Raw genomic sequence first — 281457 nt, 5'->3', positions numbered from 1 at the left:
TGTATATTTTTAAAAGGTGTAAAGTCTTTATATTTCTGGCTCCCTTTCTGGTCCAGCTCACTGAATGATATTTCCATTTCCATAATGCTGTTTCTAAATTTGGCCCTTTGTAGTGACCAAGCATGAAGCAGGAAATTAAAGCTCCCCCAAAATGCAAGGATGCCACATAGAAGCACACAAGTTACTTTTCATCTTTAAATCCATTATTTTTATGCCTTCGCACCAACGATAGCCACAGCTTTCAGGCTGTCTGTACGGCCATCCCATTTTTGTGAACATGGTACCTTAAGGAAATTTGACACAAATGTTTACTTGGACTTCTCAACTGCAACTTGACTGGTTGCAGAGGCATAAATCTGTGAAGCGGTATTTCTAGTGACTTTTTTTCTGTATGTATGTTTATATATATGTATGTATGTATGTATTTCTAGTTCCAGCAGTTTCAAGATTGAGTAATTCATATGGTCTGGAGACCTCGTCAAGACTGAGGTCATTCAATAATCCTCATACTGTTTGGCTTACTGTTCAAAGAGAGAGTGAGTCTAATATTCAATCTCATATAGCATATAGTCTCTACTCCTGATGAAAATATCTAGCTCTATAGCTGCTAAATGCTGCACAACGTTCACCAGCTACTCTATAAGTATGTTGAGGTTAACGACATTGACAAGAACAGCGAGAGTGAACCGAAGCAATAGAGCCACAGGCCATAAAGCCAAAACAGTTAGCAAGAAGACACTATTAAGCTGAGGGGTACTGAAGAGTCAGGTGAAAATATATAGTTGCTTTAATATTATTATTGCTCAATAATATACACATACATACATTTACTGTATATGTGTGTGTGTGTGTGTGTTTGCAACTAAGATCCAGGAATACTTCCTGAAGATGGCCCCCAAAGATGAGCTACTAAGCGCATACTGTCTTTTTACATGTTTTTTTTGGTTGCTCAGCAGAAAAGAAAAAAAATACAAAACAAAATAAAATAACAACAAGCTGTCGACAAACAGTTACGCCTTAGTGAAAAGGAAGTGGGTTATTTTGTCTTTCAACTTCCTGTCTACACTGGAAGTAGGAATATTATCTGTGTTATCGATAATATAATCTGCTCCTTGTGGTCACTTTTACCTGCTTTTTATCAAATATCTACGCAGTTTTATAATCTAATGTACAGGGTGATGGCTGTATACAGCCCAGAGGATGGACAGACTGGTGTCAGACTTTTCACCAGATGTCCAACACTGATGATAAGGCTTGGCTGGCAGTCTGCATCCTTCATACTAGAAGTGTAGCATGGGGTTGGGTCAGGGCTCCATGCAGGACAGTCAAGTACTTCCATACAAAACAAGAAAACAAATTATGGAGCTGGCTTGATCAGGCTGGGATTTGAAGAATTAGCATTGGTATTGTGGTCCATGACACTCAAAATATACTAAGTAGCAGAACATATAAATACTGCAAATGTAAATTACAAATTTACAATAAAAACATGTACACTATACAATGTATTCCACGCTTGTTGCGTGTTGAGTGTGAAACCAAAACTAAAATAAGTCAATAATCTTTTCCTCAATCTGCCAAGTACTTTTGGTGCCTAAACATAGCCAAACTGTGAAAGTTCCACAGCAGCAACCATTTGACATTATCCACGACCTTTCTGGAAGGAAGGCTTGTTGCACGTTGCACACAGATAAAGGTAAAGGTAAAGGGTAAAGGGTAAAGGGTAACTTATGCGTCTGTATCTGTCTGAGATGCCGAGGGTCGTGACAAAGCAGTGTCAGTATTTGACACTTTATCCACTGTCTTATTTCAATAGATGGTCAATCGCTCACCTGTGGACAGACTCATCCCCACGAGATAACCCCAAAGATATTCAATTCAAACATCGTAAAATGCCACCAAACACATTTTCTTTTTTAAACAACATGACAGTTTAGTCAAAACTAATTGATTCTCGGCAGACTTAACATTTCTCTGGTGGGTTTGTCTTTCAGTATTCAGAACGTCTTCAACATGTTTGCATTTTATCTTTTCTACAATTTTCTTTTCAGCCGAATGTAAACAAAGTGGTAAAAACAATGAATCCCAGTGATCTCTGACACAGTTGTGTTGTTGTGGTTTTCCATGAAGAGCCAGGCTTCTTCCACCAACAACCAAAAGTTAATTCAGCTGAGACTGTGGCAAAACATCCCAGCCAACTGAAGAGGAGGTCAGTGTAACTAGAGTCATTTTTTCTAATCATTTCATTCTGGTATCTATCAGCAGGTCTAAGAAAAGCTCAGCATCTGCTAGAACCACTCAGCCTTAGCTGTGGAGACACTTAATGGAATGATTTGATGTTCTTTCTCTAAAAAACACATGATATAAAAGATACCCTTCAATCAAAAGTATTAACCAAAAGGATCAATCCATTCTCTATGATACATATGATGATACTGATACATATACATTTCTTTCTGGTGGGTGCTGTAACACAGATATCTCCTGTCACATCATCTGAGAGTTAACTTGTGCATGTTCATCCATCTGGCTCAAATGGAATATTAATGAAAATGAGAGTGAGATAGAGATGCTCTAATTCAGGCTGTGATGTGTTTTTAGTGATTTATTGCCAAAGCCACAAAGAATTATCACCAACACTGCATCTCTGCAGAGCTATTTTGTACAGGTATTTGGATTTGAGGCACATTTAATGTTTGATTCGGTCTTAGTGCTTCCAGCAACAGCAGGCAAACAAGCTCTAATAAACCCACTGCACACTACCAGCTCAGCACTCAACAGCAGACAAACATGCTTAGCGACTAGCTCGTGAACATAGTGGAGCATTTAGCTGCTGAGCAAAGGGTGAATACTGGAAATGTATTCACAAACAAGGCTCCAACGGGATGATCATGTTGCTCAGTGTCTGCTGGATGTCTAAATAGGCATGAAATCATGAAATAGCTTCATGATCTCATAACATGTCAGTAGTGTGTTTTCAGTTTGTTCTGCTGCACAAATGGGCAAATCAATCAATCAAATCTATCAATTGTGCTTTAATGTGTGAATTTAATGTGTAATTCATGTTCCCAGAGGATGAAAAATAATTATTTTGATGACCCTGCTGACTTTTTCCTCTAGTGCAATCATCAGGATACAATTTCCATTTGTACACAAGGAATATAAAATCTAAAAGACAGACTGCCTTTTAGCCCGTGGAAGAAGTTATTTAGCTGGTGGAAATTAGCTAAAAAAACAGTCAGTGTCGCAAGTCTCAGAAATACAATTCCCAGTCCAAATATTTCATATATTTTTTTTAATTATTAATAACGAGAGAAATGCTCCAACTCTTTGGTGTTTTCTCTCCATTCTCCACTTTCTTTCAGTCAAAGATGATTTTGCTCTGTCTTCACCAACTGAGGAGCCTGTTCACTGTAAACTGAACTGAAGTAGTCCTCTGGTTGCAGTAAACAAACTAAATCTTTCTGATCACTTGGGAGCATCAAATCCAGCTGAAATTCAGTCAAAAACAATTTACTTTCAAAAATCTAGGCATATTTTAAGTAATTTACTGCTATTTTTTATCTCTAATTATTGTTTGTTAGTATACATACACTTTAGTATATTTCAGTTTTCAAAGTGATATTCTCCAAGATTTTAATTTAATTAAATGTCTGCTAAAGCAGGATCTACTGCTGAATTTAACCTAAAATATTAGTTTCATAAACTGCCTTTGCCTGCAGCACTGAATTTTTGGGTCATTTGTGGGGATATTGTATATGCATGAATAAAAACAGGTGAATGTTGTTTCCTTTAATATTCAGCTGGGGAATGTGTCTCTGCTGACATAAACAGAACAGAAATCCATTTGTTCTCAGAGCAGCTCTCTGATGAGAGAGGTGAGTAAGATCGAAACCTGGCAGGGAGGCCAACTCTCTCTGTGTACTCAGTACTGCCAGTCCCCTCCCCAAACCAAACCTGTGTGTGTGTGTGCGTGCGTGCCCCAAGGTTCTTGGGGAGATAAAGAGTGCAAATAAACAGGAGCCAGATCAAGACATTTATACATTCACTGAAGTGACTGAACAAGTGTCTGAGGGATGGATATAGGAGGCAGAGACCACAATTTGTTCAGTGCTCACTGTCAGGCCGGGTCTCAGAACAGGACTCAGACGCAGAGATGTTACTCACAGAGATTTATGCAGGCAACCAAGTAACTGCTTCGATTCGTGCCAAACAAATAGGCTATGAGACTTATACTATACAGGGATTCACTAACGATATCGAAAATAAACAAGAAAACAGAAGACGCTCTAAATGAGGCTAACAAACAATTCTCTACAGCTATGGGCAAGGAAAAACAAATACGCCCCCGAAGGAGGAAGAACACTATAGCTATGAAATGCTTAACTAAGCAAGAAAATGAATCGAATAAGAAAACCTACCAAAACCAAATACACTCCTAGAAAACTGGAGGAACAAGATTCTAATAAATAAAACAAGCAAACAGAAAATCACTCTTAATCAAGGCAAACAATGCGGCCAAGCTATACGTATGAAAAGAAAAACAGAAAACTAGATTAGCAAAGTTACAAACAAAAAACACTCACAAAGAGGAACAAGGCTTACGAAAAGCAAAAGCGGTGAATCAACCTTCAGACAAAGACACACTGGCACAAGACAGACTATTTAACAAGTGGAGGGTAATTAGGAACAGGTGGAGACAACAGGTGATCGGGGCAGACACACGGGACACATGAGGAAGGGCAAGTGCTCTGAAACGAGAGGAGAGTTAGACCTTCAAAATAAAACAGGAAATGACAAGACAAAACCCCAAAACGAGACAGACCTCACCACGGTGTGACACTCACATGACACAGGTGCAACACAAACCCAGATAAACATATGTTCAGGTGACATTATAGATATCTCTTAACTCATACCTAATTCATATTTGTGATCAGGTTTTTATTAAATCATTTCAGGCTTGGATACTGGACAAATATGCTACAGGACAATTTAATGAATTACTGAATGAAGGTTTATACAAAAAAAACAACAACCATACACTTGTTTCCATTCCTGCACAATTAGCATAAAAAACCTGTAAGGTATTCCCAAATGAAATCTAAGATGTTCTCTCCATTTGGAGTACATGCATGGTTTTGGTTTCTTTTGAAATGCAACACTTCGATCCCCAATAGTCAGAATCACTAAGTGCTACTGGCATTAAGTAATAGAAGTTTGAACACACTGTGGTAAAAGGTTTTTTTTATCTACCTCAATACTTATTTGTGAATTGAAAAAAAAAAAAGATACTACCAAAGAAACTAAGAAACATAGCATAAAAATTAAGGAAATTTGTGTTTGGTAGATTGTAGATTCCTGTAACACCAAATTTCTCCAGCTGTGAATTGATAAAGATTCTTATCTTTTCCCAGTTTTGCCAGCAAGTTAACACTGAAGCAGCATATGATCGTTTTTGGAATTTCATTGGCAATACCAAGCACCGGTTATCTGCACAACTGGTTGTAGCTGGCTTAGTTTTTACAAGAAAAAAAATGGGTAGGAAGTGCTTTTCAATACGGTCTTTCACTTGCTATTGTCAGCTGAAGACAGGACATAGAAGATCCAATTTGATCAAGTTAGGTGTCAGTCAAACCTTTGTAAAACTCCTCCTCCAAACAACAACTGTCCAAGCGTAGCCAGTACAGAGCAGCTGGTATTGGAGAAATGTGGTCTCTTTTCCTTGTTTTTGTCATAACATCATGTGCTGCAGCATTCTGGATTAGCTGGAGAGTATTTAGCAACTAACTGGGGCACCCTGATAGAAAGGAATTGCAATAATCCAGACTGGAAGTAACAAAAACATGGATTAGTTTTATCTGCATTGTTTTGAGACAGGAAGTGCCTGATTTTTTACAAAGTTACATAGGTGGAAAAAGGCAGTCCTTGAAATTTGTTTGACATGGGAGTTAAAGGACATATCCTGATTAAAGATCCATGGTTGCTATATCAGTTTTATAAAACGAAAAGTTGAATTCCGGCAATCTGATTGGCTGTTAACTGTGATATAATGAGCATATATCACGCCTACCGTTCTTAAAAGCCTTATCACAGCAGATCACTCCACTTCGGGGAAGCAACAATGTTTCCATGATAACAATCAACTGTTACAGTAGCTACGCAGGAAAAAGTAGCCGGTATTGATCTTCATTTTTTTGATGGCGTTAACAACATTTGAACATGTTCACTGTCAACTTTGATTTCCGGGGAGGGCTAACGATGGATGCATGGATTGAAGAGTGCCTGTCTCCGAAAAAAAAGTGGAGCAAAAGACGACATGCGGAGCTGATGTCCGGAGAGATCATGACCGTGAGCGGTCACAAATGTGAAACGTAGAAATGCAGAAATGAATGTAAATAAAATGTAAGTCTAATGTTATGGAGAAGGCTAGAAGCTGCAGAAATGTATGTAAAGATTAATGTAGCACTCCCACTTTAGTAAAAGTGGGAGTACTTTATGAGATAATAGTCTGTGTTTCACATTGAATAAAAAAAATTGATTGTGTATACCTCTTCAGTGTTGTCATTATTGTCAGATGGGTCGTATTATTATTAGATTAGATTGTAAAATATGTCCAATGGAATCATCAGCATTGCCAGCTAATTCAAATTGATGTTACATCTTTCTGTGCATTATAATTGTGTTTTGGACTAAATATTTTCCTGGATTTGATCATTTGACCCTTTGCCAATTGAATACTATTTTTTGTTGGATTACTATGAGACTTCATAGGTGAGTTTTCTCAATTTTGTAATCACTTCTTTGTTGGTGGTGTGGATTGTACCTGCTGTTGTGAATATATCTTGAAATGGCTACCATTAATCCAATCACAAGGATCTTAGTTTTCCAACGATGTGTTGCTTGAGTACAAACTTACTGTGACTTACTTACTTACTGACTATGTAGTTGCATACATAGTCATATTGTCAAACTTGTGTCATGGTTGAACAAGGGATTGAACCAAAATGCAGACCAAATGATAGAGCTGGTGTAATACAATGATTTAATAATAAATAACAAAGACTTACAAGAGGGTGAGGCAGATGAGGGTCAAAACCAAAGGGAAAGCCCAATACGACAACAAAATCCAAACCCAGTCCAAGTCCAAAATGAGAACATAAATGAAGCCAAAATCCAAGGAGGCAAACAAAATCTAAGGGAGCAGAAGTCCAATACAAGCACAGCGCAGGGAAACAAATCAAAAGTCTAAAACAACGGGGAAACATTCACAAAGGCAGACACAGCAGGTACAAAGACGAACTGGCAAGGACTGAGGGGAACACACAGGGTGCATCTAATTTCTCTTAATTGTCATGCCATCTTGCCGGTCGTCCCAAAGGGCATGTTGCGGCTCCGAGGAGTGAGGATCAGGGAGCAAGGGGGGATCTCCAAGGAGCCATGAGCAAGGATACATGAGTGCATCCTTCCCAGAAGTCTTTCAACTGAACGTTATGAAGACTCCACCTCCACAGCTGGCACATTTGAACATGTAAGTATCCTGCAATGAATGGCTGAAATTCAGACATGCCTAACGTAAGATTATGTTCTACAAAGAGCAATAATACAAGAATATGAGGATTGAGCATTTGTTCATTTGGCAGGATGACATCATTTGTCTATGCCTTCTGAAACCATTACAAATCAAAGTTACAAAAAATAAAACTTTTTTTTCTGCTCTGGCAATGCTAGGGTTAGGGAAAGATCATGTATCAATCATCAATCAATCAATGCATCTTAACGTACCATATTATCATAGAACCCTGATTCCAAAAATGTGGGGGTGCTCTGTAAAATGTAAATAAAAACAGAATACAACCATTTGCAAATGAACTGAGCTTACTGACACTACAGTTTTACAATATTGTTTGTAAAACAACTTTGTAATATTGATTTATTTTGCCTAGTATATTTAGCTAAATGAAGCTACTCCTCCCATCATATTAATACATTTTTCGAGGCAGCGGCCGAGGATGTGGAGATGTACCCATTTTTGACTAAAGCCTATTAATCAAACCTACGAACCAAAACTCAATTCTAACTCATTTGACAGCCTTGTTCTTACAACATGACAGCCAGTTTTATTTATCATAGTGTACCGCCCACCTGGTCCTTATCCTGAATTTATATCTGAATTCTCTGAGTTTCTATCAGGGTTAGTAACAGACTAGTTAGTAATTATTGTAGGCGATTTTAATGTGGACGTTGGTAACGAGCGATTTATCTCATTATTAGACTCAGATGGCCTCTGTCAGCGTGTACATGGACCTACTCACTGTTTGAACCAGTGAGGCATTGAACACTTAATGATCTCTTCATAGAATCCTTTTTTGTCCGATCATCATTTAATTGCTTTTGAATTCCTATTACCAGACTGACCACCATACACCAGATGCCTGTCTGATAGTGCTATAGATAAATTTAAGGATGTGATCTCATCAGCATTTGATTCAATGCCATGTCTTACTACAACAGAGGACTGTTTGAATTTGTGAAGTTTAGTCCCTCCCAAATTGATCATCTGGTTGATAGTGCTACAGGTTCATTGTGTATGACACTAGACTCTATAGTCCCCCTCCCAAAAAAAGGAGATAACAAAACAGAAGGGGTTAGCTCCATGGCATACCCGCCCAAACTTGCAAATTAAAGCAAACACTGTGAAAGGAAATGGCATTCCAACTGTTTGGAAGTATTTCATTTCGCCTGGCAAGACATTCTTAAAACATACAGGAAAGCCCCCCCGCGTGAAACCTGGAATTGTTCACTAATAAGAACAATTCCAGGTTTCTCTTCAGCACTGTAACCAGGCTGACAGTCACCCATAATTCCATTTAACCAAGTACTCCCTTAACCCTCAGTAGTAATTTCTTCATGTGCTTCTTTAATAAAATCCTTAATATTAGAGTCAGAATTACTCAACTCCTGCCCTATAAATACAGAAACTATAGAAGTGGTTATTAAAGTCATATTTTTAGACATTGGTCTGATTTTTTCATTCCCTGTTTTATGTTGAAGGTTCACCTCATGTGTCCTCTTTTGCTTTACTTCCTGTGTTTGTTTGATTTTTTTTCACCTGTCTCATTAGTTGTCCTCCCCCGTGTATTTAAGTCTGTGTTTTCCCCTCAGTCTTTGTCAGCTTGTCTTCATTCCTTTGTGTCAACTGTTCCTGTACGTGTGAGTTGTATCTCTGGTTTCCTGGTATTTTGGAGTTGCATTTAGTTTCATTGAACTTTGCCTATGGCTTAGTTTGGATTTCTTTTTGCCTTATTTTCTCTGGACGTGTTTATTTTCTCATCTTTGGACTTCTCTCCCTTGTTTTGGATCATGTTACCACATTGGACCATTCTGTGGTTTTGATCTGTCACCTGCCTGTAAGTCCTGGAGGTTTATTATCCTATCCCATAAATGTGTTGAACTGCACCAACCCTGCCATGTGGTCTGAATTTGGGTTCAGTCCCTGTCGACCTGTGACGGCAACCTTGACAGTTTTTCTTTTGTCGACCTTCAACTAATCTCAACAATTTGTTCATAAAAATCATTAACCTGTATTTCACTGGTTAAAGTCGCAAATGACCTAATTGCATCAGGCAAAGGACTAGTCTCTGTGCAAGTCTCGCGTCTTCTCGAAAAGCCAACTGACAGGGGCATTTGGTTAACACTGAACAGATACTTCATTGAGGAAGTCTTCAAGGAACTGGTCAATCTTATCATTTGCACTTTATGAGTCTAGCAACTTTTGTTTCTTTCACTATATAAGGTGAATGCTCTAAAACAGGGGTTTTCAAAACACATTTTAACATCTGTATGTTTAACATCCTTTTTAAACACATTTTAAGATCTGTATGTTTATAACATCCCTTTAAAACACATTTTAAGATCTAGATGTTCATAACATCTTTTTTAAACACATTTTAAGATCCCTTTTAAACACATTTTTAACAGTGTTTTTTAATATCTTTTTTGAATACATTCAATTTAAGGCCTCTTTGTGCAATTCCTCAAATCAAATAATAAACAGATCAACAGAGTTGTAACATCACTGCGCACCATGTACAGCGCTGCTTTTCATATCGCTGTCTCAACATCATGCATAAGTCCTTTCCATGACGGCAATAAACCGATTGCCAATCTTGCCACCTTATTTTGTTCACCTCTGTTTTAGTGGGAACTATGAGTCCGTCTTTGATGCGCACAGGCGGTTGATGCGGGGCTGCATTGTGGAAAGGAATAAACGCAGATCATCCTCTACCTGCAGCCGTGACCGGTACTTGCGTCCTCTCCACAACATCCTCAAAGGTTGGGAACATTTCCACCGAGCCCCGTTCAACACGAGCACACCACAGATCTAACTTTTTCCTGAATGCAGAGACTTTATCGTGTGCCCAAAACACATGGCACTCTTTGCCGTGTTTATCCGGCTGAAGATATAGACAGGTAGACCAGCATTGCAACCCACTTTGCATCCTCCATAAGCTTCACCAGTGGGGAGTTGATTTCGGCGAAGAACATGAGGACTTACTCGCGCAGATCACACAAGCAGGTGGGGACCGCCACCGGACCTCGGAGTGCAGGAACAGCTGATGGAAGTGAGCGCCCATCTCATTGCAGGGTGGAGGAGAGACGGACATTCATGGCGTGTGATTTAATTAGGTTGACAATTTTTACTGCCTCATCCAGGACCGTGCGCAGCTCTTTGGGCATCCTCGGTCCTTTGGTCGCCAAAGCCTGGCGATGGACGATGCAGTGCGACCAAACAGCAGCGGGCGCAACCGCTTGCACCTGTTTCACCAGACCGCTGTGGCAGCCTGTCATTGCCCTCGCACTATCAGTACATATTCCACAACAGCGGCTCCAGTCAATATGATTTTTCTGAATGAAGTCATTCAAAGCCTTGAAAATTTCTGCTGCTGTCGTGGGAGCTGGCAGAGGATGGCAAAATAGAAACTCCTCCTGGACACCGAGCTCTTTAATAAAGCGTACATACACCATTAGCTGTGCATAGTTAGCAACATCAGTGCACTCCAGTTGAATGAAGAAGCAAGGGCTCTCACGGATAGCGTCCAGCACCTGTTGCTTCACATCAGCTGCCATGTCAGAGATGCGGCGCTGGATGGTGTTGTCAGACATCGGGATGGCATCCAGCTTGGCAGCAGTAGCTTCGCCCATTAGTACCGAACACATATCTTTGGTACAATGCGTAAGGCTAAGCGGTATGATGCTTCGGTTCATTAATTTTCCAATCAAAAAACTCCTGCGGCTTGTCAGTTAAACTTTGGTGCTTGGTTTCAATATGACACCGGAGTTTACATGGTCGCATACTGTCGTTAGCTAGCACCTCTTTGCAGATAAGACACTGTGGCAGCGGAGCATCATGGATCATCAGGACCAATACATGAAAAGCCAACTTTAAATAACCAGGGTCATACTTCCTCCGTTTTCTGCTCACCCCAGACTCTGTGCCCTCTCTCGCTTTCACTTGAGATACTAAAAATCGATCCATCTTGGGAATTTGCGTGTCATCCTTTCCCAGTGTAGCAGTAGGGCTGTAGCTGTGTGCTGCCTTAATTGGTGCTACGGTCTCAGCTTGTCTCTGCTTGGGGCGCAGTCTATAAAGGTGGGTGGTTGTGCCCTGGGAGCTCTCTTGCCTGAAGCTTCCGGTTGCCCCGCCTCCACCAGTTGCTTCACCTGGTCGCCTCATGCCAGATCGCTCGGCTCGCCGGTCCTCGGGTATGTGCAGTGCTGCGTGGTTCGGTGTGCTTTAAAGTTTTGCATCATCAAAGTTAGTTTCTTGTCCCTCATGCAGTTCCTGCACTTACGTGTCCCCTCTCCATGGTTGGAGACAATCGCGGCCCATTGAGTGTCTTTCCCTCTGCGCCTCGTCTCATGTGCTGTAGTGTCACTATCTCAAGATAGTGTGTGCTTGATAAGATCCAACCACACACGGGAATGGTAAGATCAGAGTTAGAGTGAACTTTGTGTGAATGATAAGCCCATTGAAAGTTAAAGCACACCTATCTTAGTGAGCCAGTAGAAAGACATGGGGAACAAAATGGGGAAATTAGAATTTTTTATCTGACCCTCTTACAGGCTAAGATAATGGTGGAAAAATGGGGAGAAAATGATGCTCCACTTTGGCACCATGTAACACAAGGAGTATTTCTTTTGATAGGCACACTCAATACAGATTGTTTAAGAAGTTCATGTAAGGTTTTAAAAAGGTAAGGGAAAGGAAGTAGGAAAGAAGCAGGTAAACTGGCAGTCTTTCCAGAAGTGGGAAAGAGAAGCAGAACTGAGGAACATTTAATAAAATGTCAATCTAGCTCACATTTGTTTTACAAACAGCTACGAGTGTTATAAGTTATGTGTCATACATTAGATCAAGCAAATATTAATTTATCTTGTGTAGACTGGTTCTGTGACTATATGCTTCCTCTCCTGTCTAACTTCACATATGCAGAGCCAGCTGAGATACTTGTCAAATATACAAGCATTTCACACCCTATCTGTTTGTGTTCAAATGGTACAGGTCAGGGAATGTGGCGGGGGGGGGGGGCAGGGAGCAGGGAAGCTAACCAGGTTGGAGGGGTTTGAGTTGGCTGGAAGCGAGGCAGATGGATGGGCAGGCGGGCAGGCAGATAGGTAGGTGGTGATTCAGAGACAGGGAAAAAGACAAAGTCAGTTCTCACAAAAACAACAAGCTTGAGTGGAATACACAATATCAAGGCGGCTTCTAACATGACGTTACCACACTGGTAGACACAACAATCTGGCGAAGACTGGAGAGGAGAGCCGGTGTTTTATATGGCAGGGTTGATTACTGGATGGATATCAGGTGAGCAGCAGGGAGCAGGTGAGTTGAATCACAGCGATCAGGGACCCAGGAGAGTGAGGGAGTTGCCACGCCCACAGCACAGACACACAGACCCAGACAGGGAGAGGGGGAGAAACAGATGAAAGGGAAAAAAGGGGAAACACAAGGAAACCTGTGACACGGCCAGGGCCGTGACAGTACCCTCCCCTCAACCGGAGCCAGGTCCAGGCGGACCCCCCGGCCTGTCAGGGTGGGCCCGGTGGAAGTCCTTGACCAGTGTAGGATCAAGGATGAAACGCTAAGGGACCCAGCAACGTTCCTCAGGGCTGTAACCTTCCGAGTCAACAAGGTACTGATAACCCCGACCACGGTATGATTTCCATACCTGGGAGATGAACTGTGGACCTCTGTCTGAAGGTGATGCCATTGAGACGGAAGACATGATGAACCAGCAACTCAGTAGTCTTGGTAAGGTTGGGTGCGCTGTGCTTCTTTAATAAGAAACTCGATCTCCCAGGTAACAGCTGCCACAACACAGGAGGTAGGAAGAATGGTGTCGGGGGGGGCAGAGGTTTCTTCACAGACTTGCTGGCGAGAGAGAGCATGTGGCTAAACATTTCTTGTACCTGGTTGATAGGTAAGTACAAACCTGAAGCGGCCGAAAAACAATGCCCAGCGAGCTTGGCGTGAGTTCAGGCGTTTGGCTGTTTGAATGTAAGCAAGATTCTTATGGTCCAAACAATGAAGGGATGCTTTGCACCTTCCAGCCAATGCCTCCATTCTTCAAGTGCTAGCTTTACTGCGAGCAACTCACAATTCCCAACGTCATAGTTGCATTCAGCAGGGGTCAGACAACGAGAAAAAAAGGCACAAGGGTGGAGCTCTTGATCCAAAGAGGAGGGCTGGGAGAGCACAGCTCCAACCCCAGTATCTGAAGCATCCACTTACACAATGAACTGATGTGAAGGGTCGGGCTGAACTAAAACAGGTGCAGTGGTGAGGCACCTCTTGAGTTCTGTGAAAGCCTGCTCAGCCTCTGGAGTCCAGGAGAAGGGCACTGCAGAAGAGGTGAGCTTGGTCAGGAGTGCGGCCATGCGACTGTAGTCTCTAATATAGCGCAGGTAGAAATTGGCAGAGCCAAGGAAGCGTTGAAGCTGCTTCACTGAAGTGGGTGTCGGCCATGCTGCCACTGCCTGAATCTTGTCAGGATCCGTCTTCACCTGCCCACCTTCAATGATGTACCCCAGAAAGCTTACTGAACTGACATGAAATTCACATTTCTCAGTTTTGACATACAGCTTTTTCTCCAGAAGATGTTGCAAAATGTGACTGACATGTTGAATGTGCTCTTCCATGCTCTGGGAGAAGATCAGGATGTCATCTAGGTACACAAAGAATGAGTGGTTGAGCAGATCTCGTAGCACATCATTAACCAGGGCCTGGAAGACAGCTGGGGCATTTGTCAGTCCAAAGGGCATTACCAGATACTCGAAATGTCCAAGAGGGGTGTTGAAAGCGGTCTTCCACTCATCTCCTTCCCGTATCCGGACCAGATGGTAGGCGTTTCTCAAGCCCAGTTTACTGAAGACTGTGGCACCACGTAAAGGTTTGAAGGCTGAGCTAATCAGAGGCAGGGGATGCTTGTTCTTGACAGTGATGTATTTCAAGCCACGATAATCAATGCAAGGTCGGAGTGTACGATCTTTCTTAGACACAAAAAAGAAGCCAGCTCCAACAGGAGAGGAAGATTGGCGGCTATAATAGCTATAATAGGGGATATAATACCTGCTGCAATGGAGTCCTTGATGTACTTCTCCATGGATTCTCTCTCTGGACGGGACAGGTTGTACAAACGACTGGTAGGAAGGGGAGCTCCGGGGAGGAGGTCAATTCGGCAATCATATGGGCGGTGAGGTGGTAGGGACAGAGCATGCTGTTTACTGAAGACTTCCTCGAGGTCATGGTATTCAGGGGGAACATTGGAAAGATCAGGAGTCTCTGGTTCAGATGAGGGTGGAAAATCAATGCCCACTGGAGGAAGAGCAGATTGCGGGCATGTGGAATGGCAGTAAGAACTCCAGCTCACAACCTTTGCCGCTGTCCAGTCAATATGGGGATTATGCAGTCTCAGCCAAGGCTGTCCGAGAATTATCGGGGCGAGGGGGGATGAGATGAGATTAAACTGAATCTGCTCCCGGTGGTTTCCAGAGAGAATAAGAAGCAGAGGACAAGTCTTGTCAGTGACACAGGCCAGAAGGCTTCCATCCAGTGCATTCATAGACTTAGCAAGAGGTTCAAAGGGGATGCCAGGTTGAGTGATTAATATTTAAAAAATTCTCCTCTGCACCTGAGTCTACTAAGGCTAACAAGGGCAAAGTCTCCCCTCTCCAACACAATTTGGCTTGGAACTGCATACGTGGGAAAGAGGAGGAAATTTGACTCACCAGTACTCCCACAGCTCCTGATGAGCTCCCCCTTTTGGCCGGAGATAGCAGGAGGCGAGGAAATGGCCTGTCTGTCCACAATACAGGCCCCCTCCCGCCCTCATTCTACCGTGAAGTTCTGATGGAGTCAAATGTGCCCGGCCTAGCTGCATGGGTTCTTCCTCAGAATGAACAGAGGTAGCAGCACTGGGAGGATTTTTGGGGTTGGTTTTCATGAGAGGGGGAGATGGATTACCAGAAGTGGACCAGGACAGTGGGTGGCTAACTCTCTCCCTATGACGCTCTCGTAGGCGATTATCAATCTTAATGGACAAGGAGATGAGGGAAGCAGGAGTGTTTGTGTCGTCTCTTGCTGCTAAGTCATCCTTGATTACGTCGCTAAGCCCAATGTGAAAAACTCCCTGGAATGAGTCATCATTCCACCCAGAATCTGCAGCCACCGTCCTGAACTCACCTGAATATTCTGCTACACTACGGGATCCCTGACGAATATGGAGCAGACGTCTGGCAGCATCCTTGCCCGGGACAGGGTGATCAAACACTTTTTTCATCTCAGACACAAAGTTAGCATAAGAGGAAGTAACTGCAGGCTGACCCTCCCATACAGCTGTAGCCCAAGCTAATGCATTCCCACTAAGTAGCCCCATAATATACGTTATCTTGGACTTATCTGTAGTGTAGGTTGATGGCTGCTGTTCGAAGACTAAGGAACACTGCATCAGGAAGGCTCTGCATGTTCCCAAATCCCCAGAGTAGCCCTCTGGCGCTGGAACATGAGGCTCTCTGATTGGGAGAGCAGGGGAGACTGCAGTGGCTACCGATGGAGGCTGGCTGGGCTGGGGTTCAGATGCTGGGTTGGAAAGGTGAGTTGTGAAAAAATCCATCTGCATCCTAATTCAAGTAATATGAGTTGAAAGAACCTTGAGGGTTTCCATGGTTTCTTGGAGGAGCTGTTCGTGGTGACCAACACAAGCGCCTTGAGCAGCGAGGGCATGGCGGAAGGAGTCAGCATCTGCTTGGGCAAAAACAGGGTCATGGGGGAAGGAATCTGTGTCTGCTGGGTCCATGGTGGGCAGATTGTTCTGTTACAAACACGGAGGAGGGCAGTGACACTGCAAGGTGAGAAAGCACAAGGGCTCTGGGAAATGGCTAGCCGGCACATGCTGCTTGAGGGCCAGCCATGTTCCCCAGAATAGGGAGCACTGGGACATGTCAACGGTGGGTAAGGGAATATTGTCTTCTGGGTAAATGTCTTTGGGCTGGCACTTCCTCCTTGCAGGGGTTTGCTTGATGGCCAGCCGTGTTCCCCAGAATGGGGACCACTGGGGCATGTCTGCTGGGTTCATTTTTGGTCAGGTTGTTCTGTCAGGGATTGGGGTCACAGGGGAACAGGGATTGAACCCAAATGCAGACACGATGGAGAGCTGGTGCAATTTAGCAATTGTCCAGTCCAAGGAAGTAACAAAACAAATATCCAAAAACACAGGAAACACTAGAAAACACTTGCATGAGTAGACGGGCATGACACAGGAAACGAAGACAAGGACCTGACTGAGGGAAAACACAGGCTTAAATACACAGGTTTGGACAACTAATGGGACACAGGTGAACAAACAATCACTGAGGAGGGAAAAACACATGATGTGCATCAAAGACCGACCATGACACAGTGTTCTCTCATTGGTTCCCATTGCTTACCCTGACTCCTCTCTCATTGATCAACGTAAGGAAGAGGATGTTAAAGATCAAAGGTCAGGACAAAGGTCACAGGGATCATCCATCAAACTCACATCAAACGCTGCATTCCCAAGTGACAGAAAGTGTTGCATATAACTGTCTTACATGTGTTCAATAATTTAATATTACCCTGGAAAGATGTATGAAAAATTCAGAAGGCCTTTGATAGAAAAAATCGTCCCCAGCCCTGCCATATTTGCTGCAACAGTGTTGCTTTTGAGGGAAGTGAGAGCAATGGTAAATCTGGCATACTAATGTGTAATTACATTGTGAAGAAGCAGAGATGGGAATATTATCAATCTTTCTCCAGAATGAGTCACTCACTTCTAAAATGGCATTGGCAGCACTTTGGTGTCGACCTTTCTTGGATTTTCAGGGATTTGCTGTTGAGGACAGGTTGTGAAGGTAAAACTTCACAACCTGTCCTCAAGTTCTAACTGCTCTCAGAGTGCCAAGATGATGGACAGAATAAATCACTTTTGCTGGCCACACATCAGTATCCAGGGGTTAGTGTTTAACAGATACCTGCCCACCATTATTTCTCTCTTTTCAACTACAGAAAACTGCACTGTGAATGTAAGCCGTTTGTCTCTTAGGAAAACTTGTCAGTTTGAAATCTACTTAGTTTCAAGGAGGATAGGTTTTCCAGATAAGATAAGATTTCTTACACAAGAGACCAGCTTAAGAAAACTCTGCCTTTAGAATTCAAAAATTTCTGATCTGGAACTTGATGCCCAGAAAGCCTTTGATCAGGTTAAATGGAGGTATAACTTGACAGCGATAAAAGAGTTTGCCTCCTGGATTAAAATACTGTATGCCTCCCCGAAGGCCTCAGTCGTTACTAATTGTGACAAATCACCTTCCTTCTCATTGCAGCGCTCTTGTCGGCAGGGTTGCCCTTTGAGCCCACTTTTATTTTATTGAGCCTCTTGCTGTTAGTATAAGAAATCATCCCTCTATTTCTCCGTTAATTTTAGGCAGGGTTGATCACCGCATCTCACTTTACGCTGATGATGTGTTTTTTTTCCTCTCTTGTCCTGAGGAATCTCTACCCCCCAATTAGAACTCATTAAAACATTTGGTGAACTCTCCGGTTATACAATAAATTGGGATAAAAGTGAATTTTTAATTGTTAAAGGAGACCTGTGCCCTCATTTTCTTAAAAACTTGCCCTTTCATATCTCAACAGATCGAATTACGTATTTCTAAAAATCATAATATCAAGCCCAAGCATGTGGGAGGCCTCAGTCTGCCCAACTTCCAACAGTATTACTGGGCTACTAACTGTAGAGCACTGGTGTACTGGCAAGATGCATACCCTGGCAGGACTTCCATTTCCACCCCTTCGTGGCTTGCAATTGAACAGGATCTCCCCACAAGCTCTCTCCCTGCACTTATCTTTTCTCTAACCAAACCCCTGAAGGCTGTTGCAGGTAATAACTTCATGGTTAAAAATTCTGTAAGAATTTGGTATCAAATAAGGAAAATATTTAAGTTCCCTGAAACTTCTGTTTGTACTCCAGTCTGCCACAATCATGCCTTCCCACCTTCACCTACAGATGGAACTTATAAGATCTGGAAAAGCAAAGGCATCGTCACTTTAGGAGATCTAGGAGATCAACAATACTTTTGCTGCCTTCACACAGCTGAAGGAAAAGTACACACTCCCACCTTTACATTTTTTCCGTTACCTCCAGATAAGAGCTTATACCCGCACTAATATATCAAATTTTGAATCATGTCCAGCCCCCAATGAACTGCATAAACTTGACTTGTCTCCCAATTTGTGAACTTTTTCGTAGCATATACAGTAATCCCTCGTTTATCGCGGGGGTTACGTTCCAAAAATAACCCGCGATAAGTGAAATCCGCGAAGTAGATATATCTTCATTTTTACTATTATTTTACAATGCAATATTGTACTATAGAATGAAACAAAACGCCCAAACTTGTTTTCACGCCTAAAATGCGTTTAATAAATGCAAATATTAACGTTTTTTTTAACAAAAACTATGATACAAAACAGGAAATATTGTCACTCGCGTATTTCACAGTCCATCCAGCTGTGCCTCTTCGTCCTGACTCCGCTGCGCTGTAGCGTTATTATTCCTGCACCAAACTACACTCATTTTCCCCTTCTGTCTCACCAACTTGCCCAAAATGTAAATCTGCAGAGGACACCTTAGGCCACCTCTTTTGGTTTTTCCAAAGCTAAACCAGTTCTGGTCAGACATTTTTAAATGCTTTTCTGATGTATACAACTGCGATATTCCACCAGACCCATACACTGCTATTTTGTGTGGAACCCAGTATCTAGAATCTCTACCCCTCTTACAATGAAAGACAATACAATATGGCATGGTTTTTTATTTATCCAAATCTAACTAAAGCACCTGTTTTGTGGATATGAATCTGACTTTTTTTTCTAACCAGTGTATATGTACTGTATTTATGTATTAAAATGTCTGAGATATTTAGTTCAGCCAATTCGGTGCTGATTGTTTTGCTAACTGTTAGGTTTTTATATTCTTGGAGAGCAAGTTTTTGGTATGGTTTTTGGTTTTACTTTATTTATTTGTTTATTTATTTATTTTGATTTTTTTTCTTTTACTTTTTGTCTTTTGTCTGCCTCCCTTTGGGAGGGCGGAAAGGTTCCCTTGTTGTTGGATTGCATTCTTGTGTGTTTATGAAACTGAAAACGTACAAATAAAATAATTTAAAAAAGAAAACTCTGCCTTTTATTAATAGAGAGCAACATAACTGAACATTTAACCATCAATCATGATTGCTTTAATCAAACAAATTTTTCCCCAAAGTCATAGTGTGACATATTAGACTTCAGAAATCTGTGTGAAGTGTGGTTTTTATACATTGTTGAGTGCATTATTTTTTATCTTACTTTATTTTTTCATTATTTATTTATTTTTCTGCCTTTAGGATGATCACAGCTAGGTTCAATCTAGGCTGAACTAAGTAACAAGCAGAATTAAGTATTACACCAAGCAGAAAGGGAGTATTTTCATTTCATTATCTTAAAATGTGAAATTATGTCCAGCTGGATGCTAAATTTCACTGGATTCGGACGGTTAATGTTTTTTTTGTCTCTTCTGCAGATTCTCCTGATTTTCTTTCATTGTACACAAAAAACAGAGAGGTTTTTTAGATGTTTAGATATTTACACTGAGCACACCATTGCTTTTCTTCAGATCATAGATAATTTCTGGACCACATCCCTTTCCAATTGCTTTCTTGCTCACATCCTCCTCTTCTCTGATCTCAGACATTCTCAGGAGTCAGCATACATCCACCTCCATTCAACAGGCACAAACAAAACTGTTTTATTAATTTGAGCTGCTGGAGGAGGCAGAGCAACCATTAAGCGAACAAAACACTTCTCCTAGTAAAAATTGCCATTGCCATGGCAACCTCCAGAGCACAGCATGAAAATCTCCATAGCAACCTTTGTAGGTTTGTGTGTGTGAGACAGACATTAAGACAGTGGTAATGATTAAAAGACATAAGACAAATGATTGTCAGAAGTACAATAAACAGAATCAGTCAGTTTCCATTTAATGTCTCTTACCCCAATGTCCAGGAGATGAAAAACATGACAATGTAAGAGATGAGTTGCAACAAAGGAGACAACAATTTCCTGATAGCAAACATCTCTCAAAAGCCACTTATCACTGTTATCACAGAATCGGTCTAAAAGCTGACATGTGATTTTCACATTAACAGGCATGAAGAAATACATGAGAACAACTTTTAAAAACACATTAAAAAGGAAAATAAAATCAGTTTGAATAGAAAAATAAATATATAAAAATATAGAGTCATTGTGTAATATAGTGCAATCATAAGACACAATGCCTCAAATTCAATAAGAAATAAAAAGTAGACAAATTCATCTATCAAATAACTAACTACCTGAACATTTTTTTATTATTTATTTTCCAGTTAAAGGGTTGACTTTTTTCAAAATCTGTCAAAAACTCCTCAACAAATGGTTGATCAATACATTTTTGCACCAGATGCTTCTTCACTTTTCATGGCTGGGGCCAGTATCTTCATCATACACATGAGCACAATGTTCATATTACAGATCTCATGGCAAAACACATACAAATATTGCTAATGGTCTCTTACTGAGTCAGTGAAGGCTAAAAAACTGAGAGTTGATGAGATGATGAATGGAAATATTGTAATTTTTAAGTAGCTAAACATGGATTAAACAGCGTCTTGGTCAAAGCACCTTTACAGACAGCACTGAATATTATCAATTCTCAGAATTAATGTTGTATTTTATTAGCTTGAGAAAGTAGAGGACATGATTTTCATGATAAAACAAAAACAGGGCTCAAGTAATGTCATTATAAATGTCATGTCAACATACCAGTAGACCAGTAGTTACTAACAATGAGGTGCAAGATAAGTTAAGGTGTCATGAGTTCTTCTTTGCAATTTTTTTTTTTGTTTGTTTGTTTTTTTTAGAGACTTTTCTGATGTTGGTCTGCCAGTTGGCCATCCACCAGTTTGGGCTTTTCTGTTTTTGTTTTTCCTTTTTTTCTCCCACCATTTATTGTTTTTTTTTTTTTTTTATGTCCAACAAGCAGTTTTCAAAAGACCACATTCTGACAGAGACAGTGTTATGGAGGCAAGGTTTGTGGTGAAGGAGGTAATAGTTAAGAAGCTGAAACCTCAGACAGAAGGAGAATTTGTAAGGGAGTGCCTTGTTGCTCCTGGTACTGTGCTTGTTCATGCAAACATACTGAAGAAACAAACCAACCAACACTCAAACCAACACTCCCCTAGCACCAAAATAACTTGAATGGAGATCTGAAGCATTAAAGTAGAATTTAGGCCATTTTTTAAATCTCTTTGATACTGCCCACCACTTTCTCTCTTTTTATCTGTGGGGCTTCTAGAGTATGGGTACTTTCCTCAGGGAGGTGAGCTAGTCCTGTCAGCTTTCATTATATCTACTACACAGGATGCTTTTCTCTCATTGTCTCTGTCAACAGGTTATGTACTAGAGTCCTTTAAAGCAGCTCTAATAAAACCTCTTCTCAAAAAGCCTACGCTTGATCCAGGGGTTTTAGCCAACTATAGACCTATATCTAACCTACCCTTTCTCCCTAAAATGATTGAGAAAACAGTTGCAAGTCAGCTGTGCAACTTTCTACTTAACAATAGCTTGTTTGAGACTTTTCAGTCAGGATTTAGAGTGCACCATAGCACAGAGACAGCGTCGGTTAAAGTCACAAATGACCTTCTAATTGCATCACACAAAGGACTTGTCTCTGTACTAGTGCTACTAGATCTGGTTGCTGCTTTTGACACCATCGACCATGGTATCCTATTACAGACTGGAGACTGGACTTTAGGCAACATTATCAGGAAAACATTCAATAAATTTGCATTGTTATGCAGATGATACACAGCTATACTTATCAATGAAGCCAGAGGATACCAATCAGTTGACTAAACTCCAAGCACGTCTTAAGGAAATAAAGACCTGGATTTTACTAGACTTTACTAAATCAGACAAAACTAAAGTTGTAGTATAAGTTTCTAAGCACCTTAGAAACTTACTGTCTGTACAGATAGCAACTATAGATGGCATTGCGCTGGCCAGCACCACTGTAAGGAATTGGGGAGTCATCTTTGATCAGGATATGTCCTTTAACTCCCACGTAAAACAAATTTCAAGGACTGCCTTTTCCCACCAGGCACGTCCTGTCTCAAAACAATGCAGAAAAACTAGTCTGCGCATTTGTTACTTCCAGGTTGGATTATTGCAATTTCCTACTATCAGGCTGTCCCAATTCATTGCTAAATACTCTCCAAATAATCCAGAATGCTGCGGTACGCGTTCTGACAAAAACTAGAAAAAGAGAACGTATGTCTCCGATATTAGCTGCTCTGCACTGGCTCCCTGTAAAATCCAGAATAGAATTTAAAATCCTTCTCCTTACCTACAAAGCATTAAATGTTCAGGTACCATCTTATCTTAAAGAGCTCATAGTACCCTATTACCCCAGTAGAACACTGCAATCCCAAACTGCAGGCTTACTGGTGGTTCCTAAAGTCTCTAAAAGCAGAATGGGAGCCAGAGCCTTCAGCTATCAAGCTCCTCTTTTTGGCCTCTCAGGTCTGCATGGAGAGCGGCTGACTGTGGACTATTGATTACAGCTGCATCTCCTGCCGAAGAAAAAGGTGGTTAGTAATGTGCATATTCAATCCACAACAGTTGCTTACTCCATATGCCAGGGCTTTGAGAAGCCAAGCAGTGTAGTCCAGTCCCCATCTCTTGGTTATATCTCTCAGTCTGTGCATTGGACTGAGTATGGTAACCAGACAACAGGCTGTCCAGGGCCCCGAAGCAAGCAGAACTCCTTCCAGAAGTGGGAAATGAATTGCGACCCTGGTTGGAAACAGGGTTTACCTATTCGACCTAGTCCTCATCTTTCCTACAACAGCGACAATTCATGACACCTAGGGGAAAATATGGAGCAGGAACAGAGCAGGAACGAACACTGCAGACCCCTCACATCCTGCACCCAACTTCTCCAATCTGGTAGGCACTACAGATCACCTAACGCCAAAACAACCACAAAAACAATTTCTTCCCACAAACCATCGCCATGATTAACAGTTACAGCTAGTCATACAGTGTTGCTAACTGTCTGAGACCAAAACATCTACTAACCCATCAATGCACAGTGAGACCACGCTCTCCGAGGACTGGGCAGAGGATGGAGCAATCCAACAGGAAGATGACGAGAGGGTTTGCTCTGGGTACAGACAATACAAGCTGCAATGAATTCTCACCTCTTTTGTCATAACTGGCCATCAGAACCACTGTTGGATGAAACTGGATGAGAAGAGTCCGACTGACACCTGGATGACAGGTGAGCCATAAAGAATGTCCCCACTGGATGCCTCGGGAACGGAGTGACTCAGGAAGAAAGAGACATTTAGGCGGGCGGTCCTCAGGTACCTGCACCCCCTTGAGTGCTTGCCTCACCTTGCTCTCAATCCCCCACGTGACTGCACCTACCATACAGTTAATTTAAACACAAGATACTTGTGCTCAAAAAGAGGATTCATTCTCAGTGAAGAACCTTGGAGCTCTAATCTGCCTCTATACCTGCCAAAGAGCAGTGATTCCTAACACGTCTCTGGGGGTCATCAGGTGGAAACCTCCCTTCAACAGTGTTTCGCCTACTTAGTCCCACTACACCTCCAGGAGGTTAGGCAGTGAACTCTGGCGTCCCAGAGTCACCCCCCCTAGTGCCAGTTCACACTGCTCCTACACAATCCAAACAGCACCGCCACGTTCAACTGACCCAGAGATGCTCCAGGTAGTGGCCAGTACCGATGCTACCATTTAACTATTGCTAATGCTAATGCCAGCCGCTAGGAAGAACAGAAGAAGACAATACAGTTCCGATGCTACCATTTAGCTAATGTTATGTGCTAACCGCTACCTGCTAAGAGGAACAGAAGAAGACAATAAAGCTAGATTCACCTATACTGTTAATGTTAATTGCTAGTTACCAATACTAACTGCTAAGATATTATCATACTCTCACCGCTTTAGCTATTGTTAGCTGCTACAATGCTACCACAGGCCTAGATGCCACATGTAACTGCCGATTGCCACACTACCATCATCTACACCTGCCTCTCACCAACTGCACCAAGAAAAAGCGGGGTGGGAATACAAACCCTGGTTCGGGTAGGGGATAGAAAATAAAGAGGTAGAGTCAAAAGATGGAAGTAGGGATTGGATACAGACCCTTGTTCGGGTAGGGGGTGGAAAATTTAGAGGGTGCTGAAGGTGGAGGCCTAAACCACAGACTAGATTTAACAGCCTCTTCTAACATTTCCTTCAAGAAGCAGCAAACCCTACCATTTCCTTCAAAAAGCAAACAGAGCAGGAAAACAAACCCTAACATTTCCTTCAAGAAGCAAACAAAACAGGAAAACAACCAAAAAGATCAAAAAAACAAGCCAACTCTGTATCTTACCATGCAAACTCACCTGAACAGGCCGCATGGTCCCAAAGAGAGACTCTAGCTGGCCACACCCCCACCTTATCTAAACTTCCTGGTTCTCTTCCTATTGGCAGAGCGAGAAGATGGGGCGGGGAAAGCAGAGCAGAGGAGAGGTGTCTTGTTCAGACTTTAACCTCTTCTCTTGCTGGGTTAGGCATGCATGTCCTCTGCCCCCCCCCCCCCCCCCCCCCCCCCCCCCCCCTCACCGTCCCTATTTCACCCCCCAACTACTATTAATTCTCCTGATCCATATCCACTGACTAGACCTAGCAGCCTCATCTGACATCTCCCTCACTGTCTTTCTTAAATTTTGCCCATGCACTCCCAGCTCCCTCAACAGTGAAACAGCTGACCCTGCAACAAAACCTCTACACCCCACTTCAACCGGACAGACCCTGGTCTTCCATCCCCTCTGCTCAGATTCTGTCTTTAAATCTGCATACTTAGTCTTCTTCCTTTCATAAGCTGCCTCCACTGGATTTTCCCAAGGGACTGTTAACTCGATAAAATACACAGTCTTTTTACTCATGGACCATAAGACAATGTCCGGCCTCAGATTACTATAAACTATTTCCTGGGGCACAACTAGCTTTCCTCCCAAGTCGACCTGCATTTGCCAATCATCAGCCCCTACCAGGCAGCCACCTACCTGCTTTCTCCCTGACTTAGCAGCTCTATTTTTCTCCCCCTCTCGAACAAACTGCACATCTAACCTCTCCTTTCTAGAACTTCCAGTATTCACCTGCTTCCTTCTCTCCTCAATGCCTGCGGCTAAGCTTCTCAGCACCTGATTATGCCGCCATGTATACCGGCCTTGTGATAAGCTAATTCTACAACCTGACAAAATGTGCTTTAAACTTGCTGTACCTGAGCAGAGTGGGCACGATTGATCGCCCTGTACCCAGAGACTTAGGTTCTGCGGGGTTGGCAACACATCGTATGTCGCCCCTATCAGAAATTTAATACGGCCTTCCTCCATATTCCACAGGTCCCTCCAACTAAGTTTCCTCTTCTCAACACCTTCCCAATTCAACCATTGTCCCTGTTTGGCTTGACCAACTGCTTTTGCCCCTCTTAACAACTCCTCCTGCCTACGCACCTGTTCCACTACAAGCTTTCTTTTCTCCTTTAGACCTGCTTTATTCCACACTGGTTTGCCTGGGCCAAGCCCCAAGCCTCCCCGGCCAAATTGAACATTTCCTACTATTTCTGCATGCCTAAGAGCTGCCTCTGCCTCCTGCACTGCTGCCCTTGGGTTCCATTTCCTCCCCCCAGAAGGATTCGGAACCACATTGCTAACTAACATGTCCTTACTCCCAGATAATAAAAGTTCTGTCCTAACCTTAGTGCATTAAAACTCCTCTGTTAGACTGGATACTGGCAGCTGAAGCATTCCTTTCCCATACAAAGCTACATTGCTTAAGCACCTGGGAGCACCCAACCATTTTCTAATATAAGAACTAACTAGCCTTTCCATTCTCTCTGCTACAGATAATGGGACTTCATATACTGACATTGGCCACATTAACCTAGGATACAAGCCAAACTGCAAGCACCACAACCTCAGTTTTCCTGGGAGCCCTGATTTATCTATTCTCTCCAGCCCTTCTGCAACATCCTTTCTAAATTGCACAACCTGTTCAACATCATTCAGGTCCACATTGTACCACCGTCCTAGACTCTTAACTGATTTCTCCCTAATTGTTGGGATTTCCTCACCATCTATAGCGAACTTTCTATCACTTACTTTCCCTCTGTATATTGAAATACTCCTTGACTTACTAGGCTTAATCTTCATACTAGCCCACTTGAGATTCTGATTGACTTTATCTAACAACCTCCTTGTACATGGCACTGTTGAAGTTAGCAGTGTCATATCATCCATATAAGCCCTAATTGGTGGAAGACGCATTCCATTCTGCCGTCTCTCCCCACCTACGACCCACTTGGAAGCCCTAATAATTACCTCCATAGCCATTGTGAAAGCTAGCGGGGACACTGTACATCCTGCCATAATACCAACCTCCAATCTTTGCCAGCCTGTTGTGAGCTCTGCGCTACTTGCACACAGTCTGATGTCTTGGAAATATGCTTTCACCAAGTTAACAACTATCTCCGGCACTTTAAAGTAGTCAAAGGAACTCCAAATAAGGTTATGTGGCACTGACCCAAACGCATTAGCCAGATCTAAAAATACAACATTCAAGTCTCTTTTCTCCCTCTTAGCTGTCTGAATCTGATGCCAAATCATGCTAGTATGCTCTTAGCATCCCGCAAATCCTGGTATCCCTGCTTTTTGCACTGTCGTATCTATCATACCATTCCTTTCTAAGTATTTAGCCAGCCTCTGTGCTACGATACTAAAGAAAATCTTTCCCTCAACATTTAGGAGAGAAATCATCCGAAACTGGCTAAGGTCCGATGACTCCTTCTCCTTAGGGATGAAGACACCTCCTGCCCTGCGCCATGCTCTTGGAATACTTTGTTTCTCCCAAACTATTCTCAGGTATCTCCATAGTGTCCTTAAGATGCCAGGTGCACTCTTATAGACACGGTAGGGGACTCCATTAGGCCCTGGGGCCGAAGAAGCCTTTGCACGCCTAACCACCTCCACCACTTCTCTCCACCTAGGTGGGCTCACATCCATCTCCTGCTCCACTTCCCCTAATGGTGGCATGTCAGGTGGAAGACCTATGTTCCTATTCTCCTTTGAATCTGAATACGTCGACTTCAAATACTGTTCAATCTCTGATTTCGTTGCCTTAAGTTGCCCTCCTTTTTCTTGATTAAACAAGCCTTTCACAAAATTAAAGGGGTTCCTAAAAAATGCTGACCTTGCACGTTCCTTCTTCTTTCTCTTCTCCCTAAGGTGTTCTGCCCTTCTGAGTACTGCTAACCTGCTTCTCAGTTCCTCCTGCAACACCTTAATTCCCTCCCTTTCTTCTTCTGTCGCCTTCCTCCACTGCTTTCTTAACTGCCTCCTTTCCTTTACTAACTTCTCTATTTCTCTTTGCCACCTAGACTTGCCGACCTGCACCCTCTCGCCTTTCCTTTTGACAAGCACGCCAAATCTCTCTCGACCATAGGAGTAGATCACATCTCCAATTTTATCCAATTTCTCCACTACATCTCCTCTAAGCCTGCTTAATATGACTGATAAATCTCTATCAACTGCCTCCCACTCTTTGCTATCATTAGCCCTTGGCCACCTAACTCTAGCTTTCTGCTCCATGCTTCTCTCCTTGGCTGGCCTGTTGACCTCAACACCAACTGCATCCCCTCTCCGTACCTCCTCCTCTCCAGGGATAGTGTTACTGATATCCTGCGACATCAGTAACAGAGGGGAGGCAGAATGGTGGATGGAGTTCTGGGAGGAGCATCAGGTTCATATAACCAGGAGCATCCAGTTTGATGTTCCTGCAGCCTTGACGATAGCAGAGGGAGAACTTAAATCACATAAAAAAAGAGCCCACGGTTGCCCACGTCATTGTTTCTTTCAGCCAGAGAGAGTTTTGTAAAAAAGTAAGCAGAGGAAGGCGTGTTCTGCACCTGAGGTTTACTGGAAGCTGGTTCCTGGAGAAGTGAGAGCATGGATAGGAGCACCAATGGGACTTGGGTTGCAAACTTTTAAAAGTTAGCAAATACCAGGAAACGCTGCAACTGTTTGCAAGAACAGGGTTGGGGCCACTCAGCGACTGCACTAACCTTGGAAAGGTCCATCTGGATATTCCCCATTGCCACAATAGAGCCGGGAAAGACACCATTGGGACATGGAAAACAAACTTATTTGCTTTTACAAATAGACTGTCTGGTTGGATATGTTCCTGCCCAGACCAAAAGATAAACACATCATCAAGATACACAAACACAAACAAGTTAAGCATGTCCCAAAGTACATTTTTGTCAAGGGCTTGAAAAACGGGTAGCGCACTGGTCAGACCTAAAGGCTTTACAAGGTACTCAAAGTGATCACTAGGTGTGCAGAAAGTGGTCTTCCAATCATCCCCTTCCCTAATCATTACCATGTGATAAGCATTTCTCAGAGTGAGCTTTGTGAAGATGGTGGCCTCTCTATCCATGGATGTACTCCTCCATGGCCTCTCTGTCTGGTCCCAAAATACTGTTTAGATGCCCTTTGGGTGGTCAAGCCTCTGGAAGCAGATTGATGGCACAGTTGTAGGACAATGTGGTGGCAAAGAAGTAGAGGCCTGTGTAAACTGGAAGAACTGCAGAGATATCTGGGAAATTGGAAAGACTCTCAATTGACATGGGAGAGGCAGGGAGAGAGGCAGTAGTTAACAGGCAGACAGGTAAAGTTAACCTATCCCAACACAAAGCCATGACCCAGAATGAGAGCTGTCTGTGGTGAGTGGATGAGGGGGAAGAAATTGTATTCAGAGTGGTTCTGATAACCGGAGATCAACAGGCTTGGTGCAATGAGTGACCCGAAACAACATTCTGCTGTCCAAGGCATTAGCCACCAGGAGATGAGGAAAAGCTGCAGAGCCATGCAGCAGCTGCTTTGCCAGGTCATAATCCATGAAACTGGCATCCACTCATTATCAATAAAAACTGTGCCTGGATCAGGGGTTAGTAGAGTGGGGGGTTAAAAAGGGCTCAGCTCACCAGTAGCCTCCTACCTACTGATGAGCCTTGTCTTTTAATGGACTGGGCGAGGAGGCGTCAGAGTTGGCAAACAAGCCCTGCTGAGTCTGGAAGCACCTGAAAGTGCCTACTACTACAACAAATTCAGATTTTCAATTGTCCTCATGGCTGTAGCCAGAGGAAATTACAAGTTCATCTAAGCCAATGTAGGTACACAGGGGAGAATGTCAGATGCAGGCTGTTTGGACAGTCAGACCTACGGACTGCCATGAACAGAGAGAGAGAGTCTGTTGAACATTTCCCCTCCGAACCACTGCCAGGTTCTGGCACACCCATGAAATATATATTTGTCGTAATTCATTCATAATTCATTCATCCACCATGATCTGCTCCCTATGCAGACTTTGTCACTTTTTGGTCAGCTGCAATGATGGTCCTGGAGCAGATACTGTAGGAACAACACCAATCCAGTGATATCAGATAAATCGTATAAATGCAGTCATTGCCAGACCATGTTTCTGCACCTCTTGGGCCCACTTTTGCTTGGCAGATTTGCTATGCTGGCTCACCTGTAATCTCCTTTAACTAGATCTTCTTCCTTCTATTTGTCTTCTTAGATATATGATTCTGTGAGTGATAACGTATGTTTTGTTTTTGTACTTTTAATGTTCACATGTATGTGCTTTCAAGTACTGTAATGCCAGTTAATACTGTATGTTTTGTTTTGTGTGTGTTTTTTTTTAAATACATGTATGCGGCTTGAAACACTGTGGTGCTGCTATCTTGGCCATTTCTTCCTTGAAAAAGAGATGTTGTGATCTCAATGGTGTGACGTTGTGCTTGGACTCTTGTTTGCTGTATTTCAGTTAGTGTAGCTAATGCAGCGATGAACTGTGTTCAGAGACAACTGTTTTTAGAAGTGTTTCTGAGCCCATGCAGTGATGTCCAATACCAAATCATATCTGAATCTGCTCCTTTGTAGTATATGTAATTGAATGAGAATGGGGAGTAATCTGGTTGTGTGGTATTTCATGATTATTGCAATGCCAAAAGCAGTTTTTGAATCACTTTTACGTTTTATTTAGGTCACGTTGAATGAGCTTAACTAACTGCATTGGACAGTGGATTGTATAAAGATGGACAAACAAACATCTCATTAGGCATGTCCTTCAGCACAGAGGGTCCTTATTAGCATAAAGACTGGTTCCAGTACGAGTAGAGCCATCAAAAACCATTATGCATTTGCATTTTTCATAATGGCAAAAACAATAAAGTTTCTTTTGTCTAGTACAGAGCACTGTAGCAGTGATGGCAAGGGGTAATGGTTGCGCTGCAGGTTGTAGCATTACAACATTTATTACGTGGATAGGTGATTCTGCTGTAAGCATAACTTTATAAGCAATGGGCCTGTGATTGATTTTGCTTGTATGCTATGTGAAAATGAATACTGTCAAAGTAATGAATAGAATAATCATTAAGGTAGTTAGGGACACGGGGTAACGTCCTGAGTCACTGGCTCCTACAGCTATGAAATAGCTGCAGGAGCCAGTGACTCGGGGCATAGCCCAGAGTCACTTATTGTTATCCCGCGTGTTTCTTCTTCTTATTATTAGGGACACGGGGCACGCTCCGAGTCACTTATTACTATCCCGCGCGTTTCTTCTTCTTATTAGGGACACGGGGCACGCTCAGAGTCAGTTATTACTATCCCGCGCGTTTCTTCTTCTTCTTCTTCTTCTTCTTATTAGGGACACGGGGCAACGTCCCGAGTCACTGGCTCCTACAGCTATGAAATAGTTGCAATAGTTTATATATCAAAACGTGCGGTTTGATCGGGATCGGTGTGCTATTACTTTTCTCAAATTTCCCATAAGAAATGAATGGGATGGGCGAAAAAATAAAGCTTGAAATTGGAGTTTTTCAAACGTCTGTAGCTTAGGCATACATTCACCGAAAGACTTCATTTCAACTTTAAAACGTAGATAATTTTGTCGGCTCAAAATGAACCTCGGCACATTTTTTGATATCTCTTATGGTTTTCGAGCTACGACCATCTGAAGACCATGAAGTTTCTCAAAAAATGCTCAGAATCTCTCCCCCTACAGTGGGTGATGTCATCACTTAGAGTGAGACAGCCGGTGAGAAATCGCCTGAAATTGTTTTCTAAAATTGCCGTAAAATCCAAACGGTGAATAGGAGACACATAATTTTTGGATATTTTGTAGACAAACTTGTCTTCTTTCATGCGATGCCCTCGAAAAAGCCGAGAGACTTACTGAATTTAAATAGTGAGACTTTTTGTGCAGCCAGCTCCCTCCTGCTCTCCCATTAAGTCCCATGTTAAAATTCAGAGCTGTTTTGTGAGCAAAGCAGAAATGCCTCCTGTCTTTAGATCGCCATAAAACGAAAAGTTGTTGTCTCAGGAATAAAACGAGGAGATGGTCGGACTCAGGAAGTTCTCGGGAGTCCGATGATCTATAGTACACTCTGATACGAGGTATGTGTGTAATACAGAGAGTTTGTAATGGGAGAAATTCTGAGCATTTTTGTGAGAAACTTGGTGGTCTTCAGATGGTCATAGCTCGAAAACCGTAAGAGATATCAAAAAATGTGCCGGTGTTCATTTTGAGCCGCCAAAATTATCTACGTTTTAAAGTTTGAATGAAGTCTCTAGGAGAAAGTATGGCCGAGCAGCGGACAATTGAAAAAGGCTGAAATTTGAGGAAATTTCCCCATTCATTTCTTATGGGAAAGTCTTCGCAGTTGTTCGCGTCTTCCGTCGGTCTTCGATGGTCATAGCTCAAAAACCGTAAGAGATATCAAAATGTGCCGAGGGTCATTTCGAGCCGACAAAATTATCTACGTTTTAAAGTTTGAATGAAGTCCCTAGGAGAAAGTATGGCGAAGCAGCGGACAATTGAAAAAGGCTGAAATTTGAGGAACTCCCCCATTCATTTCTTATGGGAAATTTATCGCAGTTTTTCACGTCGAAAGAGACTTTTCTCAAACTAAATTTGAGAAAAGTAATAGCACACCGATCCCGAACAATACGCACGTTTTGATATATAATTTGCGAGGGTTTTCTCAAAGCTGCGGGACGAGTTAAGGGACGAACATTTGGAGGAGGATGAAAAATAACTAGAAAATTCCCTCTGGGAAATTTTGAAAGGGACACAGGGTGTGTTTAAGCCGACAAAATTATCTACGTTTTAAAGTTTGAATGAAGTCTCTAGGAGAAACTATGGCGAAGCAGTGGACAATTGAAAAAGGCTGCAATTTGAGAAAACAGCAGATATCAGGTAGTCAGTCCCTGATTAGGGACACGGGGCACGCTCCGAGTCACTGGCTGCTGCCCCGAGTCACTTATTACTATCCCGCGTGTTTCTTCTTATTATTATTAGGGACACGGGGCACGCTCCAAGTCACTTATTACTATCCCGCGCGTTTCTTCTTATTAGGGACACGGGGCAACGTCCCGAGTCACTTATTACTATCCCGCGCGTTTCTTTTTCTTATATCATCATCATCATCTTATTAGGGACACGGGGCACGCTCCGAGTCACTTATTGTTATCCCACGTGTTCCTTCTTCTTCTTCTTCTTCTTCTTCTTATTAGGGACACGGGGCACCGCTCCGAGTCACTGGCTCCTACAGCTATGAAATAGCTGTACACTTATTACTATCCCGCTCGTTTCTTCTTCTTATTAGGGACACGGGGCACGCTCCAAGTCACTTATTACTATCCCGCGGCGAACCTACAGCTATGAAATAGCTGCAGGAGCCAGTGACTCGGGGCGGAGCACATTTTGATATCTCTTACGGTTTTCGAGCTATGACCATCGAAGGCCGACGTAAGACGTGAACAACTGCGATAAATTTCCCATAAGAAATGAATGGGGAAATTTCCTCAAATTTCAGCCTTTTTCAATTGTCCGCAGCTTGGCCATACTTTCTCCTAGAGACTTCATTCAAAGTTTAAAACGTAGATAAATTTGTCTGCTCAAAATGAACACCGGCACATTTTTTGATATCTCTTACGGTTTTCGAGCTATGACCATCTGAAGACCATCAAGTTTCTCACAAAAATGCTCAGAATTTCTCCCTCTACAGTGGGTGATGTCATAAGTTAGAGTGAGACAGCCGGTGAGAAATCACCTGAAATGTGTTTCTAAAATTGCCGTAAAATCCAAACGGTGAATAGGAGACACATAATTTTGGGATCTTTTGTAGACAAACTTGTCCTCTTTCATGTGATGTCCTCGAAAAAGCCGAGAGACGTACTGAATTTAAATAGTGAGACTCTGTGTGCAGCCAACTCCCTCCTGCTCTCCCATTGACTCCAATGTAAAAATTCAGAGCTGTTTTGTGAGAAAAGCAGAAATGCCTCTTGTCTTTAGATCGCCATAAAAACAAAAGTTGTTGTCTCAGGAATAAAACGAGATGATATTCGGACTCAGGAAGGTCTCGGGAGTCCAGTGATCTATAGTACACTCTGATAGGAGGTACGGTTCTCTCACCAGAGGATTTAGTTCAGGAGGTTCGCCGAACTCTTTTAAATCGACCATTTTGTCATTTTTCTAAAGAATATCTGGACATAAAACACACGTACATCTGGCCCAGACTTGTCCGCATCTCACAGTGTAATCGGTTTTTTGATAGCAGCTACGGTTTTGTCACAATCGCAAGTTGTTCGGAAGAAACCGACAGCGAAAAAGCCGCTTTTCAAGGGAACAGGTGCAACTGTCATTTACACACACACCTGTCAATAACCCACGCACACACATCTGCAGGACAACCAGCCTGAGAATGATTATCTTAACGAGCTCAGTCAAAACAAGGGCATTGTTTGAAAACAATCTCCGTCCAACAAGCGGTTAAACTCAGCTTCAGAAAGCGCTTTGCCAAAGAGGTTGAGACAGTAGTCACACAAATGCACACACAAAAAGGGCTAACCAACAGCTAAAAAGTGATTAAAAACAGCACGTCAAAACTGAACAGGAACAGGTAAACAGTGGGAGAGGTGCAGAGGTAATTATCAGCAGGTGGGGCAGAAGTTACACAGGCACACACACACACACACACACACATTCAGACACATATATACCATACACATCTCCATGTAGGAGCTGGTTGGGCTGCTTGTGTAGTTCAAGCAGACACACACACACAAACAGACGAAGACACACACATACGCAGTCACACACAATGACAGATACATAAACACACACACACACAGACAAATGCATAATGAAAACCCCATCCCCCCGCCCCCTTGTTAACGCCGTTAGCTCTATTAGCTCTGTTAGCACAGTTATCAACAGAGACAGACAAGGAGAAAGCCACAGAAACACAGCTGGGACCAGTTCATTAATCAGGTACTGACTACCTCTGATATCTACTGTTTCCTCAAATTGCAGCCTTTTTCAATTGTCCGCTGCTTCACCATAGTTTCTCCTAGAGACTTCATTCAAACTTTAAAACGTAGATAATTTTGTCGGCTTAAACACACACCGTGTCCCTTTCAAAATTTCCCAGAGGGAATTTTCTAGTTATAATTTTGATGCATTATGCATGCTGCCTAGTCAGTGTGTTATAATGCAAATGTCATACCTTCAAATGGTCTTCCTTCCTTCCTCAGTGATCTGAATGACTCTCCTATGAAGTTACTGTGTGTCTGAAATAAAACATTGCACATGAAACCATCATTATGTTTCACATAGAATCTTATGATTATCAATAGTGATGAATCGCAGCTGCTGGCTGGCGCTGATGCCCCTCCTCTGTTGGTGTTGGTGTCCTTTTTTTAATTAATGGTGCAACCTTTCCAAGCGAGTCAACAAAGTCTTCCACATCCATCCGAAGAAGTTCATGGAATCCCCTCCTGTCATTGTCCCACACAAGAAGAAATGCAACAGGTATATAAATCCTTGGTATCCTACTATTCAATGTAAACATGCTAGGATGGCTAAACATATGGCATGACATATAACACTTATATAACAAACCGGGGTGCTTATATGTCCACGCCACTCAATAGCCTAGGTTGTGTAACTATGGGGGCTAATTCCAGCCCAGTTTTGATCCAGTGATGTGGCATGTGCTTATTACTTTTAACAGAAGGCTCTATCATTAACACTGTGTGTCATTTCAGAGGCCACTGATGGCAGATGTAAAAAGGAGCTATATTGACTTTTTGTTGATTTCAGTTGTAGTGATTAAAACCACCTGATAAAAATGTATATCTTCATTTAACAAACAGTTGTTTACTTTTCCTCTACAAGATTTTTCAACATACAGCAACAACATCATGTGTAAGAAAATATGCAGCTAGCTAGTCACTTGTACCGATGCAATGTTCAAATATTTGTTACCTCATGTTCTCTTAGTATCAACAGCCCATTTGTGCCACTGGGGAGCACATCCACAGCCCTTTTTTTTCTTTTCTTTTTTTCTTTCAGCACACAAGACTGCCAGCATCACACACAACGCTTCTGCCAGTTGCTTCACCTGCCTGCCCGATGACATCTGAACTTGCACAGGTACTTGAAACTGTCCACCGTCTCAATGTACTCCCCCTGGATGTTCACTGGTAAGTGTGGTAGTCTCCTTCTGAAGTCAACCACCATCTCCTTTGTCTTACTGGTATTCAAGCACAGGTGGTTGCGCTCACAACAGTCCACGAAGTCCATAATGACTGGTGGACCGGTACTCCAGCTCGTTCGATCTGACACACAGCCCACTATGGCAGAGTCATCAGAGAACTTCTGAAGATGGCAGCTGTCTGTGTTGTAGGTGAAGTCTGAGGTGTAGATGGTGAAGAGAAAGGTGAGAGGACAGTGCCCTTGGGTGCTCCCCCCTCTGACTCACAGCTGCGCATTTGCACACACTGTGGACGGTCAGGGAGGTAGCTGATGGTCCAGACAGCCAGATGTCTATCCACTCCTGTGTCCTCCAGCTTCCCCCTCAGCAGTGCCGGTCTGATGGTGTTGAAAGCACTGAAGAAGTGCCCGTTGCAGCAAGTAGAGGACGCGTCCATCTGGTCCTGCACATTTCCTCTGCTTCAGTCGCCTCAGCTCTCTCCTCACCTGGTCCAATTTGATGGAGAGGGGGGAGTGAGGGGGGGACTGGGATGTGCTGCAGAGGGTGGGGGGCGGAGGGGGGCTGGTGCTGGGAACAGTCCATGTGGGTGTGGGGGAGCAGGGGGCAGGTGAAGGTGGTCTAGAGAGGGGGGAAGTGCCCGCTGGGCTGGAGACATGTGAAGAGGGGGGAGCAGGAAGGGGGGCAGCTGTCCCTGTCTCACTCTGTCTGGTGTTTACTTTGTCTTAGTTGTAAGTTAAAGATTAGCTGTCATTTCCGTGCATGTGTGTGTGTGCGCAGTCTAGGAAGTAATTGTTACAATTACTGGCTACATTTATTCTTGTCTTCAATAAAAAAAGATAATTTGTCCAAAAAGGACTCAAAATTATCATTCAAGATTTTGACAGATTTTCATTCACAGATTTTGATATATACAAGATATTAAAGGAGTTCTGTTCTGATACAGAACTACTGAGGAGTCACTGACGCGGGTGGTGGCTAGATGTTACCGAAAGTTATTTGCTACTACTCTGTTGACTTACTGTGATCTGAGCAAAACATTAAACGGTCAACTTGTTGAATCAAGGGTGATCCATTTATTCCACGAGTCCAATACATCAGGTTAAGCACAGTAGTCACAAGCCAAAATCCAACAAAAATAAGCCAGCATAGCGCTTAGCGTTTACCGTAGCGTAGCATAGCGTAGAGGAAAACCCTTTGCCCTTCCGGGTTGGACCCCTCACCAACAACACATAGTTCCTACCTATATACCTGGCGAAAAGCTAATTAACATGCGCCACCCAGTGGACATAAAATAGACAGCAATAGACATAGACAGCTGCAGGGCCAGATTGAAGATGTCCAGGGGTCCGTTTCACAAAGCAGGTTCAACAAACTCTGAGTGTAACCCTGAACTCTGAGTTGATCTACTCTGAGATAGGAAACTCTGAGTTTTCGATTCCACAACAGCAGATTTGAGTTAGTTTGATTAACTCAGAGTAGGTTCACCCCGAGTTAAGCGCGTGCACCGCAACTTTAAAAAGACAGCATCAATGGAACCCCGATTTAAGGATTCACCATGGCAACGGGGAAGCGGAAGGCTGCCTACTTCACGCCACTGGAAATTAGACATTTTAATGCGCTCATACAGCGAATATGAACACGTTTTTAGACGGAAGTCCAACACCGCTGCAGCTGCGAAGGAGAGGGAGACGGCGTGGGAGAACCTTGCTGCTCGGGTCAATGCGTGAGTATAAATGTAGTCCTTTGAAATCACAATAATATTACAGGGCAAAACTGCTTGAATGGTTGCCTATTAATTTATTTCATTTAGGTGCAATCCCGCGGGGGAGAAGCGCACTTGGCAGCAGCTTAAATTGAAATATAAAAACATGGTTCAAACAGGTAAGACCTCTGCATGATCTCATGGAGGTAGCTACCTCATTTTGATCATGTTTTACATTGTAAAGTAAATATTAAGTGGCTCCCTTTCATTGTAAAATTGGTTATATTGTGTTCATATAATGTTTTGTTTTTTGTTAACGAATGAAATAAAATTTAAAAATGAAAAAAGTGTTCTCATCTATATCATGTTATGTTAAATAATTAAGCCTATATTTAAAATAACACAGACTTTTACTCAGCCAACAGAAAGAAGGCAGATGCACGAAGAACGGGTGGTGGCCTAACACCGATAATTGTCTGGAAAAGCAAGAACATCGTGGTCTGATAACTATCTCCCGACGAATATTTAATTCTCTGCGCAGTATCGCTGCACCTTCATCCACGGGATCATGATCAAAAGACGTTAACATGCCATGTTAACGAAAAAAGTCACCACCTACTGTGCCTAATGGACTTCTCACTGACTGATAATTTTAATGATTTTTTTTAATAACAGACGGCAGAACTATGCCAAAACTCGTCTGCCGACTGAATGAATGAATGAGGAAATGAATGCGGTGTGCGGTTGAAAGAGGGCGGAGACACAGAGAAACTCGAGGTTCCTTGAGTAAAACCTGGTCCCGACCAGGTTAGGTTCATAGAGTCAGTTACTGCAGTAACTGACTCGGAGTTTAACTTACCTCTGTCTGTGAAACAGGCTTGAGTTACCCCTCTTTCTCTGGTTTGACTTACCTTCCTATGTGAAACGGAAAACTCAGAGTTTTCCTCATTTCAGGGTTAACATACTCGGAGTTTTCAGTAAACCTGCTTTGTGAAACGGACCTCAGGAAGACTCCTGTTAGCTGGTCAGCGCATGTCCTCAAAGTCTTGCCTGACACCTTATCCGGTCCTGTAGCTCTGCGGGTGTTGATCCTCCTCAGGGTGGATGTCACCTGGTGCTGCTGCCTGAAGCAGGCAAAGAAGCTGTTTAATATACATTTAATGCATACAATTTTCTATGTATAGACACTGTTAAAAATCCTTGGGAGGACACATATAGCTATTGTGAAATAGTGTTAGCTGTATCCCATGTTCATGTATTTGTAATCTGATGAATTTGTGCTCATTAGTAAGTATGAGGAATGCTGATTTGAATGTTTTTGATGGAGGTTTTAAACTTGAACTTTTTTTGATATCTCTTCTTGCCTTTCAGGTTGCTGGCTCCAGTATGATTTGGCAGTACAAGTTGTGCTCAGCTTCTTTCACTTCCAGAATACAACTATTTAAACACTACAGGCTGCAGCACAGCCACTTTCCAGAGTTAGCCCCCTTCCATGCCTCTATAATGATTGCATATGTACATTTCAGACGCTTAGTGCCTTGACAACTCATTTGTCAAGATATCATACGGCACAACTTCAAAGAAGTGCAGAGCAGAGCCAGGAGTCTGTGTTATTTAAATGTCCTTTATGCACATTCAGCAACCTTCTTCTAAATCTGCTGTGTTCTCTCATCTCAAACAGCATTTAAAAAATCATGAACCAGTGGCACAGTAACACAATCTACCAGACATCAAAGGTGACCATTTATGGCACAGACTATGTTTGTGGGATGTTTCTGTGTGTCGGAGTCAGTGGTGGACTGTCTAAATTTTGCAAAATAGAACAGATCTACCTCGTGAAAAACAACCTGTCTTTCCTTTGTTAGGATTATGGCTCTCAGCATATGGAACATCATCGGCCCTGAGTTGTCAGCCACACAAGTCTGTCGATCTACCTGCAGTCTGGTCTCAATGATACAGTCCCGCTCTCAGCACACAAGATAAATACTGCTGACTCCCAAGTGAAACAGAACTGAGACTAGTCAATGCTGAGTAGTTCTTTATTAATCCATTATTTTATTTTTATTACTCTATGTAATTGAACAGTTCATATTTATATTTTAAAAACCTTTTTCCATCACAAATGTCTCTTTTCATTAGCACAATGGCAGCTGCATCCTCACCACAACCCATGATCCTTTGTGTTGTTGCACCAGACCAGGTTAGAAAATTAAAACTAAGTTCACGACCAGCCTTTGTTGATGTGCTGATTAAAATAAATAAAGAGCAGTTGGAACTAGACCTTGACTTCAGTTTGCCGTATGATCCAGACTTTGATGGAAAACTTACTTCACACTTGACATTGAAGATTTACCAGAAAAGGCTGTTGTGCATAACTCTGACCCCTTCCTGATGGCGATGGACTTCCTCAGGAAGGGGTCACAGATCACACCAGTAAACATCTAGTGTTTGGACACTGAGATCGTGGGGGAGTACAAACACCTGAGGTCCGTTTCACAAAGCAGGTTTACTGAAAACTCTGAGTATGTTAACCTTGAAATGAGGGAAACTCTGAGTTTTCCGTTTCACATAGGAAGGTAAGTCAAACCAGAGAAAGAGGGGTAACTCAAGCCTGTTTCACAGACAGAGGTAAGTTAAACTCTGGGTCAGTTACCGCAGTAACTGACTCTATGAACCTAACCTGGTCGGGACCAGGTTTTACTCAAGGAACCTCGAGTTTTTCTGTGTCTCCGCCCTCTTTCAACCACACACCGTATTTCACTTCCTCATTCATTCATTCAGTCGGCAGACGAGTTTTGGCATAGTTCTGCCGTCTGTTATTAAAAAAAATCATTAAAAATATCAGTCAGTGGGAGTCCATTAGGCGCAATAGGTGGTGACTTTATTCGTTAACGTGGCATGTTAACATCTTTTGATCATGATCCCGTGGATGAAGGTGCAGCGATACTGCGCAGAGAATTAAATATTCGTCGGGAGATAGTTATCAGACCACGATGTTCTTGCTTTTCCAGACAGTTATCGGTTTCAGGCCACCACCCGTTCTTCGTGCATCTGCCTTCTTTCTGTTAGCTGAGTAAAAGTCTGTGTTAGTTTAAATATAGGCTTAATTATTTAACATAACATGATATAGATGAGAACACTTTTTTTCATTTTTAAATTTTATTTCATTCGTTAACAATGATTAATATTTACTTTACAATGTAAAACATGATCAAAATGAGGTAGCTACCTCCATGAGATCATGCAGAGGTCTTACCTGTTTGAACCATGTTTTTATATTTCAATTTAAGCTGCTGGATTGCACCTAAATGAAATAAATTAATAGGCAACCATTCAAGCAGTTTTGCCCTGTAATATTATTGTGATTTCAAAGGACTACATTTATACTCACGCATTGACCCGAGCAGCAATGTTCTCCCACGCCGTCTCCCTCTCCTTCGCAGCTGCAGCGGTGTTGGACTTCCGTCTAAAAACGTGTTCATATTTGCAGTATGAGCGCATTAAAATGTCTAATTTCCAGTGGCGTGAAGTAGGCAGCCTGCTACGCGCTTAACTCGAGGTGAACCTACTCTGAGTTAATCAAACTAACTCAAATCTGCTGTTGTGGAATCGAAAACTCAGAGTTTCCTTTCTCAGAGTAGATCAACTCAGAGTTCAGGGTTACACTCAGAGTTTGTTGAACCTGCTTTGTGAAACGGACCCCTGGGCATGCACCTCAACAACAAACTGGACTGGACCACCAACACAGATGATCACTAATTGCATTCAGGTTTTCACAGGTGTTCGTGGTGGGTTAGTATATCAGTACACTACATATCAAAACAATAAAAGGGAACAGAAATCCTGGATGCTATTTCTGCTTTTGAGACAGGGGTAATGAAGTTTATTTACATTCACCCTCAAGTATACCCCTGGTAATGACAATAATCAGGCCTCAGGGAATGAATGCAGTAAGCAGAGGGCTTTTCCATCTACAGTAAAGTGAATGCATGTGTGTGAAGGAAGAGAGAAAGATTCATGTGTGAGCATGTGAGCTGTGTGTGTGCATTTATTTAGAGAGAAGAAAATGTGGGTGGAGTGGTGCTCCTGCAGGTATTCTCTCTGGAACAGTGATGAAGGAGAGAGGCTGGAAACGTGTGTGCACATGTACACTAACTATTTGTTGAAACAGGTAACAGCTACTCTACCTGAACTCTCTCTCTCTCTCTCTCTCTCTCTCTCTCTCTGTGTGTGTGTGTGTGTGTGTCTTATAAACATGTTCAGACCTCGCTCTGCATTTATTTTGTTTTTAATAACCACACTTCCATCATAACAATTAGCTATTCTGCTGTCTGTGTAGACTTTACTCTGTGTCCGTTTTGGGAGGAAATGTGTATTAAGTTAGGATTAGAAATGGAATTTTATTTAAGATTCATTTCACATCAAAGATCAGTACACACTGTTGTGGTGAAATAAAAACATCTGACAGCTAAATGTGGGAGAAAAACACAGTGCCAACATTTTATTGTTAGACTTTGCCATCTAGTGGATGAACGTAGTAAAAGATATTTGTGCTATAAACTTCATCAAAAGGCTCAATTAGTGATTTTTGTCTGCGAGGCACACATGTACATAATTAAGTTACTTATATTTTACTTTGGTTTTTCCATTTTATGCTGTTTTACACCTCTTCTCTATAATAAACAAAAGAAAAACATTTGATACTTTTTACTCCACTACATTCACCTGACAATGACAATTATTACTTACCTTCCAGATAATTATTTTAAACATAAAAAATACGCCCAGATAATAAAATATGATGTACTGTGGATAAGATTACCTAGTTGTATTTGGAGTTGTTGAAATTTGCTTTGACAACAGAAAAATGCTGCTTACAACAGTGCCTCTGTTATAATATTCCAGGTATGCATTATAAAAATACAGTAACAGTCGTTTGCATAATGAGTACATTTACTTTTGATATTTTAAATAAATTTGTTATAATACTTTGAATGTGGGACTCTCTTGTAATAAAGTATTTATGCAGTGTGATATTGCGACTTTCCCTTGAGTAAAAACCTCAACACTTTTTCAACCACCACTATTAGCAATTCAGGTACACCAGGTCTGTTCAAATTGTTTAAATTGTGAAGAACAGTTGCAGAGGCATTCAGTGTTTCTTCTGTAAATATCCTTATGAAGTTCTGCATTCAAACATGTTGGTTGCATAATGTATTCACCCAGTGTGTGTGTGTGTGTGTTGTACATTTGTGTTAAGTCATGTTTTAAGTCTAAAAAGTGCCCTCCAGTAAACAAGTCAGACATTTTAAAAGACACTTTAACAACAACAGCAACGACAACAAAAGAAAAACAAAAAAAGCCTCACAGACCCACACAAAGTGGCAGACTGGGTCTCAAATTGCGTTGAAGGTGGCTGGCACTGTGTCAGGAATTATATGAAGTCGCCAAGGCCCATCTACAGTGCAGTGAAAAAGTATTTGCTCCCTTCCTGATTTCTTACTTTTTTGTATATTTGTCACACTTAAATGTTTCAGATCATCAAACAAATTTTAATATTAGACAAAGATAACCTGAATAAATACAAAATGCAGTTTTTAAATGACGATTTTGTTTATTAAGAGAAAAAAGCTGTCCAAACCTAACTGGCCCTATGTGAAAAAGTAATTGCCCCCTAAACACATGCCCGTGGTGGCATGTTATCAACATCCGGCGTCTCTAGACAACTACCTCTGACGTGGATGATGTCATTACCGAACACCGCGCGCTGCGAGCAGCCAGCCACAACACGGCTAACTCTGCAGCGGTCGGCTACGAATACGCAATAACGTACCATAGCTGTGCCAAAACTACAGCTAAACTAGCCGACCGCCGGCTCAGAGGGGAATAGCACCAGCATATCATAACAAAATATTGGAATATGAACGTGTTTCGCTGCAGATTATGCGTTATATAGAGGCTGCGCATGGGTGCCCCGAGTACTCGCATTATACGGATATACGCGCCGCTCCTCTGGGGCTAATTTCTTCAAAACGATTCCAAATGCCACTAAAGTTGTCTGGGTGAGTAAATGGGCGTATTTAATGCTACAAATAAGGTCTAGGTTGTAAAAAACGAAAGTTATCCTTTAAAAACTGCATTTTGTATTTACTCAGGTTATCTTTGTGTAATACTAAAATGTGTTTGATGGTTTGAAACATTTAAGTGTGACAAATATGCACAATATATTCACATTCACAGCACTGTACAAATATCAAGGCAAAGAGTCAGCAGTCATGCTACCAACCCTGCGGGGCTGTACTTCATCGCTGCAGTCTTTCGAGCTAAATGCTAATGTCAGAGCATGCTAACATGCTCACAATGACAATGTTTGCAGATATAACGTTTACTATGTTTACCCTAAGTTTAGTTTAGCCCATTCAAATGCCAACATATCACCAAACACGAAGTACAGCTGGGGCTAAAGGGAATGGCATTTGTTGTGCAGGTATTTGATCCTCAACCAAAGTTTTGTACAAATGAAAATTTTGACCTGATGATGTGGCCAGATGAAAAGACTGAGGATCACCAAAGTTCTTATATTAAGACTGTGCGTAACAAATTTCATTCAATATTTATCAAGACATTTAACACCACAAATGTTGAATCTCATGGTGGCAGTTACTATGACTTAGTCGTTGGTCTTTCCACAAGATTTTACTCTTTCTACTCAGTCTGTTTGTCTGTCAAAAAGAATCATGGTCAATCACCAAAAAAGTTTTAATTCAACTTGGTCTTTGGTGAATTAAATGTAGTAAAAAGTTTGTTTTTTTTCTCAGTTTATTATGTTGAGGTTTTTTTTTTAGAGCATTCATATTACTCTAAAAATTTAAAGGAAAAATGTACCCTGAAGAATCTCAGCACATTTAGTTTTCTAATTTTAAATGTCAGCTTCAAATAGTTTTTTTTTTCTTTTAAAACAATAACAGTTAAGTTCCTCTGAAACTGCTCATCCTTCATCCTTCATGTTCTCATCCATTCATAGGCTACCAGAAGATGGCGTAGGTAGCTTGCCAATGATTGATTCCTGAAGTTCTGGAGGACCACAGTCATCAATACTCTATTATTGTAAAATAATTACAAAATTCGTTCGCATCTTATTATATTTCAGACGTTTCATCTTGCTTTCTTTCTGTCACAAAATACAGATAGAACTTTGGTTTGCTTAAACTTAAATCATTTTCTGTTTCTGACAGCACGGGGCGGGCTGTTTAGCCTTTAATCTATTCGAAGACTAAGATCTCTACAATGTGGTGCTTAGAACGAAGTTGCAGGGCGTACTATTGATGTGTCTCACCAACCGGATCGCGACTGTAGCTGTGAAGACGCTCGCAGCCTCATTGGCACATGTCCCGGTGGGGTGGAGCGAAGCAGAGCCGCCTCTTGTTTTGCGGTCTTGTTTTTGTCAGACTCACAACAGCGCAGCTGCAGCGACCAGCCCCGATGCAAACCAGTGAACGAATCAGTTGCTTTTCGGTGGAAGTTATTTTCTCGATTCGACCACGAGAGTCAGGATCTGCAATCTATTTGTGCGCAGTTTCCAGGGAGAGTGTTGGATTCTGGAGAGGACCGAATCACTGCAGAGGATACAGAGGGGTATTTCCGGCACGTAAAGGTTTCTGATCGTCGTTGTCCTTTCTAGTACAAACACCGTCCACACCGTCCTGAAGGAGTGATAAAACTGTGGAGCTTATTCGTCGCCAAACGGATATGAGCGCGAGAGGAGAATACTAATGAACGGCGCGCTGCGACCTACCGAGGCGCAACGCGTCCTCAACTAATGCTGACGGCCAGTGGAGAGCCGATCAATCATCCAGACCGCACCTGGGCCTGAGCACCACCTCAGTCTCCACGTGAGGAATTTTACATCCTCAACCTAGGAATTAATGAGTGGGATCTAAGCACCAGAGCTATTTTTTCCAGAGGCGCTGATAGAAAAAAAATCCTGCAGCTGCTGCACAAGGTAGAAAAAGCAAAAACAAAACAGAAGAAAAACTAAATAAATAAATGCCAAAATGGGCAACAGTTTCTCCAACATCTCTGCCTTCCAGTCTCTTCACATCGTCATGCTGGGATTGGACTCTGCAGGGAAGACCACAGTTCTTTACAGACTCAAATTTAATGAATTTGTCAACACAGTTCCAACAATTGGTTTCAACACTGAAAAAATAAAGCTGAGTAACAGCACTGCAAAGGGCATCAGTTGTCATTTCTGGGACGTGGGAGGCCAGGAGAAGCTGAGGCCCCTGTGGAAGTCCTACAGCCGGTGCACTGATGGGATCATTTACGTTGTGGACTCTGTGGATGTTGACAGGTTGGAGGAGGCCAAGACTGAACTGCACAAAGTCACCAAATTTGCTGAGAATCAAGGGACACCACTGCTGGTCATCGCCAACAAGCAGGACCTGCCCAAATCTCTTCCAGTGTCAGATATTGAGAAGCAGCTGGCTCTGCACGAGCTCACCCCCTCCACCACCTATCACATCCAACCTGCCTGTGCTATAATAGGTGAGGGGCTTCATGAGGGTATGGACAAACTGTATGAAATGATACTGAAGAGGAGGAAATCCCTAAAACAGAAGAAGAAGCGGTAACAGATGTTAATTCTTTGGACAGTGTCAGTCCAATTTACTTTAAGGAATCCAGGTTCTGCCAGTGTTGCCCCAAACAGGTTTACTTTGCAGTTATTTTTAAAAGATATTCTCTCTTTGGATTAAAGCTGTTCAACGCTTTGATGCTGTGAATGATGCTTTTGCACACTGGAGGCTGCCTCACTGGCTGCAGTAGATAAAATACATACTAAGGTAAACCAAAAAGACAAACTATTAAATGAAACTTGAAATGACTACTCAGAGCTACAGCACTGAGGAAGATAAAGAGGCTGGCCCTTTTGTCTGCTGGTTTATAATGGACTTTGAAAACAGTTTGATTCTGAAGATGTGCTGTAGGTCACTGAAGAGTTTTATGGGCTCAAATATTTGTTATTTCCATCCACACAAGGAGGTCAGCAGAAGGTGGATTGGACACTTGTCCTGTGCTGTTTTGTTTTTTTTTTTTGTTTTTTTGTTTTGTTTTGTTTTGTTGTGGGGTGGGTAGACATCTGCAGTATCAGTCTTTGATTATGGATGTGATGCAGACTTTTTTTTTTTTTTTTGGAGCATTAAAGTAGCCTTTCCTCCACATGGTGGACTGAGAACAAAGAGTCCACTACTTTGCACTTTTCATTTCCAAACAAACAGTAAAGAACTACACTGTATTATTAAGGGAGCAGATCCAGGTGGTTTATGTACTCAGAAGCCAAAATCAAATTATTTTTTGAATATTAAAAGATTTAAAATCCATGATTTTGAGTGACTTCTTCATTACCATGTGGTCAAATAAGTAGTAATAATGATGTAAAGATTACAGTGACATCAGGAAGTGGGACAATAAAAACAACTTAACACAATAAGGACCTGTGAACCGTTGATTTACATTGATTTGATTTGTCTATCAAAATGCACTAATTCAGACTATGCAATATCAGCCCAATTATAACCGGATCCAGCACATACAGGACATTGGGTCCAGAATGACAATGGGCGTTGGGCATGACATCTTTTTGTGCCATAGTGAAGGACTACCAATGCTGCATCTGGAATGCCTCACAACATCCCGACAAAAAGCATGTAAGAATTTTTTTGCTTTCCACTACGAATTCCACTATGTCTTCCAAACGTTGACTAATATGACCACAGAGCGCTCATTCGTACAAAACTTTTGTAGGCCTTTACCAACCTATGACAGCCAGTTTCATACACACTGCCATTGCTTGTTTACAATGTTGTTCCCAGAAGTGTGTCCCTACACCTCCTTCCCAGTGACATCACACATGTTGTGAAAGGTGACAAGTTGATCGGTCGCAGAGCAATGTGTAGTCTGTCATGTCTCTTGGCCAAGATGGCAGGAATTTATTATAGCAACTATCATAACAAGCAAAAATATTGTGTAGTCTGAACCCAGCATCAGTTGAGGATTAAAGGGAGAGGTCAAAGGTCACATAATTCAGAGGGCTTGCAGAAGGTAAAATAAGAGGAAGTCCTTATAATGTCTGAAGTGCAAGATATTGAAATACCCTCAGCACACATTTCTGTTTTAATCTGCACGTGAAGTGAACCTTTGGCTCTCATAGCTTGTTTGTGGAATTTATGGATCTGCATTTGGGGGCAATGTTTTCTGCTTCGCAGCAGTATTTGAAGCTAAAATAAGTTTATATTTCTACTTAGATATCTGGGAAAAACAGTTTGTGCACATGAATTAGAAATTACTTTATTATTGTGGATTAATCTACCCATTATTTTCTCCATCAAGTGATGAATTGGTATGGTTCATAAACTGTTATATATGCAAACTGTTACACATCACAACTTTCCCCAAAGCCCAAACTGACATATTCAGATGTCTTGTTTTGTCTGAGCATCAGACCAAAACTCAAATGGTATTCATTTTAACATGACAGAAGCCTACAGAAACCAGCTTTCAGTTTTCCATTCAGACTCTGGAAACAGTTGTTTTCTTTTTTCTTTAAAAATAAATAATTTCAAGAAATATGAGCCCAATCAGCCAGACATTTAAGGCCCAAAAAAGTAAAAATGTTGTTTGGAAAGGCCATGCCCTTTACACTGTAAGTCCAGTTGACTTAAAATTAGACAGCTCAGTGTGCTTTACAAAAAAATGCCTCCTGAAGCATTATGATAGCAATATGAAAATAACTTTTTTACTGTATCAACACCAAAATATGTATACAATTTCTAATATAAATGAGCAAGATTTGTCGAAAAACATCATTAACCAAAAAAATTAGCATGAAAATGGCCATACCTTATTTACAATTTGGCCAGTCTGACTCAAAAGAGGACTCAGATGCAGAGATTCACAGTTCACAGGTTTATTCAAACATAACCCAGTGACCTCTTCGCTGAGTGTGAAACAAATGGCTATGAAATTATTCTAGGGATAATGATCAAACAACATATGACTAGCGAATAAAACACATCATGAAAGGAATCATATAACAAAAAACGCTCCAAATGGAGGATAAGAAAAGAATATCAAAGGCTATGAAACGTAATGAACAGAAATCGCTCCTGTGGGAGGAAGAAGACAAAGGCTATTAAAAAACTGACAAACAGAACTTCCTTTTGTTAGCTGCAAAATGGCTTTAACCAAGAATCTATGCTTGTGGCTGTATTTAAAATAGTCACTATTACAGTTCAGGCCCTGAAGTACCAGAAACCTATCATGTTTGTGCCAGTTTATTATGCCTCTGCACAGGTGACAGCCATGGTGTTGCAGAGACATTATGTTTTCAGGTAGCCCATTTGTCCATGACTTATATTCCACTCTAATGAACATGATATCTCAGGGGATAATGGAAAAAATGTTGACTTGAACTCAAGAATGAACTGATTAGATTTTGGTAGTCAGAGGCCAAGTTCACAGTGATCTCTGTCCTTTTCTTTTGAAAGTGATGTCCCAGGAATGCTTTGGGGGAATAGGGTTAGGGTTAGGGTTCTTCAAATTTGGAACAACAGTTCACTTGGGCTATAGGATGCAAATCTGTATCAGCAAAATCTGATCAGTCAAGGTCACAGTGACCATACAAAACACATTTTTGGCTATAACTCAAGAACTCATATGCTAATTATGACAAAAAATTTGACAAATGTATTACTCAAGGATGTGACCACACATGCACACTTGAGGCATAACTCAAGAATTCATGCACTAATTATTACAAAATTTTACATGAATATCTCATAGGATAAGATGATGAAGTGATGACATATCCAAAATGTCAAAAGTCAACTTTCAACTGCAGTCTATAATGGATTTTTTTTTTTTTTTTTTTTTTGACAGCAGCAATCAGGGATATGGGACCATGGAATTCCTTAAACTGCAGCCAACCAAAATGTCAGACATATCAGAAATCTAACTGATTTCAGTCTGCATTAATCAGCAACTGGCAGACTTTTGGCAGAAACTGGCCCCAATTCTAAAATTTGTCAGGGGTCATCAATTATGGGTTAAAATCAGGCTTAATACATAGTGCCTGCCCAGCTTAAACGGCTCAGTGGTGCTATAACAATGTGATGCTGACCCGCCTTTGCTCCCGGGCTGCTTGTCAGGAAAATGTAGTAGTCTTGGTTGACTACTAAGTATATTTTTTGCTTGAATATTAATTGTTGGTTGTGTTTACATCAGCTAATTCCTTCCAGCATCCAATGACAATAGACGTGAGTACATACCATGGCTATCAAGTCAGAATAAGTTGCAGACTGAATTTCTGAACTCCTCACTGCCTCCTTCTTTTTTTCTCTCCTCCTCTTCCAATTATCTACTTAAAGCAGTAACAGAGCTGTCCGAGCAAACAAACTACAGAGTAGTGTGTCTTTATGTTCCCTTAATCACAGAAATTAAGATAATAGGATGACACTGTTGTAGACATGTGGGTTGAGACAGAGAGGCAGTGAGGTTTTCCAAACATCGTGCTGTGTTAAGTATTGGTTTATTCTCTCTGTGCTGTGATGTGTTCTGTAGCAGACTAAAGAATGTGTCGCTCTGCTGCCGGAGTTTAGTCTGAGAGCAGAAACATGACTGTATATGGAGACAAGCCTTCAGGGACACACAGGCTCCTTCAGCCACCACCATCCTGATCGTTCATTTTGGCACCAGGGTTCATTTTCCCCCAGTGAATGATTGGACAACAAAAGAGGCCTGTAAGATTTTGCATTAAGGGCAGCTCATTAAGTTTTCCAACAGACATCCATCATCTGCAGGAAGAAAAAAACATATGGATAGTCACATTTTATGTTTGCAATGCAGCTGAAAGTGTCCAAACACATGCTCTTTTCAGGTTTTATTTTAAGAGAGAAATCGTATATAATCCATATTGGCTGATACCACTTGTTTTTTTGGTTTTTTGGGGGGGTTTTTTTTGTTATAGCAGTTTGTATAGCAGTATATAGTAGGTCAGTTTGGTCCACAGTGAGCAGTTGTGTATGTCAAAGTTCAGTTTAAAAAATATATGTAAATTTACTTCAAGAGCACAAGATGAATAGGCGATTAGTTTTTATATTGGGTTAGATAGATGTGTACCGTGACTGTAAGCATTACACACAGTGAAAAAAAGTGAAAATTTGTGAAATAGGACTATAAAGAACAAACTATATATAATAAAATATCAAAAGTAGCAAACAGTAGTGATAAGAAGTATTGTACAAAAGAGATTTTTTTTTTTTTAGCTGTCATTTAACAGTGTAATGGCATGTGGCAGGAAAGATTACCTGTATCTGTCCCTTCGACAGCGGAGCTGTAGCAGCCTGTGGGAGAAGGTGCTCCGCTGTCTGTCCACAGTGTGATGGACAGTTTCCTTGGGTAAATTATAAATTACCTTGGGTTTGAGGTTGTGACTTTGATATTGATGTTGTGAAGAGGAAAGTTGAGGTTATCTGGAAGTCGGAGTGGTCAGATGAATGTTTGGTAATGTGGAGCAGTAGGGAGGGATCTGCCAGCTTCCCTGCCCAGCCAGCACCCAGCACACACAGAGAGGGGGCTTCCTTCTTGCAGAGGAAACGTCTTTCAGATGGAAATGCGGCAGACATTTTGTTGCCCCAGTTATTGTTCACTCTCTGAGCCTCCTCCCACTCACCGTCTCAGTGTTTCTTTCTCCTCTGTTCTTGTTTCTATTATCCTGCAGTTTTTCAGAGACTCTGGCATTATTGTTATCTTGGAGTGTTTGTTTTCTGTTGTTCTGTTGTTTTGCTGAAGCCTGACACTAACTTGATACTTCTCTGATTTACAAAAATAATATAGAACTAGTTGTTATTTCAGTCCACAGATTAGATTTTTTTTTCCTGTTCTTTATTTCACAGGTACTTTTACATGTCTACCTCCAGGGATGTCAAGAAGGGATCTGGTATGGTTGAAACAGTTTCTATTGAATCGTCTCAGTGTATCGTCAGAGCCATACACAGGGTTTGTTGAGAAATGTTTTCGTCATGAATACAATTTGGGCTGCTCTAGATCAGAGTAAATTTTAACACTCTCCATAGACATAAAGGCGTCAACGGCCTTTCCAACTGACACAGTCTAAATAAAAAAGTAGCCTGTCTATCTTGTCAACGCCAAATAATATGTCAATTGAAAATCAACATCTGAAGTATGATTATATAGAATAAACATTGTGTTTTTTATTTTCAGTGAATCCAGTTATTTTTTAATACACTGTATTATTCAGTGGTGAAGGATGTATCAGCCCTCTTTACCTAATTTAAATTATCAAAACAGTGTATCAAAAATAAAGGTTTTCATAAAACAGGAAAATGGTTCCTGTGAGCATTCTTTAATGTTGTAGCTGGTTTGGTTAGGTACTTTATATACTGCTGGATAGTTTAATGTATACCGATGTGTTGTACTTAAAGCTTGTTTTGTGTGTAAACAAGAAATGTTGTGAAGTGGAAGTACCAAGTAGCATAAAATGGAAGTAGTTGAGAAAGGTACAAGTATAGTGTTCAACCACTGGTATTTTCACCATCCCCAAACTGACATTCATCATGAACTGCTGGGTAAGAGACCCCAGAGTGAGGAGAATCTGCTGCTCACCCAAAGCTCAGATTTCCTAAAACACTAAAATTTCCTAAATCTGCTTTAAAAAAAAAAAAAAAAAAAAAAAAGACCTAAAAAAACCTATGAAATGAAACACATCTGGAAGTGTTTTCGACAGTAATGCAGAGTCTTGGATATCACTGAAATCAGAATTTCAGAACTTTTGACAAAAATTATTCCGACAAGAAAACTGAGTCAGACCCATAACCACTGATTATGTTGATTTCAAATCATCATCGTGTGGAACAATAAAATTGTGCTATATTACTTAGACTGCTGACATGCCAACATCATCGAAATGTGTTTGCAACTTCATAATGTCACATAACTCAAGCAACAACTACAATTTGAAGAATTTGGCAACACATACATACTGGATTATACAGTACATACTGGATTAAACTGAAATCTGACCTCTTAAAGAAGAAATGGTTTTGAGATACAGACTCAACAGAGAGCCAGCAGTAACCAGGTCACTTAAAGTGCATGAAAACACATCCACCAACACACTCACAACCACCCACAGTGTTTATGAGCCTCTGTCAGCACAATGGGTTTATTGCCTGTTAGTGGCACACCTGGTCCTGTGCCCCAGTTATTAAAAGACTTTGAACCATTACCTTTACAGGTCTGGGCTTTACAACAGAAGGTGCATTCTGCTAATCGCTCTCCTCTTCTCCATAAAGCCTGAGAATGCTTTGTGACTTCAATGACCCTGATCTATTTTGAAATCTTAACCCAACACGTTTTTGGTCATGAAATGTGACCTTTAAAGAACTTCTCCATTGCTATCCTAAAAAAACATCACCTGTTTTAGCTCTTGTTAAAGTGTCTTTGGCTTGGTTTCCAGTTTAGATCTCTGATTTGCTTGACCTTATTTCTTGACTTGCCACAGCAGTTCACATCTGGAGCAGATTTCACATCAGAATGGAGCTGTCCACCTTTTTCCTCAAGAGGATCTCCTACTCTTCTTCCTTTTCTGTATTTCCACGCCACTTTTTTTTCATCTGTTACTTAAAACATAACCTAAAATGTGAAGTGTGCCTGCGTCACAGGCTCTTCTGTTTGTTGTAGTGACATATGTTGTTTAGTGGCCTTGATAGCAATGTTTCAAATCCTGTAACTGCCTGACATGTGGAAAATCCTTTAACAAAGACATTCTTGTCACAATTCTCTCACTGCCACAGCAGTTAAGATCCTCAAATTTAACACCTGTGAAGATGCGATAATAACCAACATGCTTTCGATAGATGTTGTGTTTCCAAGAAGAGAAAGCAGGAATAATTGCCTTTTTTGTCTAAGTATAGGGTCCATATATTGAAAATACAACGCCTTCAACACTGACAGGTTTTCAGAGTGTTGATCAAAAACATGGCAGGAGTTCACAGTTGTACTGAGAGGAGTTCTCTGGGAGACTGCAGCCTGTCAGCTGATGGGGGGATGGGTGAGGTCAGAGGTCAAAGCACACTGGGGCTCAGCTTGGCAGAATAAACACAAACTGATTTTTACTGAAAAAAACAGGCCCTTTAAATGTTTTGGCATATTGTGAATTCAGCATTGAGGTGTTCCAGTGGGAGCTCTAAACTACTAGGAGTTGAGCTAATAAACTCCAGAGCAGTTTTCCTATGCTCTTCAAAAAGATCCACAGAATCACTGAAATGTCAGGAGGTTGTAATGAGGTTGTAATTGACTTAATGAAACGTAGCAAGAGTAGCTGATTCAGTTATAGTTTCATCTAATCACAACCGCTCTTGTGTTCTTATGTAACAAGTAGGGCTTAAGGGAATCAATTAAAGGTAGGGAAAAAGTAGGGAAAAATTAGGGAATCTATTAAAAGTCAAATGTTTTAAACCTATTGTCATTAAACAACATGAAAGATGCAAACCAGAAGAAAGGCTTGTTAACAACAAAATAGCAACATCTGATCTGCAGATGAAATAAAGTCAAAAACACCACATTTAATTTCATGTTGGTTACAATGATTTGAACAAGACAAATTGAACATGTGTTTTTTATAAATATGCGATGGTGCTTTTCGAAAAGGCTAAAATTGGCTAAAATTAAGGTTGAAAATACAAGCATAAAAGGTCTTCAAGCTCTCCTGTTCCTTTAATACTAGGCAACCAGCAAATTTGAGACATAATGGACAAACACTCAAAAAGTATTTTGCCATGTGTGCATACTCCACTCAGAGAAATGCTGTTTAATAATCTGGGGAAATGAACTCCCTGAATTAAATCTTTCTGTTTTAGGGCTGAGTAGGATTTCAGTTTTGTCCTCATTTAATTTCAAGAAATGATTTATTGCCAAAAAACAGTTAGTAATGGAGTCTGTAGCTGCAGCATCATTTAGTTCAGCACAGATGTACAGCTGCATGTCCTCCACATAACAATAGAAACATGCATTATGCTCTCTGATGATGTAGTGACAGAATATATAGTGAGAATAATAATGGGCCAATACACATGACCTCCAAGACTGACGTAAAACTTTCTCCCTTACCTCGTGCTTTAAACCAGTTTGAGACAACCAACTTTTCAAGGCAATTGATTGAGATATGATTGTTGTATTGTATCAAACGCTGCACTTAGGTCTAACAGGACAATAATTTAGACCTTATTTCCATCAGAAAGTAGTCTGAGGTGACTATTTTATTAAGTTCCTTTAGCATATTATTATTATTATAGTATTATATATTATCCCAAGCTGGGAAATTGCAGTTTACCATCTACCATCGATCATCTTGGGTTTCTTTGGTCAGGATTTTATAGCAGCTGTTTTAAAGGCATCTAGGAAGTAGGAAAAAGACCTCTTTTAAAACTTTAGTGGAGCAACAGTATTTAAAGCAGATGACAAGGAATTGAAATGTCCAGCCATGTCGTTTAAAGAGCAGTCATGGCTGTGTGGCTCATATGATCTCACAACATTACAGAACTTTGCTTCAGCCATGCCATCTAGGAAACTCTTGAACAAGAAATCCCCTTTGTTAAGATTAGGTTGGTGTCTACACGCACAGTGATGCTCAGAAACTGATAATTCTACTGAAATATTGTCAGCGTTTAACTTTGTTGTTATTTCCAGAGTACAAAATGCTACCATGCTGATGAGGGGCTTCATTTACATGTTGGTCATTTCTAAGATGTCCAGTAAATTCACAAGCTCCATAGCTTTGGAGTCATTCTTTTTGTTGACATGCATATTCAGGTCACAATTCAGGATTAATCTGTCATATCTAGTGACACCAAGTGCGATCAGCTCTGAGAATTCCTGCACAACATAGATGAATACATTGGTTGTCGATACAAGGCAATGATGACCACTGATAATTCTGCTTCGAGCTCAAGAGCAAGGTTTTTAAAATCATATAAATTCACCCAGGTCAATGTCATTACACACCAACTGTGTAGAAAAAATGGCTGCAAGCCTCCTCCTTTCCTGTTTTGTCTGACTGATTTTCAATGACAGTGCTGTTCTCAACTGAGAACATAAAACACAAATTCTTTGCAGTTATCAGATCATTAAATAAAAATGATTTGTTGCCAATGATCTGATATTAAAGAAGAGTTAATTTCAGCTGTAGAGTTTTTGTGACAGGAAAGGAGACTGGCTGTGGTTTAATTGTCTCACCAGTGCATCATGCAGGCCCTCACATTTTCAGTGTGAATGCCCACTTATTCTTGTATCAACATACGTCTCGCTTTCAAGTCCTTTCAAGTCATCTGTCTTAAGTCCAAGTCAAATCTCAAGTCATGAATATCAAGTCAAAATGTGCTTTATCCATGTTAGTCTCAAGTCCTCAAATTTGCAACTCGATTCTCACTCAAGTCGACTCGTCTGACTCCCCCACTGTGTGAAGTTTGCTAAAAACTACAATGACCAGCTGTTTTAAGATAATACCTAGCCTTTTTAAAACTAAATATCTAAAAACTTAAATCTTAAATAATTTGTGAGGTTTTTTGTGAAGTAAGTGTGAGTGCCACAGACAGGGTAGATGTGATGTCACAACACCTGCTTGACTTTGGTCTTATCATAGGATTTGTTAAGTAAAAGAATAAAGAATGATTTTGGACTTCTTTTAACTGTGTCTCATTTTGTCCTGGTTATATCACAAAGGAAACTGACCCAAAATATAACTTATCGAGACTTTTCTGACCCCAAAGCTGACTTATATCAGTGCTTTCAATGCTTCATCTGTGTGTTTATGCCTTTTCCTTTCATTGCTCAAAACCTTCAAAAGTAATGCTTTTATACCAGTGTGATGACCTGTGTTTTTTTTGTTGACATATGCCATATGAGCAGAGCCAAGGCGAGGGCTGTTTTGATATCAGCCAGAGACTCACTGGTCAGCTGCTGAGATGTTGAAACAGCTTTGTTTGTCTATGGATGGAAAGACTTGTGGTTTTTGCTAATTGCATGTTGACTTCTTTTGAGGAAGCATTGCTATTATCTAAACATAGTGTGGATGTAGCAAAAGTGACTCTTCCAAAAAAATGATTGATTGTTATGATCTGTCACACATATGGTTAAATTCCGGTTAATTTTAGGAAATTAAAAAACTGCTTGGTTATCGCTAGAAGGAACACCCAGTTAAAATGATTTGTATAAACCCCCCAACAAAAATCAGCCTTACGACCTTGTTGAAAAGGAGAAGGAGAAGAAGAAGAGGACAGAACATTAAAATAGGTAAGGAAAAATGCAAAACTAAATAGAAATTGATTCAGTCCTTATTTTGTTTCATGTTCTACTGAATCCTGAATGTGTCTGATAGTATATTTACTTAATTTCTGGTACATGAAGCAACACACTAAAACCAACACAGCCACTGATGTTTTTTTTAACATACTATTTTCAGTCTGAACACCAGCTGCAACAGGTCTGACAATTTGACCAGAGCTCCTCAGGTGCTGGCAAAAAAAACAGTGCATATGTAGAGGATGGTGGGGATTATGAATAAAGCTTTAATAAACACCAGCATTGACGGGTCGTTGAAGATGATTTGTTATAGACTCTTGGTCTCCAAAGCTGTACACGTTGCATTCCAAAGCATCCACCCCAGCTTCCTCCCTTTAGCTCCACAGGTTTTGTACTTTGCTACTGATAGTATCCTCATTATTACACAACTATTAGCGGTCACTTGACAGGAAAATGCGCCCACAGGTCTATTTCAGTGATTGAAGAAACGGCCAATGCCGTCCTTCCTCTGGTGAGGACAGTCTTCTGATGGGTCAATCTTGATAAAAGTCTAGGCGAGGTCCCACCAGTAAGTAACACAGTGAACTCCATCTGCGTTCATGCAGTAGAAGCCTGGTGAGGTAGTAATTACTTGTAGAGCTAGTTGGTAAGCTACGGATGCTAAAGTAAGGCTCTCTCTACCATATTTTCTATTGGGCTGTTTACTCCACCTGGCATTTGGCTCTTCTGATTGTACATCATTTTATGCAATAAATATTTACTGACTGTGACTGAGCTAACAAGCTTGATAACCAACAACTGTCTGATAGTTTTCTGCAAACCAAGACTCTTCTGTGGAGCAGTACTGAAAATGTAAAACAAAAGATAGGGAAAAGGTCAGGTGTAACACAGCTAAAATACCTTCCTCCACTTTGGACTCTCTGGCTCTCCATTCCCTTATAGGTCAGCACTGTTGTGATGGATTGCTATTGGTCAACAGTGCAAATGAGTGTCACAGTTCAACAATGTTAAATGTTTAATGTTGGATTTACTCGACCCCAGTGAGCCAATTTACTGATTGATGTTAAATGAAATGATATTAAAAATTCTGGTCATTAAAGATGTTTTACGGGGTCACAACAAAAATTCTAACACTTCCAACCAGTGCACCCTGTTGAGGTGAACATACACCAAAGATACTAATCAGAAATGTTACACACAAATCTTGACTCAGAGATGGATTATAAGAAAATCATTCATTACATTTACTGACAGCATTTTTACATTTGGAGATGTAAAGCTAAATATCAATGTATATTCCATCTTCATGTGCTCACTGGCTTCTCTGCTTCCATCAGATGTGGCTCTGTGCTTCCCTAATCTCATTGAAGTCTTTGTCTTTATGCATGTAGTTTAGGATGTTACCATGATAACATTCTGCAGGTAGAAAGAGCAAATGGGCATGTGAAAGAGGAAAAGCAAATTACACCATTCAAAAGTGTGACTCCAAGCTTCACACCTCACTGATGTTATCAAGAAGTCATTATCACCCTTTGGTGGGAAGGAGAGTAGTCTACAGAGAGGACAAGATTATTCCTTGTTGCATCTGTGGTTTGTAATCACTTGGCTAATGTTCATTTTCATAAACTGAATGCTTGAGGAAGAGGACACAGCTGCTTTCAGTGCTTAAAGTGCAATGGGTGACAGTGTTTTTGGCTACTGTCTCCATAACAACACAGGAGAGACTCTCTCACACATAACTGGTGTTCCTGGTTCACATGTTTCTCCGCATAAAGACACATTACCCATCAATACCACAGCTTCTTGCATCCTCTATGGCTGCTTTGGATCAGAGCCAGGGAATGAAACAAAGCAAAACATAACATTTTCTATCAATATATAGAGAGTCTAATAAGATATCAGGAAGTGCATAGAATGGCTTGTAGTTGTGCTAGTTGTAGTTGTGTATTATTTAGCTCTACAGCTTTAGGATGGAGAATTTTTTTTATGGCTACCTAATTAACAAGAGTTGTTTTAAACAACTAGTTGTCTGGTACCTGGCGTCCAGGTACAGCAACAGGCTGTTTTGTTCAGATTGTATAGATTATGTGATTTACTAGAATTTGAGACATTAGGTCCAACAAAAATCAAGTCTTGAAGAATCATCAGTAAAATAAGTTTAGTAGCATCTTCACAGAGAATCAGCTGCTGCGCCAGAGAAGGCCTTTAAGTTAGTTTAAACACAAGATACTTGTGCTCAAAAAGAGGAATTATTCTCAGTGAAGAACCTTGGAGCCCTAATCTGCCTCTATACATGCCAAAGAGCAGTGATTCCTAACACGTCTCTGGGGGTCATCAGGTGGAAACCTCCCTTCAACAGTGTTTCGCCTACTTAGTCCCACTACACCTCCAGGAGGCTAGGCGGTGAACTCCGGCGTCCCAGAGTCACCCCCCCAGTGCCAGTTCACACTGCTCCTACACAATCCAAACAGCACTGCCACGTTCAACTGACCCAGAGATGCTCCAGGTAGTGGCCAGTACCGATGCTACCATTTAACTATTGCTAATGCTAATGCTAACCGCTAAGAAGAACAGAAGAAGACAATACAGTTCCGATGCTACCATTTAGCTAATGTTAAGTGCAAACCGCTACCTGCTAAGAGGAACAGAAGAAGACAATAAAGCTAGATTCACCTATACTGTTAATGTTAACTGCTAGCTACCAGTACTAATCTGCTAAGATACTATCATACTATCACCGCTTTAGCTATTGTTAGCTGCTACAATGCTACCACAGGCCTAGATGCCACATGTAACTGCCAATTGCCGCACTACCATCATCTACTCCTGCCTCTCACCAATGCACCAATAAAAGCGGGGTGGGAATACAAACCCTGGTTCGGGTAGGGGGTAGAAAGTAAAGCGGTAGAGTCAAAGATGAAAGTAGGGATTGGATACAGACCCTTGTTTGGGTAGAGGGTAGAAAAATTTAGAGGGTGCTGAAGGTGGAGGCCTAAGCCACAGACTAGATTTAACAGCCTCTTCTAACATATCCGTCGAGAAGCATCAAAGCAGGAAAACAAACCCTAACATTTCCTCCAAGAAGCAAACAAAACAGGAAAACAACCAAAGAGATCAAAAAACAAGCCAACTCTGTATCTTACAATGCAAACTCACCTGAACAGGCCGCATGGTCCCAAAGAGAGACTCTAGCTGGCCACACCCCCACCTTATCTAAACTTCCTCTTCCTGGTTCTCTTCCTATTGGCAGAGCGAGAAGATGGGGCGGGGAAAGCAGAGCAGAGGAGAGGTGTCTTGTTCAGACTTTAACCTCTCCTCATGCATGTCCTCTGCCCCCCCTCACAGTCTCTATTTCACCCCCCAACTACTATTATTTCTCCTGATCCATATCCACTGACTAGACCTAGCAGCCTCATCTGACATCTCCCTCACTGTCTTCCTTAAATTTTGCCCATGCACTCCCAGCTCCCTCAACAGTGAAACAGCTGACCCTGCAACAAAACCTCTACACCCCACTTCAACCGGACAAACCCCGGTCTTCCATCCCCTCTGCTCAGATTCTGTCTTTAAATCTGCATACTTAGTCTTCTTCCTTTCATAAGCTGCCTCCACTGAATTTTCCCAAGGGACTGTTAACTCAATGAAATACACAGTCTTTTTACTCATGGACCATAAGACAATGTCCGGCCTCAGATTACTATAAACTATTTCCTGGGGCACAACTAGCTTTCCTCCCAAGTCGACCTGCATTTGCCAATCATCAGCCCCTACCAGGCAGCCACCTACCTGCCTTCTCCCTGACTTAGCAGCTCTATTTTTCTCCCCCTCTCGAACAAACTGCACATCTAACCTCTCCTCTCTAGAACTTCCAGAATTCACCTGCTTCCCTTTCTCTTCAATGCCTGCGGCTAAGCTCTCAGCACCTGATTATGCTGCCATGTATACCGGCCTTGTGATAAGCTAATTCTACAACCTGACAAAATGTGCTTTAAACTTGCTGTACCTGAGCAGAGTGGGCACGATTGATCACCCTGTACCCAGAGACTTTGGTTCTGCGGGGTTGGCAACACATCGTATGTCGCCCCTATCAGAAATTCAATACAGCCTTCCTCCATATTCCACAGGTCCCTCCAACTAAGTTTCCTCTTCTCAACACCTTCCGAATTCAACCATTGTCCCTGTTTGGCTTGACCAACTGCTTTTGCCCCCCTTAACAACTCCTCCTGCCTATGCACCTGTTCCACTACAAGCTTTCTTTTCTCCTTTAGACCTGCTTTATTCCACACTGGTTTGCCTGGGCCAAGCCCCAAGCCTCCCCGGCCAAATTGAACATTTCCTACTATTTCTGCATGCCTAAGAGCTGCCTCTGCCTCCTGCACTGCTGCCCTTGGGTTCCATTTCCTCCCCCCAGAAGGATTCGGAACCACATTGCTAACTAACATGTCCTTACTCCCAGATAATAAAAGTTCTGTCCTAACCTTAGTGCATTTAAACTCCTCTGTTAGACTGGATATTGGCAGCTGAAGCATTCCTTTCCCATACAAAGCTACATTGCTTAAGCACCTGGGAGCACCCAACCATTTTCTAATATAAGAGCTAACTAGCCTTTCCATTCTCTCTGCTACAGATAATGGGACTTCATATACATGAACCCAGGATACAAGCCAAACTGCAAGCACCACAACCTCAGTTTTCCTAGGAGCCCTGATTTATCTATTCTCTTCAGCCCTTCTGCAACATCCTTTCTAAATTGCACAACCTGTTCAACATCATTCAGGTCCACATTATACCACCGTCCTAGACTCTTGACTGATTTCTCCCTAATTGTTGGGATTTCCTCACCATTTATAGCAAACATTCTATCACTTACTTTCCCTCTGTATATTGAAATAATCCTTGACTTACTAGGCTTAATCTTCATACTAGCCCACTTGAGATTCTGATTGACTTTAATGTTTAATGTTTATGCTGTGTCCAAAAATGTATCCAGGTATCCAGTTTTTGCAATACATCCATGCTAGTGGTATGTAAGTCATAAAATCAGACTGCTTGTTTATATTCCAGCTCCTGACAACACCATGTAACAAACCAACACAGACCTTTTTGTTATTTTGTTCTAGAGCTGTTGTTTCATCCGAAAAGTACATCTAGACTGATCATGAAGCAAATCTTTGCATCACTTTAGTCTTTGTTTATTTGCCACAAACAGCCAATGAACATATTGTAGAAATTTTTTTTTTTTTTGGCTGCTTGTAGGCAGAGAAATAAACTGACTACTGAGTCAGCATCCACACAAATACTGTAATCAAAGTCAAAGTCAAAGTCAGCTTTATTGTTAATTCTGCAGTATGTACAGGACAAACAGAGAATCGAAATTGCTTTACTCTTCAACCCTTTTGTGACAGGACATATATTAAAAAAAAGAGATAAATAAAAACTGTACAATCTAAATAAAAACTGTACAATCTAAATAAAAACTGTACAAACTAAGTAAGTAAAAACTGTACAATCTAAATAAAAACTGTACAAACTAAGTAAAAACTGTGCAATCTAAACAATGAAACATTGAGAATGTAGTAGTGCAAATGTAAACGGTAGTGCAAAAAGAATTAGCTTAACAACTGGTGGTGAATAAAGTGACAGTGTGTTGTTTTCCTGAGGGGAGGAGTTCACATCAGTGAGAGTTTGTAGAGTCCAGGGTGTGTGTGTGTGTGTGTGTGTGTGTGTGTGTGTGTGTGTGTGTGTGTGTGTGTGTGGTGGTGGTGGTGGGGGCGGGGAGGGGCAGCAGGGTGCATTTCAGAGTCCAGCCAGGGAGTGTGTGTGTGTGTGTGTGTGTGTGGTGGTGGTGGTGGTGGGGGGGGGCAGCAGGGTGCATTTCAGAGTCCAGCCAGGGAGTGTGTGTGTGTGTGTGTGTGTGTGTGTGTGTGTGTGTGTGTGTGTGTGTGTGTTGGGGGGGGCAGCAGGGAGTTATAGTCCAGGTTGAGTGTTTGTGTGGAGGAGGGGGAGGGCAGGGAGAGAGTTCAGCATTCTGACAGCCTGGTGGGCGAAGCTGTCCCGTAGTCTGCTGGTCTTGGCCCGCAGACTCTGCAGTCTCCTCCCTGATGGCAGTAGGCTGAAGAGGCTGTGTGACGGGTGGGTGGGGTCTTGCAATGCAGAGGGCTTTGCGAGTAAGGCGGGAGGTGTAGAGGTCGTGGAGGGAGGGGAGAGAAGCACCGATGATCTTCTCAGCTGCTCTCACGATGCGCTGGAGGTTCTTCCTGCAGGACGTGACCAAAAAAAATGACCAAAAAGTGACAAAGTCTGCATAGGTCTGGGTGAATGAATGGGTCAAGCACAGGACTTTCTCCCTGGACACCAGGGTTATTATCCTGAGTGGAACTTATATAGATATCCTTTAATCAACAAGTTGGAAGTCTCATTGAGATTAAAATCTACACTCCAAGAGTGACCTGGCCAAGAGAACAGTTAAAATTAACCAGGTATAAAATGTACAAAACAAAGGGATGGATAAATTATTCCAACTTTATTAGGCACTGGCAAAATGTGCTGAAAATTAAATGTTTCCTTGTCTGTAGGGGAAACAGGATTTATTGCTTGAAAAAGGAACTTAATTCAGTACAGTAAGTAATACAGTAAGCCAACACTGCAGTCTATCCACCAAGGTGACATGGGAAACTGTGTGTGGCAGATCAATAAAAGGAGCAGCACAATATTTTTTTGCCGCCCAGTGCCAGAATAATGCTATTCAATACTTTAAAAGCAACAGTTATTGTAGTGTGTAGTTTTCTGAAGCCTGACTGATGTTAAATACCATTTGTGTCTAGTGTTTTGGATCTGCATATAAAGACTCAAAAAAGGGCTTATTATTTTCAGTTTCCTTTCACAGCAAAGACTCAGATCCCTTTGGGCTATGAGTTTTATAACTGAGTACAGTTTTATAACTGAGTACAGTCTGGGGCAGCTACCATCACAACAAACCTGCTGAACAAATATCCACACCAAAAAGGTAATCTCATTCAGCCATTGCATTAGGTGGAAAACTGTGGGCTGAAATACTATTATAAGGTATACAGTTAATTTCTCATTCTACAACAAAGGTTTGTATGACAAAATACAAGAAGTAGTTAATCAAGTGAACAGTCTGGAGCCATTAGCCTGTTGGATCTGAGGAATTTTAAGGCAACAGGGAGTGGGAAAGAGTGAGGAAGAGGGTGGTCAGTCAATGGCAGTGGTCTCTGCAGGCCTGACATGGCAGGGGGCAGGTTGCATGGTTGAATGGGGGAGGACCAACAAAACAAAGAATCTGTTGTACTTTCCCACTGGAGTGGAGGTTTCCCAGGAACACATTACTATTCAGGCCCAGGTCAGAAATGAGAGAGTCTCCCTTCCTTTGTGCAGTCACTGTGGAGGGGTCAGAAGAGCTCGGGGGAGGGAGAAGGTAGATGGAGGTGGGACGGGGAAGTGTCTCGAGCTGAAGGATGTAAATCTACTGCTGTCCAAAGCAGCATAAATGGCAGCAGTAGTGAGATGTGCAGTTCAAGCATTTAGGGAAGCATTTCGTAAAGTATCTTCGTAAAGAAAGTTACATTAGTGCAAATGTAACCTCGTAAAAGCATTTTTTTCCTTTGTTAACTCAGTATTCACTAAGAACAGGCTGTTTGTAAAGTCAAGCTTCTATGCATTCCTACATAATCCAGTAGCAAATGCTGCTTAATTGCAAGGATGGGAGGTATGGATAATAACTGCTGTGATAATTATCACATCAAGGGCTTTTTTTGCAGATTTTTGCTTTTAGCATGTTCCCATTATGTCCCTTCAGTTGCTGTCATGCCAGCACTACTGGAGCAGCTGTTGCTTAGGAGGAAGACTGGGTCATCCACCAATCATAAGGCTGGTGGTTTGATCCCTGGCTCCCCCAGTCTGCATATCAAAGTGTCCTTGGGCAAGATGCTGAACTCCAAATTGCTCCCAATGCTCTCTCTCTCTCTCTCTGTGTGTGTGTGTGTGAATGGGGGAATGTGGTATGTGTTGTAAAGTGCTTTGAGTGGTCACTGTGAAAAAGAGCTATATAAATGTAATTTATATAATGTATTTTCTGCCTGAGACGTCACCAAGAAAATTGCCCACCATCTAGTCCATGTATTCACTCAACATTCCTTCACTAACAATACGCGCCTGAGTAACTGAGTAATCAGATCACTGTCCAGGATCATGATATGAAGTAAGACAGATTTGGAACAGAGTTAATTAGCTCTCTTACTGACTCCTGTAAGTAGCTAAGGCGCACTATCAATGGTAGCAAATACAAGCACAGAAAACTAGTTTCAACTGTCAACTTGTATCTGAAATCTGCCGCGTTATGGTGTAGTGGCAGTGTTTCTCTGTATTAAACACAGCATACAACAACCCAAAACCTATTCTGCACAAATTTCTACATTCACGGGTGTCACTCATTTACTTTTGTAAACCATGTTTCTGTTTGACACAGAGGTTTTCTGAGTCTCACATTGTGGGCTCCTCACCCACACTACACACACATACATAGAAAAAAACCTCATAATGCTTTGGGAGATGTAAACAGAAAGTATGATGTTCTGGATTCAGTGACATATGAGGTCAGAAATGTTTTTTTAGCCATTGATATGTAGGCATATTGGTACAATCAAACCCCTTTAACACCCTATGAATGTTGTGCTGATCTATTCAAGATACAATCACAACACATGGTACAATCACCACCAACAATAAACGAATTGACGATTGTACAACTGAGGCAACTCACTGCTGTAAATGGACTGCATTTATATAGCGCTTGTCTAGTCTGACGACCACTCAAAACACTTGTTAGAAACACAAGTCTGCACTCACCCATTCACACACACTGTCGTATGATGGTGGCTAGGCCATCTGCTCATTATGTGCATTAACCACTCACACACACTCACACACCAACGGCACCACATTGGGAGCAATTTGAGGTTCAGTATCTTGCCCACTTCTACATGTAGACTGCTAAGGCCAGGGACTGAATATTACACAGGGTTTGAAAAGATTCAGTAAATGGCATCAATATAAAAACATATAGCCTAAAATGAGTATAGATATCCAAAATATGAATATAGATGGCCTAAAACTGGGCTGCTAAATATAGATATTAATCTAGATAAATATAAGAAATAGCCTGTTTTGGGAGTTTTGGAGAACACTAAGCTATGCCATTAGAAAAACATATATAAATGTTGTTTTCTATGTTATTGTTCCATTGTGTTTTCCAGTTAATACGGCCCAGATAGAGTAATCTGCAGGCATCTATTTGCATCTATTTGCAAACAAATATTCAGGCAGCAATGACTTCAGTGTGTTTAAACTTTATTACTCAATACTAGTAGCACTTACAGTGGTTCTAACTGCTGGGTGTTATCTTTTGAAAGAGACCAAAACCATGCATTTACTCTAAATGGTTCAAGACCTTGGATAGGCATGATAGGCAAATAAAGAACTACTGCCACAGGAGAAGAGAGACAAAAATAAAGCAGAGCAACTCACGGTTACTGTCTGCAATGGGGAGAGCAGAGTATGGAGGAGACTCTTTCTGCTGAGCTACAGCACCACCAGGTGAGTTTAAATAGTTTCTTTAGTGAAGTCTTTTCCATTAATGGTTAATGGAAAAACATTAACCATATACATCATGCTTTTCAACACACCGGAGGGGCTAAATTCATGGCCTTGTGCACTTTGGACATCTGAGGGAACTTAATTTTACACTTTTAGGATCCAGACTTTGGGAATGAGCCTGTTCCCTTTGTTTTTTCCAGCTGTCTCCCATGATGTTGAGTTTTCGCTGAAGCTGAAGCTTTTGGATTATGTTTGCCACATTGAACCATCCTGTGGTTTTCATCCTCACCTCCCTCACCTGCCTGTAAGTCTTGGATTTGAGGTTTATTATGTTAATAAATTTGTTAAACTGCACCAGCCAACCTGTCATGTGGTCTGCATTTGGGTTTGATCCTTGTCTGTCTGTGACACCAATCACAAAAAAGGAGCAGTGGTTTGGATGGAAATTGTGTTATAAGGCTTATAACACAATTTCCACAAAACTCTGCAGTGTCTCTGTCACTCTGAAACTTTCTCATGGTTCCCACTATGAAGTTTGTAGGTCAGTATGATGCCAAAACATGAATGGAAGTGTACCTCAATACTTAAATCTAGTAATATAGGCAGAATTTAACATTTTTGGTTAACATTATAAAGCTTTACCAACATGCTTTCATCCTGCCTGAACAGATCTAACGTGAATGTGAATGTGACCACAGAACAACCCGCGGAGTTAAGTACTACAAACCTGAAAATCATATTATCAAATAATATATTGATGCCAATCATCAGACATGTTTATACATCGACTAGTGTACCTAGGTTACCTCTACATTCAATTGGATAGTAAGACTGATCAATGATGAATAATGACTGATTCGTAACACATAAAGCTTCTGTTTCATCTCAACTGGAAATACTCTTCATAACAGCTGGAAGGCCTAAAGTGTCACAAACAGTAGCAGTGACTATGGCATGTACTTGGCATCTCCTCTGCAGAGATGGCAGTTGCCAGCAAGGTCAGTGGCTTCTGCCTAAAGCAGCAGTGTCTGCCGTGTCATGTCAGTAGTAGTGGCACAGGAAGTGAACGCAGTCGTTGAGGCATTCGTGCGAGCGTGGTTTCATTTAAACTGAGCTGGAAAAATGATAGAAGCTGCCGGGAGTAGTATGCAATAGAAACAGGAAATAACATTGAACTGTTGCTGCCGACTTGGATTCTGTCCAATCAAGTGTTGTCCCTCCTTTTCCATAATCTGAAATATCACATTGTGTTTTGTGAAATATTGTTGTGTTTTGACCCTCAGGGCCAGCATAGATTTGAATTACATCTGTTTTCAAATGTGAATTGGTAAAAACAATAAAACAACATAGTTTTTCGTTTTTCTGTTTAAACACAGAATGGAAAAATCAATAAAACAAAGACGAAAATCTTTTTTTTCTCTCTCTTTCTGCCACATAGTCACATGGTTAATGCAGCTCTCAATAGTTACAAACAAATCCATGCTGTCAACTTATTTGAGTGGTTATTTTACAACCCCACCCCACCTTCTCTGTCTGTCTACAACTTCATCTTCTCTGTCTGTCTGTCTGACTGACTGACTGAATGTCTGTCACTAACAGTGATCTTTAGGAAAACTTCTAATTAGCAGTCAATATTCATTGATTTAAGTAGAAACATATTTAAAATTTTGTATAACTTATAACTTGAATAGGCAAGTCCTCGAATCATTTATAATTTTTTATTTTTTGTTTTACTCCAGTACTCACAGCATTAAGGTGAAATGATTAAAAGTTCAGTAAATTTTGATAACTTAAAAAGCAATGTTGAGGGAACTAGACCATTGCAGTTTTATTAACTACAATGTCTGAGTTGAAACAAAGGAAATTTTCAAGTACTTGCATTTTCAAAGCAACACGTGAGTTTGCTTTCCTAAGTTAGACCAATTTGAAATGTCTTGTAGTGCAGAGATTGTTAATCATGTGTGATTCAGTGCAACATACTTTCACAATTATAACAAAACAGCTTGTGTTTGCTTTTCTTTCCAGCTATCCTGAGGTTGAAATTGCAGGAAACCAATAGTTGCGCCATGTGGCTGCTGCAGGAGGGTGGAAAGTGATGATGCAGAAGTGTGCTATGCAGGGCTAAAGCCACATCACTGACAGGGTGTGTACACATTTATGCTTAGTCACACACCAGTCCTGACTTGTCCGACAGTCAAGAAGTACACAGACTCCTGAACTGAGCTCTGCTGTTTCCGATTGGGACCATCACAGGTGTGACTGCTCAAAAAAAGTCCAGGAAATATTTTGGATTCCAAGAATGTTTTGAAGAGAGGGCGTGATTTCAGATCCAGGAAGAAAATAGAAGACCTGTGTCAGAGATAACAAGCCTTTCACGGAACATACATCTGTTCCTGTAGAATCACTGCAGCAGCACTCATATTTACAGCTCATCACTTCCTGCTTTACTCATCTGCACCACTCACTATAAGAACAAAACACATACTGACAGTGAAGAATTGCCTTCTAACCAACTCTTCCTGGTTATTTTTTAAACAGCTGCAACAAATTAAAATGATGATAAGTGTTAATCTTGTCCTGATTCTTTTAGTGTTCTTGAAAAATGTTTCAGAGCAGCGGTGCACTTTTAATCTGTGATTTTACCATTCAACACAGCTGAAAGTCCCCACTTTGTAGTGTTGTGACGTTCACGAACGAACTGGTTCTTTTGAACGGCTCGTTAACATGAACGATGGGAACCGAGTCGCAGCTGGGAGCCGTTCTTTTTTTTTTCCGAGTTACATGTGGAGGAGCGCTGCCCAGCTGCTCGGTGCTTATTAGATATGCAAATAGCATCACGCCACCTTGTGCACGCTGCCTTCATGTGAGTGCGCCAGTTACAAAAAAAAAAGCAAAGCGCCGTCAAAGCAGAGTAATGTGGCGCCACCCTGTGGAATATTCACAATGAATCCAGATCAGAAATCTAATCCACACATGTCAAATAACGTTATAATCAATATTTCAGAATAATTTAAACTCATATTGGTGGGATATCTAAATTTTTTCCTCCCAGTGGTTATTTCCAAGATAAAACGAGTTAAGGCCAGACTGCCTTCTTAAAACTTAATAAATATAAAAATGAGCCAAATGAGCCAGTTTTTTGAACGGCTCTTTGAAAGGAACGGCTCACCAAGATCCGGCTCCCCTCAAAGAGCCATAAATCCCATCTCTACCACTTTGTACAAGTAATTTCTACATCTAAAAAGACAAGCAGGGCAAAGTCAAATGAAGAAAGAGGGACTACAGATTACCACGTTTCCACTTATAAACAAATGCATGGATGTATGTGAACATTTATTTAATATTTGCTTTTGTAGAAATGTCAATAGTAGACTTGCGTTTCTGTGCAGTCTATGGCCACAAGATTCAAGATTTCTTTATTGTCATTGAACATGACATGTCAATGAAATTTGCATTTCAACCCCCATGTTAGAAACAGATAATAAGAAAGATAAGAAAGATTCTAAAATAAAATTAAGATATGAGAATAAAATAAACCAACATGCAATAAAAATATTTGTAAATGCAATTAAAAATATACCAGAAATGAAAATATACTAAACAATAAACAATAAAATACACCAGTGTGATGTACCAACAGAAAAAAATATACCAGTGAAATGAACCAACAGAATAAAATATACCAGTGAAATGAACCGGCAGCAGTTGAAATATACTAAAATGTATATAAACAGTAAACAATAAAAATATACCAATGAAATGTACCAATATACTAAAATGTATATAATTTAGTTAAGTGTGCGTGTACTTAAATGTTAAGTACACAGAAGGTGCAGGTGGAGGTGAAGGTGTAAAAGTGCAGGTGTGCAGTGGTTCACAGTTCTCACAGTCTCTCTCTCTCCAGTGAGGGGCTGCTGGGGGTGATAGCTCTAACAGCTCTGGGGAAGAAGCTGTCCCTCAGTCTGTTGGCGGTGGTGCGGATGTTCCTGTTCCGCTTTCCTGATGGAAGCGGTACAAACATTCTGTTGCCCGGATGTCTGGGGTCTGTGGCGATGGATCTTGCCCTCTTCCTGACCCGGCCTTCATATATAGAGCCTAGGCAGCTTTAACCAACCGTGCCAGTTGTTTCTTCTCCTGTGCCGTGCAGCTGCCATACCACACTGTCACACTAAGGCAGAGGATGCTTTCAATTGTGGCCCTGTAAAAGTTGACGAGCAATCGAGAGGAGAGTCCAGCCCGTTTCAGTTTCCTGAGGAAGAAGAGCCTTTGTTGTGCCTTCTTCACCAGGCGGGAGGTGTTCATGGACCAGGAGAGATCAGATGTGATGTGGAGGCCCAGGAACATGATGTTGTCCACAAGCTCCACCACTTCTCCGTCCATGAGGAGGGGGGCGTGATCCGTCAGGCCATTCAGGCAGGTGATGGATGTCTTCTTAGGTACCGGAATGATGGTGGAGGACTTGAGGCACTCAGGAACTGTAGACTGCTGCAGGGACAGATTGAAGATGTCCAGGAACACTCCTGCTAGCTGGTCAGCGCATGTCTTGCCTGACACCTTATCAGGTCCTGCAGCTCTGCGAGTGTTGATCCTCCTCAGGGTGGATGTCATCTGGTGCTGCTGCAGGATGAGGGGCTGGTGCTGCTCCTCCAGCCGGGGTAGGTGTGTAGCTTCTCTGCTGCCTGATGTGTCAAAGCGGGCAAAGAAGCTGTTTAAGGTTTCAGGCAGGGTGGGGTCGTGGCTGATGAGCTGAGTGTGGTTCTGATACCTCTCCACATGTTCTGTGGGTTGTTGTTATTGAAGTGATCTTCAATTTTGTTTTTGTACTGCAGCTTGGCCTGCTTAATTACTTTCTTCAGCTCTGCTCAAGCCCTGCTATAAGCCAGCCTGTCACCAGCTCTGTATGCAGTATCCCGGGCTTTCAGCAGGCACCGCACTGTGCTGTCCAGCCATGGTTTCCGGTTGGGAAACACTGTGATGGTCTTAACGGGGAGGACAGCATCAGTGCAGAATTGAACATAGGACAATACAGATGATGTATACTCCTCTAGGTCTGCCTCTTCTCTGAACACAGTCCAGTCTGTAAGCTCAAAGCAGTCCTGAAGTGCAGAGGAGGCCTCCTCAGTCCATATCTGTACTGTCCTGGTGTACTTGTTCTGCAGGCCAGAGGCTTGTAGGCAGGAATGAGTTTCACTGAGATGTGGTCTGACATGCCCAGGTGTGGAGCTGCTGCAGCCTTGTAAGCAGCAGGGATGTTGCAGTAAACCTGATCCAAAATGTTACTTTCTCTGGTAGGAAAGCTTATGTATTTGTGAAATCTGGGAAACACCACCTTCAGTTCAACGTGATTAAAGTCCCCCACTACAATCACAGCCGCCTGTGATTTTGGGATTTGGAGGAACTGCTCATAAAAATGTCAATTCAACATTTGTTTTTCTGTTTGTGTAAAATAGCTCAAAATAGTGTCTGTACTTATGACCCTGAGGTGGTTTGAAAAGTGATTTGTTGTTGCTGCTGTCATTTAAAATCAATAAAAATTGTGCATGTAAAGGGCCTAAATTTGGTCTGAATATGTGACAAGAATGGAACCGATCTCCATGGTTACCTAAAACCTAAAACCATTACTGCTGTGGATTACAGTAAGAGTGAGCAGCAGGGAGCGAGAGTAAAATGTAGACAGAGTTCACAAGGTTAATTGCAGGGAAAAAGAGAGAAACTGAATGAAACTGAATCACTGATAGTCATGTCTGATTTCTTTCCAAACTCTGCAGTCTCCTGGACTCACAGCGACTGTAGGGGTAGAAATCCTACCACTTTGATCAAGCTGAGCCTGTGTTGATGGCTTCCACTCTCCAAATCCCTCACTTGTGTGCCTTCTTTCTCCTCCTGTGTGCTGCAGAGCAGTACTGAAAAACGTGCTAAAACATTTACTCAAGTGATATGGTTACTGTAAAATACTGTAAAAATGCAGCTGCCTAATGAATGTAAACAAGATTCTCATTAGTTTTTAGTGAGACGCCGTCACATTATGAATCATCCTATTTATACAGATGAACTTCTGCTAGCAACAACACTGCAGGGAAATCGTCAAACAAGAAAAGATTTACTCAAACTTGACAGGGAAGTACAAAGTCTTGTTCACCATGTATCCCTAAAATGTCAACTTCAATAAAAAAAACCTTGTGTCATGACACTGCATTTCTGACATAATCAACTTTTCAACCTGCTAAAAGATAATGTGGAATTTTCTCAACCCATAAAAATCCTCCAGTTTATCGCAAAAAAGAATTAAATTAAAAAATCACCATATTTGGAGAAGTGACAAAACCTGTGCAAGTTGCCAAAATATAGCACAGCACATCAAATATGTAACTGGATCTATAAATTAAACCAAGACATGAGCTTTATTTTGGTGCATTGTCTGTTGCAAAGCAGTAAACATCCTACTCTGCTTATGATAACAATGGTATGAGTGAAAAAGTAGTATTTAAAGTAATGTGAAGCTGGAAAAAGCAGGTGATGTTGTACGTTGCAGTTTTGAGATGTATAATACATAATAATAAAGTGATGAATTTGTTTGAAATTAAACACCAGAGAAACAAACACATGATTGGAAATAATGATATGAATGAAGTGTGTACTTTGTATACATCTCCTTTCAAGGTTTTGGTCAGAAGTGTGAAGGAGTTCCGTGAGACTACAAACACTGGTCTTTCTTAGTATTTTGGCATGTTTCTACATGTACCTCTGAGCCAAAGGGTCTCCAGGTGTGCAAATACAGGGTTTATGTATACCTGCCTGAAGGAACCAGCTGAATCTGGCTGTGCCTGAAAAATCTCTCAGGTACAAGGTATAAGGTGGAGTTTAATTTTGCTGGTTTTATCATATTATCCTGCAGTCAGTTAAAAACAGCTTTGAATGTTGTTCAATGTCATGTGAAAATATTTTTAGACACCTTAACCTCTTCAGCTCTCAGGTGTTAACTGTGACTGAAACTTTTTCATTAAAAAAATTGCCATCACATGCTTTAGTACATACCAAAATAAATGCCATTTCTGAGCAGCCTCATCTGTCCTGAAAACAACAAGATTTGACAATGAAAATAGCCAGAGAAATAAGTAAAAAACAGCCTCGGGCTCAAGAAGTGTATTTGTTACTGCCTGTCTCCCACCAAGCAGTCAGTATACTTCATCAGTGCTGCTCACATCTTTGACATTAGAATAGGGGGTGCCATATTAACCATTTCTGTAATTTTCCAAACCAGACGATCTGACTCTTCATACCCTCTTCACGTCTCGATTGGCCAGCTGTGTGTGGTAAGAAAAAAGCCGGGGTTTGAACCTCTCTCCATCCTTCCATTAATTTAGCTTTATTTTGATTCGATCAGAACAGGAGGTTTAGTACAAATAAGAAGTTGCGTCTCTTTGAAGTCAGTTCTGTCAATCACTTGAATGTTACTTTCTAGCATTATATATACTATACTATATACTTGATACAGCTACAAGTCTATTAGAACTGTTAATGCTAATGTGATTGCATCTCTGTCCACCCCCTGACCCTTTCCTCTCTTGCTCTCTGCTTCTCAATTTTTGAAGAGCTTTATTGGCATGACCAGACAGTGCTTACGCTGGCAAAGCAAATTACATAAATAATAATAAGTGACAATTAGAGATACAACATAGATATTTACATAAACAAAAACATAAGTAATAACAACTGAAACATTTTCAATAATAATAATTTTCATAAAGCCACAAGGAGTATATTGGTACAACAAAACCATTAGGCTTACAACTTATTAGTAGCTTATTTTCAGGATCATGTTGATCAGGTATGTTTTTTTTTTTTTTTTTTGGACTGGTGGTTTACTCCTGTGTGGTGTTTGTGTGGTTGTCTCTCAGTTCATGGCAGGAGGCAACATATTCAGCTGCTAGGATGCAGCAGTTTGATTTCTCTCCTTGTGATGAGATAGCTTTTATTTTGATGGGGTTTTGGTCGGAATGATGTGATGCGTCACACGCACTGCGTCAGGGAGTCAGGAAGTAAGTTGGTTGATATCCAAGCAAGCAACGTATAACCTGTATTATGTTCAGCATCTTCAGTAAAGGTTATAAAACTACACTTCTTCTCCATCCATTTCGTGACATGGTGTCAGAAGTGGTAGCGTAAACGCCTCTAAAGGAACGAGAGAGAAATGAGCACCCTGCGACGTGAACACAAAGGCACAGTTGTGGTGATGGATGATATATTAGTGTCAGGCAAGACTAAAGCTGAACACGACAGCGACCTGCAGGCTGTAATGCATACAATCAAGGCATCAGGACTTAAGCTCAACAAAGACAAGTGCCACTTCGCACAGCCGGAGCGACAGTACTTTGGACACATCATTGGAGATGATGGAATAAAGCCTGATGGCGACAAGGTCAAAGCCATAACAGACATGCCAAGCCCCCAGAACGTCAGTGAGCTGCGCCAAATGCTGGGTATGGTGAATTACTTGGCCAAGTTCTTACCTCACCTGGCCATCGTACTGCATCCAGTCACCTCCCTGCTGAGGGGTGATGTCCAGTGGGTGTGGGGTGCCGCCCAAGAACAGGCCCTCGAAGAGGTGAAGAAGATGCTGGTCACGGCACCAGTGTTGGCCTGCTATGACCCCAGCAAGTGAACAGTGGTGAGTGCCGACGCTAGTAGTAATGGCTTAGGAGCCACCCTTCTTCAAGAACAGGGAGAGGCTCTACGTCTGGTGGCATTCTGCTCAAGCAGATACTCTCAAATTGAAAAGGAGTGTCTGGCGGGAGTCTGGGCATGTGAGCGGTTCTCACGTTACCCACACGGCATGGAGAGCTTTTGTCTGGAAACAGACCATAAGCCGTTAGTACCATTGATCAACACCTACGACCTGGACAAAGCACCGCTGAGATGCCAGCGCTTGCTAATGCGTCTCATGAGATTCAATATGAAGGCAGTACATGTGCCAGGCAAACAACTCATAATTGCAGACACACTGTCCCGAAACCCACTGAAAGTCAGTGAAGCGTCAGATACTGACAACGATGTGAAAGCCTACGTGCAGGCGGTGATGGCTACCCTGCCGGTGTCGGACGACAGATTGGAGAAGATCCGAGCGGCGACTGTCCAAGATGAGGATCTCCAGAGAGTAGTCCCACTACATCCGTCACAACTGGCCAAGTTCAAAGTCGCAGTTGCCACACACGCTTCAGGGCTACCACACAGCGAGAGCTCATCTGTCTGAAGCGGACGGCTTGCTGCTGTACGACGACAGAATCGTCATCCCAGGGGTCAAAGCGCATGAAAGTGCTGTCCAAGCTCCACGAGGGTCGATTCGGCTTGACCAAGAGCCGGGAGAGAGCCAAGATGTCAGTGTGGTGGCCGGGCATCGGAACAGACATTACCAGGTGTGTTACAACCTGTGAGTTCTGCATCACACATAAACCTACTCAAAACAGAGAGACATTAATGACTACTCCATTACCCAATGGGCCATGGCAGAAGATAGCTGCTGATTTGTTTGAGTTAGACGGGAAGCAGTACTTAGTCGCAGTCGACTATTATTCCCGTGATATAGAGATAGCCCACCTTTCTAATACAACTAGCAAGCAGGTGATCAGCTGCCTCAAGAGCATGTTTGTACGCTGGGGTATTCCCCTTGAGATCATCACTGATAATGGCACACAGTTTGTTCCAGCTGAGTTCAGTGAGTTCAAGAACACCTATGACTTCAAGCATACAACATCAAACCCACACTACCCACAGGCAAACGGTGCTGCAGAGTGAGCAGTACAGACTGCCTAACAGATCTTGCGCCAACCAGACCCCGACTTTGTGTGGATGAATTACAGAGCCACCCAAATCCAGTCTACTGGACAGAGCCCTGCCCAGCTTGCAGTTGGTCGCCAGATCAGAACGAGAGTCCCCACTCTCACAAAACATCTGCAGCCCCGCAAGGTTAATCTTAAGCAGCTGAAAGCAAAAGACAGACAGACAAAGCAGGCCTACAGATTCTTCTATAACAGGAGACACTCTGCGCGATATCTTCCAGCTCTACACCCTGGTCAGCAGGTAAAAGTCAAGCTGGATGGAGAAAAGAGATGGACGACTCCTGGTGTGATCGTATCAAATGCACCAGAGCCACGGTTGTACGTGGTGAGGACTGAGCAAGGCACAGTCACACGTCGAAATCAACGTCACCTGCAGCTTGTCCCAGAGCAACCCAGCCTGGAGGGACAGACACCACCAGAGGACCATGCTCAGCCAGCAGGTGTGATTGCGAGTGAGCCAGTTCAGCCTGCATAAGCACCAAAGGCTCCAGACCAAGCATCACCAGAGGGAGTGCTGGTCCAGGCACCGTCTACACCAGCTCCTATGGTCATGAGGTCATCAGGGAGAACCATTAAGATTACTGTGAAGTTCAAGGACTTTGTCCGATGAATGCCTAGTTTAAAGAAATAAGAAATTAACCATTTAAGTTGAATTAAATGCTTTAGAATAAGTTAGAATATGTTCCTCACAAGAAGTTTTCTGTAATGTTTTAGTACAGTCAGTTAAAGGGTTTTGGTCGGAATGATGTGATGCGTCACACGCACTGCATCAGGGAGTCAGGAAGTAACTTGGTTGATATCCAGCAAGCAATGTATAACCTGTATTATGTATTATATCTTCAGTAAAGGTTATAACACTACACTTCTTGTCCGTCCATTTCGTGACACTCCTGAAAGACATTTGAGTTTGTCCCTGTGTGAAAGTGTCTGGAATTCTTCATGTTGAGTTTTGAATTTGGGGAGGAAGATTTGTCTAGTTTGTTTTTGTCACAGTGAAGTAGAAAGTGTTGCTCTGTTTAACCTTGTCTCCGTTAGCAGAGCAAAAAGCACAGGAAGTCCTGCATGCGTGTCCAAGTCTGTTGTGGCAGTCAGGTTCCACAGCCAGACTGTGTCCACTCAGTCTGAACCTGGTTAGTGTCTTTCTGAGTTTGAGGTCAGATATGGTGGTCAGGTTTTCTGCGACTTTGTATTGTCGGTTTAGGATTAAGTAATAATCCATTTTGCTTTTTTAGCTTTTGCTGTTGTGGAAACTCTGGGGGTCGCTTGTTTTCAGGTGGTTGTAGAAATTGATGGCTCTATTTTCAATTGACATTCTGAGGGGATTGTAGGAGCCATTTTAAGAAACAAGACAATTAAGACATTAATTGGGCCAGTAGGGGTCATTATGCTGTGGGGTCATTGTCCTTCATCCAGGTGACTGGTGTTGCTGGACGGAGGAACAATACAGTTTTTGACTGTGTGCCAGGAGGAATAATAGGCTGTGACAGGAGGGGTAACACACTGTATTATTGTGTCATTTTGTAATAAAGTTCATTGTTTTGAGTTATGTCCAGCAGGAAACGTAAGGGTGAGTAAATAAAATAACACAAAACAAAGAAACAGAAGTTGGACTTCAGTGGCTTTAAGTTTAGGCTTAGCAGCTACAGGGATATTGACCCAGTTCTGTTCGGCAGGCGTTATTTGGAATATGCCTTTGTAGGTGTATTATGTTTTATAATATAATTCTATATGGAATTTCTCTATTTGGTGATTGTCCCAGTCAGTAAATTTTTAATGTCTACTGAGCGGGCGCCATATTTCACTACAGAGCAATGGGTTCTATTGCAGATTAAACAGGGGATGTAGAATGTTCTAGTTTTTTAGCAAATTAATTTATAATATATATATATATATATATTACTGTCGAACAGTCTGACAGCTGTTGGTATGAAAGACCTGCGGTACCATTCCTTCTTGCAGAGTGTATGTATCCATCTGTTCTACCAAGGCATGTTACTGACTTGAATGCGTCTTCCACCAATTAGGGCTTATATAGATGATATGACACTGCTAACTTCAACAGTGCCATGTACAAGGAGATTGTTAGATAAAGTCAATCAGAATCTCAAGTGGGCTAGTATGAAGATTAAGCCTAGTAAGTCAAGGAGTATTTCAATATACAGAGGGAAAGTAAGTGATAGGAAGTTTGCCATAGATGGTGAGGAAATCCCAACAATTAGGGAGAAATCAGTCAAGAGTCTAGGACGGTGGTATAATGTGGACCTGAATGATGTTGAACAGGTTGTGCAATTTAGAAAGGATGTTGCAGAAGGGCTGAAGAGAATAGATAAATCAGGGCTCCCAGGAGATTGAGATTGTGGTGCTTGCAGAGGACATCAAGACACCTCTCCTCTGCTCTGCTTTCCCCGCCCCATCTTCTCGCTCTCCCAATAGGAAGAGATCCAGGAAGAGGAAGTGTAGATAAGGTGGGGGTGTGGCCAGCTAGAGTCTCTCTTTGGGACCATGTGGCCTGTTCAGGTGAGTTTGCACTCTAAGATACAGAGTTGGCTTGTTTTGTTCTTTTTTGGTTGTTTTCCTGTTTTGTTTGCTTCTTGAAGGAAATGTTAGGGTTTGATTTCCTGTTTTGTTTGCTTCTTGAAGGAAATGTTAGAAGAGGCTGTTAAATCTAGTCTGTGGTTTAGGCCTCCACCTTCAGCACCCTCTAAACTTTCTTTACCCCCTACCCGAACAAGGGTCTGTATCCAATCCCTACTTTCATCTTTGACTCTACCTCTTTACTTTCTACCCCCTACCCGAACCAGGGTTTGTATTCCCACCCTGCTTTTATTGGTGCAGTTGGTGAGAGGCAGGGGTAGATGATGGTAGTGTGGCAATTGGCAGTTACATGTGGCATCTAGGCCTGTGGTAGCATTGTAGCAGCTAACAATAGCTAAAGCGGTGATAGTATGATAGTATCTTAGCAGTAAGTATTGGCATCTAGCAGTTAACATTAACAGTATAGGTGAATCTAGCTTTATTGTCTTCTTCTGTTCCTTTTAGCAGGTAGCATTAGCATTAGCTAAATGGTAGCATCGGTACTGACCACTACCTGGAGCATCTTCTAAACAGGCCTGGGTCAGTTGAGACTGGCTTCTTCCCCGGAGTCTTTGTGCCGTCTCATCTCGCAGGTCCGAATGGAGAATGGCTGAACCTCGACGACTGATTACAGAGGCATCTCCTGCCGTGGCCCTGCCGGACATCCACTGGAACTCTTATTGTTATGAGCTATGCTACCATTATTTTTTAGATCATTAGTATCGTACTATGCATAAATATATCACATAGGTATATACCATGCCATGCTATTCATATACCTATAAATCTATTACAGCTGTCAGTACTGTGATTTCTGTCCAACCCTGAACCTCTTTCTCTGTCTCTCCCTCTCTCTGCCTCTCTCTCTGCCTCTCTCTCTCTCTGTCTCTCTCTCTCTCTCTGTCTCCCTGGACTAACAATAACAGGACCCCAGAGATTCGCAGACATGCCACCCGCTTCTACAAAGAACTGTTTAAAAAGGAGTATGTGGAGGAGGTGGAGTTGGCTGGAAGTTTCCATGCCGGACTGCCTCAGGTGGATGCTGACAGCAATGCAGTGCTGGACACAGAACTCTCACTGAATGAACTGTACACTGCTCTCATGGGCCTGGGAAATGGCAAAGCCATTCTTTAAAGTCCTTTTGGTCAGTGATGGGTGAAGATCTGTTGGAGATCTTTAAGGACAGTTTGGAAAAAGGCTGCCACTGAGCTGCAGGAGGGCAGTTATCACCCTGCTGCCAAAAAAAGGTGATCTACAAGACCCGAGTAACTGGAGGCCTGTATCTCTGCTGTGTGGGGACTATAAAATCCTCTCCAAGGCTCTAGCCTCCAGACTGAGAGAGGAGATGAGTAAGGTCATCCATGTGGACCAGACTTACTGTGTGCCCGGCAGGTTAATAAGTGATAATATCACTCTAATTTTGCATGTTTTGGACGTCTCTGGCTTATTGGGCATTGATGCTGGTCTTATTTACATAGACCAGGAAAAGACTTTTGAACGGGGGGGGGCAGGGATGCTCTCTCTCTGGCATGTTGTACTCACTTGCCATTGACTCTCAGGTGTTTGTTTTCCATGTTGTGCTTCAGCTGTTAAAATGTCAGCCTATGCAGATGATGTCATGGTTATCACCAGTACTCAAAGGGACACTGAAATCTCCACTGCTAAGGTGAACTGGGGAAAAAGTGAAGCTGTGATGGTGGGAAATAAACTGCTGGACAGTTTAATTTTTACCAGGAGGGCTGTTATAGTCCAGGTTGTGTGTTTGTGTGGAGGAGGGAGAGAGTTCAGCATCCTGACAGCCTGGTGGACGAGGCTGTCCTGCAGTCTGCTGGTCTTGGCCCGCAGACTCTGCAGTCTCCTCCCTGATGGCAGCAGGCTGAAGAGGCTGTGTGAAGGGTGAGTGGGGCATGTGAATACGTAAAATACATAAACACAGCACTCTCCCGCAGACTTCTGGGTTGTCCGTAGAAGGCGTAGGTAGTCCAGTTTATTGTCCAAAGAGCGTACGTTGGCCAGCATGATGGTGGGGATAGCCGGCTTGTGTGGGCTAGCTGCTAGCCTGGCTCGGATACCTCCGCGCTTACCCCGCTTCTGCTTCCTCTGACACCGCTTGTGTCGCCTCCACTGTGGGCGAGGTGCAGGACTGGGGGTCGGTGTTGTGGCAGGCATCCAGAGCAGACCGCAGTCTCATAGCTCTTCTTCTTGCACGGGGTTTAACTTGTGAGAACTAGTCCTGTTGACATTTAGCAGAAACTCCCGACTGTACTTCTGTTTGTAGACAGGTAGACGTGACGAAGACGAACAAAAACACTGTGACTCACACGACGAAAAACACAAAAACTCTGTCACAATGAGAGAGAGAGAAGCCGCTGCGTGTGCACGCGCCGCCATGTTGGATCATGTATGCTGTACGGACCAAAAGACTTGGTGTGGAGACCACTGGCCTGGGTATTGCTGAAGGAGTGTAGTGGTCTGGGACTTCATGACACGCTCTTCTTGATGGATTCGAAGAGTCTGAAGTTTCAGACTCAGGCGCCGTTGGCCTGAGGCAATGCTTCAGACACTGAAGCAGCTTCATTGACACAGTCACAGTCTTCCTGATCAGAGTCTTCACAGCTCAATGACAACATTGTATGAGCATCCCCATCCTGATCCATCTCAGGCAGTGGCAAAAAGTTGACTGCCAGTAAAAGATTCCTGTGCACGACTCTTGTGCGTCCCCCTGCATCTTGTATTTTAAAGACATGGATACTGGGATTCACGTCAACAACTGAATATACTCCATCTTCCCATTTGTCAGCCAGCTTTTTCTTCCCTCGTTCCCCTTGGTTCGCCACCAAAACACGATCTCCCACAGCCAGGTAGGTTCCCCTGATGTGTTTGTTGTATTGCTGAGCCTGATGTTGCTGCTCAGTGGAAGAATGTTTCTGGGCAATCTCCACAGCACCTTTCAAGCAGGAAAGCAAAGACTTGGCATACAAGTCATAGTCAGCTACTGAAGAGTCATTCAAGACTTGCTTGAACATAACGTCCACCGGCAGTCTAGGGACACGCCCAAACACGAGAAAAAACGGCGCATAACCTGTGGTCTCATGAACGGTGGCATTATAAGCAAACGTTAGGGTCTGAATCTGTTGTGGCCATCTGTGTTTTTCCTTAAGGGGAAGGGTGCGGAGCATATTACCCAGAGTGCGATTGAATCGCTCTGTTCCCCCATTGCCCATAGGATGGTAGGCTGTCGTGTGGGATTTTGAAACACCAGCCAATCTGAGGAGTTCTGCAATCAAATTGCTGTCGAAATTGGTGCCCTGATCAGAATGTATCCTCTCTGGGAACCCGTAGACACAAAATACATTATCCCAGAGCTTCTTGGCGACCTGCTTCGCCATCTGATTGGCACAGGGAAACGCATAAGCGAGTTTGGTGTAGTGGTCGGTGACAACTAGGACATCCACTGAACGCTGCTTGCTGTCCTCTGCCGACCAAAAATCTATACACACTAACTCCATTGGAGCGGAGCTCTTGATACTGTCCAGGGGTGCACGAGCAGCAGGCTCTGGTGACTTCCCAAACACACATCTCTGACAACATCTGACATATGCCCGCACATCAGTCTCCATATCAGGCCAATAAAACCGCTGCCGTGCAAGCGAAAGCGTGCGGTCCTGACCCTGATGACCAGCGAGATCATGGATGCCGGACAATGCTTTGTCCTTTAAACTCTGCGGCAACACAAATTGGAATCTCCTTTGCTTGGACACAGGGTCCCTCGTCACCCTATACAAAACACCATCATGAACATCCAACTTGTCCCATTGCTTAAACAGTCTGAGGACTTTTGAATCAGCACCATGCTTCTCACGCCTTGATGGTCGCTTCCTGGTAGCAACAAAGGGCAACACCTTAGAGACATAGGAGTCTTGCTGTTGACCCAACTGTAGCTCCTGGGCAGAGAACATGGGCAACACATCCTGACCACCTGACAGTTGCTGGACATGCTGGGCTAAATAGAGAGCTCTGGACTCTACTGCGTCAACCCAGTCACAATGGGCCTGGCAAAGAGCCTTGATCTCAGCCACATCACAAACACCATTGGAGACTGGATAGTAAGCTTATCTGTGGGGTTGAGACTGGCTGCTGACCCTGAAAACATCCTGCACAGAATCCTCTTTCACCCCATCAGCTGCTTGAATCAGAGTAGAATAAGGCTCTTGTAGCAACCTCTGGCCAATGGGTTTCGCAAAAGGGTCGCGGCTTAAGGCGTCTGTCACCACATTTCTTTTCCCTGGTAAGTGTTTGAGATCAAAGGAGTAAGATGCGAGCTTAGACACCCAGCGGATCTCACATGCATCAAGCTTTGGCTTTGTTAGAAGATAAGTAAGGGGATTATTATCTGTCCAAATGGTGAAGCTACATCCCTTCAGCCAATGGCTGAACTTTTCACAGACACTCCACTTCAGAGCCATGAACTCCAGTCTGTGTGCTGGATATTTCCGCTGTGATGCACTGAGAGTCTTGCTCGCGAAAGCAATAGGTCTGGCCATGGACTCCCCTTTGAGCACTTGAGAGAGCACCGCACCAAGTCCGTCCAATCATGCATCAACCGAAAGCTTGCGATAGACCCCCTGGGACTTCCTATCCCCTAGCTGACTTCCCCCGTCTCTTTTGTTTGTTAGTGCAAACAAAGGTTTTGCAATGGAGGAACAGTTCGGGATGAAATGTTGGTAATAAAATACCATGCCAAGAAATGATTTAATCCTCCGAACGGAAGGCGTGCAACCATCCTCCACCTTGGCAGGATCTACAGACACACCCCCACCATTGATGACATGGCCAAGGAATCCAACCTGTGTCTGCAGCAAGTGGCACTTCTTAGGAGCCAGTTTCAAGTTGTTTTCACGCAACCTCTGAAACACAGTCTGGAGTCTGGATAGGGCTTCATCCTCTGATGGCGCAAAGACGAGAAGATCGTCAAGATAGCACAAGAGTTTTGTGAAGTTCATGTCCCCAAAGATTCCAGTCATCATCCTCATAAAGGACGCTGGACTGTTGCACAGACCTTGTGGCATGCGATTGTATTCATGCAGCCCAAGTGGAGTAGTGAAAGCTGTGTACTTCGTGCATTGGGATGTTGAAAAAGCCAGAGGTGAGGTCCATCGTGCTAAAAAGGCAGTTGCCACCAAGGGCAGCCAAGCAGTCAGACTGATGCGGCAAGGGGTAGGCATCCTTCAAAGTTCGAGCATTCAACCACCTGAAGTTGGTGCAAACCCACCATCTTTTTTCCACACCATCACCAGAGGCGAAGCATACTCACTGGAGGACTTCCTGATTATCCCTTTTTCCTCCATGTCAGTGAGAACCTGCCTCAGCTTCTGATAATGGGTTGGGGGAACTCTCCTGTATGGCAAGCGAAAAGGGCGATCATCAGTGAGACGAATGCGGTGTGTGTACCCTTTAACCTCACCACAATCCAGTTGGTGCTTGGAGAAGATGTCTTGATATTCAATAAGCAGTTCTGTGAGCCGAGACTTACAGGTTTCGCTAACCTGACACATGCCTATGTCAATGTCACCTAGGCCTAGCTCCAACAGACTTATGATTGACTGATCAACAGGCCAGCCACTGGATGAGGCGTCAGGTTTACGTCTGCCTGTGCCAGATTCTTGTTCGTCAGCATTAGATTGCTGTTTTTCAGTGTCAAGTCCTTGATTCTCTGCAGCCATGTGTATGCCCTGGAAAACATCCAGATCCTCGATCGCCAAACATGGAAACATATCAGCCAATTTGCAGTTTCTTTTCAGTGTGATAGCTTTGTCAGATGGGTTCACAACTGTCATTGGGACCCACCTATCACCCCAGAGTGGTGTGACAAGACGACCCACAAGAACACCTCGTGGCATGGTTTTTGAGCTGGTTGGCTCCACAACAACAGTGCTGCCAGGTGACATCGGAGCACTAGCAGGGAGTTTGCCCCAGACTAAATGCTCATGCCTAGGTAGGAGCGTCACTGCTTGGGTAAGCTTGACAGTGCCTATTTTGTCAGGAACGGTGCTCCCTCTAAAGCGTTCAACATTGGTGAACATTGACAAGAAACGCTCGATCTCGGGGTCAGACTGATGTTCATGTCTAGATACAATGTCCCAGTAATCGTTATCACTCTTCAGGACATGAATCATGTGCTTGATGACATTAGAACCCAAAATTAGATCGTCATGCTGACCGGGCACAACTAAAGTGGGTACAACAAAGTGAACACCATAAAGCTTCATCTCCAAATCATAAAAACCCTCGGGCCGATTCTGCATGCCACCACAACCAATCAAAATAATGTTTTCATCAGTGCTGCTTCTCAGGTAAAACATCAGCAGAGCTGAGTTTCTCTACCGCATGTTTGCTGATACTACATGCCATAGAGCCAGAGTCCAACATGCCCCTGAGCTGCACACTGTGATTGACAAGAACAGGAGCATAGAACAGCTCACTGAAAGCTTGAATTTTCTGAGTGGCTTGAATGATATAGGGACCCGTCTGGTGCTTTTGCACAACTGTCCTCATAAAGATGAGAAAGATCACAAGCCTCAAAGAGGGATTTGTCTGCATCACCCACACCGCCCCTCCCCAGATGTGGGCTGTCTAGTTTAATGGTGGGCTTCGTCCACCAGCACTGTTATTGGGCTGAAAGCGGCGCTGGTTAGTCTGTTGAGGACAGTCTTTCTTCCAGTGGCCAGAAGAGAAGCACTTCAGACAACGGTTCTCTCGTCTGCAGTGAGACAATGTGGAATGATCAGGGGTTCCACAAACTCTGCACACCCTCTGGGAAGAGTGAGGCACCGTTGCTGAGGTGCCGAAACTAGCTTGTGCTTGTGTATGCTGTGTGACCAGTCGGTCTAACAAGTTCACTAAGCTTCTCATGCAATCATTGTCGACACTAGCAACAGTTGGGGGTGCCGGACACGGCGCTGACACTGTAGCAGTGTTCAAGACAGCTGCACTGTCAACCTTAGGTACTTGACACTGGGAATGTACTTTGTGTATTGTCGCGCTTGGCTCAAGAGGTCTGGTGGCCGCGGTTTGAGTTTTTTTCGCCTGCATGTGCTCATCAAGCCTCTCTTGGATTTCACAGGCTGACCATCTGTCTGCAGACTTGAACTTAAAAACACTTGCGAGGGAAAGGTCAGGGCAGTGTTTGATAAACATCATACTGACCTCATGGCCTGGGTCATCAATGCTACGGCCCTGCCTCTTCAAACACTCAGCCGCTACATCCACTGTTTTATTTAGTCTGATCCAATAATCCATGGCATCTTCACCTGGCATGGGCAGTGTGTTGTAAAAATCTGCCAAGGGCATGTTAGAGTATGTCAGTTCATTGAAATGTTGTTTCAGAATGTCAAAAATCACATGGGGACGTGCAGCATGGTCAATATGTAACAGGTGTGTTCATGCATCACAGTTATAATTCACCAAAAGTCCATCCTTAGTATTTATTTTCATTTTGTCATATCGTTTTCATGTTGGATTATTTATTTTACGTATATTGGTATTTTATTTTGAAATTCGTTTTATTTTGGTGACTTCCTGTAAGGACGGCACTCCTTGTAATTTCGCGCTACTCTCCTCAGACGGCGTGAGACTCCGCTGAGGAGAGGTAACTTGATTTAGTCGCTCTTGTTCTCAGAGCTCAAGCACAGTTAAAAACACTCCGAAGTTGTTGAAATTTGTGTTGTTGGGTTCACATGTATCATATGTACATAAGGTGTGCTTTGTGTTGACTTTTTTGAGGCACTTTATGTAACGTACAGTAGCGGTATTCACATGCTAGTTTACCGATCTTTAAGCTAGGCTAAGAGAAGAGCATGTGTGTTGTTTCTCATGCAGTCTGCCGTGTTTCTCCTCTTTCTTTTAGAGGTGTGCATGTAGAAACCCAGAAGAGTTGCTGTACTGATTTTTATTTCATTTTGCACAGGTATGTGAGCTCATGGTTTGTCATTGATGTTATAATGTTCATTATAAAACATTAAAATTGCCACTGTTGAGTGTAAAAATGTATTTGTGTTTCCAAATGTTAGGTTGAATGAATTATATGAATTTATAAAAACATGCATTAGCTCAGACGGCGTGAGACCCCGCTGAGGAGAGAGGTGTGCATGTAGAAACCCAGAAGAGTTGCTGTATTGATTTTTATTTCATTTTGCACAGCTGGCCTGAAATAAATCCTGCTCCAGTGGCAAAACAGCTATGGTCCCCGTCTCATCCATTTGCACAACACAACGCAGAGATTTATCGCAGTGAGACAAGAGTGGTAGGCCAGACCGGCTACAATTAGATATGTCATTACGCAGCTTTATCTTTACCACATCCCCTGCCTTGCCCATAAGCCTTGCCAGAATTTCTTGTGAGTGTTCATGAACTGGGATGGCTCGTTTCCTTAAGTACAAGGTCATGAGGTTTTCCCACTCATGAACTGTGAATTTGTCTGAGCCATCACCCCTGAATATAGGGGGCTCCCTTGCATTGGCTAAATGTGTAATAAGTGAGCCTAAGTCTTGGTTCTGCTCATTCTGCATGGCACAATCTACATAACGAGTGGAGGCAAACTGTGGCGTGCTGAATGATGTGACTCTAGGTCCTGGTGTTCTAGTCTCTAAGGGTCGATTTGGAAACCCCCTCCCCACACCAAACTGGTACTCAAAAGAGACACGCTCAGCATCATCACCTTCACTGTCAAGCAAATATGTCTTACCCTCTGCCATGCTTCAGTGAATCAATACACACACAGAAAAAATCACTGATCAAAAAAATTGGCAAAATAAAATCGAAATAGTTAAATCAAAAGAGCATTAAACGACAGAGCTGAAAAACCACAAAAACCAGTAATCAATTTGGACAGTAAAAGAGATTGCTGTTATATTGACACAGTCATTAATTTCTTCTTTTCTAACTTATCTTTCCTTATTTTTGTTCACCAAGTTCGTAAAAATATCAAGGAAACAGTCCATAAAGATCTTCTTATTGATTTCTATGCCCACATGTATATTAGTTCAGTCCATGAAATCAACAAAGAACCAGTCCACTGAAATATTGGGCACAGTCCAATGAAATACCTGAGTACCAGAAAAGGTGAGTGATAAAGCAGCATCCCTCGGTGAACGAGCTGACGTCGATCCTTACACCAATCCTGGAAAAGGTCACGGCACCATTGTAACGGGTGTGCCTGGATGCAAATCCGTCACTTTGGTATAATCTGCGTTGATTGACGGAAGGACCCAGACCACAAACAGCTACTGGTTGCTTTTTAATGAATTCGGCAAGGTGGTGGCATCTGTACAAATGACCATAAATACTCTGTAACATGCAGTCTCTTCCTTTCACAGGTCATCACTCCCCTCCTCTCAGTAAGCAGAGCGCAGACTGATTTCGTTACACCTTGCATATATTGTAATATATGAATTATACAGCTTATATTTGAACAGAACAACAATGAATTTATTTTTAACAACAATATGAAAATAAATTAAAATAAATGAAATATAAATGCTACATGCATTGTATTGCATATGTACAAATGAACAAAAATACTCTAACATGCAGTCTCTTCCTTTCACAGGTCATCACTCCCCTGTTAGCAGATAAAAACACAGGGAAACCCTGTAGCACTTGGAAGCATGTGTCTACAATAAAACTTCAAAAAGTGCATGTACGAGGTCCATACTCGAACACAGCTGCTGCATGTCCACAGTCCCAAAACCAACATTTATAAGTGCACACTACAACGTTTTTATTAACCACAGAGCAAAATAAATGTTCAGTCATAACCAAGAAAATAATACATACCTCCTCTCAGTAAGCAGAGTGCAGACTGAGAGTGGCTGCGTTGACGTCAAAAAAGTTGGACTTCTTAAAGTGACAGTACAGGTATGAACACCTCAATATGAACAGGTTACAAAAGTAAATGCAATGTAAATGCAATGTAATGTAAAAGTGCTTAAAACAAATGTTATTCAATATTTATCAGGATTTGGTGAAGTTTCAACATAAAAATAAAGATATAATTTTAACCTGGTTACACAAGTAATGAATTTTAATCAAAGATGGCAATATATGTCATTAGGAAGATTATGTATAGTTTGATCTTTATAGTCTTATTTCACAATTTTTCATTGTGTATAATGCTGCTGCTGCACTGCAATTTCCCAGCTTGGGATAAATAAAGTATATCTATCCATCTATCTATCTATCTAAGAGGAAAACTGCGGGTTCAGTGGACATTGATGTGAAGTTACTGTTTACCAGGATGGTGAAAGCCAAAATAATGGTTGACTTTAATTTTTACAAAGAAATGAAAGATGTCGATCAGTTCAGTGAAAAATGGACTCACGGTGATGTTTTGTGCTCTGTGAAAGAAAACCAGGTTTTCTTCTCTGAGGAGCTGAGGTGATTTATTTATTCATGTAGTTTGAGTATTTTTTCATTTATTTTGTGTTTTGAGGATGGTTGTTGTTTTTTTTCTTTTTTTTTGGTTTGTCCTTTTCTTGTTTTTGTAAATAGCTCACTAAAGAACTGATGAAATAAAGTAACTTTTAAAAATCAAAAATCTCTCTGTCTCTCTCTATCTCTATCTCTGTCTCTCTCTGTCTCTCGCTCTCTCTCGACCGAAGTTGTCTTAGGAAATTTTACATATAGAGCAGGTACAGACAGTGGGACAGTGGCGAGGAAAAACGTTTTTTCAGGAGGCAGAAACCTCGAGCAGAAGGCTCTGAGTGGGCGGCCATCTGCTTTGACTAGGTGGGTGAGAGAGAGATATATAGAGAGAGAGAGATAGAAACAGAACGGTCTTTAAAACCTGGGGAAATGTTTACAAAGGGGAAAACATCGCTCACATCAGGTTTAACAGAACCATCGCAATACTGAACTAGCAGAGTCCGTTCACTGTCTGTAAGAGCTGCTCTCCATTTACTGAGCAGCAGACTGACGACATGGGCCGACCCACCCTCAAGCGGGACGCCACAGTAGCTCCATTGTCCATGTTTGCACCTACAAGCTGGACCACATATTTCAGTGTCACCATATTAGACCTGCAGAACTGCCCAAGCAGAGTCGACCCTACCTGACAGACTTCACTGAACCCGGTCCCATATAACACTGGTTCTTGGAGCAGCCAGAACAAAGAGTTGTGGGACCCCCATCTCTCTTTTTTTAAAAAGTTCCACACCTTAAACAGTCCATGGTAGAATTCAGGTAGTCCAGTGTAGTTAGTGTGCTTCAAGTCCATCAGGAACAACGATCTGTCTAGTCCCAGTCCTCCTACACTAACATTAACAGGACCACACAGAAGTATTTGTAGAAACTGGCGACAGAAGGTGGCCCCTGCCCAGGTGGGCAGCAGCCCCTCACTGCAGTGGGAGACTGTGAGAACTGTGAACCACTGCACACTGCACTTTTACACCTCCACCTCCACCTCCACCTGCACCTTCTGTGTACTTAACTTTTAGGTACACACATACACTTAACTAAATGATATACATTTTAGTATATTTCAGCTGCTGTCGGTACATTGCACTGTGTATATTTTATTCTGCTTGTATTTCTGTTGGCACATTTCACTTCCATATTGTTTATTGTTTAGTATATTTTATTGCCTTAGTATATTTTCATTCTGGTATATTTTTAATTGCTTTTACGAATATTTTTATTCCATGTTGGTTTATTTTATTGTAGTTATCTTAATTTTATTCTTTCTAATCTTTCTTATCTTCTTATTATCTGTTTGTAACACGGGGGTTGCAATGAAAATTTCATTGACATTTCATGCTCAATGACAATAAAGACTCTTGAATCTTGAATCTTGAATCTGAGCTTCTGTACACCTCAAACACTGAGAGCTTCACTTTTGTCCCAGTTAACTTTTGCAGATGAAATTGACCCAAACTGGGTGACGACCTTTACCAGGACATCAACATCCTGCTGACTGTCCACCAGAACAACCAAATCATTTGCATATGCTGACAGTTTTAAAGGGACATTACAACCTGGAACAGTCAGGCCCTGAAGATCAGATCTAAGTCTGTGCAACAAAGGCTCAAAGGCTAAGGAATATAACATACCAGAGAGGGTGCAGCCTTGTCTGACTCGCCTTTGGATCTGAAAAGGTGCACTGAGACCACCATTAATTTTAGTACACTCTGAATGTCACAATACAAGACCCTACTTTTTTCAGTGAAAGCAGGAGTAAAACCAAAGGCACTCCGAGTTTGCCATAAATATTCATATTCAACACAATCAAAAAGCTTGTTCTTGGTTGACCGAGATGACACCAGCTTTGAGGCCGAACAGCTTACAGATCTCTAAAAAGTGTCGAATCAGAATGATATTATCAGAAACCAACCTGCCGGGTACACAGTAGGCCTGGTCACAGTGAATGACTTGTTCCATCACTTTGCTCAGCCTGGTCGCGAACACTTTGGAGAGGAGCTTATAATCAATACAGAGCAGTGACACTGGCCTCCATTTCTTAATGAGCTGCAGGTCACCTTTCGTAGGCAGGAAGGTAAGGACCGCTCTCCTGCAGCGAGACTGTCGCTCAGGACTGCCAGCCCCCAACCACTGACCAGAAAGACTTGGAAAAGTCAACGGGTAGACCGTCTATTCCTGGAGCTTTTCCACTCTGCATGCTCTGCAGGGCAGCATAGAGTTCATCAGAGGAGAGAGCTGCTTCCAGCGCTATCTGATTCTGCTGGGTCTACCTGAGGAAGACCAGTGTAAAAACTGTTGGATGCTGCCTGCTCCCCTTGGTGCTCACATTGAAACAGCCTCCTGTAACTGACTGCATGCTGACAGACTGCAGCGTGGTCAGTCAGCACATGGCCAGTGTCAGACTTTAGGCTGTGAATGAATCTCCTCTGTCCATTCTTATGCTCCAGACCAAAGAAGAAGTGTGATGGAACATCCATGAGGATATGTTGAGACCTTACCAGGGCCCCCTGAGCTGAAGTATCCAGCAGGTTGGTTAAAGCAGACTTCCTTACTTCGAGAGTCTCAGTGTAGCATCTGTCTCCTGTGGCCTCAGCTAAGTCCTGGAGTTCCTCTACTTCAGACTCCAGGGCTTTCACCGAACTCATCAAGGTCTTTGTGACATTCTGAGTGTACTGCTGACACAGTCAAAGTCAAGTCAAAGTCAAAGTCAGCTTTATTGTCAATTCTGCAGTATGTACAAGACAAACAGAGAATCGAAATTACATTACTCTCAACCTCTGTGACAAGACATATTTTTGTCTAAAACACAGCTGCTCAGATTTCAAACTTTGGTGTTTGTTCCAAAAAAAAAAAAAAAAGACAAATGTGTCTTTTAAGTTTTTGTCCTCCAATAAAATCGTGTTAAAATGCCAGTAACCACTGCTGGGTTTTACGTGCTTTATGAAAACTGAGGCTGTTACAAGTGAGTGATCAGAAAAACCAACAGGACTGATAAAACAGTTTTTAATTACATTAAAATGATGTTTAAAACTATCAAGCCTGGCAATAGACAACAGGTTATCTTTCACATGTGTCCAAGTGTACTGTCTGTGTTTATAATGAGCCTTCACGAGACGAAGCATCACTTCATTTAAAACAGAAAGACGAGTCTCTCCACTCCTACGACCGGAGCATAAATATTAACAAACACCATGTTTACGTTCTCAAACACTGCTCTCACTGTTAACAGATGACCTTTAATGACTTCTTCAGTTTCTACTGACTGAGGAACAAAATCCCTGGAGAAGAGAATTCCAACCCCACAGCTGTTGCTGGTTTTCTGACTTTGACGGTTTGACCAGTGCATTCTGTCCTCCAGTCAGCCTCATTATCAGCTGTGCTGTGTGTCTCTTGAACTAATAGTACATCAAGCTTTTTTAGAGAACAAAGCTTGAAAAGAGAAGCTCTTTTCCCATCATCTCTTGCTCAATTTAAGTTCAAGCTTCCTATTTTTATTTCCCTCATAGAACAGAAAAGAAGCTGCAAACCAAAAACAAACAAAGAGATAAGGAATGAGTTGGAAAATCTACTAGACGTCTTCATTGTCCTCTAAATGTTTTTCGACCTTCTGAACTGTTTTGTTTTAGATGACACGTCTCCTGGTCAGTGAAGGATTTCACTGAATCAGTGAAGAGTTGTAAATCTGGAATCACTTTCCGCACCTACTTCACACTCTTCTGGCTCCCTTAGTGTCCTGCAGGAACTTCTTAATACTTGTTAAAGAGTAGTCGCTTTGTTTGTCAGGCCAAGTCTGATACGACGCCAGAGAGTCTAGATCACTGTCCTCATCACCTCCACCGCCATCTGACTGCAGACACTGACTCTGAAGAGAAGCTATCTTCACTTTACTGGAGGACAGGTCTCCTCTTCTTCTCATTCTCTTCGGAAAACTTTTCATCCACCAACAGCTCACTTCCATCCTGCACAACACACTCTGCTTCCTTCAGCACAGTCTGTGTGACCACTGTGTCACACTGAGGATTGTCAGTGTGAAACTGATCCACAAGATCCACAACAGCACCTCTACCACCAGAATCCAGACCAGTAGCACCACTCGAACCCAGACCAGCAGCACCACCTGAACCCAGACCAGCAGCACCATCAGAACCCAGACCAGCAGCGCCACCCATGGGCAGATCTACTGGGGTGGCATAGGGTGGCAAATGCCACCCTAAAAGAAAGCCTTGCCACCCCTGCTGCCAACCCAATTTGCAGCGAGGGAATCCAATGTCTGACTGCAGTGAATGCAGCACGAGATGCGATGGATCGAGCAACTGCAGCGCAGGCGCAGTAAGAGAGTGATTTGTTTTGAAAAAGCGAGGGAGGGATATAGCTGCAATGCTGATTTTGAGATAATAACAATGAGGTTGAAGAACGCTGTTTTGTGAACTTTACATTATATGTATACGTTGCTATGACCAAGATGGCGGCGCGTGCAGACGCAGCGGCTCGTAGCTCCCGTGTTTACGTTTTTGTTTTTGTTGTTGTGGAGTTTGTTTTTACTCGTTTCCACGTTCACCACTCTTCTCGAAGCTCTGACACAGTTCAGCAGGTCCGAACTGTTGATCTTTGGAGTACAGTTTGGACTCCACACACCCCCTAAATTGGACTTTATTCCACCGGAGCTGCTACGGACCCCAGAGCCCACCACCATCCCCCCACTGCTGCCAAGGAGACGGAGGAGGCACCGTAAACACAACTGTGGCAAGAGAGCCGGCTTGCGTGCTAGGCTACATGCTAACCCTCACAGACCGGCTCTCCCCAGTATCTTCCTCACTAACGCCAGGTCTCTCACCAACAAAATCGATGAAGTCCGTCTAAGGACAGTCTCTCGCCGGTTGGACAGCTGTGTTACCGTTGTCACAGAGACCTGGCTGGACGACAGCATCCCGGATGCTGTCGTCCAGCCGTGGAGATAGCGGGGCGCTCTCTGTTCCGGGTGAATAGGACTGCAACTTCAGGTAAGAGCAGAGGCGGAGGTTTGGCGCTTTATGTACACAATGCCTAGTGTACAGCCACACGCACTGTCAGCACATTCTGCTCTCCTGATTTGGAATACCTGGCGGTGAAATGCCAACCGTTCCAACTGGTTAGAGAACTCTTGCCCATTGTTATTGTGGCCGCCTACATCCCACACGGGCTAATGCTAAGTTAGCATTAGAGGAGCTGTACTGCCTAATCAGCGGGCAGATGAACGACAACCCGGAGGCGGCTGTGATTGTGGTGGACTTTAATCACGTTGAACTGAAGGCGGTGCTTCCCAAATTTAACAAATACATAAACTTTCCTACTAGAGAAAGTAACATTTTGGATCAGGTTTACTGCAACATCCCTGCTGCTTACCAGGCTGTAGCAGCTCCACACCTGGGCATGTCAGACCACATCTCAGTGAAACTCATTCCTGCCTACAAGCCTCTGGCCTGCAGAACAAAGCCGACCACCAGGACAGTAGAGATATGGACTGAGGTGGCCTCCTCTGCACTTCAGGACTGCTTTGAGCTTACAGACTGGACTGTGTTCAGAGAAGAGGCAGACCTAGAGGAGTATACATCATCTGTACTGTCCTATGTTCAGTTCTGCACTGATGCTGTCCTCCCCGTTAAGACCACCACAGTGTTTCCGAACCAGAAACCATGCCTGGACAGCCCTGCTGAAAGCCCGGGATACTGCCTACAGAGCTGGTGACAGGCTGGCTTATAGCAGGGCTCAAGCAGACCTGAAGAAAGGAATTAAGCAGGCCAAGCTCCGGTACAAAGAGAAAATTGAAGATCACTTCAATAACAACAACCCACAGAACATGTGGAGAGGCATCAGAACCATAACGGACTACAAGCCTACACTCAGCTCGCCAGCCATGACCCCACCCTGCCTGACACCTTAAACAGCTTCTTTGCCCGCTTTGACACATCAGGCAGCAGAGAAGCCATACACCTACCCCGACTGGAGGAGCAGCACCAGCCCCTTGTCCTGCAGCAGCACCAGGTGACATCCACCCTGAGGAGGCTCAACACCCGCAGAGCTACAGGACCGGATAAGGTGTCAGGCAAGACATGCGCTGACCAGCTAGCAGGAGTGTTCCTGGACATCTTCAATCTGTCCCTGCAGCTGTCTACGGTTCCTGAGTGCCTCAAGTCCTCCACCATCATTCCGATCTGAAGAAGACATCCATCACCTGCCTGAATGACTACCGGCCTGTTGCTCTGACCCCGGTAATCATGAAGTGTTTTGAGCGGATTCTTCTCAGGTACATCAGAGGCTTCATCCCCTCAGACCTAGACAGCCTTCAGTTCGCCTACAGGGAATCGGTCCACAGAGGATGCTGTCTCCATCACCCTGCACACCGCCCTGACCCACCTGCAGCAGCCCAACACCTACGTCAGGATGCTATTTGTAGACTTTAGCTCAGCTTTCAACACCGTCATCCTAGACAATCATCCTCTCTGGTCCTCAGCACGGGCACACCACAGGGTTGTCTGCTAAGCCCAGCCCTCTTCACCCTGTTTACTCACGACTGTGCTGCCATCCACCCCACCAACACAGTCGTGAAGTTTGCGGACGACACTACAGTAGTGGGTCTCATGTCAAATAACAACGAGACAAACTACAGAGAGGAGATACGCCAGCTCACCCAGTGGTGTTCAGCAAACAACCTGGGGCTGAACACTGGGAAGACCAAGGAGGTCATTGTGGATTTCAGGAGGTCCAGGAAAATGGATCACGACCCCCTCCTCATGGACAGAGAAGTGGTGGAGCGTGTGGACAGGACTGAGAGTCAGGACACTGTCTGAAGATAGACTGATGCCGCTAGGCCACACAACACAAACTGCTTCCAAATAAATTGTTTTTCATAATTAACATAGACCCATATGTCTACACATAATTGATTGGGTTATGTGAAAAATGCAAAAAAAATGCAAAAAAAAAATAAAAAAAATCTACGTAAACTTGTTTTCGTCACGTGACTCCGGTCTCGAGTTGACTTACGGGTGAACAGAAGGTGTTGGCAAAAGGTAATGCGAAAGGTCATGTTATGGAGTCGTGTCTTAAATGAAGATCATGGATCAAACTAAAAGACCAAAGAAGCCATCAGGTGCCCAGTTTCGAAGAAGAAAAAAAGAAGAAGAGAAACAGGCAAAAGAAAAAGGTATGCAGATTTCTGTGCGCGATGTGAGCGACAGTAGGCTATCGGCTATTTATTAGCCTCTTGCTAATATGTTGCTAAGCTACAGAAGACGACTGCACTTGATATTTAGTTTTGCTGAACTAGCAACTATTAGAACACAACAAGTGCGAATTCACACAGCAGTCCTGACTGTGGACTTTATTATTCCTATACGCTATATGCTCAGTTAAATAACTTCTACCATATATTGACATGGCATTTTGTGAGCTACATGTGATATAGCTTTTTAAATAAGACATGGTCCTGGAGTCTGGTGAGGAGCAAATGCCTGTTTGGAGATGAATAAAGTATCTACCTACCTACCTACCTACCTACCTACCTACCTACCTCCCTCCCTCCCTCCTCAGCCACATGTTCGTTACAGGAGTCCTCAGGTGTGTGTGTGCATGACTGTGTGTGGGTGGTGTTATGTGTGCATTTTTGCATATTTTTTATTACTTTTGTAAACACTATAAAGGCTGTGAATAACCAGTATACTAATGACAATACCATTTGTCTTTGTTAGAAATGCCTCAATTAGAAATCCCACCTAATCCTGTGCCTGAGGATGAGCCTCTGTCTGCTGACCCTGCTGATTGGCCTTCAGTTCTGACTGACAGAATTCGGAGACAGCTGGTTTGTAGAGGACCAAGTGAGGTACCTGCTGACTTTGCTTTCCCCATGAATGGTTCTTTGTATTTAAGATTATATATGGAGTTGCCTTATATGCTTTCTTCAGGGATATTATTCATCTGTTTTGTCTTAACTCTCCTAGTTACATTTTTTTATTTATTAATATATCCAATAAAGTAATTCAAATAATTTAATGTATTGTTGTGTTGTTTGGGGGTAAGTCCTTTGTTTGTGGAGGTTTTTTTTCTTCTTTTTTTTTGGGGGGGGGGGGGGGGGGGGTGCGCGCCAAGGGATGCTTCTGGCGCTAGTCAAGCCAGAACCGCCTCTGCCTAGACTCTATGAAGGCCAAGTCAGGAAGAGGGCAAGATCCATCGCCACAGACCCCAGCCATCCAGGCCACAGACTGTTTTTACTGCTTCCATCACGAAAGCGGTACAGGAACATCCGCACCACCACCAACAGACTGAGTGACAGCTTCTTCCCCTGAGCTGTCAGAGCTATCACCCCCAGCAGCCCCTCACCGGAGTGAGAGACTGTGAGAACTGTGAACCACTGCACACCGCACTTTCACACCTTCACCTCCACCTCCACCTTCTGTGTACTTAACATTTAAGTACACACACACTAGACTAAATTATATACATTTTAGTATATTGGTACATTTCATTGGTATATTTTATTGTTTACTGTTTATATACATTTTAGTATGTTTCAGCTGCTGTCTGTACATTTCACCGGTATATTTTATTGTCTATTGTTTATTGTTCAGTATATTTTTAATGTCTTAGTATATTTTCATTTCTGGTATATTTTTAATTGCATTTACAAATATTTTTACTGCATGTTGGTTTATTTTATTCTAGTATCTTAATTTTATTTTAGAATCTTTCTTTCTCATTATCTTGTTTCTAACATGGGGGTTGCAATGCAAATTTCATTGAGATGTCATGCTCAATGACTATAAAGAAATCTTGAATCTTCCTGAGGACTTTCTATGACTCTGTGGTTGCATCTGCAGTCTTTTATGCAGTGGTCTGCTGGGGCTGTGGAAGTGCTGTGAGGGAAAAAAAGAGACTCAATAAACTGGTCAGGAGAGCTGGCTCTGTCCTGGACTGTCCTCTGTACACCACTAAGGATGTAGGTGAGAGGAGGATGTTCGCCAAGATGACATCGATCATGGACAACCCCTCCCACCCCCTGCATGACAGTGGGGGCCCGAAGCAGCTCCTTCAGTAACAGACTGCTGCATCCAGTGTGTAAGAAGGAACGCTACCACAGGTCCTTCATTCCATCAGCTGTCAGATTATTCAACTCCAGCATCGCTTAACATAAGAGTGAGTTGATGTTGTTTGCCAAATAATCTGTTGTTTTTCTCTCGTCATTTTTGCCAACATACGCTCATATCCTTACATTTTGTGCAATATTACATATTTCCTTTACATTTTGTGCAATATTACATATCATTTACTGTTTCGGGTATTTTATTCTTCTGTGCAATAGAATAGTAACACTATTTATTGTTATTTTTAATCTGAAGGCAGCATACATGTATTTTTGTTTTTTGTTTTAATGTTCTCTATCTCTTCTGCTATTTTTCTTCCACTGCTAACACATGCTGCTGTAATGCCCAAATTTCCCCAGCTGGAGATAAATAAAGTTTTATCTTATCTTAAAGGGTAGGTTAGATATCGGTATATATAGTTAACTAAATACCCTGCATATAGGCTTTTGGACGAGAGGTTTTATTACAGCTATTTTAAAGGAATGTGGTACATAGCCTGTTGAAAGAGACGGGTTGATGATTTTGATTAGAAACGTTGACTATATATATGTACATATTATACAAGTGAGTATATAAAAGAAAAAAATATAAAAAATATGCATTGCCACAATAACTGGAAAAACAGCCACAAAAATATACTGCCAGAAATCAACAGATTTTTACACAAATTGTACATGGTAATGCTGAGAATACTGCTGCCACAAGAGTACAAAATGTATGCTGCCTTCAAAGTGGTAGGGCTCTCTAGGATGCACAGTCTTTGGAACTAGAACCAACCCCAGAGAGGTAATGCCTTCTGGTCTGGGCTCTGGTGGCGTGGGAGGGCATGGTGGTAGAATCAAATCTGTTAAAATTAATAATAAAAAAATTCATATATAATAACATAATACAATACATGACCTAAAGTATATGGACACCTGTATATGAACACCTGAACATTCCAGCTGTATGTGGCTACTTAACATGCCAAAAACAGGAATGTATGAATGGAACGATTAAACCATGGACATTAATCTCCTGCTATAAGAGCCTCCACTTCTCTGGTTTCATTCTCTCCGCCACATAATGTGGCTGCAGGGAATTGTTCCCCTTCAGACACAAGAGCATTAGTGAGGTCAAACACTGGTGCTGGGTGATATGACCTGGCTGACAGTCACCACTCCAGTTTATCCCAAGAGTGTTTGATGGCTCGTCAAACCTGAGCCCTTTTTGTCATATTCCTATCATACAATTTTCTTTTGCCAAAATGGCAACTCATTCAGCCACGGACTTCACTTAACAAGAGTTTGTTCATTCCTGTTATAAGTCTGTTAACAAATTGAAAAATAGTCCTAAATATTCAGCAGCTTTGTGGGTTTATAGGCCCCAACAGAACCGGGATATGGGGTCCAGGTGGTAGAAGCAATAAGTTGCCACAATAAGAGGATTTGTGAATTTCTTTTTTACCCAAGAGCTGCATGCATTGATTCTATCCAGCAGATGTCGCCGTTTATTGAGTTTAAATTGCTGTTTTAGTTCCCCTGCTTTTTCACAGCTACACAGTCTAGTGCACAGCCGCAGTGACTGAGCTTGAGGCAAATTACTCCAGGTTGGACATGTCTAAATTTTTCTAAATGTTCATAACAGAAAATTAGGTTTGTGTTAATATGAGTTAGGTAGTATACTAAATCATTTAGTTACTAACTATGCGAGTTAATATTGTGGCCTAGCCCTACATTTTATTTTGAAAGTTTATGACCGGATGTCTCTGTTTTATCTGCGACGCGTAATGCACAGCACAGACTGAGACTGACGAGGCGGCGACAATCGAGGAGAAGCAGGTCGCGCGGTACGGCACAGCACGGCACGCCTGAGAAGTCGGTGCCCCGCTGTATACCTTAACGTTAGCTCTCTCTCTCTCTCTCTCTCCCTCTTCCTCTTTCTCTCCCTCTCCCCCTCTCTCTCGGAGAATAACGGAGAGGGGTACGTTATGGCGACTTTGGGACCGGAGTCGGCCCGTTCTCCTCCTCCCCAGCTCGTTTCCTCTCCGTCGACCCAGACCCACATCAGCAGCACCAGCCTGCCTCCCAACCGGGGCTTGGAGCGGGCGCTGGAAGAGGCGGCGGCTAGCGGCGTTCTTAACCTCAGCTCTCGAAAACTGAAGGAATTTCCCCGGACAGCCGCCAACCACGATCTGACGGACACGGTGGAAGCAGGTATGGATCTTCCCCTTGATAGCTTTAAAAAAATGGGCGGTAACGACTGTCAGTAATGCGCTACAGTCGCGCTGATGCTTTCCACATTGCCCGTTTAACGTTACAGTGCTGGCATATCCGTTTAATATTAGCAATGTGTATTTATTAATTGAGCTGCACAGGGAGCTGAACACCCAGCCCTGGTGGTAAGAAGGTTTGTTAGTGGGTCATTGGTGTCATGTGTATTTTAATCGAAATGAAAGTCTATACATCCTCCAATATTTGCTTCACCTGGACCAGATGCACAGTTGAATGTAAATCCTCCAATGAACATTACTGGTTGCCAGTTTTGTGGTCAAAATTTCACCAAATGACATTTCTTGTGTCACCCTAGACAGGATTTGGGTGATAGTATACACACTTTAAAAGGAATAATGGAAAACGTCCTCAAGTTTCCAGCTTGAAGTAAATGCCTGCAGGATGTGACTACACTGTGGGCCTCCAGTGGAATTCCCCACCACTTCCTTTTAGTCCATTTAGAGTTCTAAATAAACATGGAGATCATGGTAGGCCCAGACTCAGTTTAGGCTGTTTTACTTACAGTAATAAAGTTTCCATACCATTTTTAGGCTGAGCTTAGGCTGAGAACACATAGTTTACACCAGGGGTTCTCAAACATATTACTCAAAAATCTGCATCTGATTTTTATTCAAGGTTCATAGGTCCAAATAGTTGGAAGTAACAAAATAACCTTTAACCAGTTGATTAAGTCGCATTACTTGTGATTGGGCCAGCACTAAATTAAGGCAGACAAGGTGCAGACAGTCTATATTTATTTCTGACTCACATTCTTATAACTACATGTATACTAGTTGTAAAAATTGTGTAGTAGTGAAAAAAAGACACATTTTGTATCTTATTTAGGAGCTGAGAATTTAGAATTTTTTCTGGTGACATTAAAAACCACGTTCATCTGGGGACAGGATTTCTGTGGATGATCTCCAGCTACACTGTATATTCAAGTCACTAACAATTTATTGATAAATAGAAAATTTCTCTCAACATAGAAACTGTAACACTTAAACATATTGTAGCCTATTCATAACACAAGGTATGACGGGTTATATTCTCCAATACATTAGTCCAATCAGTCAAAATTTTTCCAAGCAGACACTGTGGGGGTCGGAGTTTTAAAATTAAAAAAGCAATTCAGGCCGACTTTGCCTATTATTGTTTAATCTTTTCACTCGCAAAAACATTTTTTATGAGCCGATATCAGTGTGAACAGCATACTTCACTACAAAATGATTTCAGACCTCTGCCAACGAGCCAGTCATTATCTCAACAAAAAGCACCTCTTCTGGATCCCAGGATCAACCAAAAATGAGTTTGAGACTCAATACAACAGTTGGCTAAAGAAAATAAACCCAGGTGGCGACTCTTGCACTTTATAGACAAGTGTATTGATTCTCCGTCAGTATCGGCAGAGCGGGTGAATATGAATTCCAGACTTTTTGGCTTGTTGACAGGGGTTGGCAAGCTAATTGACGATCACTCTCAGGATGGACTGAGCCTCTTCCACTGGTGAGTAGCGTCAGATGTGTACATAATGTGGCAGTGGCAAGAAAAGACTGGAAAAGTTGTTAAGTACTAAAAGACATCACCTGGTGGAACATCTCTCAATGAATTAGCTTAACTGGCAACAGGTTAGGAACAAGACTGGCATTAAAAGAGCCTCCCAGAGATGCTGAGTCTCTCTGAAGTAAAGATGGGGAGGGGTTCACCACTCTGTGACAGACTGCATTGGCAAATAATGCAACTATTGGCAAATAATGCAACTATTTATGAATAATGTTTTTCTCAATGTAACATTGCAAATAGTTCTTGGAACACAGCACTCTTAAATACTCAATTCTGATTGGTCATTCACCAAAATTCAGCTTTGTTTTATTTCTTGATAGACGACTGGCTGCTCAGGTAGTCCTAACAGCCATGTACTAAAGGGGCAATCTGTTAATGTACCAGGCTCAATAACAAAATGGCAGTTGATTTGAGTGGCAAATATGGAGCATTTTCCGGACATTACTTTTAATTTGTTTGGAGAGGATAAAACACTTGACGTGTGGCTGGAGATTGATATGTCCCCAGCAAAAAAGAAAAGTAAAGAACAACGCTGGACCGACAGGAGAAGCAATATTACAGTGGCAAGTCAGGTCTCACAGCAACTTGTAAACTCTATGTTCATAGTTAACATACACTATGCAGCAACATACTTGTGAACACACATGTATTAATACTGACACTGCACAGTGTTTAGGTTTAGTTTTAGGTTACAGCAAGCCACTTGTCAATTGATGAGCAAATGCAGTCTAATACAGTAACAATTAAATATATCCTGCTTTCAAGAAAGTTGTAAATCAAGTTTTTCAAGAGGTCCTGATTCAACTTTATGACGATGCTGGAGCTTGTTTATGTTGCTGTTGAACTGTATTGCGATGTACTTAAAGGTGCTTTTAATATTTAAGTCTACTCTTACTGACACACTAGTGTAGAGAGAACATTATAAACAACTCTCACTTTAACAAATACAATGCAGTTAATAGAATTATTGCAGAAGACTAAGCTAGGTGTACCTAGTAACCTGGCAGCTGAGACCCCTCTTACACCTGGTTAAGGTGTGAGCTGTATACGGACACGTTATCCGGCAAAGGGAAAGGTGATATGTATTGTGGTCTGTATGTGATTGAATCTGCCTGACTGGGCAGAGACAGGTTAATGATGTTTGTACCTGTAAGCTTTATTGTTGTATAAGGTTTATTGTGTTGTGTTGTTGTGGCATTAACGGTCTGTCGGGTCCTGTAGTTGCCATTTGAGATACCTCAATCATTGTGCTTGCTGCTTGTTTCTGTGTGCTTAGCACATTACATTGATTGTGTGTCCCACACTGTCAGGCTTTGTTTTGAGTTAGTTTTCTGCCACCACGTTAAGCTGCACTTCATCAGTTAAAAGACCAGCACCACAGCTGATGAATCCTGGCTGAGTCTGCATGCCGGGTGGCAAAGAGGCAGTTATTATCTCCTTCCATGGCAATTAGAATCTCCTGTGCTTCGCTTTATATGCCTTTCCCCTCTCTTTTACTAACCCACATTCATGTGCCTTTACGGGCGCTCACACGCACACACACACAAACTTGCACACATACACACACATCACACACACATACACGCACAAAGTGTCGTAATATAACTCAGCTTTGCTCCCTGCTGTTCTGTTTGTGGATGGATAGTACTGCTAGGCTGGGCTCCAAAAAGGTGTTATACAATAAAGGTGAAGAAATAGGTGTCTGAATCAATAGATATTGTTTTTGTTTGTTTGTTTCAAATATCTGCTCCCAGCGCAAGCTCTCTGGGATTTGACTTGTCGTGGATATAGACTTTATCACCACCTATTGGCCTGGCGTGCTTATTTGAGCCTCTTGAATCATGTTTGTGTTCTTGTATGTGTTTTGATACTTTGCAAAACGAGGGTCATGTGGACAGATTTTTTTGTTAAATGGAAGGGGAAGTTGAAGGGAAAATTGAGGTTTCCCGCTTGAGAGAGAAGGGCAGTATTTTGATCAAAGGTGTTTCTGCAACACCTGAATGGAATGACAACAGGGACAGAAGGAAACAGACACGCAGCCATTAATATTTACTGGGGAAGATTTAAAAATGAACCACATTTAACAGACATTGAATGTGGCTTAGTATTTTCTGTGTAAAAACAAAAGAAAGTATGAATTCCGACTATTTAATAGAAAATAACGCCCACAATAAAGTCCAAAAATTGTACAGACTTTCAGGACCTCAGTTTGATATTCACTAACACAATTGGTAAAATTAGGGCCAAAAAAGCCCAATTATTTTAGATAAACTAACACACCCTTTAACCTCATAAGTGCATGATTTAACCTGAACTTTTGCTTGAATTTTCAATTTAAACCTCTGTCTATTGACTGAAAAGGTGGAGAGCTATATAGGGGAGGGCCAATGCACAGTGAATGAAGCAGTTAATGGAGGAGTTAATGGTTTGTCTCACAATAGGGAACAGCTACGGAAACATCAGACAGAATGAATGAAGAAGAGAAGATCATATCTGAGCACAGTGAACTGAGATAGAAAAGCAGAAAACATAATGAAACTGGACAGAACAAACAAACTCCTATGTGCAAGTAAGCGCAGAGACCTGCTTCTGTTTAATATAATGTGAAATCTAAAACAGAATAGAAATAGTCAGTACATTTCTTCTCAGGTTGACTGTTCAAATTGTTTCTATATTACTCTTTGTTGCTTTTTGCATTTTAAGCAATGACAAAACTCTGCTACAGAAATGTTTTATTGATTTAATTATTTGTTTATATGGTACGATATAACACATCCAATTCATTCTGAGGGGAACATGAACATACCAAATGTCATGGCAATCCACCCATCAGTTAATGGGACATTTCACTAAAAACTACAAATATGAACCTCATGGTGGTGCGAGAGGTCAGAGGATCAACATAATGATGTGGATTCATCCTCTGGGAACCATGTATGTCTGTGCCAAAAGTCATGACAATCCATTCAATGGCTGTTGAGATATTTCTGCCTGGACCAAAGTAGTGGACCGACAGACTGACATTGCCATTGTGATAAAGATCAACAAGGATGATGAGGCCAAAAATTACTTGATTCCATTCCAAGTTAAAAATGGTCTTTGTCCAGGCAGTATATATTCTAGAGGGTTTGGGTTGCTTTCAGTGGTGTATTAGACATCAACATTGAGCAGTGAAAGCCAGTGGAGCAGAGACTAACCTTAAGACATGTGGGTTGGAGAATATCTATAATAACACTGTGAGGTGGAGCAGTGGCTGCAGAGATGCTGGTCCTCTCACCAGCACAGAGACAGGAAGTGACCGCTCCCCACCTCATTGTTTTCAGGAGGCACCAGCTCAGATCTTTTCCTGTCAGGGAAACCAATGATTCTCTTGCTCCACGACACTACAGCTACAGTTTATATCATTTCTACATGCCTACAAAACATTTTTGCAAGTATTTGGTAAGTAGCTACATTTGTGTTGGGGGTGTAATGGTACTCAAAAAATCAGGTTTGCTGTGTACCTTGATTTAAGGGTAATGGTTTGATACATTTCTGGTACAGAAAGCTAGAAAAAAAAAAGTACAAAATAATATTTGTGTCATTTAAAAAAAACATTCAACAGTGGTTCCCCCCTTCAACTTCATTGACTGGTTTGGATTGAATCACCTGCACGTCAGTGCCAGCAAGACCAAGGAGATGGTGATAGACTTCTGCAGGAAGGGATCACAGATCACACCAGTGAGCATCCAGGGTTTGGACATTGATATTGTGGGGAGTACAAATACCTGGTTGTACACCTAAACAACAAACTGGACTGGTCCACCAAAACAGATCCCCTTTACAGGAAGGGTCGAAGTCATCTCCATTTGCCTAGAAGACTGAGGTCCTTTGGAGTATGTAGGACACTGTTAAAAACGTTTTATGACTCTGTGGTTGCATCTGGAATCTTCTATGCAGTGGCCTGCTGGGGCTGTGGAAGCTCTGAGAGGGACAGAAAGAGACTAAACAGACTGGTCAGGAGAGATGGTTCTGTCCTGGACTGCCCTCTGCATTCTCACCATTAGGACATAGGCGAGAGGAGGATTTTAGCCAAGCTGACATCTATCATTGACAACCCCTTTTCACCCCCTTCATGACACCGTGGGGGCCCTCAGCAGCTCCTTCAGCAACAGACTGCTGCAACCACTCTGCAAGAAGGAACGCTACTGCAGGTCCTTCATTCCAACAGCCGTCAGGTTATTCAACTCAGGCATTGTATAATGTAGGACTGTGTTCACATACATTGTTTTTCTTTGCACTACTGTACAACATGCTATAACCTGTCCAATATTACATTCTTGTTTCCTTAAATACTACACTATGCACATATATTTTTATTTGCACTGTTTCAGTTCCTGTGCATTTTTTCCCAATATCTCTCAAGTATTTTCCATTGGCAATATATTTTCTATAGTCTTTTGTATAAAATGTACATATACATAGTCAACTTACAAAATTTTGTATTTTGTATTTTTTTTATTTTCCATTGCCTTTGCTATTTGCTATTTTTATTGATGCTGCCAAATTTCCCCAGCTGGGCATTAGTAAAGTTGATCTTATCTTGTGTTTGTGCCCACATGAGGTCTTTTGAGATGTTTTTCTCTCAGTGTTTCCCAGCTACTGCTGCAATTTTGCAAAGATCAGGCTCTCTGAAGTTGCTATGTGGAGCATAAAGTGGAAACACACAATCACAGACGAGACTTCTCTCCAGCGATGTAAACCTATATGTACAATACATGGACTCATTTGACACCAAGGTTGGGTGGGTTAGCTATTGCCATGAAATTTAGTACATTTTATTTGTTACTCCCAAGAGAAACCCTGTAGGTGATCATCTAGCACTATCACCAGGTCAAAAATTTTAATTTGTCCAAGACTTGATTTTACAAATTATTATTATTATTACTCCTGCTAAAATAATGACATGATGAGTTCAGATCAGATAAGATCAACTTTATTAATCCCCAGCTGGGGAAATTTGGTATTACAGGCAGCATAAATAAAAAATAGCAATAGGAAAGGCAATGGAAAATAAAAGATTATAAAAAATATATTGCGAATGGAAAGTATTGAGAAATATTGACAAATTGCACATGGCTTGAAACAAGAAAATGCACATGGTTTTTATGGATAAGTTAAGTACAGTATTTACTCTGTTGCACAGTAGGTAAAATATATATATATATATGTCATAGCGGAAATAAAGATACATATGCATAGGTGTAGTATTTAAGGAAACAAGAATGTAATATTGGACAGGTTATAGCCTGTGTGAGATAGAAGGATGTTTACAGTAGTGCAAAGAAACAATATGTGTGAGGACACCATGATACATTATACAATCCCTGAGTCGAATAACCTGACGGCTGTTGGAATGAAGGACTTAAGATAGCATTCCTTCTTGCAGAGTGGATGCAGCAGTCTATTACTGAAGGAGCTGCTGAGGGCCCCCACTGTGTCATGCAGGGGCTGAAAAGGGGTTGTCAATGATAGATGTCAACTTGGCTAACATCCTCCTCTTGCCTATGTTCTCAATATTGTCCAGAGGGCAGTCCAGAACAGAACCATCTCTCCTGACCAGTTTCTTCAGGCTATTTCTGTCCCTCTCAGAGCTTCCACAGCCCCAACAGGCCACTACATAGAAGATTGCAGTTGCAACCAAAGAGTCATAAAATGTTTTTAACAGTGTCCTACATACTCCAAAGGACCTCAGCCTTCTCAGCAGATGTAGACGAGTTTGGCCCTTCCTGTACAGGGCATCTGTATTGGTGGTCCAGTCCAGTTTGTTGTTGAGGTGCACACCCAGGTATTTTTACTCTCTCACAATGTCAATGTCCAAACCCTGGATGCTCACTGGTGTGATCTGTGACAACTTCCTGCGGAAGTCTATCACCATCTCCTTGGTCTTGCTGGCATTGATTTGCAGAAGGGTCAGTCCAAATCAGTTGAAAACACTGATTAGGGATGGACGATAACTGTTTTTTAAAACTAATACCGATAACCAATAACTTTCAGCTCCTAAAGGCCATATACACACGATATTTGTGCAGCTGTAGAGAGACAAGAAAAAGGGAGAGATTAATAATAATAGTAATAATAACAAAAAACCAGCAGTGAATGTTTATGAAATAAACACAGTCATTCAGCATGGTCCTAACCATTAAGGATTTTTTTTTTTTTTACAAACAAGGAGTGTTACCTTAAAATCAATTCTAAATGTTCCAGGAAACCCATACAGAGCAGCTAAAATTGGACGAATGTGCTCTCTCCTCTTGGTTCTGGTTAATAACTAAGCCGCTTAAATCATCGCACTTTAACTTTTTTTGTAAGGTGGAAAAAAGATTTTTGTTACCTTCTTGATGTGAGACTCAAAGCATTTCTTTTTTCTTTTTTTTTTTTGTTTTTTGGGCCAAATAGTAGGATTTCAGTATAGTTCTTGTTTATATAAAATAAAATTAATAAAATAATAAAAAAATATAACAATGAAAATATACTAAGGCAATAAAATATACTAAACAATAAACAATAAAATATGGAAGTGAAATGTGCAAACAGAATAAAATATACAAGCAGAATAAAATATACACAGTGAAATGTACCGACAGAATAAAATATGAAATGAAATGAAATGTGCCAATATACTAAAATGTATATAATTAGTTAAGTATATGTGTGGTCCTAAAAGTTAAGTACACAGAAGGTGCAGGTGGAGGTGGAGGTGTAGGTGTAAAGTGCAGTGTGCAGTGTTCACAGTTCTCACAGTCTCTCACTGCAGTGAGGGGCTGCTGGGGGTGAAAGCTCTAACAGCTCTGGGGAAGAAGCTGTCCCTCAGTCTGTTAGTGGTTGTGCGGATGTTCCTGTACCGCTTTCCTGATGGTAGCGGTACAAACAGTCTGTGGCCCGGATGGCTGGGGTCCGTGGCGATGGATCTCGTCCTCTTCCTGACCCGGCCTTCATATATAGATTCTAGGTCAGGAAGGGGGCAGCCCACGATGCCCTGTGCAGTTTTAACCACCCGTGCCAGTTGTTTCTTCTCCTGTGCTGTGCAGCTGCCATACCACACTGAGGCAGAGGATGCTTTCAATTGTGGCCCTGTAGAAATTGACGAGCAACCGAGAGGAGAGTCCAGCTCGTTTCAGTTTCCTGAGGAAGAAGAGCCTTTGTTGTGCCTTCTTTACCAGGCGGGAGGTGTTCATGGACCAGGAGAGGTCACGTGTGATGTGGAGGCCCAGGAACCTGATGTTGTCCACACGCTCCACCACTTCTCCGTCCATGAGGAGGGGGGCGTGATCCGTCTTCCTGGACCTCCTGAAGTCCACAATGACCTCCTTGGTCTTCCCTGTGTTCAGCACCAGGTTGTTGGCTGAACACCACTGGGTGAGCTGGCGTATCTCCTCTCTGTAGTGGGTCTCGTTGTTATCTGAGATGAGACCCACTACTGTAGTGTCGTCCGCAAACTTCACGACTGTGTTGGTGGGGTGTATGGCAGCACAGTCGTAAGTAAACATGGTGAAGAGGGCTGGGCTGAGCACACAACCCTGTGGCGTGCCCGTGCTGAGGACCAGAGGGGATGATGTGATGTTCCCTATTCTCACCACCTGAGGCCTGTTGGTGAGAAAGTCTCTGATCCAGTGGCACAGAGACGCAGGCAGACCCACTGCGTGTAGCTTCAGCGCCAGCTTGTCTGGGATGCTGCCGGTGGGTCAGGGCTGTGTGCAGGGTGATGGAGACAGCATCCTCTGTGGACCGATTCCCTCTGTAGGCAAACTGAAGGCTGTCTAGGTCCGAGGGGATGAAGTCTCTGAAGTACCTGAGAATAATCCGCTCAAAGCACTTCATGATTACCGGGGTCAGAGCAACAGGCCGGTAGTCATTCAGGCAGGTGATGGATGTCTTCTTCGGTACCGGAATGATGGTGGAGGACTTGAGGCACTCAGGAACCGTAGACAGCTGCAGGGACAGGTTGAAAATGTCCAGGAACACTCCTGCTAGCTGGTCAGCGCATTTCCTCAAAGTCTTGCCTGACACCTTATCCGGTCCTGCAGCTCTGCAGGTGTTGATCCTCACACACACACACATGCACACACAAAAAAATCCACCCCCATAAAAATAAAACCTGTGGTATTAAGTCTCATAAAAATAACACTGTGGTGTGTGTAAACTCATCCTTTCCTTCCTCAAAGCAATCAAAGACCCTCTTCTGGACCCTTTACACCTACACTTGCCTAGAGACCTAACCACTCCAAGTCCGATGTTGTGAACCTCAGCTTCCACCACATACTTCAGCACCGTGTCAGAACTGTGTTTGTGGACTTTGTGGACGGTTCAGCCTTTAATGATATCTTCCTTTACCATCTGCTGCTACAGCTGCAGGTACCAGTTCCATGTACATGTGGTCTTCCTAATGAACAGGAAGCAACACGTTTGGCTTGACAGCCATCTGTCTACCCCCCCATATCAGTCAGTTCACCATCCTGTCTTTAACTCTTTCTCTATCGCATCTTTTAATAGAAAGGTTGACACATTTCTTTTTTCACTGCTTTTTTTGTCATGCAATTTGAACCTATTTAGTCAACTGTTACTCCTTCATCATCTTATTTGTTTCCTTGTTTTCAGGGATACATTGATTCTACTTTTTCAGTAGAAAAAGACCAAGTACAAGTTCCAGACCAAGTACAAGTACATACATTTTAGTACTCTCCTATACTGAGTACTGACACATACTTAATACCATCCATTCAAACCATCACACACACATAAATCGCCAGTAACAGCAGGGTTTTTGCAGCCAGCAGCTGAGTCAGACCGCTGCTCTCTGCTCAGGGGATGAAAGCAGGACTGACTAGCTCTTCGGTTCTTTACCACACTCTTTTAAATAGCACTTCCTTTGACTGTGTGACCCATGATGCAATGCTGCCTATGCTGCTGATATTCAGATGCAGCTGTGATTGAACTTCCACGTTTCCGTATTTACTGACAAGAAGACAGATACAGTTTTTAAAGTCAGATTTGTCTGAAACTCACAGTCTGGTGAGCAGTTGGATCACAGGGCACATATTTTGGTCTTTAATGTAGCATTTAAATACTGCTAACAGTACAAATGCAGGATACATGCACATTCATATAAATCTATATTAGTCCTGAATCAATAAGTCATTTATTCTTCTCAAATTTGACAATTTGCTGCTTCTATCGGTTTTGCTGTGGATCATAGTAAACTGAATAGCTTTGGACTCTTTGTTACTGTTGGTCAGATAAAGCAAACCATTTAGCCCATCCCTTTGAGCTATCTGAACTTGTTAGTGACATAACAATTAATGAATTAGTAGAAAAACTAATTTTTAATTAATTATATGATGAATGGTGATGCAAATTTAGTTATAACCCTACTCTCTGTCATTGACTTATATAGTTGATATAAGGTAAATATGTAGGGTGTAACGGATACATTTCCCCTCTGGTACAGCAGGTGGCAGTATTTAAACATTGGCTGTAACATTAATTAGTATTAATTATTGATTATACATAACTATTTAAAAAAAAGTCTCCAGCACTAGCAAATAAGTATGTAGCACTTTTATTAACACACATGAGAATTAATGAGTTCATTCTTGGCTGGACGCCTCTTCCCGGTAAAAGGGTGGTCATTTTCTGACCTGAACTTCATCAGCCTCGCTGTGTCTTCTTTCCCTGTTCAATGAGACTGAATTCAGAGCTGTCAGTGAAGGGAAACCTACAACCCACGAAACACATTATTTCACTCAGATAACACACAGAACAAGTGACGAGAGGCCGATGTGTTTTGGTTATATATCAGTGACAGTTTTGTAAACATAACGTGGCAATGTGAAGGTTTGTAATCATAATGAGATTTATAACATAAAAAAACAGGTTGGGAATTAAATAATTGTAATTGGAACATGACAGATCTCCATATTCTTGTATTATTGCTCTTTGGAGAACATAACCTTAAGTTAGGCACGTCTGAATTACAGGCGTCTGAATTGCAGGATGCTTACACTTCGCAGTTTCTCCGCCACCTCGTTGAAATGTGCCAGCTGTGGGGGCGGAGTCTTTATAGCATTTAGTTTAAAGACTTCTGGGAAGGATGCACTCATGCATCCTCGCTCATGGCTCCTCCAAGATCTCTCCTTGCTCCCCGATCCTCACTCCTCGGAGCAGAAGTAAGAGCTTTGGGACGGCTGGCAAGATGGCAGAACAGAAGTACTTCCGTTTCGATTGAGAAGTGAGGAAATGACAATTAAGAGAAATGAAATGCACCCATTCACTCAAAGGGCACCCGCTGAAGAAGAAGAAGGAAGAAGAAGAAGTAGAAGAGCAAGTGGAAGAAGAAGGAGAACGTGAGCAGGATGGAGTGCCTGCCAGAAAGGCTAAGTATCTTGCTGAATTGGAGGAGGTTTACCCATACAGCAACATCAGTCAAAGTCATGCTTGTTGTAAAATATGCCACATGGTAATAAGTGTATCACACAGAGGGAAAAGTGACAAATCTTCCAAAAATGCACCCCAGAGGTGCAGAAACATGATGTGCCAATGACTGCATTTGAAGTGGTTCCCTAGTGGTGATTTTAGGATTCACTGTGTGTAACCTTGTCTAAATGTAAGCAATATGTGGACAGTGGTGGGGATGGTGGGATGGCCCAGGGTCGGCCACCTGAACATTTCCTGTATTTTCAAATCCCAATATTGACAGGCATGAGTAAATATATTGTGCTATGGGGCTGTCACATTGTATTTGAAATTCAAATCTTCATTCAAAAGTGAGCAAAACTACAATCTGTGAGTGCAACAGGTAGTCTGAAGTAATTTGCTCTGTCGTCCAGCAAAGGGCTCTCTTGGAATTCTGCTTGACCTATTGCATTCCCTGTTGCCTTTTCAGTATACTTGGCTAATAAATAAAAATGGGGACGCAAGTGAGAAGAACCATGCTGATTTGATAATCATGACACCAAAGCATCTGAGAAACAGTGTGTGGAAGTATTTAGGGGTCTAATATAGATGGCAAGTTCATTTCAAACAGTATTTGCTGAGACAAATTAGGACTCACCTGCTAGCTTGCAGAGGCACCAGAAATGAGTGGAGCAATGTCAACTATATGACCAAACAGGAAATGGAGTTGCAAATAAGAACAATAAATTACAACAGTGCAAACCACAAAAAGAATTTCCTTTTTTTCATAGTTCTTGTATAAAATGTACATATATATATGGACTGAGGAAGGAGCTCCCCCAACACTAACCCACTGTCACCATACTCTATCACACTGTGTCTGCTGTGGAAACTTTCTAGTTTCTGGGATCCACAATCTGCAATGGTGTTGGCTGACCTAAAGTGGGTGTCAAGCATCAGCCTCAACCTCAATCATCAAAAAGGCCCAGCACAACTCCTTCCTATGCCAGCTCTGGAAGTTCAGTTTGTCTCAGGAGCTGCTAAGTCTGCAGTCATCCAGTCTGTTCTTTGTATGTCTATCCTTGTCTGGTTTGGATCAGCCATCAAGTGGGAGAAGAACAGACTTCAACAGACAGTCAAGGCTGCAGAGAAAATCATTGGTGCCAAACTGTCCTCCACTGAGGACTTGTACATCACACCGCTGGTAATCCCGTACACAACCTATTCAAGCTTCTCCCCTCTGGTAGGCACTATGGACTACTGTATGCCATAACAGCCAGACACAAGAGCAGTTTCTTCCCACAGGCCATCACTCTGATGAACATTTAAATCAGTCATTCAGTGTCAGTGACTCTGTAACACTGAAACATCCACTTACCTCCAAATTCTAAATAATATATACATAATATGTATACAGTTTAATACACAGTTTTTAACATGTACATATTATCAATCACTGTCAATAGAAATCCTGCATACTGTATGTGTGTAGAAATGTAAACATGCATATACTGTAAATCCACCACCCACTTCATGAGTATCCAGACGATATTTGTTGCCAAGCACTATTTGTGTTGTTTAAAATTTACAGAAACATTTGACTTATACATCAACATTGTATGCTGTTGTTCTGCTTCCCTTTTATGTACAGTGGCATGAAAAAAGTTTGGGCTCCCCTGGTCAATATTCATTTTCAACATTTTAAGCAAGTGGACTACTTTTTATTTGTACAATTTTAGAGTGAAAAAAAGTCTGGGCACCCCAAGGGATTTGAGCTCTCAGATAACTTACCAAGGTCACAGACCTTAATTTGCATGTTTCCTTTTTAGAATTATCATTGCAAAAGGCCATATGATGCAAAGTTCAAAGCTTTTTAAATACTCTGACTCCGCAAACCCTGTCTTAACAGCAGCCACACGCTCCTCTTAGTAGCTGCCTAGCACTCTGAAAATTAAAATAATTGATTCCCACAAAGCAGGAGAAGGCTATAAGAAGGCAAAGAAGCGTTTTCACATTTCATTCTCAGTTTGTAATGTAATGAAGGAATGGCAGTTAACAGGACTGGAGGGGGTGGAGTTGAGGTCTGGAAGACCAAGAAAACTTTTAGAGAGAAGTGCTTGTAGGATTTCTAGAAAGGCAAATTAAAATCCCTGTTTGACACCAAAAGACTATAAAGATTTAGCAGACTCTGGAGTGGTGGTGCACTCTTCTACTGCGCAGCAACACCTATACAAATATGACCTTCATGGACGAAAAAACCTTACCTGTGTCCTTACCACAAAATTCAGCATCAGAAGTTGCAAATCATCTAAACAAGCCTGATGCATTTGGGAATCATGTCCTGTGGACTGATGAAGTTAAAAAATAACTTTTTCCTGCAATGTGCAAAGGCATGTTTGGAGAAAAAAGGGTGCAGAATTTTGTGAAAAGAGTGCCTCTCCAACTGGACTCCAAACTGGTAGAGGAAAGGATGGAGTCAATTAAATACCAGTAAATTCTGGAAGCAAACACCACACTGTCTGTAAGAAAAGCTGACAAGAAAAGAGGGTGGCTTTTACAACAGGATAATGACCTTAAATACTCAGTCCACAATGGACTGCCTCAAGAGGATCAAGCATACCATTATATATTTATATATACACCCAATGTTTTCACCTACTTGTATGCTTGCAAAATTTTATGGTTGTTTTACCTTTATTCAGCTTTTTTGTCCTTGTATAGCTCTATGTCTATTTCAGTCTCTACTGCTATTAGAATTGTGTGTAAAATCTAAGTATGAATGTTCATACATACTTAGCCAGTAAAGCAGATTGTGATTGTGATCCAAAATAATTTTAACAAATTGCGTGTTATTTTGAATGAATTAGAACTTGACTTTTTGAAAACCGACAATTTTAGTCAACTATACAATAAATAGGGGCTGATTTTGGACACAGCATAGGTCTGGTCAACACAACTTGGTTTGTTTGATGGTTGACTAATAAAATATTAAAATTGTTTGGAGACAATGTGTTTCATTTCTTTCCTGTAGAAAAACTTCTTTACGCAAGCAGATTTGTATCTATTTGTAATATTGCCAATTGAATTATTTGATACTTATGTTTCTCTCTGCAGACTTGTCAAAGAACAGACTGGCTGACATCCCCTCAGAGGTCTGCCACCTGGTTGCCTTAGAGATACTAAACCTGTATCACAACTGCGTTAGGACCATCCCAAACAGCATCATGAGCCTGCAGTCACTCACCTCCTTAAATCTCAGGTACACACATTCACACTCACACACACTTAGTGTGACTGTGGCCTTATGGTGTGAGGGTCTAAACTGAGGTGGTTTGCTTCTGGGTATGATGTCTCTGAAACAGTACTTTCTAAACTGACGCAGATTTTGCTTGCATGATTGCCTGTAAATTGTGCTTACTCTTAGAGGTTATCTGTTGACCTTTCGTGGTCACGAGGCAAGATATGTCTCTCTGCTTCACTGTAGAAATTAGCTAAATGTCTGTTGAATTTATCAGGAAATTAAAAAATACTATATGTAGTATAACTGCAATCCTTACCTTTGGCTGAAGGAAAACTAAGGTTTTCACTTACTGGTGCTACATCATGACTGTTCACCTGCATGATTTAATTTCCAAAGAGCTTCTGTAACACTAACTGTAATGTTTATGCTCTCTTACAATATATACATACATATAAGGATATGTTCATTGTAAAATTAGTTTTCATTAATTCAGGGTAAAACATTTACATTAACGATCCTACACACGTGTGCGTGGCTGCCTGCTTGGCTGCTTTCAGATTTGTGGCCCCGCACTCTTACTAGAACATCAGAGTGAATCAGAGTGACGAAACGAAAATAGAAGTAGTATTGTAGTATTGTCCTTTAATGTGAGTAGACTGTGTATGGTGTGTTGACTTACAGTGGAAGCACTTCCACTGTTCTGCCCCTCTAAGCTGATGTGCTTTTTAGAACTAAGGAAACAAAAAGGTTCTATCTATAAGGCCAAACTCTAATATGGTTTTATAATGTTCTAGCTCTGACCAATCAGGTTCTGTTTCTTTGTCATGTCGCCACACTGCTCAGTGGCAGCGGACACAGAAGACAGGAGATTAGAAAATGTTGTGTAAGCAAGTTTATAAGAAAATTCAAGATAAAGTATTTTATCAATGTTGAAGAACAGCATTACAAATGCCAGGAAAGTTCCTTGTTTTTTAAAAATTGTTGTCGATCTTGCTGAGGAGATTATTTTCATTGTTCGTTACCACAGTATCCAGCTAATACTAGCTTCTTAAAGTTAGTCTGACAACTAATGCTAATGTTAAGAGGCTAGGACAGGCTCAGGTATTTTAAGTCTATTCCTATTGTTCACTCATGGGCAATGTCATATGATAGAGGCTATGTTCTTACCTTAATCCATTCTATGTACTTGTGTTGAGCTGCAGTTGTGAAGCTCTTTGGTATGGCTTACTGGATACCAGTGTTAGCTGGCTAGTGTGGTAGCTAACAATGAAAATAAACTTTTCAGCCAGATCTAAAACAAAAAAACAAGAAAAAAAAACAGCTGTCCTTCACAACACCATCAATAAAATCCTCAATATGTCTTGCAGTGATTTGTGACATTTAAGTTTAGAAAACTTTGTGAAACATGAAAACATGTTGCTGAAGCATTGCCTGTCTTTTTGCAGTTGTCTTAAATGTCATAAATATTAAGCATATAACATCATTGAGTCATCTACATTTGAATTTATGAGGTCGTATTTACAACATAAACTCTAGTTTCATTTAATGTTTTTCCTTCCCTTTTTTTTCCAAATTAAGACATATTTTGGTGCATCAGAGTCAACTTTTCTGACTTAAAACTAAACCAAATACTCTCTATACTGATCTGCTACAGTTGCTTGCTGGGACAGTTCCATAGTGCATAAACCCAAGACACATTTTATTGACCTGTCAAACTGATCTGTAGAGAGAATATAAAGAAAATCCTTGAATTTTACCTGTCCCACTTTTGGTCAAAGTCCTGGTTAGATTTATAACAATAGCTGGTTGCTGGAATAATGTGTCTGATAACCAACTACATTCCTACCTTAACTGACTTGTGCACAGGACAATATGTTTTGTACTGACCTGTTTATTTAACCTGCAATGCTTTTTGAATAAGAAAAAGCATTATTCATCCCAAAACAACAAATAAATGTAACAATGTCATGCAAATCATTAATTGAAACTTTCCCATACATGAGGACACTCCGTTACAACACCAATTCAATGTTTAAAATAGGGATATGAATGGTAAACCCTTAACATGGTCTATAGCGGGCTAAGCAGCAGGCTTTTATTAGGACCGAACATGTCATCAACTGCCGGCCTGCAGATCACATCCAGCCCACCGCATTCCCATCTGGCTGGCAGCATATTAATGAATTCAGAAAATGCTCACATCTAATGTTACTCACCAGTGGAAAAGGTCCAGTCTGTCTTGAGAGTCATGGTCGATCAGCTTTTCGGTCTGTATTTCATAGTTCACCCACTCTATGGATAGTCACAGAGAATCACAAAGCTTGTCTATTAGATTCAAGAGGTGTCATTTGGGTTTATTTTTGTTGACCAACTGTGGTATTGAGTCTCAAAATATTTTAGTTTGTTTCCAGGGATCCTGGGGAGGAGTGTTTTGTTGAGATAAGGAGTCATTCATTGACAGTTTAACTGTGGGTTTTTGAAAAAATTACTTGGTTCACCCAAAGCAGAGCTTGTGTTTAGACACGAGAGGCGTCACTTGGGTTTATTTACATTGGCCAACTGTCGTGTTAAGTCCCAGAAGAGGAGTTTTTAGTTGAGATAAAGACTCATTCATTGGTAGTTGAATTGTAGGTTTTGTATTGAGCAATGAGGTCTTTTTTATTTCAGTATCTAGTTATCATTATGGATTTTCCATGTTTCAGTCTGTTCACACTGGTATGGAAAAATAAAAATAACATACATTTTGTAAGAAAACAAACAATAATAAACAATAATAAGCTAATTAAAGGTGGTTTTGGTGAGTTTCATTTTTGGATGGAGTTTCATTTTTGGAGGCCTTCGCTGGCCTCCTGCCCAAAAATGAAGCTGTTTCATGCTCTCTCAAAACAAATATCTATATCAATGATTTGCAAAAAGTTCCTTCATATTTTCACGCCCTATGATTATGACAGAACAGGAAAAATGGGCAAACTATGGCAATCTGATGACAGTAAACCATTTGAGCTTCCACAATCCCTGCTCCTCCTTGTAGGTAGACAAAGCATTGCCACAGGTTTTCATTCCAGGCCTTGCAAATACTTGAGTGTCATATTTGGCTTGAATCCAAATCCTGTTTTCCCGTTGAATGAGACCCACTGGAAAGGTAAATGGCAATGAAATTTTTAATAGCGCTTTTCTAGTCTGCCAACCACTCAAAGCGCTTTACAACAGCGCATTCACCCATTCACACATAGTAACTAGGTCACCTGCTCGTTATGACCATTAACACACTCACACACCAATGCTGCATCGGGAGCAACTTGGACGGGGAGCCCAAGGATACTTCGACATGTAGACCGCTGAGGCCTGGGATCAAACCACTGACCTTCTGCGCTCTACCTCCTGAGCCACAGTCGCCCCAACCCAGGAGAACCCAGGGGGAACCCCCATGACACAGCTGTGATGTCCTCAAGGATAAAAGAATGAGCATTCCCCTCTCTTCCTTACCTTTCCACTGCAAAGTCAAGTTGCTACAGTATCTTTCCTAATAAAACATTTGTACTTTAAGTAGCCTAGGCAATAGTTCTTTAACTTGCTGGATGCCTAACAGACTGTCTGTGTTCACTGAACACGTTTTGATCCTGAAATAGGCTGTTTGTGTATCCTGCCATCTCCCTTAACCTGCTCAAGGAATATGTGGAATAATAGTTAGAAAGATAACTTCTACACCCTACTCTCTTTCAACTAAGTCAACTCTTCGCTGTTTCTTCTGCTACCTATGAGGACCTGCTATTAAACCACCAATGAAGTGACACAATGGCTCCACCATTGTCTGAAAAAATAGCGGAAGCACTGGATGTACTGAAACACACATTAATCAATCCCAAAATAATCTGAAGTAAGAGGCTTTTGTCCGGGCAGAGACAGTTTAATGCTACTCTCTTACTGTAAGTGTCAGTGCTATATAGTCTTTATTTAATTGTGAAATTGATGGACCAGAGAGTCCTGTTGTTGCTGTTTGAGGTACTCCAATCATTGTATTTGGTGCTTGTTTCCGTGTGCTTAACACCCTATATTGATTGTGTGTAACCTGCCATCTGGCTTTGTTTTGTTTTGCCACCGCAGTAAAACCTGCTCTTTTTCAGTTAAAACACCAGTACCACTGATCATAAACTCTGGCCTGAGCTTGCACAGCAGGTTTTCTGTGTAAATCCTTTTTTGAACAGTCACATGATCATAAGTTACTACTTGTTTCATTCATATGAATGAGTTCTATTTGTTTGTGTGTTGCAGTCGTAATCAGCTGGGCTCTCTGCCAGCCTGTCTGTGTGGTTTACCTCTGAGAGTTCTCAACGCCAGCAACAACAAGCTGGTCAGCCTGCCAGAGACCATTGGACAGCTGAACAGCCTCATGGAGCTGGTAAATCTTTCACTATGTCACTTGCATGTCCAGCCTCTTCTTTTCCTTTCTTTTTTTTTTACAGGCTTCTTTTTTACATGTTGAAAAGCTGATACCCATGTGACATTTTTACCTTGCTGTGCATGGTGACATGGAAACTCATTTTGTTAGAAGCAGTTAAATTTACTATATTGTAGTTTTTTGAGTTCTCTTGTTGTATTTTACTTTATCTCATGAGGTCTGGGATGGTACAGGAGCAGTGTTTCAAAAGTGAACATGCATGACCAACATTATAATGTACAGTGATCCCTTGCTATAACGCGGTTTACTTTTCACGGTTTCGCTACTTCACGGATTTGCATCGTGCATTGTGTTCTGCATTCTGATTGGCTAAAAAGTCACTCCGCTTCTTCTCTACCTGTGCGTCAATAACGTTGCAGTTTAATATGTACATGTACGTAAAACAGCTTGCCAAATTTACATTACGTACGTGCAAATTCTCTTGTAATTTCGAGTTTTGCCTATCACTATGTTCTTCTCCCGAACAAACACACCTGCACCGCGGGCTTCAAAAGAAGAAAACACTGCAGAGCGGAGTCAGGATGCAGCGGCTCAGTCTGAAGAGCAGTGAAATACACCTGAGTCACTATTTGTCCAACTGTACTTTGTATTTTTTCATAATCATTTTTAATTTTCTCCCGTTTAATCTAATTACTCGGGTCGCGGTGGGCGGTGCTAATCTCCGCAATTTGAAGCCTTCTGTTCACATCGATGATTAAAATTATTATTTGACAGTACAGTACAGAAGTTATTTGTTAAAAAAAACGTTTCTAAAGTACTTTTATTTGTGAAAATGGTTTGTTCTTTCTTTTCAATGTTTAATAAAGTATTTAATTGTACAATAATTGTAAAAAAAAAATTAAAGGTTTCTACTTCACGGATTTTGCCTATCACGGGTTCTTTTTGGAACGTAACCCCCGCGAAAAACAAGGGTATACTGTACTCTCACTGAATGTAAAATGGCTAAATAATCTGATCAAAAGAAGCAGGGATAGCGCAAATGAAAAAGAAGAGGAATAATACAGCATTGTGGCAGTAAACTCATCTCTCTAACACTGAACTCGAAAACTTAAAAAGATGGTCTTAAGAATACTTATTTCTCACCTTGTAAAGATGGTAAGAAAAGGGAAGATGACATACTGATCTCGAATTCGATTCAGTTTGAATTTGTCTGTAGATACACTTTCTATTCTGCAAGACTCACAATCTTTTCAAGAAAAGACTATATCTTTATGTTGTAACAAGGATCTGCACAGATTGAAAGATTGCAGAATAGGCCAGAGCAACCTTTCAGACCACTCTTGGGTTTATCTGACATTACATTTCGATAGCAGGCGGCAAAAAACATCATGGTTTAAGGGCTAAACACTCGCATGTTGAATGATCCCACTTTTATAAGTTCAGCTGTGTAGCAACCAAAAACGTAATAACGGCCAATAATGTAATAACTACCAATAACGTAATAATTTTGGCCATTTTAAATGTAATAAAACCAATAATGTAATAACTTGCCAATAATGTTATAAAACCTTTGAGCCAATAACGTAATAACTTTTTGCCAATAATGTAATACGTTATTACATTATTGGCTGGTTATTACGTTATTGGCCTAGTACATAAAAACCCTTTGAAAATGTAATAACTGGTGCTGATAATGTAATAATATTATATATGACTGCAGTTCTTGGGAATAATACACTTTTTTGTGCAGTTCACTGAATTAAAATTAGTACAGTGGACAAATTTAAGATTTAGATTCTCTCTCTATCTCTCTCTCTCTCTTGCCTGATCTGTCTCATTATTAATATTGATCAGATAAAAATGTTATTTGATCCTGTAAGATCCTGTGATGTCATTCAGGTGTTTAACAGAGGGTTAAGCACAACTCGATGATATAACAGCCTATAGATCACATCTGGACTCTGTGAGGAAATGGAGCTGTTTTATAAAATATATGTTTATATTGTTGATATATATCTCATCAATTAATATCCATCTAATGTAAGCTGATGGAGGATTTTCACTTCCACTCCAAACCTCTTCATTAGCTCTCTCTCTCTTTCTCTCGATGTTGAGGTGTCAAATGAATTAACAATATTTTTTCTTGGACTATTATTTATTTCCAATCAAAACTTCTCAACTGTAACATACAATATACAGCATACTGTGTGAACAACAAAAATAAAATTAAAACTGTTCATCCTCAAATGAAAAATGTGCATTCCAAAAAGCTGAACTGTATATATATATATATATATATATATATATATATATAAAAACATGAACAATAAAAATGAAACTAGACAATTCCGGCGCCGCCGAAATTTTGACAGTGGCACGAGGGGGCTGCTGGTCTTATTAACTGAATCAATAAGCATGAATGAATTTAATGGAAATGAACCATCCAAAGTTTCCTTTTACTAACAGAGCTAACGGTGCTAATGCTAAAGGCGCTAACAGAGCTAACGGAGCTAGCATTTCTAATAGGGCTAGCAGAGCTAATGGTGCTAATGCTAACGGCGCTAATAGAGTTAACGACGTTGTGTCTGTCTATGTATATGAGGCTGTCTGTGTATTTAACTGTATTTGTGTGTGACTGCGTATGTGTGTGTCTCGCCTGTTTGTGTGTGTGTGTCTGCTTGAACTACACATTTATCAAATTGTCCCAAGTATTTTGAACAAGCAGCCCAACCAGTTCCTACATAGAGATATGTCTGGTATATGTCTGTCTGAATGTGTATGTGTGTGCGTGTGTAACTTCTGCCCCACCTGCTGATAATTACCTCTCTACCTCTCCCACTTTTTACCTGTTCCTGAACAGCTACTTTCTCGCTGTCGGTTTCTTCTTCCGAACAACTTGTGATTGTGACAAAACCATAGCTGCTATCACAAAAATGTTTGCACTGTGAGATGCGGACAAGTCTGGGCCAGATGTACGTGTGTTTTATGTCCAGATATTCTTTAGAAAAATTACTAAATGGTCAATTTAAAAAGACACTGTCCGGCAGGCTGCGGAGATTGTATGGGTTTAAATGGAGCAGCAGAGCAGGGCAGCTGGTGCAAGATCCCTCTTTATTTAAATTTGGTGGGGGCTAACCCTTTAAAATTGAACTTTGACGAGAGAAGAAAGGTTTGTCTACAAAAAGATCCAAAAATTATGTGTCTCAGATTCACCGTTTGGATTTTATGGCAATTTTAGAAAAACATTTCAGGCGATTTCTCACTGGCTCTTTCACTCTAAGTGATGATGTCATCCACTCTAGGGGAAGAAATTCTGAGCATTTTTTTGAGAAACTTTATGGTCTTGAGATGGTCATAGGTCGAAAACCGTAAGAGATATCAAAAAATGTGCTGAGGTTCATTTCGACCTGACAAAATTATCTACGTTTATCTCTAGGAGAAAGTATGGCGAAGCAGCGGACAATTGAAAAAGGCTGAAATTTGAGGAAATTTCCCATTCATTTCTTATGGGAAATTCTTCACAGTTTTTTGCGTATAACTTTTCGAATTATTGACAAAAGAGCTATAAAAGTCGTAGCACACCATTCCCGATCGAGCCGCACGTTTGATACATAGTTTGCGAGGGTTTTCACAAAGCTGCGGGACTAGTTACATGCCGAAATTCTGGTGGAAGATGAAAAATGGGAAGAAAAAACTTAACTTAAAATGTTTCACAATTGTGTTGAAGTCACTGTGTGGTCATTCAGTGTCATCAACCTGAGCATAAACTAGACATATTTGACAGTGAAAATAAAAAAAATAACAGTCATATATAATTTTATTACATTATCAGCACCAGTTATTACATTTTCAAAGGGTTTTTAAATACTAGGCCAATAACGTAATAATTAGCCAATAATGTAACAACTTATTACATTATTGGCAAAAAGTTATTACGTTATTGGCTCAAAGATTTTATTACATTATTGGCAAGTTATTACATTATTGGTTTTATTACATTTAAAATGGCCAAAATTATTACGTGATTGGTAGTTATTACATTATTGGCCGTTATTACGTTTTTGGTTGCTACAAGCTGAGACAGACCAAGTTGTATATTTGCAGGACAATCATAATGGGGAAGTAAACCCTAGTATATTATGGGATGCAGCCAAAGCTGTTCTCAGGGGGAAGATCATAGCCCAGATGGCCACATTGAAAAAGATGAAAGCCCAATGATCAAGGTTGCAGGAAAAATTGAGAGATCTAGATCAAAAATATGTTGTTAAGAAAGAGACCTCAATTTTACATCAAATCAGAAATGTCAAGCAGGAGATAGATAAAATATTAAGTGAGGCAGTTGAGAAAAACACAAGGTTTATGAAGCAAATAAATTATGAGGCAGGTCACAAAGCAGCAAAACTTTTAGCTTGGAGTCTTAGAAAACAACCAGAAAACACCTTCTTTAAGATTAGACACCCTGTTACCAATAAGACTACTAGCAATCTGGATGGTATACAAAAAGTATTTGAAATCTACTACAAATCTTTATATTCCCAGTCAGACAAGGCTGATAGACACACAATTGTCAAATTTTTGAATTCCTTCGACTTCCCTTCACTTGGTACGGAACAAAATGATTTCACCAATAACGCTGGACTCCGTAGGTAAAGCTATTTCGAGCCTGAACACCAACGTGTCACCTGGCACTGATGGGCTGCCTGCAGAATGGTTCAAATCTATTAGAGAACTAAAATTACTGTACTCATCCCCTCGGTTTACACGAACAATGGGAGGTCAGTCCCTTTCCTCCTCCATTGCAGAACGAGATGAGGCTTCCCCGTTTCGCCTCTTCTGTTGGCTGTTGCTATCGAGTCTTCAACCATCTGGCTTCAGAACAAGGAGAATTTTGAGGGTATCACTCGTTTAGGGGGGACCCATCAATTGTCCTCATATACTGGTGACCTCCTATTATGTGTCAGAACCAAGATTCAAGATTCAAGAGATTCAAGATTTCTTTATTGTCATCGAGCATGACATGTCATGAAATTTGCATTGCAACCCCCATGTTAAAAACACGATAATAAGAAAGATAAGAAAGATTATGAAATAAAATTAAGATACGAGAATAAAATAAACCAACATGCAATAAAAATATTTGTAAATGCAATTAAAAATAAACCAGAAATGAAAATATACTAAGGCAATAATATATATTAAACAATAAACAATAAAATATACCAGTGAAATGTACCAACAGAATAAAATATACCAATGAAATGTACCAATATACTAAAATGTATATAATTTAGTTAAGTGTTAAGTACACGGAAGGTGCAGGTGGAGGTGGAGGTGAAGGTGTAAAGTGCAGTGTGCAGTGGTTCACAGTTCTCACTCCAGTGAGGGGCTGCTGGGGGTGATAGCTCTGCAAGGCTCTGGGGAGGAAGCTGTCCCTCAGTGTGTTAGTGGTGGTGTGGATGTTCCTGTACCGCTTTCCTGATGGAAGCGGTACAAACAGTCTGTGGCCCGGATGGCTGGGGTCCGTGGCGATGGTTTGCCCTCTTCCTGACCCGGCCTTCATATATAGAGTCTAGGTCAGGAAGGGGGCAGCCCACGATGCCCTGTGCAGTTTTAACCACCCGTGCCAGTTGTTTCCTCTCCTGTTTCGTGCAGCTGCCATACCACACTGTCACACTAAGGCAGAGGATGCTTTCAATTGTGGCCCTGTAAAAGATGACGAGCAACCGAGAGGAGAGTCCAGCCCATCTTAGTTTCCTGAGGAAGAACAGCCTTTGTTGTGCCTTCTTCACCAGGCCGGAGGTTTTCATGGACCAGGAAAAACCACCTGAGGCCTGTTGGTGAGAAAGTCTCTGATCCAGTGGCACAGTGACGCAGGCAGACCCACCGTGTATAGCTTCAGCGCCAGCTTGTCTGGGATGACGGTGTTGAAAGCTGAGCTTAAGTCTACAAATAGCATCCTGACGTAGGTGTTGGGCTGCTGGAGGTGGGTCAGGGCTGTGTGCAGGGTGATGGAGACAGCATCCTCGGTGGACCGAATCCCTCTGTAGGCAAACTGAAGGTTGTCTAGGTCAGAGGGGATGAAGTCTCTGATGTACCTGAGAAGAATCCGCTCAAAACACTTCATGATTACCGGGGTCAGAGCAACAGGCCGGTAGTCATTCAGGCAGGTGATGGATGTCTTCTTAGGTACCGGAATGATGGTGGAGGACTTGAGGCACTCAGGAACCGTAGACAGCTGCAGGGACAGGTTGAAGATGTCCAGGAACACTTCTGCTAGCTGGTCAGCGCATTTCCTCAAAGTCTTGCCTGACACCTTTTCCGGTCCTGTAGCTCTGTGGGTGTTGATCCTCCTCAGGGTGGATGTAACCTGGTGCTGCTGCAGGACGAGGGGCTGGTGCTGCTCCTCCAGCCGAGGTACGTGTGTAGCTTCTCTGCTGCCTGATGTGTCGAAGCGGGCAAAGAAGCTGTTTAAGGTGTCAGGCAGGGTGGGGTCATGGCTGATGAGCTGAGTGTTAGGCTTGTAGTCCGTCATGCCTCTCCACATGTTCTGTGGGTTGTTGTGATCTTCAATTTTGTTTTTGTACTGGAGCTTGGCCTGCTTAATTCCTTTCTTCAGCTCTGCTCAAGCCCTGCTATAAGCCAGCCTGTCACCAGCTCTGTAGGCAGTATCCCAGACTTTCAGCAGGGACCACACTGTGCTGTCCAGCCATGGTTTCTGGTTCGGAAACACTGTTAGAACCGCCTCTGCTCTTACCTGAAGCTGCCATCCTGTCCTGTCCGCTAGCATGTAGCCTAGCACGCAAGCTCTCTTGCCCCGCTTTTGTTTACGGTGCCTACTCCGTCTCCTTGGCAGCAGTGGGGGGATGGTGGTGGGCTCTGGGGTCCGTAGCAGCTCCGGTGGAATAAAGTCCAGTTTAGGGGGTGTGTGGAGTCTGAACTAGGGATGCACGATAACTGTTTTTTAAAACAGATACCGATAAACCGATAACACACACATATACCTACCATCATGACATCAATACCACAAACAAAACCAAAAACAGCGGCGCACAGTAAGAGGCGGTTGCTACGCAACGTACTTATTTACTTTCAGAGCCGCTGCGCAGTGAGAGATGCGACAGACGAGAGTAGGCTCATTTTAAATCAATAGAATATGTTTTAATCACTTTTTTATGTCACATTATTGAATGCTTTAGTAGTAAGCCGTGTTCTAAGAGGGATAACGAATAGTGAGCAGGTTCCTATGGAGAAATAAACCCCTCCGCTTCGCGTTGGGCTTCTCTGTCTGAAGAAAGATACATGATCCCTTACTTAGACCTTATCTATGTAAACAAACTGAAAAAAGGGCAGTCCATAGTAAGGCACGCGCCATCATGTCCATGATTAAATCTTCAGTGACCTTCGCCCATGGGTCATCTTTGGCAAATTTCTTTTCAAATTTTTTGAAAGCCTCGCCGACGTGTGTCAGTCCCGGTGGCTTCTTTGCGGCTGTCTTGCTAACGTTAGTGTCTTTAGCAGGCCGGGCGTCCTCATACGCTTTCCAAACTCCGTCAAAGCGGTGGTTACGTTTCAGGTGGCTGACCAGGTTTGAAGTATTAAAGCTCGTGCAATTTCTCCCTCCTCGTGGAACTCGCTTGGAACATTTGTTGCGAATAAACAGTGAACCGTCTTCTTCGGAAACTTTGAAGAAGTCTGAACTCTGTTTTCATAAGCACGCTGTGCCGCATGCTGCATTCAAGGTGTAACGTACATTCCCCCGTTCCCCTGTTTGGTAGTCGTTCTTTCCGTCCTTTAAGTTCATGTTTCTATTCCTTATGTGTAACATGTGTAAAAATGCTGCGAATGTTAATTCAAGTCAGCAACTAACAAAATTATGACCGAGTTATGGAGTTGTTTTCTGGCATGAGGGGGTATTCTTGATTTTTCCCAGTGACAAAGAGTTTTTCTGATTATGCTAACGTCACATGAACGCAGCATTCACTGCAGGCCATTTGGGTCTCATAGTGGGAGCGAGGCACTGCCGTGCTGACAAAAACACATATGTTATCGCGGCTATTCATCATGATATCGGACTTATCGGAATGATGTCATAATTTCCTGTTATCGGCCCAATAACTGTCGGCCCGGTAACTATCGTGCACCCCTAGTCCGAACTGTACTCCAAAGTTCAACAGTTCGGACCTGCTGAACTGTGTCAGAGCTTCCATAAGAGTGGTGAACGTGGAAACAAGTAAAAACCAACAAACAAAAACGTAAACACGGGAGCTACGAGCCGCTGCGTGTGCACGTGCCGCCATCTTGCATTCAACCAGTATCCTCTATTCCTTCATTTCAGATGATTTTGGAATGATTTTGGTAAATTTTCAGGGGTACAAACTCAACCTGGCCATGATAGGTCTTCCATACTAGCACCGGTTCACAACAATCATTTATTTGAGCCAGCAACAAAATGTTGGTTTCAGAGAGGCACTACCTGTATCGGTGACTTTTTTACGCTGACAAGATTTTCTCATTCTTTGAGGTCCAACCTAGGAGTCACCTTTTTCAGGTTCCGCACTTTGTGTGAAAGCAGTTTCCCCATTTCCCCAGCTGCCCTCTCGACTCCAAAATTGACATCCATCTCAAAGACTCTCATTTGAGTTATTGATAATTTAATATGTTCTCTAAACTCTGACATGCCTGCAAATCTTAAAAGAACACTGGAGGATGACTTGGGTGCAAGTTTATCAGATGACAAATGGAAATGTATTTTAAATTTAGTTAATCAGTCAATTGTAGAGGTCTTACACTGCATCAAGCTGGAGAAAATGAGATGCTCTTTAAAAGGATCCCTAAAATCTTTTGGTGACAACTGGGCACTCTTTTTGCATTATATAGACAATAATAATAATAATGATAATGATAATAGCTTTATTCTTATAGCACTTTTCATACAAAAGGAAATGTAGCGCAAAGTGCTTTGCAATCAAAGATGAAGAAAATAAAGAAAAACCCACCCACCCCGCCAAAACACCCACACACAAAAGCACACAAACTCACACAATCAACACTCCTGTAACATCTTGATGAACTAAGTACTGAGGAAACACCATCTTCAATTTAAAAGAAAATTAAATGAAATGAGGAAACACAGGAGATAAATTTAAAATGTGAAACAAAAACAAATAAAACGGAACAAATTAATCATAGATATAAAATAGAATAAAATAAATCAAATAAGATAAGATAAAGCACAAAAAATGGTGGTGGAGGGTCCGTCAGCTGGGTTCCCCGGTCCCCTCCAGCGGTGCCCTGAGGTGCTCCCAGAGTGACTACTGTGTCTTCTTTGAGCCGGTAAAGGTGGAGATCCATTTATGGAGTTCGAGGATGGTCTGTGACATGTGGATGCAGTAATAGCACCCAGATGGAGAAGTAAGTGGCGGCATGAAGAGAACGAGTTGCTCACGGCGCTTCAACAGCAGGTGGCGGCTAGTTTTAGCTGTAGTTTATCTGGTGTTGAAGGAGGTGGAACATAGGTGGCTGGCTTTCCTGCTAAAAACAAGCCGGGGTTAGCAGCAGTTTCGGCCGTATCCTGTTTATCACTCCACTCGTCTTTTAGCATCTCTCTTGTGGTCCTCCAGTGGTGGAAGACCTTCCTTCAGAGCAGAAAACGTGGGTAGAAATCTGCAAGCTGGTTCGTTCACTTTAAACCAAAAAGTTGTATGGTACAGGCCCCCACACTTTCACCAACTCAGCAGCAGCAACACTTCCTGATTTTTTCTCTGACAGTATAACCCTCCCTTTTTTCCTTCTCTCTCTCTTTCTTTCATTCTCTTTCTTTTTTCTCTTTTTTTCCTTCAACTTAATTATTTATGTAGTTAATTGTGTATGTATTTATCTATGTTTTGTTCTGATAGTAATGTAAGTTGCTGCCTATATGTTTGTATTTTACTTTATTGTTTGGTTTTGTTCCTCATTTTCTTGGGTGAAGGTCTGATGGTTGGAAGGGCTTTGGGGGAGGTCTTTCTAAAAGGGATGTGGGAATGAGGGAGGGGTGGACAGAAGGGAAATGCAACAGTTACAGGAATGGTTGGTGGTGGTTTAAGTTGTGAAAATGTGTCAAGGGGATCAAGGTATGTGGGAATTGGCTGGTTGGACGATGTGGGGGAAACTGTTTATGTTTTATGCGTCTACATGTTCATTTTTCAGTTTGTACTCAAAATGAATAAAAAGATTTAGAAAAAAATAAATATACTGTATATATGAGAGGACAGAATGGACTGTAAAGGATATAGACCTATCAGCGTCTTAAACACATTTTATAAACTGTATGCCTCCATTTTAACTAAGAGAAAGGAAACTGTATTGCCCTTTTTAATAGATGAGGACCAAACACGATTTTTACAAAACAGGCAAACTCAACACAATATAAGGAGAGCCTTACATATTATGGAGCAGATTAAGGACATTAATCATATTCATCAAAATGATCATTGATACAATTTGTACTATTTTCCTTTGTTTTGACTTGAATGGGTGGGAATCCCTCTATCTAGAAATTAATAGATTTGGCCTAAATGAAGGTTTTATAAATTGTATTCAGGCACTTTACTTCTCTCCCACTTCAAGAATTAAAGGTAGTCTTTGTAACGCCTTGATTGTGCAGCGTGGCTACCATTAAGGCTGCCTTGCCGTTCCCAGCCTTTTTAACTTATTTGTTAAACCTTTGGCCCTATCATTATGACAAGAGACACAATTAAAAGGGTAGATCGAGAGGAATGGAACGTAAAGTGGCTCTGTATGCAGATATTGTATTTATCACAATCATGGACCGAGGCTCAGGAACTGACTTTATTCATGCAAATGTCGGAAGCCTACAGGGTATATTTAGGGTATGTCCTTAACATACACAAAACCCAGGTTTTGACATTTTGTTACAGCCCCTGCCGTAAATGGTTTGATTGTTCTTCTGTGGCAGAGTCCTTTGGACGGCCATTGGAAGACTTGGAGGCTGATATTGGCTGTACCATCAAGTGGGGTGGTACCTAAACCCCGGGGCATAACATAAATTGGGGGCTTGTTTTTTTTCATAGACTTTAGATCTTTCAGGTACAACTTGGCTAGGCCTTAGTGATTTCTTTGTAATCTCCAAGTGAGTTGCTGTGAGTTTCTACCTTTGCTTGTGTCTTTTGGTAAGTGTGTTAATTCATATTTTTGGTTGGCAGTTTTCACCTGGTGTGCAACGGTGAATTTTTTCAGATGGACATGGATGAGTTTGCACAGAATCCCACTCTTGAAAAATTAGAGTGATGCCCTAAACCAGATTTACTGTTGATTGCGAACATTTTTAATGTTTCTGTGCCAATACATGCTTAGAAAGTTGAAATTATGGCATGTTTGCCATGACCTTGGGCACCTTAATGCCAACTGTTCTGCTCTCCTGCGGAAGGAGCAAAATAAGGATGCAAGAAAGTCCGCTCCAAAAAGTGTGGGTTTCATTCATTCAGCTCCTGCTTTGCCTCCTGTCAGCTCTAGTCAACGTGATGAGATGGAGATAGATGAGTGTTATCAGCCGTTCATTTTAAAAGGCTCAGTCTCTTTAACAGGGAGGGAGGGAGGATGAGGTCCCGATCACAATCCTGCGTGATACGGGAGCCACTTCGTTTTTGTCTCCTGCTGCGCAAAAGGAAAAGACCGATGAGTCTGAGGATCCTGCAGCCAAAACAGAGAAAAATGTGAGTGATAAACTGCTGCACGCTGAGGCGGAGCTAGCCTTAGATGTTGATAGGAGTGCACTTATTGGAGCTCAGAAAAGTGATCCTACTCTGGTTCCGTGCTCCAGAGTCAGAGATGCCCCGTGCATACAGTGTAGTGAGTGGCTGATGCGGCACTGGTATCCTCCTGCTGCTGGTGATTTAGGGTGGAATTCTGTTCAGCAGGTGGTCGTTCCACAAAAGTAAAAAAATAAAGTCTGTTAAAAGACATTTTCAAATTGGTGACTAAGTTCTTGTCTTGCTTCCCATTACCACTTCTGCCCTACAGGCTAAATTCACCGGTCCATATTTAACCTCGGGGTGCTTAAAGGATATTGGCAAGTTCCTTTAACTCTGTGTGCTTCAGACATCTGTGCTTTTGTTACCCCTGACAGCTTTCTTCAATATACTGTAATGACTTTTGGTCTGCGTAATGCTCCTGCCACGTTCCAACGGCTGATGCATAAAGTCCTTGCTGGTGTGAAAAACTGTGAGGTATATTTAGATGATGTGGTGGTCTATTCAAAAACTTGGTCTGACCACATTTGAAGCCTTACGGTGATTTTTGAAAAGTTCAAGGAGGCCAATCTCACTTTAAACTTAGCCAAGGGTGAGTTTGGTAAGGCCACTTACTTACCTTGGTAAACAGGTAGGTCAGGGTGAAGTGCATCCCATTGATACCAAAGTTCAGGCCATTGTGGATTATCCTGTCCCAAAAAGTAGATGTGAGCTCTGCTGCTTCTTGGGCATGGCTGGGTATTCCTGCAGCTTTTGCAGGAACTTTGCTGATGTGGTCGCTCCCTTAACCAGTTTGACAAGTGTTAAGTTGCCTTTTATGTGGTCCTGATCCTGTCAGCATTCATTTGAGGCATGCAAAGCCCTTCTGTGTAGCACTCCAATTCTTTCTGCCCCAAATTTTAGTCGTCCGTTTAAGCTTGAGGTTGACGCCAGTGCTTCAGGAGCAGGCGCTGTACTGTAACAGGAAGATTCTGAGGGTATTGACCATCCTGTTTGCTATTTATCAAAAAATTCAGTAGTTCGCAAGCAAACTACAGTACCATTGAAAAGGAGGCTTTAGTGTTGCTGTCACTTCAGTATTTTGAAGTCTACATTAGGTCCAGTTCTCTGCCCATTACAGTTTTCACCGAGCATAACCCCCTTGTGTTTCTTAGACAAATACAAAATTCCAATCAGAGACTCATGAGATGGTCACTGTTCAATTCAATTCATTTTAGAAATCCGACACAAAAAGGGTACAGAGAATGTTTTTGCCGATGCTCTATCTCATGTGTATTTGTCCTAATGGCAAACTTATAAGAAGTTTGTTCTTAGGGAGGGGGGTGTTACGGCTACTGCCGTAATGTGGCAGAGTGAGACCTCTTCTTTTGTGCCCAATCTTTGTGTCTGTGAGCAGGAGCATCGCTTTGGATGGCCATTGGAAGACTTGGAGGCTGATGACTTCTCTTTCTGTTTGCCTTTTTTTATTTTTTGCTTTTTTGATTAAAGTGAATATGTGAAAACGTTCAATAAAATTGTTTTTAAAAGTTATTATCAATGAAAAGTACTTAAAATATGTAAAGTAAAAGTACTCAATTGGCAGCAGTAGAATGTCCCCTGCCATTGTAATGCTAGCATATCATCAAATTATTATTCACGTTGTTGCTGATTGAGGTGGAGCTAGCATTAACAAAAGTAACTGGTCACTAAAGCTGCCGGATAAATGTCATGAAGTTATAAGTACAGTTCCCTTTGTACTGGAGTAAAAGTAATAAGTAGCTTGAAATGGAAATACTGAAATTTAGTACAAGTACATGAGGGAACTGTGGCTCAGGAGATAGAGTGGTCATAACCATAAGTTGTGAGTGTGTAAATGCTCCTAATGAGCAGGTAGCCTTGTAACCATGGGTGAATGCAGGCTCGTGTTGTAAAGTTGTTGGTAGACTAGAAAAGGCTATGTAAATACAGTCCATTACCATTTACATTTAAATTGTAAGAAATCCTGTATTATACAGTACTTAGTTGCATTCTACCACTGCTTACTTGTATTTTGTATTTTTATGTTAATAGTAATCAGGCTCCTTTATTGATGAACACAGATGAAAATCTGCTTCTTAGACATTAAAATAATGAACTAGGAATTATTTACACTGAAATGAGTACTTGAATCATTCGACCGTGTCCTTTGTGGCATTCTATGGAGGTGCTTCGGGAGTATGGAGTCCGGTCTCTGTATGACCGGAGCGGGAGCTTGGTTCGCATTGCAGACAGTAAGTTAGACTTGTTCCCAGTGCATTTTGGACTCTGGCAGGCCTGCCCTTTGTCACCGGTTCTGTTCATTATTTTTATGGACAGAATTTCTAGGCGCATCCATGGGCTGGAGGGAGTCTGGTTTGTGAACCACAGGATCTCATCTCTGCTTTTTGCGGATGATGTTGTCCTGTTGGCTTCTTCGAACCAGGACCTCCAGCATGTGTTGGGGCAGTTTGCAGCCGAGTGCGAAGCGGCTGGGATGAGAATCAGCACCTCTAAGTCCGAGGCCATGGTTCTTGACCGGAAAAGGGTGGCTTGCCCCCTCTGGGTTGGAGGAGAGCTCCTGCCTCAAGTGGAGGAGTTCAAGTATCTTGGGGTCTTGTTCAAAAGTGAGGGAAGGAAGGAGCGTGAGATTGACAGGCGGATCAGCTTGGAGCATATCACCCCTGTTTTAAAATATATCTCATCATGTATGTAAACAGTATGATCTTGTGTTTAGTATGCTCACATACAAATTCGTCTTTAAATACATTTTACTGAAAAGTAGAAGTACTTGGATAAAATTGTACTCAGATAAAAATAAAAAGTAAGTCAGTTGAAATGCCTCTGAAAAAATACTCCATTTTGAAATTTGTTTATGTGTTCCAGAAATCCAAAATTACATTAATATAGACCAGGGGTTGGCAACCCGCAGCTCCGGATTAAAATGTATTTTATTTTAGTTTGTTCGTTTGAAACAAACATTGTGCACGCCTCACAGATGACAGTTGATGATCCTCTGTGCAGATGCAGGTGAGATAGACGAGATTTTAAAGCCTGTGTTTATACCTGATAATCAGTTAGAGATATGCAATGGCCTTTCTTTGTGTAGCCTCACTAGAATTAACCAGAAAAGAGAAGAGAAAACTCAGACACTTATACATGTAGGACCAACAATAAGTGAAAGACCTATGGACACTGTGGTGGGTGCAACAGGCAGTATTAGGCTACAGGAACTAAATAGCTGCTACCTTAACAGCAGAATAAAACATCACCAAAACAGACAATGCAGTGTTGTACAAGCTCCAGTAACAAACACACAAAATAAAGAAAGAGAGCTGCACAGTTTTTGCGCACCACAAAGTCTTCAGCAGTCACTCATACGAAATGCTACGTTGCGACGTTGGGCTGTAAAGCGCTTTGAGTGGTCGGAAGACTAGAATATATAAATAAATAAATACATAAATACAGCCCATTTACCATTTACTGTGGGCTGCTGCACTAAATACATTGCATGACAAGACTCACACAATTAAATTTTTTGTTTTTTTACAGAGAAAGTCTCTGTGGTCATGATATACGGTGAAAAGAAAGCCCTCGTATGACATGAACAAAAAGGTCTATCTCTGCAGAAATCCTCTCCATAATGTTGCCAGACACCTAGAATAACAATCTGAGCTTTGCAAAAGCATGCACTTTTAGTAGACACACACTGATGGTGCACAAACGCCCAGAGGATTACATTGCAGTCTTTGTTCACAAGAAAACCAGTCTACTTACCCCTTGGCGGTACTGCATCAAAAACTGACATCAGTGTGTAAAGGACATCACCACATGGGCTCAGGAACACTTCAGAAAACCACTGTTTGTGCGGGTATTAGACTGGCCTGCCTGGAGTCCAGACCTGTCTCCCATTGAAAATGTCTGGCGCATTATAACATACGACAATGGAGCTGTACATCAAGCAAGAATGGGAAAGAGTTCCACCTGAAAAGCTTCAAAAATTGGTCTCCTCACTTCCCAAACATTTACTGAGTGTCGTTAAAAGGAAAGGCAATTTAACACAGTGGTAGAAAGGCCCCTGTGCCAACTTTTTTTGCAATGTGTTGCTGCCTTTAAATTCTAAGTTAATGATTATTTGCAAAAAAAAAAGAAAGTTTCTCAGTTTGAACATTAAACATCTTGTCTTTGCAGTGTAATCAATTAAATATAAGTTGAAAAGGATTTGCAAATTATGTATTCTGTTTTTATCTACGATTTACATAACGTGCCAACTTTACTGGTTTTGGGTTTTGTAGTTAAAAAACAGCAGACGACCTCACACCCCACTGAAGGAAGGAATGCTGAGGAAGACATTCTTCAGCAGTGTAACAAATGTAGAAGTCACTGCACACACAACTAGACTGTCATATTCTCTCTCTCTCTCAAAATGCTTTACAACCAAGAATTTACATGCACAGAGTGCTTCACACAAAAGTAGACTTAAAATGAACATGATATATAACATATAAAATACGTTTAAAATGTAACACAAGATGGAAAATTGTTGAAGTGCACTGTAGCCACCTTGTGTCAACTTTTAGGTGAAATACTCTCTCAATTACACTTGTATGAAAGGTGCTATTATTATTATTATTATTATTATTACCATTACCATTATTATTGTTATTATTATTATTATTCACACAACAAAAATGTGATGCATGTTTCAGTTTTATATTTGAGCAAGATCAGAAGCTGAATAATAAATCTAAAAATTCTAATAAAAAAAAAAATTCTCAGGACTCAATTAACCAAATGCATTAAAATTAACAACAAATTGTCTATGGCTAGCATTTTATTTAATCATGCTGTCTTGAAATAAAGTTTTTCTGTTGGGCTATCGTATATGCATCCAAAATCTTGAACATCTGTGAACATGAGTTGTGTTGTTGTTTTACCCTCTGCAGGACATCAGCTGCAATGAGATCACGGCTCTTCCTGGCCACGTCGGCAGACTCAGAGCTTTGCGAGAATTAAATGTACGCAGAAACCTTCTCTGTGTCCTGCCAGAAGGTGAGTTTAGGGGTTAATTCAGGGGTGGGCAAACTTTTTGAGTTGTGGGCCACAAAGGGTTATAGAATTTGACAGGGGGGCTGGACCAGGAGCAGATGGATGGAGAGTTTTGGTAATCCACCTCATAAGAGAAAATAAAATATCACGGGATACATAGAAAACATGTGATTTAATTTCAATTGAAAAGGAACAAAAGCATTACAACAAAATATCTGTCTTTAAAGTCCCACAGAATTGAGCTATTTATTGAAATGACTATTAAAACACTGAAAATTAAATTAAAAAAATATTTTTTTTATTACTAACAGTTATTATTTTAAAGCACTGAAAGTTCTGTTATCCTTCAGGATATTATCATCATCACTCTCCTCCTCTTTATTTAAAAAAAAGGTAGGAGATGCAGGTCTACTCGTCCTGCTCCTTCTATTCAATCATCCCTAATGCCAAAACTCAACAATGAGCAGTGCAAGGACGGAACAGTGACAGCGCACGTTGCATTTGCACACTGTTTATTTTGAGAACGTGCGTGCACCTGCGCACCACGTATGTGCATCCCTTAACAGAAATTACATTTAACATGTAAGGCTTATTGAACAAATTATTTTCAAATGCATTTTTTACATAACACAACGGAGAAACTTACTTTTTATTTCAGTGGGAACAGTGTAGTTGATCTCCCTTTTTATCCAGCGCATCAAAGTCTGGAGTCAGTTTTGTTGTTGTATCATATTCTTTAAACACCGCCACAGTCTCTTGGCATATCAGCCATACAGCAGTTGATCAGTGTTCATGAAAAAAAATATTTAGTTGTCCACTCTTTTTTAAAAACTCGACATTCTCTGTCCACTTTTCTTTTCTTAGCTCCGCTCATCTTTGCAGAAGGGCTGAGGGTCGAAGAGTAAAGCGCAAATGCCGCACCTCAACAAAGCTCAATGTATCTAGAGTGCGCCATCTATTGGGAAAAAGCCAGAATTGCAGGGAAAATAAAACATTAACAAGGTTTATAAATAGAATTTCTTCAAGTTCGGCCACATATGGCCCCCGGGCCGTAGTTTGCCCATGCCTGGGTTAATTCATCGCAAGTCACTGTTTTGTCCCTTTCTTGTCTGAAACAACTTGCAGTGTCTGTTCTATCAGCTTCCAATCACCTTTTCTTGGTGAATGTGGACAGCACAGACAGTTCTTAGTATGCTCTAAAGCAGGCATGTCAAACATATGGCCCACGGGCCGGACCCGGCCCGTGGGCCCGTATGGCCATATGTATGTCAAAAAAAAGAAGTGAGTCTCTAGCTCATTTCTATCAACAGTTTTGATTTTTTTAAATAAATACAAACCAAATGCTCCCTCCGGCCGCTAGAGGGCAGTAAATGTGTAAAAGCACTCACGTCCAGCATGCGGCACTGACACTAGTAAGTCACAGGAAATTTCAGGAGTAAAGTAAAAAAAAACAAAAAAAAAACGGCAATCTTGCTTCACCATTCACCACTACTAAACAAGTTATCGGTCAACACACCCTTCCCAAAATGGCACTGTCAAAAAAAAGAAAAGTGGACACGGAGTGCAGAGTTTTCCAGGAAAAATGGACTGAGAAGTATTTATTCACAGAAGTGAATGCAAAACCAGTGTGCTTGGTATGTAATCAGCAAGTTGCAGAATTCAAAGAGTTTAATATTCTGCGCCACTATGAGACTCATCATAAAGACAAGTATGACCACTTGAAAGGACAAATAAGGAAAGACGAGATAAACAAATTGGTCGCTGGTCTGAAGAAATAGCAGTCTACTTTTACGTGCAGCCGCGATATTGCTGATGGGGCTGTGGCTGCTGGGGAGTTAGCTACATTATTGCCAACGAGCTGGCGCAGGCATCCAAGCCATTTTCTGATGGGGAGTTTGTAAAAACATGCATTCTGAAGGCTGCAGAAGTCGTGTGCCCTGAAAAGCGACCTGCCTTTGCCAATATTAGTCTAACGAGGAACACCGTCGCAGATCGGGTGGCAGAACTCTCAAGTGACTTGAGCAGCCAACTTAAAGAGAAAATCAAGTCATTTATCGCATTTTCCATTGCAATAGATGAGAGCACCAATGTCACAGATATTGCTCAACTGGCCATATTCATTAGAGGTGTTGATGAAACTTTGACCATCACCGAGGAGCTGCTTGAATTGGTGCCCATGAATGACACCACAACAGCAGATGACATTTTCAGCGCTCTCGTTGGAGCACTGGACAGGGTGGGAGCGGACTGGTCCCGTGCCGTGAGCCTGGCTACCGTCTGTGCACCATCGGGAAAAAGGCAGGCGTTGCCACAAAAGTCCGTGACAAAGTACAGACCGCAAATGGAGGACAAGAGTTTTGGGCATTTTACTGTATTTTCCACCAGGAGGCGTTATGTTGCAAAACACTGCAAATGGACCATGTTATGAGTGTGGTTGTGAAAACTGTCAATTTCATCAGAGCGCGCGGTCTAAATCAGTGATAATGACGTTCATGCTGGCCTTCCATACCACACTGACGTGCGGTGGTTAAGTAGAGGTGCAGTACTCAAGCGCTCCTTGAGCTACGAGGGGAAATTGGACAGTTCATGGAGAAGAAGGGACACCCAGTAAAGGAACTTAAATGCAAGGAGTGGGTGCAGGATCTTGCGTTTATGGTTGATATTACACAACACTTGAATACACTTAACACTACATTGCAGGGCCGTAACAGAGTTGTCACTCAATATTATGACAGCATAACTACGTTCAAGATAAAACTGTCACTGTGGGAGACGCAGCTATCCAAGCTTCAGTAGGCCCAGCCTAGTAGTTTGATCTGATGTAGTCTAATCTTATTGCCCATGCACTGCTATAACTTTTTATTATATTTATTTTATTTTATTTTATTTTGTATTTCCTTTTTTTAAATTTATTTCAAAGCAGTATGACAATTAAAGCAATTTTTTTTTTTCATTTGTTTAGTGTGGTGAGTTGGTTCAGGTGTAAAACTGCATTCACTTAACTGTTAAAATAAGTTGTTAACACATTCACCGCCAAACATGTACTGTATTTTCCGGACTATAAGGCGCACCTTAAAGCCTTTAATTTTCTCAAAAACCGACAGTGCGCCTTATAATCCGATGCGCCTTTTATATGGATCAATATTGGTTAATTATGGCTATCGTCGTCAGGGGGCGTGGCCGAAGTAACAGCATTATTCCACTCTCTGCGTGCCGTCATCCTTTTACTGGCGCGTGCAGTCAGTAATGCCAGTTTTATGTTAATTTTTCCTCCTTCATCATCTGTCTGAAGTTTGTTTTGTTGTTTGGTTTTTACATTTGAGTGAAAGCTACTTTTCATTTGAGAAGGAACGGTTTTAATTAGTGGCACGAGGCAACGCAAGAGCCACTCGCCTCTATAGCTCAAAGAACTAAAGAAGGCGAGTGGCTCGAGCGTAGCTTTTTTCATCTTCCGCCAGAATTTCGGCACGTAACTAGTACCGCAGCTTTGAGAAAACCCTCGCAAACTATATATCAAAACGTGCGTCTCAATCGGGAATGGTGTGCTACGACTTTTATAGCTCTTTCGTCAATAATTCGCAAAAAAGTTATACGCAAAAAACTGCAAAGAATTTCCCATAAGAAATGAATGGGAAATTTCCTCAAATTTCAGCCTTTTTCAATTGTCCGCTGCTTCGCCATACTTTCTCCTAGAGACTTCATTGAAACTTTAAAACGTGGATAATTTTGTCGGGTCGAAATATACCCCGGCACATTTTTTGATATCTCTTACGGTTTTCGAGCTATGACCATCTGAAGATCATAAAGTTTCTCAAGAAATGCTCAGAATTCCTCCCCCTAGAGTGTATGACATCATCAGTTAGAGTGAAATAGCCAGTGAGAAATCGCCTGAAATTTTTTTCTAAAATTGCCGTAAAATCCAAACGGTGAATAGGAGACACATAATATTTGGATGTTTTTGTAGACAAATCTTTCTTCTCTCGTCAAAGTTCAATTTTAAAGGGTTAGCCCCCACCAAATTTAAATAAAGAGGGATCTTGCACCAGCTGCCCTGCTCTGCTGCTCCATTTAAACCCATACAATCTCCTGTTTTCTGAGTCGCCCTGTCAGACAGTGTCTTTTTAAATTGACCATTTAGTCATGTTTCTAAAGAATATCTGGACATAAAACACACGTACATCTGGCCCAGACTTGTCCGCATCTCACAGTGTAATCGATTTTTTGATAGCTGCTACGGTTTTGTCACAATCACAAGTTGTTCGAAAGAAACTGACAGCGACTGACAGAGAAAGTAGCTGTTCAGGAACAGGTAGAAAGTGGGAGAGGTAGAGAGGTAATTATCAGCAGGTGGGGCAGAAGTTACACACGCACACCCATACACATTCAGACACACATATACCAGACACATCTCCACGTAGGAACTGGTTGGGCTGCTTGTTCAAAATACTTGGGACAATTTGATAAAAGTGTAGTTCAAGCAGACACACACACACAAACAGACGAAGACATACACAGACACAGTCACACACAAATACAGTTAAATACACACAGACAGCCTCATATACATAGACAGGCACAACGCCGTTAGCTCTATTAGTGCTATTAGCATTAGCGCCATTAGCTCTGCTAGCCCTCTTAGAAATGTTAGCACCATTAGCTCTGTTAGCACCGTTAGCTCTGAAAAGCATTAGCGCTGTTAGCTCTATTAGTGCCGTTAGCTGTTAGCTCCGTTAGCTCTGTTAGCGCCATTAGCATTAGCGCCATTAGCATTAGCACCGCTAGCGCAGTTAGCTCTGTTACTACAAAAGGAAACTTTGAATGATAATAGAGGTGGTTCATTTCCATTAAATTCATTCATGTTTATTGATTCAGTTAATAAGACCAGCAGCCAAAATTTCAGCGGCGCCGGAATTGTCGAGTTTCATTTTTATTGTTCATGTTTTTCAACACACACACACACACATATATATACATACATATATATGCAGTTCAGCTTTTTGGAATGTACATACTGTGAAGCCATTTTTCATTTGAGAATGACAGTTTTAATTTTATTTTTGTTGTTCACACAATACGCTGTATATTGTATGTTACAGTTGAGAAGTTTTGATTGGAAATAAATAATAGTCCAAGAAAAAATATTGTTAATTCATTTGACACCTCAACATCGAGAGAGAGAGAGAACTAATGAGGTTTGGAGTGGAAGTGAAAATCCTCCATCAGCTTACATTAGATGGATATTAATTGATGAGATATATATCAACAATATAAACATATATTTTATAAAACAGCTTCAGTTCCTTACAGAGTCCAGATGTGATCTATAGGCTGTTATATCATAAAGTTGTGCTAAACCCTCTGTTAAACACCTGGATGACATCACAGGATCTTACAGGATCAAATAACATTTTTATCTGATCAATATTAATAATGAGAGGGATCAGGCGAGAGAGAGAGACAGAGTGGAATCTGATTTCCACATAATCTCAGAAATAGATCAATCCCTTCTATGTAGAAGATGGGGAGGTGCATTTGAGTCATGCACTGCCACATCAATCCCAGTCCCCTAAAAATGTACTTAATCCTCAATCTGACCGAAGAACAGGTCTAAAGGTGTGTAATAAGTCTTTGACACAGAGATCAGTGCATGGAAATGACAGCTGATATTAAAATCAGCTTCGGCCCATGGTCCATTTTTCCTTTAACTGATTGAATCAAAATTACAAAAAACAAAGCATTATGTGTTTCTTGGTATCAGATTCATAAATGAAAGGATACATTTTTTCATTTTCTGATTTTAGATTCACAATTGAATAATACAAGAATGAGTGATACACAGATTTTACAGTAAAACATTATCATTAAACAGTTTCTACCCAGAGAAAGCGTTGACTTAATTAAAAGAGAGAGGGGGCATAGACTTTATCCTTCTCTTTCTTGAAGTAAACGGTTAATGCATGTCTTCCTTTTACAGGTAGAGTGAGATAAACAAACAGGTTATCTATTTCATGGCCCATGTTCGGTGAACACATGCATTCTGTTACTCGTCTAGCGAGTTAAAAGACTGTTGCCTAGGCTACTTACAGTACAAACGTTTGATTAGGAACGATACATCTCCTGTAGCAACATGACCCAGGCGAGGCAGGGCCGGGTCACGTTGATTCTTATGTCCTTGATAACATCATTCTTATGCCGTGGGGATTGTCCTGAGTTCCAGTTGGTCTCATCCAAAGGCAAACCAGGATTTGTGTTCAAACCCAAATCTTACACTCAGGTGAGATCTGCAAGGCCTGTAATTTTTTGTCCTGAAATCCTTGTCAGGTTGTAGTTTTTACAGGTGGTTCATCCATGGATGATTCATCCAGAAAACATTTTTCCATCTGGTGTTTGAAGGGGAGATCATAACAACAATTCATGTAAATCTGCTTAGAATTAGACTTTACTTTTGTGCCACCACAGCCAGCTTAGATAAACAGAGATATCTATTAAAAATAAAAAAGTGAAAAAAAGCTTGTTGTAGTAGATTCCTTTAGTAACAATTTATGTAAAATTGAAAGCTTGGTTGGTATGTTGAGGTTTGGTATGTTGAGGTTTCTGTGACACAGTAGCTGGATGTTTCTGTGGTTATGCACTCTTTCCTGATTTGAATAACCTGCTCAGAAAGCCTTAGGTATTCAGATGGTATGCTTAGCTTAGTAGAATTTGGAATTCTTACATCCATGTGGAGGTCAGTCTCCAGGAGGTGCATCCACAAATTCTTTGCTTGGTAGCAGTTATCGTCCAGTACTTCAGTTTATGACCAATTCCCTGCAAAACCAATGACATTCCCAGCAGCCTAGACTGTTCTTTGTGTTATCTGCTAAATATTAGCATGCTAACACACTAAACACACACGATGCCACAGTACAGTCCCACATATCTACTTGTGTGGCTCTAGAAATGTTTGCTAATTTTTTAGATACTTTAAATCTCTCCAGTTAGTATTCTAGTGTGGGTAATTTACTACAAAAATGCATTCAGTGACCTCACTGAAGGAGTGATTTTGTTTTCCTACACTGTACAATCAAGGATATATTTCCAGTAACCAAAGGAATGATTCCTGGCTTCCCTCCATCATTGCTGCTCAGCTGACATTATTACCACTTATAAGACCTTTTAATTATGAGAGACGAGACACTGTCAGGAAGAGTCTGTAATGATTGCTTTGTCAGAACTGATGGCCTCTTCAGTGATGCATCATTGGCATTCAGCAGGATATAACTCCCTGAATGGTTTCTTCCTACAAACCCACATGAAATCAGTCACAAACACACACACGCACACATGTGCGCACGCACAGCAACATGAAATTTATTTATAGACTTCCTGAAACAAGGGGACACAGATAATAGAAAATCTGCACCCAACAGTTATTTTCCTTATTGATTAATCTGCCAGTTATTTTTCCAATTAATCATTTAATCATTAAGTCTTTACCATTTTTTCCACTTCCAGTTCCAAACTGTGTGATATTTAAAATAGAAAAGCAGCAGATGGTCCCATTTTATAAGCTAGAAACATTTTTGTTGAACATTTTCTGTCAGCAACTAACCAATTAATTAACTAATCATGTTAGCACTATTTTTGATCAGATTCACCTGTAGTCAGCTTGGATTCCTACAATTACAATGCATTCTCACCACTATATATGTGATTAACAACCATGTCCTGGTGTCACTCCCTGTTTTTTGGCCTCCACTCTGCCAGAAAGACCAAATGATGAAAAGAGTGAAGGTACAGGTGGGGCCAAAGTTTCATGTCAGCTCCCCACTTTAATGCCAGAGTACCTGATACAAACACCACAAAAGGAGAATCAACAATAAACTGTCCTTTTGTATCAGAGTTATTGCTGCTCCATTATCAGTATAATGCACATGCACTTTAATGTATTCACGTTAAGTAGTTGATAGAAACACACACTGAATTTTATTTGAACTAATTGTTAGCAATTAACTTAAAACCTGTACAACATTTTAAGGAAAACATGACTATAGACCCACTGTAAAAAGACATACTCTCTCTGTCTCATGTGTTGGTGTTGTCTCTCCGACCAGCCTTGCTGGATCACTGTGGCTCACTCCACAGAGGTTTATTTTTAACCTTTTGGCAGAGATGAGCAGAGAGAGCTCAGATGGTTTATGAAGGTCAGCTCTCTCTTTCTCTGCTGCGTTCTGGGTTTTAATAGGTAAAGTGCTCTGTGCTGAGTGAGTCAGCAGCTCTGTAGCAAATCATCCATGCACTGATTTAGTCATTGTCTGACCATTTAGTTTGAAATTGAAGTTCATTGTCTAGCTTTGGACTGTTTGTGAACAGATGACCATAAATATTGAAATCAGAGATAAGAGACAGTACTTATAACTTCACATCTGGCCTCACAATCATTTGTTTTCTTCAGTGTCAACACAATCCAAAGAAAAAACCCAGAATATTAGGAGTTAAAAAAACAACAACAAAATTCTCTGGTCTCTGGTTCTCTGTCCCTATGTGACACAATCATCTACCCATTCATGTACAGATATTTGCAATGTTGATATCTATATTGATATTTTTTTTTCATAAAGCTGTCATGCAAACTGATCCCTCACTAAGACATGTAATTACTTTGCTAAAAGCCTGTAAATAAAGGGAATAAAAACTAAACAAAGATACGTAGGGTTCAAGTTGTTAGTCAATTTGGTATAATGTGTTTAAGTGCAACAATATTACGTGTGTGTACCCCAATTGACAAAATTATATCTACAGCACCATCTAACAAGGGCAGTGATACATTGTTCACTGTTAAGCCAGTCTTCAGCAAGGAGGTATTTTGCATTGAAATGCTGCTGACTGGGTGTTCACTGTTCGCTGGCACTCAGATCAATGTCATCCATCTCAATTTGGTATTTCCAAAAATGTTGTATGGATAATAAATAATAATAATACATTTTATTTGGAAGCGCCTTTCAGAACACTCAAGGACACTTTACAGAGCGGGTAAAACACAAATAACACAGGATAAATAAAAGCACAATAAAAACACAAATACACAGGAAAAATACAAGTACAATAAATAAAACCCAACAAGTAAAAACAAGCAACAAGGAGAAGTGGAGTTATAAAGAGAAGGCAGTCTGGAACAGATGAGTTTTCAGTTTGGATTTGAAAGTGGGGAGAGAATCAATGTTTCTGATGTCGGGCGGTAGTGAATTCCAGAGTTGGGGAGCAGAGCGACTGAAAGCTCTGCTCCCCATGGTGCTGAGACGGGCGGAGGGCACAGAGAGGTGGAAAGAGGAGGATGATCTGAGGGAACGAGAGGGGGTGGCTATGGAGAGGAGGTCAGGGAGATATGGGGGGGCGAGGTTGTGGATAGCCTTAAATGTATATAGTAAGATTTTGAAAGAGATTCTGTATTTAACTGGGAGCCAATGGAGCTGCTGAAGGACGGGGGTAATATGGTGAGAGGAGGGGGTCTTGGTGATGATGCGGGCTGCAGAGTTTTGAACCAGTTGAAGTTTATGGAGGGACTTGTGAGGGACACCGAAAAGGAGTGAATTACAATAATCAAGACGGGAAGTGGCTGTGGACCAGGATAGCAGTGGTGTGAGGGGTGAGAGAGGGACAGAGACGGTTGATGTTGCGTAAATGAAAAAAGGCAGACCGGGTAATGTTGTTGATGTGAGAGTGGAAAGATAGTGAGCTATCGAGGATGACACCCAGACTCTTAACCTGAGGGGAGGGGGACACTGTGGAGCTGTCAAAATTGAGGTAGAAACTGTCAGTTTTGGATAGTGATGCTTTGGTACCAACCAGAAGAAGTTCTGTTTTGTTACTGTTAAGTTTGAGGAAGTTAGAGGTGAACCAAGATTTTATCTCAGAGAGGCAGAGGGTGAGGGACGAGGGTGGGAGAGCAGTGGTAGGTTTACAGGAAATATAGAGCTGGGTGTCATCCGCGAAGCAGTGGAAATGGATAATAAATTTGCGGAAGATATTGCCGAGATGTTAAAAGTTGCGGTGAGCAGCGGCAGCAAGACGCGCCAGCGTTCACTCGACCGGAAACAGGGACATGCAATTACCTTGTACATAAAACTGCTGATAATTTCAGTTATTGCTTTCAACCAGGATGAGTTTGGGGCCAGTGCACTGTAATTTTACCAACTGACGTTTTTGGAGTAACACTGCCTGTCACTAACTTTGCTGTCAACTAAAAGGTATGGTACTGCTACGTGTTCTGCAGACTACAGAAGTAAAGATTTCACAGGGTGAACAGTGGCTTGAAATAGATGTGTCATAGGTGTGTCATGAGGCAGGTCACACTAACTGGACAGAGAGGAGGACAAGCACACTATGAAACAGAGTCACTTGGAAACATCAGTTTCTGACAGCTGTATTGATATTTTAGATTTTTTTAGCTGGATGTTTCCCCTGTTTCTAGTCTTTATGTTAAATTAAGCTGACTGGCCACTGACATGTCTGTGGAATTAACTTGCTCATCTGCAAATAAGTATATTTCTCAAATGTTCAAATGTCCCTTGAAATACAGTCACGACTTCCTTTTTAGTTATTTCTTCTAGCGCAGTGAGATCACTTTAGAAAATGCAGTGTTTCTGAAAAAGGAGCAGTTTTCCAGGAAGTTCAGGTGTCAGCTTCATGGAATTTTTAAAATGTATCCGCAGGATCATATGGTTCGTGTCATTGACACTTTATCCATGTTTTTCCACAGTTCATGGTTAAAACATGTAAAACCAAAAGTTACATTTTCAGTTAACAACATCCATGGTCAATGTGACTGATTTAGTGAAGCCAAACCTAACTTCCGTATCACCTTCTTAACTTATCTTGTAACTAGTTGGTTGTCTATATGCATGTCTGCAGATTTCTACATTGACTAAGACTATTAGCAGGCTGCATTCACCTTGAACATTAAAATCTCTTTTTTGTTCAATTACAAATCAGGGACTCCAGTTGAGCTGTTGTGTGTGTGTGTGCGTGTGTGTGTGTGTGTGCGTGTGTGTGTGTGTGTGCGTGTGCGTGTGTGTGTGGGTGTGCGTGTGTGTGCGTACGTGCATGTGTGCGTGTGTGTGTGCGTGTGTGTGCATGCAGTCAACTCTAGATTAAATTTCAGCAACAGGATTTTAACTCTCACTAGATATGTAGCTTGTATGTGTTTTATGGCTCCCAGAATTTTTCGAAATTGAGTGCTTGCTCTTTAGGGAATTGTTGTAGATAAAGAGTTTGGTTTGTACCAGCTCTGTATGGAAAGTGTCCTTAGACAACTTCTGTTCTGATCTGTTCTTCTGATCTGGCGCTATATAACTATAATGGAATTAAGTTTTATCATTCTTGTAATTAACTGCTCCAACCTGTGTGATAGAGCCTAAACATGAACTGTGGATGGCATGACATCACTATACACCAATGTGTGTGCACATACTGGACCCCCAGTTTGTACAGTATGCAGAGCTTTGTAACAATCTCTACATACTAAGCTTGGTCAAACTTTTGCTTTTCTTTAGACTCACTTTAAACTCAGAAAAAAACATATAACTTCTTCTAAATAACATTAAGGCTACAAATAACAATTCTCTCTCTTCAAAAACCTGTGATGGTTGTGGATGCACTGTATAATCTACTTTTTCAAATATTATTGTCAAAGAAGAAATCTTGTATTCAGGCCAACGCAGTAAATTTACTCAAATACTGCATGTTGGCAGAATTAAAGCTGATCTAAAAACTCACCACAAGGAGATGTGGTAGGTGATAGGTGTTTAACTGACAGATTCCTATGTTTGTGTATGTGTGTGTGCGTGTGCGTGTGCGCGCTCTTCCTCCAGACCTGGCTGACCTTCCTCTGGTGAAGTTTGACTTCTCCTGTAACAAGGTATCGACTATCCCAGTATGTTACAGGAAGATGAAACAGCTCCAGTGCCTTCAGTTAGAAAACAACCCACTCCAGAGCCCACCTGCGCAGGTAGGTGCTCATACATACACACATAATGCATTCCCAATATGTGAGAGGAGATTTTGGCTAAATAATGATGGTGTTTGTTGTGTGTGTGTGTGTGTGTGTGTGTGTGTGTGTGTGTGTGTGTGTGTGTGTGTGTGTTACACATATATTGACCTAACGCAGCCTGCCTCTTTTTAATTTTTTTCCATTTCGTGTTTTGTCTGATAACTTCTGGTTGCAGTTGTTGCCTAGAGTAAATACAAGTAAAAAGTCTCCCTTTTTTCCCCAAGCTGGGAACACACATTTACCACAGATCAGATTAAAAAGATGCAATTTTTTTTTCCGGTTTTACCGAACTTACAGATCGCTCAACTAGCAGCAGCGCAATGTTTCTATGGTGAAAAGTATGAAGAGCTCTTATTAGTAATTATAACTGTGATGATACAGATAATTAAGGTATTAACATTATTTGCACTCTTCAATTGTTATTATTTCAACATGAATTAAAATGCATATTTTCATCTAACAATGTAATCCAACATAGTGTATTTTATCGATAATACGGAATCTTTAGCTTATAATGATAAGCGTATGTCACAGATAACTGGACTGTCTGTAACAACCTAACTAACCAGGTGAGTCTCCACTGTGACTCTGTGTGAATGATGACATATTTATTGTACTACCCTAGGTTTTGAATAGCCACATAGCCAATTCTGTTATGATATCATATAAATAGTGAAGCTAACTATTAAGAAATGTTTGTGGAACACAATGTTCATTGTCCTTATATGTTAGATTTTGAACACATTTGCCATATTGATAAATATATAAGATAAAATTGTTGATAATTGATATTGATTTTAACCATGTCATCCAGCTCTAACTTCCATACATTTGGGCCACTTATAGTAGACTAGATGGGAATCACATGATAACTTGTGATGCTGGTATAGTAGCAATAGTATTACATCACTGTATGAAACAGCTGATTTTTCATTTCATCCGAATTTTAATCTTTCTTTTCTTTTTCAGATCTGTATAAAGGGTAAAGTTCACATATTCAAGTATCTGAGCATCGAGGCATGTCGCAGTGAGAAGATGCCCGACTCTCTCTATCTGCCTGTCATGGAAAGACTCAACCTATCACAACCCACCACCAGCAGGTCAATTAATGTAGCAACTTAAATATCATCCTTATAGAAGTAAATATCACCCATATACTTTGCATTTCTGCCTTTATTTGATTGTGACAGTTTAACAGAGAGACAGAAAACAGGGACAGAGAGGGTTATCAAAGTGCTACCAAAGCACCCTTCCTCCCTCTCTTCGAGTGCTGTAATGGTTACCATTTTGGAAGCTCACTCTTCTAAACAGTGAAAGTATTGTTTGTATTTGCTGAAACATGGCTTAATAACAACATCGCCATTGTACTTGACCGGCTTACATGCCACCGTGCCATTTCAAGACTGCTTTGACACCACAGACTGGAACATGTTTAAGCAGACAGCCACTTAAACCAAGCAATAATCAGCAGTATACACAGACTGTCGATGCCTACATCATCAAATGGATTGATGAAATGACTCACACTAGAACCACCACCACCCTGGCTAACCAGAACTCATGGCTGAAGGCCCAGAACGCCGCCGTCAGAGCTGGAGACAAAGCTGGTCAGAGAAGATAAGATAAGATAACACTTTATTAATCCCCAGCTAGGAAAAATCGGGTATTACAGGCAACAGATAATAGCAGTTGGGAAAAAATTGCAACAGAATAGAGAAATACAAAATACAAAATAAAAGCTGACTATATATATGTATGTTTTACACAAAGGACTGTATATAATAAAAAATAAGTTAACAATATTGTATATATTGCCACAAAGAACTATAAGAAAAATTGCCATAAAATATACTGCCAATGATTCTATAGAATTTCACAGTTTTACACAAATTACACATGAGTAGAAATTGCACATGATGGGTACGGATAAAGTGAGTGCAGAATTTACACCATTGCACAGTGATAAATATATATGTGTCACAGTATAATACCAGTATGTATTGATAGGTTGAGTACTCACTGAGTACGATGAAAAAAGTAATATTGCACAAGGTAATTCATGTATGATAAATAACATATCAGTGTAACAAACAGTCTGACTATGGACCCAGTGCTACATTAAGCAATGCTTGAGTTGAACACTCTGACAGCTGTTGGTACAAAGGACTTGCCGTAGCGCTCCTTCTTACAGACAGCCAGCGCCAACCTGTCCCGTGGCACCATGGCACTTGTCACTGTTGGATCAGATGTAATTGTTACCTCCCGAGGGAGTTCTCACACGTCATTGCGATCTGTGTACATTACCCCCTCGGCAGACGCTGCAGCAGCATGCAAGCTCCTACACACTGTAGTCTCACAGCTGCAGACATCGCACCCCCATGCCCTCTTCCTCACCTCTGGAGACTTCAATCACGCCTCCCTCTCTTCAACTCTCCACATGTCAAATGCAACCCCAGAGACAATAAAACACTGGACCTACTGTATGCAAACCCCAAGGATGCTTACAGCTCTTTACCCCTCCCCCCACTGGGCCGATCTGTACATAACCTGGTTCATTTTCTACCTGCCTACATATCTTTGGTGATTAAACAACAACCAACCATTAGGCATGTGAGGACATGGTCAGAGGAGTCCAGTATGGCACTGAGGGACTGTTTTGACCCCACTGACTGGGAAGTGTTGTGCAGTCCACACAGGGAGGACGTTGACAGTTTCACAACATGCATCACAGACTACATAAACTTCTGTGTGGACAACACTGTGCCTACCAGGAAGGTTCAGTGTTTCCCAAACAACAAACCCTGGGTGTCCCCTGAACTGAAAGCCCTATTGAATGAGAAGAAGAGGGTTTTTAGATCTGGGGACAGAACTGAGTTTAAGAGGGTGCAGAGGGAGCTGGGATAAGGAGAGGCAAGGACAGTAACAGGAGGAAGCTGGAGGAGCGCCTGCAGGGGAACAACGCCAGAGAGGTTTGGAGGGGCCTGAAAACCATCTCAGACCACAGCAGTGACAATGGCAGGGGCCCAGAATCTGGAGATTGGGAAAGGGAAATGAACTGAATCTGTTTTGTAATAGGTTTGACTCTATCCTCTTTCCCTTGCCCAACCACCAGTGCCCAGACCAGATAGCGTTATTTCTACCTCACCAACAGACTGCAGTATGTGAGGCTTCGTGACTGTGTGTTGGATGTGGTAGTTGGCAGCACTAGTGGTTCCACAGGGTACTGTGCTCTCTCCTTTTCTCTTCACACTTTACACATCTGACTTCAGACACAACACTGACAGCTGCCACCTCCAGAAGTTCTCAGACAATACAGCCATCGTTGAATGTGTATCACAGGGGAACAAATTGGAATACAGGGAAGTCATCACTAACTTTGTCATCTGGTGTGAACTAAACCACCTGCACATCAACACCAGCACTAAGCAGATTGTGATAGACTTCTGCAGGAAAGCACCACATGCTCCACCGGTGAGCATGCAGGGCTTGGACATTGAGATTGTGAAGGAGTACAGGGGTGCCTGGGTGTTCACCTCAACAATAGACTGGACTGGTCCACCAACATTGATGCCCTGTACAGGAAGGGCCGAAGTTGTCTCTGTCTGTTTTGAAGACTGAGATCCTTTGGCATATGTAGGACACTGCTGAAAACCTTTTATGACTCTGTGGTTGCATCTGCAATCTTTTGCGCAGTGTTCTGCTGGGGCTGTGAAAGCTCTGAGAGAGACAGGAAGAGACTGAACAAACTGGTCAGGAAAGCTGGCTCTTTCCTGGATTGCCCTCTGGACACCACTGAGGATATAGGTGAGAGGAGGATGTTAGCCAAGCTGATATCTATCATTGCCAACCCTATAGAATTTTTGGCAGTATATTTTTATGGCAGTATCTCTGGTAGTTCTTTGTGGCAATTTATATTGTTTACATATTTGTTTTCTTTTATATAGTCCTTTGTATAAAATGTACATGTATATAGTCAACTTTTATTTTGTTTTTTGTATTTCTCTATTCTGTTGCTATCTTTCTTCTACTGCTATTGCCTGCTGCCTGTAACACCCGAATTTCCCCAGCTGGGGATTAACAAAGTCTTACCTTATCTTATTTGTGATTGCTTAAGGATTGAAGCAAAATATATACAATGTAAAGAATGAAATATCACATGAAAACAAGGGAAGGAACAAATGGACAGACTGGACAAATTGGTAAAGTAAACACGGAACACCAACTCATACTGCTCCAAACATCCAAAATATAAAAGCTAAGCCAAGAAAATATGATGAGCAGACTCCTGCCCACCCACCTCCTCAAGCGTCGTGTGCTTACCGCGCTCCGAGCCCCCCTCCCCCAGTGGGGGAGCAGGGACTCAGTGGCAGCTTGCTGGGGACACACCCAGAAGACCCTGGTGTTCCTTCTTTGCTTCTTTGGGAGCTACTGTAGATCATTCAGAAGGTGGCTGCCTACAAAAAGCTCACCTTTCCACCGGTGCAAGAGGCTGCTCCACCAGATGAGATGGTGAAGGTGATCTTTCCAAGCCTTATGCGGTGTATCCGGTTGTCATGCCATCAGGAAGGGGCGGCCGCCTGGACTCATCACTGTGCTTCTTAAGCATCAGTTAATATCTCCATGCTGGCATTCTCCCTGGTAAAGCTGGTAAATACTGTTTCTAGAAGAGGCATGAGAGATTAGCAAACTGCCAGTGCTACCCTCACCCTGTGCACCTCTATTGCTGTGACTCGCTCTTGGATTGCAACATGGTAGATGTATATCCACTGGCTCATCTGGCTGCAACTATACTCTGTTCCAGAGCCATCACGCAAGGATTTCATTGAGAAGTTTGCTCGGTCGACTTTGCCTGTTTCTTTGTACTTCTTCAAAAAGAGGTTAAACACTACACACACTATTTAGGGCTACGAAGAGTAATCTACCATTTGATTTGTTCATCTTGATCTTTAAGTAAGCAGAACAGATTTCGGATGAAAATAATTATACTGAAGGTATGGACAGCATTTTGTCGGACTATAACATTATTCTCTATATTTTGGATAGAGGTTTTTTCGTACAACTGATCTTAATTTACTCTGCAGGAGTTACTTGAAGGAGGAAGGTCAAGGTTGGTGACCATTATGTTTGTTTGATTAAATGATTTAAGTTATAGGTATTCCAGAGATTGGTTGGTCCGGCTGCCATACTCCAGGAACAAATGGGGATTGAAACTTGCACATTGCACAACAATTAAGTGTTTTTTTTTACTTACAAAATCAGGATTGTTCCAGAATGGAGTGATGTTAGATGGTGGAACAGTGGTGATTTTGTGGAATTTCCACCAGGCTGTCACGGATGCTGCTATTGTTCATGGGTTTGTTATTTGGGAAACACTGAACCTTCCTGGTCGGCACAGTGTTGTCCACACAGAAGTTGATGTAGTCTGTGATGCATGTTGTCAAACTGTCAGCGTCCTCCCCATGAGGACTGCACAACACTTCCCAGTCGGTGGTGTCAAAACATTTCCTGAGTGCCATACTGGACTCATCTGACCATGTCCTCACATGCCTAATGGTTGGCTGTTGTTTAATCACCAAAGGTATGTAGGCAGGTAGAAAATGAACCAGGTTATGTACAGATCGGCCCAGTGGAGGGGAGGAATGAAAGCTGTAAGCATCCTTGGTGCTTGCAAAAGTAAGTCCAATGTTCTATTGTCTCTGTTGTGGCATTTAAAATAATGAGTGAAGGTGTGGAGAGTTGGAGAGAGGGAAGCATAATTTAAGTCTCCAGAGATGAGGAAGAGGGCCTGGGGGTGCGATGTCTGCAGCTGTGAAACTACAGTATGCAGGAGCTCGCATGCTGCTGCGGCATCGGCTGACAAGGGAAGGTGCGCCTCTATCGTGATGGCATGCAAGAATTCCCTTGGGAGGTGATATGGCAGAATGCTAACAGCTAGCAGCTCATTGACTCTTGTGCAGCACTGCTCCTTAACACTGATGTGTTTCTTCTTACCACACTCTGTTTCTCTCCCGTCCACTCTCAGAAGTTGAAAATTGTCTGAAGTTACATGCGCATCCGGCATGAGTTCATTCAGCCACATCTCCGTGAAGCAGTCTGGTTAGCGCCGTTAGCTCTTCCATCTTATTAGGGAGAGATCTTATATTCCCCATAATATGTGATGGTATGGATGGTTTATACATACATTTTCTAGTCACTCATTCCAGCTCTCCCCCCATTAATCGGAGCTGCTGTAACAAGCTGCCATCTGGATGGAAAAACTGTAACTGTTCATGTTTCTTCCTTTATGCTTTCTCTGTGAGTTTGATCTGTTCACTTCAATAGGCTTTTTGTAGGCAATGTTTGCCACGTGAAGCCAAGCAACTTTTTATTTGACAAAATTTAATGAGTCATATGGTCAGGTAAGGTGTACTTGTTCTCTTTCTCTCTCTCTCTCTCTGCTCACTCCAGAGGAAGCTGAGAACTGATTGATGCTATTTTTAAAATTCCATTAAGACAAAGACCTTGAAAGAAAACCAGATAAGAGAGAAACACTGTGAAGCTTAGTTTATCTTAGACCAGGATGAAGGAAGAGTATTTCTTAGCAGGTGCCCTGCAAAAATGCAATAAAACAAGTTACATCTTCGCATTAAATTGCATTTTATACTACATTTCGCCTGGACATGATGATTATCAGTGCTCAGTAAGTTATGAATTTTTAATCCATTAATAATGAGCAGCCACCATGAAGGCAAGTCAGGGGTCAGAAGTGACAGAGGGACTGATGAACCCTCACCCAAAGGAGATCTCATTATGACCAGTGAAGTTATTATGACTAGCGAAATATATTATTGTAGAAGTTCATTCAGTTCAAAATGTAGCGATCTCCACAGTGTGCTCATATGACAGATGCCCAAATGTTTTGTGTCTTCACATTTGAACGTGTTTTAGCAAAGACTGGAAACATCATGAACTAGGTAATTCACCTCTAGTATCACCATTAATAAGGCACACATGGACAAATGTAAACATATCATATTGTTGGATTTCTAATGATTTAGACCAGGGGTGTCCACACTTTTTTAACTGAGGGCCACATACAGAAAAATATAGGAGGGGCTGGGCCACTTACTAGAGGTGAGGTATATAGCCTCACCTTTAGTGTATTAAAGTTAATCAATTCAAAGTTGGTCAAATATGCTATATTGTTGAATATGATTACAGAAAAAAACTGCCTTCATCACAGCTTTGATCTATCCTTGATTTATTCAGAAAAGGGGTTGGCAGCTCATTCTCAGAACAGCAGCCTCATATTTCTTGCCAGTCAGGATGGTGATCCCCCACCGTACAGAGAAAGAACAATAAAAGGGGAAAATGGGATGGATACATTTCAAGCTCGTTATTTAAGTTATTAGGCCTATTAACACACCTATTAACGTTCGTTAGAAACTGTAATCAAAATTAACAGATTACTTGGACATAATAGCAGGAGAGCATATAATTTTAGTCAGTTATTCTGGTGAGGATCAGCTGCGCTGAGTATTTAAATCGGTCGAGGTGCTGACCATCCAGATGCGGTGCTGATCTAATGCCACTCCAACTGCCAAAAATCTGGACAAATGTCACTTTGATCAAGGAGCTATCGAATCTGCATCAGTTGAGATCAGCTGGTTTTGCACAATGTGTGCGCTGTGCACAGTGATGTGTAGTCTGCATGTTAGCAAGAAACATGCATATAAAAAAGTGGTGCGCAAAAGCAGAGTAGTGACAGAACTGTTACATATGTACCTGCATACTAGTTGTGTGCATGCATGCTTATTAACACACGGATACTGTGGAATATATTTTTAACTCAGCTAAAGTGGGAACGGCATTGCACTTAGTGGGAGCAGTGATGCTGCCTTGAGCCTTCTACCTTGCATTTCTTTGGTTCTGCCATGTTTGGTAACCTGGGGTAAATTTGCTCTGTGATTTACCTTTTTTGGTGGGGCAGCTGCCTTGTTCAACAGTAGCTCCCCCTGGTGGTAAAACTAAGAAGTGCAATACACATAGGCAAAAGTTTCTGGAGCGGGCCATATTCTATTCTATTTGCAAAATTTTATGGGGGCCAACTGCGGCCTCCAGTCCGTTTTTCATTGGCCTGCAGGCGTAATTTGGACACCCCTGATTTAACCTGACATATTGGAGATTTTTGTTTATTTTTGTGCAGTTTTTTTCCTTTAAGTAGATTTTGTTTTTATGGCAGTTCTTGGTCATGTTTCAGATTTTGAATGTACTACTTTGTAAATTTTAGCTCAAGGGAATATTTAAGATCAACAAAATGATGACTTAATTCTGTGTTATAAATCAATATTGACTGATTGACTGAAAATGAAACGTTTTTGCTATATCACCCATATGCCTTATCATAAATTCGATACAAATCTGATTTAAGTTATGGATTAAAGAATATCTTTCGTCAGTGATTCCTCTACAGTCAAGTTTCTATCCAATTGTAGCACAAATGGTATCGTCAATGTCCCTGTTAAACTGCTACTAGTAAATACTAGTTAAAACTAGTTTTGGTGTCATTAAACCATTGCAAAAGAGGACACAAGGAGATGTCTTCTTTAAAAGACCTACAGTCAAAGCTCAAACAATGGAAAATCATGTTGAAAACCTGATGGAAATATGACATTTCTGGTAGTTTCATCTATTAGTGTGAGGAAACTGCTTCATAATTTATTCACTGTTTGTTTCCATTGCTCTTGGTCACATTTCTTTGTATTAATACACCAGTTTTATCTCCTCAGCCAAGCCTAAAATGTTTTGAGATACTTTGATTTTTTGCAATTTTTTAGCATTTCCACACAGTGTTTTATGCCCAAATTATGCACATACAAATATGTGGATGGAAATGCACTGAATGTGTGTGCATGTTTCTTTTTCTCAGTCACACTGAAAAACATTATATAAACCAAGCAAGCAATTATATTAAATAAATAAATTATAATTTCAAATTTGAGCAGGAACTGAGAATTTACAAAGCAGTGTGAACACAGCCTGAGAGAGAGAAGGGGGAGTTAGAAAGAGAGACTGTGCTCTCCTTCTCTCTGTTAGACTGTAGCTCACTTGCTCTTTTGCTCAGAAGCGCACACACATGCACACATCTTGTGTGTGTGAGTATCAGATGTGTTACCTGTGTTGTGTGTCTGCAGTGTGGAGGACATGGAGCAGCAGAAGAAGCAGGACAGCGACTCAGGTGTCGGCAGTGACAACGGAGACAAGAGACTGTCTGCTACTGAGGTACTGAGTGTCTGTGTGTGTGTGTGTGTGTGTGTGTGGGTATTTGAAATTTTGTGTGTGTATGTCCCTTTGTCTGATTGTCTCAATATGCTGTGTATGTGTCTTTCACCTCTAGAAAATCTTTCCCTTGTTTTCTAGTGAGATCCCCAAAAGCTCAGCTTTCTTTTTTCTTTCTCAATGAGTCATCATTAAACATCATCATTTTGACAATGAATACACCACCTTGTCAGAGTAATTGTCAATGCAGTGACATAAAAGATGGATTATATTAGAGCTCACTCTGGTATAACACTGTATCTGCAAAGAAAAAGTGACTTCTTTAAAGTCTATCTTTCTTCTTCTACCTACTTCTGTACTGACTCTGCGTTTGAGTCATTTATTTGTACGAGCTTATTTTATTCTCAACAAATGTTCAGCAAACTGTCTTTAAATTAACATATTGTTGCTGTTAACAGTACATTTTGAAAAAAGGTATTTTGCAGAGTAAAAGTTACTTCATTTGTATTATTAGAAAAATGATTTAGCAGTAGCTGCAGAAAATACATCATAACCTGATGCTGATGTCAGTTATTTAAAAATGAAATGAAAATCTGTATCAGATAACAAATAATTTGCAAGTTTATAGAGCTGCAGCAATAAGTAATAAGAAATAATGATCAATTAGTTCAAACATACGAGCATAAACATACAATTAATCGGCAACTATATTGATTATGATAATTTTACAAAAAAAAATTTGGGACTGCTGAGCTGAATCTTGTCAAGACTAAAAATAACAGGTCTGTTGTGGTGTTTCCACATACGTCTGCTTGCTGTTCCTGGGTAGTCTTGTTTTTGGCATCTTTATGAATTCATTACTGATAAAATGTAGGACTCATCACGTTAGGGATGTCAAAATTGGCCAAAAATTAAATTTGATTTTTCTTTTTATAAAATCCATAGGTTTAAACCATTTGAATATTTCTTTCTTAGCATAATGTCCATCCGTCCAGAAGGCAAACTAGTACGAGAGACAAATAACGTGTATAGGTATTTTCATTTCAACAAAACGTTTTGTTTTGTTTCATGTCTTTTACAAGATCTACATACCTACACTTTATAAGATAAATAAAATAATGTCCTTTACCATATTGTTGAATTATTTGCTTATTTTTAATTAATGCAAGTGACATCGTGTGCAGAGTTTCCGACTGGTACCTGTCCATGTGTCGTCAAAGTTCCAGTCAAATGTTATCTGTTTATGGACCCTATTTTCCCATGTTTTTGTCTCCAAGTTGCTAACAGAGACAGCAATAATTTTGAAATTGGTCCAGTATTGAGTGAAACTGTAGCAGACAGCAGTCGCAAAATGGTCTGCAATGTAATCCCTAATCCAGGTGTTTGCACTGCACATTGTCAATGTACGTCGACTAAAAGTATTTTTGCTACAGACAAGCTCAGGTTTTAATTGAAGTGTCTTCGATTTTTGGAAAAAAAAAAAAAATTTTAAATCCAGTGAGCAGTGCATGGGTTACATTTGGACACAACCCCTCCACACCCCCAGGGAGTGAAGATGACTGCCTACAGAGCTCTAACAGCTCACCAGGTTCAGCTAACCCCTGTAGAAAGCCCAATTGAAGAATCATTGACCATCCTGGAGGCCATTAGACAAATGGAAAAGCCAGTGAATGCCAGTTTCATGAACTTGGAGACATCCCTCTCTGGGTTAAACTTCCCTAACCACACACTCATCCCGAACCACCAGACTACAAGAAATCGAGGGTAACATGAAATGCACATGGCTGAGCTTGAAAAAAAACTTGGAATGAACTGTGTACCCAGAAGAAGCTGTCGGGGAGGTGGAGATTTAAGGGAGCTATTGGTTGAACCCTGATGCAGACACGAGGGGGCGCTTGGTTCAAAGGAAAACAATCACACAGGTTGATAGGCTAGACACAGGACAAAGACAACACAGGGAAACACTAGCACGAAATGTAATATGAGAAAGACAACTCTGGAATTACACATACATGAAATGTAGCGTGGCTGAAGACAAAGACTAGACTAGAAAACAAGAAACAAGGCTAAAGACTCTGGGAAAAAACTAAACAAATATTCAAAACACATGAAACACACTAGGGACTGTGTGTAAAACATTAAGAGACAAGGCATGGGAAGGGAACTAAGACACAAGAAAATGGTGGACAAACATTTACATGACACGTGGCATGGATAATGAAAAGACAAAACGAGAATCACACTTACGTGGGCTGTGGCTTGGCTAAGGACAAAGACAACACTAAGAAACAATGGACAACACTCACTTGGCTTCTGGCGTGGTTAGAGACAAGGACAAAACAAGGAAAAGCTCACATGAAACATGGCACAGACATGAACAAGACAACACAAGGAATAACACTTACTAGTGGCACAGGGCATGGCATGGATTCTCAGATAGGAGACACAGACAACACTAAAGACACTGGACAAACACATGAAACATGGCATGGCAAACATAGAAAAAGACAAGACTAGAAAACACTTACATGAACATGGCCTGGACATGAACAAAGACAACACAAAGGAATACACTCACTAATGGGCACATGGCAAAGACAAGGGTTCTCAGGCAATGGCGGGTAACATAGACAACGACCTGACAAAGACTGGGCGGAAGACACAGACTTAAATGGACAAGGGAGGACAACTAATGACACACAGGTGAAACAGATCAGACAATCACAAAGGCGGGAAGACACAAGAAGTAAAGTAAACAAAGAAACATAACATGAACCTTCAAAATAAAACAGGACCTGATAAAAAGAGACTATGATAACACAACATATATTCATTCAACATATATCAGACGTGGCAAGCACGGATCATAACAGAAGCTAGTGAAAGTCCCCTCCAGTATTGGAGACAGGCACATTTGTCCCACTCAAAAGTTAAACTGTGGGGTAGAAAAATATTTGGATTTGAAATCTTTAACTCACTTGCATTTGATGCAAAAGACAGGCAACAGCAGATGACAGAAACTCTTTTAAAGCGGTAAAACGGTCTGTAGGGAACGTTGCCAGGAATATGGCTTGTTTATAACGTTTCGTTGTTAGTTTATATTCATATTCAGAAACCATGTCTTTTGAGTTAAGCCATCATAATTCTGGGATGGTCACTCATCCATTATTTAACTGCTAACTTTGTCATTGTTCCCAAATAACGTCAGCACTAGCCAAAATGTTTTATCATCTCATTACAGCTTAATGTCACCACCAAAGAAAAGGCTGAAACAGTAGCAGTACTAACTCTGTTTTTTAAAAAAGAGTAAGGTCAGTGTAAGTAACAGTTACACAACACAAGGATTTTTGTTGGCCAGACTGTAACTGTAACTGGACTGAACCACAGCAGTGCAGTGGAGCACAGTCCAGTCAGTCCAGTTGAAGAAGAACAAAGCTTCTTTATTAGACTGTATCTTTGTTGGCCAAACTGCTGTATTGAGTTTCAAACTGAGTCAGCCTATTTACTAGCTGTTTTTTTACTTAAGGTTTTAGTAAGAGGAATAACATTAACAAGGAGCATAATCATATACTACAACTCAACATTTTTGTGTTTTAAATTGATAGTAAAAAGTGAAATCTTCAATCTTCAAGAACCAGTTCAATTACCAGTCAACCTCAGTAAATGCATTTTTGACCAACGTCAAATGGATTTTAATCAATAAAACATGTTAAACTGCACCTGTGTGTGCTGCTAAATTTGTCTTTGTGCTACTGAAATATTTAGTCAAAGTCAGCTTTGTTGTCAATTCTGCAGTATGTACAGGACAAACAGAGAATCGAAATTGCGTTACTCTTCAACCTCTGTGTGTGTGGTGGGGGCATTTCAGAGTCCAGGGTGTGTGTGTGTGTTTGGGGGGGGGCAACAGGGAGTTATAGTCCAGGTTGTGTGTTTGTGTGGAGGAGGGGCAGAGCAGGGAGAGAGTTCAGCATCCTGACAGCCTGGTGGACGAAGCAGAGGCTGTGTGACGGGTGGGTGGGGTCTCTTGCAATGCAGAGGGCTTTGCGAGTGAGGCGGGAGGTGTAGAGGTCGTCGAGGGAGGGGAGAGAAGCACCAAAGATCTTCTCAGCTGCTCTCACGATGCGCTGGAGGTTCTTCCTGCAGGACGTGGAGCAGGCGCCATACCACACAGTGATGCTGCTGGTCAGAAAGCTCTCGATGGTGCCTCTGTAGAAGGTCTGCATGATGGGGCTCTAGCTTTCCTCAGTTTGCTGAGGAAGTACAGGCGCTGGTTCGCTTTCTTGGCCAGCGATGTGGTGTTGGTGGTCCAGGAGAGGTCCTCAGTGACGTGCACTCGTCGTCGTTGCTGATGAGACCCACCACAGTTGTGTCATCGGCGAACTTGACAAGGCGGTTGGAGCTGTGCAACACTGTGCAGTTGTGGGTCAGCAGAGTGAAGAGGAGGGGGCTCAGCACACATCCTTGGGGGGCCCCAGTGTTCAGTGTGGTGGTGCTGGATGTGTTCCTGCCGACCCGAACTGCCTGAGGTCTCCCAGTCAGGAAGTCCAGCAGCCAGTTGCACAGTGAGGTGTTTAATCCCAGCTGGTCCAGTTTTGTGATGAGCTGTTGTGGGATGATTGTGTTGAATGCTGAGCTGAAGTCTATGAGCAGCATTCTGACGTAAGAGTCTTTTTTGTCCAGCTTTATTGGCAGCTTTATTTTAACAGTAATAGAAAGAATATTAAAAAAAATCGAGAAATTAACATGAAATTAAAAATAAAAATTTATTTGCATTTCATTGAGGGAAATAAGTATTTGACCCCCTAGCAAAACATGAGCAATGTTGGCTCCCACAGACCATTGACATACTGCTAATCTCAGTGAAGTCATTACCTACATGAGAGACACCTGTCCCAAATTGTCACCTGTATAAAAAGCCACCTGCCCACAGACTCCACTCCAACACTCCAACATCTCCACCATGGGCAAGACCAAAGAGCTGTCTAAAGATGTCCCTCTAAAGAGGGACAAAATTGTGGACCTACACAAGGCTGGAATGGGCTACAAAACCATAAGTAAGAAGCTGAATGAGAAGGTGACAACGGTGGTGCAATTATTCGGAAGTGGAAGAAATACAACATGACTGTCAATCGACCTAGGCTGGGGGCTCCATGCAAGATATCACCTCATGGGGTCTCAATGATCATAAGAAAGGTCAGAGATCAGCCTAGAACTACACGGCAGGAGCTGGTTAATGATTTCAAGGAAGCTGGGACCACGGTCACAAAGAAAACAATTGGTAATACACTGAGACGCAATGGTTTAAAATCCTCCAGTGCGCGCAAAGTCCCTCTGCTCAAGAAGGCTCACATACAGGCCCGCCTCAAGTTTGCCAATGAACATATTAATGACTCTGAGAGAGACTGGGAGAAGGTGCTGTGGTCAGACGAGACCAAAATCGAGCTCTTTTGCCTCAACTCAACTCGACGTGTTTGGAGGAAGAGAAATGCTGAATATGACCCCAAGAACACCATCCCCACCATCAAGCTTGGTAGTGGGAGCATTATGCTTTGGCCTGTTTCTCTTCTAAGGGGACAGGTCGACTTCACCACATCGATGGTAAGATGAATGGGGCCATGTATCGCAAAATGCTGGGTGACAACCTCCTTGCCTCTGCCAGGACACTGAAAATGGTTCGTGGATGGGTCTTCCAGCACGACAACGACCCAAAACATACAGCCAAGGAAACAAAGGAGTGGCTCCATAAGAAGCACATCAGGGTCATGAAATGGCCTAGCCAGTCTCCTGACCTTATATCCTATAGAAAATCAATGGAGAGAGCTGAAGCTTCAAGTTTCCAAACACCAGCCTCAAAACCTCCAGGATTTGGAGATGATCTGCAGAGAGGAGTGGACTAAAATTAGTCCTGATGTGTGTACCAACCTAGTAAGCAACTACAAGAAACGTCTGACTGCTGTGCTTGCCAGCAAAGGTTTTGCCACCAGGTATTAAATCATGTTTTGCTAGGGGGTCAAATACTTATTTCCCTCAGTGAAATGCAAATTAATTTTTATTTTTCATTTTATGTAATTTTCTCAATTTTTTTTTTTTTTTGATTTCTTTCTATCACGTTTCTATCATCGTTAAAATAAAGCTGCCATAAAAATTAGAGACTGTTCATTTATTTCTTAGTATGAAAACTTTCAAAATCAGGGGGGATCAAATACTTATTTCCTCCACTGTACATACATACACTGTTCAAATATCGGTGTGCACAACACTATTTTTCCAAGAAACCTGACACTATCCGGAACGTTTTGTTATGGACAATATGTGGACCAAATGGCTATTAATGTAAAAGACTATATTATACATATGATGTCACTATACCTGCAGGCTATTTTATTGCTCTGAGTTAACATTATATCCCATTAATGTTATATCTGAGTTATTGCACATTATTCATGTCATGTCATGTCCTGACCTAGCTCACATGGGCTCAGTCTGTGATTCTGGTTCTGGTATTCCTAGTTGCTGACATGCTGATTTAAACCTGTCTCTAGGATAAGCTGTCAGATTCAGGGTTTTTAATAATATACCATTCTTGGAATAATGAGGTGTTTTAATAATTCTACCGCAATACGAGCGTGGTGTGGGACTGAAATTGAACAATTGGTTTTCAGTTTTCTTGCAATCAGGTTATTAGGTTTCTGAATAAACCTGTTTCCCAGCAACTTCGTTAAATTGAGATGCAGCTGGATAGGGCAAACCTTTTAGTCAACATTTTCAGCTAAAGCATGGCCATATTAATTAGGGATTATTCCCTTTCAACATATTTCCATTGACGCTAACCCAAATGGTCGCTTTATCATTGTGTTGCATCCCATTGAAAAAGAATATCCTTTTTTTCCCCCCGCAATTTTATAGCAATAATACAAGGACGGATTACTTTTTACTTAAATAAGCGATCTCCTTATCCAAGTATCACAATATTTTAATCTTGGATCATGGTCCTGTTATTACAGGCATCGATATTGGATGGAAGGAAGCCCATTACAATTAGGGATTTAAACCAAACCTGTCAATGATTCTGAAAAATGCTCAGTTTTTATTAAGGAGTGTGTTTGTCAATTAGGTGGAGTGGAGGTACATGTGGGTGAGCCATAAAAGATGAGCAAAAATGTTATCTCTTGGGTCGAGATGCTTTACTCTTATCCAACTGCATTACTCCTTACAAATTCTAAGAGATCTCCCCCTTTTAGTTTACATCATGGTTTCCAGCAAGACTGCCCTGCTGCTGTTTGCCATATGCATAGAGCCCCATGTCAGCATCATGAATAACCCCACAATTTTCCCTATAAATCTAGGAACAATTAATAATCACATAGGTCCGTATGCTGATGACATAATTTTGTTTCTTCCATTGTCACAGAAATGTATTACATTGTTGCTGGATCTTATTAAAAGGTTTGGTTTGTTATCAGGGTATGCCTTAAGTTGGCAGAAATGTGAATTTATGCCCTTGACTGAGGATCTGGATCCTGAGTTTATTAATGATCTTTATATGAAATGTCTGGGAATGGTTGTTCCCAAACAGACAGACCCGCTTAATAAATTGTTGTTACAAACTCTCAGCCACTGGAAAACATTGTCAATAGTTTGGTTTTTGAGGCTGTACCAGCATCATTTTGGGATAGCTACCACCTGCTAACTTTGCAAAACAATGGAGGCCTGATGATTCCAAGTATAGACATAGTCAAGGTCTCTGCTCAGCAGAGCAATGCATCTGGTGGACCACAAACATTTAATTTGTGGCACATCAATGTAGGGTGCCTCTGGTTAACCGTGTTGAGTAGATCAAAAATAGGTTTTGAAGATGTGTTTGAGCTCATATTTTTAATTGTGAGCAGCTTTCATAAGTTGTGGCAACACCATGTGGCAAAAGTTCACACTCTGAGTTGAATTGCAGTGGTACCTTGAGAAAGAAGCTTTATAAAGTTCTCTGTTGTGACTTTGCGAGTGAACATGCAGATCCTAGAGTGAATTTGTAGCTTTAGTTTGTTTCTGTGTCCAATCAAGAACCTGCCTAATATTCTTCTAATGAAAAACTCCAGTACAAGGTACTCAACTACAATGGAAAAAGAAAAATAAATTTGTATTGTTCATCAAGACCAACACAAAGTGGCACACAATTGTGAAGTAAATGGAAAATTCTACATGATTTTCAAATATTTCACAAATAAAAAACTGAAAAGTGTGGCGAGCAAAAGTATTCAGCCCCCCTGTGTCAATACTTGGTGGAAACGCCTCTCACTGCTATTACAGCTGCAAGTCTTTGGGGGTATGTCTCTACCAGCGTTGCACATCTCGAGACCGAAATTTTTGCCAATTCTTCTTTGCAAGACAGCTCAAGCTCAGTCAGATTAGATGGGGAAAGTGTGTGAACAGCAGTTTTCAGATCTTGCCACAGATTCTCGATTGGATTAAAGTCTGGACTTTGACTGGGCCATTCTAACACATGAATATATTTTGTTTTAAACCATTCTATTGTAGCTCTGGCTTTATGTTTAGGGTCGTTGTCCTGCTTGAAGCTGCCCCATTCTCAAGTCTTTTGCAGATTTCAACAGGTTTTCTTCCAAGATTGCCCTGTATTTGGCTTCCCATCAACTCTGACCATCTTCCCTGTCCCTGCTGAAGAAAAGCACCCCCACAACATGATGCTGTCCCCACCATGTTTGACAGTGGGGATGGTGTATTCAGAGTGATTTGATTTGTGCAGTGTTTGTTTTTGGCCACACATAACGCTTTGCCTTTGGGCCAAAAAGTTCAACTTTGGTGTCATCTGACCAGAGCACCTTCTTCCACATGTTTGCTGTGTCCCCCACATGGCTTCTGGCAAACTGCAAACAAGACTTCTTGTGGCTTTCTTTCAACAATGGCTTTCTTCTTGCCACTCTTCCATAAAGGCCAGATTTGTGTAGTGCACGACTTATTGTTGTCCTGTGGACAGATTCCCCCACCTGTGCTGTAGATCTCTGCAGCTCCTCCAGAGTTACCATGGGCCTCTCGGCTGCATCTCTGATCAGTGCTCTCCTTGTTCGGCATGTAAGTTTAGGTGGACGGCCATGTCTTGGTAGGTTTGCAGTTGTGCCATCCTCTTTCCATTTCTGGATGATGGATTGAACAGTGCTCTGTGAGATGTTCAAAGCTTGGAAAGTCTTTTTACAACTTAACCGTGCTTTAAACTTCTCCACAACTTTATCCCTGACCTGTCTGGTGTGTTCCTTGGACTTTATGATGCCGTTCGCTGACTAATGTCCTCTGAACAAACCTCTGAGGCCCTCACAGAACAGCTGTATTTATACTAAGGTTAGATTACACACAGGTGGACTCTGTTTAATCATTAAGTCAACATTTGATCATTCAGAAATCATCAGGCAACTTCTGAAGGCAACTGGTTGCACTCACAGAAAAGGGGGCTGAATACTTTTGCACGCCACACTTCAGTTTTTTATTTGTGAAAGAAATTGAAAATCATGTACAATTTTCCTTCTACTTCACAATTGTTTGCCAATAAAGTATATTTATGTTTGTGGTCAGAACAAAATGTGGAAAAGTTCAAGGGGTATGAATACTTTTTCAAGCCACTGTAAATATGGTCAAACTAAAACTATTACAGACCCATGGGTAACAGTGGAAAAGCGAGGTCTGAAATAAATCAAAGCTCAGAAACCTAAGTTCAAATCAAACTAGATTATTACATAGAACCTTATATAACACTTCATTTAAAGAAAGGGCAGAAGTCCCTCTGTGCTCAGTTAAGAACTGGTACCCTATCACTGGCAGTTGAGGTAGACAGAGGTAAAGATATTCCCGAAGAGCAGTATGTATGTGTTTTTTGTTATCTTAGTGTTGTTGATGATGAATTTGATTTTCTGTTCCACTGCCCCATAAAAAGCTACTTGAGAAGCCATCTGTTTGAAAAAAATCTTGTTGAAGAACTATGCTTTGTTTTTGGTTCTGGTCTGAAGGCAATATGTTGAGTTGGCTCTTTAGGGAGGAGATTTTTGCAATATTTGTAGCAAATCCATGGCAATTAGAACAGAGACCACTGTATCCAACATTTTCTTTCATGGAAATTAAATGTTTTGAAATGATCTCTTTATTAATTTGTTAAACCATATATTAGAAATTGTTATGTGACCTTCCTGGGCATTGTTGCTGTCTAATGTCCTGTAAGACCATATAGGCTGCACACCATATGGTGCAGGACACTTAAATAAACAAATCAGTGTACAAAACAGGATCATGGTATTTGCATTTTATATGCAGCAAGAAAAAAGTATATTTTGAAACTAATTACGTAGGGCAACTTTATTTTATATAGTATGGTATAGAATAATTACTGTTAGCAAAATAAAGTAAAACCTGTATTTTCACCTAGTATCCTTTATCACATATCACATTAATTTCAAGTATTTGTAGCAAACCAAACAGTTTGAAAATTGGTGGAAAATCCAGCAAGTTATGATTTCAATTGTGAAGAGACCTCATGCCTCCGACATCCATCCACTAGGAGGCACAACGTGCTCTGACCATTAGGGCAGCAACAGCCAAAGTGGTACAACCTATATACGTTTATGGTTTAACGCTGATGTTGTCTCACATCAGAGGTCATACGTCAAAAGTCATATTTTCATTCTTCTTTGGTATGAAACCCATATTATGTAATGTCAGAAAATAGTGAAAAATGTCCATCACAGTTTTCCCAGAGCCCAAGGTGATGTTTTTAATTGTCCTTGTCATGGTTGGCGTCGCAGGTGGAGAGGGGTTGAACCCAAATGCAGACAACATGGCAAGGCTGGTGCAGTTCAACACATTTATTAGGATAATAAACCTCCAGGACTTACAGGCAGGTGACAGATCAAAACCACAGAATGGTCCAATGTGGTAACATGATCCAAAACAAGGGAGAGAAGTCCAAAGACGAGAAAATAAACACGTCCAAAGAGAATAAGGCAAAAATCAGATAAGGCAAACAGAAATCCAAACTAAGCGAGTCCAATTCAGGCAAAGTAAAATGAAACTAAATCTCCAAAACTCCAGAATACCAGGAAACCAGAGATACAACTCACACGGACAGGAACGGTTGACACAAAGGAACGAGGACGAGCTGACAAAGACTGAGGGGAAACCACAGGCTTAAATACATGGGGGAGGACAACTAATGAGACGGTTGAAAAAAAATCAAACAATCATTTGTCAAATGCGACACCAGAGACAATAAAACACTGGATTTACTGTATGCAAACACCAAGGATGCTGACAACTCTTCACCCCTCCCCCACTGATCACAGCCTGGTTCATTTGCAACCTACTTACATACCTTTGGTAAATAAACAATGGCCAACCATTAGGCATGTGAGGACATGGTCAGAGGAGTCCAGTATGGCACTGAGGGACTGTTTTGACACCACCGACTGGGAAGTGTTGTGCAGTCCACACAGGGAGGACGTTGACAGTTTGACAACATGCATCTCGGACTACATTAACTTTTGTGTGGACAACACTGTGCCGACCAGAAAGGTACAGTGTTTCCCAAATAAAAAACCCTGGGTGTCCCCTGAACTAAAAGCCCTATTGAATGAGAAGAAGAGGGTTTTTAGATCTGGGGACAGAACTGAGTTTAAGAGGGTTCAGAGGGAGCTGAAAAGAGAGATCAGGAAAGGCAAGGAGAGCTAAAGGAGGAAGCTGGAGGAGCACCTGCAGGGGAACAATGCCAGAGAGGTTTGGAGGGGCCTGAAAACCATCTCAGGCCACAGCAGCAACAACGGCAGTAGCCCAGAATCTGGAGATAGGGAATGGCCAAATTAGCTGAACTTGTTTTTTAACAGGTTTGATTCTACCCCTGTTCCCTCTCCCATCCACCAGAGCCCAGACCAGACAGCGTTACCTCTCAGCATCCCCTCCCTTCCCCCCAGTGCATCCCTGACACCAGCAGCTCTGTCCTTAACCACTTCACCCCCCTCCAATCCACATCACAGACTTCAAACCCAGCTCCCCTTCTCACCCAACAGGAGCCACCCCCCTGTCCCCCACCCGGCCTCTACATAACAGCTGATCAGGTGAGGAAGGAGCTCAAGAAGACAAAGATGAGGAAGGCAACCGGCCCTGATGGCATCAGCTCCAGACTGCTCGGGGACTGTGCAGATCAGCTCTGTGGGGTTCTTCAGCACATCTTCAATATGACCCTCAGTCTGGAGAGAGTTCCTGCCCTGTGGAAAACTTCCTGTGTGGTTCCAGTGCCAAAGACTGTGCATCCCAGTGAGCCCAACCACTTCAGGGCTGTAGCCTTAACTTCCCACCTGATGAAGACTCTGGAGAGGATTATACTTAACCATCTTCGTCACCTGGTGGGCAGCGAGCTGGACCCCCGACAGTTTGCATACCGACCAGGCATTGGTGTGGAAGACGCTATCATCTACCTGCTCCATCACTCTTTTTCCCATCTGGACAGCACTGATAACACAGTGAGGATCATGTTTTTTGACTTCTCCAATGGTTTCAACACGATCCAGCCATCACTGCTGAGGGGGAAGCTGGAAAGACTTAGAGTAGACTGTCACCTGGCTGCATGGACCATCAACTACCTCACCAACAGACCACAGTATGTGAGGCTTTGCGACTGTGTGTCAGATGTGGCAGTTTGCAACACCTGGGCTCCGCAGGGTACAGTGCTTTCTCGTTTCCTCTTCACCCTCTACACATCAGACTTAAGACACAACACAACCAGCTGCCACCTCCAGAAGTTCTCCGACGATACAGCCATCGTTGGATGTGTATCGCAGGGGAACGATTTGGAATACAGGTAAGTCATCACTAACTTTGTCAACTGGTGTGGACTTAACCACCTGCACATGAATAAGAGACCAAGGAGATGGTGATTGACTTCCTCAGGAAAGCACCACAGACTACACCGGTGTGCAACCAGGGTTTTGACATTGAGATCGTTGAGGAGTACAAATACCTGTGTGTACACCTAAACCATAAACTGGTCCACGAACACTGACACCCTGTACAGGAAGGGCCAAAGTTGTCTTCATCTCCTGAGGAGACTGAGGTCCTTTGGAGTGTGTAGGACATGACTGAGGACTTTTTATGACTCTGTGGTTGCATCTGCAGTCTTTTACGTAGTGTTCGTCTGGGGCTGTAGAAGGGACGGACAGAAAGGGACTTAAAGGATAACATTCGTTATTTACAACCTGGACTTTATTTTTAGCATTAAATACGACCATTTAGACACCCAGACAACTTTGGTGGCATTTTTAGTTGTTTTGAAGAAATTAGCCACAGAAGAGTGGCGCGTATATCCGTATAATGCGAGTAATTGGGGCACCCGTGCGTAGCCTCTATAAACGCATAATCTGCGGCGAAACTCGTTCATATTCCAATATTTTGTTATGATATGCTGGCGCTATTCCCCTCTGAGCCCGTGGTGGCATGTTATCAACATCCAGTGTCTCTAGACAACTACTTCTGACATGGATGACGTCATTTTCGAGCGCCGCGCGCTGCGAGCAACCAGCCACAACACGGCTAACTCTGCGGCGGTCGGCTAGTTTAGCTGTAGTTTGCGACTGTTATTTTTCACAAAATGGATGAATATTTTTCCGACTCTGAGGTGGTGGACGATGACTTTGTTTACGATGGACGTCCTTACCGATTGAGCCAGAGTACACGGACGAGGAGCCCGTTGAAAGGAGGACGCGGAGGCAGAGAGAGGAACAGCCAAACAACAACAAACGGCTGCTCGTCCACGAGTAGACGGTAACTGGTGGTGTTCTTGTGGACAATGTTCATCGATGACAACAGAGGAGGAATGCCTCTGTTGCTCAGAGTAGGACTTGCGGCCAGGAGATACGCGTCTGGATGTGTCAATAAATGTCTGTGTCACAACACTGGAGGATTTCCGCGCAATGATAAACTTCTGGCAAACAAAACCAAGGCAAATAAACAATCTATACATGTGTGTAAGCTACTTACTCAATCGGAAGTTGCCCACTTGGTCCTGCAGGCTTTGGCTGGGTCTTCAAGTTCACTTTAGGGACGCGAAAAAACGTCTCCACCACAGCCCGGTTTATCATTGCGCGGAAATCCTCCAGTGTTGTGATACAGACGTTTATTGACACATCCTCCTCTGTTGTCATCGATGAACATATCCTCCTCTGTTGTCATCGATGAACATATCCTCCTCTGTTGTCATCGATGAACATTGTCCACAAGAACACCACCAGTTACCGTCTACTCGTGGACGCACAGCCGTTTGTTGTTGTTTGACCAGCTGTTCCTCTCTCTGCCTCCGCGTCCTCCTTTCAACGGGCTCCTCGTCCGTGCACTCTGGCTCAAACGGTAAGGACGTCCATTGTAAACAAAGTCATCGTCCACCACCTCAGAGTCGGAAAAATATTCATCCATTTTGTGAAAAATAACAGTCGCAAACTACAGCTAAACTAGCCGACCGCCGCAGAGTTAGCCGTGTTGTGGCTGGTTGCTCGCAGCGCGCGGCGCTCGAAAATGACGTCATCCACGTCAGAAGTAGTTGTCTAGAGACACTGGATGTTGATAACATGCCACCACGGGCTCAGAGGGGAATAGCGCCAGCATATCATAACAAAATATTGGAATATGAACGAGTTTCGCCGCAGATTATGCGTTTATAGAGGCTACGCACGGGTGCCCCAATTACTCGCATTATACGGATATACGCGCCGCTCTTCTGTGGCTAATTTCTTCAAAACGACTCCAAATGCCACCAAAGTTGTCTGGGTGTCTAAATGGTCGTATTTAATGCTACAATTAAGGTCCAGGTTGTAAAAAACAAAAGTTATCCTTTAATAAACAGGTCAGAAGAGCTGGCTCTGTCCTGGACTGCCCTCTGGACACCACTGAGGATGTAGGTGAGAGGAGGATGTTAGCCAAGCTGATATCAATCATGGACAACCCCTCTCATCCCCTGCATGACACAGTGTGGGCCCTTAGCAGCTCCTTTAGTAACAGACTGCTGCATCCAGTGTGTAAGAAGGAACGCTACCTCAGGTCCTTCATTCCATCAGATGTCAGATTATTCAACTCCAGCACCACTTAACATAAGACTGATGCAGAGATTTCACAGAACACAAGTTTACTATCACGAAACCCAGACCTCTTAGATGAGTGACAAACAAACACGCTAGATTACTTTATCTAGGGAAGTTAGTAGCAGAATACTCTCACAATAAAGCAAAGAAATAAACAAGATAACAAAAAATGCTCCTAATGGAGGATAAGGAAAAGATTACTAGAGCTACATAATAAAACAAACAAAATGGCTCCCGAGGGAGGAAGAAACTCAAAAGGCTATCAAAACGCAAAACACTCCAAAAGGGAGGAAATCAGACTGGAGAAATAGCAAACTTAAGTTCACTCGGAACAAACAAAAGAGGATCTACAACAGATTAAAGAACAATGGCTGTGGAACAAAAAACACTCTAATCGAGGACTATGACACAACAACGAGCAAAATAAAGAACAAGAAGGCAAAAACTAAACTATCAAAAAACAAACAAAAAATCACTCTCAAAGAGGAAAAAGGCTAATGTGGTTGAATGCTGTGGCTACGGACAATGACAGGCTCGGGTGACTCGACCAACAGACAAAGACACTCTGGCACAAGACAAGGAAGACGCAGACTATTTAAACACAAGGAGGGTAATGCAGAACAGGTGGAGACAATAGGTAATTAGGGCAGACAAAATGGTAACACATGAGGAAAGGCAAGTGCTCTGAAACAAGAGGAGATTAGACTTTCAAAATAAAAACAGGAAATGACAAGACAGAAAACCCAAGATGGTACAATCCTCACCACGGTGTGACAGTTTGACAAAGTACGCTCATATCATACATTTTGTGCAATTTTACATATTTCCTTTTACAATAGTAGTAACACTATTTATTGCTATTTTTAATCTAAAGGCAGCTTACATTGTTCTTTTTTCCACAGCTACTGGGGCAATAAACACTTTATACATATTTCTTCTATATTTTTTTCGACATATTTTCTTTTTCTTTCTAGTCAAATTCCATTTTGCTTGTATAATATGCACATATATATATATATATATAGTCTACTTTTTATTTGTATTTTTATTTTGTTTTTGTTTTTTTTCGAATGTTCTCTACCTCTGCTGCTATTTTTCACATGCTGCTGTAATGCCCAAATTTCCCCAGCTGGGGATAAATAAAGTTTTATCTTATCTTATCTTGTCTTATTTTATCTGACTAAGGTGGGAAAAAATACAGGAAGTAAAGCAAAAGAGAACACATGAGGTGAACCTTCAACATAAAACAGGAAATGCCAAAACCAGATCATGACAGTCCTTATTTTGTAACCAATAATCCAAAACCCCAAAATATTCAGTGGAGAAGCTGGGACCAGAGAATGGTTGGCAGTTTTGCCAAATAAATGACTTCAAAAAATTAATAAATATTTTTTGTTATTTATTACTTTTCTGTTGATCAACTTATCAATGGTTTCAGCTCTAAGCCAGGTCTGTTCTTGTTTTTCGCAGCCGTCAGATGAAGACAGTTTGAGTCTAAATGTACCAATGAGTCACATCACAGAGGAGGAGGCAATCAGTAAAGACAACTCAAGTGAACACATCAGCTCTCTCACAGGTATGCACATATGCATGCACACACAAATAGCTGATAGTGCCCAGGATGTGGTTGTTATTAAAAAAAACTATGTATGAGTATAGACAGACAGTAAAGTTGTGTGTTGACAGTATAATATACGATATATATGTACATCGGACACGTGTGTCTCTGTGCTGTGTGTGTGAATGTGTCTATATTATATATATATTTTTAAATGAAGTTTAATTCAAGTTTCATTGAAATAGAAAAGATAAAACAGCAAACAAGAGAATGTTTTGGATTTTTGTCTGATGAATGACTCAAACTGACCATCAAAAATGTCTGTTGATTATTTTCTGTTTGCAGACAAGTATCACCTGAAATCAGTATTAACGATTAACAAACAATATCTTATTAAATGCACTTCTCCTCACAGTTAACCTCATTAATTATTTCAACTGAACAGTATACAGAGAGATATATGTGTAACATCTTAGTTGTTAAGAGTAAGAGAACAGTACGTAATTGCATACGTACTTTCATGATAGGAAATGGTTATCAGAAGAATGACAAAATGATTGAGGTAATGTAATGGTAACATAAAAAGGTGGGTAAACTACAAATTTCCGTTGGCTAAACTATCCAATATTATGATAAACTCATAAAAAATGCCATATTTTATACGAGTGCAGAGGATGTAATGGACGAGGATGCTATTTATAGTGTTTTCGTGGACTCTGATATTCACCCAAGGTATTAATTTGAGGCAACGTATACAGCTGAAGAAATGCGGCGTCTTGCCTGTATAATACATTGCGACAGAGCCAATGGCCCTCCAATGGTCCATATAGAAAGCATGCTGAAACATACAAAGATACAGATAAGCCTTAACCATCTAATATGAAGTCTCTCTCTCTCTCTCTCTCTATATATATATATATATATATATATAAACTTTAATTGAAATATAGTAATGACTATATTTAAGACCAAAGACCAAAATAAGATGACATGTCAGTGCATAGTACAGTGTGTTTATATTTTTTAAATTCACAAAGTAGCAAAAAGCAGAAGTCATGAGTGGTAGACAATACTGTTTGACCATTCAGAAGCATAATGTGTGTGACTGTGGCAGATAAAACAGATACAACTTCGGGGTTCGTACACCTTTTCTGTAGTCAAATTTAAGGACTTCTCAAGCATTTTCAGGGTGACAGGCCCGGAGGCACGAGATGTCAGGACTCAAAAATGCAGAACCACACAGCAGCGAAAGGTTTCAAAATAAGAATAATTTATTAACTTAAATCGCTCAGGATGATATAACAAAACAAGGGAAGATAATCAAAGTACAAACAAAAGCGCTAAGGATCAAAATGGAAAAATAGCAAACTAATTTGGCAATAGACTACGAGAAAAGTATCAAACAAAAGGCGCAAGGCAAAACTTAAACTCAGAGGAAAAGTAACAACAAAAGATATGACTCAATACTACTAACAAGACTTACTAGGTACTCAGGAGACAAGGATCAAGAAAGCTAGACAGCAAGGTAGTACAAGACATGGCACGAGACAATCTGGCACAGGACAAAGGGAGACGCGGACTATATATACACGAGGTAACAATGAACAGGTGGAGACAATTAGGGCGGGGTAGACAATCACACAGGCGGAAAACACACCGGGAAGTCAAGGGCCTGAAACGAGAGGAGAGTTAGGTTTCACAATAAAACAGGAAGTGCAAGACAAGACATGACGCTCGTGAACAAAACACATTAACAGACTTGACGAGACATAACACAGGGTGCATTTTCAAGTTTTTCCAGCACCTCACAGCCACACAGTGGTGAATTACATATTCAAATACATATATAAACTTACAATGATTATTTAACTTCATAACATTAAATCAGATGTTATTAAACAACAAAAAATATGTTTTGTGATAGCATTCTGCAGAAGGGTGACAAAGGAAAACACTAAGAAAATTCAATGTTTCAAAATGTGTCAACAGTCTACAAATAGACTTGGCATCCTTTAAAACCTGGCTGAGGCAGTTTTAAGCAGTTTATCCAAAATCCAAGCACTTATCAAACTTTGAAGACACCACATTAAAAGTCAAACCATTTTCAAGGATTTCCATCACCTGCACAAACCCTAAGAATAGTAATTAGTCTGTGTCAAACACCACCTTTATTTGCCTTGAGTTGCATTTGAAACACCTACAAGCTCACCCCCACATACTCTGTGGGTTTGGGGTTCAGCGTCAGGAGCTCACGCATATGTCCTTGTACATGTAGGCAATGCAACGGCTGTGCAAGTAGCAAAAGAAAAGCTTAGTTTTCTATGTCAATATACCACACACTGAGAAATGTAAATGAAATGTATATGTATTCAGTTCACTACATTTACCATCAACATTGATTGGATATTTACAATAAGTGTGGAAAATTTCTCCTTTAATCTAAATGGCATGTTTCCCACTTTTGTAAATAGTCAGAATCAATGTGAATTGACAGCTTGTGATTGGCAGCCAAAGTATGGCAAATAATGTTCCTGGTTCAACTGAACCAACTCAAAGGGTGGTCTAAAAATGTGTGATTTATTTATTTACTTTTTTAATTACTTGTCTTTGTCAGTTGCTGAAAATAGAAAAAAATATCATAGATATTGGCTGCTTAAATATGATCACTTGTTTGTGACAACTTTATGGTGATAAGTTTATTGTTAAAAGACAAAAAGTGAGGTAAGAAATGAATAATGGGGACGCATTTGCTGCACTTGCTCGATTGCTTAGTGAGCTATGTCAGTGAGTATCTGGGCTGTTGAACACTATTAGAGAACACCAGCAGCTCCCCAGACACACAGTTTAAATAGACTTCAATCAGCCTCAATCAGAAGCTGATGGAGGGTCACATTAAATGAGCTTAGATGAGTAAAAAAAGGGGCCACTGGGTTATTTTTTCTTACAATCTCTCAACATTATAAGCAGGTCAACTTTTCACCTAAATATAAGCTTAATTTAGAAAATTAGCTTGTTTAAAGTTTTTATTTGTTCACACATCTTAACAACTTAAAGTTGTAACTTAAAAAATGAGACCTTCCACAACATTCTCAGTTGCTTATAGCAGCCTGTTTACTGATTTCTATGTGAAAGACTCTGGACAGTTTTCTTGGGAACATCCAAAGGATGTGATGTTTCAGTGCCTTGCCTCCCTTCAGTTCAGTCATGTTCAGTCTCGTGTATGTCACGCCACTCTTTTAGCCGATGCAAGCACAAGAAACAGGATTCTGACTGCAATTTATTTAAGAAGACCAAGATTACTTCCTGCACTTTTACATGCCATGCACACTATTATACTACTATTTTCTTGGCACAGTGTAGTGAACAAATTTACACGTAAAATAAATAAAATGGTGGACAGTAAACATAGTGCACTATGTACTAAAGAGTGATTTCAGAGAGAGCCCAAGAGTCCAACACATCAGTTCAAGACATTCACAGTTCACATTTCCTCCATTCTAGCAGACCCAAACTCCGACTCAGTCTGTCTGATTGAGGAGGGTCCTACGGAAGCCAAGAGGGACCAGTTCAGCTACAGAGATTCTGCTCTCAGTACTAATTTCGTCAACTACATCAAGGCAAGACCACATGTTTTAGTGCTGCTTCTCCTCTCAGAGTGTTTCAGTCAATTCTTGATGAAAGATTGATGTAGTAAACTGTTAACTCGATGAATAATGAGTGAAGTCTAGTAAAACTGTTATATCATTGTACCACCTTTTTGCAGAGTTAATTAGACTGCTTGTCATTTTGAGCTCAGTCTGCAATTTGTTTGACAGTAAAGGAGTCCACAGTCAAAATTGTCACTTTATGTCGTCGTTGTCGGTTTCATTGTCATAAAAGGCCCAACAGTACAGTAGTTAGACAGACTGTCCTGTTATTAACGGACTCAGCTGTGATTAAATGAGGACTAAACCTGAAAAAAGTGGACAACAAAAAGAGCTGAGGAGCTTGATGATGTAGATTCATTCAGTATCCCAAGATATTGAAATTATGTAGCTTTACGCTTCATACCTTCATACCAAATGCTTGAGACGGTTTCTGAACCCATGACTTGGTTGAAGGAACTGTTTAAATACAGAACGAGTTTGTTACGATGTCTTATTGTTCAGTTTGTATACCAGGGTACAGTAGTAGCAGCTCTGAATTGTGTGTGTGTGTGTGTGTGTGTGTGTGTGTGTGTGTGTGTGTGCACAGGGTCGGACAGCAGCAGACTTGGGTGAGCCCCTCAGGATAGAGGAAGACTCACACTGGCCAATAGAACAAGTGTAAGCTCATCCATGGGTATATTTTTCCATCTACTTCTAAGTTGTCTGGGAGTAGTCATATGCATTTTGTGTTGCATCGTGAATCCATTCAACCCTGTGTAATATTTTCTTCATGGTATGGTGAACACATGACCAGCCCCACTCAGGCCTCATGCCTAAATGTAACCAACCCAACCAAAGACGACAACAAGTAGTAGCCAATCAGAGGTAGAGTAGGGCTGGTCATGACTTCAACCATCAGCAGAGCAGGGAGGTGGACACATACATTTGATTGTGAAAATTTATATTCAATTGTGGACATAAAAAAGCAGCAAACAAACATCTTTTGTGGATGTGCATTGACAGTGCACAAACACTCAGATTAGGGATTATATTGTGGCCCAATTTGTGGCTGCCAGTATTACAGTTTAACTGGTTGTTCAATGAACTGGTGATATTCCCGTGTGTGATCCAGATGTGTCTAAAGCTTTGTTTATGAGGATACCTTGTCCACTAAACTAGAAAATAAACATTCCAGATACATTCCTATGTTGCAAGTTTTTGAGAAATTATAATGGAAACAGTTTGCTAGAACATTAATGTTGTTAACATTAGTGCTCTTCACTATGAAAATATAATTCGCTCTCTGTTCACATCAAAACAGCAAAAGTCGAACTGCTGACTGTATGGTTTCTGCTGATACCTTCCCAAGTGTGCCACAGAAACATTGGAGTCACATTGGTAAACCATTGCAGTTGTCAAATATATGTGAAATGTTAGGGTTTGTTTTCCTGCTTTGTTTGCTTTTTGAAGGAAATGGTAGGGTTTGTTGCTTCTTGAAGGAAATGTTAGAAGAGGCTGTTAAATCTAGTCTGTGGTTTAGGCCTCCACCTTCAGCACCCTCTAAATTTTCCACCCCCTACCCGAACAAGGGTCTGTATCCAATCCCTACTTTCATCTTTTGACTGTACCTCTTTATTTTCTACCCCCTACCCAAACCAGGGTTTGTATTCCCACCCCGCTTTTTTGGTGCAGTTGGTGAGAGGCAGGTGTAGATGATGGTAGTGTGGCAATCGGCAGTTACATGTGGCATCTAGGCCTGTGGTAGCATTGTAGCAGCTAACAATAGCCTAAGGCGGTGAGAGTATGATAGTATCTTAGCAGTTAGTATTGGTAGCTAGCAATTAACATTAACAGTATAGGTGAATCTAGCTTTATTGTCTTCTTCTGTTCCTCTTAGCAGGTAGCGGTTAGCACGTAACATTAGCTAAATGGTAGCATCGGAACTGTATTGTCTTCTTCTGTTCTTCTTAGCGGTTAGCATTAGCATTAGCAATAGTTAAATGGTAGCATCGGTACTGGCCACTACCTGGAGTATCTCTGGGTCAGTTGAACGTGGCGGTGCTGTTTGGATTGTGTAGGAGCAGTGTGAACTGGCACTAGGGGGGGTGACTCTGGGACGCCGGAGTTCACTGCCTAACCTCCTGGAGGTGTAGTGGGACTAAGTAGGCGAAACACTGTTGAAGGGAGGTTTCCACCTGATGACCCCCAGAGACATGTTAGGAATCACTGCTCTTTGGCATGTATAGAGGCAGATTAGAGCTCCAAGGTTCTTCACTGAGAATGAATCCTCTTTTTGAGCACAAGTATCTTGTGTTTAAATTAACTAAGTGAATTGTGGTATACTGTAGCCCGACAATATAAAACTATACAATATATTCCACAATACTGGCTGTATTTTCTACCTTGCATTCTGAGACCCACCAAAATCAATTAAAATAGGCAACACGCCAGCTCTGGTCAAATAAGAACAATAAAAGTGCAAATAAGAACAATAAGAGCAATAAAGGAGTGTTGCCTATGTTGGTGGTGGAAAATACAGCCCGTAATTGCAGAGAATAGATTGTGATGTTTTATATTGTCAATTCACTCATATTCAGGTTTGACAATTGTGATGGTTTACCAATGTAAGAAAGAATCAGCAGGAACCGTACAGTCAGTGGTTCGACTTTTGTTGTTTTGATGTGAGCAGACAGCAAATGATACAGTATTTTCATTGTGATGTATTTTTACTGACACCAACATCAATGTTCCAGCAAACTGTCTCTATTGTAATGTATCAAAAGACACAGACAACTTAATGTGCCAGAGCAGTGACATAATCTAAATATTTTTTTCCTAGTTTAGTCGACAAGGCATCCCCTAAAACAAAGTCTAGAACACATGTGGCTCACACACGGAAATATCACCAGTTAATTCAATTGACTTCAGCGTTCTCGATAAATCCTGGAAAAACTTCAAGAATGGTTGTGTCTGTTTGGACTTGGACACAGAAATATGGGAAAATAAGGTCCATAATCAGATAGTCATTGATCGTAATTCCTTCTGTTTGTCAGGGACATCTTCCAGGACATGTGGATTGGCACCAATTGGAAATTCTGCACACGTCACTTTCATTGATGGAAAATCAAATATAGGTCAAGCTGATAGTGAAAGTAATTCAACAACAGGTTACAGGCTTTTATTTGTTTATGTTGTACTGTGCAGGTATGTAGATCTTTCAGAAGATACAGCGATGTTGAAATACTATAGAAGTAGTATCTCATTGTACTTGATTTCCCTCCTATGGATATAATGTGCAAAAAATTGATTGTTCAAACCTGTGTGTTTTTTAGAGGGAATAATCATGTTTGGCCAATTTGACAGCCCTACTAAACTGTTTAACTTCATAGTACTTCTATATCAGGAATGGTATTTGTTCTATTGACATTTTAAATTTGTTATCCATGAGATGCTATGGAGGTTATATTGTGACTTTGCTGTTGTAAACGTAAGTACTTCCTTCATGGGAAGGGACCTGGGTGCTGCATATTGATCAACAAAATGTTTGTTTTCAGGCAAACAAAAATCTTCACATGTTTGCAGTATTTACTGTTGTATATTTTATATTGAAGCAATCATATGTGTTTTTATGTGTGTAAATATCAGTTCGCCATCAGTTGAGAACCTTCAGAGAGTTGTGGATATTCCATACTTTCATGAAAGTTTAGGTGTAGATTAGATTTTAGGATATTTGCTTTACTCATTATTTGTGTCTTTGGGGTTACAGCTCGAAGGTCACAGGGGGCACAGAGCTCCACATTGACATGATCAACCAGCTGAAGGAAGCTGTGGAGCTGCTGCAGGACCCCAGCAGGTGAGAACCAGCATGACCCCTGAGTATTACAACAGTTAGGCTGCTTCAATAACTGTGTCAATATGAACCAAAACTTTGCCTTTTCCGTATTTTACTTTGCTCACCATTAATATGTTTCGCTACCTTTATGTTTTCTATTTCATGTCTAGTGCAATGGTTAGAATGCTATCTTAGCAAAGTTAACACTGTTATTTTATGTTAATATTCAAAATAAATAGCATTCAATTTCCAGTTCTTTGAAAATGAAAGCATGAGAGCCATAAAAATTGCATTTTGCTTTCTAGTTGATAAGTTTTGTATCAACTCGAAAGCACTCAGTGTTGACTTCCACCAAAGTTATACAATCCTCAAAACTTGTTAATGTATTGATGGGAAATGTTTAAAACTTTTTACTCATGTCAGCTTGTTTTCCCTCAAAGAAGAAAATGCCTTTGTGAAATGAAATTGTGGATTCACATCCAAAATCTATAACTTGTTACTTTACATCAAATCTCATTCAAAGGTTTCAAGAAAACACACAGATTTCCAGTTGCCAGATTTAATATATCAGTGAATTAAGATCTCCAATGTCAAATAACTAGTACTAACCATAGTACCATTTACTGGCACTAAGGGAACTAGAACTGTAGACAATCTTGGGTGAGGAGTTTTTAATTTCTAAATTAAATGAATGTATTGGATAATAATGTACTTCTCTGTATCAGAGTGAACAGAGAGCAGGACTACCTGTCTGGTGTTCACCTCTACCCAGTCGAGATGGTCACTGTGGAAGAGTCACTCAAGTAAGACTTTCAGAGTGTGCTTTACCATGTGTTTATACCATGCGGTCATGGAAAATACTCATTTCTCTTTACCTGGCAGGTGTCTGGTAAAATTGTATGCCAGAACACCTCAACAGTTACATTGCAAGGCAGCTGGATTCACAAGATTGCAAGAGATCGTGTTAATCCATCTTGCCAGCCTTCAAGTTATGCCCTTGTGGCCAAACTGCAGTCGTTCAGACCATTCAACGTCTCTTTAGGAATGAGAGTGAGAGTGAAGAATTACAGTCTTGGAAGACATTTCGCCTCTCATCTGAGTAGGCTTCATCAGTTCATGCACACCAGACTAGATAGGACAGCTCTAGTCTAATGAAATGGTGCTAGGTTCAAGTATTTATCCTCTGAGTGAGGCCAACCCCCAAAACCAAGGATGGTATCATTCTATTGTGAGGCAAACGATCCCCCATTAAGGGTGCAATCCTTGGGTATCAACGACAGTCGTCTGCCTCGTTAGTGTCCAATTGTTGTCATTGGGAGGCTCCTTGAGCCATGTGTGAATGGCTTTGTTGTTTGTTTCAGAGGCTAAATTTTTAAATCTCTTAGGAAGAGATGAAAGGACAGCATTGTATGTGGGAGATCAGACCTCCCCATCTGTTCAGAGACGGTTTTCCAACCTTGACATAGATGGCTTCTTTCACCCCTCTTTCGAACCATCGGTCTTCTCTGTCCAGAATATGTACACAGCAATAAGGCCCGGGACTTAAAACTAGACCCATCAGAAACAATGGTTTCCTTTGATGTCACATCTTTGTTCACATGCATTCCAACTCAGGATGCTGTGGAAACAGTGAGGCTGCAGTTGTTACAAGACAACACTTTGCAGAACAGAACTACCCTTAACCCGGAGCAAATATGCCATTTACTGGAACTCTGCCTAAAACCACCTATTTCCAATTCAGGGGAAGGTTTTACAGGCAAAAACATGGGTGTGCGATGGGCTCACCAGTATCCCCCATTGTGGCTAATCTGTACATGGAGAACATGGAAAGAACGACTTTGAACTCTTTTAAAGGAACAACACCAAGTCATTGGTACAGATATATGGATGACACGTGGGTAAAAATCCAAAGCCAAGAAGTGCAAGCCTTCACCGAGCACATTAACTCAGTGGACAAGAACATCAAATTCACTCGAGACGATGTCAAGGACATGAGTTTGCCTTTTTTGGACTGTGATGTCCACATTGGAGAGAACAGGCACCTCCATATTGGGGTTTACAGAAAACCCACTAACACAGACCAGTATCTCCTCCAGTACCACCCACTGGAACACAAACTAGGCTTCATCAGAACTCTCCAACACAGAGCTGATAATGTTCCAACAAGAAACACAAACACCTGAGGGTGGCCCTCAAAACCTGTGGTTATCCCAGCTGGTCTTTTATGAAAAGTTCAGCAGCTTCCAGAAAGAACAGGGTGACAGAGGAAGAAAAGAGGGACAGACGGCATAACATCGTCATTCCAGATGTGTCTGGTGTATCAGAGAAACTCGGGCGAATCTTTAACAAACACAACATCCCGGTACATTTCAAACCTGGGAACACTCTCAGACAAAGACTGGTGCACCCCAAAGACCAGACACCTCACCCTCAGAAGAACAATCTGGTGTATGCAGTCCAGTGCAGTGAGGAATGCACAGACTTGTATATTGGGGAAACCAAACAGCCACTGAGCAGACGCATGGCACAACACAGTAGGGCTAACTCTTCGGGTCTAAACTCAGCTGTTTACCTGCACCTCAAGGAGAAAGCACACTCCTTTGAGGATAAAAATGTGCATATTCTGGACAGACAAGACAGATGGTTTGAAAGAGGAGTAAGAGAAGCCATCTATGTCAAGGTTGAAAAACCATCTCTGAACAGAGGGGGAGGTCTGAGACACCACCTATCTCCCATGTACAATGCTGTCCTTTCATCTCTCCCAAAGAGATTCAAAGATTTAGCCTCTGAAAATAAACAAGCCAGCTCCTTGAGCCATTCACACATGGCTCAAGGAGCCTCCCAATGACAACAATGGGACACTAACGAGGCAGACGACTGTCGTTGACACCCAAGGGTTGCACCCTTTCCCGCCTTAATGGGGGATTGTTTGCCTCACAATAGAATGTCACCATCCTTGGTTTTGGGGGTTGGCTTCACTCAGGGGATAAATACTTTAACCTAGCACCATTTCATTAGACTAGAGCTGTCCTATCTAGTCTGGTGCGCATGAACAGATGAAGCCTGCTCGCATGAGAGGCGAAGCGTCTTCTAAGACAACTGACAAGTCCAGTTGCGAATGACTGAAGGCCCTGAAGCTTACAATGACCTAGATGAATGAGAATCTTCACAGGCAAGAATTAGAAACACACTCTGCTACTACGACATTGATCTCATTGGTTGAAGTAAGCCTGTGATAGACAGATGGTTCCTCCTATCAACTGCTTAGTATCTTATTGAAAGTGCCTGCCCTTTTCAAAACAGTTTCCCAAATAATTTTGTGTAGCAAACCATGTGGTGCATCAGGCCAACACAGTGGTAGTTCTGGGAAACAGCTGAATTTGTTAAGGTCTGGGATTAATGGCTGAACTTCTGATGCAGAGCACAGACAAAGGAGTATGTGAATGATAAGAACAAGAATTTATTGTCACAAAATTTGGATAATGTTTAAAGGGGGATGATCCAGGTTGATCCAGACAAGGAGCGGGCAGGTAGGTGAAGTGAGTCAGCAGTTTGTTCAGGTGGTGGACTGGTGCTGGGCAGACATGGCAGATTTGAGACACGAGGAGATGACCCTGAGGCAAAAAGAAAATAGTTTTAGTCATACAGACAAGGAAAACTCAGAAGCAATACAGAACACAAAGACTAGCAAAGTGGCCAAGACTTGTTACCAGGCTAGTGAGTACAACAATCTAGCGAAGACTGGTGAGAAGATACAGGTTTTTATCCTGTGGCAGATGATTGTGGATTGGCTGCAGACGTGGTGGCTGATTGGTACTGGGAGCAGGGAAATGCCCAGTCCACACACACACAAACACAAGGACAGACACAGGGAGAGACTGACATGACACAGAGGGGTAGGCGAAACACAGGGAAAGGAAGGAGGAAGGTTCTACAGGTATCTTAAATTGATTGTAACCATAGAAACATTGCAGCAGTGAGACTCACCTAACCACAGGCTAAACTGACTACAAACATTTAAAAACGTGGACAAAGATGAATGTTGAACAAATAGTTTTTCTTTGGGTGGTCCTAAGAGTCAGGTCACCATCCTTTGTCTACATTTTCCAGGAAATACCAGGATATCAATTTCCAGTATTTAACCCTGGCATCACTTATTATCCATTTATGATCACTTATCATTAAAAAAATGTGCATCATACAGCTTTACCTTCTGAAGTTCAGCCACCACATTGACTTTGAAAGTCTACATGTAGGTTCATGGTCAATGTGTAAAATTTGTATCACTGCTGCTGTTAGCAACATTAATCTTATCCTCCCTTTTTCTTTGCTTATTTCTCTCTCCCTCTCCAGTGGGCAGGACAGTGATGACGATGTTACCACACCGAAGGTACAGTGTAACAAACTTAAAAACTTACCTGACTCTCATTCAAGACACAGCAGAAAACAAACTGTCATCAGTATGGGGTATAACTCACGATTATTTTGGTAACAGATTAATCTGTCGATTATCACTTCAATTAATCGATCATTAATTAGATGAAAAGAAAAATGCAAAATTTTATTATTTCCAGCATTTCAACAAACAAAACGTATTTCTTGTCTTATTGAGAAATGTAACTAATATACTAATATCTGATATTCCTGAAGTTTCTGTTGTAAAGAAATAAAGGATTCATTTTAAACTGTACCTAATGGCATGAAATAATAATAATAAAAAAAACCTTGACCTAAAATCATGGCAATTCGTTTTAACTAATTAGTGTTTGCTATATCTGCCATCTCTGGCAGATTTGTGCCTATTTTGACAGACACACAATTGCAAGTAAATTTCAAAACAATTGGAATGGACAGAAATATCTTCTGTCTGTTTTAGCTGCATGCATAAATGCATTTTCTGATGGATCAAGCTTCATCGGGTGCGTAAGCTTTATCAAGCATTAGCTTTAAAGTAGCTTTATCAGCCAGGAACGAAACGAAAAGAGACGAAAGGCATCTCGGTGCATTACCTTCATTTTGGAATCAGAACCAATAATTGCTGTAAAGTCCAGTTTCTAGATCCACAATTACATAAAAGCAAAAGTAAGGAGGTTAATGTACAGTTTGTTGTGTTTGTACAGGCTGTAGCCTAAATGTAAAAGGACATATCTATGCTCGAACACTAGCCACATTAAAGAATTACTCAATATTAAATAATCATCCTTCAATCAGTCATTTGATTATTTAGTCTAGAAACTGTCCTACGATGACAAATGCCCATCAAGATTTAGCCAAAGGTCTCTGCTAAAATTCTCAAACTGATTTTCTTGATCAACAAATCCAAATATATTCAATGTGCAAGTATCTGCGGTCATTGCTTTCTGTTGCAGTGCCATTTGATGCATATACAGTTAAATGTTTTTAGATCTTGCCCACTGAGGCTGTAAATCTAGTAGCTGAGCGTAAATATGTTTTCATGGTTAAGTATTTTTCTGTGATAGAGATCAAGTAGCTATAACAACAAACTAGTAACTATTTTGTGTCTTTATCCATAAGTATGAAAGTAATAGCAATTATTTTTCAAGCTTAAACGTTTAATGCATTCTGTAGCAACACATGGAGGAAGGTGGCTATGAGTTCCAGAAGAAGAGACAGATGATTCTAGAGAAGGCCAGGTTTGAGGCCCAGCTTGCATGTCGGGAGTATGAATGGCATATGTCAATCAAGGTAAACCTAGCACCAAACCATTGTATATAGGCTCTGTCCCGCTCCTCAGAGTGAATGCCCCAGCTGTCCTCAGTCATGTTTCTCAGTAAATTGATGTTCTTGTGTGTCTGCTGGGAGCTAACAAACAACACTGAGCCTTCACATGTCATATTTCAGAGAGCAGCAGGCAACACATGTGAACAGCGTGCAAAAGTGTTGTTTTTATTTGCCATACATAATGTGGAAATGTTTCACCAGTCACTCAGCATTCTTGAGAAACAGCTAACTTGTTTGAGTTATATTGACTTTGATAAACTGGTGATTAGTGAATTGACAGTTTCCTGTCTTGCATGTCAGTGTGTGAAGAGTTCATCTGCAGAAGTGGTTCATATGTACTGTCAATCAGTTTGGGTCCCTGTGTCATTTGTTTAAACAACCAGCATTGTCTGCCAATAGGATTTCATTTGTATGAATTGTTAAGTTAATGTCAGTAAATACGATGTGTTAATTGGTGACCTTTAAAGGTTTGTGTATGTGATGTTTAAACTTTAACCAGTCTTTATACTAAGCAAGGCTAACCATGTCCTGACTCCAGCTCCTTACTTAAGGTACAGAGATAGATATTGTTTTTCTCTCGGAAGGTTTGGAAGGAAAGCGAATTAGCCTATAAACCAACCTTGCCAGTAAACATTTCAGTTCACTGCCCTCAAACTCCAGTCTTCAGTGTTTTATAGAAAGAAGAGTATGTAGGTATCCAGAAGAACAAGACTGATTTGTTTGAAGAGTGTCTCTCCAGATTGGTCTAACAATGTTCTTAAGTAAAAGAATGAACACACAGACAAACTGTGTATCAGTTGTGTGTGACTCCAAGAAAAAAAGTAGCAACAAAAACTTGGTCGAGGATCTGAACTTGCTGACTTTCAATCCAAAAGATTGATATTTAAAGAAACAAAACCACAATGACATCAGTAAGAAAAGACGGTCCTTTGGAGTTATTGTTGACCTCTCTTTATTTTGGGTGATTGGCTGGCCTTGAAGTTAAAGAAACTGTGATGCTCTGTTGAAGTGTCTTTCAGTAAGCGGCGAGCCTAGGTCAGGGGAAGTGACACTGCCTATATAGGCCCTACTTATTTTCTTTAGCAGAGAAAGAACTTAACTTCACAGCTTGAATGAGCAGGAAGAAGCAAAGTTTGGTCATCTTTTAACTTGTTCAGCAGATGTTTCTCATGTGGCCAAACTGTGGATATCGCATTTGCAACTGGCGCCTGTACCACGAAGCAAGATTAAGGGTTAGCCAGAATTTCACAATTTTAACAGAAATTGCACATGGACTGAAATTGCACGTGGTGGCTACGGATAAATTAAGTCCAGTGTTTACTATATTGCACAGGAATAAATATATATGTAGCAACACATAAATATATATATATAGGTCGAGTACTTAAAGAGAATGAAAATGTAATATTGCACAAGGTATTTTGTGTATGTGATACACCCAGGTATCCCCCACGATCTCAATGTCCAAACCCTGGATGTTTACCAGTGCAGTCAGTGGTGCTTTCCTGCGGCAGTCTATCACCATCTCCTTTGTCTTGCCGGCATTGATGTGCAGGTGGTTCAGTCCACACCGGTTGACAAAGTTAGTGATGATTTCCCTGTATTCCAATTTGTTCCCCTGTGATACACATCCAACGATGGCTGTATTATCTGAGAACGTCTGGAGGTGGTAGCTGTCTGTGTTGTGTCTGAAGTCCGATATGTAGAGGGTGAAGAGGAAAGGAGAGAGCACAGTACCTGAGGAGCCCCATGCTGCAAACTACCACATCAGACACACAGTCTGACATACTGCAGTCTGTCGGTGGTCCATGCAGTCAGTTGGCAGCCTACTCCAGATCCTTTCAGCTTCCCTCTCAGCAGCGATGGCTGGATTGTGTTGAATCCCTGGAGAAGTGGAAAAACATGACCCTCATAGTGCTTTCAGTGCTCTCCAGGTGGGAAAGAGAGCGATGGAGCAGGTAGACAATTGCGCTTTCCACACATGCCTAATGGTTGGCAGATGTTTATTTGCCAAGGGTATATAGGCAGGGAGCAGATAAACCAGGTTGTGATCAGATCGGCCCAGTGGTGAGAGGGGGTGAAGAGCTGTAAGCGTCCTTAATGTTTGTATGCAGAGAGTCCAGTGTTTTATTGTCTCTGGTGTAGCATTTAACATACTAGGTGAAGTTGAGGAGAATTGAAGACAGGGAAGCATGATTGAAGGGGCAGCCGTCGCAGGTTCGATTCCCTCACCGGACTGGCAGAAAAACTGCCCTTGAGTAAGGCACTTAACCCCCCAATATGTTCCCTGGGTGCTTGAATGCAGCCCACTGCTCCTGTGTGTCTCACTGCATGGTGCATGTGTGTGTTTTAGTGAATCAGTGATGGGTTAAAAGCAGAGAATAATTTCCCAGTTTGGGATTAGTAAAGTAAAAAAAAAATACATAAAAAATACATAAATAAAAAATAAATTGAAATCTCCAGAGATGAGGAGGAGGGCCTTTGGTCTTTTAGACTGGTGTGCCCTGGGTTAAACCAGTTCACAAACATCACTATGCCCCCACCCCTTCCTCTCACCACTTTTTATAGCTCTCCTGTCCGCTTTCAGCATATGAAATCTGTTCAAAGCAATATGCGTGTTCCAGCATGAGTTCATTCAGCCATGTTTCCTTGAAGCACATGATACTACACCCCCGGTACTCCCGCTGCAGTCTGGTCAGTGCCGTTAGCTCTTACATTTTATTAGGGAGAGATCTCACATTCCCCAAAATAAGAGACAGTATGGATGGTTTATACCGTTTTCTTTTGTCCCGGCACTTTGCTCCAGCTCTGCATCCCCTTCTGCTTCTCTTTACTTCTGCAGTCTTTCCACTGGGAGTATGCTTGTGTTGCACATCACTAACTGAGTGTAAACAATAGAGGCGTGGCTGAATGGATCTCCCGATGTAAAAAGTACAGAAAAGGGTAAAAAGTAAATCACTAGTCTCACCTGTTGCACATCCGTAAGTACTTACAATCGACCGAGACTAGTGACAGAAAAATCATGAGAAAAACACAAAACACTGAAACAAAGAAAAGCTGTCGGAGCTGCTGTAGCAAGCTGCCACTCACACTGTGCCAGGTTGGATATGCAGACTGTGCAGACAGCTGGACTGATTAAAACAGAAGTGTGTGTTCCATCAGATGCACAAGAAACAGGTGACTCAATAATGGCTGAAACACATTTTTTAGTTAGTGAGATTGTGGTTCTACAGTTTTCACAGCTTCTTGTTCTATCCAGTTATTATGTGGATAGTTTATTATATTAAACTATTACACCTCACTGAATATCACTGTTTGACTGCCCAAAAAAAATTCACTGCAGAGATCACCATTTTATCATATGAAGTACTTATCTTTTGGTTTTGATGATGAACTCTGCGTCTTTCGCATGAATGCACTCATAACTGGATTAGTAATCCCAGGGTTATTTTAGCCAGTTGATAACCAGCCATCCAGCACCAACATTCATCTGAGTGAAGCCAGGTGTCCCAAGTTAAACTTGCTTAATAATGCAGACCCTTCACTGGGATCAGTGGTGACCCAGACCACCTCCAGGTGTTGCTCTCTCAGTCCCATATCATTCTTAAAGCAGTACATTCTGCCTCAATTTACACCTGCTTAAAATGGGTCTTTCCTGATACAGATACAAAATATGGAACACATGGAAAATGTGTTCCCAGGGAAGGGGGAACTCATTAGAGAATTTCTCTGCAGGGTCATTTTTTAATTGACTTTGATCACACATCCTTTGTAAAAATATGTATCACTTAAATTCAATTAAATTGAAGGGGCTAGAGTCTCTTAAAGACTGTTTACACTGAATCGATCTAGACTGTTTTGCCTCTGCTGGTTATATGTTGGTGGAAGATTCAGGGAGAGAGTGGAGCAATGCTGTTGATGAGCCAATCTGGAGATTAACTTTAGGTCGCTAAACTCCTGTTAAAATTTACAGCTTCATCATAGGAGCATATGTTTTTCTGTATACTTTATTTCTCTTCTCTCATTTGTAAGTCTGTGTGTCTTTCTTTAAAACCATTCCAACATGAAGCACATTACAGAGGATCACCAGCGTTGTGTATGCCATGTGTTTGATGAATTATACTTTCATTATTTCTTACAGAAACCTGACTGCTTAAACATGGTATTTACATTTCTGTTGCTACAGCAAGGTGACAAATCTACAGCCACCAGACCTTCATCTTTCTCAAGCCCTGTGTTTGGACTGAAGCCACGTTCAGGTGAGTGAAATTGGTGGATCAGTTACCTGGGCTACTGGATCAACAGGTTGATTCACTGCTCATTCTCAACAGAGTAAAGGAAGTGTTTACTCTTCACATAATTCTGATGCAATGTACTTCATATGTTGGCTGCTCATAAAAATACACAGTCTGTTATTTTTCCAAAGACTGTACAGTATTAGGAGTACATACAATGTTGGTAGCTTCAGTTAGATTGGAACCACCAATCATGTCAGTACCTTGCTATACTTTTTTACATTTTTATTTAAGCAGCAGAGTGTACACCAAAATATACTAAATATTAGTATACTGAGCATACTTAAGTGTACTTGCATACAGACTATTAAATAGTGTTTTTAAAGTGTGCTATATTGGAACAACTAATTTTGTACTTGTTACACTTACAATAATATTTAAGTTGCACAAAAGTCCAGCTTAAGTTGTATTAAGTAAACTTTGCTAAAATGGGACTATTTTAAGTATACTTAAGACACTGCGAATACAATAACTATTGTTATCTATATGCTATGCTTCAATTTAAAGTACAACTGAAAGACATGTGTATGTATATGTATGTCTGTATATGTATATATGCATGTATATTGTATATGCATGTACTTTGAGTACACATAAAATCTAATATTAATAGATTACAATACTACATTGGGACACTAGTGTATTTTTTCCATGAAATGTATTACTAATGGAATACAAGGATATAAACAATAGTATATTGATATATTGTTTGAGCATTTACAGTACACTTTAAATGCGACTTAATAATCCTAAAAAATAGGCTACTAGTGTATTTTTACATACTTCCTGAGCATTTCAATACACTTAAAATGTACTTTAAAACTAAGGATGAACAGGATGTACTGTACATATATGTCCTTAGCTATATTATGCATTTACTGCACATTAATGCCTTTTGTCCTTGAAATATTTAGCAACTTTTATTGTATGATCCTTGGAAAAGATTGGTCACTTCTATTTTTCCTGATTGACAGCATGATACAGTAATCTGGATGTTTGATCTTAAGATGATAACAAAACAAGTTTTAAAAACGTGACACTTACTAGCATTGTCTTGTTATTGTCAGAGTGCAGTGGCTGAACAAGGCTAAGGACCCAGGAGCAGACCAAAGACAAAAAGGTCAATCAAAGTATAATTTATTCAGGCAAAGGCGTTGACAGGGATGAGGCAGAGAATCAGGGTCAAAGGCAGGCTGAGTTCAGAGTACCGGCAGGCAATAGATGATCAAGTAAATCTTCACAAAAACCAAAACATAGGCATGGTTCACATGGCAGTACGTTCCAAAAAAGGCCAAAACACAAGCAAAGAAAAGAGGCAGAAATGTCCCAAACTTGATCAAAAAACAGAAAAAGGCTCACGTGGCAAAGAACTCAAAAACAGCTCCAAAGGCTTCAAATAGCAAAGACAAAACTCACGTGGCAAAAGGGTCACAACAAGGCAAAACAGGCAAGCAAGACTAGAGCACGAGCAACAGGACCAGAGTTCACTTTAGAGTGGCAAACAACAATCTTGCGACGGTCATAGTCCTTGGCTTAGTTTTAAAGCCGTGGCTGATGAGCAGAGTGGAAGCAGCTGTAGCTGTGCCATGGTAGGTGATTGGTCGCAGGTGGTGTGGTGTAGGTTCAGACCATTGTCACCAGAGGGCAGGGCCACAGGGGAAGGGTGGACTGGAATATGCAGGGCCAACCCTGCATGTTAGATTGCAGGACAGATTAGGGCTGGGCTGTGACAGTTATGACAGAAGTGAAAAACAAGTTTATGTATGAGGTAGGCCTTTTATGTACATATAGATAGATATACTTTATTTATCCCAAGCTACGAAATTGCAGAATGCTTTTGTTGAGAGGCCCGCTGGGCTCGCAAAACGCAAAAACACTCCAAACTTAAAGCGAGCACCAAGGCTGGATTTATTAGGATATCAAAAATACAAACTAAAGGTGCTTAGGCTGAGAGAGACAGAAATGCAAAAAGGCAAAAATAACAAAAGGCAAAATGACAGGGACTAATAGCTCAGGGTAGCAAGACAGGATCACAACAAGGCACAAGATCAATCTGGCACAGGACAAAGGGAGACGCGGACTATATATACACAAGGTAACAATGACCAGGTGGAGACAATCAGGGCGGGGCAGACAATCAGACAGGCGGGAAGAACACCAGAAAGTCGAGGGTCTGAAACGAGAGGAGAGTTAGGGTTTCACAATTAGACAGGAAGTGCTTGACAAGAACTGACACTGTGAACAGACACATCAGCAGACACGACGAGATATGACATTTGTGTATCGCTATGTCATACACTGAATGGCAAATAGATAAATACAGATTAGCGAGTAAAAAGTGTGTCATGACTGCACAAAATTAATATATATAATATAATCTGTATAAATTTATTGCAAGTGCGCTATTATAATAAGTGCTGTAGCACATTTACTGACAATATACAGCAAAAGTATTTGACAGCAATTATGTAAGTGCACTTTTAATTTTGAACTTTTTAAAATTTTTTCCTAAAATATATATGTTTTACTGTAGTATATTTATTAAAATGTATTGGAAACATACTTTGCAATATTGAAATATGTTTTAAGTACGCTTAAGTGTATAATTTAATACAATGGTGGAAGAAATATTCAGTTCTTAAACTTAAGTAAAAGTAGTAACCACAGAGTAGAAATACTGTTAGACTTGACTTAAGTAAACATACAAAGATCAGCATCAAAATATGCTTCAAGTACCAAAAGTAAAAGTAATGACTATGTAGAATGGCCCATTTCAGAATAATATATATTGTTAGATTTTTATTACTGATGCAATATGTTCATCACTTTAATGTTGATGCTGGTAAAGGTGGGAATAATTTTAAGTACTTTAGTAGTACAGTCTTCCTAGAAGAAATTTTATGAATGAGCTCCTGAAAGGTCTGGGTTTCCATGTGACAATCCAGGACAGTGATTTGAATTTATTCATCCTGGACCTGAGCTAGTTGAACACAAGATAACCCAGAATTGGTGCAGAATATCTGCTCTCGATTAGACACAAAGTGCCAACATTAATCTGAATCAGCACAAATTGAGCACCCTCCATGGTCACTGCTTGTCTGCCATTTGTTGAATTGAACTTTAGTCGCATCCAGTCTTTGTTTGCTGATACCAGTGTATAAATGTTGCTAACTGCTAATGAAGCTAACATGATTCTAATAGCATGGCGAGGGGATGTGTAATGTGAAATGTCACTAATATTTATTTTGTTTGTGTGTTGTCATGTACTGGTATCCCCACTTTTCACATTTTCCTGTCATGATTTTTTTCTGTTTTTTCTGCTACCTCTTTAATTTCTCTCTGATCTGCTGCATGACATTTGATGTTAAAATCATAAACTCATCTAATCTGACCTGCCTGCATGTGTTTCTCTTGTATCAATACTTGTCTTGACCATTGATTTTCCTGTTTCTAATTCCATTCCAACCAATTTTTCCGGAACTTTCTCCTGGTGATATTGGTGTTTTCGGGCTGTTTTTTTTCCGTGGAATGAACGTTGTATTTGATTCACTATGGTGCCCCACCTTCCTGCACTACACACCACACCCACTTCTCTGACCTCTCCCACCTTCTGGTTTTAGCCCCACCCTCACTGCCCTGCTCGCCCCCTTCTTTCTGTCTTGAGCCCTCCCTCCTCTCACAGGCCTCGCTCAACAGAGATACATCTATTAGCCATGATGACGGAGGCATGCACAACCGCGGTAGGTCCCACCCCTTTAAAATAACCAGCCCCAGATGCTGCAGAGTACACACACACCTAGACTGAGGTGTGTGCTGACAGTCTGTCTTTCAGTCTTGTTTTATCTTCAAAGTGAAGGATAATATAGACATGGCTGATATTATCCAAAGATTCTAGTTTTATCGTATTAGTATTAGTGTAATGTCAGCAACTCAGTAACAAGAAATTGCAGGACAGAAATCTCAAAGATTCTGTATGTTTGAGGTGGTTTAGAAACAGTGTCTCATTTATATAGTTTTGCCAGCAGTGAGCACTGACATATTTTATGTTACAATTACTCAACATAAATACATTAAAGGGATCTTTATCAAAATGTTTAATGCCATGTGTTTGCTATATTTATTTGTCAATTGTATGATTTCAGTGACTATATCATTTTAACTCCTGTATAATATTCATATAGAGACTTCAAAGTATCTGGTCGCTTACATGTCTTTAGAATGATTACACTGACAAAATTAACACAACTCTTCCCTGCCTTAGACCACATGTGATGGTTTTTAAGATTACTGCTCTTTGTGTATGTGTGTGTGTGTGTGTGCATGTGCGCGTGAGTGTCAGCATCAAAGAGGAGTACTTCACTACACCCTGTTTTAATCTACAGCTGTTTGTGTGTGTGTTAATTAGTATAGCAGTGTGGTCACACACAGATATTGAAACTCAGCAAAATATGCAAGCATCAAGCCTGTGGAAAACGTAGGGTCACGAAAGGTCTAAAACTAAATTTGCTCCACTCAAACAATCTGTGCGGCTTAATTTTGCCCCTGTGAACAATTCCACAGACTGCTGCGATTCCATTAAAATTAAGTGAATTTGCGCTGAATTTTTGCTGTTATACATGCAGGTCTGATTGGATAATTATAGTGTATGCTAAAATGTTAGCATGAAGCCCACTGTAACTCAGCATAGGCTGTGCGAGTCTGCTGTAACTCATAGTATTATTGTTTACATATACAGTTACACATTGTTCGCTAAAGCAATAACAGCTTTTTTTGGTCAATGGTACAAAATTACACATTACTGTAATTTCACAATTCCACTACCTTTGGTGGTAACTAGTCATGCAACAAATTACTTCATCTTAGATAAGCTCCCGTTCTCCGCCGACAACCAATAACAATTAACCTATATACACTCTCTGTGGAAGTTTAATTAAGGTCGTACATAGTGGATACTCCTGTACAGTCAAAGTTACACGAAGCTACGAAGGTCTAAACCACACAATGAACCAGGGAAACGAAGTGTACAAATGCGCTTGACCTCTGCTACCGTACAAGCTAACCCTGTTAGCCCCACCTGCAGTGAAGTTAGCCAAAGGAACAACATGGGGGATATCCTCGCAGAAATCTCAAAGATGAGCTCGACCCTGAATAAAGTGGCGAGTGATGTGTCGACGATTAAGTCGGACAGTAAGAGGTCGAAAGTCGTGTTGATGACCACGAAAACCGAGGGAGACGTAAGAACATCAAATTGATTGGACTGAAAGAAGGGAAAGAAACGGGAAATGCAATGAATGATTACATAAAGAAAATACTGAACGAAGGACTGGGGCTACAGGGGGAAGAGTATGAGATCGAGAGGAGCCACAGAAGTGGGGGACCCAGGCCAGGTGACAACCAGCCACCTCAGGTGATACTGGTGAAATTCCTACGCTACACGGCTCGGCAGAAAGTTCTGGCAGCCGCAAAAAAAGACAGAGGGATACAGTGGGAGGACTGCACTCTCTCAATCTACGAAGATATGACCAAGGAGCGCTCCGACCTGCGAAGACGGTTCTCCCCAATAATGAAAGCTCTGTGGGATCATCAGGTGAAGCACACGCAGGCACACCCGGCAATTCTGAGGTTTACATGGAAGGGGAAGAGACTGAGCTTCACTGACCCAAAGAAAGCTGAGATCTATGTTCGGGAAAACATTCAAAGCATGGAGAACGACTGACTGTATGACGTGAATATGAGGGAGAGTGGAACTTTATTTTGAAGGCACGGCGAAGACGGAGACTCTGGGGCACTGCTGTTACCGGACGGTGAGAGGAGATGGTACCGTCTATATGACTTACACGGACCGGAATCATATTGAGCCCAAGGCTTACTACACTGTCATGTCCATTTTAAAGGAAGTGTTTTTTGAGTTACTGTTATTTAGTATTTTACATGTCCCTGTTCTGGGACACTGGTTATGGAGGCATTTTCATTTACTTTTTTCAGGAGTGAGGCATCAATACGTGTGGAGGTAGTGAGGGACAGTGTTATGGAAGAGGGTAAAGTAAGACTAATGTTTATTCCTTGGAAGTAATGAGTAGTGGATATATAAATATAGTGGCATGGAATATTAATGGTTGTAGCACACCAATTAAACGCAAAAAAAATACTCACTTGCCTCAAATCTAAAGGCACAGACATTGCATATATTCAGGAAACACATTTCAGGGACCAGATGAAGCTTTAAAAATGAAACGTGATTGGGTTGGTCATGTCTTTCATAACTCGGAGTCGAGTAAGAGCTGTGGGGTTGTTATCCTCATCAAAAAACTGAGTTTTGCTATAGTAAATCAATATAAGGACTCTCATGGACGGATCTTAGTTGTGGAAGCACTTAATAATGGAGTCAAAGTCGTACTTTGCAACTTATACGCGCCAAACAGAGAAAACACATCATTATTTCACAAGGTCAATAAAATACTGGACGATTCAGATGGTCAGATTATTTAAGGGGGAGACTTCAATCAGACATTAGATGATCATTTGGATCGCAGTCATGTCAGAACAGGGGCATGCCCCAAAGACGGAGCAGCTTTAGAAAATTTAGAGGAAGAACTAGGTCTGACAGATATTTGGAGACTTGTAAATCCGAAAAAAACCTGAATACACATTTTGTTCTCATTCACATAAATCTTACTCACAAATAGATTTTTTTTGGTTGCAAGCTCACTTGTTGACATGGTGATAGACTGCAAGATAGGTGTTTTAGCAATAACAGACCATGCTTTGGTTGAATTACATCTAAATTTACACTCTACTAATGGTAAGCGCGGGAGGTGGAGACTACAATACAAGTTTATTGCAGGATGAACAGTTTGCTACAAAACTTGGTGAGGATATTAGGGTGTTTTTGGATATTAATAGAGTAACAACAGAAGGACTAGCTACTGCAAATTTCTCCTTGGAGATAAATAAAGTATCTATCTATCTATCTATCTACCTATCTATCTACTGTTTGGGATGCACTCGAGGCATTTATCAGAGGAAAATGCATAGCTTGTAGTTCATGGAAGAAAAAGAACAATAAAGAAAAAGTACAACAACTGGAAAAAGAAATAGGTAAATTAGAGAAGCAACTTGCTGAACAATATGATGAAGAATACTTTAAAAATCTGTAAACTAAAATTTGAATCACATGAATTATACAATAAAAAGGCAGAGTATTCACTATTCAGACTTAAAACTAATTTTTACGAAAGCGGGGAAAAGACTGGACGATTATTGGCAAGACAATTAAAACGGCTAGATTCAAATAGCATTATAACAGCAATTAGAAAAGATGATAAACTGTTCACTTCAGCTAAAAAAATTAATGAAGTTTTCAAAAACTTTTATGAAGATTTGTATACGACTACATGTTTGGCTAGTGATGAAGATTTGAACTCTTTCTTCCAGAAAGTTGAGCTACCACAACTGTCTTCAGAGGAAAGGATAGATTGGATGCTCCCATAACAGAAGCTGAAGTTAGATCTGCAATTAAGGGTATGAAAACCAGGAAATCACCTGGTATAGATGGTTTACCGGTGTAGAATTATAAGAAGTATGTTGATATTCTTTGTCCGTTTTCCATGAAGCGTTTCAATATGGCTCACTCCCAGAAAGTCTAAACCAGGCTATTATATCATTGATACCAAAGAAAGATATTCAACAGACCCAGCCAATTATAGGCCTATAAGCCTAATGAATGTTGATTGTAAAATACTCTCCAAGACATTAGCACTAAGATTAGAACAGGTTTTACCTAAAATTATTCACAAAGAACAAGTTGGGTTTATAAAACATAGATCTTCATCCGATAACATGAGGAGACTGTTGTATTTAATTTGGATGAACAGAATGAACTCTCACTCTGTTTCAGCCATATCACTTGATGCTCAAAAAGTATTCGATAGGGTGGAATGGGCTTTTTTATTCACAACTCTTTCAAAATTTGGTTTTGGTGATAGTTTCTGCAGGTGGATAAAAGTCTTATATTCCAGCCCTAAAGCTGCAGTGTTTACTAATGGGATAATATCTCAATTTTTCAGTATAACCAGGTCAACTAGACAGGGGTCTAAGTCCACTATTGTTCCCAGTTTTTTTGGAGCCTTTGGCCATGTCAATTAGAGCGAAGTCAAGAATTAAGTGTGTCATCGGAGGTGGTAGGGAGCATAAATTATTTCTTTATGACGATATTTTGGTACTGAGTCGGGACCCAGCCAGTTCTTTGTCAGTTTTGTTAGAAATTATTGAAGCAAATTCTAAAGTGTCTGGTTAATGCATTAATTGGCACAAATCAGAAACCATGCCAGTGTCTCAAACGTGTTCACATAGCCAACTTTCAGCCTTTAATTTCAAGTGGTTACCAAAAGGGATTAAAAATATTTAGGTATAGAATTAGATCAAAATATAAAGGAAATTATGACAAATAATATGGAAAAAGTATTTAACAAAATTAAAGTTAATTTGGATAATTGGAGTAAATTACACCTGACGTTGTGGGGTAAAGTAAATGCAATAAAAATGATCGTGGCACCACAAATAAATTACCTAACTGGAATGATGCCCATATGCATCCCAAAACAACTATTATTTAGACATGACAAAATGATAAAACAATTTCTTTGGGATGGAAAAAAAACACAAATTTGTTTGGATAAATTATGTGAGTCCAAGAAAAGAGGGGGTCTATCATTGCCGAACATAAAATACTATAATGTTGCCTTTGAGATGTCAAAGCTTACAAGACATTGGGATGAAGCTGATGCCGACCTGGACTGGGTCCTGATTGAGTGGGAACTCACCTCCCCTTTCAAACCTATGGAGGCTCTAGCACAAACAATTAAAAATGAGAAGAATAAGGTTAACCATATTCTGGAGCATTCAAAAATGGTTTGGCAAGAGGTACATAAGAGATGTAAAATCTCTCAGTATACTCAAAAATATGCATCCATATGTCACAACCCGAAAATTAAGATAGGAAGACAACCTATCTATTGGGCTCAGTGGTTAAGAAAAGACATCAGAATAATAGATGATTTATTTGAAAACGCCAATTTTCTTTCATATATTAGACTCAAAGAAAATGTAATTTAGAGGCGAGCAGCCACTTATAGAAGTATTTACAAATTAGACACTGTATTAAAGAGGTGGTTCCTGTTGTTCAGGATAGAAGTACGAGTGAATGCTACTTACAATTACCCAAAATGCATCATAAAGCTTCACGATGGTATGAGATGTGTTCTTGGACAAATAATAATAGTTGTAGTAATCTCAGGATGATATGGGAGAAAGATCTGTCTTGTACACTGGATGAAAAAACATGGGAGGGGATTCTTTCCAACACTGAAGAATACATAAGAGAAGCCAGATGCAAATTTATTCAATATAAAATAATTCATAGGTATTGTTTTACACCATCAAGACTTAACAGAATGGGCTTAATTAATAATGATCTATGTTGGAAGTGTGGAGCAGAAAGTGGCACATTTATCCATGCATTATAGGAATGTTCCTCTCCCTGTGGGAAAAAGTTATAGAGTATATGAGCAAACCATTAAATTGTGAACTTCCCAGGTCACCAAGACCTGTCTCCTTGGAGACAGAACTATGGTACCCCAGTTGAATAAATACAGTTTTAGAATATTAAAAACTGGCCTAATAACATGTGCACGGATTAGTCTAAGTTGTTGGAGGAAGCCCCAGGCTCCACACTGAGTATGTGGAATACACAGATGATGGGGACTGTGGCATGCGAAAAGATGTTGGGGAGATTAAACTGTGAAAATGATGTGATAAAAGAAAAATGGAATGATTTTGAAAGACAAATGTGTTAATTTACCTGCCTTATCTACTTACTTACCTGCCTGTCTTATTTTTATATTTAGTTAATTTTTTATTATTTTTTATACTAGTTTGACCTCCATTTTGTCTGTTGTGTTTGTTGTTCATTTGTCTGTTGTAATCATGAAAATACATTAAAAAAATTTGAATTTTTAAAAAAATAATGCTTTTGTAACCTACTCTGTTCTACTATTACATTTACATGGGCTCATTACCTGTGTCTTACCTGAAAATAGTGGATAACTACAGAGATAGCAGACAAGCACAGCCTATTCACCAGATTTTCTGGTTTATGATCAAATGTCACCCGACCATACTATGGTACAACACAGTTCAGGCAATGTGAGCTTGCTTTTCATTGCAACGATTGTAACGTTTCCAATTTAAACTGAGAAACTTAGGTTCATCAAATAGATTTGTCTACTGTAGCAAAGCTTGGCAAGCATGTCAATCATCCAGCATTGTTTTGGGTGTTCTACCAAATCCTACTATACATACAAGATTGCTTACAAGCAGGAATGCTATCATTGCTGCCCTATGGTGGTCAGGAGTATTAATAACAATGAGTGATAAATTCAACAATGGTCCCACAGCAACACTAAAATAGTATAGCTATGTTTGTATTGGTATGCTATACAAATTAGAGAAAGTTGAACTGTAACCACAAATGAAATGGAAAATTTGGAAGTACCTGAATAAACTTCAGTGGGGCTAATTAAATTCTTTAAGGTAACTGAAGTTGGCACAAACTTGTTAATATAGAGATCTACCAAATTAGCCATTCAGTCTCTTCCACATGCAAAGGTAGAATCTTGCATAACTGGACAGATATATTAGAAAACATTAAGGATAGTTATTGATACTGATAAGTATATCAATACAATTAAGGATTAATAACAGGGCACGATCCTGAGACCAAAAACCAGACCATGGAAACAGGCTCACAAGAGGGCTGTTCACTTAAAATGCCAGAGTACTGTTTTACATTTATCAGGTGAACAGTGAAGGGTTGAATTCAAGCACTGACTCTCAATCAACTGTTACCACAACACACGCACAAATAATCACAGACAACTGCCCATTAGATTAGATTAGATAAAACCAATAATCTCACAATGGAGAAATTCACTCTTCAGAACACACAAGGGGGGTGCAAAAAGCAAATGGAGGTGCAAATAAGAACAATAGGAAGAACAAGAACAATAAAGGTGCAAATATGTACAATAAATGTACAATAGCCACTAAAGAAAGAAACAGTAACTGTTACCACTCAGAAACCTAACATGCATCTCATGTTTTTTCAATCTAGGACCCAAAATGTCTTTAATTCTATAAAGAATACTGAAATGTGCAACAGTAACGTAAGGTGAGAACAGGCAGGCAGGACTGGAGTCCAAACTTTTTACTCACAACCGATGAATTCACACTGAGCACATTCCAGGGCAGGGAACAAAACCTGAGGCAGGCAACAAAACAGTCTGTTACCACTCATTCGATGAATATTGAGCTAGGGCACATGGAAAACAGGGTGGATTCTCTTGGATGAGGGTAATTTAAGTCTCACAGCAGAGGGATGCACTCAGTTGCAAGATGTCCTAAAAACCGGCTAATTTTCTGGACCCAGTTTTGACAGGAATATTTTTGGAAGATAATCTTCAGTGAGCCATCTGTTCTCCGCAGATCTCCTTAATAGGGGGACGTGAGACTCCCTCCAGAACCAGCAGCACCGACTAAGATGTTGCTGGAGTGATGGCTCTGTGAGCCCCCCTTTTGGGTGCTGTACAAGGGTTTGGTATCCTAATGAGGTCTCTAAGGTAGAAATGCCTGTCAGAGCTAGAGAGTGTTATGAGCATACTTGTTGCAGGAAGGTGCGTAGCCCAAAAGGCAAGGTTAGAGGCCATTACACAGATTAATGCCGATTTCAAATCCTGATTAGCTCTTTCCGTTTGTCCATTGGTTTGGGGTTAAAACCAGACGAGACTGACCAAAGCTCCCATCCACCGAGAGAACTCCCTCCAAGCTTGGGGTGAATTGCGGACCCCAGTCTGAGACAATGTCAGCAGGAATGCCATGCAGGCTAAACACAAAAGACACAGCTAAGTCTTTGCTTAACACTTCACCTAAATCATTATAATCTGAGAGAGCCGCAGATAAATCAGGCCAATTGGGTTTAACAGAGGGCTGGTCTTCATGGGACTGAAACAGAGCTGATTGCATACAGTGGTCAAGACAATATAAACTGCAAGTAGAGATTCAATCAGGGTGGGGCAGACAATCAGACAGGTGGGAAAGGCACCTTTGTGGGAATTCCCCACCGTGGGATGATGATGATGATGATTTCTCTGAGGAGAACCTTGGCCACATCGCCTGCATCCTGTTTGGAAGTGAAAAGTTCTATGAAATCCATCATCCAATCTCCAAAAGGGCCTTTTGTGGGAGGATGACCATGCTATGGAACTTTAGGAGCTTCAGCAGTGTTGTAAACTGCACATGTAACACATACACCCTCTGGTGTACCTGTACATATTGCCACAAATCAGAATTTGAACCAGACCCGAGCCAGAATTTATTTGAAAACTCCCCAGATTTGGACCATAACGCCTTTTCTTCAGTTCTAGCAAGTTGTTGGATGGTGCAGAGATTAGTACATGGGTTAATATCAGGCTGTGGAGAAGACAAAAGGATGTGAAACACCTCACCAGTTGCAGCAGCAGCCTTTGCGGCTGCATCTGCACAAGCATTACCTACTGAGATAGGATGAGATGTTAATGTGAGCATCACATTTCATGACTGAAACTATTGCTGGCAACGTTATAGCATCCAAAAGAGCGGAGACCAGGTGATGCTGCTTTGCCGCAAGTTTACCAGAGGATGTGAGGAAGCCCATGGGCTTCGATGCCAGTGGGCACCAAAGTTGTGAACTACCCCACAGGCATAACGAGAGTCTGTGTAGATGTTTACTGTTCTGACTTCAGCATGTTTACATGCTTCAATGAGTGCCACTAACTCTGCAGCTTGTGCTGAAAAATTAGATGGCAGTTTGCCTTATATTACAATCATGTGCTGAATGACAACAGCAATACCTGTTTGATCAATTCCTGTTTGGTCTCTAGATGCAGAACCAGCCGTGAACAGCTCCAGGTCAGCATTTAGGAGGTGTGTCCGACAGATCAACCCTTGGCAAACACTCAGTCTCTAGAACCCTCACACAGTCATGAGAATTTTCTAAATTATCACCATCTTCCTGTGTAGGGAGTAGAGAAGCTGGATTTAGGGTGGAGCAACGTTTGACAGTGACAGTGATGTGTAGGTTGTGAGCCACTGCATGTGGGACCATAAGCATGAGTTCATAATAGCCAACTGAATTAACACAGGAATTAGTCAAAGTGTAACTCCATCTCTGAAAATTGAACGCGAACCAGTACTGGCTTTCTGGGTGGACAGGTACAGAGAAAAATGCATTGCCAAATCAACAATGGAGAAATGCGTTGCAGGAGGTGGGATGAGGGACAGAATGATGTGTGGGTTGGCAACTTTGGGCACCCAAGGGTGAGCTGCAGCATTTGCATCTTAAATCTTGTACAGATTGCCATTCTGTTGGTTGGTCCTCAGCTCTGATTTTCTTAAAAGAAAATATGGATTGATATTGGATAGACTGAACAATTCTGCCCACTTTAAGTAAGGAGTTGAATACTGGGTTGATGCCATCAATGGCTTCTTCTTTTAAAAGATATTGTCGCAAACATGGCCTGTAGTCTGATTTTGAATGAATTACCAGAGGTGTTGCGTCTTTCATAAATTGAACATCATACTTTTGTTTTGGCCAAAGGCAATCCGGCACCTGTGTTAATTCAGCATATTTTTAGTGGTCATGCTCATATACGCTAAACACTGTAAGGCCTCGTCCTCAACTAACTCCACTGTTCGTCTAACCTGCGCTGTATGTAATTGCTGTACTTTACGCATCACTGGTTTTACTGTACTCTGTCCTTGGATCCTCAGCTGTCCTGCAAAAATCAGAACATCTGCTCTTGTCCTGGAGCCATGGACCTAAATCCTTCCATTGTTTGTTTTTCCCAGTGAATTTGTCCAAACCTGCTCTTTGCATCAGTGAGCAGGCTAATCGACATGTCACTTTTTTTTAAAAAAATCACTCACCCTGGTTCTTTTTTTGTTAAGTTTTGTGCACTTGCTCCACCTCCATTCTTTTCATAATTGGTCAGAATAGGTCAAAATTAACACTGACATCTTTGACATTTCTATTTCTCCTCCAGTCAGCAGTCAACATGGACAAAGAGAGACTAATTTACAAGGTTGAGAAGCAGCACATCTTATATGATCTGCAGCACCCTTTTTATAAGGACGGTTTGGAAGGAAAATGGGGAAGCTGTCAGAAGTTACAAGGAACCTGTTCTCCAAATATAGAAACGTCCTACTGGTACAAACAGAAAACTGATTATTATTACACTGTAAAAAAATCAGGTTGTCTTGCCAGAATGATTGATCTTCTTTTAAGTAAAATATTAGAAAAGCTGGTTTTTAATCAATTAAATGATTTTTTAAATAGTATCAATATTTTGGAGAAATACCAATCTGGTTTTAGGATGAACCACAGTACAGAGACAGCCCTTTTAAAGATTTTAAATGACATTAGGTATAACGCAGATTCACATAAACTCACAGTCTTGGTACTACTGGATCTAAGTGCTGCCTTTGATACAGTAGATCACCACATTTTATTAAACAGACTGAGATACCTAGTCGGCCTCTCTGGTACTGTTTTTAGCTTGTTCAGCTCCTATCTCACAGATCGATATTTCCGGGTGAGTTTGGATACATGTTCCTCCAGAACACATAAAACAAGTTGTGGGGTGCCCCAAGGGTCAATTTTAGGTCCAATTCTTTTTAATCTATATATGCTTCCCCTTGGGGACATTCATCAGGAGACACGGCATCAGCTTCCACAGTTATGCAGATGATACACAGCTGTACATTGCCGTGTCTCCTGAAGACACAGGGCCAATTGATGCTCTTTTTAACTGTATTTTAGATATAAATTCATGGATGGCAGAGAATTTCCTACAGCTCAACCAGGACAAAACAGAGGTCTTAGTCATTGGTCCTGAAGGCAAGAGAGAGAAACTTTTACCAAAACTACAAGATTTTAAACCAACACAATGTGTAAAGAACCTGGGCGTCATTTTTGACTCTGAGCTGAATTTTATTCCACATATAAAAAATGTAACAAAAATAGGTTTTTATCATCTTAAGAATATAGCCAGAGTCCGCCCATTTCTCTCTCAAGCTAACATGGAGGTGCTGATGCATGCCTTTATCTCCTGTCGTTTAGACTACTGTAATGCCCTGCTCTCTGGCCTCCCCAAAAAGACCATTTCTAACCTGCAACTATACAGAACTCAGCCGCACGCGTGCTGACGAAGACCAGAGGGCGGGCTCACATTACACCGATTTTAAAATCGCTGCATTGGCTCCCCGTGTGTTTCAGGATCGATTTTAAGGTTGTTTTATTAGTTTTTAAATGTCTTAATGGTCTTGGGCCCACTTATTTATCTGACGTGCTTTTATCATATCAACCCTCGTGGGTCCTGAGGTCCTCCGGCACTGGACTTTTAATTAGTCCGAGAGTTAATGCAAAAACCCACGGGGAGGCTGCATTCAGCCATTACGGCCCTCGACTATGGAATAGCCTGTCGGAGAGCATCAGGACTGCAGAGACTGTTGATGTTTTTAAAAGGAGGCTCAAGACTCACCTTTTTGGTTTGGCCTTTAACTGATCTCTTTTAAACTTTGAATTCTTCTATTATGCTATTTTTACTTCTTATATTTCTTATGACTTGTTCTTAGTTATGCACTTTATCAGTATTACATCTTAAAATCTTATTACTTTTATTTATTACTTACTATTTATTAGTTATTTATTTATTTTTCCTCTACATTTTTAACTTTCTTAAAGCTTCTAATTTTTGTGCATTATACCTGCTTTTATCTTTAATTTATTTGGTTATTTATCTATTTATTTATTTTTTCTTTAGTCTTTTAATTTCTAGCTTCAGTGTTTCCTCATGTGAGGGCCTCCACACTGGGGTGTATGCCCGGTCTGCCCACAGGGGCCGTTGCTTGGAGGCCGCCTGGGCCTGAGGGACTTGGGTGGCTCTGCATTAAGTGCGGAGTCTGCCCCGGTCCATCGGCGTCTGGGTGGTCTCTGTGGCGGCGCTCCCGGTGGCCGCAGGCTGTGGCGCTTCCCATTGTGGATGGCTCCCATAGGTGTTTCCTCACATGGTTCGTCAGTGCCCTGCCATGTCTCAGCACTGTGTGTGTGTGTGTGTGTTTTGTTTGTGTTTGTGTGAGCGCATGTGTGTATATCTGGAAGTGGGATATTGTCTGTCATATTATGCTTTTATTCTTTCTGTTGTTGTATTCTTTTATCTTGTGAAGCACTTTGTGTTGCATTTTAGGTGGATGAAAAGTGCTATATAAATAAAGTTTGATTTGATTTGATTTGATCATTGGTGGAAAATAATTCAGTGTAGTTATATAAATTCTCTTCTTGAGTATGGAGGTACTTGTACTTATGTATATATATATTATTTTATTTTATCTACTTTACTAATCCCAAACTGGGAAATTATTCTCAGCTTTTAACCCATCACTGATTCACTGAAACACACACATGCACCATGCAACATGCAGTGAAACACACAGGAGCAGTGGGCTGCATTCAAGCACCCGGGCAGCATATTGGGGGGGGTTAATTGCCTTGCTCAAGGGCACATCAGCCAGCTAATGGAGGGGGAGAGGATACTCCACCACACCTAATTTCGGTGAGGCAAGACGCTTCTCCAACCTCTAGGCCATGGCCGCCCCCATTTTATGCTACTGAATCCTTTTATTTTTTTATATACTTTAAATACATTTTACAGATTATACACTGTAAGGATACCCATACCTCATCCACCACGAGGTGAAGTAATGTCACCCTTTTGACAGAATTCTTTGGTTGTTTTTATTTAAAAAAAAAAAGATTTTAGGAGTGGAATGCACCAATTTTATAAGGTTTATGTAATAATTTCTGTGAACAAAACTTGCCATCAGGATTTGACAGGTGTTTTATTCACAGAAAATTTGTTCACACAGGGGTTTTAATGTATAGTCAGTAAGAAGCCAGTTTTCGGCATGTTGCTCTGCAGGCTGTTAGACGTGAGTGATGAACTCTCCACATGACTGCTCCTGTGACGTAGCCTGAGCTAAAAGTAAACTGAGGTCTAACTGCATGAGTGCATGTGAATGTTGCACTTACGTAATCTTTCTTCATCTTTTGTGGTACAAAAGCTTTTTCTGTGTCACTGAATATCTGAGTACAAATGTGGATGTAAAGAAGGTCAGTAAACTGTATGTAGGTCTGCAGCCTTTGTTATTCTGATTTTTCAGTTTTTTCTGTATGTTTTCTAACAAGTCTGTGGAACAGTCTTACATTAGATACGCAAGCCCTGTTGACATTTTTAAAAATCAGCTGAAGACCGACTTATTCTGCAAGGTATTGAGTTTATGTTTTAACTCAATTGAGTTAATGTTGCTTCCATTTTATTTTAGTTTTTATTCTTTTTTTGTGTACTCAATTATTTTTTGTATTTTTTTCTATTGTGTTATGTTTTTGGTCATATTTTTTAACTGCATTTTTTGTGTCAACAGGGCCATACAAATGAAAGTTATATATATTATTATTATTATTATTATTATTCATCCAGAAAGTTAACCATCAATAGTTTTCAACTAGCTCACCCTGGTCTGTTTACCGACTTTTCAATTTAGTTTGTAGTGACTTTTGGTATTTAATGGCTTTGGTACCATTTTATGAGTTGGTCTTCTTTGACATTGCCCACTGCAGGGACCTTGGACATCACCCAAAGGAAGTTTGTTTGTTTAGTTCAGCAGCCAGATTTACAAATTTAAAACATTTATAGATGGAAAACCAAGTCAGTAATCATTGTTTGTCATGAATGAGAAAAAAGGTTGATCAGTATACATCATAGCCTAAATCTGAAGACCAAGCCTAACCGAGATTTCTGGAGATCTTCCCCCCAAAGATTGTCAATTATAGATTCTGTTTTCCTGCATTCTAGTGAATTTAAAGATTAACTTTGTTGCCAAAAACAGAAACACTGTATGAGAAGTAAATGAAGAAAAATTATTTTGTGTTCAAAGACAGCGGATCCTGCAGGATAATTTTGTCCAGAAAACAAACTAGATTTTAATCAACTAGAAAGCCAGACCAAAAATAGAAGAGAGGGAGGTCAGAGGTGCTTTCACACAAATTTACTACGTAGGCAATTCAAGTTCTGACACCTTGGCAGCTAAATTAAGTTATTAAAATAACAATGTGTGATGCAATATTGCAGCATAACGCTTCTGTGACTAGACAGTGGCCTGTCTGCTGAACTTAAACTAGCCTAAATGATTAGTTGCAACAAAGTCCTCATTTGCATGGCGGTTTAGCTGTCAGTAGAGTTAAACTGTCAGAACTATCTTTTAGATTCATGCAATATAATGCATTGTCCTTAAATTTTCAGAGCTGTATATGCAGAGGCTCCAAATGTCTTCTCTTCTTACATTAAGATACAATTATAAAATCAATGGATGTTGAATTGGTTGAATATAATAAGAGCAAATATTGTTAATGGATGCTATTGGGGACTTGATTTTTAAATTTGTAGTACTCACCTTGAAATTAGATCAAGCATTTTCCTGCTTGCTTTAATCGCAACCATTCTCTCACAGTGGAGTCTCTGTCAAGTTGCAAGGTGGTTTTGGTGGTGTCTTCTGATTCAAAGACTAGCCCCCAAAATTCAGCAAACGTTACTGGCCTACTGATTGGGCATTATCCATGTTCTCCCTCTTCTTTGTAGCTAGTGGAATGCTAAAGTAGCCACTTTAGGCTCTTTCTGGACATCTTTCAAAGTAGATTACTTCATTGGGCATATGTGTTGACAAGGAACACCTGTAGACGAGAAATGTATATTGATGAGCAATAACAGTTGCTGCCGTCTTCTTCTGTTGAGTTGTATGGTGCTTCACATCCATAACTGTTGCATCACTGCCATCTGCTGGATTGTAACAACGTCACAATGCAAATTTATATAGTGTCCACCAAAGGTGATCCCATCCCCGACACTGTCCATTTTATAACCCAGATCCAATTTAGTTGCTGGTATTCAGCGGTGTGTTTAAAAATAAGTGGATGTTGTGCATTTCTGATTTTTGTCACACATGCGTAACTGTGTACCAGTTATCTGCACCAGTGTATTTGAATATAAATTTAGATGTGACAATTTGTTGTTCATTGCATGAGTAAATGGACGTCAATTGAGTCTCACAGTCAGGCTGATGCAACAGATCTAGATGACACTTTTTTCCACTCTCATTGAACTCTACCTATCATACTGATATTTATCCGTACCCACCATGTGCAGTTCCTAGCCAAGTGCAATTTGTGTAATTCTTTTTTTTTTTTTTGGCAGTATGTTTCACAGCAATTTTTCCTTTACTTCTTACTGGCAATTTATATTTTTAACACATTTTTTCTTTTATATAGTTCTTTGTATAAAATGTACATATATATAGTCAACTTTTATTTTGTATTTTCTCTATTTCTGTTGCGCCAACAGCCATTACCTGCTGCCTGTAATACCCAAATTTACCCAACTGGAGATTAACAAAGTCTAATTTTATCTAAACCATGGTTCGCGACTTAACCCAGGCAGCTTCATCAGGCTAAGGAGGAGGCTCACAGAAGTGGGGGCAGAGTCCTGTAGAACAAAACCAGAAACACACTGACAAAGGAGATTGAAAGAGGAAAGAGGTGCTACACCAAAAAGCTGCAGGACAGCTTTTCAGCTAACAGCCCTTTGTCACTGTGGAGGAAACTGCAGGACATTACCATCTATAGAAGACCACTCCCCCTACACACCAACCATCAACTGGCAGATGACCTAAATACATTTTACTGCAGGTTTTTTTAGGTCCACGTCAATACCCATAATCCACCCGGTTCGGATAGCAAATAAGCACTCACACCCCTGCCCATCGAACCCCACCAGCTGGATCTGTGAGCAGGATGTCACCTTTTCAAGAGACAGAAGATCAGGAAGCTTTCAGGCCCAGACAGCATGTCCCCCCTCCTGTTTGAAAGTCTTTGCTGATCAGCTGACACCCATCTTCACAGAGATCTTCAACAAATCACTGGAGCTGTATGAAATTCCCTGAACACTCGTCCTCTATCTCTGGATTAAATGACTACAGACTAGTCACCCTGACGTCTGTGGTCATGAAATCCTTTGAAAGACTGGTGTTGACTCTGCTGGACCCCCTGCAATTTGTCTACTTGGCCTCATCCGAGATGCCATTCATTCAGGACTTACACACCTAAGGAAATGGGCAGGAAGAGTCACTGCAGACCCCTCCCATCCTGGACACAACCTGCTCCAACTTATCCCTTCTGGTAGACACTACTAATCGCTGACTGCCAAAACAACTAGACTGTTTCTTCCCACATGCTGTCACCCTGATGAACAGTTCGCTAATAATACAGCAACCAATCACCAACCCTCTGACACCAAAATACCCACTTCTTGGCCATTTATAATTCATTAGTACATAGTTTTTAACATGTGCATTCACCACTCACTGTCACTGTCAACATAAATACCTGCACATTGTAAATTTCACTGTATGTATTGTTTGTTGCCTCATCAACCTTTGTATATATTGTTTATTTTATATTTTTGCACTACTAATTGTCTTTTGTTTTTTTGTCTTTTGTCCTCGTTGAGTGGTATTAGTACCAAGGAGGATGAGACTTAGCCAATGGTCAGCTGACATTTTAGTAACTGAACACTTTAAATGAACCACTAAAGCTTCAGGAGATGCTTTGATTTTACCCAAGATGCTGAGCAATGCAGTCAGCCTGAATATATTGTAGGTTAACTGAAATCACCACAATTTATGATAGCTTAAGACTGTTAGTATGAAGTCACGAAATGTTTTGGGAAGATCTGTGTGTCCTTTGTGTTCAGGATCATCTCTATAGCTATAATTTGACTGGTTCTTTTCTAATGTGAACTTGTGTGATGTGAGCTCATGACATCAAAAAGCTTTTGAAGCAGTCATGTTTTTTCTCTGCTCCAGTATCAGCTTGTAAAACTCTCCTGATCTTGACCATTTTTCCTCCTCAGAAGTCAGAGGTGCAATTAGTTTTGTATGTCTTAGAGATATTGTTGTTCTTCAAGTGTTCGCCCTAATTATTGTGTTATTGTGTTTTTGCTGTCTTAGTCTGACACAGCTTGTTTTGTTGTTGTTGTTGTTGTTGTGTTTGTTGCAGTGTTCCTGCGGAGCCACAAGAGTCTGGAGTCTGTTGATCCTCAGTTCACCATTAGAAGAAAGATGGAGCAACTCCGAGAGGAACTGGAGCTCATGGAGCAACTACGAGACGTGAGACACACTTAACCTCACTGTTAAACTTAAACTCACTAATTATTAGTGTGTGTCAGTAGATGAAAATTCTGGGTTGTTTTTTTAATACAACCTGGGCCTTGTACTTCTGTCCACCAATTCAGTCAATGATGAAAACATTTTTTTCACCATGTTTCTTTCTGAGATATGGGGACATGAAATCATGACAACACAGACCAACAGGGCAGATAATCAGATATGTTGCAAATAATACCCAAATCAAACTAAACCCCAATCTGTCTGTTGTAAACTGTGTACCAGCTCTATACTACATACTTATTTTGAGTCTGTAGTGTAAGCTCAAAGGAAATGGAGGACTGCTTTGTCTTTAGTGCAAGTCTTACATAATTCCTGTTTGCACAATACTGTGACAAGCATTACTTTATGATGTACTAACCTGAAAAAACTGCATTAAAAGTACTATAGCTCACGGGACAGTGTTTTATACTGTTGGTAGTATCAAACTGAGGCAGAGGAATCCTTTGGATTTTGTGGACTTTCTTTGTCAACTTTAACCCATACTCACACATACCTATTGATATGGTTGTATATTTCTCAGAGCATCGAGAGCAGACTGAAGGTTGTCCTTCCCGAGGACCTAGGATCATCTCTGATGGATGGCGTTGTGCTCTGTCATCTGGCCAATCACATTCGCCCACGCTCTGTTGCCAGCATCCATGTTCCCTCACCTGCTGTGGTAGGTCTTAAACTATCAGTCCTGACCTTTGACCCCTGAGATGAATATTCTTAATACTCTGAAACCTAAGCGCATAAAATAAACCACCCCAGAGACTGTCATCTCATTTTCTCTGATATACTCACTTTAAACAAGCTGCACATAAAATTGGTGATCATGATAATGGAAATGTATTTTATTTGCAGGATCATAAGTGTAGAAAAGTATTACTTCTGTCTAAATGCATCTTTGTGTGACTTTGTTTTTCCAGCCCAAACTCAGCATGGCTAAGTGTCGGAGAAATGTGGAGAACTTCCTGGATGCCTGCAGAAAAATTGGTGTACCAGAGGTAAGACAAACCCATTCTCACTCTAAACTCGCCACATACGGGCACTTAGTCAGGGTCCCTTGGTGTTACTTTGCAAGGCATTGGGTGCCCCTTCAGTGTCATTTTTCAACATGCAGGGTTGTTTGACTTCTAAAGACCCGTTCTCACTCCCAACACCTCAAATGATGCTGTTTTGATTTCTGTTGAAGTGAAATTAGGTAACAAACCTGACCAAGTTGTTTTGGTGCTTAAACCTAACCAAAGTGCCACTGTTTGTTCAACGTTGACCACATGTTTATTATTGTTCTCAGTACGCTTTATTTTGAAGAAAATTGGACGCTGTTAAGCAGATTTGCATATTAATTGCATATTTATTTTTGCTAACTTGACTCTGGAGCCCTGCATGTTAAAAAGTGACAAAAGGGGTACCTAGTGTCTTAAAAAGTGACGCCAGGGTGTCCTGACCAAGCATCCATATGTGACAAATTGGAAGTGAGAATGTGTTGGTAAGACATGACACTTTTTACACCCCCACCCTGTCAAAGCTCTGACAACAGCACAGTCACCTCTCTGAACATGGTGCTGTTTTCAAGTTTCTGCCCATGTCTTCCAAAACCTACCACAAGTAAAATTTCTGATATGGCATCAAACACTGATGGCTGAAATTTTTAGGTACTTGTAAACCCCTTGCTATCAGATTGCCACAATTTGCATCATAAATCTCTCAGTTCTTAGTTATAATATAGTCAAATCTGAATCCACTGACATGACACACATCTCTGAGGTCGATACTGTGTAGATATCATTACCTCCAATGTCCACCAACATAAGATGCTCCTCATAACACTAGAGCTAGTATATTCCTTCAGTATCAAAGTAATCCAGTGATAGTCATCTGGCATCCATGGTTACACTGCAAAAGGAAACTGCTAATACTACATACAAATGTAGAGTAAAAAAAAAAACAGTACTCAGGTTGTAGTCCACCAAATCCATAGCAACATTATGCTTCCTGTTCACATTTCCAAAGCATTGTGGGGAATGGGGCTAGTCGTTGTCCTGATTTAGTTTAGGGGCGGGCCACAGTGCCAGACTTTGAAAACATCAGTTGTAGAGGAGTAGAGGATTGGTGCATTGAATTGGCATAATTTTAGCTGGTTATGCCAGATAACCAGAATAAACTAGGCAGCCCTTCTGCTGCTCGAGGACATTCTGAAAATTAGTCCACAGATTTGAACCAGCAACCTCCTACCTGAGAACACCCCCAGTTCATCAGAGAAACATCCCTGAAATCTAACAGTTACCATTTTGTCATCAGTGTTTTTGGCTTCAGATTGTTGACCAAATATACACAAGACATAAAAGGAACCGTGAAGGTGTCCTGCAAAAAAACTGTCTTCAGTTCCTTGAACATTCTGTTTACTGGGTCACGTTAATGACAATGCAACATTAGCAGCTACATCATCTCATTATTTATGTCGGTAGGTCAGGTGAAAACTGAAATTGACCATTTTTACAGGACACCAATGACAACACAAAACTGTAAACCAGATCTGGGAGGAAGACCATCGATTCCATGTTTCTTAACAGCATCCAATTGTCCCTGGATCCTCCTGAAATCAGAACTGATACCTGTAATAACACTTTGTACAGAAATGTGACATCAATTGATGCTTAATATTTTCCACTTTCAGACTTATTTACAGACTTATTTAAATAGCCCTGAATACTTCCTTTAAAGTCAAAAAGAAAATCACAGTATACTCATGGCTGACTGGAAGATCCTATTCTCAAAGCCAAGATCTGCTGAATGCAACACTTTAATATGCATCTGCTACTACCAAATTATGTTTCTATTTCTTGAAAACTTGAAAAACCTTGGAACAACTCAACATTCTCCCAGGACTGGTTTAATGTTCCTGCCTGACTCGTTTTTGTTCTCATTGCTTCTCAACGGAATTCTAAATGTTGACATTTAACGCTGAATCATCATTGCTTTGCTACCTGTGGCTTCCAGCTTCCTCCATCATGACAGGAGTCAAACAAAACAGCAGCTTCAGTCTGAAACAGAGCTGTTATGGATTTAGTGTGTGTGTGTGTGTGTGTGCGTGTGAGAGAGAGAGAGAGAGAGACGGAAACAAAGACAGAGACTGTTCAAAAGTTTTGATTTCTGTAAAATAGAGCTGTACACTTAGCATGCAGACTGGATGTGTGAAGGGACAACATAGTGAGTCAGTACAGTTCAGCAGCCTTACAAGTGTCCTGAAACTGTCCAGTTAACGTTTGTATGTTCTTATGATTTGTAAATGCAATAACCACTCAGAGTTCAGTGTAAAATAGGTCTTTTTGCCTTAAAGCAGATACAACAAAATTGAGCTGGTCCCAAGGACCATAACACACTCTTATCACTATTTGTCCTTGGCCTGGCTTAGCTTGTCGAGACACCATCATTTCATTTCTCTGGGTACTTTCAGTGCTTTCCACCATTCTCTGAAATTTAACTGATATCTTCATTGCGCATTTGCGCACCACTTGGTTATATACACCGTTATATTCTAAGGCACATACATAGGAACAAAACAAATAAATGATTGATGGATAAATAAGAATAAACTATTTAAAAATTTTCCTACACAGTCCTTATAATTATTATTATTATAAAGACTGGAAACAGCTAGCATGGGTCTGTCCAGAGGTAACAATGTCATGTTATGTGCTGTACTTTTTCTTGGTTGGGACAAGTAATTTCCTGGAATCTCATTGAAGATCTGTCTGAATATTCCTTTAAATCTGCAACAGCAGGAATAAACAGAAGCGTTTTACACACCTACAGATACAGGGGCATTGGTGGTCGTGGAAACCTATGTTTTGTCTTTATTACATTTTTAAATGACAAAACGACATTCTGAGAGCTTCTCACAGTGACGTATTCCCTCTTGAAATAGGATAAATAGGGAGGTGGCATTCACAGCCAATGGGATACCAGTTAAAGATACAAAGGCAGCTTCACTGGGGCCATAAAGACAATATGATTTTGTTCATACCATCTACCATCAAACCAATGAACAATGATATTTGATATCAAGGGTGAATGCTATAAAATTGCAAAAAACGTGTTTCATATTATTGGGATTTAAAATCTGAGTGTAATTTTTCAGTAAGGATAGCTTGCTTCTTTTTGCTACTTTAAATGCAATTATTTTATTATATGTTTGTATTTCATATTTTTAGGCTTTAACTTTAACATCTAAAATTAAAATGTCATTTTATTTACATTCTTTTTTTATTTACATCTAAAACTGATTGTTCAAAAGATTGGCTCTTTGAGAAAAAAATGAAAAGAATGGGCCAAAGACTTTTATTTATGTCTATTCTGAGTTGTTTATGTGAATTGACTGGTTGACCTTGGAGCTCCGTCTCTGCTGCTGCTTTTTGACTGTTTCCATCCTCTGTGTGAATGTTGCTAACTAGCAGGCTACCTGCAGCCTTAATGCTTTACTGACCATCCTTCTGCAAGCGAGCGTACTAACAGCTTTTATGCTAATGTGCTATCCTGCTGCACTGTTGGCTGACTGTGCTGGTTTCTCCATTCCTCAATATGGTCTGCTTGCTGGGAGAGAAGAGAGGTCACCTGTCAGGGTTTCAAAACATTTCTTCATTCTCTCAGTAAGCATCCCTGCTTATTGCCATGGTAATCTCTGCATGGCCCCATCCCACCTCACCCCACCAGCTCACACTCTTGTCTGTGACCTTTGACTTTGGTGTCCATTGGTTAACCTCCTGCCTTTTCTTTCTCTTTTTACTTTCTGGCTGGATCGATCCTCCTCCTCTTCCTCTTCTCTTTATCGATGTTTCCTTTCCTACATTTTTTCACTTTTCATATTTCTGTTTTCATTTTCCTTGAGGTTATTTCAAACTGCCTTTGAACTCTTTGTTTTGGTCAATGGTTTGTGCATTTCTCTTGTCCCCATCCCCTTGTTCTTTCGGCTCCTTTTTTCTTTTATACTTTCATTCCATCACCAATGCCTTCTTTTCCCATTTTGTCCCTTTTTGCTCCCTGAATTGTATCCTTCTGTTTGTTTATTTTTCACCATTATCATTTCCATCATATTTATTTTTTTATATCATCTGTTTTTTCTTCACTTCTTATATCCTCCATCTCCTGAGAATATTTTTCTCCTCTCCATGCTTGAACTTTTTTTAACTCCATCACTTCTTTATCACCAACTTTCTTCCCTCCTTTCACTAATCCCTTTGTTTCCTTGTTTTATCTGTTCCATCTATGTCTATGTTTTTTTTACTTTATGCTCCCCTCATCTCATCCCCTTATTCTCTACTAATATTCTACTCTATTCTAATTTGCTTGTTTCCACCTCTGTCTCTTCCGTACCCCTCTTTCCCACCTCCTGGCTATTTTCTTTTTCCCTTTCATCCTTTGTGCCTCCTTTCATCCTTTCTTTTTTCCTTTGTTCCGTTCTTCATTATCTCACTCCCTCCTCCTGCCCTTTTTTGTTCCGACCTTTCCTCTTTTTTTTTCTTTTTTTTTGCCCTGTCTTCCTAATGGGGTGCCAGTCTTCCCTCTGCTCACCCTATGACATCATCCAGTGCCATCTGCAGCCAGTATGCAACACAGTTCAGGTGCTGGTTGCCTTGGATACAACCTCTCTGGACAGAAAACAGGAAGAGGAAATCTCAGCTCCAAACCTTGCCTACTTCAGGGGATCAGAGACTCCCTCATTGGTTTCTGTAACCACTCAGACTCCACCTCCCACATGGCAAATGTGGGACCTTATTGGCTCAAGCCTGCTTCACATCCTCTGCCTAGTTCTGCTGTTCGCGGCCTATACTTGGAGTGAGCTAACATAACTGTTACAGTTTCACCTGCCAGCTCCACCCTGTTTCTGCATTTTTGATGCATTTATGTCACATGGGAAAAAAATCACACTTAAAAATATACTTTAACTAGAAATGTTCTGTACTCATTAACATTCACTGTACACCAAAAATCTTAGTATAGTAATTAATTAAAGAGTAGCCACATCAAAATATGTTTTGAATTGTAAAATTATTTGTTACTCTTCTCAGAGAATTCAGCAATTCTTGTCATTTTGTCATTAGCCGAGTTGGATTTTCCACAAAACGTCAGATTCAATGGACCAGCCTGTGGATAAAAGGAGCAAAAGGTGTGTATTTTGAAATGGAAATTATGATTAGCTCCTATTTTAAATGTCACACTGAGAGAGATCAGATTTTAGGTAAGAGAGTTGATTTCATCTGTGAGTTCTTGACTTCAATGTTAGGAATGATGAGTATTTTCAAAAACACATGGGCCCTCTGATAACTGTGCTGTATTCAGAGCTACAACTATGTACTGACATTTCCCATAGACCCACACACTGGTTGAGCCTCTTGTAGGAAAGACGCTAGCCAAGCTACAACACAAGTGCCCACACAGAAATTCTGTCAAGGGGACATAATCACGTTTCTAGTGACTGTCAAAGCTCCTTCAGATCCTATGTTGCTCATTGCACGTTAAGTCTGACTACCAGAGGACTAGCAGAATTTGAGGGTGTACTTACTCTTCAAGATTTGTGTTACATACAAGCTAACAGCAGCCTAAAGTGACCATTCAAAAACTGCTTTCATGACATCTAAAAAATATATAAAATTTGGATTATCTTTAAAACACTTTTGTTCATCCCATGTGGTACAAATGCAGTGTCAGCATGAGGCAACGCCTTTTCTTCACCTACTACTCCTTGTAAAATTTTCACTTCTTGTCACCCATTTAGGAAACATAAACTCACAAACATGTTTGTGTCTTTGCAATAAATTGTCACTGAAACTCTTAACAGGAGCAGGGCATGTGGAGAAGCAGGTTATTTAAAGTCACTGATGTCTAATGAACATGCTGTTCAGCAGGGATAATCTGATCTTTGTGGGACTGAGAGGGTCCTGGGCTCTTGTTTTGTTCACCTGTTGGAGCCATGAAAACTTTTTGGTGGATTTATGTGTCTAGCAGCCATTTGGCAACATCATGGAGGTCTAAGTGGACAACTGGCTGTAGGCATTTTTTTTAATTGTAACTAAACTGGGTGTTAAGACATTTAGTTATTCTCGAAATAAAAATGCTTTATAAGATGTTGCCAATGTAGATTTCAGTGAAAGTGGCTCTCAGTGGCATAATGTGCATGACCAGTCATTTAAAGAGAAAAGTCCCAGCCACATTTATGACTAAAAATGCACCCTCCACATTATGTTACAAATTCAAGGTCTCAGGTTCAATTTTATCATCCATGAAAACATGGAAATACTGTGTGACCATTTTAATCAACCAACGCTGATTACATAAAATGGAAAAAAAAATACTAACCAAACAAAGATACAGATAAATAGTTTTGTATTTGTACAAGTGTTGAAATAAAACTTCTGAGCTGATATTTTCCTTTTTTATGCTAGCCTCATGCTAAATGAAAATGAACACAGGACAAGGGGATTGACAAGGGAGGGGCGATGGTGGGAGTGAGAGGTGTGGTAAATCTGGCATGCTAACATTGTGTAATTGCAAGGAGAAGGAGAGATGGCAATGTCAACAATCGTTCTCCAGAAAAAAGATTGTAAAAATTAGCATGTAATAGACAATTTATCTACTGCGTTAATATTTCAGGAGGCTAAGCATGGCTTTGGTGATTTGAGTTCGAGGTTTTGTTTTTAGATGTTATGTAGCTGTTTCAAAAACCTTAAAGTTGTATTATTTCAGTTTCAGGCATTCTTGATATTAATCATGAAATGCCAAGTTTTAAGTCAGAGGTTTTTTGACCCTGAATCAGTGCTTACTGGCATCAGTGACACACTGACACGTACGTAGCTGAACAAATACTATGGTTAGCTAACTAACAAGCTAACAATCTAAACAAAGTCAGTTAAATGGAACAGTGATCTTTAGATCTTGGCCAGACATAAATTAAACAAGTCTATCCATTTATTCAGACAATGCCATGTTGTACTTTAAAGAATACAATCAGAAGTGCTGAAGACCTCCAGAATGGCAGCCAAATGGTACTGCTTAAGCTCCTCACTTTCATCACTGATGCACATTTTTCAGTGACATGGAGAGCAGCTTTGAATGTAAGATGATTCCTTGCACATGAGTGAATACAGTTAATGTATTCACAGTTGTTGCCATATTTTAGAAGGTTGAGCTGCATAAGCACATGATTCCTGAATGTAGATGTTCATTGGCTCATCATTATAGAGCTGTACGAAAAGTATTTGTTCTTTTCAAATATGTGACTATAAAGTGGTGAGGGGCAAACTTAAGACATATGACAAGAGTTATAGATTATTTAAAACAAATTTAACCTTGTGTATTAGTTTGACAGAATTTTTATTTAAAACAGTTATTTCAGTGTGATATTTTTAAACTTATAGATTTTGAATGTAGAGTTTATTTAATTTCATTTATTTTTGTTCTGCTCTAGCACATAACTGAGATGGCTTTAAATTTACATCAACTAACTCTACTGTATCCAGTGTGACTGTTTTTGGAGACCATTTGAAGGGCTATAGACACTAGATGAGTTTATGAAGTTAGATATTTATTAGTCTGTTAAGTTAAAGCTGTTTATCTTACAGTTTGACACACAGACAATTAGAATGTCGCTGTGTTTCTATTGTTGAAAGGAATTAAGAACTGAAGAATATGGGTATTCGCTATGCCCACTGCAACTTTAAAAAACATAATTTTGCCTGGCCATGTAAGCATCTGATTGGTTGTTAGATTAATTCACGGGAACTGAATGAATACAGCTGTCTGTCACTAGTGCTTGGCCTTTAAATATTGAGGAAACAGAAAATGGTTTGTATTATGATATGTAGAACACTGAATATTTGAAATAAACTGGTTTAAGATGAGAAACTCCATTGATAAAATATTAATTTGTGTTAGTATGACTGATTATTGGAGCTATACATGTATTTATATTCTGTGAATGAATTATTGTCAATTTCAACTGCTGTTGCAACTTTCTTTGCACAGTTGTTTTAACTTTGTGCCAATGTGAATGGATTTCATGTTGTGAGGGGGGTTATTTTCAGGGTTTGATGTTTGACAGTGTTGAAGACTGAGGCGATAAATGCAATTTCGGATGTCTGAGTCATTGTTTAAGTTGGAGGTATAAGGGTTGAACTAAGTCTTAAAGAAATGGTTTTGAAATGGAAATGGACGAACATTCCACAAGAAGGCCACCTGAATCCACCTGAGCCAGAGTGAAAAGAAAAAGATTGCAAACTGATTCGAGATTAAACAATCACACACACAACGTCAAGAATGACCTGTTTGGGCTCAGGCCTCTCTTTTTTTTTCGGATGTATGTTTGGTTTTGATTAAACATGTATGGACCTGTGAAGACTAGTTCTGGGAAAATTGAATGCTATCTTTCCTCTGTATATACCAGGTCTGAACCTCCAAATATGTCAGACCTTTGAGTTTTACACAGGGCTCAGTACCAGGATGTCAATATTGAGTGGTGGTGGTAATGCAGTTTAAACTTTGTTATCCTTACGAAATATGAAGCTATAGGCTACTTAATGCTGATAAATTATGAAATCATAAAGTGTTTTATTTATTGTGATAATTTTGTTGATTTTGTGTGTATATAATTTTTACTGTAAATAAACAAAAATCTACCAACTGGCATTAAGTTTTAAACATCAAGTAGGCTGGAGAGCGTGAGAGCTTTTGGCAATATTGGATTGAGAGTGTGTGCCTATTTCCTGGAACCAGGACTGTGGTGCGGTATGTACCAAACTCAGACAGTCTCAGTGGAAAAGATTGTTCACCCCTTTTTTCAGTTGTGAAGTTGTGAAGATGAGACAGTTAATAAATTGTGCATGCAGGCATACATGCAGAAACACATTTTGCAATGATAATTGTTGTGTCTAAATCCTTTGCTGCCCTTGTCCTTTTTTTGCCTCCTCATCTGCTCCTACACTCTTTCCTTTTCTATGTTCTCTCCCTGTCCTGTTCTTTTCCCCTCCATCCATCCTTCCCTCTCACTCTGGTCTCCCAGGAAAAACTGTGTCTTCCTCACCACATCCTGGAAGAGAAAGGTCTGGTGAAGGTGAGCATCACGGTCCAGGCTCTGATGGATGTGGCCTCCTCTAGACACACCCTCCTGACGTGAGAGAGGTGGAGCTTGAACTGACTGACACTTACAACAAACACACAACAGGCTCAACATGCTGACTTGATCTCATGATGTCATTCTGGATACTTCTCAGTAATCAAAGTGTATTTATTACATTTAAGGATGCCAAATGATGTGGGAACTAAAAGAGTCAGATATGGATTTATTTCTTGAGAAAGAACTTCTGGATGGATTTTGAATTCAGTATAATGCCAAACAGGTACACTGGTGAAAGAGCTCAAATTTACCAGCGTTTGACTGGCTATAGATGATTTCTCACATTTTTAGTTAGATTTATCAGTTTCAGGTGGAATGTGAGTCACAATTAACCCTGATTTCCCCCCATTTCTTTAGGTAAACACAAGAGACACAAACTGTCATCTGAAGGGCACAAGTGCAAATCCACTAACTAACTAACTAACAATTATTAGGACAGCTTTTAAGAATAAAGTCAAATTCTTGAAATTCCTAATATTATTAGAATAGATAAAAAGAAAGATGAACTCATAATTTTACAAGAATATCTGTAGTATTTCATGATTTAGTTCTAATTTCATTGGAAGAAATTCTATTTGAGAATAAAACCGTAATTTTACAAGAGAAAGTTGTAATTTTTGAGGGTGAAGTAGTCGTATTGCCAGACTTAGCTTTATTATAATATAATAACTTTCCTCTTGAAAAGTATTTTCTTCGTAAAATGAAACTTTGTTCTTGCGATATGACTTATCCTGTCATAAAATGACACTAAATTCTTCTTAATCACTTTAAAAATACATATATATACAGTGGAGGAAATTTGATCCCCCCCTGATTTTGAAAGTTTTCATACTAAGAAATAAATGATGGCAGCTTTATTTTAACAGTGATAGAAAGAATACCAAAACAATAATCGAGAAAATTACATAAAATGAAAAATAAAAATTAATTTGCATTTCACTGAGGTAGTAGAAGTATTTGACCCCCCTAGCAAAACATGATTTAATACTTGGTGGCAAAACCTTTTCTGGCAAGCACAGCAGTCAGACGTTTCTTGTAGTTGCTTACTAGGTTGGTACACACATCAGGACTAATTTTAGTCCACTCCTCTCTGCAGATCATCTCCAAGTCCTGGAGGTTTTGAGGCTGGTGTTTGAAAACTCGAAGCTTCAGCTCTCTCCATAGATTTTCTATAGGATATAAGGTCAGGAGACTGGCTAGGCCATTCCATGACCCTGATGTGCTTCTTATGGAGCCACTCCTTTGTTTCCTTGGCTGTATGTTTTGGGTCGTTGTTGTGCTGGAAGACCCATCCACGAACCATTTTCAGTGTCCTGGCAGAGGCAAGGAGGTTGTCACCCAGCATTTTGCGATACATGGCCCCCTTCATCTTACCATCGATGTGGTGAAGTCGACCTGTCCCCTTAGAAGAGAAACAGGCCAAAGCATAATGCTTCCACTGCCATGCTTGACGGTGGGGATGGTGTTCTTGGTGTCATATTCAGCATTTCTCTTCCTCCAAACACGTCGAGTTGAGTTGAGGCAAAAGAGCTCGATTTTGGTCTCGTCTGACCACAGCACCTTCTCCCAGTCTCTCTCAGAGTCATTAATATGTTCATTGGCAAACTTGAGGCGGGCCTGGATGTGAGCCTTCTTGAGCAGAGGGACTTTGCGCGCACTGCAGGATTTTAAACCATTGCGTCTCAGTGTATTACCAATGGTTTTCTTTGTGACCGTGGTCCCAGCTTCCTTGAGATCATTAACCAGCTCCTGCCGTGTAGTTCTAGGCTGATCTCTGACCTTTCTCATGATCATTGAGACCCCACGAGGTGATATCTTGCATGGAGCCCCCAGCCTAGGTCGATTGACAGTCATGTTGTATTTCTTCCACTTCCGAATAATTGCACCACCGTTGTCACCTCACCTTCTTACTTATGGTTTTGTAGCCCATTCCAGCCTTGTGTAGGTTCACAATTTTGTCCCTGACATCTTTAGACAGCTCTTTGGTCTTGCCCATGGTGGAGATGTTGGAGTGTTGGAGTGTTGGAGTGGAGTCTGTGGGCAGGTGGCTTTTTATACAGGTGACAATTTGGGACAGGTGTCTCTCATGTAGGTAATGACTTCACTGAGATTAGCAGTATGTCAATGGTCTGTGGGAGCCAACATTGCTCATGTTTTGCTAGGGGGTCAAATACTTATTTCCCTCAATGAAATGCAAATAAATTTTTATTTTTAATTTCATGTTATTTTCTCGATTATTTTTTTGACATTCTTTCTATCACTGTTAAAATAAAGCTGCCATAAACATCAGAGACTGTTCATTTATTTCTTAGTATGAAAACTTTCAAAATCAGTGGGGGATCAAATACTTATTTCCTCCACTGTGTGTGTGTGTGTGTGTGTGTATATATATGTATATGTATATATATTAGTATTGGCCACTTCCTGATGTCTTACTTTTTTCATATTTGTCACACTTAAATGTTTTAGATCATCAAACAAATTTTAATATTAGACAAAGCTAACCTGAGTAAGTACAAAATGCAGCTTTTTAATTACAATTTTGTTTATTATGGGAAAAAAGCTATCCAAACCTAATTGGCCCTATGTGAAAAAGTAACTGCCCCCAAAACTTAATAACTGGTTGTGCTGCCTTTGATGGCAACAACTGCAAACAAGCGTTTGCAACTGACAGTGAGTCTTTTACATCGCTGTGGAGGAATTTTGGCCCACTCTTCTTTACAGAATTGTTGTAAGTCAGCCACATCGGAGGGTTTCCAAGCATAAACAGCCTATTTGAGGTCATACCACAGCATCTCAATCAGATTTAAGTCCAGACTTTGGCTAGGCCACTCCAAAACCTTCATTTAGTTTTTTAAGCCATACAGAGGTGGACTTGCTGGTGTGTTTTGGATCGTTGTCCTGCTGTATAACCTAAGTGTGCCTGAGCTTGAGGTCACAAATTGATGGCCATTCTCTTTCAGGATTTTCTGGTAGAGAGCAGAATTCATGGTTCCATCAACTACAGCAAGTCGTCCAGGTCCTGAAGCAGCAAAGCAGCCCCAGACCATCACACTACCGACTGCTGCTATGATTTTCTTTTAATGAAATGCTGTGTTAGTGTTACGCCAGATGTAAGGGGATGCACTCATTCCAAAAAGTTCAACTTTTGTCTCTTCAGTCCGCAGAATATTTTCAGTTAATTCATGATTTAACAAGGGGGTTGGGGGGGCAATTACTTTTTTCACACAAGGCCAGTTAGGTTTGAATCGTTTTTTTTTTTTTTCATGAATAAATGAAGTCATCAACTGCATTCAGTCAACTGCATTTTTGTCTAATATTAAAATCTCTTTGATGATTTGAAACATTTAAGTGTGACAAATATGCAAAAAATAAGACATTTGTAGCTTTAATACTCTTATAGAAATACCGTAGCGGCAGGAGTATTTTTAAAAGCTTTTATGTAAATCTAAATTAGATTTAGAGTTGTCAGAGGCTGTGTCGTTTTTTCATCATTTTATGTGAACCATTTTGCCTGGCATCGAGTTCATAACTTCACCTGCTGACATAATGCAGCCTTGAGCAAAAACTCTTGAATGATTTTACAAAAGTGAGACAGCTTTTAACAACACTTTGTATTTTAACCTAAAGATATTCATAATATAAAGAGAAGCTGTTTGAGTTGTTGTATACATTTTAAAAAGAAGAATACCTGAAAATATTTTCCTCTAATATATTTTAGGTATAATTGTGTATGTTTTATAAAAGTTTTGCTGTAACTTCCTGTGGAGCTCCATGCATGTCAGTGAACCAGGAGTGAATCTGTGTTAACATGCCACTGAGGGTACACTACTCTGTAAGTCTGGGGTTTTAGGGGCTTTTTTTAATATAGTTTCTCAACTTGAATCTTTCTTCTGATGTTGGTAATCTGTGTTCATTTTAGATTACTTTATGAGATTGAGTTTGCTAATGTGCCAAAACATATGTGGTGTTAATGAAAAAAAGCCAGAAAACAAAAGTAAAATGTCACTTTAAAGGGCAAATAATGATTTGCACGTCATTTTATGAGTTCCTCCTGTCTGCACCAGCTGTATTTTACTTTATGCGCCTGCAATCTTAAACCAACCAATCTTGATTTCGATTTCTATGTAAATATTTATTTTTTTCAGCATTCATGTTGCAAGACACTTGATAAATATCAGAGTTGTGTATTAGATATTTATATATATATATATTACTTCAGGAAAAGGCGGGTGCAAGTCAGCAATGATTATATATCTAACTCTTAGAATTCTTAAAGCACCATAAATTAAAAAACAAAGCAAACCAAGAGCCACTGAGTTTTAAAAATGAAAAATAATAAAAACTGTATCTGCCTGTGTGCGTGTTGTTTTGTTTTTCTAGATTTGTGGGGTACCAACACCGGAAGCCCACTCACCATGTCTGACAACTTTGTGGGGACCAAACTGCTGGACCCCACAATGTAAATCAAAATATTTTAGGGTGAAGACTTGGGTTACAGTTTAGGTTTAGGTTTAAATTAAGGTTAGGGTTAGGATAAGTCTACAGGAAGGCATTTAAGTTGATCAAATATCCCTACAAGCGACAGAAACAATTTTAGTGTGTGTGTCCTCGGGGTTGTTTTTCTGTGTTTGTGGAGTCCAATCAAGGGAAGCTAAATCAAAGTGTGTGGTCCAACTACTTTGTGTGGACTAAAATGCTGAACCCCGTACCAATTTGCTTAGTGTAAGTGTGTGTGTGTGTGTGTGTGTGTGTGAATGAGGACATTTTTGGAAAGTGTGGACATTTTGCCCAGTCCTCACATCTTCAGTGTGTTGTTTGAAGGGTAAGACTTGGTTTAAAGGGTCAGGTTAAAATTAGTATTTGGTTAGGGGTTAGGGTCAGGGTTAATTTTAAGCAATTAGTTGTGATGGTTAAGGTTAGGGTAAGGAGCTAGGGAATGCATTATGGCAAGGATTCTCCTCACAACAATAGAAGTACAAAAGTGTGTGTGTTGTTTGTTTGTAATGGGAGTTTTGAATGTACTGCATACCTGGCAAAAAAAAAAACCAAGGGGCAGTATGTAATTGTTGACCTTTATCAACCCCTGCTGGCAGATAGAACAAACTGCAGCTTTCAGCAAGATTTATATTATCTTCTCTTATATAACTGCAGCAGCTGAGAATGTTTTGTATGAACACACATCAAAGGCCTGTTCTACGAAGCAGGATTTGGGGTTACCAAGGTAACTTGAGGTGTCACTCAGGTTCACCTCTTACTGGAACAGATCACCATGGTAATTTATGCTGCACATCTAGTCTACTCTGGACCAGGTTATGTTTGAGAAAAGACATCAACACATATAAAAGCATCACCTACTGACCAATCAATTCTCTTGGACAATGGCATCACTATTTGTAAAAGATCCCATGGAGCTCAGTGCGTGGATTGCAGGAGGGTCTCTGAGGAGGGCATGAGTGTTCAGGGAAAACAGCCATATAATGTTACTTTTTTTAGCATGTTTGGTTCAGTTGCTAAGTTGATGTGTTTGTTAGCTTGTTTTGCCTGCAAAGGTTTATGGTTTGTGTTTTAACTCTGGCTAGTAGCAATGGTTTCAAATGTTTGTTGGATATTGTTGAGACATTTCAGTGATAGTCATTGGGAAGCCAGTTATTGGTGGTCAGGCAGCAATGGTTAATATAATTCGCAAGAGACAAAAGGATTAGGTTAAAATTTTAGACATGGAAATGGAATTATATGTAAATATAAATAAATAAATATAATACCAATATTAAAACACAGCATGAAAACAAGGCAAGAAATAAAAAAAATAGTAATAGGAGATGGTAGTAACAGCAGCAATATTGAAACATTTAAAGGAAATGATTGTATCATCTTTTAAAGCAGACTTTCACAGAGGGGGACAGTGTGTCAGGCCGGGACTCAGATCAGGACTCAGACGCAGAGATTTGAACACACAGATCTTTATTGATCTCAACCCAAGATCCACTTCAATGAGTGTCAAACAAATAGGCTATATAATTATACTAGGCCTAAGGCTATAACTATGACTGTCAAGAATAAGAAAATAACAAAGAACAGAAAACGCTCACTATGAGGAATACATTTAGAAAACACTATGATAATAAAAGAAGGAACAAAAAACACTCCAGAAGGAGGAAAACAATATGAATACAGGAAACTAACGAAGCTAGATAAGAAAAACTATGAAATCAAAATACTCTCCAAAAAAAACGGAGGATCAAGAAACTAAGTACTAAAACAGAAACAACAGAAAATCACTATACAATGAGGAAAACAAATCGGCTGAGGACTAAGCTAATAAACCTCGGTGTGACACAGTGTATGCATAGAAATTCAGACATACGCTTCTAAAATGCAGTGTGTCTCTGGAACAGACTTATATTACAGGAGGAGGAGTGAGTTCACCAAGAAACTGAGGCTGTAGTTATTACTGGGGTGTTGGGTGAAAAACCAAAAAATAACACATACATGACTGGTATAAGTTACATTGTAGGTTGTAGGTTACCCTACCTTCAGAAATAAATATTATTCAAATGAGGGCATGAGTCGTCCCAGATGTTGAAAGGATTGTGTGGTGCTTTCCCTAAATACCACAATAACCACATAAAGTGTCTGACATTCTTGAACTAGCAGGCTTGTTTGAATGAGCAATTAAGATTTATTTTCTGTACATATTATGTAGCTTGGTATCCAAAAGCTTGACCTTCAGTTCAAGTTCAAATTCAGCATTAAAACTAAAAAAATAAATATCGTTTTGACAGTTGCCAAAACAAATGTTTACACTTGTGATAAAGCTGTCCGTAAATTATTTTATTTAAATGCACTATAGCCTGTGCACATATTATTTGTCACAAGGCTTTTCTGTTGTAGGCTTATTATAATATATAAAACAATGATGAGTTATGAATTTGTATATTTCACCATGAAGCACTCATATCATCAAACTTTAAGTTTAAGTCAACTGTTCTTCTTAATCAGTTGCCCAATGGATGCAGTGCCATTTATTTTTGAAACAATGGGCCTTTTATATTCAGGATAATGGGATAATGTCAAATTCAACATTTTTTTCACTTTTGGAGTTTTGTAATAATGGGCAGCCCCCACAGAACAATCCACAATAGCATATACTGTACATGATAAAAACAATGTTCATCTATGTCACACTATGGGCATATTGATGTCTGTCTATATCTGTGAGTATTTTCTGATAACAGTATTAAAATATGCAAAATTCAGTTCAGCAAGAAATTGTCTTGTTAACATTTCCTTCATTCCTGAATCAGCATGATTTAATGTAAAATGTCTACTGAAAATAAACCAAAGCCATAGTCATAAAATAATCCTTACAACAACAGAGCAAAAGTATCACAAGTATTACACCAGTCATCATGGTGCAGAGATGTGGACGTCTGAAGCTGAAAATATGAATGTTAGTCATAGCTGCAAGATTAATACGGGAGCATGATGATGTCTGCTTGCATGTTTGTCATTTTTGTCAACCTTTTTTTTATATAATCATAGATTGTACACATATCCACAGTTCTGTACACATCATATTGTCACAGTGTTTTGGGAAAAGTAATAAAACCAAACTGGCTGCTCCCCTGATAGAATGTGTACTTTTAACTTCTGTATTTATATGTTTGTGTTGGAAACTGAGAAAATCTTGAATCATTGATCTGAATTGATAAGAGATTGATGAATTTAAACAAATGTGACACAGATGTAATTTAAAAAAAATGTGTAGTGAATAGCGAATTGCAGACTGAACACAGAGCAGTGTTGTTTTTCAGATTACTCGGTTTTTTTTTGTTTTGTTTTTTTATATCTGTTGTCCAGAAATGGCCTGTACTCACATTTGTGCACTTTTCTGACTGGGAGAATTTTTTTTTTTGAAAATGCAGAGAATAATTTCCCAGTTTGGCATCAATAAAGTGAATTAAAAAAAAAAAAAAAAAAAAAAAATTCCTTCCCTAAGTTTTGTGACTGCTGTATATAACTGCACTGTATTTCTCATCACTTTATCAGTAAAGACTTGAACTGTCAACTCAAATGCACCTTTTGTTGGATCACTGCACCAACGGGGAAATACTTAAAGAAAATAATAATTTAAATAACTTGATCAACATTTAAATAAAATGTGGAACCCAAAACAAATGCATCATGGTTTAAAATCAATGATTGTGCTTCTTTTTGGCATGATTCTCAATATGACCAATGTCCCACCATAAAAGATTAAGTTCTCCATTTGAATTTGGACAATAAATAAATTCTTGAATTTGATGTCTGACACTTTTTAGAAAAAAAAAAGTTTACTGTAGATTTTACAGTCTATGAAATGTGTTGTCATTAATAGCTGGGCCAGGCGGACAGAGCAGTATGGCAGATGGTGACAGACTGGGGAGATGAGGCAGAAAGAAATAGCTGACTTATGGCATATCCTGTTTATCCTGCTGTACAAAAGAGAGCTGGACGAAACTGGTTTTATTTGTGATACATGAAAAGGTAGAGTGAACTCTCATGGCACGTAGTAATAACTTGATAGCACAACTCAACCTGGCAGTTTCTCTGGAAAGCTTGGGGAGAGCTACAAAATTTACAGCCTTAGACATACAATTGACTGAAGGTCAATTGAAGGTCAGAATCACTGTTACCTTGAGATGGGGGATGGCCTGTCGCAAAATCCAGATCCAAAATCCATGGGACCAGAGGCGACTGGACACAAGCAATTGTAGAAGCAGACTGGCCAGTGGACGGTGGGATGCCTTTCTACGCATTCTTGGACATGTTCTCGTGTGTCAGAATCCATGGTTGGCCACCATTAGAATATCTGAAGGAAGGACAAAAGCAGTTAAAGTTAAAAGCAGTGTGGGCCAAGTGCAGAACTTATGAGCGGACCAACTCAGGAACAAACATGGTCAGGAGGACCATTACCTCAGTCGGATTGAGAATTTTGGGCCTCTCAGATCCTGGATTCAGTCTCCCAGGTGACATCTCTTGACAACGCAGGAAAGGGGCAGTATGGTCTCAGGGCTGTCGGGGGATTCAGTGGACCTGTACTGGCAGTAAAGGACATCAGGCATAATGTTCTGGGAACAAATCAGTAGGTATGGGAGAAACTGAACCAACCAAAAATGAATGCCCACCAGGCCTCCCTTGAGGTATTTTGCTGTTTGGATACAGGTCTTGTGGTCGGTCAAGACCACAAATGGTACCTCGGAGCCCTCCAGCCCCAGACGTCATTCCTCTAATGCCAACTCTAATGCCAACTTAAATGGCCAGCCACTCATGTTGTAGTTATTCTCAGCGGGGGGTAAGGTGGTGGGAGAAAAGACAAATAGGTGGAGCTTCCCATCTGCCTTGGAGTGTTGAGATAGAACTGCCCCAACCACAGTGTCTGAGGCATCCACTTCCGCTGCAAACTGCTTGGAAGGATGCCACTGTATAAGTACCAGTGCTGTTGAAAATCTTTTCCAGATGGGGAGGAGACGATCAGGATGTCATCGAAATATACAAAAACAAAGTGGTTAAGAAAGTCCCGTAGGACGTCATTCACCAAACCCTGAAACACTGCTGGTGCGTTGGTGAGCCCAAAAGGAATGACTAAATACTCAAAATGGTCCAGTGGTGTATTAAATGTTGTCTTCCACTCATCCCCCTCTCAGATGTGTACCAGGTGATAGGCATTATAGAGGTCCAGTTTGAAGAATACAGTGCAGAGTTATTCAGAGGCAGGGGGTATTTGTTCTTGGCTGTGATGCAATTCAGACCTCTATAGTCAATGCAGTGTTTTATCTTTCTTCCCCACAAAAATGAAACCAGCACCCACTGGGGAAGAAGAGGGCCAAACTTTCTTGAATGTATTTTTCCCCTGCCTCTCTCTCTGAGTGAGACAAACTGAACAGCCTGCTGGAAGGTAAATGTGCAACTGGGAGAAGGTCAATGGTGGGGGGTAAAGCACAGAGCTAGGTCCTTGCTGAAAACTTCTTGTCATGTCTCGTCAAATCTGTTAAGTGTTTTTGTTCACTAGCGTCATGTCTTGTCATACACTTCCTGTTTTATTGTGAAACCTAACTCTCCTCTCGTTTCAGGCCCTTGACTTCCCGGTGTGTTTCCCGCCTGTCTGATTGTCTACCCCGCCCTAATTGTCTCCACCTGTTCATTGTTACCTCGTGTATATATAGTCCGCGTCTCCCTTTGTCCTGTGCCAGATTGTCATGTGCCTTGTCTCGTACTCGCTTTGCTCTCTAGCGTCCTTGATCCTTGTCTGTGTAAGTCTAGTTGTCAGTATTGCCTTGAGATCCTTTGTTTGTTACTTTGCACCTAGTCAAGTTTTGTATCTTTTGTTTGCTACTTTGCTTCCTGCCTTGAGATTAGTTCAGCCTCTCTCCTTTTGTTTGTACTTTGTTATCGCATCAGCCTTCGTGCTTTGATAAGTTTGTTTTCTAGTTTTCAAGTTATCCTTAGCGTTTTCTGTTGTACTTTGTACCTCCCTCAGTTGCCTTATCCTGAGCGCCTTGAGTTCAATAAAACCTTTTATTTTTGAAACTCTGCTGAGCTGTCTGTGGTCTGCATCTTGAGTCCTCGAACCTTGTGCCTCCGGGCTTGTCAGTACAATCTGGCCAAACATGGACTCAGCAGACCCTAGCCAGTTAAGAACAGCTCTTACAGCTCAGGGCAGCCTCCTCCACCAGCACGAGGACCAGCTGCGTAGTATTCAGCAGGGAGTAAAGGATCTCTCAGACAGACAGAGCGAGTTACAGAGATCAGCCATGGCACAAATTAATCTACTCACAGAACAATTCCACCGGATGAACATCCACCTTGCCAACGCTGCTTCACCTGTCGGAGAATCCCAGGCTGAGCCGACCGCCATTCCGCCGGTCCGCGACCAAACTTTGGCCACTCCACGCCTCGCTGCTCCGGAAAGATTCTCAGGAGACTCCGGTGGATGCAGATCCTTCCTGGTGCAATGCGATTTGCATTTCAAGCAGTATCCCGGTGCGTATCCAAATGAACAATCCAAAGTGGCATTCATGATCTCCCACCTGTCGGGGCGAGCTTCCGCCTGGGCCACGGCCGAATGGTCCAGAGAATCTATGATGTGTCAAGATGTTAAGACATTTTCCAAAATGCTGTCCAAAATCTTTGATCATGAGTCACCAGCCCATGACGCCTCCCGGGCGCTGCTGCGCCTGAGGCAGGGTCAGCGCAGAGTTGTTGACTATGCCATAGACTTTCGCAGGCTCGCCGCCGACAGTGGGTGGAACAGCCCGGCATTAAACGATGCCTTCGTCCACGGCCTGTCCGACGCGCTGAAGGACCAGCTGGCTCCGCTGGACCTGCCCTCGGATCTGGAAGCCATCATATCGACGGCCATCCGGATCGACTCTCGACTACGCGATCGGGAGAGGAATCGCCGGTGGGACAACGCGCGCCGAGGAGACGGCTGGAGACAACCTCCGAGGAAGGAGGACCGCCGCTTCGAGCTGCAGTCCGCACCTCCGCCGTTCACGCCCACACCGCCGCCTCCTGGAACGGAGGAGCCCATGCAAATTGGGCATACCAGGTTGACGGCGGAAGAGAGGAGCTGCCGCCGTAGGGAAAACGCCTGCTTCTACTGCGGTGAACAAGGCCACCTCTTGGCTACCTGCCAGGTAAAAGAGCAGGCTCACCAACTGAAAGGAGGTCGCTGGTGAGCCGTAAGCCTGGACTGAATCCTCCTCGCGCATTGACAAAGGTAACATTGAAAATGAATCAGAAACTATGTGACTTAGAGGCACTGATTGACTCTGGGGCTGACGAAAATTTCTTGGATCTGAGCTGAGACAGCTTTCCAGCGTCTGAAGACAGCCTTCATCTCCGCTCCTGTCCTCACGGTACCTGACCCGCAACAGCAGTTCGTGGTCGAGGTAGACGCATCCAACGAAGGGGTAGGGGCAGTTTTATCTCAACGATCGGCTAAAGATAATAAGATTCACCCATGCGCTTACTTATCACGCAAGCTAAACCAGGCAGAAAGAAACTATGATGTGGGCAACAGGGAGCTATTAGCGGTTAAGACCGCTCTCGAAGAGTGGCGGCACTGGCTGGAGGGAGCAGAACAGCCGTTCCTAGTGTGGACGGACCACAAAAACTTGGAATATATTAAGACTGCCAAAAGACTTAATGCTAGACAGGCCCGATGGGCGCTGTTCTTCAGCCGGTTCCGGTTCACCTTGTCGTACAGGCCCGGGTCTCAGAACACTAAACCGGATGCCTTGTCACGGCTTTACGAGCCGGAACCGGCCGCCAAGGAGCCCGAAACCATCCTACCACTGAACTGTGTGGTCGGAGGGGTCTCCTGGCAGATAGAAAAGGATGTGCAACAAGCTACTGAGGGTGATGAAATCCCTGCAGGCTGTCCCAGTGACCGGTTGTTTGTACCGGCTCGTCTGAGGTCACAGGTGATCCATTGGGCACACACATCCTTGCTTACATGCCATCCGGGGGTAAAAAGGACAGGTTATGTGATCAGGCAAAGGTTCTGGTGGCCCACCATGAATAAAGACATTTTGGAATATGTGCAGGCTTGTGCAATCTGTTCCAGGAACAAGACTCTCCGTCAAAACCCGACCGGACTCCTTCAACCCCTGCCTATCCCTCAGAGGCCATGGACACACCTCGCTCTGGACTTTGTCACCGGTCTGCCCACGTCGAGAGGTAACACAACCATACTCACTGTGGTGGATAGATTCTCCAAAATGGCCCACTTTATCGCATTACCCAAATTGCCGTCAGCCAAAGACACAGCTACTGTTATGATCAGGGAAATATTTCGCATACACGGATTACCTAAAGACATTGTTTCAGACCGAGGGCCACAATTTATCTCCAATTTCTGGAAAGAGTTCTGTCAGATGCTGGGTGCGACCGTAAGCCTGACATCCGGGTACCACCCACAATCCAATGGCCAGAGTGAACGAATGAATCAGGACCTAGAAACTTGCCTCCGTTGCCTGGTCTCCCAAAATCAAACTTCCTGGAGTGACCACCTTACTTGGGTGGAATATGCACATAACACTCTTCCCACAGCAGCCACTGGAATGTCTCCATTTCATGTGGTGTATGGATATCAGCCCCCTCTGTTTGAGGTAAACGACCGTGAGGTGACCGTCCCTTCAGCCCACGCCCTGGTAAGAAGATGTCGACGCATTTGGGCAGCGGCACGGAGCATGCTGTGCCGTAACCAGGCACGGGTGAAGGCAGTGGCGGATCGACATCGTAAAGCGGCACCACAGTATGTTCAGGGCCAGAAAGTTTGGCTATCCACCAAGGATCTCCCCCTCCATGTGCATTCCCGAAAGCTGGCGCCCAGGTTTGTGGGTCCCTTTGCAGTATCCAAAGTCATTAATCCTGTGTCTGTCCGATTGAAACTCCCCAGGTCCATGAGAGTCCACCCCACTTTCCATGTGTCTAAACTCAAACCTGTCCGTGAAAGCAACCTGGTACCCCCCACCGACCCACCCCCACCTCCTCGCCTAGTAGATGGAGGCCCCGTCTACACGGTGAAAAAGTTGCTCGCTGTGCGCCGTCGGGGACGGGGATTCCAGTACCTAGTGGACTGGGAGGGGTATGGTCCTGAGGAGAGATCCTGGGTCCCCACAAGCTTTATTATAGATAAAACGCTCATAGAGGACTTTAACACACAACACCCTGATGTTCCTGGGCCGTCAGGTGCCGGCCCTAGAGGGGGGGGGTACTGTCATGTCTCGTCAAATCTGTTAAGTGTTTTTGTTCACTAGCGTCATGTCTTGTCATACACTTCCTGTTTTATTGTGAAACCTAACTCTCCTCTCGTTTCAGGCCCTTGACTTCCCGGTGTGTTTCCCGCCTGTCTGATTGTCTACCCCGCCCTAATTGTCTCCACCTGTTCATTGTTACCTCGTGTATATATAGTCCGCGTCTCCCTTTGTCCTGTGCCAGATTGTCATGTGCCTTGTCTCGTACTCGCCTTGCTCTCTAGCGTCCTTGATCCTTGTCTGTGTAAGTCTAGTTGTCAGTATTGCCTTGAGATCCTTTGTTTGTTACTTTGCACCTAGTCAAGTTTTGTATCTTTTGTTTGCTACTTTGCTTCCTGCCTTGAGATTAGTTCAGCCTCTCTCCTTTTGTTTGTACTTTGTTATCGCATCAGCCTTCGTGCTTTGATAAGTTTGTTTTCTAGTTTTCAAGTTATCCTTAGCGTTTTCTGTTGTACTTTGTACCTCCCTCAGTTGCCTTATCCTGAGCGCCTTGAGTTCAATAAAACCTTTTATTTTTGAAACTCTGCTGAGCTGTCTGTGGTCTGCATCTTGAGTCCTCGAACCTTGTGCCTCCGGGCTTGTCACTTCTCTTCGTTCATGGCACTTAGGGGGTATTGTGGTGAGATCGACTGGTGAGTGGACTGATGGTTCCCTTCCCAGAAACCCCTTCCTGAGTGTATATTGTTATTGTTCTTATTTGCACCTTTATTGTTCTTATTTGTTGTTTGAAAAGCTTTCGTAAGAGTGGCAGTGTGGGCTCCAGCTCCCTATTCTCTTGAAGGGGAAATGAGAAGTGTTGTGAGAGCAGGGTATCTTTGCATTTTTCGATAGGTGGCCGAAGATATACACGAAGCATAATTCTACACACCACTGTCCCTTCAGCTTTGCAGCATCAAAGTTAACGTCCACCACAGTAATTAATGGGAACCATTCCCCACAACAAAAATAATTAAATTGCAGAGAGCTAAACAACAACTGCATAAACTACCATTCTCTCCACACCACTGAAAGTTACAACTAACTTACCAATCAGCGTCTTTTGAGAAACTACTGGCAGCTACAGAAGTATTATCCGAACTAGAAAGCATTTCTTCATTGAAAGAAGGGCTGAGAACGCCACTAAAGGTTTTTTTTTTCATGGAAAACCTGTTTTCGCTCCTCTCTCGACCAACTTCGGCAAGAGTCCTACTACAACCATAGGCGTAGGAACTGGGGGGCATCTGTCCCCTCCAATATTGAGTACATAGGCGCATTTGTCCCACCCAAAAATTATACCATGGAGGAGAAAAAATATTTGATTTTGAATTCTTTAACTCACATGCTATTATTTTGAAAGCGCAACACAGCGTCATCTCACTGGCCTGTCCCTTCCCTCACTGGCTCTGAGAGTGTTTGGGACGTAGGGAGACAGCAGAGGACAGCAGATGGCCCAAGGGGCGTAGGAATGAGTTTAACATTGGAGGGATGCATATTGGAAACCTGACAGATTCATAAATAGTTTCAGCAGACATATGTCATAAATTAACTACACTGCAAAACATTCACAAAATGATATGTGATCTTTTACTTTCTTTTCAAAATAGTGTTGTGCACGCCTATATTTGAGTAATGTATGTATGTATATTCAATTCAATTCAATTCAGTTTTATTTATATAGCACCAAATCACAACCAAAGTGGTCTCAGGACACTTTAGATTTAACAGGTACAGACCAAAATCTATATCTACAGAGACCCAACAATTCCCTCATGAGCAAGCACTTGGCTTTATGTTTTATGATGTTAAAACCTGGGCAAACCACCAAGAAGAAAACACTCCCTCCCTCTTTCTCTTGAACAAAATGGCTTCAGTCTTAAATCAAAGGATAATGATTATTATATATTCCAGGGCTGTACGCTTACTTTATCAGGTGGCAGCACTGGCATTAACAAGCTAAATATTTCAGTAGCACAAAGACAAATTTAGCAGCACACACAGGTGCACAGTTTAACATGTTTTATTGATTAAAATCCATTTGATATTGGTCAAAAATGCATTTACTTAGGTTGACTGGCATTTGAACTGGTTGAAGGAACAACTTTTTGACATTAAAAAACAATATATTATGTGATTATACTCCTTGTAATGGCTAAACCTTAACTTAAAGCCACTAAGGGCCCCATGAACAGGCTAATGATTGTAACTGACGCGCTTGCTGTAACGCTGCAGTGTAGTGTTCATGAATTAAAAGTCTGACTTCTATTTCTTTGTTTTGTGGTATTTTATTTGCTCACCCTCAAGTTCCATTTCCATTTCCCATGAACATAACTCAAAACGTTTAACTTTGATACAAAATGATAAAATAATACAGCGTATTCTTCCTCCTGGCACAGCGGTCAAAAACTGTATTGCTCCTCCGCCCAGCAACACCTGTCACCTGGACGAAGGTTCCTAGCTATATACGACAACCCCACCACATAGTGACCCCTTCTGGCCCAATTAGTGTCTTGCATTTGCTTGTCTTAAAACGGCTCCTTGTTGATGTTATGCCTTTGACTAAAACCTTAAGTAAAAAAAAAAAAAAACAGCTGGTAAATAGGCCGACTCAGTTTGAAACTCAACACAGCAGTACAACAACAAGACGTAATAAACAAGCCATATTCATGGCAACGTTCCCTACAGACCGTTTTATCTCGTTCAAAAGAGTTTCTGGCATTGGACCATCTGTCGTCTCCCGCATCCCAAACACTCTCAGAGCCAGTGAGGGAGGGGGCGAGCCAGTGACATGACGCTGTGTTGTGCTTTTAAAATAAAGGCAAAAGCGAACAGTCGGAGAAGATGCCTCTTTCCTGTGCTGCATGGATGTGTACAAACCTGTCCACGGTCCAAACTAGTTTTTGTGGGATTGTGGTTGTATTTGGCCATTATAACATAATTTTACGTGTATTGCAGAGTGGCAAACACACACACATGGTAGTGGCATAGATGTATATATGCTCATCATTGCCCCCCCCCCACTTTATTAGGTACACCTGTCCAACTGCTCGTTAACACAAATTTCTAAACAGCCAGTCACATTGCAGCAACTCCATGCATTTAGGCATGTAGACATGGTTAAGACGATCTGCTGCAGTTCAAACCGAGCATCAGTATGGGGAAGAAAGGTGATTTAAGTGACTTTGAAAGTGGCATGGTTGTTGGTGCCAGACATGTTACTAATTTGGCTCTACTGTTTAAAAAACAATGCTGTTGTTTTTGCCCACACACCAAATACCACTTCAGAGTCTTTATTTTGGCTATATTCCCCAAAAGAGAGCCTGGCATGAATGTAAAATAAAGTTCTTCCCCACTTACACGTGATGTTACTGTAGTTACCTCATCTAGCCAACAGAGGGCCCCTGATCACAGAATAGTATTGTTGGTTTTATATAATGATGTCAGTGAGTCCATCTCTCTCTGAATGAGAGCTGGTTTGTAAATTCCAGTCAATCCTGTGATTTCTAATAACCTATCCTATCATGTCATATCATATCCTTTTATTCATTAATTAAAACGAAAAACACAAATTAAAAACATTAGTCAGTGGATCACAGCTATTAGTTTCTCCAAAGGGAAGACTGACTGACTTTTGTCTGTTTTACATTACTGAAAACAGTGTGTTTACTTGCTAATCATGCAGTAAGAATGAGGCAGTAATACAGTCAGGTCCAGAAATATTGGGACATCGACTCAATTCTCATCTTTTTGGCTCTAGACACCACCACAATGGATTTTAAATGAAACAAGGAAAATGTGCTTTAACTGCGGACTTTCAGGTTTAATTTGAGGTATTTACATCCAAATCAGGTCATCAGGAATCAGGAATTACAACAGTTTGTATATGTGCCTCCCACTTTTTAAGGGACCAAAAGTAATCAGACAATTGGCTGCTCAGCTGTTTCATGGCCAGGTGTGTGCCATTCCCTCATTATCCCATTTACAAGGATCAGAGAAAAGGTCTAGAGTTTATTTCAAGTGTGCTATTTGCATTTGGGATAATAATTAATTTCCTGCTGAAGAAAACCCTCTTCACAACCATTGGCCAGATCAAGAACACTCTCCAGAAGGTAGTTGTATGTGTGTCAAAGTCAACAATCAAGAGAAGACTTCACCAGAGTGAATACAGAGGCTTCGCCACAAGATGTAAACCATTGGCGAGCCTCACAAGGAAGGCCAGATTGCCAAACAACATCTAAAAAAGCCTTCACAGTTCTGGAACAACATCCTATGGACAGATGAGACAAAGATCAACTTGCACCAGAGTGATGGGAAGAGAAGAGTGTGGAGAAGGAAAGGAACTGGTCATGATCCAGAAAATACCACCTCATGAGTGAAGCATTGTGGTGGTAGTGTCATGGTGTGGGCATGTATGGCTCCCAATGGAACTGGTTGTGAATGCTGACAAAAGCAGCAGGATGAATTCTGAAGTGTTTCGAGCAATATTAAAAACGCTTCACAGTGCGGATGGACAATGAACCGAAGTATACTGCAAAAACAACCAAAAAGTTTTTTAAGGCAAAGAAGTGGAAGGTTATGCAATGGCCAAATCAATCATCTGACCTGAATCCGATTGAGCATGCATTTCACTTGCTGAAAAAAAGACAAAACTGAAGGGAAAATACCCCAAGAACCAGCAGGAACTGAAGACAGTTGCAGTAGAGGCCTGGCAAAGCATCATTAGGGATGAAACCTAGCGTCTGGTGATGTCTATATGTTCCAGACTTCAGGCTGCAATTGACTGCAAAGCCAACCAAGTATTAAAGAAAAGAAGATTTGATTTATGATTGTTAATTTGTCCCCACTTTTGGTCCCTTTTGGTCCCCCACATATACAAACTGTTGTAATACCTACACTGTTGACCTGATTTGGATGTAAATACCCTCAAATTAAAGCTGAAAGTCTGCAGTTGAAGCACATCTTGTCTTGTTTCACTTAAAATCCATTGTGGTTATGTTTAGAGCCAAAAAGATGAGAACTTGTCCCAATATTTATGGACCTGACTGTATGTATACCTTGTGTCCATTAAAAAAAGCGATATATAAAGTTTGCTAATAAATGAAACTGCAAGGTGTTTTTTGTATTCTGTATTTGTTAACTAGTGCTTTATTGTGACCAGACCGAAAAGATGGTCAGAGTGATAATCTATAACTACATCTCGCTTGAGTTTTTGCCAGATGGATACCTGGAATTCTGTAGGGGCAAAAGCATTTATTTTTACTGTATGCTATCCATTACTGTAAGGGACAGCATCCATGCTGTAGTCAATAAGAGCATATTCTCGTAGGCTGAACAACCGATGCTGTGGGCTAGTGTTTAACCTGTCTAAATCTAATCTAAGATTTCTGCTTTTTTACTTCAAAACTTCACTGTACCCTGAATTGGTGAGTAAACCTGTCATCATTACTGGAAGGTAATCCAAAGGTAATTTTATATATTCTTCGATAATTCCTCAATGTGAGTTTGGAGAGATTTTCCCAAAAGCTCTTTTTGTTACCTTATTGTACCCTTATAGTTTGGTGCATAGCATAACTGTGGAATGTTACTTTATAGGTTAGGTTTAGTTAGTCTTGCTTACCTATTTAGGTACCAGTATAAACCAGTAGCTACTTTAGTGGTAACTGGTCCATACAAAGAAATGACACTGTATATCACAGGAAGCATTATAATTTCTTTCTTGCCAGAATAAGAAAGCTTCCCTAATCAAGCATGAGTTGAAGGTGAGGATGAGAGACATCAGATAAAGACAATTGAAACCCAGCAGTGAAACCCAGTCTAATGGAATGCATTCAGCACCCAAAGCATGATAGGTAGGCAGTGTATGGTGTTAAGTTGTCAACAGCATGTGCTGTTTGTGAACCAGACTGAAAAGAAATGGGAACCATGCCTAACCAGCACTGTTCTGGTCAGGTTCTTGAGCGCACTCTACAGTTGCATGGGTGTTTGAATGCATGGCTATTTTTCTAACCCAGTTTAGATGAAACGGCCACTTCCAGAATAGCCATAATGGGAAATGTTTAAGTCAAGCATAGAAGCCATATTGTGTAAAACAAACAGCCAGCAGCAGTGCTCGTGCAGTGGTTTGTGAGCTGTAGTTTCCAAAGTAAACACACAAACCTATTTGGCTGTGGCAGTCCCTTTTACCCGGCCTACTGCTGCTGCTCCTCTCGGGGTCACTCCTACTCCGGAGCTGCTTTCATCAGCCCAACTGTCTCGGTGCTAGGCAGAGCAAACAGGGAGCGCTCTCCCTCATTCCATGCCTCCAACCGGGGACAACAGTACTTTTTAACAATATTCAGTGAATTCTCTGACAAACCTCCACATTTTAGAGCAAGTGCTAGTTGCTAATTAATTTATAATCGAGAGCTATAACCAAATCACATGTCTTATTGTAAAAATTGTCCACAAGTGTCACTCTACACCACCAGTAATAGCAGTTACCTTCGGAACCCTCTCCAGGATTAATAATGGACGATAATGGTATAATAAACAGATAAAAAAACAAAGCAAATCATCTTCCCCACCACAAATACACATTTAACCTGTGTCCAAGTAAAAAGGGGGAAAACACTATAGGTTTAACACTAACTTTAAACGTTTTTAATCAAGTGATTGTGATTTATAATATGTGATTTTCGGAGGTGCTAAAGGCCGCTTTACAAGACTTTAAAATAAAATAGTACATTTTTATTCCTGTACATGGTCAATTTATTAATCAGTTGCACAGTTAAGATGGAAAAAAAAATAATGTGTTGTGTTGCATGATGATCAAACAAGTGGCACTCCTAAATTTTGTGTGGTGTGCCTAAAATTTTCAGGGAGCACCAGTGCTGCTACTGGAAAAGTTAGTCTGGAGTCCTGAACGATTTCTTGAATCTTGTTCCTGGCGTTTACTTTTATATTCTGAGACAAATCAGCTCCACTACAGCAGTTGTTGTAAAAAATTGAAAACCATCTTACCTAAGTTAAACAATGCCTTTTAGAGTACAAAAAAATACAGTGTGCATGAAAAAACAACAAGCATGGCAGTGCAGGTACATCCTGACATGGTTTCATTCACATTTATAAAACTCACCAACAATCTCTTCTAAAGTATTTTTTTCAACTAACCACACTGACCTGTCCCACAGTTTTTATAGACATGCTAACTGCTGACACTTGACAATCCTGCAGTTATTACAAACACGTCTGAGCTAACCTCTACCTTTTGAATAAATTGAGGACTGGCCTCTATTGTACAGCCGAAACATTTAGTGCGTCAATGTTTGAGACTTCCTGTTGGCTTCAAGAACACACATGGATAAAATAATTTAATCATATGGTACCTCTTGACTTCCCAAATGTAACTGGACAGAATGGATCAAATTCCAACCATAAAAGGAGTCACTTTGGGGCTTTGTGACACTCAAAAAACATTAATTAATATTTAAGTTCGTAAGGTGTGGATATAATATTTAATTCAGCCTTCTCCTATTAGTATTACATTGTCAGGGCACAGTCACAATGAGAGTGTATCTATGCCTTCCATGAAAAAAGTGATGACAGTTTAGACAAAACTCTCAGATAAAGGTAAAATAAAGGTAACCACTTACAGTTCAGTCAAGAAATACTTTATTGTGAAAGCAGCATTTCAGAGTTTGGATTTCGAATCTATACATATATATCAAAATCAGTTAATATTTATAAATGCATGTTGCAGAGGAAAAAACACTGAGGAGTCAGTTTATGATGCTCTTAAAGAAGCGTGGTGATATTCTTGGCTAAAGCTTCATAATTTTAAGAAACAGCCCATAAACATTTTCATAGTTTTAATAGCAACCCAGTGTTCCTGAGCTTGTTCAGCTGCCCTGCAACTTATTCATGATAAGGCTGTTGGGTGGTGCATTGGTAAATAATGTCCCCACAAAAACATGTGTTCCCCACAAAGGGTGCCGGATCACTCTGCAGCATCCCAGGTCCTCGATCTGAAAGCCCAGGTGACGGTACCTGTCGTCTGTCTCAAACAGTGTGTTGTTGGTGTATGAGCCAAAGAACTGGGGATGAACACATACATTTATTATAGCTATCTGATCACATCCATCTCCTTAACTTAAGTTACACAATTCTGTTTATTAAATCTGAATCCAACTTAACGGCTGCTTTGAATTTCGTTTTCGTAACACAGTTTAAAAAACAAATAAGACCCTGCATGTCTGTGCTAAAACTGTAAACCTGTCAGGTCTCCTTTACACATGATCAGCAGCAGTACGTTAGTGCCAGCATAAGCCATCATTTTCCAACAAAGACAGCAGAGATGTTGAACTTTTATGTACCTTTCTGAGTGCTGCGCACTGCTCTGATTTTGCCACAGCAAAGATCATTTTACCTTGCGGTCGCAGGTTTCTTGCGGAGCATGTCTGATTTGCCCTACCAACTAGTGGTGACATGATTTTTCCACACTATAGTACTAATACAGTGTACTATAGCAGTGGTCCCCAACAGCCGGGCCGCGGACAGGCACCAGCTGGGCTGCACAAAAAATAATGAATAATTTCCATTTTATTTATTATCTGAGTCTGAATGATCTTTTATTTTGAAAAATCTTTTATTTTGAAAAATGACCAGATTCTCTCAGTTACATCTCGGTCACTTGAGGGCTCAAATTTAACCCACAAGATAGCAAAATGAGTAAAAACTTCTGCCAAACGTCTTTGGAAAGTTTCTTTGCGAATGGGAAAAGGCCCAGTGAAGAGACAGAAGAACAAGAAAAAGAAAGCAGTCCAAACGAACTACCTAATAACACCTAATCAACTGATTCGGAACTGGCACCAGATTAGATATAATGCTATTGAACCCTATCTGTAACTGTGAAAACACTGAGTGACTGTGGTATCTTACCGCCAAGCCTGAGGATGGGTCGATAAAGTCAGCCCAGAATCCTTCTCTCTGCAGGGCGTAGCAGATCTCCTTTGCACCATCAACAAACTACACAGCAGAGGAAAAAATTAGTCTCATTCTGTGACTCCAACAATTAGAGATTTTGTGTTCGCTGATAACTTTCTGTCTTCAGCTATCCATGTGTGACATATGCAGAATAAGCTTAATAATAACATAATGATATCAACAAAAGTATTCTTTTGCCAAAAATATGTTGTGTGACTTTGTCAAAAAATCTGTTATTGTAATTCATTTGACACAGTAGTGATGTGATACTGGGAGTACAATAAATATTTATTCTGCTGTCCTCCCACCACTGGGGAACCAGGGCAGATAACTGTTGAGATTTTATTGGGCAGTAGCTGTGCCACCTTGTTATAAGGGAGTGGCAAGCTGATGTGCATGGACGAAGGATGGGCTGAGCCATTTGCAGCATAGTAGGCAAGTACCAGTGTCTTGAATTGGATTTAGGCAGCCACCGGTAGCCAGTGCAGGAGGCAGAGGAGCAGTGGAGGGTGAGGGACAGCTTGGGTAGGTTGAAGACAAACCAGACTGCAGCATTCTGCACAAGCTGCAGAGGTTGGACGGCACATGCAGGAAGACAAGCAAGTAGCGAGTCTCCCCCAATTAAACCACTACTTCTCAATGCTACTCATCAAGCCAATAGATAAATGGCTTCAATCACTTGACTGTTTAATTTCCTGTTTTAATTGGAAAAACAAACAACCACAAACTCACTGCAGAAACGCAAATGTCAAGTTGGATTGAAAGCACGCTCTTTCCATTATTATACGTGACAAACAAACTACAGAGGTCAGTCAAATGGATTAATCAGACTGACCCACAACGTTAGTTGGATCAAACCTAATGTAAAACAGTATCAGACTTTCAAACTTGAGTTTTTATGGACAGGATTGTTGTGTAGGTGGTTAACAGGTCAGTGTTGTTTTGTGTCTGTTCTAGGGATCTGTGGCATAATTTGCAAAGTACTGTGTTCTGGTCTGGTTTCTTTAACTTTCAACTTCATCTTTTCATTTTCAATGTTCTCATTCACTGCGCTGCATAACCCAGTCAAGTTCCTGTGTGATATATAATATATCAATAATAATATAATAATGAAAATAATTCATTTACCATACATTACATTCATAGCAGTTTATCATGATACTTCACTGAAGGGCAGACAGAATGCTCGCCACACATCAACTTGAGGTAGAGATGAAAACATTAAGCCAGTTACATAGATGGAGAAAACAGCAGGTTGGGAATTTTTCCATGACACTGGGAACCCGCTACTCTTCGCATTAAGAGCCATGGCATCTTTAATGACCACACAGACCCTGGACCATGGTTTAGCATTTCATATGAAAGAAGGAATCTCATACAGCACAGCGTCCAAACGAGTTTTTTTAATCTCTTATGTCAATCACTGAATCAGTGAATCTTTTTTTCTTTTAGGCTTTTGGCCTAGTGCAGAGAGCAGCACCTAAATACTTCAACAGTTGCAAAATGATTTGTTGAGATTAGTTTTAGCACAAAATCAGACTCCATGGTCTTTGTAGTCCAAGGCTGGAGCAGATGTTACTGCTATTCCAGATATTTAACCAGATTTTTTCACCCTATTTAGTGATGGCCTCGTCCCCCTGACAAGCTCCCAATGCAGCCAGCTTCAGAGTTGCGTTGGGTGCTTGGCCCCTGTATACCTACTTGCAGATCTAGTTATTATTACTATTATTTTTACTATTATATGAGCATTACAATTATAACACAACCAATTTTACTGCATCAACAACACCTTCCACCTACTCCTCACAATAAAAAACCATAAATAAAAAATAATAAAAAAAACCTGCAGTATATATATATGAGGATAGCGTTATGCAAAGAGTCTGTTTTCCTGTCAGACAGAAAAACAGTTATTCTACAGTAGCAGCATCACTGCTACATAAGTTTCAACAAACTCCAGCCAGCCACTCACCTTGTCGAGCATCTGGTCTCTCTCCTGTTCCACATCAGCACACCATGATGTCATATCGTTCTGGGTCTTTTGGGTCACCGTGACCACCATCATACCAGAAGTTGGAGCCTCAGGAAACATGGATTGGAAATCTGTTCATCACATTTACAAGAGAAATACAAATCATACAGAAATACTGCTTCTCGTCAGCAATGAGAGCACAGCACAGCTCTCCTTCTGCCAGACAGAAAGAGAGTCATTGTACCGGCAGAGACACCACAACAAATTCACACAACTTATCTGTGAAGAAAGGAGCAATGAAACAAAAGCTTTTATTTGCCTGCAGCCTATTTATAGGCATATAGTGTGGTTCTTAATAAGATAATTGTGTGAGAAGTGGTGTACCTTTCTTTAGTAGTTGCGGGCAGGACTGTATGGCACACTCCACACTAGAGTTGTGAAAGTACTGTTCAGCTCTGCTGACTTCCTGAAACAACGCCGGGTCATCTTTCTTCTAACACACACACACACACACACACACACACACACACACACACACACAAGCACGCAAGCATGCACGCACACATGCAAACAGCTGTCAGAAAAGCAGTGCACACATTGTGCAGAGAGCCAGCAATTCAGTGGAGCACTCCTGTTAGGGGAGACTACTGTCTGTCTCCTATGACACATTTTGTTTTCCTTATTTTGGCAACATACTTAAATCAAAACTGAATTTGTTAAGATGGTCAAGACAAAACGGCAGCTGTAAAAAGGGATTACAAACTTGAGGAGAGCAGTCATATTAAGCAATCCACTCATTTATTCTTTGCGCTTACTGAACAGCCTGTATATTGATGTTATTAGGAATCAATCTCAATCTTGAATTGCTGAAGAGAATGGGTCTTCTTTAACTTGGTCTTGTCTCTAAGAGATCTTCTACTCACTTGACTATTTATAGTAACAGAAATTTTGACCATGGGTGCCCAAACCTTTGCATGCCACTGTTTGTCTCAGCTGGGTGTAGAAAACATTCTCCTCACATCATGTGTCTATTTTCAGTGGGCTTGACTACTATAACACTAGCCAAATAACTATGTGTCAAATAATTGCTATTAAAAAAATATTGGTTTATAAAGAAATACAATAAGAATAATAAAGAAGAACTGTTAAATTCTGATCTGCAGCTCGATTATGAAGTGGAGCTCTCAGAAGGTCTGGCACAGGTCTGAGTCCAAACTAATCACTCAGAAGCAGTATTCAGTTTTTATGCTCCACATATCTGGAACAAACTCCCAGACACCTTGAAATCTTGTACAAGTCTCAGTTCTTTCAAATCAGGACTTAAAACTTTTCTGTTGCCTTTTATAAGGTGAAATCATTTATTCATATCTTGCCTCTTGCACTGTAGCTGCACTGTGATCTTTAATGTAGTTTCTACTGACTCTTTTTACAATCCTATTTCTGTTGTTCTATATTGTCTTTTTATAATAATATAACGACTTTATGTGTTATGTGTTATGTGTTGCCTTGTGTGTTATATTAGAATTGCATTATTCTGATATTCTCCACAGCAAAAAAACAAACACATTTGTCTACTTTGATGAACGCAACTCCCAACAATGGCACTGGTCTAATGTTTATGGTCTTATAACATACTAATATGGATTAATAAAGTATTAGTTTTGGTTTCCATCCATCTTTAATCTCCATCCTATTTTGAGCTATGTCTGCTCTCACTTGGACTCAAGGTCTCTTTGCTATCTGACCTGGACACAAAGACATCTGCAGGAGCAGTCACTCTGTTTGTATTTGCCTGAAAGGTTAAAGTAGGACTGGGCCTTAAAACAATCTTGATAAGGGATCGAGATAACATTTATGCTGAAAAAAGATTTTTACGTTTTTACTTAAAGAGTAATGTTTAAAACTGTACGGGGGTTTGTGGCCAGCTGAGGTGTTTGGAGAAAGTATTAATGCAAACATCTCAGCTGCAGTAATATTTAACTTAATGTCTGCTTAATAACTGTCTCTTGTCAGTTATGGGGTTTTCATTTGTTTGTGGGTTGGATGATGCATTTGTGTACGGCACAAATGTCTCACAAATTGTCATATGCATTTGTAAATCTTTATTTGTAGATCATGAAACATGCATTTGTCACCAATAGGAGACGACTTTCTCTCCATATTTTTTGGCCACCCTTTTTACATGCCTGAAAAGTGTCAGTATAAGCTTTGCAAAGGCAGAATGCACGGTAGAGTGGCTGTTTTGCATTGCATTAGATGATACAGGTGAACCTAATAAAATGGCCAATAAGTGAGTTATAACAATTGTTTTTGTTCATTCAAACATTATCAAAAATATCATGAGTGGATTAAGTCATGAATCCTGTATCTTAAATTGTATGGGATGGCATTTAATTGTGTTACACAACTACACATCAATGATTAAATAAGTAACACTGCACAGTGAGCTGTGATCCTTTTTTTGCCTTTATTTTCTGACATGGGACACCGCAGACGGTGCCATTGTGCTCACATCACGACCCAAAGGAGGGGCTGTAGACAACTGTCCTTGAGTTTTGGTTAAAATGTAACTGCTAATACAGTACTAACTACTGTTGCCATGGCTATAGTACCTTTGACATTGATTTAGAGCTGTTCCTAAACTGTGACCTGGAACCATATTTGTGGTGTCATGGTATAAGTTTTAACATAACTGCTAACCACTCAGAAACAAGCATTTTTTCTGGCCATGGTATAAAATATTAGTCTTTCTGTTCTCAGAAAATACTCATGGTAATATTATTACACTTACAAGGAACTCTCCAATGAAATGGGTCAGTATGAACTCGTGTCTCTCACTGCTGGATGGGGCAGACAATACATCAGGCGTCATATTGTGTGCCAGGCTCTTCTGCTCTACTAGTCCTTCCAGATGGCAGCCAAAACCAACATTACCAGGTAGCTGGAAGCGTTGGTCCTGAGGTCCAAAAGGCCCCATGCTTTCATCAGGCCACGCTGTCTGCACTCCTTAACCAGGGAGGTATGTTTAGAAAAGTAAATGATGCAAAGTTGGTTTCATAGAAAATACATTTTAAGTTAAAAAGTTAAATGTAAAATAAGAAATCTTTGACATACCCATGCCAGAAGGAGTCATGGCTACATGGGGCTCATCCGAACCTGAGGATCCAGCAGCAGAAAAGGCTCTGGCTCCAGCCACACGATGCACCAACACATGAAGCCCAGGGAGGTAGCTAACCAGCCTGGCTCTGCTGCACAGCACCTAAACACACAGTGTTCAAGAAGTAAGAGTGTGTAGTGGATTAGGAATGAAAAAAACAGTCAGTGAAATATATTTAAAACACCTTTATTGTTCATGAGCCTAAACCATGAATAAATAATAGAAACACATGTCAGTATACAGCACATACAACAGTTTTAGCCAAAGCTGAACATTATAACCTTCATGAAGGACTGTTGTATAAGACTGAATTTTTTTTGGAAGGTGTATTTATAAACTGCCAGTTTATTAGTATAATTAATGCGTTTTATGGTACCACGAGTTGAAAGTTGAAATCAGGAGACAGAGTTGTATTCCCAGACACTTCTCTGCACTCCCATTAGAGCAGTTACCCACCAAAAATTTTAATTAATTCAATCAAACGAAAACAGATGAGTAAAAAAACATCTTTTAAATGAACACCGCCACTTCAGTAGTAGAAAAAAACAGGACAATTAAATTTGGACTCTTGAACATTTGATCTCTGTCATCTAAAGATGTATTAGTAAATGATTTAATATCAGATAATAACGTTGATTGATTTTGTCTAATTGAACCCTGGCTGTGTCATGAACAACATGTACATTTAAATGAAGCTCCTGCTATTGATATTAATACTCACATTCCTCCATACACCAGTCGAGAAGGTGGAGTCACAGCCATTTTATTAAGTTTATTAATCAATCCTAAACCTAAACTCAATCACAAGTCATTTGAAAGGCTTGTTCTTAGTCTTTCATACGCAACCCTAGAATCTATACTGTGTACCACCATCCTGGTCCATTTTCTAAATTTTTGTCTGAAAGCTCTAAATTTAGACCTTAAAACAGATTAGGTAGTTATTGTAGGTGGGGACATTGATAATGACAGCCTTGGTACATTTATCTCATTATTGCAATTGCAATTCTATCGTAAACCCATTGCTCTGACTGCATTTGTTACTATTTTCATAATAAATGGACAGCATTTCTTTAATGTTTCTCTATTCTTACCAAGCTGCAGCCTACAGGGCTGAAAAATAAAGCCAGCCCAGTGCAACCAATTGCAGTTCCTCAATTCCTCGAATGGCCACTTGAGGCTGGCTCCAGAAGTGAGTCGATCCACACAGAGCCCATACTGAAAGCCCAGTTTTACAGGAGACACAAACATTTTACAACTATACGGGGGATTTTGATGTAACTCACTTGTTAAACTGATATTCAGGCTTAGAGTTAGGCATAATTATGGATAAGGCAGCTCTGAGTGTCAGCTGGCCATTGCGGCCTCACTTTCCACAGCTGTGACAAAATTGATGAACTGAAAAACAAAGCTGTCTTTTAGGCAGAGTCTGTGCTAGCTGATCAGGGCAGTTGTCAGCCTGACCCAGCTGTGCTCACTGTGCCTGAGCCTGTAGACCGAAAACAGCAGTGCCACCAACAACTAAGAAGTGGTACACTTCTTTAAGCAGAGCACCGCCACCAGCACCGCGCTGACATGCTGAGGCAGGGTGGAAGGAACATGTAATTGTCTTTCGAGTACTACAATGCTGTTTCCAAAAAAGTTGGGACACTGTAAAAAACATAAATGTGTAAATATGTAAAAAAAACAATCAAACACTGAAACCCTATTAAAAAATAGCTCAAAGACAAAATATCAAATGTTGAAACTGAGAAATGTCATTCTTTTTGAAAATGATTTCCTCATTTGATGCCAGCAACACACTTCAAAAAAGTTGGGACAGGGGCATGTTTACCAGTCTGTTGCATCCCCCCTACTTTAAACGACTCTGTAAGTGTTTGGAAACTGAGGAGACCAACTGCTGTCATTTTGAGGTGGAATGTTTTCCCATTTTTGCTTGATGTATGACTTCCTTTGTTGTACCTTTGCATACCAGCCACCAGTTCCCATTCAATTTGTCAGTTGCAACAGTAGCAGTTTTTAACCTGTCACAGGGCATCCCTGGAGCCTGAGGCTACTGATGGACTACATTTCTCTGCACAAAACCAGAAATGTACAGGGCTACACAGGAGGAAACAGTTCTTCTACTTGTCTGGTAAAAAACTGTCTACCTCAATAGAAAATGTAACTACTTTGTCAGAGCATGCAGGCCTGTTATGTGTGGTCTGTTTACATGTTTTTTATATATATTTGCGCAGCTGTGTATCTTGTGAAGCAAGAGGGGAAAACCTGCAGTTGTCCTCTATTTTAATCACTCCATTATTGTTGTTAAAAATAACTGAAGGAGCATTCTCAAGCTATGCCATTTTTTTAAAATAACTGCTTATTTCCATGTTGATATATTGTGCAGCCATATATTTTCAAACAGGGAAGGAAAATTGTCTGCACTTTCTCTGGTCACAACATACTTTAATAAAAGTGCTGGTGTGGCTTTGGCTTACAACTACACATTTAGCTCACTTCGTACTAGAAAATACATGTAAAGTGTATTCAGCCTAAAAATACCGAGATATGATTTTTGGTCGACAATCACTCGTTACGATTGTTATTACGGATAGCCGTAATAACTTAGTTACAGACAGTTACAGCAACAAGCGTATCCCACTGCCCTGGAAACAGTTTCCGTTGTCGTCCATGCTGTTTGCAGTGCTCCTGTGTGCTTGTGTTTTGTCTTTTTGTTTGTGTGAACTGCAGTGCGTTGGGCTCTGGACATTTCTCTGCCTCTGACAGAACTGCACGTATACTTTACTCACAGTGGCCATCCTGGTGTGCTTCTGTTTTCTTGCAGTGTCCAGTTGTGTTTCTGTCAGAGTAGATGATGAAACGGTCAGGAATTATTTCCAAAGACAGAACAGGAAAACTTTTTAGACTTAAGGGATCTTACATTACTCCAAGCGCTATCGTCCACAAGGTAACGTTAATTTTAAATGGTGCCACTAAATTGAGATCCATCAGATTCTGAGACCTCGATAAGAATTCCTGTTGCTGCTGGTCGCAATCTAATAATAGGACAGATATCATTCTGTCACGTACTATATTTAAATATGTATGTGATCCCCTTGTAGTTAGAGAGCCCCACCTGTATATCTGGTCCCCCGAGTCATTCTACAACTGATAAACTTTAAGACTAAGATAATAATGATAATAATTAAGATAGTCGAACATCAATGGATCTGACGGAACACAGATTTTGGTTAAACAAAAGTGCAACAAATAACGCTCACGATCACTGGAGGCTAAAGAGCACGAATGCAGACTTACCCGACGCTAAATTTCAAACAAACTGTAAATGACAGTTAATAAACGGCCATTTGTAGTGTTAGACAGAACACCGAAATACAACGACGTTCGACTTCTTTCTGATAGCGTTATGTGATATTTTATATTACTCGTACAGGTAATTATAACAACCAAGATCGTTCAAGACAAGAAATGAGACAACAGCGATTGCCGAATTCATCCACGACAGATTCACCTTGAATGCGCGCATGCGCTGTTCTGATGGAAGCGCGTCACCTTTGCCGGTTGGAAAACAACTTCGATTCGCATTACCGCCACCCATCGGTCTGGAGTGACGATGGTAATGGCTGCTTTAGAGAATACAAAAGAGCAGCCTTCACGGTCTTTTAACAGCTGTGGATACGTTATTGACTGGACGCTGCAGGTGATCGGACTGATCTGACGCATCACAACATCAGTGGAGACTGAACACAGAAACTCAAGTGTAACACTCGCATGTTCTATATTTTATTTGGTTTCTACTGTTTGGGCCAGACATGGGCTGAATGTAATAAAGTGGCCATGACTTGTTATGTGATGTTATGGGCCAAATAAATCTAGCTAGCCCAATTTTCAAATTACCTTGAACTGCATTGCATTATTCTCAATTCATCTTAATGGCCAAATATATATATATATATATATTTGGAACCAAAATATAGAATTACATACATTTAATAGCAAAATAATGGAAACTAGTTATACCAAATGCGTTTATACAATAGGCCTACACAAAAGCATACCCAGCAACTGGGCTACTTTTGGTACTTAACGTTTGGCAGTTAACCTGAGTTACAACAAGCACAGTATGGGCCAAATATGGCTGACTTTGACATGGTTGCGGTAAAACATGCAAGCTAGAGGTAATCTCATCAACCAGCCTCGGGTGAGGCATTTCATTATCCTGTACTGGTATTTTGTCAAGTCAATCTTTGTGCTTTAGGCTTAGAGAAGCTAGCCGATGATCCACTGGTCATCCTTTGTGGAAAAATGCATTTAAAGTTGGGTAGTGTATTATCTGGCATTTTACAGGGCATCATTAAGGTAATCCAGTAATGGAAAATCTGCCAAGATGCTCGGTATCAGTATTGTACAAATGATTACATAGCTGATAATCCAAGCCTCTCTCACTCACATGTCAACAATTTAAAACGATTCTATTTTTATTTGTCTCTTTGTGTTCCTGTTTGAGGTAGGCAATTCTTGTCAGTGTTGTGAACTTGCTAAATGTATTCTTTTTTACTCGCTTTTTTAATATCCCACAATGGTGCCTTAAAATTCATACTGATGGAATAGGGTGACAATTTAATTCAACCAGGCTACACAACCTCCATCCATGTGGTCGTACTGATAAGCCAAAGATGAAACTAATAAAACTGGATAAAGTCTGGTAAAGTTGTGGAATGCTCCAAAAACACTAGCTTGGAACAGGTAACAAGTTAAATGGTACCAAGTAATTGATTCAGTATGAAAGGAGCATTCTTGAATGGCTCAGTCATTCACAGGCAAGACAAGCATTCACCGCTTTGTGAAACACAATTGGAAAGGATATTACTACATGGACTTGGGAACACTCTAGCGTTCTAACCTTTTCAGAATCAGAATTCTACACTATGTCAAAAATATGAGCTACAAAGTCAAAATTGTGGGGTAATATGTCATATGTTAACATTTTTAAGTCATTATTTTAGTAAGCCAAACATTTGACTTCCAATTTCATAAGTTTGACAAATTTCAATTTTTGTAATTCCTAGCATTTCAGGAGGATTTATGATGTATTTGAGGACAACGTTATATGTTTTGTTTCATTTGATTTAAAGGTTTTATTTTACAGTTCATATGATGTAAAAATACAAGGTTACTGTGGAAATGATCAGTCAAACTACATTTTTCATGCACATACACAGCTATAGTCTCAGTCATTAAAAAAACACAATGCCTTTGATTGATTCACCATTCTGATCTTTTAATAAGCAAAATGTACAAGAGAAAAACAGCTTGACAGTTCAAGCACAAATTTTAACTGTGTAGATTAAGGGCCTAGAAAACTTTTAGTAGGTATTCTGACTGAAAACACCCCTGCATAAAAAGACAGTGGAGGTACAAGGTGGGGCCATGTTGTTTAAGGTTAGACAATGAAATACAATCCATACGTGCAATGTTAGTAACAGATTTGTGAACTTACAAAGAAATCACAGGTGTGCAGTAGCCATTTTCCAGAGCAATTTACTGAAAATTCTACAGAAAACAGATTTTGCCACAGATATATATATTGAAGCACAATGCTGCTCCATCCATTTATTCTGGTGACACAGCGAGTACAAGCCACAATGTTGGTAAGTTCATTTTTCTTGTCTTTTATTCATTGACTGGTGTCCAACAAATCTGCAGTGTGCTAGATAATGTTCACCAATGTTAGCCTGCCAAGTTATACATGATGATTCATGTGAAACACTGACAGGACATTTCATATGGCTTGGGGGTGTTGACGAAGAAAGTTACAGCAATTGTTACACAACAGTTTTTCAGATATGAATGAATGAGATGACTACTATATTCTTATAATAATTCTGACAGAAAGTTTCACATCATGGTTTCCTGTTCCAACATGACTGCCTAAATTACTCTATATTACCACTGGCCACTGTGTAGCACACAGTAGGTACCAAAACAGAAAACAAGCAGCGGTTTGTGTCTATCGTGATTAGGTATGCTTGAGCTGTGGTGGAAAGGTGGGGGACTATTTAGATCTGCAACGGCAAAGGTGTAGAATAACATCTAAGCAATTAACTTAGAAATAATAATAATAATAATAATGCATTTTATATATAAAAAATAAAGATAAACAATAGTAAAAACAAGACACATTAAAAGCTCAGAGAGAAAACAATACGCTAACTGAAACAGATGAGTTTTGAGTCTGGATTTGAACAGGGGTAGAGAGTCAATATTGCGGATGTTGGGGGGAAGTGCATTCCAGAGCTGGGGAGCAGAGCAACTGAGAGCTCGACTCCCCATAGTACTGAGGCGGAGGGGACAGTGAGGAGAATAGAGGAGGAGGAAAGGAGGAAGCAAGAGGGAATAATAATTTGGAGAAGATTAGTCAGGGAGGGGCAAGATTGTGAAATATGTAGTTTTGATGAACAGAGATTAGTTTTTATGAGTTTCATTAATGCCAAGACAACTTAAAATGTTTTGCCAATGGTCTTTCTTTTGCCATTTACCACTGCAAGACCCCTCACCGTATGATATGAAACCATAATCAAATTCATACCCTCATACAAGATTATTTGAAATAATCAAAAACATAATACAATTATGATTATCTATTTTTGTCATAGGGGGTAGACCCAGTGGTTGTAAAGGAACTCTTCCTTACATGTTGTAGCTGTAGGAGGTTTGGCCCCTGTTGGTTAAAGTCAGTCGTCCATCTTTACTGTGTTCTCACAGAGAAAAAAGGCCTGCAAAGCCTTTCCCCTAGAGATGTACTTGATGGTCTCTATCTCACCGCCATAGTTGCTGGGCTTCTGGAAGTGGATCTCCAGGTGGTCCTGCAGGTCCTCCTCATCCTCTATGTCATCAATGTCTTCCAGGAGGATGGTTCGCTTCGGAAAGCCACAGAAGGTCTGAAATGAATCAACAACATCAACTTAGTCATTACTCTGAACACAGTTAGACAGTTTATCTCTTCTTTAGTCAGATGAGGAGATGGATAATGACAAACTGTCACCACTGATTCAAATTGACCACAGCTGTATGTACATATCTGTATTTGCCATGATTCTGAGTGTAAGTTTTGTTATTTCCTGTTTTTATGTTTAAGCCTCATGTGTCATCTTTTACTTCACTTCCTGTGCTTTCCCGCCTATGTAATTGGCTGATTGTTTTTACCTGTATCTTATTAGTCTGTCCTCCCAATGTATTTAAGTCTGTGGGTGCATCTCATTTCTCAAAATTGTTGTGTCTTCACTCCTCGATCCTCGCTCGAACCGGAAGTATTTCTGGTCCGCCATCTTGCCGGCCGTCCCAAAGCACATATTGAGGAGAAGCGAGGCTTGAGGAGCAACTGAACTTGTGTTTTGTTTCCCTGGTTCATGTTTTTGGATTTTTGAACTCTGCTCTCCTTTTGTTGGATTTTGTTTGCCTTATGGATGGATTACTTTGGTTTTGATCCTCACCTGCCTCCCCATCCAAAAGTCGCTGTTTGTTGTCATTTCAGTTTAACAGATTTATGGAACTACACTAGCTGTCTTTTGTTTGGTCTGCATTTTGGGTTTTAATTATTGCTCCTCCATGACACAATTTCAACAGTATTTGACACTAAGAGACACTAAGTTTTTAATGCTAAAGATTGATAAAACTTTACAGATGAGTGATGTATACTTCAGTATATTTGACAATATTAATGAACAAACGTGAAGATTTTGAACATCACTGTTTAAACAAGTGATGAACAGTTGGGAATAACAGAAATAAAAAACATTTTAACACAAAACATACTACAACAACAACTGTTTTCTAAGTGAAAATGATTAAAGAAGTCCACAATTTTTACTATGAAATATGTATATAAAATCTTAATGTAAAAAGCATAGCTGTCAGATAAATACTGGAGTAAAAAGTCATGACAACCGTTCACCATTCACAGTTAACCACCAAGAATATGGTTGACCAGTTACACGTGTTAGTCTACAGGCTTAGTTACACACAGTGTAATGCACTCTGGTCCAAGTCCACCGCCTGCTGGTGTGCTGTATGACTTAGACACAACTGACTGGGAGGTGCAGCCCACCGTGTTTCCGAAGCTTGGTTAATGGTTAAATCAAAATTAACTGAAACTGGCATTCCTAATTAGAATAGAAAAGAAGATAAGTTCAGGTGGGCTTCTCAGAAATGGCATCAATGTGAGTGATACGTTGCATATTCTATGACTCTTTTCATAATAAAAAGTTGTATGCAATTAAAAATTGGATAGTTTTTTTTTTTTTACTTTGAGTACACAGGTTTTTAGCATTTGGTAAATATATATGCAGTGGCATGTAAAGATTTGGGCACCCCAGGTCAAAATTTCTGTTACCGTGAATAGTTAAGCGAGTGAAAGATGACCTGATTCACAAATGACATATAATTCATGATAACACATTTCTTTTTTAATTTCATGTTTTACAGTTCTTACAATAACAAAAAGGAAAAGACTAAAAAAGCTGAATTTTGGGCACCCTGAAAGGTCATTACAATATCCCCTTGGCAAGTGTCACAGCTTGTAAACGCTTTTTTGTAGCCAGCTAAGAGTCTATTAACTGACAGTTGTCAGTTGTGTGTGGGGTTTTTTTGCCCATTCTTCCTTGAAAAAGACTTTCTTGCATGCACTGCTCTTTTGAGGTCTAGCCACTGATTTTCAATGGAGTTTAGGCAAGGACTGTGAGGACCATGGCAAAACCTTCAACTTGTGCCTCTTGAGGTATTCCCTTGTGGATTCTGAGGTGTGTTATGGATCATCATCCTGATGTGCAAGCCATCCTCTTTTTTAATCTTCGCTTGTTTTACAGATGGGTCATGTTTGTTTTCAGAATTCGCTGGTATTTAATTGAATCCATTCCTCCCCCTGCAAGTGAAATGTTCCTCCTGTCACAGGCTGCAACGCAAGCCCAAAGCATGATTGATCCACCCCTGTACTTTACAGTTTGCTCACTGACGCCAAAAAGTTCTATTTTATCTTTTATCAGTCCACAGGACTTTTTTTCAAAATGTATCAGGCTTGTCTAGATGTTCCTTTGCAAACTTCTGGTGCTGAATTTTGTGATGAGGACGAAGGAAAGGTTTTCTTCTGATGACTGTTCCATGAAGTTTATATTGTGCAGGTGTCGCTGCACAGTAGAAGAGTGCACCAGCACTCCAGAGTCTGCTAAATCTTTCCATTAGACTGCAAAAGTCAATTGGAGGTTTTGATTGAGAGAATGATGACTGTGTCAAGTCAGAGACCCAACAATTTTATTAAGGTCAAAGATTTTTTTCCTTGTTCCTTCCTTTTTTCTCTCTACAATTGTTTGAAAAAAGAAACTAATCTTGCTTAAAATATTGAAAAGAATGTTAAATCTTGAACTCAAGCCTTTTGGAGATCAGTTTATCTTTGACTCACTATTCACACAACAGAGATGTTGACCAACTGTGGCCAAACTTTTTCATGACAGTGTTTGTATATTGAATGGACAGGCGAGTGTCAGTGTCAGTGCTTTTGTCAATGTAACACCTCATTATAGGTTTTATATACAATTTTAACCTGAAAAGTAACTACAGCTGATAGATAAATGTAGTGGAGTAAAAAACACACCATTTCCCTGTGAAACATAGTGGAGTGAAAGTAAAGAGTAGTTTCGAATGCAAATACTACATAAGTAAATGTACTTAGTTGTTTCCACCACTTGCTGAATAACTGAATTTCAGCATTGTATCTTACCTGAAACTTGCGCAGCTGACATTTGTAAATGGGTCCAACCTGCACATTCACTTCAGAGTTCAGATCCACACAATACCTCCCTCTCAGGGCCAGGCTCTCAGCAACTACACAATCAGACACAGACACAGACACTTTTCCATCAATACATCATAAACACATTGGTGCTCAGTTTCACTTACTGTAGATATTTTACAATTGTTTTTTTTGTTTTTTTTGTTTTTTTTTTTTTGGGGGGGGGGGGAACATTCATATACTGTGTATATGCAGTTTTGCATGTGTTTTTCATGTGCTGATTGTTGCAGGTAAAATTTAGCTCAGTTTAGGGAGAAAAGATCCAGGTCCATCATGCTTTATTAATTCTTCGTATGCGTTAATCAGAAATAGCCTATCAAGCAACTACATTAATCATTCATCCAGTGATATAATTTCAAAGTCAGCATATTTACTATTTATTTGGTGATCAGGCAAGTGTATCTAAGGCACCAATTAACTATGTGGACAAATTCATAATAATATTCCAGAAAAACAGCAGGAACTTCTTCTGTTGGAATCTCAATACAATGAATTAACTACAAATAAAATAGCTTCCAATCTATTATTGTTGAAACAATCATATTAAGACCAAGGAGAAAAAGCTGGAAAGCTATTAGCATGGCGAATTAAGAAGATACAAACAAACAGAGCTTTTAATTCTATCATAACAGAAGGTGGGAAAACCCTACTCAATCCAATTGATGTTAATACTGCATTTAAAGAATACTATGAAGATCTGTTTAAATCCGAATACCCAGACAGCTCAGAAGAGCAAAATAAATTTCTAGACCAGCTTCAATTTCCAACCTTAACTACAGAGACTAAAGCTAATCTTGAGAAGAATTTAAGTAATGAGGAACTACTTGATGCATTAAAGAGCATGAGTAGTGGGAAAGCACCTGGCCACGATGGTTTACCCATAGAAATATATAAGAAGTTTTCAGGGAAGCTACTACCACATCTCCTGGAGATGTTTAATGAATCCTATAAAAAAGGAGAACTACCTCCATCCTTAAGATCTGCTGTAATTTCTCTGCTGTTAAAACCAGGCAAATCTCCCTCAGAAAAAGCATCGTATCGTCCTATATCTTGTAATGTCTTATAATGTCATGCGACACCAAAATTCTGTGCAAGGCCCTCGCCAAGCGGATAGAAAGTATAATACCCAGCCTGATCACTAATGATCAAAATGGTTTTGTACAGGGCAGACAAGCATTCCATAACACACGAAGGCTGCAAGAGATCACACAATTCTGTCATTAGATGCCGAAAAGGCTTTTGACAGAATTGAGTGGAAATATCTTTTTAATAAGCTGGAGAGATTTGGTTTTGGGGAAAGATATCTTAGATGGATCAAATTACTATATACTCAACCATTAGTAGAAATTAAAACGAATAACCAGTTTTCTAAGCCATTTATTTTTTCAGATCTGCACGCCAAGGTTGTCCTATGTCTCCTTTGTTATTTTTATTGGCCACTGAACCCTTGGCTATGGCAATTCGCCAATCACCTGTCATTATCCGTGCCATGCACGACGGTTTTTGTTAAGTTTCCCACTGTGTGTTGCTTTACTTCCTGTGTTTTCCCTCCCGTGTGATTGTCTGATTGTTTCCACCTGTGTGTCATTAGTGTTTCCTCCTTGTGTACTTAAGTCCTTGTCTTCCCCCCTGTCCTTGTTGGGTCGTTGTCTGTGCTACCTCATTGTCTTGTCCCCTTGCCGTCTGCCTCAGCCACAGCCACAGTTATTGTCCTTTCCTTAGCGCCCATAGTAAGTGTTTGTCGTGTGAATTCTTTGTCATGTCCGCGTCGTGTTCCATGTAAGTTTGTTTCTAGTTTTGTCATTGTCTCTTGTCGCTCTATCAGTCTATGTAAGCGTGTTTCTTTAGTGTTGTCTGCGTTTCCTTGCCTTTATGTTACCTTGCCGTATTCTTTAGTCTTAGTCCTAGTTATAGCCACAGCCACTGCCATGATTACAGCCTTAGTTACAGACCTAGCCTAGTGAGTGTTTGTTGTAGTGATTCCTTTGTCATGTCCGAGTCGTGTTTTGTGTAAGTGTTCATCGTGTTTTCATGTAGTGTTTTCTTAGTTCATGTTCATGTCTCTGTTCAAGTCTGTGTTATCCTTCAGTTTGTCTGAGTTCATGTCTGTGCCATGTCCTATGGAGTTTTCCTATTATTGTATTTTCCATAGCCTAGTTTCGTTTGGTTTTCGCTTGATAGCCGATTTTCAGTTTATGGTTGTAGTAATCTCTGTTTCGTTTGTGATTCTTCATAGTGCCTATAGTTTTCAGGAGTGATTTTTGTTTCTGTAGTTTCAGAAAAAAGTTCAAGGTCTTTCACTGTCATTTGTTTCTTCCTCCTACGTTTTCTGTTTATTGATATTTCGCTCATAGTCTTGTCTTTGTCTATAGTCTTGCCATGTTGTTTTTTAGTGTTAGTCTGTATGTTCCCCGGTGTTGTCTTTGTTCTTTGTGTGTGAACCCCATTACCCTAGTGTGTCTTAGATCTTAGTTCCCCGAGTTTTGTTTTTGGTTGTACTATCTTTGTGTTAAATAAATTCGTTTATCTTGGAATCTACGTCCCCGCTGTGTCTGCGTCTGGGTTCTATCCCTCTCAGTTCCCCGTAAATCCCACCTCCCTGACAACTATAAGTGAGACAGAGCACCATTTGTCCCTTTTTGCAGATGATATAGTTGTGTAACCATTTTGGGAACCTCAATTAACGCGCTTTGTGCTCTTTTGAAGAGGTTTGGCCAGTTTTCTGGCTACAAAGTCAACAACAGTAAAAGTGCCTTATTATTATTGAATAAAGAGAGTCACTCCCAATCCATACACAATTTGCCACTGCCCAAAAGGTTTTACGTACTTGGGAATTAAGATAAGCCCTAATATCAAAAATATTATACCAATTAATTATGACCCTGTGCAGAAAGAAGTAGGAGAATCACTGGACAAATGGAACTCGATGCCTATTTCTATGACAGGACGAATCAATATCATTAAAATGTCTATACTGCCTAAGTTTTACATCTCTTTCAGTCAATTCCACTCCCCCTACCGGCCTCTTTTTTCTCCACGCTTAAGAGAAATTTTTCAAGTTTTATATGGAACAACAAGCACCCTAGACTGCGGCTTTCCCTTCTATACTTACCATATGAGCGTGGAGGACTTAAATTTCCTGATATAAAACTTTATTATTGGGCTGCCCAACTTCGTGCTGCTGTGTATTATTTTCTACCCACAGAGATTCCAGCTTGGATAAAAATAGAAAAAAATACGTTAGAACTTCCATTACACCTGTACCTTTATTCCGCACAAGTTAAGACACTAACAAAACGTACACATAATCCATTCCTCAGAGACACAATATTAGTTTGTCATGAAGCTCATTATTTCTTAAATGAAACTCCCTAAACTTTTATGTTTCGGACCTATTTGGGGAAATGATAACTTCAGAGCAGGGAGACATGATATGAGATTTAAGCACTGGATGGAAAAGGGGCTCAGCAAAATAAAAGACCTGTATAATGAAGGGAATCTGATGTCTTTTCAACAACTAAATGATAAATATGCCCTTCCCAGGAAGCACTTTTTTAAGTATCTACAAATTAGGAGCTTCATATACTCCCAAATCGAAACCACTACAGAACCTACAATTGAACAATTTGTGCTTAATCATTTATGTGGTAGAGGTCAGCTGTCCAAGTTTTATGATATATTATTATCAGGTTCTAAGGAAAACTCCAGTTCATGTCTGCTTGGAAAAACGATCTCCAACTAGATATCTCTGTAGAAGACTGGGAGAAGGCATGCTTACAAGCCCAAACTCAAACTATAAGTACCAGATGCAAATTGTTACAGTATAGGTGGCTACTCAGGACTTATATCACTCCAGTTAAACTACATCATTTTAATCCTGATATCCCAGATACTTGCATTAAGTGTACTGAAGAAATTGGCACCCTTTATCATTGTATGTGGGAATGCAAAAAGCTCCAGATATTCTGGAAGGAGGTCCTAGAACTTATTTCTAAACTAACAGGAAGTGTTGTCCCCATGGAAGCTGAAATATGTTTATTACACACACCCTGAAAATTTTTCAGCATCTGTGAGGAAGCGCAAACTAATAAATATCTGCCTGTTTCTTTGGTTCTGCCATGTTTGGTAACCTGAGGCAAATTTGTTCTGTGATAACCCGTTTTTGTTGGGGCAGCTGCCTTCAACAGTACAAAACTAAAAAGTGCAATACAGGCAATAGTTTCAAGTGCTGGCCATATTCTATTCTATTTATAAAATTATATTAAAAAATTATTATATTCTTGCGGGCCAATTAAAAATGGGCTGACTAAATGTAACAATCAGCAATGGCTATTTTGCTATTTTTAAATAGTTATTCTTCATGCCTACGCAACATCAGACAGAACAGTACTACATGCAGACCAGAGGAGCCTATGTTTCCATTTTCCCAGCCAAATTTTTGCAGAGAATAGTAAGGAAGCAGGAAGAGATTTTCGACCTTGTATTTTGTGGTTATGGCTGACACTTGGGCTTGAATTTGATTTAGAATTCGGGATCGGTTCATAATACCCACCCTGTTCAAGAAACACATTACCAAACAGTAAGACAGCATAATACATGCTATTTCATGGGGAATACATTATTTATAACTTGTACTTATTCTTATTCTCTAATTGCTCCAGTAGCCAGAAAAATAGTAACATTTGGAGTCCAATATTTAGGTCACAACTAGCTGGACTGTTTTTAACCACAAATCTAGTTACATCTGTGAAATGACTGACCTACTCCTAGTATGATTTTTTTTTATGACGCAACGATGTTTGACTATTTTATAAATAAATAAATATACAGATAGGAGCTTCTGGTTTTCCTTGTCTGTGAAATTGCATTTACATAAACGCAGAGATTCACTGCAGTGTTTGTGCCTCTGCCTCTTAATGATAAAATAATATGATATCCATTTATTTGTATCAACACTGCTGGAATGTGTTAATACTGAGAAACAGTCAAAAGGGAATGTTAAGCCTCATGTGAAGCCAATTGAATAATCAGAGTAGTCAGTTACATGTGGGAAATTGTTTTTTCATGTTGCTTTTAGTGTAGTCTCACTTAGCCAGGCCTAACATTATCCCCACACTTCATATTGCAACGCAAGCTCAGCTGGTTTTGTTGGTACATGAAAGCCCCCTCTGCTGTGCCGCATTGGTATTTATGTCTGTTTCTGCCTTATGTAAATGTACTTGAAAGACATGCCCTTTCATGGTAAATGGGCTCTATTTATATAGCACTTTTGTAGTCTGCCTACCACTCAAAGTGCTTTACAACACTGGCTGTTATACTTATTATAATATACTTTCTGTTTTCTGCCAAACAAATGCTGTTGAGATGCCCAATCCTAATTAACTTACATTATGGGGCAGGCTATTCCTTCCAAAACACATGTAGGCCTATACCTCAATTACATTCCCATTTAAAGTGAATAAACTTAATAAAAAGACAATTTCTTTCATCATTTTGTCGATCTTAAGACGTGTCTTACACCCTTGATAGAGTGAAAAGGGGTAGAATCATGTTTTTAGTGTCAGAGAGGCATCCACTCAATTTCCACCTTCACTAACTACACTCTGAATTACTGAACCCTCTTTCTCTCTCTACCAATTGAGGAGACTTATATTTATATTTTTTAGATTTTGCCATATCCTGCTTTATCACTCTGTCGTAGCAAATCAGGAGCTAAATACACAAATAATGTGCCTGATATTTCACTGAGAACTGCACTACCCTATTGTCTTAGTAAATATGGCCCAGAGAGTTGTACCTCCAGGGTGCAGGAAGGTGATCTGTCCTGTCCCGGTGTTCTTATCATACTCCACTCTCTCCACCTCTCCTCCTCCTCTGCTAGGCCTGGAGAAACTCATCTCAAGTCGGTCCCTCATTCTCTCATATGGCATGGAACACGGGACTTCGGAAACCTTGAGCTCTTTTCTGGAAACATGAAGGTGGACCTGCATTGATGACAGCACACACTGGTGGTCATGGTCACTCATGGTAACTGCAAAGAATACTTATCAATACAGTGTAAATATACCATAAGTAAGGTAAGTAAATGAGTAACAAATAAAGCACCATTTACCTTTAAATAAGTATTGATGCTGGGAAATGAGTTGAGGTAAACTACTTAATGGAACTGAATTCAGCCTTAGCTGAGAATATTTGAGTAAAGTGCCACTAAATAAGGTTTGATGACATGCCTAGGACAACTTTTGAACATATCTGTATTGGAATATTGGAAGTACAATTGCATACTTCTGTAAAATGAATGTTATACGTATGTGAGGAAATAATAATTAAAAGTTCAGATGTCAGATCAAAAAACAGATCTGTGATTGAATTAAAATTGCTTAAATCTCTTACTTTGATAACTGGGCTGTTGTGCGTGTGTGTGTGTGTATATATATACATGCATGCATTCAATAATGCATGATATCATTATTGAATTGCATTATTCTTAACACTTCTGCAATATCCTTCATCTTACAGTCATGCCAATAAAGCATGAATCATATTTCTCCTCCCATATTAAATCTCCCTGCACTGGCTCCCTGCAAAATCTAGAATATAATTTAAAATCTTTCTCCTTACTCACAAAGCTCTAAATAGTTGGACACAATCATATCTTCAAGAACTCATAGTGCCCAATTACCCCAGTAGAACATTGTGTTGCAGGAATACAGGCTTACTTATGGTTCCTAAAGTCTCTAAAACCAGAATGGGAGCCAGAGCCTTCAGCTATCAAGCTCCTCTCCTGTGGAACCATCTTCCAATCTGGTCAGGGTGGCAGACACCCTCAACATTTAAGAGTAGGTTTAAAACAAAAGTTTTTGAGGTATGCGTTATAATTTTTTAATGATTAAGGCATTTATTTTATATGTATATAAGGTACAAACCTGAGTGCACTCAGTGCACTCTCCCATGGGAGCTAAGCCCTCTCCTCTTTGTCTCCACTTTAGCCTTGCTGTCACTCATGGAATCAATCAAATCAAAAACACAGTTACATTGTGAGTGTGTGAGTGTGTGTGTTGATGTGCACTACTAGGTTACTTGTCATGGCCTAAAAGTGAAAAACCATCATCCCTGCATCAAAATGTACCTCAAAATTAACTGCACAATCCATGGTAATTCTTCTTGGTTTCACTTCCAAACTAATGTTGTCACAGGAAACAGAGCATTTGGCAACCTTCAGGATCTGAGAGGCCACTGGAGGACAGAAAACATGAGAAACATATATGTGCTCATCACAGTAACATTGTCTGGGTTTGGTACCAATGCTGTATCTTGTTGGCACTGGCAAATTATTCTAAGCCCTAGCCCCCTCTGAAGTCACTTCGGCCATATTTGTCTGTTCCAGTCATTCCTGTCCAAGACAGTAGTATGCCATGCTGGCTGAATAGCTTCACTAACTGAAAACCAGAGGTTTCTGAAAGTGACTGATCCAAATGGAAGACACTGAGGTCTTGTATACGCGTATAAGTACATTTGGAAATAAATATTCTCCTCTACATTTTGGCCTCTTATCCAAACACAAACAGAGCTTTGGGTCTGTAAAACAGAAGTTTTTACACAAATAACTATAAATAATAATAGTGTATTTAAATTATTACCGCAAAGTAAAATAAGCTCAATTCACATGGTCAGAGTGTTCTTTCTAGTATTTGATCTATTGTTGATACAGACTTTATGGCCCAACATACTTGTTTGAGTGTGTGGAATTGTTTTTGCATTCTCATGTGTACAGACCTATTTTGTAAAATCAAGGTCATGTGAACAGTTTTTTAAATGGAAGGGTTTTTAAAGTTTTCAGTTGTGAACTGAACAACCAAAAGCCATATGAAGTTCAGTTCCAAGTGATTTGCTACTTTGTGAACAGTCTGAGTCATATCTTCATATTTTTTAAACTTTGATGAGATTACCAAAAACACGAAAAGAAAACACATAAAACGTTCTGCACACTATAGTTCCCTGCACATCCACTGTGACATTTTGAGCTCAAGATCAAGAGCAAACTTGCTGATGGATATACCATTAAACTGCACTTAAGGGAGCATTTTTTTCATATCTTCACTGCTGTCTTCTATTGGTTTACGTCATGCCTTTTAAGGTACTGTATTAGACTCTGCATGACTACTATGCATAGAGGTTAAAGGACTTAAAAACACACTACAATTGAGATACATAAACCTACACCTTCCCACCATTCTTTAACTGCTTTTTGCTACTTTCATATTTTTAGACCTAAAGCTTATCTTCAGTTAAAGTTTTAATTAAGTGTTTTGATTTCAATAAAGATTTGAATACATGGCATTTTAATGGTCTTGCTTTTATAAACACATATAAATACATACACGTGAAGAACTGTTTATCACATGACAGTGTATCTCACAGTAGAATAGATGAAGTCATGTATACCTCTCTCCTCTTCGAATGTGATGAGTGCCTGTCCTCCCTGCAGAAGCACAGTGGGTCTCTGGCTGATGGCAAACACTCCGCTGATTATGTGACTGTCGTCCACCCTCTCATCTTCATTCTGACCCCTGAACTTTACCTCTGTGTCCGGAATCTGAACAGAAATCTGGACACGTGGAGAAACACACTGAGTTACAGATCAAAAAATACATCTATGACATTCTAAATGTTATATTGTATGTTATTATTGTGTCAGAAACTGGCCTGTTATTGTGTTATAATTGCATGTGTATTGCTACATTATTGAGATATATTGTATTGTATGGTTACTAATCAATAGACTGAAATAGATGCAGTAAAAGTAGCCATTTCGGCCGGAAGATGGTCTGAAAGACTTTCTTCAATCCCACCTTGAATTTCTGTTTCAGTTTGGTGGATTCTGTCCTCTTAGCCTCCAGTTCAGCTTGATATCTTCTCAGTTTGTCTAGCAAATCATGTCTGTGTTTACCAAGCTGCAGGATTTTATCCTGTGTGAAAGAATCAAGTGCAGAAATGAAGTTCCTTATTATTCTCATCTAGTTTCTTCCCCACAGTGTGTAGATATTACAGAAACTACTGTACCTGCATTGCATTAACACTTTGAGTAAATTCCTTCTGACACTCCTCTTGCTTTTCGACACAAGCCAACATCTCCTGTTGGGCCTTTGTCTTGGCATCATCTTCTTCCAGTTTTTCCAACATTAGCCTGGCTTTCACATCATCAGCTTTCTCTGCTTTAGTCTTATGACAAAGTAGGAATTGGTCAGAAGAAGACTTCAGCTAGACTTGTGGTGGACAGTTTGCACAGAAACTGTTTCTTACAGAAGAAAACAGTTGCAGTTCCAGATAAAGATAGTGGACTACCACATTAACAGAGAAAGAAATGTTTAGTCATTTTTTCAATGACATGAACACCACAAACTACATTCCATTCACCTCCGCTGTATTGTGGATGCAGAAATCTCAGAGACAGATATGTCACAACAAATGCAACCTGAACTATCTCCATGGATTGATACCAGAAATGAAAAACAAATCAGTAAATCTGAAATGAAAAAACATTGTCTAAAATTCAAGTCCTGACTTTCAGCTTCACTTTGTGGGTGTTTACATCAAGTGTAAGAATTGTAAACCCTTTCAAACAGTTTTCAAAGCAAATTCAAAGAAAATCACTGGACATCAGTGGACCGTGCAGCAGAACAGTGACCCAAAATATACAGCTTTTCCAGGACCAAACACTGAAATGTTGTCTGACCTCATTCCAACTGAGCATGAGTTTCACCTGACAGATCCATGACAGACCATTACCAGGAACGATACTTGGCTGATGTCTGTGCATCACATGCTTCAGCCAGTCACTGACTTCAAATGTAGTGCAAACAAATATTGCATCATGATGAATAGGGATGCATTGAGACACCATTTCTCAGTCCCAATAAGTGATTTTTGGTGATCTGTCAAAAGCGAGTACTGATCTGATACCAGTGTTAATTAATGAGACGTATGTCTCTTTTATTTTGTACTTTGGTTTTTTTTTCAAAGGTTCTCTATCTCTGCTGCTATTTTTCTTCCCTCTGCTACATATGCTGCTGTAATATCCAAATTTCCCCGGCTGGGGATAAATAAGGTTTTATCTTATCTTATCTTATCTTATCTTATCTTATCTGTCTCACTGTGTGAAAAAGACAGGGATCAGTCTTTTATGTTCAAAAGTGCAGCTGCTTTTGGTTCCATAAAATTTACAGACTATATAAAAAAATGATTCCCACGCGAAAAGGAAACACGAAAAAAGGCCTGCACACTATAGTTCCCTGCACATCCACTGTGATTTTTTGAGCTCAAGATCAAGAGCAAACTTACTGATGGATATATCATTAAATTGCACTTAAGGGAGCTTTTTTTCTTCATTTCTGTCTTCTACTGGTTTACCTCATGCCTTTTAAGGTACTGTATTAGACTCTGCATGACATAAAATTTACAGACTATATAAAAAAATGATTCCCACACTTTCGATCTGATGTAAATGCCCTCTAATTAACCTGAAAGTCAGCACTTTAACATTACAGTCATAGTTTTATTTCCAATTTACTGTCTGAGTGCAAACACCATGATACTCCATTGTAACCTGTCACCGACACAGGTGGAGATACTGGGAAATTAAGTGTAATTTTTTCTGTCCTATTGTTTTCATCTTTTTCCAACTATTTTCCATTACACTGTGAAGAATACAACATGGTCAACACAAGTACAGCAACATGCAACCTTACAATGACACTCTAAATGATAAAACTCATGAAAATATCAACCAACACTCTATGGGGAAATGCATTCTTCAAAATACCCTCCAGGAGCTATTGTTATTAGTTAGTAGTTAGTAGAAGTTAGTAGACTTTTTTGTAACATAATTTCAAAGACAAATGTACAGACTCTGTAACAGACCCACGCATGCCAAATATGCCAGCATAAAGCCAAACATAATGCTCCGGGTTGACACTACAGCAACTGGCAGTACATCCCCTTGCAATTATTTTTGCTTACATTGGTGGCAAAGAATAACCCTTACATAAATGTGAAAAACAGGAATAATAACATACACAGGCGTGTTTTTAACATTTCACCAATGACAAAGACATATGATATGTATATGTGCCATGTGAAAAGAAAGACATCATGTGGGAAACACATGCCCCATAACATGATGAATTCATAGGCAGACATGGTTTTCAGACATTTCATGTGTAAAATATATTTCACATTGGAAGAAATCCACTTCTCTCCTCTCCTATTCTGCTGCAGGAGTGCCTTGAGAAATTACAATAAAAATTCTTTTTATTGCTATGGAGATGCATTAATCTTTCACCTTTTTTTTCTTTTCTGGGGAGCAGCATTTACCACACATTTATATTTAATTTATTTTTTTACAAATAAAAAAATAGGTGAATTAGATCTGATGGTGTTGTAGGCTAACATGCATGACAGCAGTTGTCTTGACTGTCAGTCATAATTAAACTGTCATGGAGACATGGGGGTGTGCTCTGTGGAGCTGAGCCAATGCTCCACAGAGCAGGGCTGCTACTTGTGTCACCTGTACAGTAAGCAAGTAAGTAGCAGCCATTGCTCTACAAAAAATTGTCTCTCTTTCTCCTCATCTTTGTTATCATCTGCTTATGAATGCTCTGGCTTCCACTGCACATAACTTTCTAAATGAATATTTGAAGTAAACTATTACTGTTGACTAAGTAAATATAAAACAGGCTATTTCTGTAATTAAAACTTATTGAACATGACTTCCAGTATAAAAACCAATCACTCACCAACTTGAAAGTTGCAGGCTCGAATCCTGTGTTTTCAGTTTTAATACTAGGCCTACCATTTTTTGCATGATCCCAATGAAGTCCTATTCTAGTCTTTTATTATTAGGTAACAGTTTTTGAACAGAAGAATAGGAAATAGGCTAGTACAACACACATGTAAACACATTACATGTGTGCGCTTTAAGCGACGTGAACACCATATGCAGAGTTCACCCTGAACTCAATTCTAAAATAAAACGGAATGTAGGATTCCATCTGGAATGGAAGATTTTGTGAAAGGGACACTCAGGGGTTGAAATGATGTCGGTATTCTGAACTTTGCCTCTTACCTTCCATGACTCTAGATCTTTCATGGCCTCCTCGAATTGACTGCCTTCCTCATCCAGAGCACTGTTCGTCTGACAATAAGGAATAGCCATATTACCACCCAGCCTCACTGACTCAGTCCCTCACCGATAAGTAACGAGCAGACTCTTCCAACACTGAAACCTTACCGTGCCATTTGCCGGGCGATTATCGTAGGTGTCTGCCATGACCTACGAAAACGAAACACGATTAATAAAGAAAAATAAAGTCAGTCAAATATAACATTATCTTAACAGGAAATCTCTCTACCTCTTCTGTATTTCGTTGTGGTTTATTTTCCTGCCGCAAAGTCAGAAAGGAAAGAAACAGAAAAGACACACGGTCCAGCTGCTGTTCTTACCGACCGAACGAAATCAAAAGCGAAAGTGAAAGTTAATGCTGGGTTGAAGTTGACGCAACATTAAATGCATGCACGAGTGTACGGAAGTGGTCACAACTCAGTGAATACAGATACTGAAATACAGATACACCTTTTCAGCATTTCATGATTCATACTTTGATTGAAGTGAATTTTTGCTTCATTACATAGTGTGGATGTTTTAAATAATACTTAAATAAGGTGAAATAAACAATCAAGAAATACAGACATAATACGCATTAACCATGACATTCTGACATAATCCAATATATTTTTAACACTCAGCTACTTATGAAGGTTATTCAGCCTTCTTCTTTCACAGTAACAGAGTTTATCACACTCGTTTTCTTTTCATGCTGATGCAAAGCTAGAACTACAGGTCAACTTTGATTGCACTGATTGGAGTGGTTTTGAGGCTGGTCCAACAGATCTGGATGAACTCACTGACACTGACACTGACTGTGTACGCTAGATTTTGGGAGGACTTGTGTGTGCCAGTGAAATCCTCGACACATACAACAACAATAAACCATGGTTCTCGGCTAAACTCACTCACAAACTAAGGCTAAGGAGGAGGCTTACAGAAGCAGAACAGAGTCCTGCATAAAAAAGCCAGAAACACACTGACAAAGGTGTTTAAAGTGGCAACGAGGTGCTTCACCCAAAAGCTACAGGACAGCGTTTTAGCCAACAACCCTTCAACAGTGAGGGAGAAACCTGCAGGTGTCATAATGGGGAGTTTCACAGAACCCAAAAGCAGAACAACTGGCAGAATTCGGTGCAAATGAAGACAGTTTAATGGACGAATGTACAGGTGATGTGAAAAGTGCAATCCAGATGAGCTAAGCCGGGCTGGCAGGGAGGAATGGCAGATAGCGGTAGACTGGTGAAGCAAGGCAGAGTGAGTTTGCTTATGGCAGGAGACCCAGGTGGTGTATGGCTCAAGGTTTTCTAGAATGGAGAGACAAAGACAAAGGAGAAAGAGAACGGAGCAAAGATGCAACCTACTTTCAAAGACACACAGGGGGTGAGAGAACACACAGCATATAAGGGAAGGGACATCCACCACCCCCAGCTCAGACATCAAATAAGCATGCTCTTCTCTCCCCCTTCATCTGCATCAGGGTTAGGGGTTAGCTACAACTACAGACAAGCAGTGCAACGGCACTGAGGCCCACGCTGTATGGTACTGTATGCTGTATCACAAGCAGACCCCCTGGTAACAAGTGGCCCCCAACCAGAGGAGGTAAAAAAATGCTTCAATGCAGTACTCCCACCATTTTCCAAGCTTACCTTAATTATATTATATGAATATAGACCAGCTGGTTTATATAAATCCTGAAATCTGCACATCCACCTCTGTCATGGTGTCAGGTACTTTATTGAAAAAAAAAAAAGATTTTATTTATAACGCACTTTACATTTGAACACAAATCTCAAAGTGCACAATGTCAGTAGCAAGCAAAGTATAACAAAATGAAAGGCTTATTCTACATATACCATAAAAACTATGAAAAACGATTAAAAAAAGAATCTGGTCTGGTATTCATATACAGATGCAATGATGCATCATGCAGCATGATTCAGCACCTATGCCACTGCGCTCAGTCAACAAACATGCAGCAGGTAACCTTAGGGAGCAAGCTAATGTTGGTCTAAATAACAACAGTAGGCTGTTGTATTAGGTGTACATTTTAAAAGAAGGCATCCATATATTTTTTTAACTTGGGCATGCATTATTTAATTGTACCGTTATGCATAAATTAATGACTCTGCTGACCCACGACTGCACACCATCGCACAGCTCCAACCTCCTCGTCAAGTTTGCCGATGACACAACTGTGGTGGGTCTCATCAGCAACGACGACGAGGCGGACTACAGGAACGAGGTGAGCCGCCTGGCCTTCTGGTGTGAACACAACAATCCCTCTCTGAATGTGGAGAAGACGAAAGAGATTGTTGTGGACTTCAGGAGAAGATGCCCCCAGTATGCCCCCCTTACCATCAATGGTGCTATGGTGGAGAGGGTAAGCAACACCAAAGGGAGGAGACTGCAGAGCCTGCGGGCCAAGACCAGCAGAATGCGGGACAGCTTCGTCCACCAGGCTGTCAGGATGCTGAACTCTCTCCCTGCTCTGCCCCTCCTCCACGCAAACACACAACCTGGACTATAACTCCCTGTTGCCGCCCCCCAAACACACACACACACACACACACACACACACACACACACGTACACACCCTGGACTCTGAAATGCCCCCACCACACACACACACACACACACACACACACACACACACACACACACACACGTACACACCCTGGACTCTGAAATGCCCCCACCACACACACACACACACACACACACACACACACACACACACACGTACACACCCTGTACACCCTCTCTCTCACTAATGTGAACCCCTCCCCTCAGGAAAACAACACACAGTCACTTTATTCACCACCAATCGTTAAGCTAATTCTTTTTGCACTACCATTTACATTTGCACTATTACATTCTCTAATGTTTCATTGTTAGATTGTACAGTTTTTATTTATTTCTTTTTAATATATGTCCTGTCACAGAGGTTGAAGAGTAACGCAATTTCGATTCTCTTTTTGTCCTGTACATACTGCAGAATTGACAATAAAGCTGACTTTGACTTTAACTTTGAGCACCTAAGAGCTATTTTCTTTACATTTACTTGAAAAGTCTTCAAACATTCTAAATAAACATTTTGTGTACTTTATATTGCAACAAAAGCCTACATTTCACACAAAACACAATAAATCATAAACTGGAATTACAATGACAATATGTGAAACCCAAATAAACAAAGCCTACCTGGTATAAAAACAGCACACAGTTGTCATCAACAGTGTGTTATGCAACTGCTCTTACACTCAGATCTGTGTAACAAAGAATACAAAAATGACTAAATCCTGGAAACATTACAGCCAGGAGAAAGCCTGCAGGTGCATGGCCCAGCTAACTAGCATTAGCTCAACATTCAACCGCAAGTGATACTTGTGGATAAAGTTACCATTTCTACACATAAATATCTGTAACTGTCAGACTACATGCTAGTAATGCTCACAGCCAGAGTGCATGTCACTGATAATTGCAAAAAAAAAAAAAAAAGGACATTAAACATAGAAATATTGATTGCAACATTGCACATGTGCACCCACCTCCAGCCTGGATGTATTTTCCTTTGCTGAGACAACTACAGTGTGCATAGAGGAACCCTCTCTGTGCAGTTGCACTATTAACCCACCAGGTGGCTCTAAAACTATACATAAGACAAGCATATCAATTTTGTTGAAACTCATAATAGAGGTTGTTTCTAACTATGTTGATTTGAACACAAGATACTTGTGCTCAAAAAGAGGATTCATTCTCAGTGAAGAACCTTGGACCCCTAATCTGCCTCTATACATGCCAAAGAGCAGTGATTCCTAACACTGCTCCTTGAGGAAGTATCTTAGATAGATAGATAGATAGATAGATAGATAGATAGATAGATAGATAGATAGATAGATAGATAGGTAGGTAGAATATCTACAGCAAATGGCAGTGTGTAAAAAATAAAGTGTACCGTGACTGTAAGCATGGACACAGTGAAAAAAAAGTGAAAATTTGTGAAATAGGACTATAAAGAACAAACTATATATAATAAAATATCAAAATAGCAAGCAGTAAAAAAATAGATACATAATAATAAAATATCAAGGGTAGCAAAGAAGTATTATACAAAAGAGATTTTTTTTTGTTGTTTTTGTTTTTACCTGGTATTGTACAGTATGATGGCATGTGGTCCAAGGTATTTGTAGTCCTCCACCTCCTCCACCACCTCCCCTTTGATCCGTAGTGGCTGTGAAGGCGTCTTCTTCCTCCTGAAGTCGATCACCATCTCTCTGGTCTTGCTGATGTTCAGCCTCAGGTGGTTTTGTTCGGACCACTCAACAAAGTTGTCTATCAGTGTCCTGTACTCCCCCTCCTCTCCCTCTCTTATACACCCGACAACAGCTGAGTCAGTGGTGTATAAGGTGAAGAGGAAGAGGGAAAGCACAGTCCCCTGTGGAGCTCCTGTATCACTGACCACCACATCAGACAGCCCGCTGCCCAGACGGACAAACTGTGGCCGGCATTTCAAGTAGTCAGTAGTCCAGGACGTCTTCCACAGCTTCGGGACTTTCGAGCACTGAAAGGTGAAATGTCTGGTGCCCCTACATTTGAAAACCCAGGTGACACTAAAATATTCCATCGGCACATTGCAGAATGTTCAGGTTTAGCTTTCACAGTTTTGATGCAAGATACACTTAAAGGTAAACAACCATGGGCCTATTACAGCACAAAATTGGATGCTGTAGAGTAAGGGTTGCCACCCTGACAACGTGAAAACAACGTGACAACGTGAAATTAGCATTCAGAAATGTACCACCCTTAATCCAGCCTCCAAAATGGTTATACCTGCAGATGGTATAGAACATGATTGTGTCCAATACGCTGGTGCTTTTCTGAAAGTCAGAGAAGAAATGTGTAACCAACTGAACACAATTGATCTTACATTGTTTGTGAATGGTTCATGTTTTAGGGATGACAGAGGAAACCATGGCAGCATTGCTCAGATAGATGGCAACATTCTCTAAAGTCCAGACTGTGCTCTGCACAACTAGCCGACATTAAGGCCTTACAACTGCATGCAAATTGGGAACAGGCAAGCATGTTTACATGTACACTGACTCATCATATGTGTGTCCTATGGGGTGTGTCACATTTACACCTATTACGCATGGGGATAAAATCTCACAGCTCTTGGCAGCAATGCACTTACCAATAGCATTAGCCATCATTAAGTGCCCTACACATCAAAAAACAAACACATTTGTTGCTAGAGTTAAAGGATAACTTTCGTTTTTTACAACCTGGACTTTATGATGTCGATGAACATTGTCCACAAGAACACCACCAGTTACCATCTACTCGTGGACGCGCAGCCGTTTGTTGTTGTTTGAAAAGAGTGTCTGACTTAAAAGGGGCAGCTAAAAATGTTCAAAAAGAGGGCCTCCACAAGAGACTGTGAGGTCCAGCAGGACATTTTGTGGCACCTACGTCAGTGGTTCACACCCTAGTCAGAGATGTGCATGGTCAAGACCATTGCACAAGGGGTGAGGTCAATAAATGCATTCAGATGCATGGTCGTCACCATATTTCACAAGTATATTGATCATCAAATCATTGCTAAGTATGTGCATTACACAACAATAGGAAGGACTTTTCAACACCAATTTGAAATATTCTGCCACCCAATGAACAATTAGACATCTCATGACAGACTATATGGATTTGATTGTACTGGTCCAAAGTAAAAGATACATGTTAGTGGTTGTGGATTGGTTCCATTTGTTGACCATCTGGTTGAGACAAATGGGCGAGACAAAGATTTTCCTCACCACTATCGTGGGGGAATTGTTGAGTCTCTGTTGATTAAGAATATGGTGCTGAACTGCTCAATATGAAAAATTGGAAAGCTTCTGTTGTGATCTGGCACTATATAAATAAAAGTGAAAGAGGTGGGTGGAAGCAACACCTACAAGTAATCCAGATGCTAAGTCAGCAAATGGCAAAGTTTTTGTGTAAAAAAGTATCACTAGGTTTGGAATACCAGATAAGATCAGCTGGACAACGGATACATACCATAGTTTCCATACTGAGACAGGAACCTGTTCAGCACCTAACCAATACCCATTGTATTGATTCTGACATGTATAACATGCTATAACACTGGTAGAACACCTAAAGTGAGACCATTAGACCACCTAGATGTCTCCTCAGATGATTACAAGAGCAGGGGAGAGTACTGTTTTGCTTGCATTGTCATGGTTCGAGGATTTACTTTTGTCATTTCCTTTTTTATTTTCATGGTTTTCCTCATGTTTCACATTTTGTTTTATCTCCTGTATATTTCACCTGTATGATTGTCCTATGGTTTTCACCTGTGTCTGGCTAGTGCTCCCTCCCCAGTCTATTTAAGTCTGTGTGTTCCCCTTTGTCATTGGCAGTTCATTCCTTGTACATGGTGTATCAAGATTTCTGTCAGTTTGTGAGTATTTCCTTGGATAGTTTGGACTTTTTGACTGTTCCCTGGACCTTGCTTGTGTTTTTTTGTTGGATATTTGGACTCTGCTCCCTTTTCACTGGACTTTGTTTGCCTTATGGACTCCTTGCTTTTGTTTTTGACCCTCACCAGCCTCACCCTCTCAGTAGGGCTGGAAGAAAAGCTTGTTCACACCTCAGATAGTTCAAGGTTTCTATTTGCCAGATTATTTTGCCAGTCATTCCGAAAGAGAAATGACCGTGATAACAATGTGCAGCAGAGACAGACAGAGCGGGACTTTATTTAATGAGCTCAGTACATACAGATAAATTCGTAATCAAACCATATTGGTAAAGTGAAGCTATACATTATTATTATCTTTAGCTGTATATTTTAAGTTTAAGAAGTGGTCAGGTTCC

At 40.8% G+C, this 281457-nt stretch overlaps 4 protein-coding genes across 11 annotated transcripts; 2 read left to right on the top strand and 2 right to left on the bottom strand.

The window, feature by feature from the left end:
* Positions 1-45457: 45457 nt before the first annotated feature.
* Positions 45458-47370, top strand: LOC121615881 (ADP-ribosylation factor-like protein 4C). The gene has a single exon (XM_041950374.1). The coding sequence runs from the start codon at positions 46053-46055 to the stop codon at positions 46629-46631; it is 579 nt and encodes a 192-aa protein (XP_041806308.1). The 5' UTR covers positions 45458-46052; the 3' UTR covers positions 46632-47370.
* Positions 47371-100795: 53425 nt separating this feature from the next.
* Positions 100796-229059, top strand: lrch1 (leucine-rich repeats and calponin homology (CH) domain containing 1). 7 transcript variants are annotated; one of them, XM_041951505.1, is made up of 20 exons: positions 100796-101184; positions 116350-116494; positions 120749-120875; positions 137566-137671; positions 149518-149654; positions 150666-150796; positions 158870-158957; positions 175541-175646; positions 179130-179245; positions 179862-179932; positions 183021-183107; positions 183812-183889; positions 187440-187476; positions 193015-193087; positions 196744-196863; positions 214380-214489; positions 215070-215207; positions 215458-215535; positions 224586-224636; positions 227663-229059. In XM_041951505.1, the coding sequence occupies exons 1-20, from the start codon at positions 100959-100961 to the stop codon at positions 227723-227725; spliced, it is 2088 nt and encodes a 695-aa protein (XP_041807439.1). In that variant the 5' UTR covers positions 100796-100958; the 3' UTR covers positions 227726-229059. The 7 variants fall into 7 exon arrangements, with proteins under 7 accessions (XP_041807439.1, XP_041807437.1, XP_041807440.1 ...); XM_041951503.1 differs by having other exon boundaries at positions 224586-224704; XM_041951510.1 differs by lacking the exon at positions 227663-229059 and adding an exon at positions 102693-102747 and having other exon boundaries at positions 101085-101184; positions 224586-225546.
* Positions 229060-246116: 17057 nt separating this feature from the next.
* mmadhcb (metabolism of cobalamin associated Db) lies at positions 246117-256068 on the bottom strand. 2 transcript variants are annotated; one of them, XM_041950556.1, is made up of 8 exons: positions 255868-256068; positions 255360-255409; positions 252528-252672; positions 252205-252419; positions 249798-249906; positions 249414-249544; positions 247397-247483; positions 246117-246552 (listed from the first exon to the last, which is right to left on the bottom strand). In XM_041950556.1, exons 2-8 carry the CDS (start codon positions 255366-255368, stop codon positions 246358-246360), a joined length of 891 nt encoding a protein of 296 aa, XP_041806490.1. In that variant the 5' UTR covers positions 255369-255409; positions 255868-256068; the 3' UTR covers positions 246117-246357. The 2 variants fall into 2 exon arrangements, with proteins under 2 accessions (XP_041806490.1, XP_041806491.1); XM_041950557.1 differs by having other exon boundaries at positions 249798-249903.
* Positions 256069-257830: 1762 nt separating this feature from the next.
* On the bottom strand, positions 257831-274939 carry nmi (N-myc (and STAT) interactor). Its single transcript, XM_041950446.1, has 10 exons — positions 274825-274939; positions 274704-274745; positions 274539-274607; positions 271478-271636; positions 271267-271383; positions 270860-271022; positions 269544-269650; positions 268212-268398; positions 262343-262446; positions 257831-259511 (listed from the first exon to the last, which is right to left on the bottom strand). Exons 2-10 carry the CDS (start codon positions 274740-274742, stop codon positions 259305-259307), a joined length of 1152 nt encoding a protein of 383 aa, XP_041806380.1. The 5' UTR covers positions 274743-274745; positions 274825-274939; the 3' UTR covers positions 257831-259304.
* Between the last annotated feature and the right edge of the window lie 6518 nt (positions 274940-281457).

Source organism: Chelmon rostratus, chromosome 13 (genome assembly GCF_017976325.1).
Source record: "Chelmon rostratus isolate fCheRos1 chromosome 13, fCheRos1.pri, whole genome shotgun sequence".
Lineage (NCBI taxonomy): Eukaryota > Metazoa > Chordata > Actinopteri > Chaetodontiformes > Chaetodontidae > Chelmon > Chelmon rostratus.
This window is presented reverse-complemented; position numbering and strand designations above follow the sequence as displayed.

Bases quoted from the DNA above. Each gene is read 5' to 3' on its own strand.
- mmadhcb (XM_041950556.1), bottom strand. The intron at 249,907-252,204 runs GTAAGTGTAATA...TGTGTGTGTTAG, and splicing joins ATTTCATTGGAGAGTTCCTT to AAGAAAGATGACCCGGCGTT. The intron at 246,553-247,396 runs GTAAGATACCAC...GTTCATCCCCAG, and splicing joins ACCCATCCTCAGGCTTGGCG to TTCTTTGGCTCATACACCAA.
- LOC121615881 (XM_041950374.1), top strand. From the start codon at position 46,053: ATGGGCAACAGTTTCTCCAACATCTCTGCCTTCCAGTCTCTTCACATC.
- nmi (XM_041950446.1), bottom strand. From the start codon at position 274,742: ATGGCAGACACCTACGATAATCGCCCGGCAAATGGCACG. The intron at 269,651-270,859 runs GTATACATGACT...TCTGTCCTCCAG, and splicing joins CACATTCGAAGAGGAGAGAG to TGGCCTCTCAGATCCTGAAG. The intron at 259,512-262,342 runs GTAAGATACAAT...GATTCATTTCAG, and splicing joins GTCAGCTGCGCAAGTTTCAG to ACCTTCTGTGGCTTTCCGAA.
- lrch1 (XM_041951505.1), top strand. From the start codon at position 100,959: ATGGCGACTTTGGGACCGGAGTCGGCCCGTTCTCCTCCTCCCCAGCTC. The intron at 149,655-150,665 runs GTAGGTGCTCAT...TTTCTTTTTCAG, and splicing joins TCCAGAGCCCACCTGCGCAG to ATCTGTATAAAGGGTAAAGT. The intron at 224,637-227,662 runs GTGAGCATCACG...ATTCTCTTTCAG, and splicing joins AAGAGAAAGGTCTGGTGAAG to GATTTTCTGGTAGAGAGCAG.